Below are 279,845 nucleotides of genomic sequence, written 5' to 3' on the forward strand. Positions count from 1 at the left end.
GAGACAGAGAGTGACTGACGGGGCTGTATTGTCCATAGGGATTCTTAGGCTACCTGCTGTGTTTGTGAGTAACTTTAGCAAAGGAGCTTAGCATCACTGCTCATTAAAAACATTTGGCCTAGGAATGCATAAAGCAGTCACAGTAACTCAACACATAAAGGGCTTGTGGTTTTAAAGTAAGTCCACAAATTATTTGAAGCTCCTCCCTTCAAAGAAGCCTAATTCCTCTCTTGAGTATGGCCTATACACTTTTAATCAACAGAATGTGGCAGAAATGATGAAATAAGACTTCCAAGGGTATCTATAGAAGACATTGCATGTGTACCTGGATCTCTCTTTTAGATCATGTGCTCTGCAGGAAGTCAGCTGCCGTGTCATGAGGAGACTCGAGCAGCCCTCTGAAGAGGTGAGGAGGTGAGGCCTCTTTCCCACAGAATGTGAGCAAGGCATCTTGGAAGGAGACCTTCCAGTCCCAGTCAAGCCAACAAATGACTTCAGCCCCACCTGACATCTAGATGGCAGCCTACTGAAGACCCCAAGCCAGAGAAACCTAGCTAAGCTGCCTCTGAATTCCTGACCCACAAACATTGCAAGATAAGAAAAATGTTTAAGTCACTAGGTTTATTTTGTTACATAGCCTAGATAACTAACACAGGGCTCCTAATCTTGTTGATTAAATCAACTCTATTAAAAGGTAATCCAGGCTCAGCTTGAACACCCACTGACAGAGAGCTTGCTTCCTCCCAGCATAGCCCAGTGCATGGCTTGACCACTCTGTTACCAAGCGCTGCTCTCACTGAGCTGGTTTTGGCTTCTCTATAACTTCCATCCCGGGTTCAAAGTGTGCGCTGTGTAGCCCAGGGGAATCCTGTCCTCTTCCAGGTGACTGCCCTTCAGATACATGGAGTCAGTGATTATGCCCACCCCTTATATACTCTTACTCTGGCTAGAGTAAGGAGTAAGGAAGGGTGGCAGTACGTTTTGAGGGGTCCAGGAAAAGAGACAGAGTCTGGAATTGGGCTACCATCTTTCGTGCACCAAGCCAAGAGGGACCGGATTCTAAGAGGCCTTGGAAAACGAGTGGCACCAGTCCTGATCCACTAGATAATAATAATAATAGCAGTAAAACTAATAATAATAATTAGCACTAATAATAGTACTCACTGGGTGCCAGGTTATGCTCTGTGTGCTAAGTCATTTCATCCTCACGACAGCTCATTATTATTGGTCCTTTTCACAGATAAGGAAACCATGGTGCAAAAAGGTCTCAACTTGCCCAAGATCCCGTGGTTAGTAAGTAGCAGAGCAGGACTTAAAACCACGCAGCCTGGCTTTAGTAGCTATTCTCTAATGACACCTCGGTACCGCCTTCCCTGCCGGGCCTAGCTCATTTCAGAGCTACCATGAAAGCTTGCGTAGAAACGGAAATAACAACTACTGTAGTTTATTGAATATCTACCATGTGTCAGGACCTGGGCTCACTGTTTTGTATGCGCGAAAAAAGTTTATGCTCACAATTAATGAAATGATTCGTTCAACACTTATTTATCAAGAACACACACTTTGCTGGTTCCTAAAGGGACACAGCAGTGACTCAGACGTGGGTCCTACTTTTAAGAATTTTTTAGTCCTGGACAAATAAACATGATACCTAAAGAACTGTACTTTCAGGTGACAGTTAAGAGTTGCTGCCTTGGTGAGGGATAGAGCAATGACACACAGAGAGGGAGATGGGGATATGGGTGGGACCTGAGTTGACAGCTCTATTAGGCAGCGGTTGAGCTGGTTAGTGAAGAACAATACCATTGGGGAGGATAGAGATGGGAGCAGCACCTTCTAGGAAGAGAGGCAGCACAAGAGGATAATGAGCCTATGGTCTGACTCAAGACAGAATGATGAGACGGAAAGACGGAAATGTACTAGGGGCGTTTTAGTCTAATGCCATGTCTACCGTATGATTTTATAAGCATCCATTGTCTTGAGGCTGCCATTTGTTTGATTACAGCGTATCCATCCCAGGCTGTAAAGACTGAGGTCCTATGAGGACTTCATCCACAGCAAATAAAAACTGTCAGATCCTCAGAGCTTCCAGGACTCTCATTTATCTTGGTGAGAAATATTGATATTAATAAACCCTTCCGCCTTATACAATTTCCTGTCATCACCCCCCACCACCAGTTTCTATTTGGAGAACAAAACTGGCAGCAAGCCGAGCTTCACACCTCTTGCAGACCTGTTAGATAAACACTCATACATACTCAGGGCAACCATTTCACACCTAATGAATGGGGTGCAGGTGTCCGACTGCCTGCTCGGCAGGAGCTTGAGAGCTGCTTTCACTTGGATTCCCTCTCCTGTGAGCCTGGCAGCAGCGGGCAAGTTGTGACCCCATCCTCACTTTCTGCAAGTGAGGTGACTTTAGGCCCCGGGGCAAAGTCTGGACTCTGGTCCCCAGGTCTGGGAAAGCACCTCCCCTCCCCACCTCCCCCCCACGGGTTGGGGCCTGCTTTTAGAAACCTTCCCTGTTTGAGAGCTCAGGGAAGAGGCAGATTCAGATTTGTGAGTCCTGAAGCTTAGACAATTCGGGGCTGTCTTTAAGAAAAAGAATACCAAATTATAAATACAAAGTAAGATTTGAAAGTTACTATTTCTTTAGAGACAAGAAATCACAGCAAATTTCAAATGTTAAAAATACTGACCAATACCATAAACACCACAAAATCCAGAAGAATGATATAATATTTTCTTAACTGCTTAATATATGACTAAAGTATTTTTTCCTATTTTTTGGGGGGACACATACTCTTTATATCTCTTCTTTAAATGACAACAATTTAATAATAGTTCTGCCCAAAGAAGACAAGTCAGTCTTATCTCTATCATATTTGCTCGAATTTTTTTTCTTATTGTTTCAAGACGTTTCTTTCAGCTACACAATTCATTATTAGAAATATCATGTAAATACTTAGGATTGTTGCCAATTTGGGGAAAACTTCCAACAAAATTTCCTTCCTATATGATTGCAAGGCTTCAGAGCATATCAAGTGTTCTTCAGCAGTGACTAATTTTAAACACTCCTTGAGTTGACTCATTAATCAGTTAACCATCCATGTCCTCGTTGTAGAGGCGTATCGTGAGTTGTATGGTATCCTCATAGGTGTTAGTTTATCAGCAAGAAAGTTTAATCTTTCTCCAGTGTGTTCATATGATTCACTCCTCTTCATTAACTGGATTACTAAACAATCCAAGAGTCTATTCATTATTATTCTATTGGACAGTTAGCTCTTCCTCTCACTGAAATACTGCTTTTAATGTGATGAAACAGTTTTTTGGTTATAGTTCTATCCTTGATGTCAGAGTAATCTATTTCATTGCTTTTCTTTTTTCATTAACATTTTTCCTGAAATTTCTCTCAGTTCTTGAATAAACGTATTTAAAGATTACAAGATATTAAAGATTTAAAGATATTAAATCTTTAAAGATATTAAAGATTTAAAGATATATACCAAAATTGAGAGTCTATATGTTATTTCTTTTATTTAAATATCTTTCAAAATTTCCTTCCTATATGATTGCCTATTGAGCTTTATGAACTTTTAAGTAAATACCTTGCTTCTTATTTGCATTTGAGTTTCTCTTCTGAGTCTTCAAAAATATATTTGAATCTTTTAAACATTGTTTTATTCTTGTTACAAAGATGAACAGATTTATAATGGTGGACCAATCATTATCTACATAATTCCTGTGCTGGGTACCATGAGACACACTCACATTGAAATGAGACCTCTGGTCCTGCACATTTTGGACAGTAGAAATACTCCTGGAAGAAATTCCTACATCAGACAGGCAACACTAACTGAACTATACATAGAAGTGATAGTGATTTCAAACCACATAATTATATCCCAATAAATGGGATAACAATTAAATATGTCCCCAACTCAGTTTCCCCTTAGCCAAATACCCAAAATGCCCATGGGTATTACAATACTACCTGCCATCGGGAGAATGTGATAGAGAAGAATTTGCAGTGAAAAGAGACAATGGTCTTAACCAGTTGTAATAAAAAGTAGTTACTTTTAAGGAAGTGCTTAACTTGAAGGAACTCCCAATCGCCAAATCTGGGATTATTTTAGCAGCAAAATAATTAATGATAGTAATAGATTGCAACCTATAGAAAAAGTTAAGATCCATGAGTTCTTAGTGATATAAATAAAAATAATTGATTTTTAAAGATGAGAAAGAAGGGACAGATTTTCCTTATAGGAAATTTCTAATTAATAAATGCAGAAAGGAAGATGGAAAGTCACCATTTAGCAAATACCACAGCAATAATTGTTGTGAGCAAGAATCATCAATGGATGCTGAAATCAGTGGGTGAACTGTGATGATAAATAGGATATTTGTATAGTATCAAACTATCTCCTCGTCAGACAATTACTAATTACTGGGGCAGCCAGGGGCGGGGGCAGATCAAACTTTACAGAGGAGAAATGTGGTAGATACCAGCTTAACCAAGTAGTCAAAGTTAACCTGACCAGTAATGAGACACATCAACATCGTGTGCCACCTGATATGATGCCTGAGAAGAACATATCATCACTGTCACATCAGTATACTCTTTAGGGGTCCAGTGGTTTGGGGTATGCAGGGACATCTCTTGGAAATAAAGGACAAATTATTGCAATTCACATCTCCCACCACTAAGAAAGAAACTGAATGCCTGGTAAACCTATTCGGGATCTGGAGGCCACTTAGTGATATTACTCTGACCTGTTTATCAGGTAACAGGAAAGGCTGTCAGCTTTGAACAAGTCTAGGATGCAATGCAAAAACCACACTGCTTGGACCAAATGATTGAGAAGACCCTATTGATATTACAATTACCTGTGGTAGAAAAACATACCATGTAGAGCTTGTAGCACACTGCAATAGGAGACTGACAAGGTATATCTCCAGGGTTCTGGAGCAAGACCATGCCATCTGCAGAGGAGAGCTATGCACCATCTGAAAATTAGCTCCTAGCATGCCACTGGCCCTGATAGAGATGGAGCATCTGACAAGGGATCATGTGAGCAAATCTACCCATCATGAGCTGGGTAGTGTCCAACCTACCAACTCCTCAAGTCAGCAGGCCCAATAGCAATCTGTGTAAAATACAAGCAGTACCTTAGGGTTGGGCATGAGCAAGGATAGAGGGCAAATGTAAGCTACACTGGCATATGGCCCAGATCCCCAAGTCATCCATCACTGTTGTACCAATGTCTGTCCCTTAGATAATTCTTATGGCGACATGGGGAATGCTTTACAGCCAAGCTCCTGGAGAAAGAAAAAGGCTGGGATTTTTTCCAAGGATATGTTGGTTTGGTTTAGAGGTGCTAGCCAAAAATAGACTGCTGTGGCACTACTGTCCCAGTGAGGCCAGCCCTGAAAAACAATGTTAAGGGGAAATCTTCTCATTGGGCAGAACAAATGGTCTTTCACTTTGTGTGCAATAGGAATTGAGTTAGGAATATACAATTCATAGCTATGGAAAATGACTAGGCTGGTTGGCCAGGGAGTCTGAAAGCAGAAAGATAACAAAAGTGGGGCCTGCAGGAGAGGATGGAGATGGACCTATGGACATGGGCATGTAGAGCGAAGACCTTTGTATTGCATGTTAATGCCCACCAGAGTTTCTACCATGCAGGAAGCACTAAGTTCTGTGCAGATAGATGCTATCCAATAGGATGCAGTTAACACCCTCAGTCAAAAACCATGATATGATTTGGTATCCCCAAGAACACATGGGTCCAGGAAATAGTTAATGCTTCTCATTGCTGCAGCAGGAGTCCAGGGTCCTAATTCCCAGAGGGAAATATTTGCACCAGGGAACATAGTAAATGTCCCTTTAAACTCTAAAAGTCAGCTGCTGTCTAGTCACCTTAAGCTCCTTGTGCCAAAAGAAGGAGGCAAGAAAAGGAGTCCCCATATTATCAGGGGTAATTGACCCTGATTGTCAGGAGGAGGTAGAGTTGCTTTTACATAGTGATACCAGGTGATATACTGGGGCTTTTCTCAGTACTCTCCTGCCTCGTCTGATGGTAAATTGAGAAGAGCAGTAGCCATGGCCAGAGAACTCAGGGGTGATGGTTTGGGTTATCCCACCAGGTTAAACACTTTGACTAGCAAAGTCAACAGTGAGAGGGATATAAAATAGGTCATTGTGGCCTTGAGGCCAACTGCAGCCACTTGGGTATAGATCATCCCTCTAATTTTCCCTGGTAAGTGTTAAAAGGGACCAACCAGAATCCCAGAAGAGTTGTTTCCCAGACGGGTTGAACTTATTATACAAAGGCAGTGAGTTTGACCAGTGCAAACAGTGGACTCTAATGGATGCTCGGATACCTCAATTTAGGGCCAAGATGTCCATTCCCTTAGCGGCCGTGAGTGTTGGCTGCTCACTGATCACACCCAAGCCCCTCTAGGAATTGCCTTCACTAAAGGCAGCTGTCTGGGGAACAAGCTGAGGCTTCCTTGCCAAAATTTTGGGGCTCCCTTGCCTTAATTTGAGATCATTCAGAACCATCCAGCTGCAGAGCTCCCCATAGAATTAGCTGAGACCTCTTTTGCTACTGCATCCCAGTTCACCTCTTTCCTCTGCTCATTCCTGCGTCCTCACATTTTCACAGGTGTTGTTTCCCAAATCAGTCATCCTGCACACAAGCTTCCTGCACACAAATGTCTGCTGCAGTCAGTGTCTCAGGGACAAAGACTCCAGAATTTTCTACATGCTCTTGACGTGAATGAGTGTTTGCCCTACACCAGATGGTCCCAACTACTGTAGATGAGGGAAGAGAATGTGAAGCAGAGCTCCTACCAACCCCACATGGACATACAGGGTGAGCAAGAAGTAACATTTGTGATTTTAAGTCACTGAGATGTGACAATGGTTTGTTACCACAGTGTAATCAAACCCATTGCGACTGACACAGAATCATACAGTAATTCTGCCCTTAAAATTTTATAAATTTTGGTTGCCGTTTAGAGGTGGACCAAGCCAAACTTGAATTTATGGGACAAATATAGGTCTGAGTTTATGGGTGACAAATTAGAATCAAGCAATAAAGAGAAGTGGGGCAGCCGGTTAGCTCAGTTGGTTAGAGTGCGTGCTCTTAACAAGGTTGCTGGTTCAATCCCTGCATGGGATGGTGGGCTGCGCTCCCCTCCCCCACCCCTGCATGAGCTGCACCCTGCACAACTAGATTGAAGGACAATGACTTGATTTGGAGCTGATGGGTCCTGGAAAGAACACACTATTACCCAATAAAATTAAAGAGAGAGAGAGAGAGAGAGAGAGACAGAGAAATGGAGTCCAAGAGGCTAAGTGCTGTCTTGTTGGAGCTTTTCCTAAGTGTGACAGAGTTTCAGGATGGAATTCACATTGAGTTGCTTGTGGTGGTTGTTGGACAAGTCTGAAACATGAGGAATTATTAGTCAGCAGGTCATGGTTAGACTTGGTTGGCCAGCTATCCATGTGGTTTCAGGTCACTGCCAAGAGCTTCTTATGGGTAATCCACATTGGTCTGGACTCAAGTGGGAAATGAGTCAATGCCTGTATCTAGAATAAAAGTAAATATTAATAATTCAGAGTTGTGTCCCATGTCTTTATTTAGTGGGAGCATGGATCAAAGACAAAGACCTTGACACTAGACAGTCCATGTATAGACAAAATAACTTGTTAAAGTCCTTTACAAGGAGGCTGAAGCAATGGTTTTTGCTGGTGAAAACTGACCAGGCACGAGACTTTACATCATGGCCCTGTTTGTCCAGTTGGGTGGTAGAGTTTCTTGAGCCTGTGATGGTTCCTTGACACCCTTTTAAAAATTTATTTTAAGTGTGTTTTTTCAGGACCCATCAGCTTCAAGTCAAGTAGTTTTTTCAGTCTAGTGTGGAGAGTGCAGCTCACAGTGGCCCATGTGGGGATTGAACTGGCAACCTTGTTGTTAAGAACACTGCACTCTAACCGACTGAGCAACCTGCCCCTCCGACACCTTTTTTAAAGCCCTGCAGTATAACACAATATTCTCTGGCTCAGGAATGTTCTGTTAGTTGTATCTACAGAGGAAGAAACCAGAGTCACATTCAATATTTCATGAGAGTAAAGTCTTGAGAATTTGTGTGTTGTAGACCTAATCAACTTAAGAGCCATAGGCAGTACATGTGGCCTCTTCTATCCTGTCTCTGGACAAATCTTGGCCAGTATATTATTCTAATCCTATTTTGATATTCTGTTCCCTCTGCTGACTGCAGACAATGTGGGCATTGATAGCATGAATGCTTCTGTAGTCTTTACGACATTAAGACCTGACCTGTCATATGTGGTTCCTTCTGGTTGTCGAGGACGCTAAACCTGGGAGCAAGGGTTTTGTAGAAATCTTTTGCTGATCACATTGCATCAGCCTTGGTACACAGATAGGCTTCTACCCATTTTGAAGAGACCCATAAATTACTAAAACATATCTATATGGATAGCATTTTCTTTGTCTGAATTTAGCTTGAATCTTAATTTCAAATAACCCCCAAAGGAGAGGATAAACTACTTTCTTTTTCTTCACAGTTTCCCTTGCTCTCGCTTCCATTGTAAGCCTGATAAATAGGGCAGCTCTTATTACACTGTTTGGCCAGACTGTAACATTTTGGAGCATACTAGTCAGTCCTCATGTTTCCTAACATTTCTTCTTTGTTCCCATGGATTGTGTTATGGGCTACCACGAGCAAGGTAAGGAGGCAATTCCTTTTGTGCCTAACAAGATATGGGTACAAAAGACTCCCTGTCCATCTCCAAAGATTCTGATCTGAATCTGAGACCTCATCCAAAAGTGCTTGGCTGATGAAGGTGGGAAGACACAGTCTGAGAGTAATGGCCATGGCTGTGCCACCAGCCAAAGCAAACATCTTTTCATGTAGCATAAAGACCCCAGAAATTTTAATTTTTCCAGAAATTCCTCCACTGTCATAAACTGCCCAGAGGCAGAGTGAGATTTAGACTTTGAAGAACTAGGAGTACCCAGCTCAGGTGAGGGCAGTATGTTTGCCCCCCAGGAGACAAAGAACTGCCATGACCTCCTGTGGGGAACAGATTGCATCTCAGACTAATCCTGTTTTTCCTTTTTCCTTCTTAAGCCAAGGACTGCATTACTACGCGCTAGGCACTGCTAAGCCTTTCATGACACAGTAAACCTGCGAGATGATCTTATCTCCATTGTATAGATAGGAGAAATCACAGAATCCAAGCGGCGAAGGCTGAGCCTGGGTTTGAGCCCAGGTCCCGCTGCCTCCCAAATCCTTGCACTTCACCTCTGCTACAGCCCTTTACTTCTACGCAAAATGGCCCCTTGATTGCAGCACAAGCCCGAACAGGAGGCTCTTGCTCACGAACCTCTGTGTCCAGGGAACGCAGCAATAGGAAAGTGATCTATTTCATTCATCTCTTTGTTCATTCTTTCATTCGTTCCTCTGTCCAGTCACTTCACAAATATTTACTGAACTGCTAATGTGTCCCAGATACTCATCTAGGTGCTGAAATAGGTAAACAAAACAGATGGTCAGCTGAAGAAAGCAGACACTAAACACGTAAACACACAGATAAATAATTACAAACTGCGATAACCGCTTTTTTCTCAAGTATATAACCATCTGCAGCAGCAATATTGAAAAAGCAATTTCAGTTGTGTGGTTGGTGAATTGGAACTTTTGAGCAGCACTACTCAAAAGAAACAGAATACAAACTACATAAGTAAATGTAAATTTTCCAGTAGCCACATTAGGGCAAGTGAAAATAAACAGGTGAAATTAATTTATTTAACCCAGTATATCCAAAATATCATCTTAACAAATATCTCATTATCAATGAGATATTTTACATTTTTACTTTTTTTTTCTTCAGGCTGTCTTCAAAATCCAGTTGTGTATTTAAAGCTTACAGCACATCTCGATTCAAACTAGTCTCGTTTCATATGCTCAATAGCCTGTGTTGATCGTGGCTGCCGTGCTGCATAGCACACCTGCAGTGGACAGTGGTAGTGCAACTCTTGCCTCTGCATTGGTGGTTCTCACCTTGGCTGACATAAGGATCACCAGAGAATCATAGATTCTCATTTAATGGGTACAGGGCTGGGCTGGGGTGAGAGAGTGGGGTTACCTAGGTATCAGTATATTATAAAACTCCCCCCCCCCCCAGGTATTCTAAAGTGTAACAAGGGCTGAGAACCAGTGTTCTAAGCAGTAACAGGTTTGCACCCAAAGTCTTCAAATTAGGCAAGGTGACAACTTTAAATCCCCTCCATCCCAACCCAGCTTGATAACCGACCTCCCTCCTCCCCCTGCAAGCTCAGCCCTGGCCACAGGCTCTGGGCCAATGACCTCAGTCTGGAAAGATGCGTTGAGGAGCTACAGGAAAGCTGTGACGGCCCAGCATGCACACCTTGGCTGCTGGACCCACTCTGGCCTTGGGATCCTGGCTCTCACAAACGTGATGCTACCTTCATTGTTGGATTATCTCCTGGGTCTCAGTCTCTCTTGTTCTGAGAATCTGCCTGGTGGCTCTAGCCTTGGACCTGACTTGTATTTGCCTCCTCCCGTTCCTGTTCCCCTACCTCCTCTAAGAGTACCTAATGTGAGACTCTACCCTTTCTTCCACCTGTTAAGATACCTACCACCTCTTACCAGGTCCTCCTGACATTTCAAACTCACTGCCCCCTACCTCTCTTGCCAGGCCCCATATTCTCAGAATCCCTCGTCCCACCAACTTGGCTGCTATCCCTTCATCCCCTCCTCCTTCCCTCCCTTGGTGGCTAACCCTCCCCTGCCCAATCCATATCGGAGTATCTCAAGCCCAAGCTCCTTTAACATCCTATTATGTTAATCAGAATAGGGTCATTAATCTTTGTATCCAGGTACTTCAACCTGCCCAGGAGAGTGGAACCTTTGTTTATTTCCATTTTTCTCTCTCTTCTCATCTTAATTTTTTTTTTTTTCAGTCTGCAGTTGCTTCTTCTGCTCCAGGCCTGCCATTCCCAGATGAGAGAATAGAAAGTCTAATAAATAGTGAAGCAAACATGTCCTCTGCAACCACCCCAAGAGGGGTTTGCTCCTGAGCTCTCTGCCTGTGACTGCTTTAGGGAACATGGAGAAGGCCGCAAAGACAGAGGAGAAATCTTCTCCAGTAGAAGCTTTCCTTGCAGACTCTTATGCAAGGCTTGAATGAGTTTTTTCCCAAAACACTTGAGGACAGTGTTGTTACAATCCACCCTGCAGTCCTGTTATAAGGGTAGCAGAACCCTTGGCTGAGAAGTTAATAATTTTTATGCTATTTTGCGTAAACTTACAGCTGGTATCCCCAGAGTCAAACTTGTCAGATAAATAAAATTAAGGCTGTGGAGGTGTTACCTAAAACCTACCACAATTGTATTCCCATCAGGGATTTAAGGCAAGATGAAGATGAAAAGAGAAGTTTTAAAATCAGTTCACCACACACATACAGCCAGGACTTAGGAGACTCTTCTAAGGCAAAAGGGCAAAAGGGATGACTTTCCCTAGCTAGGGCAAATCCCCATGGCCCCAGGGCACTAAGTGGGATCTTGTGGGTGCTGACCACTCTAACCTTTCCTTGGCCCTCTCTTAGAACAGTTGTGCTCATAACTTGTCCTGGCCATTGGGCCAATATCAAGTTTATCTCTAGATTATTCAATCCTGTCCATTAACCTGAAATGCTAAAGTTTAACAGCATTAATTGGTGGGGTGAGCATTGTAGAACAGTAGCAAAAGCTTTGTGGGGTTCTAGATGAGTGGGTTGGTCAATGGATGGATGGATGGATGGGTAGATGGATGGGGGCCTGCCATGTTGACCATGAAAAGAATTTGTGCTTTTCTCGTATTATAGTAGGATAACATTTTGAAACATTAATCACTATACTTCGTCCCTGATGTTTTTATTTCTTGGTTTTTCCACCATTAAAAAGGCATTTAAAAAACAACAACAATATCTTCTTCACTGGATTGTTGTGAGGATTAAATGAGATAATTCTGGAAAGCTACTTAGGGTATTAACTTACAGAAAAAGAGCAATACCTCACAGATATTGTTGTTGTTCCCCCATTTTACATTAGTAACTTGCCCAAGATCACACAGCAAGTGTAGACCCCAGATCTGTCTCGATCCACTGGGAAGCATCTGCTGGCTTGAATTTCTCTAGAACCTCATTCTTCCCTCTTAGAGGTAGAATAGCTCCACTGAGGCTTCCCAACACCAGTGTACACCAGTCCTTTGCTCCTTAAATGGTCACACTGTGTGCACCGGAAGGAAAAAAAAAGTATGGGGGTGGGGGCAAGGATATGGAAGAGGTTTGCTATCCCATTTGGAAAATTATAATACCTGGGAGGACTCGGTGTAATTTCTTGATAAATATCACAGGAATGGAAGCTCTGTTTTCATTTTGGAAGTCCGGCCCCCATGGTTCTTATGGTCCTCAGATATGAGAGAAAGCAAAGGCAGACAGGTGCAGAAGAGGAGCTAGCAGTTCATCTTTCCCTCTGCCCATTCCCTGGGAATCTTTAAATAAACATACCTGCATCAAGGTTCTATGCAAATGGAGGGCCCCCTGGCTTCCTTTACCAATGTGCGGCTCCAAAGGTCCCTACTTGCCCTGAATGTCAGGTATGATCACAAAGGAGGAAGCCCAGTGTTGGAATCTCTGTGTTGGAAGCTGTGTCTCTTGGGCAAATTATTTCTCCCCTCTGACTTGAGGAAGAGAGGGAAAGGGCCTCCTTTGACAGGTGGTACTATTTGAGTTGGGTAGAAAGTTGCGGGGATATCAGCCTTTTCAGCCCTCAGTCTGTAATTCCTCATTAGTATCTAAACTTGACCTTAGGGCAGTCACCAGGGCCCTTCTAAGTTGGAGGCCCCAAAAGAAGGCAGGGCCTGGGAGCAGTCAGAGCTGTTCAGTGTCTGTACGGAATAAGACAGCTTGGGGAGAACCAGGTCCCCTCCTCTCTACATGCAACCTGCCTGTGGATAGAGACGGCAAGGTGTAGACCTGGGCAGAGAGGTGACTTGTCAAATAAGTGGGCTCCGTGCGTGCTTAAGACTCAGATGTGTTCTTCAAAAAGTACATAGAGTACCCCAAGAGGGCTGTTGAAAGCAGAATAGCCATTGCATTTTCTCCATGAAGATTTTACCTATAATCCATAACTTTAATTTTCCTGGTGCCAAACAACCACAGTAAAATCTTCATCTGAAATCACAGTTAATTTGAACATTTTTTAAGGCTATATTTCAGAAAGGGCCTTCCATCTTTAAATGTAGCATCCAAAACACTGGTTTCCATAAATATGTAAATGAGGTAGATAAGGCATGCATCTTGGATGAGGTCTATTAGCATGAGCATACTGCAAAGAGTCTTACAGAGCAGCAAATGGAGCAGTCAGGTGGCAGAGAATCCACTGCTACTTAAAGGACACTCTATACATGAAAATTCAACTTTGGGAAAGCAACTGAATTAGTGAAGGTAAGTTTTTTGGTTTTTCTTTGCAAGATTTTCTCAGGATTCCTTTTGATAAAGAGTTCTGGATCACTTACAATATAATCTGATTTACAAAACGCCCATCTGTTCACAACACATAATGATTGTAAAAGCCAAGCGGTTTGGTTTGGCTACAAAAAAGTGAAAGATCTACTGCTCATATAAGAATGGCAAGGACAACATCCAGCTGACTCAGGGGAGCACCTTTCCTGAAATTCTCAGGAGACTATTTTTTAAGAGATTATCCCAGTGATTCACGACTACGACCAACGTAGCGGAGGACGTTGTGCAGCTTGCAAGTAAAACGATGAGGAAGAAACAGGAGCTATGTTGTCACACTAGAATCAAAGGTGAAGGAGGATGGCGGAGATGGACCAGGAAAACTGAGGCAGGCTTGTGTTGGAGACGAGACCTAAGCCTGGAGAGGGGTCATGGGCCAGGAATCAGACAGGCGGTTAAGAAACAGGGGATCCACAGAAGCCAAAGAATAAAGCAAAGTCTATGAAGGACTGGGGGTTCACGGGTCCTAAGGTATCAACCAGGCATAGGTTCAGAAAATAGAGTTTCAGGTAATGTGAAAACGGGAGGGGTCAGAAGCTCCAGCCAAGGAATCCCAGACCCTGTAGGTGTGGGATAGCTGAACCCCATCTCAGAGGTGTGAAATCATATGTCTGGAAGGTAGAGCCAGATGTCAGGCTGGAAACAAGGACTCACATGTAATGGTTTATATTTGGAAGAGGTGGTGGCATAATGTCGAAAGGAATAGGAAATTAAATCTTACTCTCTGCTGCTTCCCTATCTCTAGTCCCATGCACTTATCTTTCTGTAACTCTTGTTACCTGAATGAGGTACGTAGCCAATTTGTCAGGGATCCAATAAGAGAGATAAGATGCTCTTTCCAAAGCCATGTCTTCTGCACATTATTGGATTGAAGGAAATTCTCTCAGGAGGGAAATTAAATCCCAAGGACCTCAGTATTTGACTTGCCTTTTTTCTCTCTTGTTGTGCATAAGTGGTACCGTAGCTTGGAGTAGACCCAGGCCACCTCCAACAATGAGGAACAGCAGACGGCGGTGGCCTCTCCTGTTTGCCCTAGGAGTCTGGAGGTTGAAAATAAGGGAAGCAGGAAGAGAGAGAGCTCTGCACACTTCTCCATTTTAACCAGAGCTACTCCTGAGCACAAGCATCCTGAGTGGAATGCTTAATGGGGGAAGATGATCAAAGAAAAAGCTTAGAAAAGGCATCATGCATATTTGGGTTAACGGGAGCTGGAGAGAAGGAGGGAAAGGAGCAGAGGCAGAGGGTCCTAGTCAAATCAAATCACTGCAGACACTGTGTTCTCCTGTCTTAGGTAGCACCCTCCAGCAAGTCCATTTTTATCGGTGGCCAAGATGAAAACAGAGGAAGCATACTTATCAAATCTGCGACACCATGGTGCTGTAAGGAAAAGCTAAAGCATTAGAGAGCAGAATTTGGGTCTAAAATCATCTCAGCAAGATGGGAAAATTTGGAATTTAACCAGATAAATGGAAAAGTCTTCACTAGAGTCCAAAAAGCACAGTCACATGTACAGAATGAGTGAAGCACGGCTTGACAGCAAGCACAGGGTATAAAAACCTGGACGTTTTAGTTGGCTACAAAATTAGCCTAGGCCAGCCATAAGAGAAGACTGCCAACATGCTAATATGGCCTCATGAATAGCTGTAAGTTAGTCTGCAGCTCCTCCATCCTGGCCAGAATGCCACCAGGGTCTGCAAGCAGTTTTGTAGGAAGGACTTCCACAAAAGAGAGATAGCAAGCATGAAAGTGGTAGCGGGATGGTAGTAAGATTTAAAACTATGTCACATAAAGGAAAACTGAAGAACCTGGGCATGCAGCCTGTATGGAAGAATGCTGTGGGCAGGGTGGGGTACGTAATTTGTAGGGCCTAGTGCAAAATGGAAATGCAGTACAACTTTTTCAAAAAGGAAGGAAAAGGGGGCCATTAAAGGTATTAAAATAGCAAAATATAGTTTTACTTATATATATTTATATATATATATATATTTTACTTACAAAATACAGTGGGGGTAATAAATATAAATATTTATGAGTAACAACAAAAATTTAGAAGTTGCAAAATTACATATTGGTGTCACAATTTTATGTAATACAATAAATAACTACACTTTATTAATGTGATATATTGACTGATCATAAGGTTTTTTTTTCAAATTCTTACTTACAGTGATTTCACTTCCAATCAATATAACTAAAGGCAGGATGTATGAGATGCTCTTGGAAAATGCAAGACTATAAGCTAACAATTGATCATTTTAATTTTAAGAATAATTTTTCTGAAGATGCAACTGTTACTGAGCTATTCAGAGTATTTTATAGGCTGTGGCAACATTGGAATAAATTTCTTGTAAATTATTTTGAAATATACATTTTAGTACACCTAGAGCTGATTCTCATGAAACATTTTTTCTGAAAAGATTTAGCTCTTCATACAAACCAGTTTTATTTGGTCTGAAGTTAATTTTAAAGTAATTAATTTTATACACTGACATTTTAAAGTTTCCTTGGACATTTCCTATAACTTGTGAAAGTCATACAAGAAACTCTAAGTGGCTTCCACGATTTGATGTAATTCAGAACATCTGTTTATACAATCTACCACTGTATCTTACAAGAAAAATTAATTTTATAATTGCCTTTCTTATTGAAAATGAGTTCATCTAAAACTTCCAATGAAAATTGTGTTCTTTTACATCTAATGCAATAATTGAAATTTGATTTCTACTCTACGGCTGAGCATCCTTGCTTTGCAATGTTGCAGCAGTTTTAAAAACAGTCCAAACTTTTTGAAGAATTCTAGCAACTCCCTGACATGCTTTGCTACAATGTGTATATGCGTATGTTTTTGTTTTGTAATAATTTACTGACAAAGTTTCCTGTCGGAGCTTTGGCAGCTCCTGACTCCCGTTCAGACAGAGGTAATATTTGTGTAGGTGCTGCAGGACGTGTTCTGGGACAGACATGCAGAGCCTCCCGCCAGTGGGCCTGCTCTGCTTTCATGCAGACTTCTTCCTTTCTCCCAGGGCCTGGCTGCTGCAGCCACCACTGCTGCCTCTGCTGCTACTGGCACTGTCATCGCCACCAGTCTTGGCCCAGGTCCTGCCCCAGGCAGCCCAGCCAACGGCTTGGCATGCCTGCTGCCCACTGTGGCAGCCGACTTGGGACTGTGCGTATCATACTGCCCCCTGGGGTATCTCCTGTGCTCACACTCACGTGCTCCATTGTCCCATCAGACATTCGTTTACAAAACGCAAGTTCTAGGATAAATGATGAAGCATTCACAACAGTGACAGCAGAGCATTAAACCAAGTGCAGAGCCCCTTGTGAGGGTGGGCCCTGTGTAACCACACAAGTCATACACTCTGCTTGTGGAGTCAGGCATGTGATGGGGGTCCTGTGCTGGATATAAATATGCCTGGCCGTGCATAACTGAGGAGTAGGGTGGACCCTGCACATTGATTTGCTTGGTTTTTCCTATACAAAATGCACACAGAAGCGTGTGCCTCCGAAAGGAGGGGTCTGGGAGAACAAAAATGGATCAGTTCCTGGACCCCGGCCTGCCCCAGAGACAGGATCTCTACTGAGCCCTTTGCAAAGAGAGGTTGCAGACAGAAGCTGAAGGAGCCATTTTCTGGGGGACCTATGCGATGTGGAGACCTTACTGGGCTGCTTGGGGGCTCAGGTGATGGCATGGCACAGAGCCCCCCACAGCTCTGAAGGGAAATCAGTCAGTTGCTGAACCACCAAGTTCTCTAGGAAGACCCAGCTTGCTCTGGCCTCTTAGGCGGCAACTCTGGGGGCACCAGTGCCTGTTCTTCACTGCAGACAACAGCAACAGTAGGTACAGGGATATTCTGACCCCAAGGGACATCCTGCTTTGCACTGAAGGGCCAGATCAGAGAGGAAAGAGACCTGTGGAGCCTAAGGGAATAGAGGATTTGTGAGCTGGTGTGAACATGCCCTAGAAAGGGGCAAAATCAGTACCATTGGGTTAGAAGCATTACTGGGACTCTATAACCAAGGGCTGCTGAAGCCTAGGGGGAATGGGTTACAGACAGGATCTTGGTTTTGAGTATTTGAAGGCCCACTGGATGGGGAAAAAAAGACCAGCTCTGTGAAATCATCAATGCATAAATAGAAGGGAGACACCCTTTAACTGGGTGTGAGGTAGAACCATTCTAACCGTCAAAGCTGTGCAGTCCAAATTCTGAGAACTCTGTAATCAGGAATAAAGCTATCAATGGAGAAACAGTCTTTATAGGAGCTGAAACTAGTTACTCTTAAAATCGAACTTGATTTAATGATACAAGTCCTGACAATTAAGTTCGTGAACTTGCCACTGTGTGCTTACATTGGCAGCACTGTATACACAGCTCCGTAATGTTTCATAGCCTTGGTATATCAGTGTCTCACAGCTGTGTTCATGTCTACGTGTGATGGTGTCTTGTTGAGTGGCATTCATTATTGTTGTGTGTTTTTGTGTGCTGTCGCAAGAATGTCTAAGCTTGAATTAGAGCAATGAACAAACCTTAAATTTCTTGTTAAACTTGGCAAGAGTGGAAGCGAAATCAGTGACATGTTAGTCCACGTTTATGGGGATAATGTCATGAAGAAAATGGCAGTGTACAAATAAATTAAACGTTTTTCTGAGGGGAGAGAACATATCACTGATGTAAAGGTCAGGGTGGCCAGTAACAAGCAGAACTGATGAAAACATTGCAAAAATTTGTCGAATTGTGCTTCAAAATCATCAGCTGTGAGAAGCATAGCAGACCAAGTAAACATCGATAGAGAAACAGTTAAGAAAATCTTAACTGAAAATCTTGGTATGAGAAAGGTGTGTGCAAAAATGGTCCTGAAGGAGTTCACTGATGAACAAAAGCAAAGAAGAGTTGAAGTTTGCCAAGACCTTTTGGAGAGGCAAGATGATGTTTTGGGCCATGTTATCAGTGGTGATGAAACACGGGTGTACCAATACAACCCTGAAACAAAGCATCAAAGTGCACAATGGAAGTCAGCCAGTGCTCTACAACCAAAAAAGTTCTGTCCGTCCAAATCAAGAGTCAAAATGATACTGCTAACCTTTTTTGATTTCAGAGGGATTATTCATTATGAATTTGTACCAACTGGACACACAGTTAACCAAGCCTCCTATTTGGAAGTGCTGAAAAGGCTGAGTGAAAAAGTTAGACGACCTGAACTTTTCACCAAAAATTCATGGCTCTTGCATCACGACAATGCACCAGCTCACACGGCACTGTCTGTGAGGGAGTTTTTAGCCAGTAAACAAATAACTGTATTGGAACACCCTCCCTACTCACCTGATCTAGCCTCCAATAACTTCCTTTTTCACCCAAAGATAAAGGAAATATTGAAAGGAAGGTATTTTGATGCCATTCAGAATATCAAGGGTAATACAATAACAGCTCTGATGGCCATTCCAGAAAAAGAGTTCCAAAATTGCCTTGAAGGGTGGACTAGGCACTGGTGTCAGTGCATAGCTTCCCAAGGGGAGTACTTTGAAGGTGACCATAGTGATATTCAGCAATGAGGCATGTAGCACTTTTTCTAGGATGAGTTCGTGAACTTCACTGCCAGACCTAATATGCTTAATTTTTTAAAATAAAGGATACATCACAACTGACTAATCATGACAAAATCTAGAGATATGCCCTAGTCATATGAATTTAGAAATCTGTTAAAACACAGATAACAACAACCCCACTGTCTTTAATCAGTTCTAACCAAGACTGCATGACTTGGATCAGAAACTTTATATAGAAGATGAAGGATGGGAGGGGTGTTAGGGGAGAGCGAGGCAGTGTTTCTCAAGGCTGCTGGAGGACCAGCTGCAGCAGCACATGCTGAGGGAGGGGGTGTTGAAATGCACATACCCCCCCCCCCAAGATCCTAATTCAGCAGGTCTGGCATGGCCTGGGGATCTGTGTCTGAAACAATTCCAGTGTGCACTAAAGTTGGAGAACCACCGTAGTAAGGTCTTTGCAGCTGAGACTTGATGCCTCTGCAACTCAGCATCGTTCCCCTGCCCACACCAATCACTATTTCCAGGAGAACCCCTGAGTCGGTAACCCACTCAGGTTCCCATTAAATATTAGGAAAATGAGCAGGAGAAGGAATAAGTCTCCTACTATTATAATTGCTTTCACATGAATTAACTCTTATTTTCACAAAAACACTAAGGATTTTTCTAAAATCTCTCTGCAACCCAAACCATCCCAAGTACTTGGTGTAGGCAGCTTTCCCACAACATTCAAAACACTCTGCAAAGAGGACACTCCGAGCACGGGTATTGGCCTGGGTCTGAGCTACCACTGCCAATGCAGCATGGAACTCTGGAACTGCCACATCCACCCAGCACATGCCTTCCTGTTCCACTTTTAATATATTATGTCTAGTCTGCACATCAGCCCAACAAATTAGGTAGTATCATCCACAATTTGTAGATGAATAAAGTGAGGCTCAGACAGAGAAGAGCTTAAAAGCCCAGAGTACATAGTGGAGGCAGGATTCAAGCCAAGGAGGATGGGTTCAAATCCTGGGCTAGTCCCCTGTGTACCCAGCAGGGAACGCCTCCGCTATCTCTCTGGCTTCAGCAGAGTTTTGTGAATTGGTAGTTATTAGTCAGATCTGCTCCCTCCCTGCCTTGCAGAAAGGAAGAGGAAATTGGAGATATTCTTTTGCCTTGTCAGTGAGATGTTATTAGCTACAAGTGCATATGTAAACATCTGTAAGGGTCAGGCACGTTATGTAAGTGAATAAATTAAGCAAGACTTTAAAAATTGGCTTAGAACCACTTAGCATATTAAACATATAAAAATAGTTTTTATTCCACAAGGAAATATGTTCTACATTTTTTAAGTACACGGCCTTCTCTGTTTAGCTTTCATTTTTACCACCTTTAGGGAGCTATGAGAATATGAATAAAGAAAAATATTTCACAATCATAAAAAATAGTGTTTACAATTGTTAAACGATACAAGGATGATAATAAAAGGAAACCGATGTTCAACCCCAGTGTTGAGGAGGCAATAAACAATGGGAGGGATTGTGTCCAACTGAAAACTTCACGTCTTATCTAAAGGGTATTATGGAATATCAGACTCAAAATAAGTCTTTATTGTGTATCAAGAATATGATTGCAGGAAGAATGGAGGATGTATTCACCAGCCAGAAGCTGGACACCCCCTATACCCCATTTCTCTAATACATCAAAATTACAGGTTTTGATATTATAAACAAATTAAAAATCGTGGCCCCTCTAAGCATTGCCAGGCAATCATCAGGGGAGGGCGGGTCTCCTGACACTCAAGGAGGGAAAAGAAAACAGGACTTCAGAATAAAAGTCCCGCAAACTTTAAAAGGGCATGAAACTACTCATAAAACATATTTGAAAGGGGAAACAATGTTCATGCCATCTGATACGGAGCTATTGGCTTGATGAGCCTAACTGCCTTTCTTGCACTCCTGACATGCAACTCTGTGGTTTTGTGGATAAGTTGATTTCTTCATCAAGGGCTCAGTTGCTTTCAGCTCCAGTCTATTGCTCCCAATAAGGGCCCAATGTTGCCCGAGTTCCCTATTTTTTAAGAGAATTTCAAGATCAAACTTTTGTGTGAAACTTTACAATTTTTAAAGGTTGGCTCAAATTAAAAATAAATAAAATCTGATGTGGACCAACCATAGGAGTTTTGGTGTTCACAATCGGCCCGCCATTTTGCTTGCTCCACGGGAACCCCAGGGTTTTACACCAGGATGTCATTATAGGGGTGTTTACAGAATCCCAGGCTCGGGAGAGACAGCTGTTGGAGAGATGGAGAACTAGATGATGGACTAGCAGGACAGAAGAGAAGACTACACGTCGTGAAGGTTATACAAGTAGGTGTATCTTGTCGTGAGAATGTACTCTGGTAAAATTATGATTCGTGAGAACAGGGACCATTTCTAATTTCTCTCTTCCACAAGCACCTGTCACAGCAAATATGATGGAATGAATGGTGTGGAGGGAGGTATCCCACTTTGCTGACAGGCTTTCTGGGGGCAGACAGGTGTGATGTAGACCCTGTTACCAAGTCCTGCTCTGAGTCTCACAGCCTCCTGGAGGTTTGGGAAAGACCCAGATGCTGTCATTTCCATTTTTGTGGTAGAGGGGAAAGAGGATTTCCTTGTGAATTTTCGCTAAGAAAAGGGTCTGAACAAGTCAGCCTCCTAACAGCAGGCCATCTCTGAACAATCTCAGGAACTTTTCCATTTTTGAGGGTTGGGTTGGAAGGGCAGTGGCTGCCACAAGTGTCTGGAGATCCCAGGGCAGCAGGTTGTTCTAATGAGACCTTGCCCAGCTCACTCACAAGGCCAACCCTCCATTGAGGTTCCATCTCAGGAGCTAGAATAAATCAGGTGGAGGAAATCAGGCAAAGGCAGGTCACAGGGCAGTGCCTGTTGTGCGGCACGTAACATTTTCCTGCAGGTCTGTTGCTCCCCATTCTAGAAGGAAGAGATGTGGGGAGTCCTGGGACTTCTGTTTCCAGACTTTGTACTAGCTGGCTATGGGACCTGAGAAGTCCTCTCTCTCCTCCAGCCAGATGTCTCCTCCTCACAGAGGAGGGGGACACACAACCTCTAAGATCCCTCCCAACCCTCATGATTTTTTGATCTTCAAGAGCCAAGATGACTCACGCATCCCCATGGAGTTCTTCTGGAGCTTTTCCCCTCCACCCCCCTCCTTCCAGCCTCATCAAAGAGCTGCACCATTTATTGTTCCTAAGACCTCCTCCCTGTAGTTCTCTCACCTGCTGCTTCTCTCTGGCCCTCACAGGGTGTGAAACCACCTACTTGAAGGTGCAAAGTTTCCCAAACCAAGCACTCGGCTGGAGGAGGCAATTGTTACATTTGTTTTCTTCTTCTGCCCCTGCACTTTGCTTAAAAAGTCTCTTTTCATTTTCTTTTTTCTTCCTGAACAGTTTTTCAGAGATTTTATTTAAAAATTGATTGATCTACTTTCCAGTGGAATGGCTCCCCAAGCCCTAATTACTTCCCTGTCTCATGTAATAAGAACCACTTAACATCTACCACGTGCACAGCCCTCTCCTCCCTTCCCTCTGCCCCCACCCACCTCTGGCTGGTCCACTAACCTTCATCACCTTACTTCTTGCTCCTGGCTACCTTGTGAATGGGTATGCTGAGCCCTACTTTATGTATGGAAAGACACCCAGAGTGGCTGGCACAGGCCCACGGTTCCCCCTCTCCTCTCACTGTGATGGGACCTGCACTAGAAAGGGGTCTGCTTGTTTCTGAAGCCTTTGCCCCAAAGCCTGTGATCCACTCCAAGCACCAGTGGGTGCAGCACGAGAAAGCTTGGTTCCTGAAGGCTGACATCTTTGTCTGCTTAGCTCAGCACTCAGTCCCCAGGACCTAGAGAAATGCCTGGCATGTACTGTGTTTCCCCGAAAATAAGACCTAACCGGAAAATAAACCCTGGCATGATTTTTCAGGATGACATCCCCTGAATATAAGCCCTACTGCGTCTTTTAAAGCAAAAATTAATATAAGACCCGGTCTTATTTTCGGGGAAACATGGTAGTAGACACTCAATGAATATTTGTTTAGTGAATGAATGGAAAGTGAAGATCAAGGCCAATGATTCTTAACCCAGGCTGCACATTAGAATTATTTAGGGAGCTTTAAAAAATGTTGATGACTGGGCCTTATAAGCCTGGAGATTTTGTTTTAATTGATATGGATGGAGAACCAGAATTCAGTATTTTTTTTAAAGTTTCCCAGGTGATTCCACTGTGCACCCAAAGCAGCATCTTTCAACCACAGTCATGAACCAATGAGATCAAGTACCACTGAGGACCTCTCCCCAAACCCTCTGCCTCTTATCTACAGCCTCTCAGCAGCTCTCTCTCCCTTTCCTCCTGTCCTCTCTTGTCATCCCAGGAAGAGATTGTGAGTTGGAAGTTTTCTGGGCTGTAGTTTAATTTTGACTGGGAAATATTTCGGAATAGATTGTAAATATAAAATAGACCTTGGTTTCTACTGAAGAAGGCAAATTCTAAAAGGCATTAAACCCATCCAATCACAAACCATGAAACACTGATTAAGAACTTGCTATAACCATATTATGCCCTAAAAATGCCCACTTGCCCTGAGGTCCTCTGTGAGGTGGCCTGATATTTTAGCAATTTGTCTGCAGATGTTTCAGGGAAAATAGTGTGACCTTGATGTCAGAAACTAAATAACACCTGAAACGACAACCAGGCCTTGCCTTTCTGTCTAGAGAAGCCCAAAGGGTTTCTGTATTCAAAGGTTTTTCGTGTTCCATATAAGAAAGCAGTCTGTCACCCACAGTGCTGAAGTGATTCCTAATTGTCCCCCTGTTTGCATCTTGTACCCATCCTGAGGCAGAATGCATGTGTAATACTGATCTTATTTCAGCCCTCAGCCCTCTCAATGCCTAGATATATGGAGGTCATAGGAATGGTGACCAAATATTCCTGACAAAGGAAAAAATGTCAGGCAGAAGGATTTAGGCTAACTATGAAGAAAAACAGACCGTAATGGAGAAAGAATGTTCTCACTCACCACTGAATTTATCTCAGGCAAGTCCCTCGACTTGTATTTCCTAAGCTTTTCTTATTGAGAATTAGTTTCTCATTTAACCCTGGATGAGTTGTTCCAAAAATGCTGTGCGTTTTCTTCTTTAATTCGTAAGAGAAAGAAAAGTTCTCTCCTGTGTGGGATGGTTTAAATATGATTTTGTCTAAGGGCAGGATGATGTCTTAGTTCTTAATTATCTTGACTTGGATTTAGATAAACAAGTCAGTCTCCCACCCTGCTTCTCCAGGTAGGGGCACACTCATTATTTTAGCTAATCCTCACAATAACCTTCCAGGGTGTTATTATTCCCATGTTCCAGGTGATGACATTGAAGCGCAAAGAAGCTAAGTGCCCTCTCTGCCTTCCCTCCTTCCTTCCCTAAATTGCATAAACGTTTGACAAAGTATGAAAGGCAGAAACGGGTAGACAATAAGAATGCGTGTTAGTTAAACCTCCTGTGTTATGTCGAACCACTGCAATTGACAATTTGCATCGTGGTTGTTTGTTTGTCTCCTCCCAAACTTGAACACTCTGAATGCAGCTCATAGTGGCAACATCTCTTACATGGGGAAGCTTTCCAGGATTCCACTCAGTTTCCTTTCAGGCATACTCTCATAGATCCTCATGGCCCTCACCTAGGGAAGACAACTACTTAACTGATATCTCTGTTCCAGTAGATTGCAAGTTTCCTGAGAGCAGGAGCTGTGTCTTTTTCGCTTATCATTATATCTTTAGCACTTAGCACAGTGCTTTGTACACATCACCTACTCAATATTTATTAATGAATGCAATACCTGGTGAATGTAAATTTATACTGTTAGATGCACGGTGCTTGAGATGCAAATGCCAGATCAAAACATGCACAGTTTCAATTTTGATATAGGCAAATTGTCCTTAAAAATTTTTTATTAATTTCCATCCCTACCAACACCCTTGTTATACCACACCCTTGCCAAACCACTTTGATCTTTGCCAGCCTATGTGAAGATGAAATCTCCAAATATTTTATCTATATTTTTCTTATTGTAAATAAAGTTGAGCATCTTTCAAATCATCTAAATGACCTTTGTATTTCCTTTTATGTGAACTATCTGTTCTGTTCTTTGCCCATTTTTCTGGTGGACTGTAAGTCTTATTATCGTTGTGACTCTATATATAACAAGGAAATTAGCCCTTTGTTTTGCGCAGTTAGTTGTTGATTTTATTTATGACATTCTTTTTCATGCAGTTAAAAAAGTATACATATGAGTCATAAGAATTTTAAGTTTCCTAGATACCATTTCATCGTTAGAAAAACATTCTCCATCTAACATACAAAATTCTCACATGGTTTCTTCTAGTACTCTGATGACTCTCTCTTTTCAAGTTTTGACCTATCAAAAATTTATTTTGGGGGGTGGGGGGTGGGAGATGAGGGTAAGGGGGATCGAATATATGGTGATGGAAGGAGAACTGACTCTGGGTGATGAACACACAATGGGATTTATAGATGATGTAATACAGAATTGTACACCTGAAATCTATGTAATTTTACTAACAATTGTCACCTCAGTAAATTTAATTTAAAAAAAAAAAAGTTAAAATATAAAAAAAAAAAAATTATTTTGGAGTAAGATATTAAAATATCTTGTTTTATTTAACAAGGTCCTTCATGTATAGGCACCGACCTTGGTTGGGGCTGAATTCCACCTCTAGACACACCCCCTTACTGAAAGCTGCTTTTACGCACCCCATCCATGATGACTCCTTCTGAAATTCATTCATTCACTCATTAAGTTATTTAATACTCTGCGTATTACGTGAAAGGTATTTTGCTAAGTGATAGAATTCAAAGACCAAGATGCAGGGTTTTTTCCCCTTGAGGAGCCCACAGACTAGGAAGCACATAGTAAACAGATAACTATTTAAACACACAAACTATTGAAACACACTAGTGTACACACACACAAGTGGGGATATAAAAGCACTGGCTGTTATAAGAGCCCCATAGGGGTACCTAGCCCAGGGATAGAAGTTGAGGTGATACTTCCTGAGGGTAGTAAGCAATGTTTGAGCATCTGAGAGAATGACCTGGCATTAACTAAGCAAGGAGCATTCCAGGCTGAAGGGACAACATAAACAGAACTGGGTAAGGAAATACAAGGAGTTCATGGCAAGAAGGAAAGACAAGGCTGGAGGGTAAACGGGCAGCTTAACAGAGGGCCTTGTATGTTATGGGAGTGACTTGGACCTCATCCTGAGGGCAGTTGGAGCCAAAAATCAAGGGAGTGGTATAACCATATAGAGGCTAGATTAATGCCAGCCAAGAATGAAAGCAGGGATACTTGCTGGCAGACTTGTGCCACACAAGAAGGGAAGCATAATCTAACTCAGTACTTGGCTCACAGTGAAAAATATTTACATAGCCAAAATAATGAAATACAGAGTGCCAATTTAACCAAAATTGTGATGTAATTATGTTTGGGAAATAGCAGAGGAAAAATGGGAAGGAATATTGGTGTATGAGAGCTAAGTCCTTATGTGTACCATGGTAAGAAATTAATAGGCAGGAAATGCTAAAATTGATAGATTAAGAATTAGAGAAGAATTGGAGGTTAATTATAGAAGAACCCGCAAAGAGAGTTATGGGTAGTTGCCTCTAGAGAGTAGGATTGGAGGATTGGGGGGGGGGTTGCAAAGAATGGGTAAGGGACTGGTGTGTTCACGATGAGCCTTTAGTTTCATTTGACTTTCAAGTTAAGTGTTACATTAAAAAATTAATTATTGGGGTGGTCAGTTGGCTCAGTTGGTTAGAGCCCAGTGCTCATAACACCAATGTTGCCGGTTCGATTCCCACATGGGCTACTGAGCTGCACCCTCCAAACTAGATTGAAAACGACAACTTGACTTGGAGCTGATGGGTCCTGGAAAAACACACTGTTCCCCAATATTCCCGAATAAAATTTGTTAAAAAAATTATTGAGAAAAAGAGCATTACTAAGGATCAAGATAGACTTAATTTGAAATCCATGAACAACAGCAACAAGAAGACGTCATAGGCTCCTTATGGTACATAGTAAGTACCCACAAAGTTTCAACAATTATAACAATGTGTAGAGATGCTAAGAGACTTTGCAAGACCATTGCCCATCCACTACTAGCCTTTGTCTACAACTGGCAGGGATTTCTCATGTGTCATCTGCCATATCCAGATTAGACTTGAGAGCTGGGTGCTGTGGCTCAGCTGAGGCCAAGAGAAGCCTTAACTTGGGGGAAACTAGTGATTCTGCAGTAGACAAACCTGGCAGACACCACGTTAGCCAAGTGACCAAGGCTAACATCCCCAGTGACAGTAGATGACTATCTCCTGTTATTTCAAATTAAAATGTTTTTAAAAAGTATAGAGAAGGAAAGGCAAAATCTATGAATAGGCAACGTACAGAAATACAAAGTGGCCAATAGATATATGGAAATATGCTCAGCACCCCTAAAAATCAGAGAAATGCAACATTTAAAAATTAGGAGGTATCACTTTAGTCCCACCAGAATGGCAAAAAGTTGAAGAGAAGGAAAAGAGCTACTACGTATGAGAATGTTGTGCGTGAGTTCCCACCCAACTCCCCACCTGCAGAGCTCTCTTGCATCATAAATAATCCTTTTTGGACATCAACTTTGCTCTCTCTTTGAAAATAAAAAAAATCCGTAAACTTCCACTCAAACAGTCTCTCGCCTTAGAATCTGATAGAAATAGAAGCAAGAGTCCATTTTTCAATGACATTTTTTCAAATGGCCAACAAAAACTACAATAAAAAAAACAAGCCAAATAAGATAAATAAACTAAATAACAACAAATCACCAGGGACTAAACTAATAAAGAGTTCGACCTGAATCAGAAGATTTGGAGAGATTTCTAGAATATAGTTTTTCATATTTTCCCCTGCCCCTCTGGCTCCAGCCCCGGGCCTGATACCTGAGGTAGTTAAAATGGGCTACCTGCGGTGGGAAGGAGGGTAGAGGCAGGTCAAGAGAGATGCAGAAGGGATGCAGGGAGGGGAGGTAGCAACAGATTGCCTTAAAACACAAAACAAAAAAAAACTCCCAAAATGAAAACAGCATGCAATGAGATTTTTTTTTTACGTCAAATGACACATGTGTATGCTATGTGCAGCGTTTATGTATGCAAAAGATTGTCAACAAGTGGTTAATGGGATCAGCTCTGGGTGGAGGGATTTTAAGTGATTTTTAAAAGCTCTTTCTTATAGTTCTATACATTGTTCAAATTTTTGTAATACAGGGTCTCAGCTCCCGCTCCCCGCACAAGAACGCAGGATAAGATGAAGCCAAAAAGCAACACTATTTTCTCGCTGGCGGCCGGGTTGGAGATATAAGAGCAAACATCCGCCAGTACCCCAACATGGGGTCTTCCTGCACCCCCGTCTTGCTGGCAGCAGGGTGAGACACAGGAAGTAGGATCCACACGATCCACACATCCGCCATCCGCTTGCTAACTGCACTTGCTAGCCGCAACCTGCCATCCGCTTCTCTGCCAACCAAACCCCTAGCGTAGCCGCGACAGTTATATTAGTGGCTAATGGCTAACCGGTGACAGCTGCTGGCCACCCAGCCACAGCTGATGGCCATCTAATAACCGAGCCAGCACCTCTCCACGTGAGGCCGCGAGCCTGGAAACTGCTCTCCTGGCTCTGTTCCCACTGCATGTGTTAATTATATAAACCAAACCATCAATAAAGCTGTTTCCACAGCGAGGGAAAAAAAAAGAAACAAATTGCCAAGGTCCATCATCCACAAATGTACCTGATGATTTCTTTAAAACAAAATCACAACCAGTCCTGTCCTGGGGCAGACACATCCCTTTATTTTACTATGTCATGAAGGAGGTGTTATTTCTTCCATCTGTTTTAGCATTCCCTCTCTCTTGCTGTGAGGAGGATTCCTTGGTATCCTGAAAACTGTTAAATAAATGTACATGCCTCATTTCTAAACCTAGAACCATTTCACAGATTTGGTTATCGTCTGCTCCATCCATCGTGCTCTTCTCCCACTGCAGAACAGGAAACCAGGCTGAGAGGAACGAAACCCCCGCCCAGCATCACACAATTAAGAGTGCTCCAGACACAGCCCCCAGGAACTGGAGAACACGGGAATTCTGAACCTCCTGTCTCCCAGGCCAAATTCTTCATCTTGCTACAGCATAAGCTTCCATACAAAGTCCCCTTCTCTGGAGGGGACCTGCAAGATCACGCTGCAGGGCCAGTCCCCTGCATGAACCTCCTTGATTAAAGGACAATTGTCATTCTCCTACCAGCAGCCCATGGGAAACAAATGCAGGCCAGTGGGCCAGCTCTCAAGAATAACGATGCTGGCAGCTTTCAGGCCCCAGTCATCGCTGCAGCCTGGCAGTGCCTTCTGTGAGCCTGTTTCATCATCAGCTCCCGACTTAAGCCAGCAAGAACTCCCACAACAGAAACCACCTGGAGGAGAGCCAGGCAGAGGCCTTGATATGGATGCCCTAGGCCCTGGGAGGGACGATTCTGAGGTTAGCACAGCAGCACATCAGTGACCATTCCTCCAGCCCTCCCACAGCTGCTGCTCTTGGGGCTCATTTTGCCTCTCCGTTAAAATAACAGGCTCTTAGAAGAATAAGATCAGAGCATCTTTGAGTATAGAACCATCAACTTTCAGAATCATGAACTCTTAAGAGCAGGAACCAGGGAGTTCTAGAATCTCACATTGGAAGGTGCCTTGGAGGTCATTTGGTCCCATTTCCCCATCTAGGTGAGGAAGTTGAGGGCAGTGATAATGTGGCCACAACACCTTGTGAATGTGGGGACATGCCCAAAGTAACAAAAGAAAGAAGCATTTCTGCGGCTCTAACTTCTGAAATGGTACATGAGGCCAAAAATGTCCCTTCTCCTTGGTCAGTGCCTGAACTACTGCTTCCAGAAGTCTATGGTTGTCTTGACTCTCTTAAAGCTTCATCCTACACTGGAGGAGCTTTGAGGAGGAAGAGGAGGCTTTGGAAACTTTAAAATGCCTTCAGCATTTCTTCTGAGGATCTAGTCTTACAGATCATCTGTGAGAAAAACAAGACAAAGTGGGAAATTCTTACCTCTCTCCACTTCAGAACTATGGACCATTTCTATTGATATTTTTGCACCTCCCCCCAATTTTTTTGGCTCTTAGATCCAAAAGCAATCAAATAAAAACAGCCTGTTGTGTGAACTACATAGAGTCTGAGCTAATTTGGTCCTTTCCTTTCATCCATTGCAGGCTCTGGCCGCAGCCCGTGAGCATTAGAAAATAACTTGTCACCCACTCAACTCCCCGTCTCATTCTTAAGGGAAAATATTTATATTATGCCACAGAAAGAGTTTCCATGGCAGTGACGATGGTAACACTGCTGCCTTGGCAACCACTTGAGTCCATTTTGAATAATCTGAAATCCCCTTCAGACAAATAAGGAAAATCTGTCAAAAGTGCTGTTTGGCTGGTGGAGGAGCCCCCGAGAGACGGTTTTCTCATCCGCCTAGTTCTCCTTCTGACTCCTCCTCAATCTCCTCTAGCTCCTCTCTTTAACACACTTTCTCAGGAACTTTCCATATTTCCTGCTCTTCTAAGGGCTTGCTTTGCCCTCTTCGTAGTCCACTGTGGAGATGCTGCTCAGATCTCTGTGAAGGGTTAAGAATTGACATGCAAAGCCCCGCCAAGGATAGGAGGAGACAGGATAAACTCACAGGTCTTCCTTTTTATAGAGCTTGCTGCCTGCCTCTGGAGGCTGGGCGCACGTCCTTCTTTCTCCGTCAGCCAAAAGCTGCTCTGATGGGAGAGTTTTACAAGAAAGAAAGACCAGTCTTCTCTGAGGTGCAGTTGCCAGCCCCGGCACATTGGCAAGTCACCTCTCAGTTTCCTTGTCTATAAAATAAAGGATCTGGGTGGAGGGTCCTACTAGCTCCTACATTTTAGGAATTTTTATGAATCAAGAATGTACGATCCTCCATCTCCCAAAGACACCAGAGCTGTCTCTTAGCATACCTGCTGCGAACTCACATAAGACCTTGGGACGAGAGACATCCTGGAGTGAAAGGAGCATGCCTACACTGTGTGAGTCAGTGCCTTTTAAAAGCAATGTGTGCACTTAGAAAATATCGTCACCCTTATCAAAGTCGTTATTAGCAGAGTAAGCACTCAACTATAGACCCCACCTTCAGGGTCACTCTAACTCAACATCTTTTACTGGAGAAGGTGCTCCAGCCAGCTGATTAAATAAATAAATGGGCCTTTTCTGGGCAGCAGCACCTTTCCTCCCGGAGAAAATATTTTTAGCACAATTCATGTCCATCTCTAGGGTTTTCTTTGCCTCTTTTCCTTATTGAAAAGTAGCTTGGGAAGCTAGAAATGCTGACTTTTTTTTTCTTCATTCTGCCTCCTGTTTCTAACTGAGGGAGGGAAAGCATTTTTAAGAAAGGAAGAGAGCAGTTTAAAAATCATCTTTATCATTTTACTAGTAGGCAAGAAAACTAATCTTCTAGTTTGATATGGAGACTAAGAGAAATAATAAAAAAAAATCATTGGAAATGAAAAAGAACCAAATGCTATTGCAGAAGGAAGCTGCAATACCTCTTTCCAAAGCCTTTGTTGGAAAGGAGAAAGCCTACAAAACCACATCAGACTTATTCGGTCCTCTGACCTGATGGAGAGGCAGGAGGGTACAGGAGGTAAGGGGTGTGCGTTGGATTCACACAGAGCCAAGTGCAGACCCTGGCTCAGACACATACCACCCTTCCTCCCATGGGCTGGTTAGTTAACCTCTCTAAGTCTCAGTCTTTTCATCTGTAAAATGGGAGAAGCAATATTTACCTCATCGTGTTGTATGATGGTTAGTTTTTTTGTGTCAACTTGGCTAAATTATAGTACCCATGTATTGAATCAAACACTCATCTAAGGTGTTGCTGTGAAGGATATTTGTAGATGTGGTTAATGTCTACAACCAGATGGCATTAAATTGAGTTCACTCTCAATAATGGGTGTGGGCTTCATCCAGTCAGTTGAAAGGCCTTAGGAGCAAAACCTGAAGTTTCTCCGAGAAGAAGAAATTCTGCTTCAATATTGTGGCATTAACTCCCGCCTGACTTTGCAGCCTGCCCTCTGGATTTCAGACTGAAGATGGCAACATCAACTCCTGCCCGAGCTTCTGGTCTGCTGGCCTGCCCTGTGGATTTTAGACTTGACAACTCTCACAACTGTGTGAGCCAATTCCTTAAAATGTATCTTTGTCTCTCTCTGTCTCTCTTTATATATGCACATATGTGTATATATAATATGTGAATATTACATATACTACATATATAGGTATACATGTATATACATATGTATATATTCTGTTTATAGATGGTATATTCTGTTTCTCTAGGAAACCCTGACAGACACAGGCTGTTCGGGGATTTAGATAACACATGTGTACTGACATGTTTGCTGGGTCTGCCCAGCAGCCGTGTGTGGGGGAACTGGCCTGTCCACAGAACTGCTGATTGACAGTCCACACTTTGCCCCGTCCTCCTCTTGTCTGCTGGCCACAGCTGACTGGACTAGGCAGCGGTAAGCACCTGACCTAAAGGCGACCAGTCATGTCCTGGCCTTATCTGATCCAAGAGGACAAATCAGGCCAATTACTTTTCTTTTCTTAGGAGACAAAGGAGGAACTAAAGAAAGAATTCACCAGCTGGTCGAGGGTAATTTAGGTCAATGGCTGAGCAATTGAAAAGGTTGGAATGAGACTGTCATGGGATATGAGCACATAAAGGTCTGCATTTTTGTGACTCTATAACCAATCCTTAAAATTTGGGTGATCTTGCATAAAAATCCGGCCAGAAGCTCTGTAACACAGGGTCTGCTTGGCTGCAATCAGCTGGAGCCAGGGTGCAGCTGCCTGTTTCCATGGGCCATCACCAGCCTCCACTACACCTGACTGAGCTCCGATCCGGCCAGCCTCATGCCTGTGTTACTTGCCTGGCACATCTAGGTATTGGTGTTTGCAACCCCTGAATTAGAAGGAAGGTCCTTAGACAACTGCTTCTTGGAAACCAGAGTTGCCGTGACTCCAGAGCCACCTATAGCTCCAGAATTATGCAGGCGAAACCTTAATATGGTTTCTGTGCCCAGATTTCCTTGAAGCTCCCCTTAATCTTCTCCAAGGAGCCGTACAATACATCCTCTTTGTTTAAGCTAGTGCGAATGGGTCCCTGTACTCACAAAACTCCGGTGTATATAGAGGTAGTAATGAAAACTCTCCCTTTCTCTTCCCAGTTCTCTCAGAGCCCAAGTTTCTCAGAGGCTGCCGTTCACTCATTGGGGTGCTATCTAAGGAGGACTCTGGGGGACACTTGCTGAAGATGGGCAGCTGCATCCTTAAGGATCAATTAGTCCCCAGGAACTGGGGTTGGGCCCACTTTTGCCAGGAGGGATACAGGGATGTGAGCTGTGGCAGGTTGGCTCATGGGCCAATAGTTTGGTAAATACCAGAGTAACTCCCATGGGGTACCTACCTGGGGCTGAGTGTAAGCAAGGCATAGATTAGTTCTCTGGATACCTGGGAAAGCCAAAGGTGGTATCCAGCAGGACTTTGGGGGTGCTGATGCACACCAGCAATGAGAATGAACCTCAGTTAGCTTGAGCACCGGAGCTGGGCTTGGGGGCCCCAAGCTGGACTGTGAGAGAGGGGTCGGGGCAGCTGAGGCTATGGGATATTTGAGGGGCACTGGCTGAGGCTATTTATCAACCAGTATGGAAGTGTATGATGTGTTAACCACTGTATAGCTAAACCTGTGACGATAAGGGCTTTAACTCACAGAATAACCATTCATTAAATAGTCATCATGTGTATTGGGGCCTCGTTGTTACGCTTGCCGAGAGGGCAGCATTGTATTGTAGTGGGTTCATGCCGACACAGTCCTGAGAATCTCCATTTGCTATCACAGGCCTCTCTAGTAGGTTTGCTTTGGCAAGGATTTTAGTTCAGAGATGTGTGAGCTCCAGGTGATGGCAATTTGCTATCACTGACTCCCAGGTCCTCTGTGAGGCACCAACCTCAACACACAATGAGGTCTTTATTGTGTCTTCTGGGTACAGCTAATGCAGCGAAGATGTATGTAGGCCTGACCCACGCCTGAGCCCAGGGGTGAGGTCAGTGTTCCTTATACTGAGCCCTTGGTCTATTTTGACAGTAGGAAGCTCCTCAATGTCAAGTTTTCAGTCAATAGCTGGAGTAAGAAGCATGGTTATCTCAGAAAGGAGGAAAACAGGGCAGTTTTCTCAACATTTTCCATGACTGGATGGATGATAAACCACCTTTGTACCTGACTTGGTTCTCTCTCATTTAAAGACAAGTTTTTAAAATTCAGATCATATTCTGTATCTAAAATAACTTTACTTTCAAGGCAGAGAATTTGGAGGAGACACAGAAGAATAAAGAGGAATGTAAATATTAATGCTACACAGTTGTAAAGCATATTGCATTGGTGAACTGTTTACTGATCCCTCTCAGGTCAGTCCCAGAGCTAGGGCCGCAGAGCTGGAGGAATGGTTCAGTCTCAAGTAAAACTTACTGTGAGTTCTTTCACCTGTGGAGCCAGCTGCAGACTTTGCAGACTTACATTAGCTTGTGAACACCCAATAGCATCCATCAAGTGCTTGGTTCTGTTCTAAGCTCTAGAATAATAGCCCCCATTCCTGAAGGCAATAATTACCTTCTCTTTAAAGCTACAGAACTGACTCAGTAACCAGATAAACCCCTAAGTTCCTCCCAACATTGCCTTAAACCAAGCATATCCTTCCGTGAAGCTACCTCTATCTTTCCCACAAGCAGCTGTCATTAATTCCTTTCATAGTCTCAAACAGTATACCCCCAAGTCAGGCTCTTTTAAAATCAAAAGGTCCCCAAGGGTCTCCCAGCCAGCCCACCACCCCAAAGTCTGCATCTGGAAAGCTACTGGTCTCCCTCCCAGCTCACACCTCTGTCTATTGTCTGCCTGCCACATTTGATGTGGGAGACCACAGGACTTCTTCTTGCCATCTCCGTTGACTAGTTCCAACAGCTCATTTCAGGTCAGCTGGTTCAGCCCATGTTTGGAGAGGGCCATGTGACACATGATAAAACAAGTTTCCCAGACACTGCTTTAAATAAGCTGCTCATATAACAGGTCTCCCTGGAGAACATCTTTTCTTTCCTGCATGCCTGTGGCCCCTGAGTCAGCCTCTAACCAAAACAAACTCCTACAGTGCTTAAACCTACAAATAAATTTCTTTTGACAATAAGGCTCTATGAAGCACCTACCATGTTCCAGGTCCTGTAGGGGGGTGATGGAGGACACCAGCGTCATGCAGGGTCTCGGCTGCCGCTCCCAGCACAAGAACGCAGGACATGGTGAGGCCAAAAAGGAACACCCATGGAGCCATGGATGGGGGATTCATGCCACTATAGTCTCACTGACGGCTGGGTTGGAGAAACAGGAAGCAGGAGCCACACGATGCACAATCCACCGTCCGCTTCTCTGCCAACCAACCATCCCCACTTTCTAGCTGCAATCGTGGCTGCGCTAGCTATATCAGTGGCCAATGGCTAACTGGTCACAGCTGATGGCCATCTGATCACAGCTGATGGCCATCTACTACCCAAGCCAGCACCTTTCCACGTGAGGCCCAGAGCCTGGAAACTGCTCTCTGGGACTCTGTCTCCACAACCAGCAATTAAGATGGGTCGTCACAGGGCTCCAGAATGTGAGAGTGAGAAAGGGTGGGAGACCATTGGATGCAACCTCTCATTATTACCCGGGAGGAGAATGAGGCTCAGTGTGAGGACGTCTTATTTCTCTGGGGTTCCACAGTTAGAGTCAGAGCTATTCTTTGGACTCGGGTCAGATCTTTGCCATTCCACCAGAAAGGGGTAAACTTTAGGTGTCCAGGCTGGTGATCCAAAGAAGTGATGTAGGCTGGGTGGGGACTATGCTGAACGGGAGAGTACAGACCCCTCCGAAGGCGACCCCTACTTCTCAACCCTTCATACCTCATTGGCCTACTTATCCGCTGGGCAGGACACTTCTGCTGCACTCAGCAGCCTGCAGGCCGGACCACAGGAGGATGAATAAAGTCAGAATAAGTCCAGTCCTTTAGCTCTGATTGGTTAAACATCTTAAAAGTTTGTTTAACCTCATTTGCATGGCCTAGCCAACAGGCTCAACTTTGATGGGCATAACAATTGCCTGGGGTATGTTTTAAAATGTGGATTCCTGGACCCTCCCTGGATATTTTGAGCCCCAACCAAATGATTCTGATTTGACTGCCACCCAGGTGGGTGATAGGCACTGGGGAGGGAATAGAGCACTGGGCTGGTTACTGACAGACGGGGAATCTGGAGCTGGGTGGTGAACCAGCTGTGTGACTTTACTTACCCCTGTGTTGTTACATACAGAGGTTGGTGGGATAACCCCAGGGGACACTCCAGGTTTGACATGCCCGGGTGGTGTCATTCAGTGAGTCCCACACATTCAGACCCCTTGTCTCAGCTGAGCAGACAGACATGGAGTGACTAGGGGCATCGATCACACTTAAATCTGCCTGCATGGGGTTCCTTGGACAATGCTCCCTCCTGAAGGGGACCTGGAGATGAGTCCCTGGCCCAGTAAGAACACCACCTGCCTCCTGAGGCCTTGCCAACATGTGTGCCCTTTCCAGAGGCCCTGAGAACAGAACCCCGCCAAGGGAGCCTATCTGTCTAGGTGGGTCAGGTCCTCCGGACTCAGACACTTTGTTTCCTCTTCCTTCTCCCACTGATGTGTCTTATTGCTGAGGGTGCTAATTCATCACACAAACGCATGATCCTCTAAGGAGTGAGAAAACAAAGAGTCCTGGGACAGTTGACGCTGGACCAGAGAGGTGGAGCAGCCCTGCCACTCCCCTTTGAGCCCAGAGGCACCATGGAGGCAAGAGAAGCTTTGGGGTCAGACCTGAGTTCTAATCCTCGCTCTGTCATTTACCCACCGGGCAAGTGAGTGAACTTCTCTGAGCCTGCAAAACTGGAATGGGAATAATCAAGTTTACCTGCAGGGCTGTGGTGAGAATGAAATCTGATTACACACTGGGAGCTCCCAATACTTAAAAAGGGCTCAGTAATCCTCGCCCCTCCCTCCTGCAGCTCTTCCTTGCCACCCTCTGCTTGGAGGAAAGTGTTTCTTTCTGTCTCTCCAGCTTAGAAGATAGAAAGGAGGTGGGAGGAGGACGCCTTCTCTCTTTAGCATTATGGAAAAATACTCAAAAGAAATATTTACACCAAAAACAACTCTGCAGAAACAAAAGGAAATGAACAAAGCAAATATAAATCCATAAAATGGAGTGCAGATTACAGCTCCTACAAGAGCCTCTGATAAATGCCCCACAGTTCTCAGGGACAATGGAGCCGATTGGAGCTTCAGATGTCCCCAGCTGAAAATTGAAGCCTTGTCCCTCCCTCGAGTGAGCCTCTGCCTCTCAGCTGTTTTCTCAGCCTAAGAGGGTGGGAGATGCCTGAATTGGAGGCACAGAGAACATTCTACTTGCCAAGATCAGCTTTGCAGCTCCTCCCTGGCTCCTGGCCCAACCCACACAACCCTTTCCCACACTCCCCACTCTTCTGGTGGCCTCTGAAAGGACAAGAACTGTAGCCCCGCCTGTGCAGAGCTGTACAAAGCCTGTCACGACTCTGCTCAGGAGGACTCACTCCCACTCGGGTGGGTGTTGGATAAAAGCAGAAGCGGGAGGCTGACAGCACTGCCTTTTTCTGCATCTGGGCCCGTCCCTGCAGGGCTGCTGGAGATACGGAAAAACCGAGAACAAAGGTGGGGGGACCCAATCCTGGAATCCCCCAGCTCACAGCCAACCACCTGTACTCAGCTCTGCGAGGGCTGGGGGACTTGGAAGGGAAGCCCTGGACAGAGGCCACCTCAGAGGCAGGGCTGGTCAAACCATGGCCCTGACGAGCTTGGAACAACTGGAGGTGAGCCCCAACCCATTGCTGACTAAAACTGAAGGAAAAGTGAGATCGTCGACTGCCAAATGCTCCCAGCCAGACAAGCAGGAGTAACACCTCAGGGCAGGCTACTTTGCTGCCACAGCAAGGGTTAAGCAAGGCCTCCTGAGCCCAGGTCTGAGAAGGGTGGCCAGGATGTCTGCTCAGGAATCTGGAAAACTTACCAATGAGTGATTTAGAGAGCTGAGGGTACTTAGCAGGGAGAAATAGGCCTAGGGCCAAAGGGGTTTACATATGTGAGGGTCTACCTGTGGAAGAAGGATTTGCCATAATTAGAGACACCTCAAGGTGGAACTACAGCCAGAGGGTAGAAGATACAGAGAGAACTTCTCACCACTTAGCGCTGTTAACAATGGAGCACACTGCATTGAGGCCTTTAGAGGGACAGTCCATTCTGAAGTTTGAAGAGAGATGCCCAAAGCAAGATATGTTGGTGGCATTAGACCAGTTATAGGTGAGCCTAGTGAACCCTCTTCAATATTTTGAGCAGGTTAGCTATGCACAAAGATGGTCTGAACACGTATGTGTTGGCTTCCCTGTCAGAATATTAAAACCAGAGTCTCTGGAGTAAACTTCCAGACCCCTGCCCTTAAACATCAACTCTGAACTCTCAGGGTTTATCCTGAATGGGTCCTGCTCTCAGCTCACAGGTGACTGTTTGTGGTCAATGCCTGGTAATATGATGCTCTGTCTGGGCCCTCCCTGAGCCTGGGGAATGTGCTACTGGATCACAGGAATGCAGTCATGCCTCCACAAATGGGGGCACAGGCAGACTTTGCCAAAAGGAAGAAAAGATGTGTCACTATACCATGGCAAACCTTCCAATGGAGCATCCTTTTTGTGTCAGGCCCTGGTCCAATGGGTCCAGCTGCTCATTCAACCCAACCCCCATCCTGTCTGAATATATACTGTTTATGGTGCCCCAGCTAGGAGGACTAATAATCTATAAACAGAGGGAGTCCCACAAAGGGACACTTCACATGGCTGCTCCTGTCCATTCCCTATGTGTCATTGTTGCTTTTACTTGTCCCTTGGCTGGAGTTTTCTCTTATAGCCTACAAAATTAGCCCTACACTCAACCCTCCAGAATTGCCATATTTTTCCATAATTCCAAACAAGGACATCTTCTATCAGGATATATTTTAGACCAGTAATAGGAAGAGAAGCTATTTCTACATTGGAAACAGAAAAACTAATAGGGACCACCACACATTTATTGCATTCAGAGCTCCACATCATCTAATTTATCCTTTACAGCAATGCTTTTAGATGCACAAAGGGCTACATCCTATGGCCCTTTGGATCAAGTGTAGCAGGGTATGGACCTTCAATTTGCTTCCATAAGACACCTCAATTTGTTTGGACTTCTTTGCTGCCCTGGAAAGGCTCACCTTGTTTTCTCCAAGTTGGGATGAAACATCTTCCACCCCCTCCAGGGAGGGGAGAAAAGATGGCTATGTTCTCTAAACACCAATCATCTATGCCTTCAAAGACCAGGGATCCTGGTTTTTTCTTCATTTATTTTTAAATTACTAATGATTTGAGCTCCAGTTTTTATGGATGGAGTGGACTTTTATGGTTTTATGTGTATATTCACTTTGGCTATTCAGCAATCTTTTTCTGTATAAAACACTCCAGTGCCTTTTTGGGGACTTACCTTGCCCCCATTGTGTGCAGATTGGTGTGTGGAATATTGGTGTATTTTGCCCACAAATATAGAGGCCAAGGAGTTCCAGGAGACTCCCTTCATCAGACCCCTTCTCTGTCACCACAGTACAGCCAAGGAGGTGGGCCTTCGACCTAAGCCCAACCAATCAGACTCTCCACTGGGGCTTTGAACGTTGAGCAGAGTAATGCAAAGATGCAAACCCCCAACTGTCAAGTACTTCCTGTCCTGCTTCCAAGCTGCCTTCAGACTTCCCATTACTTCCATGAGCTCCCTGATAACTTCCCAATGAGTTTCCTTTTTTGCTTAGATCGTGTTTTAGGCCTTGGCAAAAACCAAGGATGACTCCCTCCCTGGTATTATTATTTATAATAAGGAACGTGATAGAAGAATCAAGTCACCAAGAGACCAAAAAGTCAAAGTGCTTTTTGCTATTTCTTTTCTTCTCCCTTTAAGACATTGTTATTTGGTGAATGGGCTGAGAGAAGATCTGCTTCAATGGACACATTCAAGTAAGTGCTGAGGAGCCAAATCTGACACTTGCAATCCACTCTCCTTCTTTCCATGGGTGGCACCTTCATCTCACCTGCAATGGGCCTAACCTGTCTCCCATGCAGTGTTGAGGTAAGGGGGTCTTCACTCCAGTTGCCAATCAAACACAACTCTGTGGTGATGCCTGGTCCCTGTTGTGAACCATTGTTCTGCTCTCATTCAGCCTCATCTATGGAGGATCCCGATAGAGCCCTCAGGACAACTGGAATTCCAGAAAGGGCATGGACCCCAAGGGTGGTCTAGAAACTCTCGTGTGCAGGCTCAGGAGCTGAACTGAGCCCTCTGGAGAAGCAAGAGTTGAGACAGTGGGAGGTGTAGGCCCTGACTTATTCATAGCTCAGTGCACAAGCACAGGTTGGGGTCCATATGACTTACCATGTTCAACAGGAATTGACCTGGAGGTTTTAAATGACTCAAGAGTCAGTGGGGGTGGGGTGGGGGAATGTGACTCCTAATAAGAGCACACAATCTAGAAATTCACTCAGTGATGCCTGAAATGTTGGGGCAGCTCTGTGCCTCCCTCCCCCCAGGCACATCAACGTCCGAAGATGGAGGGAAATCAGAACCAGAGCAAGAGAAGATTCAGGTGGTGTGGGAGAGTGAAGTGGGCAGCTAGCTAAAGCACTGTCACATCCAAGAGTGGTTGGAATTTTCCTGCATTAGAGGACAAAACTAAAACCCATGGGTAGAAGTGCTAGAGCGGCAGACTTGGATAAGAATAAGGAAAACCTTTTAAACAGAGCAGTGCAACAGCAAAGTGGGCTGCCTGTGGAAGGTTCTCAGGGAAGTAGACAAGAGCGTGGCCTCCGGAGGCAGCCATCTGGGTCAAGTCCCAGCTCTATTATTTAACAGTTGTGTGACCTTGGCAGTTTCTTGACTTGTCTGTTCTCATCTGTGAAGTGAAGGAAATAATGGTACCTACATCCTGGGGCTATTTTAGGATTCAGAGTCCATGTTTGCAACAGGCATTGAATAATGCCTGGCAGATGCATACACTTACATAAGTGCTGGGTATTCACTAGAATTATTATTGTGAGGTGGTGAGACCTCTTTGGCGGAAACAGTCGAACCCAATGGGATTTGCTTCAGGGATGCTAAAGGACATTCCACACTGGCTGGGACAGGACACAGGTAATAGCATGGGCTTTTGTGGAGGACAGTCTATTCCGTGATGTTACTGTTACCAGACCTGCCAGGTAGATCCAGGCAGAACAGAGATTGTGTCCGAAAGTCCTCTCAGAGACTGTCTGAATGACCCTCCCCGATGCCCCACAGTATGCGGCTTGTATTCGTTCCTGAATCAGGCTGTTCGTTGCCTCAACCCCAGGGCAAGCATGTAAGGCATGTTCCCCTTATCTGGGGCAGCTTGCACCCCATTACCCATCCTTCCTTGTCCTATATAACCCACCGCACAGCACAGAGGAAATCCATGTCATTTCACTGTCTCTCAGGATGAGTCTTTGAAGTATGTAAGTTCCCCTGATAAACTCTTGATATAATGATGGAGTTGTCAGCCTCTTCCTACAGTCTCTCGACCCTGGGAAATTTTATGTAAAAGCTTTGGTGGCAGATGGCTCTGGTTTCCTATCACACTGCCATCAGCGTGACTTTGGGCAAACCGCAGAGTCTCCAGGTCTCAGCTTTTACATCTGGAAATGAAGCTGATATCTCTCTCTCCTCAGCACTGTCACAAGGATTAAATAATCACATGTACAGATATCCATCTTGTTATCTGTACTCTTCGTAGTTTTTAAAATCTGAAAACATCGTAACAAAAGATATTTAAAGAACGATCACCTATATATAGTCCCTGACACAATGGGGGCAGAGTAGGTATTATTATGGTTCCCTGTCCTCTTCCCCGAAAACCCCATGGTTCCCCAGCACCATCTCTGGTCTTCAACAGCCTTCTGGCTGATCATTTTGTCCTTTTACGAGTGTCCCTTCCTTTCAGGCAGCTTTGCGTGACTCACCCTTCGTAACTGCAATTAACTGTAATGTTCTGCTGGAGACTCCCATTACAATTGACGAGAACAGCCACTGTGGCCTAAAAGGGTCTGCAGGCGGACTGTTTCTCCTCGTGCTCTGCTGCCAGAGACACAGAAGCTGGGCGGCTGGGCATGTTGTGGCTGGCCTGCCTCTCTCCCCCTGCCCAGTTTTGCCCCCTGACCTGGGTTCCCATGGCAGAATCAGTCCCAAGGTCCAGGCCTTCTCACTTACCTGTGCTCCCCAGCACCTGTCTGGCTATAGGAGCCAGGAAGCCAGGCAAGGAGAGAAAGGTCATTTTTTCTCTTGGAGTTTGTCTTCCATTTAATTCAGGACACTGTCATTGAATACCTACTCTGTGCCAGACATACTAGGGGACCAGACGTGGATTTGAAGCATTCCTTACTCCCCAGGAGCTTAGAATTTACCGGGGGATGAAGGCAGATCCGTGAACAGTCCTGAGCCTACCGATGGCACAGGGCAACTGCTATAGAAATACAGAGAAGAAAGAGACTCTCCAACCAGAGGGGCCCTAGAAAGGCTTAATACAGTTGCCATTTGTTAAGCACCTACAGTGTGCAGAGTGCTTCCCTTATCTCATTAATCCACACAACTCTGGCAGAAATGGACTGGTTATCACCCCCACTTTACAAATGAAGAAACTAAGCTTCTGAAAAGGGAAATAATTTGTCTAAAGTTACATAGCCAGTTAAGAGGTAGAACCAGGACAAGATTCAAAGTCCAAAACATGTGTTTTTTCCCCAAAACGCCAGGCTACCTACTTCTTGGAGAAGGCTGAATTTGACCTGGACCTGAGATAAAGTTGATATTTTAGGCAGTTCTGGGGGTAGGATGTTTCTTCTGCCTCCCTGCTTCTAGCTGAGTACAAACTACCTGCTCTGTCCTATAGTTAATATAGTTCTCCCCTCTTCTTCCCACAGGGGCTGATGAAGCCTCAGGGCAGGCTGGGGGAAGGGCCTGTCTAGTTCATCTCTCCAGCCTACACCTGTGATCAATCTTTAATAAATAACCACATTGTCCACCCAAAGACTATGCCTGCCTACTGGAACCAACAAAAAGGTTGATATAGCACCTGCTGGGAGCTATTACCTGATTATACAGGATTAATAACCCATTCAACTCTCTAACCAGCCGGGTACAAACACATCCTTTATGCTACCTCAAGGCAAGTTTGTTCTTGTCTCAGTCATAGAATTTTAGATGATCAGTGCCTGGGAGATAATAACTAAGTTCAAGTATCGCTTCTTATAGATCCCACACTTAGGTGCTGGCCTGGGGCTTCAAGAAAGGACAGCAGAAGAGATGCTGTCTTCTCCATGCTTCTCACCTGTTGGGAGGGAGAGAACTAAGATTTATTGAGCCAGTCCTCTGTAGGTATTTGTCCCAGGCATTGTCCTGTCACATTTCATCCTCTCACAGCCCAGATGAGAGGGCCCTGCGCCACGTTTCCAGACGAGAACCTGGTGAGCTGAGGAGTCATGGGATATGCCTAAGGTCATGTGAGAAGAAGCCAAGGTGGGGACACACACCTGCCTGCTTCCAAAGTCACCCCACAGAGTAGGAGGAGGCAGGTGTTTTTTCCCCATCCCCTTTTAGGCTTGCAAAATGGGATTTGTTTTGGTAGGAACCCAGGAGGTTTAGGACCCAGTTTCTCCAGCTCAAAGGGGTCCAGCACAGAACTTTCCTATGGATGGAGATGGGAGCTGACTGAAGTAATGACCCGCACTGGGCAGGCACACAGTGACACACAGAGACCTGTGGAAAGTGTACGCACATTGCCTGCTTTGTTCCTGGATGACTCATGCAGCCCACGTAACAAAATTAATGTCTTCTCTTGCACCAGCAAATCGTATTTCCTTCTTTTAGAAAGTCACAATCAGCCTGCAAATGGCCCTGGTTTATTCTGGAGACATGGAGCCATCCTGTGGCCACCTCCCTGGACAGACCGGAGGCTGCCATCAGGACCCCAGAAGGGAAGGCCTCCCTGAGACTCTCTTTAACTCCTCTCTCTGCTCTGGCTAGGCCTTCTGCTCCTGCCAGTAACATTTTATCACACCCATGTCTCCTCAGAACTGATATTCCATGTATGAGCAAGTGCTCTGAAAGCCCCTATCACCACCGGCCTCATAAGGACCCCTTCCCCGGGTGGCCAATTTATTCACCTTCCTTCATGCTTTAGCTCCAAGGGCTCACTCTGTGAACCTTCTCTGCCTCCTCCCACGCCCCAAGTAGCATTGCACCTCATCTCTTTGTGGCCTCCCTATCTCCATATACAGATCTCTCACAATAACAATAAATACCAGCCAACATTTATATAGTAGTTACTATGTGTGAATCACTGTTCTAAGATATACAGTAGCCACACCCTTATTTGCGGTTTCGCTTTCCGTGGTTTCAGTTACCTGTGGTTAACCATGGTCCGAAAATATTAAATGGAAAATCCAGAAATAAACAACTCATAAGTTTTAAATTGCATGCTCTTCTGAGCAGTGTGATGAAATCTCGAGCCGTCCCACCCAACATGTGAGTCACCCCTATGTCCAGCGTATCCACACTGCATATGCTCCCCGCCCATTATCCACTTAGTAGCCATCTTGGTTTTCAGATCAACTGTCGTGGTATCACAGTGCTTGTGTTCAAGTCACCCTTATTTTACTTAAAAATGGCCCCAAAGCACAAGAGTGGTGATGCTGGCAATTCAGATATGCCAGAGAGAAGCCATAAAGTTCTTTAAGTGAAAAGGTTAGTACAGTACAATAAGATATTTTGATAGAGGGACCACATTCACATAACTTTTATTACAGAATATTAATTGTTCTATTTCCTTATTAGCTATTGTTGTTAATCTCTTACTGTGCCTAGTTTATAAATTAAATTTTATCAAAGGTGAAAATGTATATGAAAAAACAGTATATATAGGGTTTTGTACTATCTGTGTTTTCAGGTAACCACCGGGTGTCTTGGAACATATCTCCCCTGCTGATAAAGGGGGACTACTGTATATGCGGATGTGTATATATGTGTATACACATTACATATACGTGTATGTATGTACCCACACAGATATACACTCATGCATTTAATATTCACAATCCTATGAGATAGGCATTATTATCTTCATTTCACAGATGGGGAAACCAAGACAGAGAGATTAAATAAATCGCTCGAATTCACTCAGCTAGTTAGCGGCAGAGCGAGAATCTGAGTCTCTTTAGTCAGGCTCCAAGTCCTTCATGCTAACCACTGTACCCCCAGCCTCCAGCACCAGTGATCCCTTTTTGTACTTGCTGGTTTCTTGGGGTCCCTCTGTTCTGTGGTCTACATGAGGAGAGGGATCTAGACCACAGCAGGGCACCAGGTGTGCTTGCTGAAAGGATAGGTACATCACGTCTGATAACAGCACCCGGGGCAGCAGCACTTCCCATGGGGAGGGAGACAGACTGATATCTGTAGGAAGAAGGTTCCAGGGAGGCAGCAGTGAATGCCAAGCTCTGTGGTGGGTTCGTATGTGGAGTGATGGGGTGAGAGCAAGGAGCCACTGTGGCTGGAGCAGAGTGAGTGCGGGAGATAGTGCAGCACATCATACTTCCTCCTGGGCCATGATGGGGATTTGGGGTTGGTCTTAGTCGGTAAGGGCTGCTTTAACAACATACCACAGACTGGCTAGCTTATAAACAACAGTTCTGGAGGCTGGAAGTCGGAGATGAGGGTGCCAGCATGCTCCAGTGAGAGTCTTCTTCTGGGCTTCGAGCATCTTATTGTGTCCTCACTTGGTGGAAGAGGTAAGGGAGCTCTGTGGGGTCTCTTTTATAAGAACACTAACCACATTTGTGTGGGCTCCACCTAAGCACCGGACAAAGGCTCTACCTCCTAATAGCATTACGGTTTCAACATATGGATTTGGGGAAACATTCATACCGTATAGCTGGGTTTTATTCCAAGTGTGTTGGAAACTCCTGAACGGACTGGTACAATCTGACCCATGTTTCAAAAACCTGAAAGCATGGGGTGTGTGTGTGTGATGTCACCCTTAGGTACTGAGATCAATAGTGATGTGTGGGGTTTACAAGTAGTCCCTTACCACTGCCATGTCTCCCTCCCTTCACAGCCCACATTGTGTCTCCAGCTAGAACTTACAGTCTCACAAAGAATACAGCTAAATAAACAATTGCCATGCTGCTGACACAAGCTGTGATGAGGCAAGGGAGTGGGAGCAGAGAAAAGGTACTACTCAGTCAGACAAGGGCTTTATCAGTGGAAATGAAGGGTCACTTCTGGAGGAGGTAGCATATGACACAAGACCCGAAGAATAAGCAGGAGTTGACCTGGATATGAATGTGGTCCAGGCAGGGGAAGCATACATACGCACAGAAATAATGATTCTGCTATTCCTGCACCCTGGTTCCCTTACTCCCTGGTCCTCCAGTACCCACCTTGCCAACTCCAATGCTAGCTGGACCCAGTGAATCCTTTTCTGCTGCTCAACTTTGCTGTAGAAATTTGCCACCACTGGTTCCAACACAAATTCACACTCTCATCCCAGCTGGACCCTTCACCACTTAGCATTCCTTTCCTTATAGTTAACTACCATGTTTCCCTGAAAATAAGACCTAGCCAGCCATTTAGCTCTAATGCGTCTTTTGGAGCAAAAATTAATATAAGACCCAGTCTTATTTTACTATAAGACCGGGTATAATATAATATAATATTAATATGATATCTGGTCTTATATTAATTTTTGCTCCAAAAGATGCATTAGAGCTGATTGTCCTGCTAGGTCTTCTTTTCGGGGAAACATAGTACCTGCCAGAGTCCCCACAGCACATACTCCAGACTTCTCTTTCTGCCTCCCTCATTCGCCAAGGGTGAACTGACCTCATGACATAATGTGAAGTACCAGCTCCTCTCTTCTGATCTTCACCTCAAAGAATGTTTGCATCTTCAACCCTCATCTCCTTCAAATAGTCATCTCCTCCCTCATCTCCTCAGAAAAAGGTGATCATGTTTGTTGATTAAGATAAGCATTTATCTTGCTTTGGTTGGATTGTATTTTGGGGTAACCACACAGCCCAGATAGATAAAGGAAAGTTCTATTTTTTTAGAAATAATTCCAGCTTTTACAAAAATGTGAATGCAATGCAGAATTAGAAAATCATCTTTTTGCAATTCCATTTAGTTCAGATAAAAATCATCAGTGGATGAGACAATCAGATAGTACGTTAACGAGGAACTTTATACGGAGAGATAAGGCTGCCACCACTTGACCTCCACTGTTCCATCTTAGCAAGATCACTAAGAATGGAGGAACCAATGCATAGGCCTCCTGATGAGGTGAAACATGCAGTGGGTGGCACCCGGTCTGCACATGGGAATCACCTGGGGAGCTTTAACAAATAACGATTCCTGGGACCCATCCCCACCAATTATGATTTAAAAGGTCTGGAGATTTTTAAAAAGTGCACCCACTGCTTCTAATGAGCAGCAAGTTTTCAACTACTGTTACATGAAGCACAAAGCTTTGCCTGGAAAGAACAAAGTACACCATGAACTGTGCTTGCTCCCACAAAATGTTATCTATTCAAGGCGTTCAAGTCAATTTCTAGTTAAAGAAATTTCAGGGGCTCAAGAAACAAGTTAAGTGACACTGTGAGGAAGCAACCACACAAATCCAGAATGTGACTCATTCTGCTGAGCAACTGATTCATTTCATTTTTTTCAATAATTCAATGGCTTTAAAGGGGGGGAGAAGGAACTATTCCAGACTACGAGACTTTGAAGACTGTGGGGACAGAGCCCCAGGGAGCAGTTTCCAGCCTCTCGGCCTCACGTGGAAAGGTGCTGGCTTGGGTAGTAGATGGCCATCAGCTGTGGCTAATTGACTGTCAGCTATTACCAGTTAGCCAATTAGCCACTGATATAACTGCCCCCGGCTGCGCTGGTTGGTGAGTTGGGAGTCTAGAGTCAAGAGTCGAGTTGGTTGGTTGGTTGGCAGAAAAGCGGACAGCAGGTTGCAGGTCATGTGAATCCAGCCTCCAGCGAGACTATAGTGGTATGACTCCCCTACCTATGGCTCCATGGGTGTTCCTTTTTGGCCTCACCATGTCCTGCGTTCTTGTGTGGGGAGCGGGAACAGAGACCCCGCAGGTTGCCTCATATGACAAATGGCGCAGCGAGCAGGGTCTCCCGCATGACAAAGACATAAGAACCAAATACAGTGCATGGGCACACTTCGGATCTTGAATTGAACAAGTCATTTTTTTTTTTTTTATACAACTGGGGAAAATTGATTGTGGACTGGATACTAGAAGCTTTCCAAGAGTGAGGGACAATTTAGGGAGAGTCCAAGATGGCAGAGTAGATAAACACTACTTTGTTCCATGAACACATTAAAATTACAACTAAATTATAGAACAATCAACGTGGAGAACCATCTGAAGGAATCACCAGCAGACCAAATGAAGCAGAAGATCGAATTAGCGATTCAGAAGACAAGGTAGCAGAAAACACCTGATCAGAACAGCAAAAAGAAGAAAGAATTAAAAAAAGGGGGGAGGGTATTTTAAGCAACCTCTGGGACAACATCAAGCATACAAAGTGGTAGTTACAAAATAATCATGAGGATATAAAGTAAAGCATAGGGAATATAGTCAATAATATGGTAATAACTATGTATAGTGCCAGGTGGGTACTAGACTAGTCAGTGGGATAATTTCTTACATTATATAAATGTCTAACCACTGTGCTATACACCTGAAATTAATATAAAGTAATATTGAATGTCAAAGTAATTGAAAAAATTAAAAATGGGGGGAAAGGAGAAGGGGAATAAGAGGTCCAAATTTCCAGGTATAAAACAAATAAGTCATGGGGATGTAATGTACAGCATAGAGAATATAGTCAATAATATTGTGATAGCATGGTACAGTGTCAGACAGTTGCTGGGCTTATCATGGTGATCACTTCTTGAGGTATATAAATGTTGAATAACTGCGTAATATTGTATGATAGCTATATTTTAATAAACATCTTTAAAAAAGAGTGAAGGACAATTTATTAGGTGAGTAATTACATTGAGATGATGTAAGAAATATTTGAAATACCATGTTTTTTAGGTGTAAAGGGTGAAATGATACAGATCTTGGAACGATCACTTTGTAAGTTATATAAATCTCTAATCATTATGTTGTACACCTGAAAGTAATATAATATTGTGTCAACTGTAATTGAAATATATTTAAAAGTAAGAATTTTTAAAAATTAAAACAAGAGTAAATGAAGCAAGCATGACAAAACTTTAGGAATTATTACATCTAGGTGAGAGTTTATGGGTGTTCACCTGTTAGTCTCTGTACTTTTGCATATTTTTGAAAATTTTATAATATAGTTTTTTAAAAAGATGAACCCCTTTGCTTTCCCAGTATCAGCTATCAGTATTTGTATTGCTACATCTGTTTCCTTGTTCCGTCCTCATACTCAGCACAGCAGCACCAGCACCAGTGGATGAGACCAGAGACTGTGCCGAGTGCCGTAACTCCCACCACAGTCCAGTAAGGTAGGTGCTGTTACCCTCCCTGTACGGACAAAAACACTGGAGTGCAGAGGGATTGTCACTTGCTCAAGGTCACATAGTGAGTAAGGGGTAATCAGGATTAGAAGACAGATATGAAAGCCCCTACATTTCTGTTGTGTTCTTTTTTAGATCACTAAGCCCCACTATTGTCTTCCCTCCTTTTCCCTCTCATCTGCTCTCTCTGTGTCTCCACCATGTCCCTCTCCTTAGGTTCCCTCCAATCTCAGCCTGAAAGGACGCACCCTTTAATCTTTCTGAGCCACAGCCCGTTCTTTCTCCGTCTTTTCCCACCCCACACGGCTGGGAAGAGCCCTCTACACTTGTCTCCTTCATTCTCACCCCTGCTCGTTCCTGAGTCCCTAGTACTCTGACTTCTACTACCCCATGTCCACAAAAGGCCTCATGAACAAACCTGGGGAATGTTTTCCACCTGCAGCATGTGACCCACTTGCCTGCTCCTTCCTTTTTGGAGCCCTCTCCCCTCTGACCCGTAAAGACGGATTCTCCTGATAACTGCCCTCACTCCTTCTCTAGCTCTTTGTCCTCCTTCCGCAAGCATGCCACCTTTCACAACGCACTAAACATTCTGGTGTTTATTTTCTACATATTTCTCAAATTGGGGCCCTAGGGCCAGTATCACAATCACTTGGGTAGATGTTAAAAACTCAGATCCCAGGACCCACCCAGACCTGCTGAATCAGACTCTCAAAGTCTAATATCTTCATTTTTAGTAAGTTCTCTAGGATATTCTTACATCTCTAGAGTCACAATGCTTTCCTAGTGGCCCATCCGTTCCAAGGCCTCCAGCTGCCCCCTGAAGGCTGATGATTTTGAACACTACAGACTTATTACAGATTCAGCCTTCTCTCCTAGTCCTGAAACCCCAGTCTCATCTTTTACTCCACCCTTGTCTTCATTTCCCACATGTGGTCAATTGCTCCACCCTGTTAATTTTGTTTCTGAACCATTGCTTGCATACCTCCCCTCCCCTCGGCCCACTGACCCCGCTGCCCTGCCCTGGGTGGGACTCTCATCCTCTCTCACATGGCCTATTGCATTGGTTTTCTGAGAGGTACCTTTTGCTCCCAGAGACTCCTCCACCTTCTGAATCTCCCTCCGCACTGCTGTAAAAGTCCTCCAAGCACTGATCTAATTATGTGAATTTTCCCGTCCTGCAACGTACAGTGGTTCCCTATTGCCTATAGAATAAAATCCACATTCCTCCATGACATGACTTCCACCTACCTTTCCAGTCTTATCTTCTGTTTAGATTCATGATCAAACGTTAAACCACTTTTTGTTCTCCACACATACCTGTACTTTGTTTATGAGGTCTCTTCTGGCCAGGATACTTCCTTCCTCCCATCTTGAATGTTGAAATCCTATCTTCTACAGCAGCTAGTGAACTGTGTTTCCTGGTCATCTTGCCCAGTGTGATCCTCTCTCATTTGGATCTGGCCTGGCCAATAGAATGTAGTCTAAGTGACATTGCATAACTCCCAAGGTTAGATCATAAGAAGCCTTGCAGTTTCCCCTTTGGTGTGAAATGATGCTCTCAGGGAAATCAGCTGCATATAAGAATGTGCCATGCTGTGAGGACGCCCAGCTAGCCAAGGTGGAGAAACTGTGCAGAGAGAGAGATACCCTGTCAGCATAGGCTGTTCCTGCCATCCCAGATGAGGTGTCAGACATGGGAGTGATGAAGCTTGGATGTCAAGCCCATTTGAGTCTTTGGGTGACTCCAGCCCCAGCTGCAACCTAACTATAACCCCATGGGAGACCCCAAATAAGAACCTCCCAGGGATCCCCATCCACCCACAGAACTGAGAGTATAATCACTAGTTTTAAGCCACTAAGTTTTGGAGTGATTTGTTACATAATAGATTTCTGGAACAACTTTATCCTAACTCAAAGACCAATTTTCAGTGCAGAGACCCCTGAGCCCTTGGAATGAATGAATTGCCCTCTGCCATGTGCTCCCACGGCTCTCCGTGTCTATCAGAGATGAGATCCATCACGGTCCGACACACAACTTTGTTAGGAAGGGCACGGATTTTGCCTCACTCACCTACATGGCTCTGGTACCAACCAGAGTTGGTACTCAGTAGATCCTCAGACAAAGTTTGCTGAATTGAATTGATTTCCTTTCCTTCTCCAGCCCCTGGAGGTAGAGAATCAAGATACAAGAATCAAGGAACCCGAGAGCGCACAGTATTCACCGGTGACACTGTGTGTGCCCAGTCTTGGCAAAGCTTTCTAAACCAGAGGGAAAGAAAGCCTTTGAGACAAATTTTACCAGCCAAAGGTGACTGCCTTTCCTTGCTCACTAACAACAGACAAACATTGTGGATCCAAGCCATCTGTGCCAGCAACACACTTCCCCAGCTCCCCGGAGGGTTGCTTCCCACAGGTTCTGGGCTGGAGGACTCTAGATCACGTGGGATGTGAGGGACCCTCGGGACATCCACCACAGGCCCAGCTGAGGTGGACACTGTGTACATAGTTCGCTGGACAATGCCAACTCAGATCTTTTAACTATTGTTGAGCTTAAGAATCACAAAACCACCGAATCCCTCTTGTGGACCAGGAATAAATCTTCTATGTCACCACGCTCCCTTTCAAAACTCATTTCCAGACCTCCCTCTGATCATCTTAATTCCCTTTCCATTAAACAAACATTATTTTGAGCCATATTCTGCCAAACAATTTTAAGTGTGTTCTGTGCAAATTGCATCTGTAACTATACAGATGACAAAAGTCTCTACTCTGTTACAGGACAGGATTCTGATTAATCTTAATCTGCCTTTATCTTCTATGTGACATGTGGTAAGAATCTTTCCTAGGATTTGGACTGTTACATCAGTGTTTCTCCATCTTGGCTATATATTAGAATCCTGGAAAGTTTTGAAAAACATACCAGTGTGTGAATCCCAACCCCGAACATTGAAATCAGAATCTCGGGGCATCAGGTCTAGGCATAAGTATTTTTTAAAAGCTCCCCAAGTGTTTCTAGTGTGCACCAGAGACAAGAACTATTGTTCTTGCAGACCATAAACATTGGTAATGGTTGGGGTTCCAGGCAGTTTCCTTCCCAGTCCTGTTTCTCATTTTGGCTACAAATGATCATTTTGTAAAATACGGTCTGTCCCGATGGAACAAGAGGGACATCAGACAGATGTGAAGCTGTTGTCAAGGAAATGTTAACTAAATTCAGACGACTCACATTTCATGAGTTCAATTCTGTGTCATTGAACATTGATTTATTGTCCAACTATGGAGTATGTTTTTTTGGTAATCACGCTGAAGACTGTAGCATGAGAAAATACCACACTGCGAGAAGAGAAAGCACAATATTCTCTCTTCTGTGATTGCAGGGGCAGAGAAATACATTTTTAAAAGCCTGGAAATGAAAACAACACGATCATGATTAGGGTATTGGATGACTTTTTTTCTTTTCTTTCAAAACTTCTTTTGTGCTGATCACCATACTTCTAAAACTTAAAATAAAAAGCAAAATGACGTCTGAATACTTGGATTTATTTATAAAGAGGCTGCCTTTAATCGACGATCAAGATGAAGACATACTGCGCAGCTCAGACAAGTCTGTCCCCCTCTTTGGGCCTCAGTTTCCCCCCCGCAGATCGCGCCAGGGGAGCTGCAAGGTGCCTCACAGCAACACACTCTGACTCCAGGCTCCTGTGCCACTATGAGACCAGTTTCAATGAGACCGTTAAGCGAATGTCACCCAAGATGCGGTCCTTGGTGAGGAGTCTGGGCCAAACGGGCTCTGAGCCAAGCGTGTTCACCCCCCGACCTCCTCAGCACGCTCTACACCCACAGCTCTGGCCTTGCCTCCACCCACGCTGTGCCTTCCCGCATGCCAACTTCCCTCTGTGGTCCCCTTCGCCCACTCACAACTGCAGGCCTCCTTCCGGGCCGCCCCTACACCATGAGCAGTTTGCCAGTTAATATACATCAAGCTGCCACCTTCAAACAGCTCAGAGAGCCCCATCTGTTCTCAGGAACATTCCAGCTAGAAGGACCACCCACTGCCATCAGCACACAGGCCAGTCCATGAGGGTTCCTCTGAGTGCTGGGCAAGGGGTCCCCTCTGAGCCCAGCACAGCTTGGCCCAGACAGCAAGTGGCAGGCACATCTGGTCACCTGGCTGGGTGATGGGCCCCCGGACACTGTACCTAATAAGGACCTCCTCACTGTGGGAGCCTTTGTGGGTGAAAGTCCATCCTGAGCCATCCTTCCCTGGAGAGGTCTGAGGGCTGAGGACCACATGGCCCTGGATATCAGCACAGGGTTCAAGGAAACGTCATCTAGTGTGGCTCTGGGATGCTTGTCCCTTACAGAGGGGCACATAATAATTGCTACCACCCATTGCTTCCTGTGTGCTGGCTGCTCCAGGCATTTTATCCCATGTAATGTTCTCAACAACGCTGAATATAGGTACTATTATTATAATCACGTTTTCAGATAACGACGTTGAAGCTTAGACAAGTGAAATAATTTCCCCCAAACACTCAGCTAAGTGGTAAGACAGGGTGAAGTATTGGTTCTGAATTCAAACTGCTTGGATTTGAATTCTGGCTCTGGCAAGTAAAAAGTGTGTGATGTCATTATTAAATCTCTCTGAACATCAGCTTGCCCTTCTATTAAATGGGGGTAATAATCCCAGTTTATCAGGATGGATGTGGAAGGATTAGATGACATCATCCATGAAAAATTCTTAGCACAGAGTCTGGGCTCAGTAAACACAAGCTATTGTTTTTAGCTGGATCTGAACCCAGGTCCCCCTTCCAAAAATGACTCTCCATAAATGTTGAATTTATCTGGTTTACCCCTTCGCCCAGGCTCTGGGAAGTTGGACTCCCTCTACTAGCATTGCACTCAAAAGCCCGGGCTTGAAGAAAGGAATAATGGAACACACACACTGAATGTGTATCATTTTAAAGCCCAGCACCCCTACAATTTTCTGTTTCCAGACACATCATCTCTTCTTATATTATCAGAAACTTAGTTGCTCCACACCAAAGGGATGAGGTGGGATGGAGAGAAGTGAGTAGAATATTTAGAAGAAATGAAATGAGACCACCCACCCAAACACAAACCCCAAAGGACAGCGAATAGTTTCAGAGCTTCTTGAAACGGATGGTCTTTCATTCCATCTCCCCCTGCCCCATGCTATCCAATCTTTGTTCTGGTCATATAGATGGGAAGAACTCTTGTAAAGAAACTGCAAAACCACTTAATAGAGAAAATAAAGTGTGAACACCAGTTGACCCCTCAGCCCTTGAGACTGGAATTACCTAGAGGGTGAATAAACATTTTTCCTGCCCCAACATTCAGGTAGCAGTCCCTAGCAGTAGTGACTACTGGGGCAATCCTAACGTGAACATGTGGATATGCTCGGCCCAGTTAAAGAAAATCATCCAGTAAGGGCTGAAGTGTGTGTGTGTGTGTGTGTGTGTGTGTGTGTGTGTGTGTGTGTGTATATGTGTATGTGTGTAAGTGATAACGAAAGGACTTTCTTCTTTTTTTCTGTCACACTTCACTCTGAGCAAGACTTACTGGCTTGTGACATGTAGATGCTCTGAAGACGGATGTATGCCTTCTGCTCCTTTATGTCCCTCTGGGGTCATGGCATCTTCCCTCCCTTAGCTCCCAGGGACATTTCCTCTGCCAGGTGGTCCCTCCAGCGGGAATCCTGCTCTCTCTTCCAGGTCAGGCACTTTTCCCTTCTGCTCCTTTGGGAGTAACTGGCCATCCCTTTGCCGTGACAGAGGGCACAGTATGGCCAGTCGACTGCGTTCTGCGTCCTGGGAAGGCTTGCATGACCTGGCTTCCACGGAATTGCAGTCCTGTGCAGGAGTTCCCCAAAGGGGGCTCTGGACTGTCCCACGGACCCCTGTCTGACTCTCTCCTGTGCTCTGGTTCAGTAGCCCCTCACCACTCTCCTCTTCACTAGGCCATGCCCCTGCTTGTGCACTGAGCAGGAGAGAAAGCTGGTGATTGGAGGGAGACAGACAGACAAACAAAGACAGACAGAAGTAAAGACAAGCGATGAAGAGAGAACAGTCTTGCCTGGGTTGCCTTTGGTCCTCCAGGTCCCGATTCTGGGATTTCCAGAATGCAGCTGATTGTATGATACTTTTTTTTACTTGAGTTAGCTAAATTTTCTTTCTATTTATTGTGCCCCGAAGAGTCCTACTAAACATCTCAAGCCATCCTCACTGCACGTATCTAGGACTCTGCTGTGTGGGTCCCTCCTCTCTGAGGTCTTCTGCAGGCGGGGTTAGCTGCCCCACCCCTCTTCCCACAGTCCCTTGTAGACAGGTCTGCTGTACACAGTCCATGTGTGATATTGATCTAGGTGGCCATTTGCCCATTTCCTTTCCCCATGTCTTTCAGGTAGGTTCTGAGTCTCTTTCCTGACCGGGGACAAGATATCATTCATTCAGCAAGGTATCGTCAGAAGCCCAGAACAGTGCCTGGCATATGGTAAGTGCTTATAAATGTTGGATAAATGACAATGAAAGAATAAATTGTCAGTATGGCAAAACATAAATAAGTTGCATAAGACTTTCTAAAATAGCTCTGGAAATTTTATTTCTACCTTGAGTTTTAAGCATGCCATTTGGCCCAAGAAACATTAGACTAGCGGGGACACTGCCCTGAAAAGGGACTGCAGAAGCCCATTAAACAGGGCTTAGTAACTTGCTATCTCCTAGGAACAGACACCATGCCCTGGACAAAAGGGTGAGCCTGTGGCCATGGCCAGTAACAGTCCTTGCCTGACCTGTAGCACCAATGGTCCCCCACAAAATGCAAAGGGTTTGCTTGCTGGGGGACAGATGGAGGCTGACATGCCCACCGAACCAGACATGCAGAGAGGAGAGACAGATGGAGAATGCGAGGTAACCTGCAACCCTCAAGCTGGTTCTTTTGTCCTCCTTCTGCTCTGGGAGCTGTCCCTGTGTCCCTAGTGGCTTTGAGAGTCAATTGGTTCTCCTTGTTTCAGCCACTTTGACTTGGGTTTCAGACATTTAGAACATAAAGAACCCTGACCAATTCAACATTAAACCTCCTCCAAGAATTTGGACCTGATTACCAAGGCTATTCTAAAAGAGACAGCTCTTAAAGCTAGCCCTTCCCTCCCACCTCTCTCTGGTCCAGGAGTGATTTGTGGACATTACCTTCCTTCTGGCCGAGGTGGATGTGTGGGACTAAGTTTAAATGTGGCCCTTCTTAACCTGCTGGCTGCAGTACCAAGTGAAAAAAGCAAGGTAGAGAAAAATGTGTACAATACATAATGATTAACGTACTGAGCAAGAGGCAGATATGCTTATAAAAACACAGAATGCATATACAACAGGTAAGAATGGAGGTACCATTTAATGTAAGCTCTTTGAGGGCAGGAATTTTCAACTTTTTATCACTGCTCTAGACTTTTTATCACTCCCCAAACCTAGAACAGGTACTTACCAAGTGTGTAAACAGAATAGAATAAAAAATATCCCTGAAGAGAATATGGCATTGGTGGTTGCCTGCTAGGGAAGAGGGTGAGTGGTGTCAGAGTTGAAGAGGGGTAAGATGGAAACTGAACACCATTCTATGCTATGTGCACGTTTGCATGTGTGTACTACCTTAGAAAGGAGTAAGAACAGGAAAGCAGGACACCTTGGGCCTAAAAACAGGTTGGAAAAAATATGAAAAATCTGGTCAAGCGTCTCTTATTGATACCGTTCTCCCTCACAAGGGGGAGGTGGGAGGGAAGAGCTACGTAGAGGATTAATAGTACCTGCTCCCCTTACATGGTGTCCCTGCAGGGCTAACCTGCTCCTGCTTGTGAATATGGCAACCTGAGTGTTTCCTGACGTAAACAAGTAAGGGTCCCTGAAATAGTGCAGCCTACTTGCTTTGAGTAATGAAACAATAGACTTTCATTTTGACAGCCAGCTTTTGACATTTTGTCAACCTCACGGAGAGTCATTTCTGCTTGTTCTCCACTCAGCTGATTTCACTGACATCTTTGGAAATGGTAGGCACTCTTAAGAAAAGACCCTATGTGTTTAACTTGGGCTACTTCCTGTTACAACAAACACGTTCAATTTCTAACAATATTCCCAAATAGCCAATGTCAATGCTCTCTTCCAAAGGTGGGGGCACATGATAGAATTAGTACAGTAGTCCCCACTTATCTGTGAAGGACATGTTCCAAGACCCCCAGTGGATGCCTAAAACCACAGATAGTACCAAATCCTGTATATGCTATGTTTTTTCCTAAACATCCATACCTATAATAAAGTTTAATTTACAAATTAGGCACAATAAGAGATTAACAACAGTAACAAATAATAAAATGAAAAAAATAACAATATACTTTAATAAAAGTTATGTAAATGTGGTCTCTCTCAATCTCTCTCTCTCTCAAAATATCTTATTGTACTGTACTAACCTTTTCACTTAAAAGCAGCACTTTATGGCTTCTCTTTGGCATATCCCAATTGCCAGCATCACCACTCTTGTGCTTTGGGGTCATTATGAAGTAAAATGTGGGTGACTTGAACACAAGCACTGTGATACCACGACAGGTGATCTGATAACTGAGAAGGTGTAAGTGATGAACGGGTGGGGAACGTATACAGCATGGAGTCTCTGAACAAAGGGATGATTCTTGTCTCTGGCATGAAATTTCATCATTCTAATTAGAACAGCGTGCAATTTAAAGCTTAGGAATTGTTTATTTCTGAAATTTTCCATTTAATATTTTTGGAACGCAGTTGACCACAGGTAACCAAAACTGTGCAAAGCAAAACCACAGAGAAGCAGGGATGACTGTATTCTCTATATTTGACAGAGAGTTTTGTATTTTGACATCTCATTTAAATCCCATAAAAACTTTGTGCAGGGGACGTGATCATCACATTTTATAGAAACTGGGGCTTAGTTAAGCAGATGGGAAGCAAGGATTCCCACGAGGCCTGTCTCTAAAACACATGTTCATTCCACTCTACTGCCTCCCTATATTTGTATGACACTTGTAGTTTATAAGGCAACTTACATGAACTATCCCATTTAATCCTCACAACCCTGAAATCTAGGAATTATTTTTAATTCCCATTTGCGATGGACTGAATGTTTATGTCTCCCCCAAATCCTTATGTTGATGCCTACTCCTCAGTGCGATGGCATTGGGAGGTGGAGTCTTTGGGAAGCAGCTAGGTTGTGAAGGTGAGGCCCCCATGAATGAGATTAGAGATTTCCTCTTTCTCTGCTCCCTGCCATGCGAGGCTACAATACGAAGGCTGTCTCCAAACCAGGAAGCAGCTCTCATCAGACATTGGATCTGCCAGCACCTTGATCTTCGACTTCCCAACTTCCAGAACTGTGAGAAATAAGTGTTTGTGGTTTAAGCCCCCTCGTCTAGGGTAATTTGTTATAGCAGCCCAAATGGGCTAATACACCATTTTTAGAGGGGAAAACAGAAGTTCAGAGGTGGGCATATAGAGGCAGCATGGTATGGGAGGGGCAAGACCTGGATCCTACCCCTGAGTTCACCCCCGATGAAATTCTGGGACCACGGGAAAGTCATACATCCTCCCTGGCCCACAGTTACCTTACCTGCAAGGTAGAGCAATGGACTAGATGGTCTCACATTCCCAGCAGCTAGCATATGTCTGTCATCCTAGGAAATCTCATGGTGTTCCCTGTAATGAGATTAGAGTTTTAGCTGTTAAGTGGGAGCCAACAGAAACTTATGTACACAACTGGCTCTGGTGGGATATTTGCATTTGTTCCTATGCTGAACTTCACACTTCTAAGTTTCTACAGTTACGATGTCTTAATCTAATGACACTACTTCTAGGGTGCCATTAACATTCCCATCCGAAATGGAAACGGGAAACTCCTCCTAGCACTCCAGGGGCTCATGCTATCATGGCCTCAGATGATTTTTAAAAAATCATATTTAAGTTTATTAAAATATCAACCTTGTTTGTATAGAAACAGGGAAGTTTATGCCAGTGTTTATACACGGGCAGAAAAAAACCTTTAAAATCTCAGTCCACCAGAAATAGGCCAGCCCACATGTGTACCAACTGCACTGAGCTGATGGAAACATCCGAAAAAACCACCTCTTCCTGGCTGTCCGGGGTCAGGTGGAGGGCTTTCCTTTGTTAGTGGGCATTGCGGCAGCAGTGCCAGCTTAGTGCTGAGTCAAGGCAGCTGCTGGAACCAGGGTAGGTGGGGTCCAGTGACGACTGTCTTACATAGTAAGGTATTGGGTGGAGTGGAAAGAGAATGGGAGCTGGGTTTGAATCTGGACATGGCCGTTTGTGGCTCTGTGGTCCTAGGCCAGTTGCTTCTTCTCTCTGAGCTTTACCTTCCTCACCTGTAACTTCTCAGCATTTCTGGCTGAGGATTGCTACAAAGGTTGAAAGGACTTAAGGTGTAGAGAAAATGATGATAGTTAGGGAGGTAGTTTCACTATTCTTATTGAGTAAATGAGGAAATTGAGGTACAGAGAGATTAAATAACATAACAGCATCTGAACCTGTGTCATCTAGCCCCAGAGCCTGCAATGGTAACCATTAAACTAGACTGTCTAAATTTACTCATTCATAGCTACACAGTTTCATGGACGTGTCGCCTCCTGGGGATGCTGTCTGCGTACCAAGATTTTTCACAGAATAGTTTTCATTGTTTTGGTAAGTTTGTCTAAGTTCTGGCTTTCAGCCTTGTAAACCCAGAAACCAGCTTCTGTCAGTCAGCACGATGAAGACGGGCCCATCCCCGATGGTAATTTACAATGAGGAATAACTACAGAGCAACCAGAACCCTTGAGTCCTATGACCAACAGTTGTCATCTTCTTTGGAAGCCAAGTTAGAATCAGAAGTTTGTCTGAAAAATGTGATAGTTAAGATATTGCAGCAACCTAAGTGTCCATCAGTAGACAAATGGATAGAGAAGAGATGGTATATTCAATGGAATATTATTCAGCCATAAAAAGAATGAAATCTTGCCACTTGCGATGACATGGATGGACCTAGAGGGTATTGCACTAAGTGAAACCAGTCGAACAAGAGAAAGACAAATACCGTATGATCTTACTTGTATGTGGAATCTAAAAAACAAAATAAACGAACAAACTCATGGATACAAAGAATAAATTGATGGTTGTCAGATGGGATGGGAGTTAAAAGGATGGGTGAAAAAGGGGACGTGATTAAGATGTACGAATTGCCATTTCTAGAAACAGTCACAGGGATGTGAAGTACAGCATAAGGAATATAGTCAATAATATTGTAGTAATTATGCATGGTATCAGATGGGTACTAGACTTATTGGGGTGATGACTTCACAAGGTATATAAATGTCCAATCACCTGAAACTAATATAATATTTTATGTGAACTGTAATTGAAAAAGAAATTCATTAAGAAAAAAAAGAATGAGGGGAGTTACAGGCCTCAAGTGTCTGACGGCTGTAGGCTGGTGACTCCACTCACTGTAGATGTGCCTCCTACTTGCTCTTGCCCTTGGGACTATGAAATCGGAAGGTACCAGCCTAGGCTTCCCCTTCCGAGGACGTTAGGACGTACTCGCCTACTCACCCAACATTTATCTCTGGGACTTGACTTACTTTTCTTGGATTCCATGGCTGATCAAGCCCCTCTTGTTTATTAACTTGTTTCTAGACATAAGGAATATCTTGCTTTCAATCAGGGTCCAGCAAAACTTGGAGGATGGGGAAACTTTCTGTCTCCCTAGGTGACTTTGAGGTTCTCTGCTGTGATCCTTGACAAATTAGGCGTAAGTGTAGGTCTTTAAGAGAAAACTTGCACAGACAATAGTTTAGTGGTTACCAGAGGGTAAGGGAGGAGGGGGGTGGTAAATAAGGGTAAAGGGGATTAAATATATGGTGATGGAAAGAGAACTGACTCTGGGTGGTGAACACACAATGTGATATAGATGATGTGTTATAGGATTGTACACGTGCAATCTATGTAACTTTATTAACAATTGTCACCCCAATGAACTTTAATTAACAAAAGAGAAAACTTTCTCTTAATTTCTAGCCCACCAGTACTGGCAACAGTACACAAAGCACCTGACACATAGTAGGTGCACAATAAATATCAATGTAACAATGAACATCCACTTGGTGCTATATGGACAAGACATAGTCCTTGACCTCAAGGAATTCCTAGTAGAAGAGGAAGAGAAACATGAATAGACAGCTATGACTCAGATACTAAGGACTGTGACCGAGGTGAGGGTGGAGTGTCACAGGAGCACAGGGGAGAGAGGTGTGTGGCCATATCTGGAGGGGAGAGGTTGTCAGAGAAGACCCTCATATCCACCTCGAGGAGCTATATCGGAGCTGTTCTAAAGGATGAGACTCACATGCAAATAGGCAGGGTCATTCTGGGTAAGAAACAGCACATCACCTTTGAAGGATTATCAGGAATTTACTAGGAGTGTAACAGATTGGGGGTGGGGGTGAGGGAGCTGGGAGAGTAGAAAGGGATGAGGCTTTGTGCCAATGAGAAAGAAGGTGCCCTGCTGTAGGCCTGGGGCTGCTCCAGGCCCCTTCCCTTGTCTGGATGGCTCTGTGTTTACACTGCACACCGTAGGCTGAGGCCCCGGGCACAGTGTAGTGAATCACCAGGGTCGTGTGTCAAGGTCTGGGAAGTCTGGGTTTTGTTCAGAAAACACTCAGCACCCGAAAGATTCATTAGAAGGGCTTAAATGAAGAAGTGACACAATCACAACTGTGTTTTAGAGAGAATACTCCGCAAGCAGTAGGGCTGATTGATTGGTGAGAAGTGAGAGGAGGCGGGAGGCCTGGGGGAGGAGACATGAAGGACGCGAGCAAAGGCACAAAGCAGGGAGGTGGAGCAGAAGGGATGCTTTGAGAAAAGCTGGAAGCATAGATCGAACAGGATTTTGTAACCACGTGAAGATGGGAGCAGAGAGGATGAGCACGTGATGGCTGGACTCTGAAGCTCAGGAGAGTGTGGCTCTGGAGACGTCACTGGGGACTCATATACATGGAAATAGAAGAAATGGAATCCATCGAAGAGTCTAGTGGCAAGAGGACACAGGACAAAACGTCAGGGAAACCTGATAGTTTACAGACAGAAAGAAATGTTCTGCAAGTCGAGAGGAGGCTGAGCGAGTGCTGGCCCTCTCATATTTTTCCACTAAGTAGGAGGCGGAGGTATCTGTAGAGACCAGGCGTGGGGTGGGGGATACGAGGGGGCTGAGGAGGTAACAGCTGCTGTGAGGAATGGGCGAGGGAGTCGATGAGTTGATTGGGGACATTAAGAAGGACTGCCAAGCACAGATTGTTTTCTTTTGGCCTGACAGCTGCTGTCAGTCAGGAGACCAGATGGAATAATGAGGTGAGATTCTCCAGCACAGAAGCTACACTGGGAGCAGAGCAGGTCCTTTTAGATACAGACTTTGTTCCTCTAAACCACTAGAGGGCCACGGGTGCTGATGTAGTCATTTGCTGACGTGGGGGTAGGGGACGCAGCTCCCACTTGTGCCTCCCCCGTTACAGCCAGGAGCAGACCCTCACAACATTTGCAGGCCCGGAGCAAGAGTTCAAATGGAGGCCCCTCTACCAGATGTCTAAACACTCAGAAACTGTAAATTAACCTACGCCCACAGCTTGCCTGCATTCGCAGCCAGGGCCACCCAGCTCCTTCTCAGGCATCAACCTTGCATCCCAGAGGCTAATGGAGCTGAGCTCTCCCTGGCTCATCCCTGCACCTGTGGGTCTGAGGGGCAGCTCAGATCTGCTGGTGCAGGATGGGGCACAGGCTGGGCTTGGGCCCAGGAGGACTGGCTGTGACTAGACCCCCTGAACCCAGGATAGGGACTGACATAATCAAGGTCCCCAGGAAGCCAGGGCAGTCAGATTCCCTTCCCTGAGTGTCATTTTGCTACCTAGGATTTCCAGTGGTTCTAAGTACCTTCCAAAACTATATCACCTGTGTAGAGAGACGAGCACGAGCATAGTTATCCTGTGGAAACTTCTCTGGCTAGATCCCAACTTTGGGTGATTTGAAGCTACTATAAACGAAGCAGAGGTTCTGGAAACAACCGAATCTCCTTCACCTGGTAAATGGTCAAACAAAATGCACTATATCCATCAAATAGAATACTAGTCAGTAATACAAAAGAATAAACTACTAATGTACGCAACAGCATATAAAAAGTAACTTAAAAAGCACTCAAAACATTATGCTAAGGGAAAGAAGCCAGGCACAGAGGGTATATTCATTCTACATGACTCCATCTATGTGACATTCTGGAAAAAGTGAGCTATGGGTGAGGACAGATCAGTGGTGATCAGAGCAGGAAGAGGGGACGGGGTTAATACCAAAGAGACAGAAGGGAATTTGGGTGATGAAAATATCTTAATTGTGCTGATGGTTCCACAACTGCATATGTTTGTCAGAATTCATCAAAGCACTTAAAAAAGGGTGAATTTTATAGTTTGTAAATTGTACCTTAATAAAGTTTACCCCAAGTAAGTAAAGTAAATCAATCAGACTCTCTTTCTCGGGTCTCACAGGGCAGAGGCCGTGATTTTCTCCCTCTTCCCTGGTCTAAGGAGTCCATTTCAGCCCAAGTCACCCTCTCCTATAATTGTCCTTCATTCTGTTGGTTACCAAACCAGAGAGAGAGAAAGCCACACAGAGATAGGGACAGACAGATTTAGATAGCAAGGACAGAAATCTTTTATATTTTGGTTTGTGATATGTAGGGTCCTCCTAAGTGCAGACCCTGAGCAGGGAAGGGGTGGTCTTCCCAGGATCTAAAAACGACAGGATGAGAATGTCAGACGGAGGCAACCTCCTTTGGTAACTCAACTTCTCCCACCCAAGAGATTCTCTCTCACTTTACTATCTCTTTGATAGTAAACCTCCTATAAACACTGAATTTTTGTTGAAATTTTAAATGTGGATTTTAAAGAGTCCCATAGGTAGTCATTGTAAAGTGACTAATTTACTTGGTTTTCAAATTTGAAAATTTTCATGGATTGGATTTGCTTATAGGGAGTGTACCTGAAGGATAAGCCACCAAGCCCTCGTTTGCTCAATAGCTCTGCCATGTGTGTCTTTTCATTATGGCAGGGCTCAATTGGAAACCAGAGGAATGGAGGGCTGAAGGGTAGAAGATAATACAAAAACAATGGATAAACAAAACGCCTTTCTCTTTGTCTTTCTGATGCATACTCACAGAAACTCACTCATTCCTCCCCAGTCCAGCACTCCAGCTCCCACTTGTATTTTGATTACCATTATAAAATCCTAGGAGCCTGTCATGCGGGAGACTGTCGTGCAGGAGACCCTGCTCGCTGCGCCATTTGTCATGCGGGGAGGCCTGCAGGGTCTCTGCTCCCGCTCCCCATACAAGAACGCAGGATATGGTGAGGCCAAAAAGGAACACCCATGGAGCCATAGGTAGGGGAGTCATACCACTATATTCTCTCTGGCGGCACTATACTCTCACTGGAGGCTGGATCCACACTGTCCGCAAACCGCCATCCACACTTGCCAGCCCAGCCGCCATCTTCTTGCTAGCCCCCATTCTTTCTCTCTTCCCCTTCTCTGCTAGCGTAGCCACAGCAGTTGTATTAGTGGCCAATGGCTCACTGGTTACAGCTGACGGCCAACTAACCACAGCTGCTGGCCATGGAATCACAGTTGATGGCCATTTACTACCTGAGCCAACACCTTTCTATGTGAGGCCGAGAGCCTGGAAACTACTTTCTGGGGCTCTGCCCCCACAGAGCCATTTACTCTGAGAGTATGCTTTAGACTCGTGATACCAATGAGACAAATGGCCTTTTGTAAATTGTGTGTAAATCATGGGGAAAGCTTTTGACATGAGCACCTGTTACACCAAAGGGCTGTTCTTGACTGTGGGGGTCTAGAAGTGTGTCATCCCCATGAAGTCACATAGCCTTTCAGTGACTCACTATTCATATATAAAATGGTAATAACAAGAACCATCTTCCTTTTCCCACATAATCATGGGGAGGGTCAAATGAGGTACTGTATGTGAAGGAGCTTTATAAACTGTTAAATAGTATGGGCACATGTGAGCTGCTGCTGAGTGGCTGTAAGACCAGACAGCGTGGCATGAAAATGTGGTTCCCTCATAACGACGAGGACCCCTGGCTTGTAGAGGAGGCCCCAACAGCTTGTTAGTGGTTGGGATAGTTTTTATTTTTGGTTTATAACCAACCTGCCGGCAGTTCCCTTCCCCTGACAGGAACGCAATTTAAAGATTTCTCTTTCTGTTCTGAGCATTGGATCCTGGAGTGCTGGCCTCGTCAGGATCACGAGGCTTACTGTGAGCCTTGGCAAACCACCCAGTGTGTACTGAGAAACCGCGGAGGTCAGCACCTCCACCAGGCCCACCATTGTCTGGCCCCACGGTTCAGTGGACTGGCTAATGTGGCCTGTTCAGTGAGGTGGGGCGTGAACGATTCGAACAAATCCCAGCCTGCTGTGCTCCCAGTTGCCAAGTGCTGGCAGGATTTCCCCCAGAGCTAATCAATTCCAGAACCATTCAACCAGGGTTTTGAGCCCTTTGGTTGCTGACTCACAAAGGGCCACAGTGGTGCTGGGGAAATGGGAAACTATTCCCACTAAAGTGAAAGGAAATGAGATCGTTTAGCAGAGAGAAGAGAAAACCAAGGGCACAGCACAAGGCCTGGCAGAAATGAAGTAAGAAAGATTAACTTCCCTTTTGTCTGCAAGAGCTACTTCCCTCAGCTGCAGAGAGCTCTCTGGCTCTCTTGTAGCTTCTCCCACTGCCTCATCTCCACTTCCCACCTCCTCCCTTCCACCTGCTTGCCAGACAGGATCTCATAAGCAGGGAGGGGCTGGAGAAACCACCAGCCAACTTGTTCCCAAACTTTTCAGCACCAATGACTCTGCTTAGACCTCCTGTGGGGACAGAGCCAGGAGTGCAGTTTCCAGGCTCTCGGCCTCACGTGGAAAAGTGCTGGCTCAGGTAGTAAATGGCCATCAACTGTGATTGCATGGCCATCAGCTGTGGCTAGTTGGCCGTCAGCTGTGACCAGTGAGCCATTGGCCACTAACATAACTGCTGTGGCTACGCTAACAGAAAATGGGGGCTAGCAAGAAGATGGTGGCTGAGCTGGCAAGCGGGGGAGTGAGGGTTGTGAATCGTGTGGCTCCTGTTTCCTGTGTCTCCAACCCAGCCGCCAGCCAGCGAGACTATAGTGGTGTGACTCCCCTATCTATGGCTCTGTGGGTGGTCCTTTTTGGCCTCACCATGTCCTGCATTCTTAGGTGGGGAGTGGGACCAGAGACACCGCCTGACACCCTGCATGACACCTCCTCCTGCAAAGATTCCATATTTGCGGGATTTTAGAATAGCTGCCTTTATTGAGTATCTGCTCCATTGGGTCGTTCACTGGGCTAAGAATTTTCTCTTATTATTTCATCTAATGCCAACAAAACCACTGAGAAGTAGGTACAAATATCTCTATTTTACATGTGAGGAGGCTCAGATTAAGAGAGGTGTATTTGCCTGAAATCTTACAACTAGAAAGTAGGAAGGTAAGAATTGAACCTAGGTCTGTGTGTCTTCAAGACTCCACAAGCTTCCAGCATTTAAGAAGAAATAGCTCATGCTTCCAGTGATTGCACTCCTAAGAATATACTCAAGAGAAATGAAAACATATGTCCATGTAAAACCTCATACACAAATGTTTATAGCAATATTATTCACAATAGTGAAAAGGTGGAAACAACTTAAATGTCCATCAATTGAAGAATGGATAAACAAAATGTGGAATATCATACTGGAATATTATTTGGCCATGAAAAGGAATGAAGCACAGATACACGCTACAACATGGATGAATCTTGAAATCATTTTGCTAAGTGAAAGAAGGCAGTCACAAAACACCACATAATATATGATTTAATTTACATGAATTGTCCAGAATTAGCAAACATATAGACACAGAAAATAGATTAGTGATTACTCAGAGCTAGTGGGGGAAGATAAGGTGGTGATCCCTAAGGGATACAGTATTTCTTTTAAAGGTGATGTTCTAAAATTGACTGTGGTGATAGTTGCACATATCTGTGAAGATACTAAAAACCATTGAGTTGTACACTTTACGTAGGTGAATTATATGGTATGTGGATTATATCTCAATAAAGCTCATGCTATGACTGACAAGGTACCATATTTGTGTCTCATGAAGATTGAAAAGCAGACGCTGCATGGTGCAGTGGAAAGAGCAAGAGCTTTGGAATCAGCGACCTTGGACTATTTGTTTAGCGTCTTGGAGCCCAAGCTCCTCATCTGTGAACTGGGGTTACTAAACCCCATCCTACCACGTTGTTAACAGTGTATAGAAAAGCCCCCAGACCCTCCAGTTCCAAAATTCCCCCAGTGTGAAGTTTGAGGCTTGAGTGAAGAGGTAGAAGTGGGAGGTGTCTGTGGATAGAGATGTTTCCCTTGTGTTGAAGTCACACCCACAGGGATCCTTCTCTCCTGTGTGTACCAAAGGCTGGTCAGCCAGAGGGCTGGAAGGAGAGCTTAGCGATTCACTGCCTGCTGTTGCCTGAGAGACCCCAGTAAGAGAGAGTAGGTAGACATTAGAAAACAAGGGGGGATTGTGTGAACTCTAGGGACAACCCTATTGACCTTGGAGACTGGTGGGGACTAGAACCAGGAGAGAGGTGTATAGCAGAGCTAAGAGAAGTCCAGGCTCCTATAAAAATTGGCTGTTTTTCAAGGCCAGGGATGGGTTGGATGACTGTGATGTATTTCTTCCCAACTATGAAGTATCTATCCAAAACTCAGAGATGTTTTTCTGAAAACAACTGGGGAATAGAAAAATGTATTAAAAAGCTTTAAAAAACCCCACAAAACAAATAAATAACAACAAGAACAACAATAAAAAACTAAACAACTTGGTAACAGAGGTACCTAAGTACTAGGAAATGTCACTAACATTCTAACCATGGTGGTAAAGTACCGTTGATCTTCATTATTCACAGATTCTGTATTTGTGAATTTGCCAATGCACTAAAAGTTATTTCTAATTCCCAAAATCGCTACTCATGGTGCTTTTGAGGTCAGAGCAGAGCAGCAAAAATCTGAGTCTCCCAATGCACAGGTCCCCAGCAGAGGTTGAACAAACACTCTGCCCTCTGGTTTCAGCTCTCATACTATGAACAAGTATCTTTTTTTGCAGTCTATTTAGTGCTATGTTTTTTTTGCATTGTTTTCCTTTTGGTTGGTGATTTTGCTGTATAAAGTGTCTGTCATTGTAGTGCTCAAGTGCTGTCTAATATCCTCGAGCAACAGAAGGCTGCGATGTGCCTTACAGAGAAAATACATGTGCTAGATCATCTTCATTCCGACATGAGCTGGCCATGAGTTCAATGTTAACGAATCAACAATATATAGTAAGATGTCTTTAAACAGAAACACACGTAAAAAAAAACCAAAACAGTTATGTATTGATTGGTTGACAGAAATGTTGTAATCAGAGGCTCACAGGAAGCTAATCCTATATTTCCTCTAGGAATAATAGTTCAGTATTCACTATTAAGTGTTAACAGTCTTTATAGAATATAAATAGTGCAAATAATAAGAATTGGCCATGCATGCTATGTATTGTTCATACATTATCTTATCTTAATGCCCATAAGCTGTTATCTTTGTTTTACAGATAAGAAAATTGAGGTTATACATATCAGATCATGTGACTTAGAGCTAACATGTGGAAGTGGCAGGCTTTGAATTAATTTCTCTGTAACTCTTCAGAGAAGGGAACTTTCTAGCCCTTGAACTGGCATGTGAGTTCTTAGGAAAGGGTGGCCAGGCCCGTATCAGGACTGGTGGGAGGGCACAAAGAGAGCTGAGCTTCGTCAAGAACAGTATAAATCTAAGAAAGGGGGCGTGAAAGAACTAAACACAATCCTTCAGATGAAGTCTGCTCTGGTCAGGCTATAGCTAAGACAGTGGGGAAAAGATAACCTGCAATCAGCACAGAAGACAGGCACCAGGATGGTGGAGAATCTGGGAGCCAACCCCATCAAGAGAGAAACAATGGAAGGAATAGGGATTGTTCAGTCTGGAAATGAGAGCGTGAGAGCGGGGAGGCAAACAGGAGAGATCTTGAAACACCTAAACGAGTTATCTTGGGAATGAAGAATTAGATAGACAGCAAAACCAGGACTATAGTTTGAAATTTACAGACAGCAGATTTTGACTCAATGTAAGGAACATTTTCTGAAATTCAGAGCTCTCCAAGTCAAGATTGGGGACTGGTGGTCCACAGGCCAAATCCAGCCGCGGACACATTTTGTTGGCTCACAGTACTTTTTTATTTTTATTTATTTTTGTATTTAAATGCCCTTCTGTGGGGCATGTGTCTCCAGTATCCACAGCCTGCACCATTCCCTATGCTTTCAGTCCCATGTCGCTCCTTTGCTTTGCCCTTAAACGATAGGGTGGATAGATCTAGGAAATAAAAATACAGGCGGCAGCTAAATTTGTATTTCAGGCAAACAACAAATAATGTTTAGTATATCCCATCTACTACTTGGGACATACTTATATTTATATCTGAATACTTGGGGTTTACTAATATTGTCCTGTATTTATTCTGGCAACCCTACCCTGGAGGCTTTTGTTTTTCCTTGAGTAAAGTATAAATGATAACTGGTCACAGACTTTTCCCACCCATTCCCCTGCCCCCTGCGCCTTTGGCAACCGTCAGCTGTTCTCTGTACCTATGGGTCTGTTTCTGTTTTGTTTTGTTCATTTGTTTTTTGTGTGTGTGTTGTTTTTTTTTAGATTCCACTACCCTGGAAGTTATAAATAGGAGCCCTGATACTGCATTTTGAGGAAGTGGGCTCTATATTCGGGAACTATTCAAAGACTTGTCTCAGGAATGCTCAGAATGGAAACAGGGCTAAAATGGCCTGAGAATGCCTTGCCCTCATTTCTTGAGACTCCCCTCTGCCCCATTTTAGAGCAAGAAAACAATAAAACCTAGAGGGAGATAATAATTCTAAATAACAACCCAGGTGCTATTCTGGGTGTGCTAACAACAGAATGTTCTACTTGCACTGGGATTAATTGGTAGATAACGACATAGTGTCTTTGACCTCTAATATCAATTGCTAGTAAAATTCCTTTTAAGTGAAAGTTGACTGAGGCGTCTACAGCTGGGGAGAATGGCGGCAATCACTTTCTGGATCAGGCCATGAATGAAAAGGCATAAAACATCCCCAAATGATAAGGAAGATTGTTTTATCTGTCAAAACCTATCTTCTACTTCTCTGAGACTGGTTAGTCATCCTGACACTTGTTTTCCTATCCTGCTGCCAGAACTGCTTTTCTGGTTGTTTTGAACAGACTGACGGACTCACCAGGACTGAAACACAGCAGCAGTTGATATGAGAGGAGAGACTGGCACTAATTCTGTTACCACAGCCTCAGTTTCCTCAGCAGGAAGTAGAGTCAGGAACTCTGAGGTCACTCCCAGAAATCGTGCCTCTAAAAATAAGCGTCAGGAGTCTCTGGGCACCAGCTAGTCTTTCAATATCCTTCTTCTGGCCTCCAGATACTTAGAATGTTTGTTTGATGGGACTGCAGTGAGCATTTACATTAACTCCCTCATTTTGGAGATAAGGAAAGTTAGCTTCATTGTAGGGTGACAGGGTCCAGAGGTTTTTCCAGCTCAGCAAATGGTCCCATACCTCCTCCTTGGTTCATCATGTTTCCCTCCCTTACTTTCACTCAACTGTTTTAAAATCCTTCACTCAAAACAGAGAAAATGACGAAAGGCAGAGGAAGTTAACAAAATGAATAAAAACCTTTGGGGGAGAGTATGCATCACACACCAGAATACAGACTAAAGTGTACACAAAGGGAGGGTCCTTACCACTTCTAGTTTGTCTTTTTCGGGAGGAGCTCCTAGGAGACATGGGCTTTGCCATCTCTTTTAAAGATGGGTACATTCCGCGTAGCCCCAGGTTCACTTGGACACCTACCACATATTCCCAGTGATACCACATTTCCTTCATCATTCTTTTCATCAAGATCAAGAAGATAAAATCTCAGGGGTTAATCAAAGGACGTATAACTCAATAAAACTCCATTGCAATTATTGTAAAGTCGGGACAAATTATTTAACATGTCCTTTCTTTTTACAGAAAAACTGAGCTGAAGAGTTGAAAAGTAGCTGACACAGGCATTTCTGGCTCTTAAACAAGGGACTTCAGGGGACTTAAGGCTCTATGTTCAAGTAATTGCCCTATTTTCAGTGAAAGGTATTTTGTCCTTTCCACCTTTTGTATTTCTCAGGCTCTTATACTTACATTATGGACACAAATCCCCAGCCAGTATGTGTTGGATGAATGAGTTAGAAACAAAGAGAAAAGAACAAGGGCTTTGGAAACATAAATATCCTGGACCAAATCCTGGTCCTTTCATTCACCAGCTGGTGAACTTGGGCAAGCTTTTTACTTCTCTAAGCCTCAGTTCCCTTATTTGTAAAATGCAAATAAAACCACCTCTCTTACAGGATTGTTGTGAAGAAAAAAATGGATAATGGAAGCACTCAATAAATGGCAGCTATTAATTATTACTGTACCTGTTACATTAATATAAAACCTAAGCAGGAAGAACCACTATATGGCAGTATGATTTTCTAACCTTCTAATGCAGCCCTATTTTGTTTGGCACAAAAATATAGGCTGGTAATCTGAAGGCTGAGTTGCTTTGTATAACTGCCTACTATGGTAGGCACTATTTTACTGGTCCCTAAAAGTATTTAAGGAGAGGCGTTACAGTCAGTAGTGGAATGCATGCCAATTATTTTATTTATGATGCCTGTTTGGATGACAAAGCCAGCCAGCATTTGGCCCCCAGGAAGAAACTACAGCGCCCCCCACCCCGCCCTTGTCATTACTCCACAACCCGGCGGAAAGATTGGACAACTGGGGAAGCTGCACCCCAATCGATGGGCTTCCGGTACTCCTTCTTGTCCAGGAGGTACTGCCTGCCCCGGTAGTTGGGTAGCTCGTAGAAAATCCAGGCACCCTCCAGCACCTTAGAGGAGTGGACCTCTCGCATGTGAAATTGCTCCATTATGGAAGGACAATCTTCAGTAGTTTCATACATCTGACCATTAAAATCCCCCTTCTCAAAGATCTGAATCTTATGCTGGCCTCCGCTGGACTGAAAAGACAGGAGGAAATAAACAGCAACCATTATGGAACTCACTGGCAGGTCTAAAACTCAGAGAACAGTATGGTTCAAAACCCACCTGAAAGCTAGATGTTCTACACTCCCACCCCACTGTGCACTGATTGAAACAGCTGGCTTTCGATAAGAAGAATTTAATTCCTTAAAATCTTCAAGAAGTAGAGAAACTGCTAGAGAAATAGTGTACTCAGTCTTTTGATGAACTAACCTAAGATTTTATTTAAGCCTCTGCAGCCAACAAGAGTCAGGAAAACCTCAAGAAAACTCTTTCACAGAAAAGCAGACAGGAAAAAAAAAAAAAAAAAAGAAAGAAGTAGGGGGCAGTGAGAGCAAACAGGAGAGAGCACCACCAGACTCACCAGGTGAACAGCTCTGCAGGAGCTGAGGCGGTCATTGAGGCCCATCCAATGCTGGTATTCAGGATACTCACCCCGAGGTAAGATGTACATGTACCCAGCAAAGTTGGGCCTTTCATACACAGCCCACGTGCCTCCTTCCACTCTAATGGAGTTACAACGATTCAGGTACATGTGGAAATCTGCACAGTTGCAATCACAGTCATAGTGGCGGCCTTGAAAATTTTTGTCTTCATAGAAAGTAATCTGAAGTGCAGGGCAAACAGAGAAGAACTGAGGAGTTGGATGGCTTTATTCATAGATAAAATGAAAGTTAAGACTATATTCACCACTTTAGAAACTCCTTTCTCCTCAATTTTGAGGAGAAAATAGAAGTTCTGTCTCATCTCACAACATTTGCTTTCTGGCAGACGTTAGTTGTTGACAATAGGAATGAGTAGTTTCTGAAGGTTTAAAATGAAGGAAAACAAAAAAGTGCTCTAATATAAGCCAGCAGGTTCAGACTCAAGTTCATCGCTTCCTCCTTTTTGTTCCCATAGCTCACAGTACTTATCATATTACATAATAAATTATCTACTAATATGGCTGTCTCTCCCTCCAGAGTCCTACTAGACTTATTCTAAGGGTGAGGACCTAGACTTATTTATAAGTTATGGACCCCTGTGCCCAGCACTTGACAGACCCTCAACAAATGTTTGATGAAGATGAATGAATTCAAATGGAGGAATGCATTCTAGATAATATAAAAGATATATAGAGAAAACTAAAACATAGACCTTAGTTTCAGAGAGCTTATTTTAGATGGATATAGAGCATACATTCATGAAAATATATATTATGTTCTGTATTATTTTATTGCTAAGAGAACAGTTGCAAAGTAACAAAATGACAAGGCAAAAATGCTCTTTGTTTCAAACTCTTATCAAGTTTCTACCACAATGTTTGGGGCAAACCTCTGAGATCTGTGATGGTGCTAGAAAATATGTAGCCCTGAGAAACTGGAAATAATAAGCCTGGGCTCTAGAGTTGCATCTCCACAATCAGCCCTACTACCTGAGTCAAGCCATCTCTCTGGGCTCCAATTTCCCATTTGTCAAATGAAAAGACTAGACATTCGAAGCTCAGGCTATAAAATTCAGAGCTCTTCTGGTTAAAACAGGAGGTAGAGTTCCCAGAACTCTATCTCACAAAGCTCCTAGGGCTTTGTGGGGACAGAGCCAGGAGTGCAGTTCCAGACTCTCAGCCTCACGTGGAAAGGTGCTGGCTCAGGTAGTAAATAGCCATCAACTGTGATTAGATGGCCATCAGCTGTGGCTAGTTGGCCGTCAGCTGTAACCAGTGAGCCATTGGCCACTAATACAATTGCTGTGGCTACACTAGCAGCAAATGGGGGCTAGCAAGAAGATGGTGGCTGAGCTAGCAAGCGCGGATTGCACAGAGGCTTGGACTATAGTGGTATGACTCACCTATCTGTGGTTCCATGGGTGTTCCTTTTTGGCCTCACCATGTCCTGTGTTCTTATGTGGGGAGCGGGACCAGATACCCCGCCTGACACCCTGCACGACAGTCTTCATGAAACAGTGTCTGAAAACCACTAGAACAAATGGACTGTAGAGTTTGTCCCTTCTTGTTCCATAATTCCACAATCCAAGATCAAAGCTAGGTTATACTTTAAACTGAAATCACAGATGTCGTGGATTGGAGCAGTCAATTCCCTGGAGTTATGCTGCCACCTTGTGGCTAATTTGCTTTATCGGTTTAAAAGGAGAAAACGGTGTCATCTGTTTCAGATGAGAGGAGCAGAGCCAAGTAGTCTTGAGAGGATCTGATGAGAGTCTTAAAGGGTAAGTTGAGGTTTTCTAGAGGCAAAGGAAGTAGGATAGCCTTTTCGAAGGAATAAAGGAGTGAAAGATTACAACCCATTATAGGGTTGTGTAGTTCATTAAGCCTGGTGCATGCTGAGTATTTGTGAAGTATTAGGAAATGAAGCCTGTAAAATGACACAGGGGCAATGCTAGAATCCCTTTGGTGATTGTATGGGAGAGGTGCCTGGAACTAGATTGTTGCCATGGGCGAGGTGAGACGTGATGAGGGCCAACTAAAGGGCAACAGGCGTGTGAATGATGATGAGGAAACAGTCAAAAGAAATTTAGAATTTGGTGACTAATTAGAAGTAGGAATAAAGGAGAGGAAGAAACCAAGAGTGACTTGCAAAGGGGCATACAAACTCATTCTCTTCCATCGCAGGTGATTCTTTGTAGATAGAAACCTAGTATTTATTTCCTTCTGTTTCCCCCTACTCTTTCCGTTTCTCTCATCTCTTCTATTTCCTGTTCCCTAAAGGCCTTCTTACCCCTTCCCACCCCTAAAAATCATCTACTTCATCTCCTTTCTTCCCTTCCCAAATTTATCTCTTCCAGCTCCCGTTTCCATTTTGGCATATATTTAGACCTACATGGTACCCCCGTTGACAGATGAAGAAAACAAAATCACAGCACCACTAGTCACTGGTTCTGTGACCTTGGACAGGCCAACGACTCTCTTCATTTGTAAAACCGGGTAACAATATCTACTGCAGAGGATTGTTCTGAGGGTGCAAAAGAATAATGCCAATAAAGCATTTAGGTTAATAATACCTGGCTCAAAATTGCCAACAAGCTTATGCTAGTTGTTACAAATAAACAAGTTAAATGACTTGCCTAAGGTCATTCACCAGTTGCATATTAATTGCTGACAAGTGAGTAGACGGCAGTGCAAATTAGTAATCTGTGGTTCATTTTATCTCCCTTTGCTGTCTTCCTGTATATGCACAGTCAGCTCTGTTTGACACCCAGCGTTTACTCTCTTGGAAATGGAACAATACTGATCCTGAGTCTGAAAAGGCCTGTCTCAAAACCCCTGGAAATATTTTTAGGAAAATCAAGGTAACTTCTCTAAGAATGGATAGATCCAAAGTCCTTAATTTGATTTACCTTTGGTATTTGGCCAAAAAGAGGCTTTGCAAGGGATTTACTATGGGAAATTAAGTGGATATAATCATTTTCCCTTCATTGTTTCTCACTTACTGCCCTCTGCACATTTGCCTGACATCAGTCTGAGAAATGGAAGTATACACAATGTTTTACAAGGTCCCTTGCTGTCCACTCTCCCAGCAGAGCGGCCACGGCCAACCATCCCAAGATTGAAACAAAGCACTGATGCTGCCATGGAACCACTACTGAGCTCCAGGATCAAGCTCTCCCTTCAGTAGGAGACCTTTCAGATCTCAGGGCCTAGAGAATGTTGCACCTCAACTCGATTTCCATTTGTAGAAGGGTCATGAAATCCACTCTATGGGAAGCTGAGAGGTTTTGACTCTCAGGCAAAAAAATTTGTAGAGAAGGTTAAGAAATGTGCAGAAGGTTTTCCTAGAAATTATTTCAAAATTCCCCTCATTTTCAAATTTATTTTTTGAAAATCCGCCTACTAATCCAATACAGCGGAAAGAAAAATGTCCTGAGTATTCAAGATGTAACAAAAACAAACTTAATGCATTCCTTTTGCCAAGGCCACAACTCTGATTAAACGGCTAGCAAGGTAGTGGGAAAGCGAGAAGCAGTAAGAGAAAAAGTAAGAGATACTATTTTCTTTGGTCCAGCAAACAAAAGTTATTTAACTATGAGAAAAGCCCAGCTACGAGAAGTAAAAGAAAGCACACCATTACTGCTTTGGAAATCTCTGAAAGTGGAGATGTTTTTATCTAAGGTGGTTCTGTAACAGTCTTCCCTCAAGGTACATGGATATCCCTCTAAGGACTTCAAAAAAATTTTTTTTAATTAAAATTTATTGGGGTGACAACTGTTAGCAAAGTTACATAGGTTTCAGGTGTACAATTCCACAATATATCCTCTATATATCACATTGTGTGTTCACCACCTAAAGTCAGTTCTTCTTTCATCACCATATATTTGATCCCATTTACCCTCATCTCCCACCCCCCACCCCCTTTACCCTCTGGCAACCACTAAACTATTGTCTGTCTATGAGTTTTTGTTTCTCCATTTGTTTGTCTTGTTCCTTTGTTGTTTTCAGTTTTATATACCACATATCAGTGAAATCATACAGTTCTCGACTTTTTCTGACTTATTTTGCTTAGCATTATAATCTCAAGATCCATCTGTGTTATTGCAAATGACAGTATTTCATCTTTTCTTATGGAAGAATAGCATTCCATTGTGTATATATATCACAACTTCTTTATCTAATCGTCTATTGAAGGACCCTTCAGTTATTTCCATGTCAAATTCTTTTTAGTGGGATTTGCAAGGCATATTTTCAGGAACCTCGGAGCATCAAAGACACTGTCTTGTTTTTCTCCCCAAACCTTCTGAATGACAAGTATGATTATTAGTTCTATTTTTGAAATGGAAAAACAATTAGGGATTAATGAATTCTGAAACAACAGCTGAAATGGTACAATGGGAAGTACTTGACATTACCTATGTATAACAGCTTTCTTACCAAAGATGGTTAGTCTGAATCTAAACATGGGGAAACAATCAGACTTGTCAGGACTTTCTACAAGACACCTGACTGGACATTAAAAAATGTCCATGTCTCAGAAAACAACAACAAAAAAAGGCAGGGGGACTGTTCTATATAAAAGAGGTTAAAGATACAAGACAACCAAATGCAATGCATGATCCTTGATTGGATCCTACATGAGGGGAAAAGCCAGCCATGAAGCACATTTTGTGGAGCAATTAGGGGATATTTGAATATAATCTGAATATTAAGTGTGGTATTTATGAAAAATGTGGGGGACATGATAATGGAATATTTATACAGGGGAATGCCCTTGTTTTTAGGAGATACATGCCTGAATACGTAAGGTAAAAGTATTAAGTCTGGCATTTATTTTCAAATGGTTTGGTAAAAAGAGAAACCAAAAAAAATCAATAGGACAAAATGTTAACAATTGGAGAACACAAGTGAAGGGTATACAAGCATTCATTCAACATTTCTTCCTCACTCTTTAAAGATTCAATGGGTTTGAAAAATTTCAAAGTAAAAAGTTATAGGGAAAAATCAGGCACCAATGCCTTTGCCTTATCCCACTGGTCAGTGGAAGAGCGAAAAAGAGAATAAAGATATATTTCCTCATTCCTAAAGGCCTGCCTGAGAGAGCAATATCCAGTCTAACAATTATGAATCAAATATTGTAGAGGCAAGATTCCTAACTTAATAAGCACTTTATTTGGAGAAAGGGGTGAGAGTAACTCCTCCAATGAAGGGGATATGTAGGATTTAATTCACTTGATAGGTCCATCCACCTTGCCCTTTTAGAATATTAATGGTTGAGGCTAAATTTCACAAAACAAAATTTTAATTGAATACTAAATGTTTTCTATTCCACATAATCCTCTTATCAGCATGTCTTATGCTTTCCGAAGTTCATAGAATATTAGTTGCTGAAAAACAGAAATCATGATATTCACACATTATATACCTGTACAGTATTCAACATAGTACCACACATAAAGATAACTGCTTAATTAACTGTTTAATTCTGTTAGCGTAGAAAACATTATAAGCATGTCTTAGTCTTCTCTCCCAAACCCAACCTTCTAACCACTATCATACTCACCTCCAGGTAAGGAAGCAAAAGCTTTTCTTCGTGTTTCTTTCAATGTATCATTAGGTGAAAAGAAAGTGGGTAGGCTAAAAATCAGCATGACCATTTACTTACCTTGGTTCTAGTTTTAGACATTTTTGGTGCATAGATCAGTTTCCCCAATGCTGAAATTCAGGAATAGCTAGAGTTAGAGGCAGAGAGACATTTATACTGGGCTGGTTTCAAACAGAACATTTGCTTAGTCATGAGAATAGGATCCAAAAATTGAGTCAGTCATTTAGAGGCTATTGATGGTTTCTAGAAAAACAATTGAGATTATGAAATAAAGGAAAGGTTCAGTACCCACTTTAATGCTTACCAAGCCTTGCTGCATTATAGACTTTGCTGAGTCAAGACACCAAAACTCAGCCAAAGTTTTCTAAATTAAAAACAAAAAAGGCCCTCTTACCTGGGCAGTTTGGTTTTCTAGCAATCAGCCACTTTGAAATTCCTGTCTTTTTTGCTTTCAACAAAGCTTGCAGATGAGTCAAAAGGATAGCCTCTATTTCTGAACAGAAATGACATGATCCAAAACAACATAACTTACATAACTAAAGGCAATGCATGATCTGTCCTACAAAATACATTTTTTGAGACAGTCAGCAAACATTTTAATATCAACTGTATGTTAGATTATACTATTGCACCAATGTTAAACTTCCTAAATTTAATCATTATACTATGATGAGTTAGGTAAGAGAATATCTTTGTTTTTAGGAAATACACCCTAATGTGTTTAGGAGTAAGGGTCCAAGATGTCTGCAACCTACTCTCAAGTCATTGGGCAAAAAATAAAATAGTAATAATACTATAAAATGTTAACATTTGGTAAATCTAGAAAAAGGGTATGTAGGAATTCATATTCTTTTTTTTTTTTTTTTTTTTAACATTTTTTAAAATTAGTTTCAGGAGCACAAAACAATGTAATAGACATTTATCATTTATATCCCTCACACAGTGATAACCCCCCGCCCCCCCATATACTACCCCTCTCACGTCACATACAGCCAATACATTTCCACTGTCTCTATTCCTAATGCTGTACTCCACTTCTTGTAACTAGACACACACACACACACACACACACACACACACACACACAAACACATATATAAACTTGTAGTTGACATTCATTATTGTTCAGCTTCAGCTTCAGGTGTACAGTGCAGTGATCAGGCATCTACATCATCCCTGAGGTGGTCTCCCTAATGAGACAAGTGTCCATCGGATACCCTACAAAATCTTTACAACATTATTGATTACATTCCCCAAATTGACTTTCATATCCCTGTGGCCATCTTGTGGTTACCAACTGTGCTTTCTAATCCCCTCACCTTCCCCTTTATCCCCACCTTCCCTCCCATCTAGCAACCCTCAGTTTTTCCTCTATGTCTCTGAGACTGTTTCAGATTAGTTCATTAATTTATTCTTTTCTTTAGATTCCACATATACGAGATCATATGGTATTTGTCTGTCTCAGTCTGACTCATTTCACTTAGCATAATAATATTCTCTTGGTCCACCCATGTTGTTGCAAATGGTAAGATTTCATCCTTTTTATGGCCAAGTAATACTCCATTGTATAAATATACCACAGTTTATTTATCTAATCGTCTATCGATGGACATTTCGGTTGTTTCCATATCTTGGCTATTGTGAATAGCACTGCAATAAACATAGGGGTGCATATATATATATTTTTTAATTAGTATTTTGGATTTATTTGGACAGATACCCAGGAGTGGAATTGCTGGGTCATAAGGTAGTTCCATTTTCAATTTTTTTAGGTACATCCATACTGTTTTACACAGTGGCTGCACCAATCTGCAATCCCACCAACAGCCCACAAGGGTTCCATTTTCTCTAAATCCTCTCCAACACTTGTTTGTTGATTTATTGATGATAGCCATTCTGACAAGAGTGAGGTGGTATCTCATTGTGGTTTTTATTTGCATTTCTCTAATGATTAGTGAGGTTGAGCATTTTTTCATATGTCTGTTTGCCATCTGTATGTCCTTTTTAGAAAAATGTCTCTTCATGTCCTCTGCCCATTTTTTAATTGGGTTGTTTGTTTTTTTGGAGTTGAGTGAGTTTTTCATAAGTTTGGGATATTAACCCCTTATCGGATGTACCATTGGCAAATATCTTCTCCCATTCAGTAGGGTCCCTTTTTGTTTTATTGATGATATCCTTTGCTGTGAAAAAACTTTTTAGTTTGCTGTAATCCCACGTTTATCTTTTCTCTTCCCTTGCCCTAGGGGATATATCTGTAAAAATCTTACTCCGGGTAACGTATGTAAAGTTTCTTCCTATATTTTCTTCTACGAATTTTATGGTTTCAGATCTTACATTTAAGTCTTTAATCCATTTTGAACTTATTCTTGTATATGGTGTAAGGAGGTGGTTCAGCTTCATTTTTCTGCATGTGTCTGTCCAGGTTTCCCAACACCATTTATTGAATAGACTGTCTTTACCCCACTGTAAATTCTTGCTTCCATTGTCGTAGATTAAATGACCATATAGGCATGGATTTATTTCTGGGCTCTCTATTCTATTCCATTGATTTATGTGTCTGTTTTTATGCCAGTACCATGCTATTTGATTACTGTAGGCCTTGTAGTATAATTTGCTGTCTGGTATCGTGATACCTCCCACTTTGTTCTTATTTCTCAAGATTGCCAAGGCTATCTGGGGTCTTTTATGGTTCCATATAAATTTTAGGATTATATGTTCTATTTCTGTGAAAAATGTCCTTGGTAGTTTGATAGGAATTGCGTTGAATCTGTATATTGCCTCAGGCAGTATGGACATTTTAATGATATTAATTCTTCCTATCCATGAGCATGTGTTTCCATCCATTTGTTTCTTCTTTAATTTCTCTCTTCAGTGTCTTACAATTTTCTGAGTACAGATCTTTTACTTCTTTGGTTAATTTATTCCCAGGTATTTTATAGTCTTTGAAGCAATTGTAAATGGGATTGTTTTCTTAATTTCTCCTTCTGATATTTTATTATTGGTATATTCAAATGCAACTGATTTCTGAATATTAATTTTGTATCCTGTTCCTTTACTGAATTCATTTATCAGCTCTAATAGTTTTTTGGTGGAGTCTTTAGGGTTCTCTCTATATAGTATCATGTCATCTGCATATAATGACAGTTTTGGAATTCAGATTCTTGCAACCGGTTTTTAAGTTATAAATTGTTTCAAAACACAAATAAAGTTCTAATCCACAAGAAAGGGTGCTACGTATGTAGCCTAAGAGACAGAAAGCTACTATGGAGACTCCTGAATTTGCAAAGGTCTAGCTAAGCCCCACTTGCCACCTACTGGGGCGCATTTCTCTGCCATGATATCATACTGGGACCTGTCTAGAGAACATTTTGGCATTTAATATACCTAGGACTTTAATATACCTAGGACTTTAGGAATGAGATTACATCTTACATAGGCTAAAAACAAACAAACAAAAAAATCCCCACAGAAAAATAAAAAAACAAAGCTACTCTTCTCTATTTTAATTTTCCTGGTCAAGTATATTTTCCTCAAAAGTCCAATTTCCCCATTTTTCCACTAACAAAGCTATCTAACAAATATTTTTATAAATGAGATGCCCCCCAAATATTTCATGGTCAATTCAGAAAATTGCAAATGTGCCTTGATATGAAGATTATTGAGAAACAAAGTATTAAGTTATGTGCTTAGTTTTCTGAACTTTATAAACTGTAAAGAGAGTACCTAATTAATACCACTAATTTCATTAACCAATAGTCATTTACAAAACACACTTCTATTACGCCAGTGTTTCTTTATTTGGTAATGTTCTGCTTGCTTGAATTGCATCTTAAAATGAAAACCTCAGTTAGAATTAACACATTCTGAGGGTTTTCACTTTAGAAATATAGAGATCAAGCACATATATATGTGTGTGTGTGTGTGTGTGTGTGTGTATTTGCTAATTAAATGGATTGTGAGCATTTGAAATAATGTTTATCTGCAGATTCATTTTACTAATTTGATAATTGTTTTACTTTATATTAAAGAACACAGCTTTCATAATCAAATGTAAACTTTATTTTGATATAACATCCCAGAACATTAGAGACCTTTTCTAAAGTTAAAAGCGAAGCTTTATCTTTTTATCAAAATGATAAAATTAATTTTTTTAGAGCTTGTTTATTGAAAATCTGAAGTAGAAAATAAAAAATAAAGATTTTACACAGTTTAAGTTTCATACTTTAAGAACTAAAATATCTTCATATAAAACTATTTCTGCTATATTTTTATACCAACATATCACACTTTCTTTCCATTTATTTTAGTAAAAAAAGAATAGCAATTTTCTTTTAAATAGTTACAAATAACTATAAAACTCTTAACTCTAGAAAGGATAAAACCCTTTCATCATACAAATTAAAATATGAAGTTTACCTGCAAATCTACATTCAATCACTTTAACATCAACATATGTACAATGAGACTGCCTTCATCAACTTTTTCATTTTGGCATCACAAAGGTAAGTCTTCTGATGTTCTATAAACCATATGTTTATATGATAGTCAGAAGTTTACATAAAATTCAACCTAAATGGTAACAAATGAGTATGGAATGGAAATCAAGGAAAGGTCTTAAATAGGAAGAAAAAGCCCCAAAGTCTCTTAAGCAGCAACAGCACCCTCCCAATTTAGTTTCAAGATGTGCACCATCTTCCATTCATCCTCATGTTTCCAGGGCCCTGAAGATCACAAAAGGAAAATTAAAATTAACTTAATTTTCTATTGCCTTCAGGCAAATAATTAGACAACAACTTTGCACTTAAATATAATCACATAAATAATTAAGGTCAGATGATAGTTTAGGGTAATAAAATACATAAAGTTTAAAATTAATTATATTCCCTTTTTTCCTAAAGGTCACATTAGTTCAGAATAAAATAAACGAAATTCACACATAAACATAAAAAATTGGCAGGCTCTGGGGATTAGTCTGAACTAAAATTTTATCCTGTTATTAGTTTCCATTTCCTTACAATCTTCATCAGATTTCCAATTCTTGATCTCAGTATTTATTAACTAAATACTTTAAAATTCTTTTTTTTTTATTAAAAGGAATACATACTTTAAAAATGTAAACAACATATAAAGCAAATAATGAATAACTTTTTGCAGTTTTGGAAAACAGTTCAGCAGTTAGTCAAAAAGTTAAACATTTGACTTTCTACTCCTTGGTACATAGCCAAGAGAAATGAAAACGTTTACACAAAAACTTGAACACAAAAGTACATAGCAACATTATTCACAATAGCTGAAAAATGGAAACAACTCAAATGTCAATCAACTGATGAACAGATAAAGTATCGTGTATCCATACAATAGAATATTATCCAGCCATAAAAAGGAATGACATACTGACACATGCTATAACATGGATGAACCTTGAAAACATTATGCTTTCTGCTAAGTGAAAGCAGTCAGACATTAAGATGCCACATGTTGTATGATTCCATTTATATGAAACGTCCAGAGTTGACAAATCAAGACACACAAAGTAGATTCGTGGTTGCCCAGGGACTGGAGGAAGGAGGAGATATTTGGAGTTGGAGGAATGGGGAGTGACTGCCTCTGTGTATGGGGTTTGTTTTTAGGGTGATGAAAGAATTAGTGATTTGTTAATGGTGATGGTTGCATAAACTTGTGAATATACTAAAAGCAGCTGAATTCTTCACTTTAAAAGATGAATTTTATAGTGTGCAAATTATAACTTAATAAAAATTAAGAATAAGTATTCTCCTACTGTAGACACCCAGTCTTGTTTCTCAAAGCAAACACTGTTAATAATTTCTTTATATCCTTTCAGAAAATTCTAAGGCATATAATTAGCATATAAATAGGCATGATAATCCCTCTCTTTTTTCAAACACACACCCCAGCCCCCCCCCCCCCCCGCCCCAGCTCAGTGATTATTCAGTCTCGGTACATACAGATACACCTCAGCCTTTTTAAAGATGCACTTCATGACGTGGATATATCAGTTCATTGGGCACCAGCCCAACACTGAGAAGCATCAGGGTTGCTTCCAGTCTATAGCTATTTCCAACAATGCTGCAATGAACATATTTCTTACACAGACACATGAATGTATAAGATAAAGCTAAGAAGTGAAATTGCTAAGTCAAAGAATATGTGTATTTTTAATTTTGATTTTGTCCAAGTATCCTCCAAAGAGGTTACACAAATTTACACTTTCCCCAGTGGTAAGTAAAATGTCTTGGAAGTGTTGGATGCCACCAGTTTTTGATCCGTGCCAATCTGACAGATGAAAAATAGTATCCTATATTTCTTTAAGTGAAAAGTGAGCACCTTTCTAAGTATTTTTCTACTTATTTATGTCCTTTATTATTCTAGTATCAGTCTTTAAAAGTTCTTTAAAGTAGCAAAGAAAACAAATTTCTATTAAAAAAAGAATACTATGTACTATACAACACTATATACACTAAATTTGTTTGTATCCATGTTCTCCTCTATTGCATCTGTGATCTTCTAGAGTTCAGTATTCAAATCTTCATTTGGATTAATTCTGGTAATTTATTAATGTTCATATGTGCAAGTAACAAAGAATAGCTCACGTATTAACTGGTTTGGGTGTAGGGTGATAGGAAAGAGAAAAGATGTGTTAGAAAGGGGAAATAAAATTTAAAGCTATGTATGGGGAAAGTAGTATCTGTGGGCTGTACAACTTGTGCCAGGCATGAAGAAAAAAAACAAAACTTGGCCATTATGTTTGCCCATAATTCTATAGGCTCCACCTGAATATTTCGGTTGGTTTTCTCACTATAACATATGGTAAATATTGGTATGTAAAGGTCTGTATATGCTGGTGGGAATGGTGGAAAAAATTCAACAACAGTTGGTAACATAATATTCTGTGTAGTTTTTTTTGTACGCTTACAAGATTTCCCCCAAATAATTTGTTTTAGGTCGTCTGCATTATAAATGCCTACCAGTGTTCTGACATAGGAATTTATCCTGCTGCTTGTTTGGAACCTGCCACAGGGGGCACCAGGCTGTCCAGCTGCTGGCGATGTCCTGTATTGATCAGCCACTCATAAAACTTATTCTCCACAAGTACCTGGAACTGCTTTCTTTGATCCCTAAAATGGCAATTGAGAGCAAAAAGAATTTAAGAGCAGTAATTCATATTAATTTACTTCAAGTGATTATAAAAAAACACCTTATAGGATAAACATGAAATTATTTCTAGTTATCCATTTGTTGTCTCCAAATAACTGTTCTGTTCAGTTCAGTACATTGGGCCACCACCCAAAAAAGTAAATTTGGTAAGATACAATGCCCTCTTTGTAAAGACTTATCAGTAATTACCTATTTTGTTCTACTGTGGTTATTCACTCAACAGGTATTTTCGGAGGACCAAGTGATGCCGGGTAGTGTTGTGACTGATGGGGATAAATGTGTGAAGAAAAGAGAAGAGACAGGCCTGCCTGCACGACTCCAGAGGACGCCACTCTCACTGTCATCTAGCTTGTCTATGCTCCTTGTGGACTGTATATTCTAGCAGGTAGGATAGTAATAAATAAAAATATATCATATAAACTTAAGTAGTTATCAGTGCCTTTGAGAAAAATACAGTAGAGGAAGGAAATGGAGAGTACTGGGAATGGTATTTTAGAAAAAGAATGAACAGAGAAAGCCTCTCTAAGATGACACTTAATCAGAGATCTGAATAGTGATGAATTAAGCAAAATAAATATCTGGAGAACATTCCAGGCAGAGGAAACAAAAAGTGGAAAGGCTCTAAAGTGAGAGCATATTTACATGTTCAAGATAAGAAAGAGAAGAGGAGCTCCTGGCAGCCAGGAGCCAGCTTAGCGATGTTGGCTAGGCCGTGGGGTAGCTAGGATCCATCCTGGGTGTGTGGTCTTCTGCTGAACATAAACAATTCCACAGAAGACCCACATCAGACAAGGCCACTCTGAGATGAGACAGATCAAGGCCAGAACAAGAGCACTCTATAATCTCAGTCCAGACAAAAATAAAAAACATTTTGTGGTCCAGACCACAAAACATAACCAAACATCACCCATTCCTGGCTAACGAGTAACTGATACTTCTTTACAATGATAGTTTTAATATAACTTTAATATAAGTTTAATAAAACTTTCATATAAAGTAATATTTAGTCTTAGTATAAAAATTAAGGTACCAAATCATAGAATTACTCTTGCCTCCATGGAGCATCCAGCCCACAACAAAGCCTTGCTCCCTAGAACCCTCGCCCAAATCACCTAACACACGCCAAAATCCAATTATAAGTTCTTTTTAACACTCTTTTACTAAGATGAAGCGTAATCCTCTCCCTGCTTGCAATGAGTAAGAAAATCCAGCTTTGTTCCACATGTATGTTCCTGGTGGTCTTTGGCCAGAGGGCAATGACTAAGTAATAGCAAGAAGACTGGGGGATGGCAGAGGGGAGAGAATGGGAGAAAGAATGGCAGAAAATGAGGCAGGAGGGCCTGGGAGGTATGGTAAAGGTATTATATTTTATTCCAACTATGACGGAAAGAAATTAGAGGGGTCAGAGCAGAGAAATGACACGATCTAATCACTTGTAAAGGATCATGTTGGCAGTTTGTTTTCAAATTGATCAATAATTCTTCTGTCTTCCTCTATTCCCAAAGTTAAATTGAGTGCTTTTCCTTGTCTCTAGTGTTATACCAGATCTTACCACTTGAATATACTATGATTCAGAGTCAACATTTATTAAATACCACATTCCAGACTCTGCACATGTGTATAAGCATTTCACATGTTTAAGAAAATCTAGGTATCTAACTATGGGGCATTCAAACAATAAAATTGCTTTAAAAGGATGTTTTCCCAAGTGATCATTTTTATATCACATCTTTGTAATTATTACTTATATATTATATATTATATTATATTTTACATATATAGCAATAATTCACAGGAAATAATAAAGACACTAAGATCCCAGGTTCTGGCACCACGTTGACTAGGTGTGAATACCAGCTCCTGTGTGACTCTGGGTAAATTACTTAATCTCTCACTTCCTCAGTTTCCTCATCTGTAACAGGATCTTGTTATGAAGAACAAATGAGTTAATACATAGAAGGTGCTTAGAATAGTGTTGGCATCTAGCAAATCCTCAATACATATTTCCTGTTATTATGGCCATCATTATTGCTAATAACATGCTAAACTGAGAATGACTGGCCTGTAAGTATTAATGTCTTGGCGGCTCAATTCATGATACAAACTGGGCAGAATGTTTTTAAAAGAGAGCAGCAGCATATTATCACAATGAACTCCCAGGTAAAGCATGATCTTTATATTTTTTGGCAGGTAGTGACTGTTTTAAAGAGTTTAAATGCAATTGTGTAACTATGTATTACATTTTTCATTCCTTAATCCATATAATAATAACAAAGCCACATAAATGCATCCAGAAAATACTACAGCTGGATCAAGTCTTTTTTCAATGACTATCTTAGAATGAATTTAATTCTTATAGGTCAGGTGTCGGATATTCTTGGTAAACAATTTCACCCAGAAGATGTATCTCGGGGCCGGCCTGGTGGTTCAGGCGGTTAGAGCTCCGTGCTCCTAACTCCGAAGGCTGCCGGTTCGATTCCCACATGGGCCAGTGGGCTCTCAACCACAGAGCTGCCAGTTCAACTCCTCAAGTCCCGCAAGGGATGGTGGGCTCCGCCCCCTGCAACTAAGATTGAACACAGCACCTTGAACTGAGCTGCCTCCCGGATGGCTCAGTTGGTTGGAACGTGGGCTCTCAACCACAAGGTTGCCAGTTCTACTCCCGCAAGGGATGGTGGGCTGTGCCCTCTGCAACTAGCAACAGCAACTGGACCTGGAGCTGAGCTGTGCCCTCCACAACTAAGACTGAAAGGACAACTTGAAGCTGAATGGCACCCTCCACAACTAAGATTGAAAGGACAACAACTTGACTTGGAAAAAAGTCCTGGAAGTACACACCATTCCCCAATAAAGTCCTGTTCCCCTCCCCCAATAAAATCTTTAAAAAAAAAAAAAAATGTATCTCACATCACTAAGCAGAGTGTGTCACACTGATACTAGTAAACACAGTCCAGCATACACCACTACACACAGTGTCTCACACACACACATTCCAGTAAGTTATCTTACTAAACCATCACGTCAATCTCATGAGGCAGGACAATATACTTATACTTTATATATGATACAAATCAGACCCAGAGAGGTTAAATGGCAGACTCATGTCACACAGTAAAGTGCATGGTCAGTACTAATTCCTGAGTCTGAGTACTTTCCAGTATAATATAGATATAGCTATCCAAAGAACAGCACTAATCTTTAAAATCTTATAAAACTAAAAGATTTAATTAAAATAAGTATTTTTTACTCACACATTAAACAGCAGTTATGGGTCATCAGAAACAAAAACATTATGGAATGGCTGCCACTTTTCAAGATAATGACAACCAGAAAAGAAAATAACAAACAAACAAAACTAATACCAGGCAAATGGCGGCTAATTATTAAAGAGTTTTATGTCTTAAGGAAAAGGGTCATAATGATCAAGATATTATCAGGACATACGGCATTTCATGTTAAGATCCCCAAAAAGAATTTGATACCCTTTTCGCAAACTAGCTCCAGCTCTCAAGTATACAATATTGTATAAGACGCAATCCTCCATCTTTTGGTACTATGTTTCCTATGTTCCTCTCCTAATATCTCTAACAAATAAAATTTGATTAAATACAAAAATATTTGTACAAACAGTAATTATTTATTCTGAGCACCCACTACTTTCAAGTTGTATATTATATTCTTTCTAGAAGAAAATTCATTAATCAAAAGTTTCTAAACTGGGCTTCAATTTTTGGAGTCATTTTTGATTTTCTTGTTTTCGTCACAAAATCAGGAGTTCTGCCTCCTGTCAAAGCATTTCTGTCTCCATCCCCTTCCTTTCCACTCTAGTCCAGTACCTCAGTCTAGAGCACTGCTGTATCACCCTGATTTCCCTCTTTCAAATCTCTCTAAATAGAGGAACATCCTGTGTGCCAATAATATTTCCTTACCCATTTTGTAATCTACTATAGAATCTAATAAAGTGGTTTGCATATTGTAGGCATTCTATAAATGTTCCTGAATAAATGAAACAGCTTTCCGTACTTAAGTTAACTGCTCAAAACCCTTTAATGGTTCTAAGTCTAACTTCCACTGCCTGGCATTCAAGTTTCTCTATAACCTGGCTCAAACTGCTGTCTAAGCCTAAATATCACTATTCCATATCCATAATCCTATTTCAGCAATTGATTTCCAAGATACCTAAGGTCTGCTTCTGCTTCCATACCGGCTCCTATAGTGCTATTGAAAGCATTCTGCTCCTATCCAAACTGAGCTCATTCTCCAAGGTCCAACACAAATTCTACTTCTTCTATAAATCTTCCCTAACTACCCACACTGATGGTTCTGAATCTCTATACACCAGACAGTGTCTCCCTAGGTTCTAGAGATTAAAGACCAATACCCTTGAAATAAAACTTTGTGGTGGACGTAATAAACTACAACCACCTATTAGGTTGATACAAAAGTAATTGTGGTTTCAAAGGTTAAAAATTGCAAAAACCACAATTACTTTTGCACCAACCTAACACTATCACAAGCATGTTATTAAAAATATTTTAGTACACAAAAGTAAAAAGGAAATAATCTCAGAATAAAAACCGATATTTAAAAATGACTAAACTTAGTTTTATTTTAAAACACTCTATGGATTAGGGAAACATGGGCTAGGGAAACTGACAAAAACTATCATTAATCCGTGGACCAGCTCGAGGAACCCACCCTTGGAGAGTCTGTCTGTGGTGTGGCAGAGCCAAGACATCTGTATTTTTAACAAGTTCCTTGGATGATGTACAACCAAGTCTGAGAACCAACAGCACTGTGTGGAAGGGAAATGAGAAACTAAAACCTGTCCATTAAAGTACTGAAATATGTGGCATAGTTTATATGTTGTCCTTTCATTCATGTAAGTCGCATATCTGCCAATGAAACTTAAACTTCTTTTTAAAAAGGGGAGTCTACATAGACACAGACAATGGTTTGGTGGTTGCCAGAGGGTAAGCGGGGTGGGGGGTGGGGGATGAGGGTAAGGGGGATCAGATATATGGTGATGGACGGAGAACTGACTGTGGGTGATGTACACACAATGGGATTTATAGATGATGTAATACAGAATTGTACACCTGAAATCTATGTAATTTTACTAACAATTGTCACCCCAATAAATTTAATAAAATTAAATTAAAAAAAAAAAAAGGGAGTCTAATACTTTAGTGGTATCCATTCACTCCCATCCCCCAGCCAAACAGTGCCTGTAATACTAACCTGAAACCCAAGCCTTAACTAAAGACACACTATATCGTTTTCATTACTTTAGCACAGCTATAAACATATGCAGATTAATCTGCTTCACATAAAAGACAAATTATTACTTCTAGAAAACACTCACTTTGTCAAATGAGCCTCCTTCACCGTTTTCTGCCAGATCTGGATCTTCTGTTCTCTTTGCCTCAGTGCTTTCTGATACACAGATGGAAGACCCCCAGGTATCTCTGTTGTGTCCCCTTCCATTTCAAATGGAATAATAAACACATAGAATTCACACGGTGGTAAGAGTCGGAAGACACTTGTGTTGCTGTTCTCTCTGCACACAATCATTGGATTATCCCAATGGTTGGGCACGGTCGCGAGGCCCGTCCTGGCCATGTGGTCCTCCAGCATTGGATAATGGGTATGAAAAGGGGCAAGAGTTACTGTGTGGTTCCCAGAGAGAATAAGTGGGCGTGTAGGTGTCAGAAGGTGAACGACGCAGCCTGTTGTAGAAGAGAGGGACAAACGGTGGCAAACAGCAATGACTTTAACATTGTCACAGCCGTGGAGGTGAAGAGCAGTCTGCACAGGGCCCAGAACAAAGGTGCTATTCCTGCACTTCTCAATTGTCACAGATCTGAAAAATGAAACAACGAGGTAAATTCCTCTCAATGAGAATCAGATAAAAAATATTTGATTACCATGTTTCTCTGATGGCAAAAAAAGGATCAACCCGAGTCCAAAGAAAATGTCCACCTGTCAGCACACCATCTTACCGTAAGGGAGACAGCAGATATATAAAAGATTCGCTGCAGCGATGAATCTTTACATGCGCCCCCACCAGAGTGTCTGAGCTCTTGGCCAATGTCTGCTTGTGAACCTGGCTCATCACCACCATGCGGTGCATCCGTGGGGCCACGTGACTGTTACAAGCAATCTTAGCTCTCTTCGTCGTCCCTTCAACTATTTAAGAAAAATATAAAAATGAGATAGTTTCAAATCAAAGAAAAACAACCACCATATGAAGTGACACATATCTACATGTATACGTGTCTAAAATTAGATACATGTGAGGCTTAAAAAATTTTAGTGCAAGAGTATTGGGTAAAGAGGTGTGTTTGCTATACTATTCTTTGTAATTTTATGATTGCAATATTTTTCACAATGTTTTGTTAAAAAAAATTAACCTATAATCCATTCAAGATTGCCTATAGATCCAAGATACTTATCACGTCTACCCCTTTAGTAATGTTCCTAAGGTCATATGGCTGGTAAGTGGGTCAACTCCAATATCTTCCTCCTCAAGATGCCTTAATTTATCATCTCTACCCTTAAATAACATCTTTTAATTGCCACAATACTAATTCTGAGCCCCTCCTAAGTTACTTACCACATCATTCCATGAATTCGATTTGAGTTCACGTCTTTACTCCCAAGATCATTACTGAGAGCACAGCTTTCTCTCGTACGCAGTGCCTTGCACAAACTGACACTCAGAAAAATCTGTGTACGTTGTCCTCCTAACACAGGCCTGCCAATATGTGACTGGCTTCTCAGACTGTACTTCCCTGCAAGCCACCAGGACACCCTTGTAAAGAACACTGGCTAAATGTTAAGAGATCACTTAAGTATGCTATTATTCTTCTTTTAAAACAATTCCTATTGTTTTAAATACATGGTCATTGTAGGAAAATGTTAAATACTAGTAGTAAAAGAAGATAAAAATTACTTGTTATCTAACTACCTACCACTGTTAACATTTTCGTATAATCCTAAGAGGTTAGATATCCTTTTTCCTATTAGTGCCTACCCTAATAGGAAATTTGCTTGAACCTATATTCTTTCATCAACATCAAGAATTATGAAGTATCTCCTATATATTTATGGGAGCCTTATATATCTCAGTCTTTCATCTCATACTAGAGCAATAGCTTGCTTGATTGGATACAGAATTCGTAGATTGCTATGTTTTTGTTCAAAATTCTGCAGATACTGATCAACCATTTTCTGTTTTTTTGCCATGATATAAACAAAACTGATTTTTTTTCAATTTGCTCGGAAACTATTTTTTAATCTTTGAAATTCAGAAATTGTAGTTTATTCTAGTATTTTTTTTCCCCCATTTATTTTGCCTGACATTTGTCTCAGTGTAGGCATCTACTTCTCTTTAAACTTATACCTGGGCCCCTCTTCTCTTAAAACTTATACCTGGCGCCCAAGAAGTCATATAGCATTTGAATCTATCCCTTTAGCCATCGCTGGACTATCAGGAAGATGGTTACCTGAGGCAACCAAAGCCAGATTCTTTCTACAATAAATTTAAATTTCCAATTTAGAAATATCTAGTCTATTTGCATCTGTGGAGCTAAAAAGGACCTCATCTCTTCACCAGCTCTCTGAGGTTGTAACTGTGGAGTGCCAAATTCTGCTGAGGTGCATAGGAAATAGGAAAGCCTCAAGCAGATGAGCATGTGAGAATGAGAGGAACAGAGTCAAAAAGGGAAAAGCGGAGCAAAAAGAGGACTAACTGAAGTTGGAATTTCTGTGAACTGCGACCAAAATGACGTGGACTAGTAAATCAACTCCGAGACTGTTGCTACACAGAAAGAAAAAGGCATATGAAAAGGCAGATGTTCTCTTTTTCTTTTTTCTAGTAGCAGTATTTTTCAGTTCTTCTACGAAGATGTGTGATCATTAATACACCAGAAAACACTAGGTTCCTTGTCATTCGGTTTAATAGAGATTAAAACACTAAATACCTTGGTGAGCCCACGCTAATTTCTTTCCAGACTTGAGGCAAGCAGATGTACCAAAGGGATTCCCAGTCAAGCAGGCCCTCAGCCAGGCTTCCAGCTTGTAGAAAGAAAACGTCTTCGAGACCTTTGAGAAGCCGCTTTGTGCATGTAGTGGTGGCCACAGTGCAAGTTCATGAAGCGGATGTATCTTCCTGGCTCTGCTCACTGCACCTTCAATAAGAAAGCTGAGCGCCACAACGGCTTCTCGTGAGACGAGGCTACTATGGGCCGAATGAGAGGATGCAGTGAGTTGTTCTGGATCTAAGAGCAGCTCAAGGAGATGTGACAGATGATCACAGACAAAAGCTTGGTGACTGTAATCATTCCAGTTCTAAAAAATATCAAAAGAAAGCACTCTTAACAGAATAAAGTCATTGCACAAAACCTAAAACTTTCATATTGTAGTTATTTTGTACTTATACTTTGCCTCACCTCAAAAAACCATTTAAGGTGGCAAATAAACCTTTTAAAGATTTGTGTGTGTGTGTATGTGATAGGTATAAACAGATTCTCTCTCCACCTTAGCCAATTCAAAATAATACTAATGTCGAACCCTTAGTGTGTGCCAAGCATTAAGTGCTGTACCAGTACAACATATTTAATCCTAACAGCAATCTTAAAATAACCCATTTTACAGATGAGGAAATAGAGATACAGAAAGGTCAGAAAACTTGCCCAAGGTCACACTCCTAGTAAATACTCCTAAAGATTCAGGTCAAACATAAAAATAACCACCTTGAACATTTATTGGATGAAGCACTAGGTTTCTTTATTTACTTGCTCAAATTACAGAAAAAAAAAAAAATCAAATTCCAGTGGATGAAACAAGGCAACTGATTTTAAAGGAACTAGATTTAAGAAAATTTATAATTTTGGGAATAAGCTTTGAGTTGGCAGATATCCCAAAGACTTGGCTTATTCATTTGACATATTTTTTGAATACCTCTCATATGATATGAGTAGTGTTAAGTGATGAATTATGAAAATTGAGTAAGACATAGTTCCTGTCTTCAAGGAACTCAAAGTCTATGTAGTGAAAAGACAATATAAACGAACAACGACACAATGAGATAAGACCTGTAGCAGAGACCTGCAAAGATAAAAGCATGAGAGAAACAACAAGCTCCACCTGTGGAAAGAAAATCATAGTAGGTGCTGTTTGAATAGATTCTTGATTGATGACGTTAAGTAAACAGACAAGGAAAGAAGGCATTTGAGGCACAGGGAACAGCATATGCCCATAGGGATAAAATTACCTGTGGTGTTCAGAGAACTGGGAGTTCTGGGTGAGGTAAAGGAAGAATGCTAGGAAGTGACAGGTTTAAAAAAGTTAAAACGCAGGCACCAATCATGATAGGCCTTGTATGAAATACTAAAACACCTGGACTTTATTTTTGGTGCAAGGATTTCAACCTATTTTCGAAATAGCTATACCTTTTTTTTTCTTTTTAATAAACTCTCATTTGGATGCCAGAGAATATATGGAATCACAGCTGCCCACCGCCTCACCTGTTGTTCTTCCCTCTTGCTGCATCCCCCTCCTCCATAGTAGTCCCTACAGTGGCTCCATGGAGTACAGTATGAAAACAACCATTACAATGAGAATTCACTGACAGAGTTTCCATAGGAGAGGGATACAATCCATCTGCATTTTAGAAAGTGCAGTATAGTGGGTGGACTGCAGACTCACAGCAGGGTGACCAGGTAGGACAGAAATCAAGGCAAAAAAACGTCATTTGGGCCTACATAAGAAGAAGAAAAGGGACACATTTTTAAAGTTATTTGGAGGCAGATTCAGTCAGACTTGACAACTAACTAGGTATGGGTGGTGAGAAAGAGAGTATGGGTGGCTGGTGGTGACCTTCACTGGCATAAGGACATTTTAAGTAAAGGGACACTTTATTACAGGGACACACAATCGTCTCCCAAACTGCAATGTAGGTAGGTCTCTTCAGAACTGTAACTGGCCATCTTGAACCTGGTTCTTTCGTAGGGGCCAGTGTCTCTTTGCATGTCTGCTCTGTTGTCCTCTTTTTCTCCAATGACCTCAGAGTTTCTAATCCCTCGTAACTCAGGTCACTCATGAACTTTGTGGCTATTCTGGTCCCACCCATCTCCAACTGGTAATTTCTTCAGTCCCTAGGGATACTGACTGGGCCTGGTCAATCGTTTCAAATGAGACCAATTTCAAACACATGTCAGTGAAGGGCTACTCTAGTCAAATGTCCATCCCTGGTCCAATCAGTATAGCACAAACTAGAGTCACCATTTACTGGTACTTACTACTCAACAAGTCTCATGCTAATATATTACTGAATTCTCACAGCGTTTCAGAAATAGGTATTATTATCCCCATTTAGAGAAGAGATGCCAAGGCCTAGAGAATTTAACTGACTTGCCTAAAATCATGTGATATTAAGTAGCAGAGCCAGATTTGAATGCAGGCTGCCTTAGTTCAAAACGTCATCTCTCTATGGTGCCCACTCAGCAGGAACTATGTGTGGTGGAAACAGCAGGCAATGATTGGCATCTGTAACACATCTGGACTTGGGAATTCTGAATTTAAGGTATAGATAGGGTCTACATAAAAAGGGAAACCTAGAATGGAAAAAAAACACCTCAGGAGTCATTGAGATATATGAAGTCATGGAAAGAGAAAGAATCAGACAATAAATATGTCGAATGAGAAGACAAGATTGCCACAGACAGAATCCTAAGGGAACAGCAGCTTACAAATGCCAGGAGGAGAGAGGCTCAAGAAGAAGAATGAGAAGAAAGAATCGGAAGCAGAACAGGCGGGAATAGCATCATGGAATATATAGGGGTGGAATCCATAAGGGTGAATGGATTTCTTTGAAAAAGGAGATCGAAGAGCCTGAACACGGCAATGATACATTTTATTATTATTAGATCTACATTTTACTTAAAGTTCTTCAAAATACTTTTACATAAACAAGTAAAAACATTTTGATTTTCTTTACAGAAACAAAGATAAAATAAGATTTTCTAAAACTCGTAATGTGAGGCAGTTAAGTTTAACTTCTAGGTTATCACATCATAATTACTTGACTGTGCTGAGCTTAAGTATACTTAGGCATACTACTTAAACCTACGAGAAAATATTTTTACAGAAATTTTTTGAGCAGATTTCAACAGTTTTTTGCAAAAACTATATCATCTCATTTATCCTCAAATAAGTACATTCAAATTCTTTAACATTTGCAAAAATGGGACTGCTAATAAGAGTAGAATGAATGATTTCCAGAAAATCATGTAAGTGGTTTTTGTTGGTGAAGGAACTGAAATCACTTCTCTATATTTATTAAGTATGCACACATTGATTTTGTTTTATAATTAAAAAAAAAAAAGTAAAGCAAAACAAAACAAGCCAGCAAATCAATGGCTTATATAAATAGTCTCAACATAATTTTTAATGAAAGCGAACTATCTCCCTCACAAATTGTCCCTTTCAGTGAAAGACACCAAAATTTAAATAGTACCTTATTATGACAACTGGATTTTTCAGTCAGGTCAGGAGACTGAGATCTGTTTCTGGGACTAGGCCACTCTTCTCCAATCAAAGATGTCCTCAGGGAGACCTTATTTAACTGCTGTATGTACAAGAAGAGCAGAAACTGCAGGGTGTCCACTGAAAGCTGTTCAAGAAGAAATGATGAAAACATGTCCTAAAACCACAACTAAATAGATATAGTAAAATAAACTCACAACAGTTTGCTGATTGCGAGAAGGCAAATGTAGAAACATTGCTAGCATTTGATTATGTACGTATCAGATTATGTATGTATCAGAGGATACTCAGATGTAGGAGTTTCTAAAACTAAGGTGGAATCACTTACCTTCTTGGAAAGCTATGTGGCATCTATGGCCACAGACATTCTTTCCCAAACTAATGAAGAAGACAGGATGTAGTACATACTTTTTAAAAGCATATTATTTCAGAAGTTTAAAAAAAAAAAAAAACAACCTTAGTAAAATGGTGATTTCTGGTCAAGGTGGTAGAGTAGGTAAACACTGCTGATATCTTCTCATGACCGCTTTAAAACTACAACTAAATTACAGAACAATCATCACTGAGAATTGCCTGAAGTCTAGCTGAACAGAAGTTCTGTAACTAAGGACATACAGAAAAAACCATGCCAAGACTGGTAGGAGTGGGCAGAGATGTGGAATGAGCTGTCCCACACCCACGTGTGGTGGTTAAAAATCGGGAGGGACATGTCAGCTGCGGAGGCCCCCTCCTCCGGTGGAGCGACGGGTCCCAGCCCCACACGAGGCTCCCCAGCACAGGGTTCTAGAGCTGGGGAGAGAAGTCCCCATAACTTCTGGCTCTGAAAACCAGCACAGATTGTGGCTGAGTGAGATGGAGGGCTGCTAAAGGCCCAGGAACTCCACTTAAAAGGCCCGCACATGGACTTACTCACTGATGAACTCACTCACTCTGAGCTCTAGTGTTAGGGCAGCAGCTCCAAAGGCACCAGGGATATACGGAGAGGAACTGAGTTGTTTGGATTCAGACTGAGGGCTGGAGGGGCATCTTCCTCCCAGACAGAGTTGCTGGCAGAAGCCATTCTTTCTTTGTTGAGCCCTCCTCTCTCCAGGTGTGGAGACACAGGCAGCTGCCATAGCCGAGTCTCCATAAACCTGGTGTCATTTGCCCTGATTCCCTGAGATTCATTTGCTCTGATTTCCTGAGTCCCGCCCCACTCAACTTTCAGGACCACCCAAGTTGCTTCCAATGGCTTTTCCATACAAATGGCCTGCCTTGCCTCATGCTTCGAACTTTCCTAATATCTGTCAAAGGTTCACAAACCCCAAACAAGCAATATCTGTTTGTACAGGGCCTCGGTATGCCCTATACCTCCTGCCAAGCTGTCCCAAGTCCAGCACTAGTGGCAGCTAGCCTCGGTTCACAGCTTAGCCTCTCTCAGGCACCTCCAAGCCCAGTGTGGATGGTGGCCACCTCGTGGACAGCTTTGTGGTTCATTCCAGGTGGCCCTGAACAGGGCACAAGCTGTGGCTGAACTTGGTCTGTGGCAGGTCCTCTCCCAGAAGCACGAGCCAGCTGCCTCTGAAGACGATACACCCAAAGGCACACTGGGAAGGCACCAGAGCCCTGCTAAAGCGAATCCTGTTCTGTATGGTCAGCTCCTGAACAACAGCTCCTCCACTATAGTCATGGCCAGTCCTCACAACGAATCTGCCTAGGAGTCATTCCCTCCAGCTAATGTACAAACAGCAACCATGGCTCAACTACAACAGGAGGACACACACAACCCACACAAGGGACAAACCTGGAGCACCCAGCTCAGGTGATCAGAGAGATTGTACCACTAGGCTTCACAGGACACATACTATATAAGGCCGCTTTATTAAGACCATAGCAGCTTTACTTAATATATATGAGGTCTGACAATTAAGTTCACGAACTTGTTGCAATGATGTTGTAAACTGTTTTGATATCAGAGGGATTATTCATTATGAATTTGTACCAACTGGACAGTTACCAAGTTTACTATTTGGAAGTGCTTAAAAGGCTGCATGAAAAAGTTAGACGAAAATGACCTGAACTTTTTGCCAACAATTCATGGCTCTTGCATCACGACAATGCACCAGCTCACACAGCACTGTCTGTGAGGGAGTTTTTAGCCAGTAAATATATAACTGTATTGGAACACCCTCCCTACTCACCTGATCTGGCCCCCAATGACTTCTTTCTTTACCCAAAGATAAAGGACATATTGAAAGGAAGACATTTTGATGACATTCAGGACATCAAGAGTAATACGACGACAGCTCTGATGGTCATTCCAGAAAAAGAGTTCCAAAATTGCTTTGAAAGCTGGACTAGTTGCTGGCATATTCACCAATGAGGTATTTAGCACTTTTTCTAGGATGAGTTCGCAAACTTAATTGTCTGACCTCATAGAAACGGACACAAGGAGACAGCCAAAATGGGGAGCTAAAGAAACATGTCCTAAATGAAAGAACAGAACAAAGCTCCAGAAAAAGAACTAAACAAAATGGAGACAAGCAATCTACCAGATGCAGAGTTCAAAACACTGGTTATAAGGATGTTCAATAATCTCAGGGGGAACTTCAACAAAGACATAGGAAACATAAAAATTGAGAAAAACAAAAAAGAACCAGTCTGTAACGAAGAACACAATAACTGAAATGAAGAATACATTAAAGGGAATCAACAGTAGATTAGATGAAATAGGATAGAATTAGCGATTTAGAAGATAAGATAGCAGAAAATACCCATTCACAACAGCAAAAAGAAAGTAAGAATCCAAAAAAAATGAGGATAGTTTAAGAGACCTCTGGACCACCTCAAGCATACCAACATTTGCATCATAGGGGTACCAGAAGGAGACGAGAGACAAAGGAACTGAAAATCTATTTGAAGAAATAATGACGGAAAACTTTCCTAACCTGGGAAAGGAAATAGACATACAAGCCCAGGAAGCTGAGACAGTCCCAAACAAGAAGAACCCAAAGAGGCAAACACCAAGCCACATCATAATTAAAATGCCAAAGGTTAAAGTTAAAGACAGAATCTTAAAAGCCGTGAGATAAAAAGCAGTTAGCACCTATAAGACTGTCGGTTGATTTCTCAACAGAAACTTTACAGGCCAGAATGGATTGGCGTGAAACATTCAAAGTGATGAAAAGCAAGGACCTACAACCAAGATTACCCTCCCTAGCAAAGCTATCATTTAGAATCAAAGGACAGAGTTTCCCAGACAAGAAAAAGCTAAAGGAGTTCATCACCACCAAACCAGTATTATAAGAAATGTTAAAGGGACTTCTTGGAGGAGGAGGAGCAGGAGAAGAAGAAAAAGATGAAGATGAAGAAAAAGAAGAACCAAAAACATGAATAACAAAATGGAAATATCTACATACCTATCAACAATTACTTCAAATGGAAATGGATTAAATGCTCCAATCAAAAGACATAGAGTGGCTGAATGGATAAGAAAACAAGACCCTTACATATACATATACTGCTTATAAGAGATTCACTTCAGACCGAAAGACACACAAAGACAGAAAGTAAAGGGATGGAAAAAGATATTTCATGAAAATGGAAACAAAATAAAATTTAAAAAAGCTGGGGCAGCAATACTTATACCAGACAAAATAGATTTTAAAACAAAAGATATAACGAGATAAAGAAGGACCTAAATACCTCTTCTTTTCTTCCTTGGCACACAATTAGGATGGCATTTCCCAGCCTCTCTTCAAGTTAGATATGGTATAACTGGGTTATAGTCAATGGAATGTGGGTGGATTTTCATATACCACTTGCAAGCCTCTTTCAAAAACTCTTCCAAAAGAAATAGAAGTGAAGGATTCTGAGGCCCTAGTGGGCATGGTTGTACAAACTGTATTATATTTACAATTGTTCACTTCCCTACCCTCCAAGAGGCTTACACGGACCACGGGATTTTCCTTACCTCCTGTGAGGTAGTTTAGTCTTCCTCTCTCATTGATTTTAGGCATGGACATGTGACAGAGCTTTAACCAACGCAAAGAAAGTAGTCATAATTTATGTTACGTTAGAGCAAAAGTTTTAAGAGGAATCATGAGTTTCCTCCTGCTTTGTTGCTCTTCCCTTCTGTCACAAGAATAGATGACCTATGCAAAAGCTACTTCTTCAGCTTAGGTCCTCAAATAACAACATAGAGCCAAGCCACAGCCTGGAAGAGGGCCACAGCTAAGGTACAGCCTACATCCAAAATAAGCAAGAAATAAATACCTTTGTATAAGCCACTGGAATGTCATTTTTGTTTGTTTGCTTTTAACTGCAGCAAAGCTGACTAATGTAATAGTGGCTCCAACAGACAGAAGCCCGGATCCCTGAGTCATTGCTTGGACGACAGCAGCCTAGAGATGCCTTGTGTTGCACTGCTGCGTGAATGAAAAATAAAAGTACTGTTGTGCTAAGCCACGGAAATGCCGGACTGCTTGTTACTATCATGAGACTATTCTGATTAATATACTTTCTCTATGAAGTCCTTCCTGATCATAGAATTAATCATTCTCCTCTCTATCCTATTTCTGTACATTATGCATACTTTTATTATTATACATAAAACACTATTAAATAGCACTTTTTTAGACACCAGCTTCCCCTGCTAGTTTCATGAAGGCAGAGATGCTGTTCCAATCTTTGAATCCCAGCACAGAGCAGATGCTCACTTAAAAATAGCCAGGTGTTCTAACTATAACATATCAGTGGTTCATAAATACTCATTGACCTCAAAAATCTTTTAAAGTCAATGAAAATATTTCCCTCTTTCAATTACAACACTCCATAACATTATTGATTTAGAAGCAGGTGAGTAAGAATTGCTAAGAACTAACTCATTAAATACATTAAATACTGCCAAACTGAAACTGCTAAAACTCAAATGGTTCTTTGGGGAGCACAGTGGTCACTAATCTAAAACTGCACAGGCTAGTGTGTACAGTACCAATTTATTTCCCAAAGTAATTAAACACACCTACATATACATATAAATCCATACCTGATTTCTCTGCTTTTCAACTTCCTCCTCAGATGTGCAGTTGGACAGAATCTCAGACCACTCCAGGCGCTCCTCCGGTGTCTTTACTGCAAGACTATCAAATATTTCAAAGTAAAGCCATGCCAGATCCTTAGCCAACTGCAGCTTCCCACATGCAATGTGCCTCCATGTAGACCAGTACAGGCGTGGGTAAGCTCCCTCTGTGGCTCGGGTTCGCACATAGGTGGATATCTTCCTGAGATAGTGAAGACTGAATTTGGATGGAGGAGGGACCTGCAAGGCGCCCACTATAAAGGGTTCTGCTTTCACCCAAAGGAGAACTCCGGACTGGTCCATATTATCTCAAAAGACATCTGTGTGAAGAGGCTTTTTTGCATACCTAGGAAACAAAGTTTCTTCAAAAATTGACTTGAAACAAAACTCATTTATACATTTTTCTTGTAAGGTGACCCCTCCCTTAACCATTTTTAAATGTAAAACATCAGTTTAAAAAGCAGATCTAGCTCATCAACGAAGAGCAGAACAGATTTTTGGTCAGTTCGCAATACAATCTATTTAAGTAAGAAAAATTCTGTGATAAAACACAATTTATCTTACTTGAATTGTTCCAAGTGGTTGTTTCAGGAAGAGTGTAGAAATACATGAGGTATGAATCAGAAGAAAAGAAGAAATGAGAAAAAGAGTCATCTTATCACAGGAATTCTTGCTTTACCCTGAGGGGGAATGCTAGTCAAAATTAAGAGAATAAAACTTCACTGAGTCAAATCACTTACACAGAGGATGCTTGGTTAAAGATTTGGACATGTTAGCTGACCATATAAGCTCAATATGAAGCACTAATATGAGATGGCAGACAAGAATACTCATGTCAATATAGGCTGCAAAAATAGATCAAGGAAAGTTAAAGCTATTGTCTGTAACAGGTATAATCTATTATGTTCAGGTGCAATATTTTTAGATTTTGATTGTTGTTTAACAATACATGATTTTTATGGAATATTTATAAAATATCTAAAAATAGAAAAGGAGGAAATCATCCACACTCCCATCACCAAACAGAAGCTAATTAATATTTTATTGTATAAAGTGTGATAAAATATGGTGAATGTTTAAATAAAAAAGAGTTTATTACAGTAAAAGACACATTGCCATTACTCCTCCTCAAAATACTTCCCCTCGCTTCGAACACACTTATCCCATTGTTCTTGCCACTTTCTGAAACAGTTCTGGAAGTCCTCTTTTGTGTGTCTTTAGTTGCGCTGTCATGGCTGCCTCAGTTTCTTGAATCCATTCAAAACAGTTACTTTTCATGGTCATTTTGACTTTGGGGAAAAGTCAGAAGTCTCACGGTGCCAGATTCAGTGAATAAGGTGGATGAGGACACACTGTAATGTTTTGACAGAAATCACCGTACCAGAAGCAATGTGTGACATGGAGCCTTTCCGTTGTGATCAAAACATACGGTGAATGCTGCTGCCGAGTTCATTCAATGGAAGGGTAAGGATTTTCAATATGGAAAGAGATGCATCGAAACTTAGTAACAGTGCGTGACAAGTTTCAACAGTCGGGTGTGAGCTACGGTTGACAGAAGGTGTTTTAAAGTGTGCTGTAAATCATCCTCCATCATGACAACACTGTGTGTCACACATCACTTCTGAAATATGGCAATTTCTGTCAAATAAAAACATCACAGTGTGTCCTCATCCACCTTATTCACCAGATCTGGCACCATGCGACTTTTGGCCCTTCCCCAAAGTCAAATGATTCAGGACATCAATGCAGCCACGACAGCACAACTAAAGACATTCACAAAGGAGGACTTCCAGAACTGCTTCAGAAAGTGGCAAGAATGATGGGATAAGTGTGTTTGAAGTGAGGGAGGGTATTTTGAGGAGGACTAATGGCAATGTGTCTTTTACTGTAATAAATTTTTTTATTTAAACATTCACCATATTGTTTGATCACATCTCATACTCCCTTTCTTTTCTCCACATAGATTAGATGTTAGTTTCAGAATTTTCATAGTTATCATAATACCATATATACAATTCTGTATTATTTTTAAAGCTTCACAGTACTCTAAATAAATGTACCTTAGCTTATTCAACTGTTCTATTTTTAAACATTTAGTGGGTTTAAAATTTTTCATAAAAAGAAGATAGGCAAACTATTGATCATTGTTAAAGACGGGTGATGAGCACATGGGGGTCATTTATCTATTTTACTTTTGTGTATGTTAAAAATTTCCATAATAAAAAGTTTAAATATTTTCACTATTATAATGCTATAATACCACCTTTCTGTATATTTTCTGCATTATGATTATTTTCAAGAGAAAATTTTCAGATGTGCATTTGTGAAATTGTGTAACTGACATTTCTGAAGCTCCTGACATATTTCCATTGCTTTCCAAAATGACTGTATCAAATTGTACCGTCACTTGACCGAGGTACTCTCTTCATTGAGTACTCCTCAGCACTAAGTAACATCACTTAAAAAAAAAAAACCTACCTTACATAACTAATGGAAAATTTTTTATTGCTATTTATTTTGCATTTGATTCTTAAAAAATTGTGCTTCTTTGGGGAATCATCTGTTTAAAAAATAGCTGACATCAATTGAATGCTTACTATGTGCCTGGCAGCATGCTGAGTATTTTGCATACTTCACCTCTTTTCATCCTCATAACCCCCTGGAGATACATATAGTTATCTTATTTTCTGATGAGAAAAAGGAGATTTAGAAAAGTTAACGGACTTACCCAAAGTCACATACTTAAATTGGCACAGCTCTGGATTAGAATTCAATTCTGTCTGACTTGAGAACTGTGTTGCTTACAAATGCACTTTAGGAACCCAGTTTTTGGGGAAATCTCTGAAAAAATGGGAGTGGATGCAGAAGAGAATTACCAGAATGAATGGCTTTAAACGTAAGGCCATCCACATAAGGCCATTTTTCAACTGAAGGAAGATGAACTCAAAGGACTCAAAGGAAGAGTGTAAGAGGGTAAACTGCAGCTGTCTCCTAATATGGGAATGGTTTAGCATCATTCTGAGGAAAACCAGATGATGCAAGTTACGTGAGGAAGACCACAGTTCGCCCAAATGGAGACAGGTTGATCTGTGAGAGACAGCTCCAGTGGCTGAAGTGTGCAATCAAAAGCCAGATCCTGGAGATGAGCCCTCTATTCTAACTCCGAGACTCGTGAGGGTTAAATTCGTAAACAAATATAAACTTGGGCTCTTTCCCTCTTCAAACACCCCCCCCACCACCACCACCCACGGGTGCGCTGGGATTAGGGTTTTTCAGGCAGGGAGATCCGCCTGAGGCCCAAGGTGGTCCCCCTGCGGCTCCGCAGCCACCTCGGACGCTGTCCGAAGTAGGACGCGGTGTTGGGCCACCCAAGAGCTCCGACCTGACTTCACAGGCAAAAAACCTTAGCTGACAGTGCCCGCAGTGGACCCGAGAACTGGCGAACACGAAGGCAGCCTCCCCAGCCCGAGCCTGAAGTGTGACCCGCCCATCCTTCCCTCCCTGCCGCCGGCCCGTGTGCGTTACCTGCGAAGGCGGGCGGTGTCGCCGCACCTTTCCACGCACCGCGGCGCCCTGCGCCCGGCTCCAGTGGCCCGCCCTTTGACCGCCGCGGCATCCAACGCGCAAGCGCGCTGCCTTGCACCACCGAGAACCGGAGGACTACGCTGCTAGAGTGGCCGACCGCTTCTCCAGCGGTCTGAGAAAAGTTTGGCCAAGGCCAGGAGCCCTGGAGACTAGGACCTGGAGCCAAACCCCCGCTTTCTGGGATCACGCCTTTCAACTCAGGAGAGTAGGAAGTCTTTTATTGCTCCACAGAACTGTGGTTAGGCAGTAGCTGCTGGAAAGGTCAGCACACTTTGATCAGTAATAATAATGATAATTTACATTTTAGAGTGCTTATTCTGGATGGGGCATTGTGTAAACTATCTTTATGTGTATTATCTCTGTCTTCCCAAGAGTCCTAATATTAAGTACATTTGTTTTATTGATGGGGAAACTAGGGTGTGGAGGTGACAGTATCACACCCCTAAGGTCACACAGCAAGACACTAGCCAAGATACACGCCCAGGCCTCTGAAGCGGGGAAATCCCAGGGTTAGCTTAACTCTGTTAGTTTTCCCAACATGTAACCACTTTCACGAAGTTTTTTAGATTCCACCCAGCAGCAGACATCACTCCTTCCTCTAAACCTTCATTTCATGATTTTTAGCCATTTCCTGCTTTCTTAGTTCGTTTATGGTCTCTCTAGGTGTGGCAGATACAAAGGTAAATAAGACCATAAAATGTAATTTAGTTTCTCTTTTACATAGCCTCTCTCCCCTAGGAGGCATCTCCTGAAAGTAGTAACTTTGTCTTTCTCTTAACTCTGCATGAATCAAGAGGTAAAGAGCAGGGGCCTTGGACTCAAACAGATTTAGGTTAGAATCCAGGCTGCACCACTAAGTGGCTCAGACATTGGGCAAATTCTCTCTGTGTCTATGTTTTCTGCAACAGCAATTATTTATTGAGCACCACTCTGTCTGGCACAGTGCTAGGCACTAGGATTACACTAGTGAACAAAACAGGTCATTGTTTTCTTGGAATGTATATTATAATAGGGAGAATGCATAATACATATTAAGGTAATAAAGTAGGATAATATCAGATAGTGATTATTGGGGGGGATGAAGTCAGTGCTGAATATGAGCTGAGGCCTGAAGAATAAGAAGACATAATACGAAGATCACAGTCGAAGCAATTTTTACTCCATGGCAGGCACTGTTCTAAGGTACTATTCTATACAGCTGGGAACAGAACAATCTACATTCATGCTCTCATGAAACTGGCATTCCAGTGTATGTGAGTACGAGATGTGGGGATGGAAACTAATATAAAACAAGATGGTGTGAGAACAAGGGATTCAGCAAGAGCTAATTTTAATTGGTCAGGGAAGTCTTCTTAGAGGTGATGATATTTAAGCTGATATCTGTGTTTAAAAAGGAGTCACCGTTTTTAGGATCTGAGAGAAGAATGTTTATGGCAGAAAGAACAGCTAGAACAAAGGCTCTAGGCAGTAATGAACTTGGTGTATTAAAAAAAGAGAAAGGAAACCAGTTTTGCTGGAACATGGTAAGGTGTATACTAGGTGATAGTAGAGCTCATATAAGGTTTAAAAATTTTTTTTCCAGCTTTATTGAGACATATAAAGTTTTTGAGCTAGCATAAAGGGCTGGGATTTTATTCTAAGTGCAATGGAAAGCCATTCAAGGCCTGGAAGCAGGGGAATGACATAATCTGATATGTTTGTAAAAAAAAATCATGGCAGCGGGGCAGGAGTGAACAAGAGATATTAAGAGTGGAGGCTGGGAGGCCAGTTAGGAGGCCCTTGTCAGGTGAGCAATGATGTGACTTAGCCCAGAGAGATAGTGGAGATGTAGAGTAGTGGACAGATTCAGGTTATAGTTTAGAGATAAAGACTTGGATAGGAGATGCGGCAAAGGAATCAAGGAACACACCTAGTGTTTTGTCGTGAACAACTAGGTGGTGCGTTTACTGAGATAAGCAAAAGTAGGTGGAGGGAATCAGAATTCTCCTGTAAACAGTCTAGTACGCCTGCTTTATGTGCCAGGCGCTGTACTAGACTGTTTACAGATTTTCTCCTATTAAAATTTCACAATACTGCCAGTAAAATAGCTCAAATTTGTAAATAAAGAAGCTTAGGTTCAGGCTGGTGGGTAAGGGGCGGGGGCTGTTCTCACCTCTAAGAAGTGGTGGAAGCTGAATCCGCACCTCGGTCTGTCTCCAGGGTCTCTTCTCTGTGAAACCGAGACAATTTTCTCCTTGGAGATCAGGAGAAGGTATAGTAATAAGATCTCCTGAGCATTGCCTCCGGGGTTCTGTCGGCGTGGAGTAATTGTCCCCGCCCATTTTGCTTACACGCATCCAGCGTGTAGTTCCATATGAATGAAATTCCAAGACTAGTAACCAGGCTCAAACTTTCCTCCCGCAATTGGTCAGTGCTGAAGGAGGAGCCTCGCGATTGGTGGAGAGTCCGAGGGCGGATGGGGGAACTTCTTGGATCTTGGTGCCCTCTTTCGGCACCAATTCCCCTACCGCCCTTTTACGTAGTTTTCTACGACTCGCGGGAGCCCGGGCTGAGCGGATTCCTGCAGCGGCGCGACTCGCTGACGTTCTCTCTTCTCACTGGCCGGGAGTTGCGGCTGTAGTTCTGAAGCCTAACTGGCCGCCAGCGCCGCCTCGGAGGTGAAGTGTACTGCGCTGATTGGTTGCGAGGCGCCGGCCGCGTGTGATGTCCGGAGCAGCGATTGGCTCTCACTTGCCGGGGGCTTCTCTCTCACGGGGACTCGGGACTCCCGGGAAGCCGACTGGCAGAGGAGGGGGCCAGCTAGCTGTCGTTCCGGACCGAGTAGGCGACCCCTGCGTGAGGCGGCCTCTCAGGGCTGGGTGGGCTGGCGAGCCGACGCGGCGGCGGCGGCGGAAGCTGTGAGGAGTGTGTAGGGCAAGGGCCGGCACAGAGGCTGGCACAGCGAAACCATGGCCCCACAAAACCTGAGTACCTTCTGCCTGTTGCTGCTGTACTTCATCGGGGCCGTGATCGCCGGGTGAGGGACAGGCACCCGCGAGGCACAGGGCCCACGAGTCAGCCTTGGCTGGGACGAGGCTGGAGGGCTGAGGAGGGGGCCTTGCTGTGGTGAGGCGGTGGGGCAGGAGAATGCGTAGTGTGGGCCAGGCTAGTGGGGTGGAGAGAGCAATGGGTGACACGAGTGAGAGGGGCTTAGACCCAGAGATCCTATAGAGCTAGATTTGTGTGGAGGAGTGGGAGTTGGATGCAGTGCCTACCACAAGGAGCGGGGCGGGGGGCGCCGAGCGGGGCTGCTGAGCTGGAAAACAGGACTAGATTATGCTGAGCCTGCAAAGAGCCATTGGGGAGCTGACATTAAAGTGGGTGGGTTAGTGCCATGCTGAGTAAGGAAGTAAGGGCAACAGATGTGGAAGCCATGCTGGGACTGAAGGAAATTAAATTGAGGGAGTAAGGCAGACCTGTGTGCTTCCCAGCTTCTTGATATATTGAGTCTGAGCTGTCATCATGCCTCACTGTCTCTTTCCATGGTACATTTTTGAGAAGCTGAATGGTATGAGAGGGAAGAGCATTTCACCAACAGGTACTAGACTGAGATTCTAGCCCATCTACCTCCTCCACTTATGAATTATGTGACCTTGAAGGAACCACCTAAATTCACATCGGTAACACGAAGATAATAACGTGCCTCCTCTATAAAGGGAGTAGGACGACCTGCACTCTTGAGAATCCTTCCAGCCTTTTAAGATCCTTGATCCTATAAGCATGGTGACCACAGGATATGATACGCCAGGCGAATATCTTAGAATGTGGGGAAGAGTAAGGTCTTAACTTCTAACAATTAACAGGTTGCTCTAAATGGAGAAAGTACTACCTAGCACAGCTTTAAAATTTAAGTACTTGTTATTCTCTTAAAAGCTTTTTCCCTTTGTATATATGCTTAAACTATTGTTATTCTTTTTTTCTTTTGAAATATCTTAAATTTCTTTTTAAATTAACTCTCATAGGTAATGCCTTATCGTTTTTCTTAGTATGTTTTTGTTAGTATTTACACTTAAAGCAGTAAGTACCCTACGGTGTTTAAACAAAATGTCTGTATAAATATTGTTAATACTGTAGCCTTAATCTTCAAGTCTTTCATAAAGGAATCTCTTGGGAATTGTAATGTTGATGCTGAGCTATGCCAGCTACTATCTTTTCCCTGTATTTTTTGAGCTGTTACCTCACCATTTTTGTATTATGCATATCCTAATTAAGCCTTATTCTTTATAGAGTTACCTCTTTTGTCATTAATTGTAGTGAACCTTTCAATTTATGTAGTTCTTGTCTCAAGAGATGTCAAGTTTTTGCAGATTTTATTCTGGGGGGTAAAGCACTTAATTAATCCTCATGGAACCCCTTGTGCATGATTTTAAAAACATATATGTTAAATGATTTTCCTAAAGTGTGATTGAAAGATTATGAAATAATTTTTGAAATGTTCTGTCTTATATCATGTGTATCTTGGTACCCCAGTACGTTCCCCCCACTACATTATAAAATTACCATCACTACTCCATTAGTGTGTCCATTGTGAACAACTTTCCCATTTCCTTTATTGACAGAACGCATTTTCAGAATAACTTCTCATGGCTAAAGTGACTCTGGCAAAAAGGAATAGATTTTTGAGAGCGTGCTTATTTATTCATTTTATTCAATGAATATTTATTGGTGTTTTCTGTGGGCTGGACACAGTCCCTGCCCTGAAAGTTTATAGTCATAGTCTATCTTCCCATTGGCCCTTCTTACAAAGATTTCCTTTATAATTAATTTGGTTCCAACATAATCCCTTGCAAGGAAGTCTGTGGATGTCTATACCTTATCTCCCAGCTCATGCCAAATGGATATTTGCGGCTGCTGAGATTTGTAAGCTCCTGCATATGGTCTTCAGCAGCTGTCTATGATTAAGACTTGACTTAGACAAAGTAGTATAACTATTAGCAATGACTGCAAGATTGATATTTTCTCTCTCTTTCAGCAAAAAGACCCACAACTCATACATCCAAATGGGTGTTATTCTCTCTTCAGGGTTCTTTGGCTTACCCCCTATATTAACCTCTGAAGTTAATTTCAGTCACTTCATCTTTAACATTCCACCAGTGTACTGTTAGTCAGAACATTTATGTGATGTAATCTTTTTGAATAAAGAAAATCATCCTTTGAGGTTGTTATTTGACAGTCAGAAAGAGTCAAAAGTCATTTGAAGTCAGTAATGGGGAAAAGAGTTAATTTGCTTATATAAGTCTTGGTTGAAAATAACGCGTGAACAGAAAATAAGAAAATGGTTTTCTTGACTGAAGATAATTCTAAGAAAAGAATGACACAGAGGTTTTGAATAATACTAGCATTGCTCAAAAAGTACATAGCCTCTCCCTGTGATTATTTCGATATATAAAACTTACTACAAATTCTGGTGTGTTTTCTTTTCAGTCATTCTTTTTTGTGTGTTACTGTCTCATGTATACCTTCATTTTCTTGCCTCTTTGCTCAGACACAAGCCTAAATATAAAGGAAAAAATTCACTTGTATATAATTCTTTAATGACGTATCCTCTCCTTCTCCCCCCTCCTCAGTCGAGATTTCTATAAGATCTTGGGGGTGCCTCGCAGCGCCTCTATAAAGGATATTAAAAAGGCGTACAGGAAACTAGCCCTACAGCTTCATCCTGACCGGAACCCTGATGATCCACGAGCTCAGGAGAAATTCCAGGATCTGGGTGCTGCTTATGAGGTGAGTGAGGAAAAAGTATAAAGTAGGAATAAAGCCTAGAGGTAGAGAAAAGACCACATAACACAGGAAACATTCTCTTCCTTCAGGTCACTTCGTTTTAAAAATAGACAATAGATAAAAGTAATATGTGATGCTATAGTGTGAATTAATGTTAGTAGATGTCATTTCCTACCTTTTTCATATTTGTTTTATTAAGGAGAGTAATGTTGAAAAAAGGTGAATGAAAGAAAGAGTGATAGGTTAGTATGTAAATTTATTATCAATCAACCAGTTTGGGAGCTGGAGCCAGAAACAGAAACAAAATCTAAATGAGGACTACAAATCCACATGTCCATATGGACCAGGCAAATAACATACAGGGCAGGAATAAGATAAAATATGACAGTGGATATTTTACCTCCCATATTGGGAATCACTAGAGATTGATGACAACTGTGACAAACTGAAGACTTCTTGCCCCATTTTAAGAAAGCAGCTGTTATTCAGCCCTGACCAGTTTTTGCCACGTACAAATGCAAACACTGTGTTGCCAGATCATTTAATGTTTCAAGAGAAGTGGAAATCTAGATTTTTATGTAAATTCTCCTGATTGTAAAATTTTGGTAACTAATTCAATTAAAACATTTCTTTTTTTATGCAGATCAAACAAAACACAGCTGTAGTTTGAATTTACAGCCTCTAATCTAGAGGTCAAAACACTTTCATGTGTATCATCTCATTTACTTTTCACCAGGACTCCATGAAATATAGCAGAGCTGGACATATTCTTCTGCCCATTTTCTTTTTCTTTCTTTTTTTTTCTTCATTTTTAATAACACTGAGGAATATTTATTGAATGCTTAATAAATTATTTACTATTTGAAAAACATATACATAGAACCTTTCAACACTATGGTGAAAAATTTTACAAATAAGCTATTGATAATTTTTCATATCAATTTAGGAGTTAGCTGTTTTGCATGTGTTGCAAGTCACCTTTCCTCTAGAAATAGAATAAAAGATCTGTGATTTTATTTTTTCCAGCTTTATTGAGGTATAATAGACAAATAAAATTGTAATATGTTTAAAGTGTTCATTGTAATGATTTGATATAACATATACATTGTGAAAAGATTCCACCCATCTAGTTAACACATCTATCACCTCACATATTTATCTCTTTTTTTTTTTTTGGTGAGAATATTTTAGTTCTGCTCTGTTAGCAAATTTCAGTTATACAATACAGCGTGAACTGCTGTCACCATTTACTTCCAGTTTTTAAAAGAGCACAGAAAAAAATAATTTAACTCCAAAAGTCATGGAGCTAAAACTTCTGAATTCAAGTTAAATCCCTAGATAGTGAGAAGGCTAGAAACAAATCTGAAAAATATTTTAGTAGTGGAAAAAAAACAAAAGGAAAGGATTCCAAGGCCTCCTAGATTAAAGAAGTGAATGAACTAAAACAGTGACATACCCAGCTGAAACCCAAAGCTAATGCGATCCCCCTTTTTTCTCTTGGCACCTTCAGGGGTCCTATAGGACTGAAATTCTTAACCTGGGGCCCGCAAATAGACTTGAGAGGATTGGTGGACTCTTACATTATATGTAACATTTTGTTTCTTGTTGGTAATATGGATTCCATATTTTTGCACTATATTTCCCATGAATATTCCTGTTGTATGCTAGGAACCCAGTACTCAAAGATATTTTCTAGGGAAGCTGTTGCTATACGTTTACCATGCTCTTTAAAGAATCTATCATGTTCTTTAGCCAATGTCTAGGCAGGCTTTACATAGATCATTCATGAGACTGCAGTTTATTTAACTCTGAGAACCTTTCTAAGTCACAAGTTCAAATTTCTTTTGTATCATCCCCTTGAGTGCCTTTGGTTCTTAGATAAATTAGAGTTGTAAAGTTGAAAAGTCTTTTGTGAACACAAATCTGTCTTCTCTACTGAGTTGGAATTAACTGCTGGCATTTTAATTAGTCAACACTCTGTGGGTTGGTTGGCCAATCGACTAAGAATCTTTTTTTTTTTTTCTTTTAGAAATAAAATAGTTTCCAAGACCAAAGAATAAAATTGCATTCCTTAGACACAAAAGTGAATGATAATAGATAACTTTAAGGATAGTTTTTAGAGAGTTATTACAGAAGCCCCTGATGTCCCATTTCTGCTCTGCCAAACTAACTACTTTTTTAGGATATTTACCAAAACATTCCTTTCTCTAACCTGATCCATCATAGTGGCTTTAGTCAAGTACTCTAGTCACTTCTGGACTAACCCATTTGTCCTTGCTTTTAAGAATGCTCACTTTAATGTACATTCAATTTTTTTTTAATTCTCCTAAATATATCTTAAATGTTAATAAATGTTTGCTCTGGCCCTTTACCCATCATTTAGGCTGTGAGCCAAAAGTGTGTCCTGTTTACATGTTGCAGTCACATCTTCCCTTTCTTTTGCTAAATCAACAAGCCCCATGTGCTTCCAGCCCCTTTTTCTGAGCCAACATAAGTATGGGTTTGCAATAACTTTCTCCTTCAGTTTACTGTTTAAGTAGGAGTTTACAAATATCAAAGAAAAAGTACACCTTTATTTCATTTTCAAAGTTATATGTGTGTATATACTTCAGATTGCTCTAAATAGACAGGAAGTATTTTTTTGGGGGGAAGGAAATTTTGAAGAATATAGAAACTTATTTTGTTTTTTACATTCTTTAGTATTATGTATGGATTGGACCCAATGAGAAAGCACATACCTTTGACAGTGGATGTATTTTCTAAAATAATTAAAACTTCAAAAAGTCTTTTCAAGCTGTGAAATTAACCTTGAGCAACCTTCACAGAATAGTGTCCCTTTTTACTCTCTGCAATTCAAACTCTGGAGGTTATGAACTTAAACATATATATGGCAGACAGCATTCTTCAAAAAATGGGTTTCTACACACATCAAGAAATGATAAAGGAAATACAGCAATAGAGCAGTACAGACCTTTCTGGAGGGTCTATCATTTGACTCCCTTGATTTGCCAATCTCCTAGTGTGTGTGTGTGGGCAGTGGGGGTTATGGTATAGACACGTGGGGCTGAGCAAGTTTTTAGACTTTCCTAATTTACTCTTCCTGGCGTTAATGACGATCTGCCATAGTCATATCCTAGCTTATAGTTTAGAGAGATAATACCGCATTGTAGTAAGCATTGGAGTCCAAGTGCATGGGAGGGAGACTTGAGGGATTCATCTCACTGCTTTCCTGTTACTGCCCTCACCTTCATAGTCACATCACTAATCTCAGATGTGATGTTTATGTGACTAGATGAGTTTGGATACATTTAAATTAAAAACGTGAATCAAGTATTCGGAAGTTACAAAATGAACAATGAATCCATCAAAGAATTTAGTGTGCTAAAGAAAAGAAACATGCCTTAATACCATACATAATGAAAACTACATTCCACTAAGATCTGAGACACAGTACCAAAGTTTTAAAGAAACCAATGTGAATGAAGGCACCTTACCTGAGTATTCCCAATTCATGATCTTTTCCTCCACTGGTTTTTGTCCCCAGGTTCTATCAGATAGTGAGAAACGGAAACAATATGATGCTTACGGTGAAGAGGGATTAAAAGACGGTCATCAGAGCTCCCATGGAGACATTTTTTCACAGTATGTAATTTATCCATCTGCAAAGTATTAGTGTCTGAGAATGGGTCACTTAGTGATTATTAAAGAATTATTCTTGCTCCCTTGTTCAGAAGCTTTTGATTAAGAGTGCAACTCAAGTGATCCTTGACCAAAAAGCCATCATCCTCCCTGTGGGAATGTACTCTTCTATTTTCACAAAGCTCCAGAAAAGGCAGGTAGCACTGGAAGGGCGGTCCATCTAGCCAACGATATCAGTCAGATCGACCCTGACAATGTTGTGGGGTAGGGGATATATGTTGGAAACCTTGTCTCCTCACTGTCTTACAACTGGCAAACCCTTAGAGCAAAGTTATTCTTGTAAGCAGAGAGAGAGATGCCAACTCCCATAGCCAGAGCTGCCTCTCTTCCATCCTGTCAACAGGAGTGGGATGATTATGATAACCAGCGCTGGGGGAAGGAATTAGGGCAGAGGACCCTCATCTCCTCCGCATGTGGCTTTTGGGGAGTGCTGAGTGGCCGGAATAATAAACAACTTTGCTTCCCACTCTTTGAACCCCTCTTTGTAGAGCATTTGAATTTCTATAAGCCCCGATGCCTTATACCAGGAGCTCTTCATCTGCGGTTTTAAGTGTTATAAACAAAAAGATGTCTGAAGATGCATTTCTTTGGGGAGAGGGTTTATTGCTTTCTTCTGATCCTCAAAGGATTTTGTGAACCCTTCGCCAAAAAAAGAATCACTGTTGCATACAATATTGTTTGGGGGTAACAGTAGATTTTCAGTAGATTCTTGTGAAGATACGTGATTCATATGATTAGGAAATCCTTCTCTTCCCCAGGATTGATTTGGGTTTGCCTGCCAGGGAAGTGTCCTGTTCCCCTTGGCTGTTAGAAGTGATACTTAGGGATGCCAGAGACAGAAAAAGCTTTGTTTGTACCCCTTCCCCCCAAAGCCTGTCTCTCCCCTGAAATCCTCTCTGTCTGCTTTTATTTAAGATTCAAGGAATCCATTCACCAAGATTGGTTGTCAGGGGAAAGTTATATAGTTGTCATAATCACTGTGTTAATATATGAGGCTTCTTAATAACACCAAAAATTAAGATTAGAACTCGTGCACAGTTGAAGGTCATTGTTTGTATTAATCTCACTTTGTCAAAGTAATGCTTCTGTTATTTGTAAAAATTAATTTTGGTCTTGTAGAGACCACGATTCCTTTTCCTTAAGGTCTAGAATTTTACTAAGGCTGATGCATTTTTAGTTTATTTAATTATGTACCCAAGATTTTTATATAGAACAGTAGCTTTCACCAAAGTTAGTTTCTAAAAAGCATATAAAGTGAACGCTGAAAATGTTCAAAATTACCATTAGGTTCAGCATTACATGTTTTATATATACGAGTATTATGCCCTTTCTCAATAAGTCCATTACATCCTGATATTCCTCAGTATCGAAACATTATTTCTTCATTGAATAAGCCCACTTCATTGAATGAATTAATTGAATTCATTGGTATAAAGTAAATTTTTTTGTGGTGATTGCAGTATATAATTTATATTATATAAATTAAAAATTGTGTATGATGTATGTTAGTACTGTATTAAAAATGTCTTTTAGTTTTGCACAATACATTGGTAGGACACAGTATTTTATGAATGTAAAGAAAACTAATTGCAAGGCATGAACTCTGATTTTTTTTTTTTTTTTTTTTTTCCCGATGATTCTACATTTATCTACAGCTTCTTTGGAGATTTTGGTTTCATGTTTGGAGGAACCCCTCGTCAGCAAGATAGAAATATTCCAAGAGGAAGTGATATTATTGTAGATCTAGAAGTCACTTTGGAAGAAGTATATGCAGGAAATTTTGTGGAAGTAAGTTCAAACAATACAGCTATTCATATTGACTACCAAAACTAGTTCTTTTGACTAAAAACAAGATGTTTCTGGGCACTTTCCCTGTCTTTTAGGGTGTGAGGAGAGTGACCGGATGTGTAGAATAGAATTAATCATAATCCTTGGTTCGTGGTACACTGTTATTGTTTCATGAACTCATCACCCAGCCCACAAACTATATAAAACAATACCGCTACTTATATCTCCATGCATGCTGCTTCCCGATTTCATTTCCCTGCCTCCCTTCAGAGGTAGCTACTATCCTGAGTTTTGTCTTTATTGTTTCCTTGTCACTCTTGCTTACTATATTACATATATATGAATACCTGAATAATATATTATTTATTTACATCATTTTTGACTTTGTAAAAATGGTACCATGCTGTACATTATCTTCTGAGACTGGCTTTTTTCACTCACTGTTGGGTTACCAAGATTCATCCATGTTGTGATTTGTAACGATAATTCTGCTGAATAGAATTTCACTGTGACCACAATGTAGCAATAGGCAGATAGGTTATTTCTAGTTTTTTTCAATTCCAAACAGTCCTTTTATGAACATTCTTATATGTATCTCCAGGTGCATATAAGCAAGAATTTCTCTGGGGTGGGTATACGTAAGAGTGGGATTGCTGGGTAATGTGAACCAGTGTTCTTGGTACAGGACAAAACCATAATGTTTTCTCAACTGATTGGTACCAGCACATCCACCAGCAGTTTATAAAAGATTCTATAGATCTGCCCACCTCTCCAATATTTTGAGTTATTAGACTTTTCAATTTTTGCCCATTAAATGGGTATAAAATATTACTTCATTTTGGTCTTAATTTACATTTTTTGATTAATATTTAGGATAAGCATCTTCATATGTTTATTGGCCATATTTATTTCCTCTCTTGTGAAATGCCCTTTCATGTATTTTACCCCTTTTTCTTTTGCCCTTTTCTTATTGATTTCTAAGAAAAGTTTATTCTTATTACTAATCCTTTGTTGGCTGTATGTGATACAGATATATCCTATCTGTTGGTATCTTGTCTTTTCATTATATTGAAGATTTATTTAAATGAACAGAAATGATTAATCTTAATGTGGTCAAATTTATCAGCATTTTCTTTTATGGTTAGTTTTTGTGTCTTGTTTAAGAAATTCTTCTCTGCCCTGAAATCAGAATGCAATTCACCTGTGTTTTCTATTAAAACTTTGGGATCTTTTAATTTACTGTTAATCATCTTTTTTCATTCCAGAAAATTCATGTCTATTATATTTTCAAATATTTAATCCATTGGCGCTTCTATCTGCTCTCTTGACTTTCTTTTAAATATTAAAAAATTTTCTACTTCTTTATCCTTCCTGCTTCCTTCGAGGAGGGTGCCTCATGGTCTTCCAGCTCACTACTTCGATCTTCAGTGTATCTATTCTATTAATACCCCATCAGCTGTGTTTTTTATTTCAACTCATATTTTTATACATAATATTTCTACTTGATTCTTATATTATTTCTTATTCTGTTTCATTTTGCTAATGTCTTTCCATATATCCTTAAGTATTATCATGCTTATTTTAATTTCTTAGATTGTCTTGTCTAATACATTTTCTTAAAATACACGTGTTATCCAGTTTGTTGTCTTTGGACGTAGGGGGTGGATAGTTGGAGTCCTCGTGTCTCTAGCTATTTTGGCTTTTGAGCTCATATCCTTCCCCTGCCACCCAACACACTTCTCTTTCCCTTGCAGAACACACTAGGGCAAGCCCTTACCTATTGGTTTTAACTGTATTTTGTTTATTTTATTGGAGTGTTTTTGTTTTTCTTTTTGTTTGGTGTCTGGGGTCTATTGCTTTCTGGGGACAAGGGCCAGACAGTGCTTTGCCCGAGGCAATTCAGGAGGGGGGCGGGCAAGAGCAGAACTTCAATTGCTTTTTTCCAAATCCTCTCACTGCCTCTGCTAGCTGCTGTCGCCCCAATACACATACCAGTTCAAAACAGCTTTCTATCTCTGGAGGTTTCTCACAGATTTTGTGTTATCATTATTGTTTCCTGGAACCCATGTTTTCTATAGATTTTCCAGGATTTTGGAGGAGATAGCTGGTAGCCTATGCATATGTGCCATCTTGATAAGAAACACTTTTTCTTAGTTGTGGCTTTTGCTCTGAATAGTTCAAAGGAGAGACTAGACGTTTACAGAAGGCGCAATTGGCTTGTACTACCGTTATTCAGTGTGAAGAATGGGAGAAAAGGGCATTTAAAACATGTGGGCCATCTCTCCTTCACAGTCAGGATAGGTTGTTCAGGTGGGAGAAAAGAGGTGAGCCTAATTAACTCCCATGCCCCTTTGAGACCTGTTGTCTGCAGTCATTGCTAATACACAATGCACATCACTTTTTGCAGTTAGTGTGTTCTTAAACAAATTCTTTTTTAATCTAGGTATTGTAAAGGATATAAATGACCTCATTATTTAAGTGACCCAATAGTAAATTCTTTTTTAAGAAAAAATTGTCTTGAGAGAACATAGTAGTTAAAAGCATGGACTTTGGAGCTAGACTGCCTGGTTTAGAATCCTGGCTCTGCCATGTATTACTTTATGTGACCTTGGTCATGTTACTGAACTTTTCTGTGCTTTCAGTACTTCCTCTGTAAAATCGAGATGATGATAGTACCTCCCTCATAAGGTTGTTGTGAGGATTAAATGAGTTCATCTATATACAAGTGATTAGAGCATTGCTTGGCACATAGTAAGTGCTATAAACTATTTGCTCTAATTACTATTGTTATTATTATTTATTCTGTTGACCTGGGCTTTCATGTTGGTAGACTTTCAGGGATTTTTCTCCAAGCATTTGTGTCATCCTGCTGCACGAGCATGTGCTTTGTGATTAGGTGTTTCACTAATTAAACAGGTAAAATTAAGAATATGTTTCTCTATGTACCTATGTTAGTTTCCAAATACTTGGAGAGATCAGAATGTTTGATTGCAATGAGCTACAAAGAGGTGATCATTGTGTCTCTTCTTACTTGTTAACGGATCTGAATTGAGAGAGCGCTGGAAGCGGTCTTAGATGGAGTTGCCAGAAACAGGGACGTGTTTTCATCAGGTCGATCGTAACTAAGCCTCTGGTGGTAGCCACGTACCCGCTTTTGAAGGCTGTAGTTGTTCTGCAGGGGTTATGGTTTGCACAGCTCTGAATTCTAGAAGACAGTAATTCTGTAAACTACTTTAACTCAGTAGTATTTAGTTGAGGCTTAGAAATGCTGGTATCACACACAGTTTTTTTGGTTCTCCTCTTTCTTACTACCCTCTCTCTTCTCCAACTTTAGAATTTAAGTCATTTAAATACCTGCGTGGTTCATTCCTGTGTTGGGCTGATTTGTACCTCCTCAAAGACTTCTGTCAGTTTTACGTAGGTCTCCCTGAGGGATAGCTTGACAGAGGGAAGTTTCCGCCCTGGCACATGCGCAGAGCCCTGATCAGTCGAAGGCGCCAAAGGCTGTGAAACACAAGAGGGAAGCTGATGTGTGTATGCGTTTCTTAGGTCGTTAGAAACAAGCCTGTGGCGAGGCAGGCTCTCGGCAAACGGAAATGCAACTGTCGGCAGGAGATGCGGACCACCCAGTTGGGCCCAGGGCGCTTCCAGATGACCCAGGAGGTGGTCTGCGATGAGTGCCCGAATGTCAAGTAAGTGAAAGTACCTTTCAGGTTCTACTAAGAGACACTTTAGTCATCTCATTTGTCTAGTAAAATGCTAATGGTCAACTCCTAGAGTTTTTCCCTCCCTCCCCTCACTCTTCTCTGATGTTCTATCAGAGGATAGAGCAAAGAAATGTGCCTTTTTGTGTTTCTGAACTGATAAGCAGGACCCTTTATTTCTGAACATACTTAACAAATGTTAATGTTTCATTTTTTTCCTACTTGGACTGTTAGATCAATCTGTCCAGCTGACATTTCAGATTAGAGAAGCACTATTTGCTGATTATGGTATAAACACCACTATTTAATTGAACCTTAAATTATATATCTCAAAACTAGATCAATTATTTGTGGGATCAGGAAAAAAATCAGATAGGATAAACTGTCCTGCTGGATTCGTGATAAACATGACCCAGGCCTTGCAGGTGCAAATGTATGGAAGTGTGAAGAGTTTTCTCTGGTACGAATCACGCAGTTCGAAGTAATCAGTCTCCTGCAGGCTTTTTTGGAGGCAGCAGTCGGATGAGTGTGTAATATATAATAGCTTTGTCCTGGCTTTTGGCGTGTAGAGGATGTAAATAGATATTAGATCACTTTGTCAACTGAGATACAGGATAGTCTTCCAAGAAAAAACTGTGATAGAATAGATAAAACTAGTTATCTGTATCTGGGGTTTGCTTTGCATTTTCATTTTTTTTTCATTTCAAATTCTCTGTCTCAGACTAGTGAATGAAGAACGAACACTGGAGGTAGAAATAGAGCCTGGGGTGAGAGATGGCATGGAGTACCCCTTTATTGGAGAAGGTGAACTATTGATATTAATATTTATTATAGCTTTCTGCTCTCTGCTTGCTTGTGAATACCTCCCACCCCCACCTGTGGCCACATAGTAAATGCACATACCATTTGCAACACTCTTCAGTCAGTTTTAGGATCCAGAAAGCCTATTATGACTATCATAGCTGTCACCTTAAGCATTAGCCTTACTGTTCATTATGGCAGAAGTTACTATGAAGTAGCCTAAGTTATATCAAAATTTAGGATGTTCAGACCTTAATGGACTAATTTTAACTCAGCAGTGAAAGTCGGTGTGTAACTCTAGTTGGCATGAATAAGATGCTCTCAGACCTCACCTTTGGGGGTAAATTTAAAACTCTAAAAGAAAAAAGCTTTAAAACTTCAGGTCCAGGAAATCAATGAATCATCCTTTGTTTAGGAAATAGGTCAAGTTATTTATCGCTGTGTTTGCGATACAAGCAATCTTCACTAATAATCTGAAACTTGTTATAACCAGGTAGAGACACTGCTGTCACACATAGACTTGATAGCCAACACCTTAGGTAGTGGCTTGAAAATAGTCTCTCAACTGCCAAATAGATTTTCAGCATTTGACTTGTGTGGCTCACAGTCTGCTCTAATCTGTTCTGACTAGGGGAGCCTCACGTGGATGGAGAGCCAGGAGACTTACGGTTCCGAATCAAAGTAGTCAAGTAAGTAACTTCTCTCCAGCTCCTGCTTTTCAGATGAGTCACATTATAGAAATATGGGTAGCCACGAGGGCACTTCCAGACTTTTCCCTGTTTCATACCCTTAATACTGTGTTTCCCCAAAAATAAGACCTAGCTGGAGAATCAGCTCTAATGCGTTTTTTGGCGTAAAAATTAATATAAGACCCGGTCTTATTTTACTATAAGACCGGGTCTAATATAATATGATATGATGTGATGTGATGTGATATGATGTGATATAATATAATACTGGGTCGTATATTAATTTTTGCTCCAAAAGATGCATTAGAGCTGATTGTCTGGCTAGGTCTTATTTTCGGGGAAACACATACCCTAAATGATGTAATCTAAATGATGTAACCTACAGATGTAACTCTACAGTACTGAAAAATTTGGCTTAGGGCCTAGGGTTGAGCCCAGTTATTTATTTCCTCAGGACCTACAAATCCATAAGATGTTGGAAGGAAAGAATTAATAAGACAAGTAAGGAGTTGTAAGTGAGAGGCAAGCAAGAATGGGAAATCGAGACCCGAGATTTTAACTGAGAAAATATGGTCCCATACAAGAATGGGGGACTTCTCCTTGGAAAGGACCTGTATTATACACTATGCAGCTTCTCTGCAGAGAGAGCTCTTCTTTTGTTGGCCTCTCTTTGGCATGAATTTCTACTTAGATAAGAAATTTGCCTGGGACTCAGGCTAATTTATTATTTCTGTCTTGTTACCGCTGTGGAACTCAGTGATACCTCTGCTTCTAAGGATTCTTTGAAACAAGGTTCCCACCTAAATATGGAGAAATGGGCACCCATCACCTCGGACTATTCTCTTCTAGCACTCTTTAATTTCAGGGATCTTTCCCCAGCTTTCCTTACCTACCTGGTCTTTCTCATTGCTTCCCAGAGAAGCTGGAACATGTGCTATTCCTTGAATAAACCTCAGGTCCCTGTCTTGGCCACAATTCCCTCTTGCGCTATCCCCATCCTCTGCCATGCCCACGTTATCTGCATCTCTAGAGCTGACCTGGCCTTGCAAGCCCAGCTCTGGAAACCATTCCAGACCTATGCCTGATGCCCCGTCTCCCTAGTACCGACCACTAGAAGTTGTCTTTCTCTCTCTTTCATGCTCTAATTACTTGTAGTTTTATTTACATGCTCTGGCTTCTGCTGATCGGAAACTCCAGAGGAGTGGGGTTTAATAAATCTTACATACCATTATAGTCTCAATCTACACTACACACAAGGGAGTGTCTAATAAATGCTTGTTGTTTGAAAGAGTGAAATTCACCCTTTTCCAAGATTTTCTATTATTAAAATCGTTTTAAACTCTTCTCAAAGAAAGAAGTTAATGCTTTTTACCTTGTTCTGTTTGTAGGCACCCAATATTTGAAAGGCGAGGAGATGACTTATACACAAACGTGACAATCTCACTGGTTGAGTCTCTGGTGGGCTTCGATATGGATGTCACTCACTTGGATGGCCACAAGGTAAAGAAGCCAGTTTCTCTGCTTCCTTTCAAAGCTTTCAGTGGGTGGTTGGAGGTTATTTCAGCCGCTTCAGTCGTTTAGAGCCATGGGGACTCCTTTCTCCGTCTTTGTTGTGCTACCTCTCCTCACTCGACTGCGGAACGTCCAGCAGTAACGGTGCCACAGATGTTTCCGCGGCTCAGGGTGGGTTGCACAGCCTTTGGCGGTCTTGTTCTTAGTCGCCACTGGCGAAAGCCTGACTCTTTTCCTTGTTTATGTGTTTCACTTTTCTTTTTCTTGGAAAGCCTTCTCTCTCTCTTTGGCTCGCAGCGTCCTCCTGAGTTTCTCTTGCGCCTTCATCCTCACTGCTCCTCTGACCAGCATCTGGTATTGTACTTCAGGAGTAGCGGTTCTGTTCCAGTCCATTCTCTTTTACTTTTCAGGTACATATTTCCCGGGATAAGATCACCAGACCGGGAGCCAAGCTATGGAAGAAAGGGGAGGGGCTCCCCAACTTTGACAACAACAACATCAAAGGCTCTTTGATAATCACTTTTGATGTGGATTTTCCGAAAGAACAGTTAACAGAGGAAGCAAGAGAAGGTGAGGGGTATAGTGTGTGTGTGTGTGTGTGTGTGTGTGTGTGTGTGTGTGACAGAGAGAGAGAGAGAGAGAGAGAGAGAGAGAACTGTATGAGTGTGAGAACAAGGTGGTTAAGGAGAACAGGCAATAAAAACAACCCTCCCGTGGCATCAGACATCAACTACTAACAGCAGTGAACACAAGACTGGGAATGAACTTGCCTTTCCGTACAGGCAATATTAAACATCCTTCTGTCCCTGTGTTATAAAAGGCTGTGTAAACTGGGCCTTGAAACCTAGGGAGGTATAGGGTGTATGGGTGTATGGGTATGAGACAATCGCTTAAAACACGTGAGCTGGACCCAACTATAAAAGGAGCGATGACATATACGTTAGAAGGATTAGAGGCTTGGGGGTGATGTCGGTGATGGCTGGTTGAGAAGAGGGCCCAAGTGGTGGGTTATGAATAAAAACGTGAAAGAGGTCAAAACTGCAAAGAGGACAAAGAAGAAGGAATGGAAGACAGGTGAAGAACTCGCATTCCGTTTCGTTTGCCTCTTCTCAGACTTTTGTAGGATGTGTGTGGCATGGGTGCCTGAGAAACACAAAGATAAGGGAGCATCTTGGATGTACATGTGCGTATGTGGGGGTGTCCATATGTGATGACAGTGGGCATTGCCGGTTATTTGTTTAATTCAGATCTGTGGTTGTCATAGACCTTTTCTGAGCCTCCCCATGAAATGTGCTCTTTAAACTCTAGGGAAGTCACATCTTCGTTTAGGGAGTCATTTGTCCATTCTTTCCTCAGGTATCAAACAGCTACTGAAACAGGGATCAGTGCAGAAGGTGTACAATGGACTGCAAGGATATTAAGAGTGAATAAAATTGGACTTTGTTTAAAATAAGTGAATCAGCGATATTTATTATCTGCAAGGTATTTTTTTTGTGTGTTTTTATTTCAATATGCAAGTTTGGCTTTTTTTTCTTCTAATGATCATTACGAAATGACTAAGAGGGCGTAAGAATTTGTCCATTTTTGTTCAGAAAAGAATGACCAGCAAAAGGTTTAATAATACCTCTCCCTTTGGGGATTTAATGTCTGGTGCTGCCACCTGAGTTTCAAGAATTAAAGCTGCAAGAGGACTCCAGGCGCAAAGGAAACATAATATAAAGGGTTGGACTTAATTGGTAGCTATTTCATTCAAAATGCCAACTGGAGCAATCTGTTTTTAAATACATTTGGTTGTTATTTTTTCTTGACTCCTGTTTCTTGTTGGTTTAGTCACACTGTGCTCTCTGTCTGCCATCTCCATTTTGGTCTCTTTCCCTTCCCCTGCCAGTTTCCATCCTTGTTGCCTGTGAGTTGGGTTGTCCCCCCCATCAGTCAAGATGGATGCACAAACCTGCAAAAGAGTGGCAAAGACCCAGTTCCCATACCAATCTTCTAGAAAGGAGCTTGAAGAAACTGAATAGAATAGAGATTGGGGTAGATGAATCAGGATTACACTGAGATCTAATTGTCCTTGAGAAAGTATATTTCCTCATTTAATTTGGGCATAATAAAATCCAGTATGGATACTTTACTATTTATAAGGCACTTCATATATCCGATCTTAATTGCCCTAATGACTAAAAAACCTTTGGTTTGTGTCAGGAACCAGGATTTCCATTAGCTCTAAAAGATGAATTTAAAGTCAAAATGCAAATTACATTTGCCTCTCCCGGCAGCACGTCATTCAGATGGTACGTGACTTGAGTATATTTGACTTTTCAACCTCCTTCACTTTTCTACATTGTACAGTCACATCACGCTTTACTTCTCATACACCTTTGGACGTCATCTCAGCTAGCGAGTGTTTTAATGCTGTTGAACAATTTCCGTTGCAGTGTGTGTGGAGCTGCCTTCCAGCCGTCGGTATAGGTCCAGCAGTATCCCCACCTTTGGCTACGCAGCAGCCAGTGCTGTTGCTTGCCTTTTCATTGCATTTTGTCCCTGTTTTACAAAAATGAGTGGGAAAGGTGAAAAATGGAAATTTCATCAATTTAAAACAATTAAAAACAAGGTGAAAAATCCGCACACTTTTAACCTCAATCAGACACTATTTACTTGAATAGTTCAACCCTGTGTTCAGTTGTGAAGGGAAAGAAAAAGGCCTTATTTGAAATGCTGAAAAATCTACCTTAGAAATCAAATGAAACCACATAAATACATATGTAAGTGTAGTGGACTTTTTGTACATTTAATATTCATTAGGTACTGAGTTGCCCTAGTTGAGTATTTCATAGAAATACTCATCAACATTCCCCTCACATATCTTAGCCCAGGAGAGCTCTTGATCATTATTTGCACTTGCTGATTCCCCTCTTTCCAAGAGTCCGTCACATACTAAGGTGGGATTCCTAGTCTTGCTAGGAAGACCCCATAGAGATGCTCTTGCTACACGTAATGCTCGTTAGGCTTTGTCACTCATGTTTATCCATGGCCCAGAATGCCATGATTTAATGAGTTAAAAAAGAATATTCTTTCATCATCCGACTCTGAGCTTCAGTTCACCCTAAGTGCTTTCTCTGAAGCACATTGCATTGTGGGAGGATTTGTATCAGAGCTCCATAGCTTGTAATAAGCCACAGTAATGGTGGTGGTGATGGAGACGATGGGAAGATCATAAGGCAGGCCCCAAAGCCCGAGCTTTTGCACCGTGGTGCAGTACAGCTGCCTCCCCAGAAGTGAGTGCTGTCCAGAAAGGCAGTGGTGGTGCCTGCGGCAGCAAGCTCCCTACCAAGTGGTCTACAGGTACCCATCTGTCCAGGAATGTTGCAGCGGGGATTCCTGGGCTTGGCGCTTGTGGTAGTCAATATGTAAGGTCCCTTCAAGCCCGCAGCTTCGATGTATTACAGAGTTTTCAAGTGAAGGATTGAAAATTTTTTCTCTTACTGAGTAAAAGAATAAATTTATTGAGTGCTATGGGTCAGTTTCTGTTCAAGTGCTTTATATGGAGGAGCTTATCTCTATGGAAGAGGGACTCTTGGCCTCAATTTACAGATGAGGAAATTGCGTTATATCTCACAGCTTGCAAGTGGTGGAACCAGCAGTTGAACCCAAGCAGTCTGCTCCAGAGAATGTACTCTCAACTGCCATGAATTCATGACTTCCACTTAGAGAAAATAACTACTCTGAAGAAGGATTCTGGGTAGAGATGGTGTGCGCACAGATAATAGTGTCAGCCCTGCAAGGAAAAATGTCATTCCAGCAAGATACACAATGAAGCAGAAAGGGTATTGGCCTGGGATCAGACTCAACATCTGTGACACTGGGCAAACCAGTTAACCTCTCTGCACCTCAGTTTTCTCACCTGCAAATGGGAATAATAAAGGGTGATATACTTTAACCTGAGCTTCTGTGCTTTTCTAACACATATTTGGCAACTCATTTTATTTATTTATGTTTACTTCTTGGACCTCAGCTGCATTTGCTATTGATTAGGTCCTAGATGGGTGTGGGTGCTCAGAAATCAGTTTTTGGAAAAGGGAGCAGGATATGGAGACTTAAAACCAGTTTGAAAAGTTGCATTAGTTGTTACTAGAGAGGGGAATGGAATGAGAAGTTTATTGTATTCCTTGAAAAAACATGAGCTGCTACCAGCCCTAGCAACAACATCTAACTTGAACAAAGCATACCTAAGGACTCCAGAAGATAAGCAGAGAAGAAAAAACAGTTGGGTAAGTGAAAAAATTCTCGTCTTTCAGTCACTGAAATTGTACCAGTGCTTATGAGTGAGAGTTGAATACAGGTCACAGGCAATGGGCACCCGTACACTTTCCACGGTGATTTATATGTCAAAGAGCCCAGGTCCTTTTCACTAAAAGAAATCAGTACTTATGAGTGCTATAACTTTAGGCAAAGCTCCTCCATTAATGCAGCCAGCCTGAGAACGACATAATTGGAGGGCAGTCTGGTCACAGACCCGATTGTGAATGAAAACCCTCCAAAAAGCTTCATGGTCCCGTACAGTCACCACATGTGGCCAAAGAGCACTTAAAATGAGGCTAGTGTGAACGGAGAGGGGCTATGAGGATAAAATACTAGATCTTGTAGAAAGTGTAAGTTATCTCAACAATTGGATATATTGATTACAGGTTGAAATGATAGTCTTCTGGTATGTTTGGTAAAATATATTAAAACACATGATGAAAATTCACCGGAGGCTTTTCTGTTCTTGTTTTCTACTTTTTAAAGTGTGGCTACTAGAAAATTGAAAATTACACATGTAGCTCACATTGTGTTTCTGTTGAAAACATTGCTGCCAAGTCACTCCTCAGCAGGGAAGAAGTTGACGAGGACTTTGGGATAAAGGGCCCCATATTCATCCCTATTCAATTACCTCTCACTCGATTCAGTCCAATGGTCCAGACTGTTAAGATGCATTGGGATCCCTACTCAATCACCCAATATGTTGTGTCTCCTCGCTTGATGTTATGTGTCCTTTGTATTGGCTGAGACATCAAAATTTTCGTCCAAATGGTGAATAAAAGTGCTGGCTAAGAGTTGAAGGCCAACTCTTGGATTTTGCTACTAAAAACCTCTCCAGGTTGTCATTCATCAAAACGTCAAGGTAAAGTCATATCAACCTCCATGAGAATACTAATTTTGCATCTAGCCATATTTCTCTATTGTGTCAGGGTATGCTAAGAGGCTTTGTTGAAATTTAGTTATATGACAATCTATTAGGAAATGAGGTATGTCCACATAACTCAGCCTTCCTGAGCCCATATTGGGTCTCAGGGGTCAGCACTTTTCACATGTAGGCACTTACAAGTGATGCCTCACTTGGCTATCATGCGTTTACCTTTTAGAAAAATTGCCCATCTCCAGTCTTTTACCCTGTCACTCCACATGCCCCAGAATCCTAGACGTGTTTAGCAACCTTCTGTACATTCTCACAGTACTCTGAGATTTTATCCAGGGCAGAGACACGATTTCTTTTGAAGTGCTGAAGTGTCTCTTATCACCTCTTCCCTCTTGGGTTTCCAGCTCCTCTTACTGATATTCATTCTACCTTCATATTTCAAACATCATTCTTTTCGACAGAACAAAGAAGCAAAATGGGAGGTTTTATATACCACAGTGGTGAAAACATACGAGTATAAGCTCTAGACTCAAACTGCTTAGAATCAAATTCCAATTCTACCACTTACTGGTGTGCCTCAATGTCTCTAACTGTAAAATGGTAATAATAATAGTACTTGTTTCATAGGGTTGTTGAATGATTGGATAGTAACAACTAGAAGGCCTGGCTTGGGGAAAGACAGGCAAAAAAGCAAGTTAGTATCTCTATGTTGCTGAACTAAGATTTGGAAGGTTTGTAATTTTTTCTGATTATTTCCTCCCCTCTGCAATGCATGATGTGTCTCCAGGTGGAGCTAAATAATGCTGTGCTAGCTGTAAAAATAAGTCTCGGGGCTCCAGATTTTAAAAGTCACTTTCTGGTAATTTCCACTAAAAATCAAGCTATTACGTAAAACAACAATAATGGTAATTTTCAATGCAAATTCAGTGCAAATAGATAATGCACCTTGACTGTGTCTGCCCTTCTCTCTTAGCCTCACTTAATTCTGATGTAGAAAAGGTAGACTCCACCTGGGCTGGATTTTTCTTTAGAGCTCAATTTAAATCAATAAATGAACAAATGTGTGCTCCTGAGAAATAATAACAGTTGTGAAATCATTGTGAGGAGCCAGGACAGATGATTGGGAACAATTCAGGTAATTAAAGCCTCTGCCTCTTGTAACAGGTCACTAACCTATGAGAATAAGAAATGTGATAGATGAAGTTTCCAACAAGACATTTGATTATTCATCTCATGATACCTCGTGGGGACAAAATGGAAACATATAGTTGGTCATGACTCACTAATTATGATTCAATGTGTTGATTAATGGATCAATGTTAACCTGAATGGGGGGTAGTTTCTGTTGGCAGAAAACAGCTACTCGTATGTTCTCAGTCCTGATCAATTCAATACTTTTATTGGTAGTGAATGTCCAGGAAGAGAGTTTAAAATGCCAGGTGCCTATTGTGTGTGTAAGTTACAGAAGTTTCACAGCTCCTATATGCTTGTGAGTCCAAAAAGCCCCAGGACAGAGGCAGGACACAATAAAGCTGACCAGACAAGCTTTGACTACTGCACAATTCCTAGGATGGGGAAAACAACTTAACCTGGAGGGATAGGGTTGGGGTACAGCAGCTTCATCCACAGCATTAATGGGGACACATGATTTGGCAACAATACAGTCAAGGTGTCATTTGAATTGATGTCTCCCAATATAATCACATGGGGACTTGCACTAAATTTTTTGAGCAAAGTAACAAACTAAAGACTCAATTGAATAATATATTTATACTATCAGGCCATTATAAGAAGCTATGAGTCTTCAAACTGTAAGAGCTAAACGTCTCTATATTTGGGGGTTTTGGTAAAGGAATTTTGACACTGGTGGGAGCAGGAACCTTCCCCTAATTCTGCTCAGCAACTGCTACAAAAGAGAAGCTAAGGTCTCACAAGAAGCAAGGTAAGCAGCCTGGTGATGCCATAAGGGTAATGTCCCAGTTACTACTTCCATGTAAAAGATTACTCCAGAACATAGTGGCTTAAAACACTAACATTTACTTTTCTCACAAATATACAGTGTGGGATGGGCTTGATGAAAACAGCTCCTTTGTTCCATGTGGTGTCAGCCAGGACAGCTCAAAGGCTGGGGACTAGAATCATTTGAAGACTCTCATCACACATTTGGCAGTGGATCCTAGGAGGACTCAAGTAGCTGGAGGCCGGAACCTGGGATTCCTCGGGAACCTTTATCCCTGTGTGGTCTCTGCAGTGTGGCAGCTGCTGCAGAGCGGGACTTCTTACGTGTTGGCTCAGGGATCCCAAGACAACATGTTCTGAAATAAAGAGAACAAAGTAAAAGCCTTGTTTCTTTTTAGGACCTAGCCTCATAAGTTATGCAGCATCCTTTCTGCCATATTTTATTCCTGGAGGCAGCCACAAAGTCTCACCCATATTCCAGGGGAAAGCAATTCGACTCAACCTTTTGATGTAACAATCTTCAAGGTTCTGAAAGAGTATGTAGATCTACAAACATTGCTGTAGCCGTTTCCGGAACATACAATTTGCCCCAGGTAATCACATGAGGCAACCGTAAGAGCAGTAGCCATGACCAGGGGACGACGTCAGAGCAGCAATGGAAGAGCCACATGGTGCTCACAGAGCATAAAAGAGGGCAGGGGAACTCAAGAAGAACGAAGTGACTATCGGCAAGTTCGCGAGCACAGCCCTGTCCCTGCCGTCAAGGAAGGGAAGGATTCTAGGAGCTGGAGTTTTGAAGATGAGACCTGAGCCAAAGGTCACACTGACCCATGGCGTTATCTCCTTCCCTGGGGGGGGAGGGGGGGCGGGAAATGCGATTTACACATCAGTGACCTTCAGTGAGAACGTGAGGGATGCAAGCTGTGGACACTCAAATCTGTAAGGGGAGTCAGATGACAGATCTGGTTCTCACTATACACAGTTGTCAAAACCTCTCAGAACCCAGTTCTAGTAAAATAGGACAATTCACTGTTTTTTTAAACCAAATAGCACCAAGAAAAGTCTCTTAGAGTCACTTTTAGTCCACAGGACTCTACGTAATACAATCCCTGAATTAATTTCTACCAGCATCCAGGGACTGTACAAGGCTCACTGAGGATATATACGGTGCTAGAAGGTGGCTCTTAGCATGGGGGCCCCACATTCTAGTGCAGGAGTTTCTAACACTGAGCGTCCCCCCCAAATAATTCATGCTCAATGCAGAAAACTAGGGAAACACATACAAATGGTACAAAAGTGAGATGAGATTTTTAACATTAAAATATACATAACTCAACAAAACTACAACAAAATATTAATTAGCCAGTACACAGACCAACAAAGGCTTACTCACTGGCCAGTAAGAATTTTTAAATGTTTTAGTTAAATATGGAAAGCTGAATTAGTTTACCATAGATCAAACACCTACGATTAAATGACGACAGAAAAACATTTTTCAACAGTTTGTCCAAGAAAAAGATAATGTGGCCACGTCCTGCGTCCAGCATCGTTCACCACAGGAAGTTTGTGCTGTGAGCCTCGAAAAGCCACTGTACTGCACAAGCAAGCGGTTAAAGCTGTGTCCCCCTCATGTGTGGTCATTGCCCTTACAGGGGACATTCTTAAGACATTGACGCAGAATAAGATTTCTTTGATTGTGAGGCACTTTGATGGTTAGATTTCAGAAAATGGAAAACATCTTAAAACTCTAAACCAGACCTTTGAGAATTAAGTTCTCTAACAAACTCAAAAGAATAACTAATAAAAATAGACTTTTCTACCGGTGTGACATTTTAATATACAGAACCTGATACTCTGGAAAATCTCAAAACATCTGAGCACGTGTGTGTATGCAGAGGATTTGATCAAGGAAGAGGATGCAAACACAAAGTGTCACAAAACACCACACGACGAGTGTTTTATTTCTTTGCGGGCTTTTAAAGCACAAACCTGAGGGTATGTCTGAAGTTTCAAACCCAGATGTTATCAGTGTGGCTCACTTTCAAGAAGAACTGACTGAGCTGAGAAGTAGCCATGGTCTACTCGCCATGGACTTGTTGTCCCTGAAATTTTGGTGATAACACATGAATCCCAGAACGACCATGGAATTTTAGACTGTATGGTCAAATTCTGGGTAATTCCTGGGTCCACTCCATGAACAGATATCTTGTCTTTTACTTAACTCGTGCTGTAGAAACTGAGACCCCTGCCAGTGACATAGACCAGGTTCAGGAAGAAGACACACTCTGACTGATACCTTCCACAGTGGTCGAGCCAGAAAGCAGTCTGTGAAACGACAGTGTTCTCATCAGCCTGCTTGAGGATGACAACGCTGAGCCCCAGGTCTGCAGTTCTGAGTCCACGTGCTGCTGCAGTGACACTTTTCGGATTCAAATCCCGGCTCTGCCGATTATCAGTTCTGGACCTCGGACAAGTATCTTAACCTCTCTGAGCCTGTCTCCTCACCTACCTCAGATTCTGAAGATTCAACAACATGGTGTATTTACAGTACTTAGCACAGTATCTGGTGTGTAGCAAGCACTCTTTAAATATTAGGTATTGCTGTGGACTGATATTTGTGTCCCCCTCCTCAATTCACAGGTTGAAACCCTAATCTCCAATGTGATGGCATTAGGAGGCGGGGCCTTTGGGAGGTGATTGGGTCATGAGGGTGGAGCCCTCGTGAATGGGGTCAGTGCCTTGTAAGGGAGACACAAGAAAAATGAGCTCCCCCTCCACCATTTGAGGATCCAGAACAGAGATGGTTTGCAAACCAGTCAGAGGACCCTACCCTAGGCACTGGATCTGCTCACACCTTGATCTTAGACTCCCCAGCCTCTAGAATTGTGAGAAATATATACTTGTTGTTTAAGCCACCCAGTCTATGGTAATTTGTTACAGCAGCCCAAGCCGACTGAGACAATTATTATTACTGGTATGTAATAAATGTGATTACATTGTTTTCAAAGCAATTTGCATTTCTAGTAATGTTTTTGAAATGCTAACAGGTTATCTTTTCTCATTGTCAAACTGGAAAACATTCATGATTGCACATGTGTGGATTTATGACTCTGTAACATCCCCATCCTCCACCACTTTGGAAAAAACAAAACAAGAATGTCCCTGCTGAAGTATTTCTGCAGGGAACTGATGAAAACTGACACTACACCCTCAGTCTCTCCAGCCCAGAAAGACAGGAGCTGCTAGGAGGAATAGGTCCTAAACATTAAAACATGGAAACGGCACACCAACCCAAAAGCCTTATAAGAGATGAAAGCAGGTGGCCCCAGAGCTGCCTTGCTATGTCCCACAGCAGGAAGTCTCAGATTACTTGGGCCTTTGCTGCTGGAGTTCAAGCAGTCAAGACTCGTGCTTGGTGTGGCCACTGCCTAACCCCAACCAGCACGACAGTGACTAACCTATCATTTGTTTTGCCTGGGATTTATTTTGTTTCCAGTTCTAGCACGGAGGTCCCACGTCCTGGAAACCCTTTAGTTGCAGGCAAACCAGGACAATTTATCACCCTAAGGTCCAGCAATGAAAGGGCCACTTGCGTGGAAGCCCCTGCAGCTCATGTCATTCATAATTGTCATGGGCAAGTATAGAGCAATGGCCGAAGGGACCGGAATGGCTAGAGCCATGTGAGTCCTGAGAATGCTCCACGAAGGAGGAATACATGGGAAACGTGCATGGAGCCCTAGAAGGGCAGGACCAAGGGGCAGGCCAGACCGGGGTAGCCCTTCCTGGGCTGGTTCACAGGTTGGCACGCGTTGAAAGCAACATTCCACTTTGGACATTCATGTAGGGGGACAGGGAGAGAATGGTGTTTTTTTTGGTAAAAGTTATTTATATACCTCATCTTTTATGTTGAAGATTAAGTGAATTATTGCATATACAGACTATATGACTAAAATGTAAACTTAATTGAATTGTCTTTCATTTTACAATTTTCCATTTGTTCTAAGGAATAGCTTTATACACTCCTAGAGTGTATGAGGAATATAGGCCACTTACATGGTTCTGGGATTAAAGTCCTGTAAAAATATCTTTTAAACTATTTTTTTCTGATTGTATGTTGGCATAATTCTTCCACTTGTGGTTGATTGTTTTCATCTCTTTTTTATTTCTGTTTGTCTGTTTTTGTTTTTATTTCTTATGTGGTTATTTGTTTGGGGAGTATTGAGCCAGGCATCTTCTTAAGAAACATATTAGGGTTTTCATTTTTGATGATAAAATGCATTTGCTGTTTCTGTAAATGGTGATATTATTCCATTTCAGAATCCCAGCCAACCTGACTTCTGACAGCAGGCAACTGCTAGCTGGCTGGTCTGAGTCGCCATCACAGCTGAGCTCACAGGCCCAGTTTGCAAAAACCCTCCAGAGGGGAAAGCCCAGCACCTGTAAGGAACATTTTCTAAAAAATGTGTCTTTATTTCCACGAGAGGGCGCTGTCTATTGTGGAGAGAATGGGGCGGAGGTACCTGCTGTGGAGTATGTAAGAACTTCAGCTGCCAGGTTTCCAGTTTGTTCCAGAGTCAATTAAGCTCCCCCTTACTGATTGGCCACATGCTGGCCCCTCTATGAATGACTCAGGCAGGGGCCTGTGCACTTGAGTCAGCCTGGGAAAAGCCCACCATCTCTGATGTAGAGAGAGAGTGGGCAAAATTACAGCCAAGGGAGAGACAGCTCAATTTGGAAGACATTACAAGCTGAATTTGGTATAAACACAATCAGGAGTAATTGCAGACTTTTTCAAAGGGAAACGGAAGATGAAAACAATAGACTCTATTGATTCATTACACATTTATTAAGCAGCTGCTATGTACAGAAAGTTTGGAGGCCCTAGGGAACCCAGGATGCCCAGGGCCTAGCCCCTGCATAGAGGAGACCAGCCAGTGCAGAGTGGGGGTGCAGAGTGGGGGTGCAGAGTGGGGGTGCAGAGTGGGGGTGCAGGCTTGCTCCCTCCGCACCTCCCTCACTGACCCCTGCACTCACACTCCTTCCCAACACAGAGCTCCATGGGGGCTTTCCAATCTACCAAGGGAATGGGCACACAAGTACACCTTGGGCTACCCCTAGTCCAGTGTTTGCTGAAGATGGTTCTGGTTCGTGTGTTGAGGCACTTCCTCCACTCCTGGAGCATGGCCCCCATCATCTTCTCCTCCTTTACACACCTTCTTTGCAATGTTATCGTTCATCTCTCCTTTGTCTGGCAGAGAGCTAGACACTGCCACTGCCTTTCACAGCACAAAACGCAGGTCTTAGCAGAAGAGTTGCAGCAAAGCAGCCCCTGTGTCATCAGGGCCACTGACAAGTTGTGGCTGCTGCAAACTCACCATGTGTGCTCTGAAAGATGACATTTTCCTGGTGTGGGGACAGAGCCAGGAGTGCAGTTTCTAGGCTCTCGCCCTCACGTGGAAAGGTGCTGGCTCGGGTAGTAAATGGCCATCAACTGTGATTGGATGGCCATCAGCTGTGGCTAGTTGGCCGTCAGCTGTAACGAGTAGTTGTGAGCCATTGGCCACTATTATAACCGCCGTGGCTACGCTAGCAGAAAATGGGGGCTAGCAAGAAGATGGTGGCTGAGCTAGCAAGAACGGATTGCAGCTAGCAAGTGAGGTTGGTTGGCAGAGAGAAGTGGACGGCAGGTTGCAAATAGTGTGGCTCCTGCTTCCTGTGTCTCCAACCCAGCTGCCAGCGAGACTATACTGGTATGACTCCCCTATCCATGGCTCCATGGGTGTTCCTTTTTGGCCTCACCTTATCCTGCGTTCTTACATGGGGAGTGGGAGCTGAGACCCCGCATGACACCCTGCATGACACCTGGCTTGTGAATTTATCTGAATGGAAAGTGTTAGAATGATAGGAAATTTAAATAAGGCTTATTTAAATATTTAGCAAATTACCCTTACTGAGGAAACAATTAAGCAACTGAGATAGTTGCAAAAAAACAAGGTCTGACAGCCACCATGGTTATGGCCCTGTTTCCAGAGTAACAGGATCCTTGGCTCCACTCTTCTGTACCCCCAGCAAGTGGAAGAGGGGTGTGTGTGTGTGTGTGTGTGAGAGAGAGAGAGAGAGAGAGAGAGAGAGAGAGAGAGAGAGAGAGAGAGAGAGATCTCTTCCCTGGGGGGTTTGGCTCTTCTCACCAACCCAGAAAACTGGCCTCAGGGCATTAGTGACACCCTCAGTATCAGGACAGAGGCAGAACGGAGGCTGCAGGCATTGATGAGTTAGACTTCTACTCCGCAGTGACGCTCAGGGTGACCTGACTGGGGTGGGGGGACATGTCATGAAGTGGCATTCACATAACATTTCACGTTAGACTGAGGAAACATCAGTCATTCATATCAAAGAAAGGGGCGCACTGATGGAAATCAGAGCCTAAGCCTCACCTGTATCCACCCCTGAACCCTGCCTTTAGGTTCTCTGGTCATTCACATTTCTCTGGACTGACCTTTGAGCTCATGGACAGAAGACATATGAGTAACAAACTGACTTAGGATTTACATTTCATTACATCAGAAAGTAAATAATCCTTGAACTGTTAGTTTTGGATTTTTTACAAAGAGATAATGCTGCCACTTCCTCTGTCTACAATATCCTGATTACATGTGGACTCTGATGGTTGGTTTAAACTCTCCTGGGTAATCATTTCCTATTTCTCCTTAAACGTGATGCTCCCACATTTCTTTTGGTTAAATGTCACATTCTCTGTTCATGTCTCAAAGTTTACTGTATTTAGCTATTTATAGAGAGTGACATTGTTCTCTAACAATGAACAAATGGTGGAGGGACCTTGAAAGCACCACGCTCTTCTCCAGGGCACCACTGGCATCCCTGGGCACCGCTGCCTGCCCCGGGCACCATCGCCTGCGCCCAAGTACTGCTGGCCCTTGGCCTGGGCACCACCCTGGCTGCTAGCCACTGCCCTCTCCTGCCCAGCTGAGGCCACGGTGCACCCAAGGCCATACCAAGTTCTGGCCAGACTGTGGGAGAAGATCTCTTTCATCTTCTGTGTTAGAGGTTGTCAGCGGGTGTCAAAAAAGAAATGCCTGAACTTCCTGAGGTCCTTCCTGACAGCCCCTCTTTAATTCTATCTCATAATAAGACTCAGATGGTGAGTTCAACACAGGACCAGGTCAGGAGACAGGTCTGAGTGGCAGACACTGTTTTTTTGTTCCCTCTGTCTATGGAGGAGGCTTCAGTACCAGGTAGGCCTGTCGGTCCTGGCTCCTTTCCAGGGTGGTGCGTTCTGCCCTAGAAGGCTCCCCACCCCTCCTGCAGAAGGGGTCCTGGTGATCTGTCCCACCAGCCTGCAGACATGCAGCAACACAGCCGAGCAGGACGAGGAGGCTGCAGGACCACATAAGACCTACTAGCTGTCTACGTAACTATCCTATTCAAATTAGGAGAGACAGCTCCAACTTTTAGAAGCCATGGGATATTGACACTGGAAAAGAAAAATCAAAGCATGTTGATCAAGTGTCAAAGTTTAATATTTATTTAAATCAAATGGGAATACAACAAAGTGTATATTGGCATGCCATTCATGATCCACGTTATTAATAGAAATAAATCTTAAGTGCAAATTTTAGGACAATGAGGTTGAGAAGAGAGAATAGGAAATGCCCTTTTCCTTTTACTGTCTCTCATCTGTGTCACCAGGGTATGATTAAAGGTAATTTTTTAAGTGAAAACACTCACATTGTTTTCTGGACCATTCCAGGCTTCTGTCGGGGGACAGCCATCAGTGTGGAGTGAAATAAAGACCATCCAGGCAGAGCGGGGCAGTGAGCACAGGAAGGATATGGACCCTGGTCAGAATTCCACCTCCACCACATGGCTGCTGTGCAAATCCCTGCACAACACCGGCGTTATAATAGACCCAGAGAGAACAAGTTAGACTACGGGGGTTTCTGATAGAATGTTGTCTTGGTCTGGGTTTCATCTATTATTTGACCTATGTAAGTGTTTTCGTTTTTATTTAAATAACCATACTTTTCAATTAAAACTTTCTATTTGATTCTTTGTTAAATCTGCCTCACCCTGCCCCTGCCCTCTGACTTGCTTTGTGTTTTCCACGAATAACACGGCTAAATTTAACTTGTTGGTTGGATAGGCACCCCGCAGAATAGCACTTGGAAGAAAGGACTGTGAAAGGCACTGAGTGGCAGGCTGCCCCGAGAAAGGCCAGCGGAGTCTGGCACTGCCCTGAAGGAGCCCGCGTGAGCTGCTCAGGAACAGGACTCCAGGTTTGCAAGGCTTTCTTACCATTCCCTGCACACAGTCCATACTTCTCCACCACTTGACTTTGCCAACATAGTCCTTCCAACCAGACAGTCATACTCATTTCTACCTGTCCAAATCTTGCCATCCTTTCAGGGTCAAATTCAAAATGCGTCCTCATCCATGGCAGCTTCTTCCCTCTCCCCTGCCCACTCTAGCTGGGAATGATTCTCCCCTTCTGTGAACACCGATAGCACGTGGTTCCTTTTATCTACCACTTATGATTAATAGGCCGGCTACATGATGTCATGGCTCAATGCAAAATGAAAACGCAGGGCCCTTGTTAAAAAATTGTTAAGAATTTCAAGGCAGCGGCAGCAGAGCATTACACCAGCACCACTGCACAGGACACATTCCAGTGATTACACTGGGACACACCCAGGGGGAACTGGAGGTCCATGGGCAAGTGCAATCATTTAAATACCCAATTATAAAACCCCCTTCCAGGGAACCTCCTGCGCTGCCCGCCTTCCTGAGCCCGGCTGGCGCACCAGCACCTACATGCCTGGCTCTCCTTCTCACCGGCACTTACGTGAGGGCTCTCCCCCATGAGACCCCCCACTCCCAGACACTCTGACCTATGCCTACTGCCCCTTATTCCTGAGTCCTGCCTCATTGATTTCCTTGGGTTGGCTGCTAGCACAAGGAACAGGGAAAAATCTATTGGTTATTTTCCACAATACCACTCTCTCCCTTTTTCTTTCTGTTCCCTCCTGTTGCCAGAACTTGCCAGAATTGTTGTATGCAACCCCCTGCCTGTTGCATGCAGCCCCTCTTTGCCAGCATGTTGGTGCAAAAAATGCAGTCACACTTCCACCTGTTCTATTTCTTCCCTCTGACTAAGTGATAATATAGATGCGTACCGGATGCCAGGAATATTAAGTGTACTATTTCATTTAATGCTCTTAACATTGAAGTATGCACTGCTATTATTATGCTTTATACAGATGGGTAAAACAACTCAGAGAGGTTAAATAACTTGCCAAAGATTAAAGTTAAGGAGCATTTACTCTTAGCCACTGGGCTGTGTTGTCTCTGAACAGGCTAACTGAAGGCAAAGACTATATCTTGTCACATTGTATTCCCCATGGCCCCTCTTGGTACTTTTAGTACTAGTGTATTATTAGGGTTATTAAGAATTCCCATTTGTTGATCACTCACTATGTGCCAGGTTCTACACTGAGCATTTACAAAACGTTATCTCATTAAATCCTCAGCACATCTCTACTAGCCAGGTTTTATTGCCCGTACTTGACAGATAAAAAAACTAAGGCTTGGAAAAATTAAATCTCTAGCTAGGTCACATGGCTAGTAAATAGTGGCACCGCTGTCTGTCCCAACTCTAGATGCAGGGTTCTTAATCCAACTAAGCTGCTCCCATGCCTTTGCCCTCCCCCCCACAATCTGGCCCCTCTTTATCTCACTCACCCTCACCTTCCTGCTGTATCCGTCCTCCCACTGCCTCAGTCTCCATTAGAATCTGACTTCTGGAAGCTCAGTGGTTGCTTAAGCCATTGAGTGACTTGGCTGTCCATTGCACAATCCCAGCACAGAAGGAAAGTTGCTCGCATTACCTGCCCTGGCCCTATGATCAACACCTTCTCAATTCCAACTTGTCACCTTCTAATGTCCTAACAAGGACACCAGAAACAAAGACTTTTCATATCCCTAAGTGTTTTCTAGAGATCAGACAACAAGTAGTGAAGAAATGCTACCAGCTGAGAGCCTTGGTGAATCCAAGCAGAATGAAGACTTGGTCCCTTCTCATAGGTCTTCCACTAGCCTCCGACAGTTTCCCTCTCAACGTTCAGGAAGTCTAATCAAGGCAATCTCTGGAGAAGAATGGCCTCTCTGTTGGTTGGTTTAACTGTTAATCCTTTTGAGGGTCCAGATAAATCTTTGGAAACCAGGAGAAATCCTCCTGTCCTACAGGTAGAAAGTGGCCTACCTCCTTTCCTAGGAATTATTGAATTGTCCTTCACTGTGCACACGTGTGCATGCACAAGAGCACACCTCCTCAGACAGCTATGCAATGCATTTGACTCCTAATCACAAGACGATTTGTTCTATTTTTTAACCATTGGTGCCAGTCTTGCCTATTCAACAAGATGATTAGGTGGTCTTGAAACTGAGTTACCTGAGAAGTAAAGGAAGGAACAGAGATGATAGAGGCCAGATAAGCCTCTGGCAGGATGCAACATGGATGTCGCTAAATATCTAAAGGCTTACATATAGAGCAGGAAATTGATTTAGTCTGTGTAGTTCCTAAAGGAGACTCTGAATCCATTGGTGAGGTTACAATGTAGGCAGGTGTTGACTTGATATGAAGGAAACTAGTAACTTCCTAGTTACTAGAGTGATTCAGCAATAGAATGGGCTGCCAGGGTGATGGAGAGATTCCTGTACGTGAACATCTTCATCCAGACACCAGACACTGAAGGGAGGCTCTGCGTTGAGTGGGAGGCTGGCCTAGAGCCCCTCTGTGATCATGTGTGAGGCTCAGTCTGTGCTGGGTAGGAGGCAGGTGCTGTAGATACAAGATTGAAAACGACATAGCCACTGCTGTCCTCTGAGAACCTTTCTAACTCAGGGACTGTGTTCCTCTGGTTCCTCCGGATTCAATGTCGGCTGAGGGCAGGAACCACGGTTTATACTTCTGTGTGCTCATAATAGCTAAACATAGAGCTATGGAGCCAGACCCGACAGTGAACATCTAGAAGACAAGAATTATACCTTCCATTTGTGAATCCTTAGCACCTAGCAAAACGTAAGAAGTTAGTTTTGAAGTTAATAAATATATGTCCAGAGAATACTCAATACAAGTCAATCAATGGATCCACATTATCTACAATATTGATTCACTATTGAAAGGACCCATCCCAACCCCAGTAATCTACATGATGGGTAAAGAAGTGCCTAAATGTACTAAGGTACTATGAGTTACTTGACTCCAGTGGCCTCATTGTAGTCGTGCGACCCTTGGATAACAAGGCCACAGCTCTTCTGAACATCTCTGTGTCCAAGGGTCTCAGCAAGCAAATGATGGGGCTCGTGAGAAGATGATAGTTTCACCTCTCATCTTCCTTCTTGTTTGAAGAGTGCCACTAACCTGGTTTTGAGGACATTAAAAGTTAATGACAGAAACCAGCAGGAGAAAAGGATGTAATTTTCTGGAAAACATTTAACCAGAAATAATGTAATCATTTACCTTGTATTTACCTTCTAACCCTGAGGTAGAGATAATTTCAACACCAGCTGAATCATCACTAAAGTCAACAGGTAAAGGTCTCTTCCGCAAAATTGATTTTCAAGTATTTTCTACTGACTGAAATTATACGGGTAAACTAATCTTTTATTGTTTTAATTGTTAACCAAACTCAATACATTTTTCTATTTCTTTCGCTTTTCTTCAAATATAGCCATGTATTGAAGAATAATGATTTGCTCGCGTTTAGGCAGTGCTCAGCAGCCAGGTTCCTCAGCTCTCTTTAGGCCCTGTGTTCTTTTGGTTTGGGGTTAACAGGAAAAAGTGATTGGGCTAAATCAAGGTTCCACCTCTGTGTGATATAGTCAAGTTCCAGAACGTGTCTGAGCCTCTGTTTCTGAGACTAGTATAGCTCCCACGGAGTTGTGAGGATTGGAGCACAATAACTTTTACAGAATAAGGAATCAATAACATTAGCGATGATGATGATATTTTCCTGAGGAGGTGCTGTTCCAGTCTCAGAAATCTCCCCCATGCTTTCTTTAACCCTAAAATGATTCTCTCTTTTGAGAAACAACATTGAATGGGTGTCAAAGTCACACTAAACGGTACATAGTAGGAAGTCGTCTTCCAAACAAAAGAGAATGGAAGTTTTCCCATAGTTTCTTTGTGATAATGAAAAACCTACTGCAAGGACCATTGTGTTCTTGCAGCCAAATTCACACATACAGTCACCGGCCCAAACAGTAAAATAACTTTTCTTGAAAGAATAGAAAGACTTGATGAAGTACAAACTTTTTCTATTCTGGGTTTTGATTATGCCTCTTCCCCAGGGCTGGGATTAGAATGAGGCCAGGGAGGCCAAAGGCACACTATTTAAGGAGGTAGGACCCTAAGAATGGGTACCTCCTTAAATTTTGCACCTTCACCCTCTCCTTTGCCCCAGCCTCGTCTAGGACCCACTTTTCCCCATTTATTCCCTCAAATGAGTTTCTTTTCAGGGTTTAGATTTTCAGAGCCATGTCATGGTTATGAGGACAGAATTGGGGGAAAGCTTGCAGAGCTCTTTTTCCAGCCAAAGAAAGGAAGTAATAGGGGTGGCCTGTTAGCTCAGTTGGTTAGTGCGTGTTGCTACTAACACCAAGGTTGCTGGTTTGCTCCCCACATGGTCCAGTTTGAGCTGCGCCCTCCTTAAAAAAAAAAGAAGGAAGTAATCACCACTGGTCACTGTGGTTTAGTTGGTAATTTTTACCACGATATACTCAGGTCCTTGTCTCCTAACTTTGGTGTATTGGCACTGAGTACAAAGGACTCTTCCAAATTATTTCCAGGGCAACTGGTGCTAAGTTACCTTCACAAGAAACCTGATGGGTCCTTGGACAAGGGTAACTTATGTTCCATTAAGTGATGTTTTACATTGGAGAAACAAATCCTAAACTGTCTTCACATGATAAACATTATGATAATTTTGTATAACATACATACAGTTTGTGGGTAATCAGATGTCGCTGGACCACACGAGTCAAGGTGAGCTCCTTCAGAGCAGACGATGTCTTCTCATCACTCTGCACCCAGGCACCTGATATCACAGATAGTAGGTATTCAATAAATGCCCACACGAATGAAGAAACACTAGTATATCAGAACTTAATCCTTGGCCTCTCAGGGCCTAGGCCCTTTAAGTACCAGGAAGGGCAGAGCCAGGAATTTGGCCCAATGATTTAAACACCAACCACTGCCACTTCCTCCCTGCGAAAACCAATTGTTCCTCTGGCTTTTGCTGACGTGCACTTGTTCATGTTCTGTTTTGCGAGAGGCTGGGTTTCTAGCTCTTACCTCAGCTCTCGTTGCCTGACATTTATTTCACCCCCTCTAGCTCTATCCTTCCTCACTGAGACCTGTGTCCCTTGGCAGGGCCCTGACAGGAACAGCCCTGGCAGCTCTGAGCCTCAGCTTTCCATGATCCATCTAGTCCTGCCTGCTGACTGGCATCTATAAATGCTGAATGCTGCTTTGGAACAGTTTGAATGCATTGCTGCCCTAGTGAAGAGCTCTACTAAGAAATTCAGAGGCCTGGTGCCATCGTCAGCTGCCATCTTGAGGTCTCCACCATCAACAGCACACACGGGGGCTCCACCCAGCAAGCACTGCCCAGTGCCTTGCTGCCATCTCCTGGAGGTGGTTGGCCCTCTTCTGTTCCTTAGACCTTTGGATCTGCTCTCCTCGACCTGCTCTGACAAGCTCCTGATATCCTCCATACACTATCAGACACAGTTAGTATGAATGGAAAGAGTATTGTTTTAATGCAGTGATGTGGGCCTCATAGAAAATTGCATAGATAAGTAGTTAAACTATTGAGACAAAGGACCAGAAAGAAAAGTAAATGCTTACCTCCTATTGGCGTGCAAAGAAGCTGGAGTCAGGAGGATGGAGCTGACTCAAGTGCACTCAGTACTTGGCAGGTGAAAATCATTCCGAGTTTAAATTGGTGCTATCAGGCACAGTGAAACACGTAGAGCCTCCCTTTCGTATGCTTTGTTACAGCTCTCTTGGAAAACATACCAAAATATCATCTATTTTCTTCTTCATTGTCAGTAAATGAATAGCAACATTTCTTTCTAAGGAAACTGAAAAAATTTAAATGAGGGATCATTTTATTCAGCTTGACACCAAAGTTATTTTAGTTTATAAGAATTAGACATATGGAATATTTGAGATACAAACCAAAGATATCCCTAAAACACATCTTTAAAAAGTTCTAATGATTTTCCCATCTCTAAGCTCCCACAAAAGTCAGTACAGAAGTGGTAGCAGAGGAAAAGAGAGAACAGCTGACGTGAGAGCACACCATTGGGGGCATGAATGGACACGGCCTTTCTGATAGGCAGTTTGGGCAGAGAAATCAAGAGCTTTAAAAATGTCCAAATCATTTTAATTAATAATTAAACTCATAAGAGTCTATCCTGAAAAAATAATAAGAAAGCCAAAGATTCCTGAATAAAAAATTTCATTGAGGCTATGTATACGAGAGTGATTGCTTGAGAACAAATTAAATGCCCTACAGTAAACAAATGATTAGATAATTTATGAGACACACAATAAAGTCATAGGGAATCGTTATACGCATGTTTTTCAAGTCTAATGACTTGGGAAAATATTCCAGTTATAATATTAAATGAAAAAGAAGAATATAAAGTTGTATATGTGGTATGATTTAAATTACATTAAAATAATTCCTTGCATAGAATAAAAAAAACGACAAGATTGAAATACACTAAAACATGAACTCTGTGCATCTCTGGGTGATGAGCTTATGGTTGAGTTTGTTTTTCTGTTTATATGTGGAAAGATGATAGGTGAGTTACTAACTGTTCTATACCACATGCTTTGTTCTTCTAGCATCAGTGAAACAGGACAATACCAATTGTGCTGTTGTCACCCATGGAAGATCCAAGAACAAAGATACCTAAAGAAATGCTACGAGTATGAGACACAAATGATCAGAAAGGATGATCAAATAGACCTTTTTTCTTCCCACAACACTCATACTGGGAATGCACTAGAACCACACCAAGAACAGTGTGGAAATCCCAGAACAGAGGGGAGCCAGGCCTCACCACGAGGACAGGGAGGGGGAGAGGCACACAGGTAGCACAGGGAGACATCACATCGCAGGAAGAAGCCCCTTGAGTAGCAGGTGGCACCAGAACAGTGGTGGGACCATGACTGCAGGGTGTGTCTAGGTAGATGGGCTTGAAGGCAGCTTCCTGAAGCCCCCACACCCTGAGTGAGCACAGCAGCAAAATTCTCTGAAGCTTAAAGAAGAAGGTAGGGTTACGGATACCAGGACCGGAAAGAACCCAAGTGTCACTCAGAGAGTTAGGAGAGTCAGCTTTATTACGCCGGCGGGCTCAGCGGAATCCTTCCCAAAGGCTGAGCCCCTACAAAGGTTTTGAGCAGGTTTTTATGAGTTAGGGACTTCCTTGAGTTGGGGAAGGGGTAGGTGTCATCTGGTGATTGGTTCAGGGTGTGGCTTGGAGGGGGTTATGCGGAAGTGGGCTGGGGCTTAGGCTGGGGACTTCTCTCTTCCCTCGGGCCACCATTTTAGGTCGGTTTCACGTGGCAGGGAATCATTTTAGGTCAGTTTCTCCATCAGTAGCATTTAGCTGAGAGAAGGCCTGTGCTCCAGAAAGGGTCCCACAGTTGAGATAAGGGGACCCCTGATTGGGGATGAGGGACTGTCTTGCTATGGATTAGGTGGGGCAAGCAGTTCATGAGCTTGTGGGTGAACAAGCCAGGTGGATGTGACTAAGGACAGATGAGACAGGTTATCTGGCAGACAACGCCAGCACAGACCCTTGCAGGACTAGGCCAAGAAGAACACCCTTTTCTGCCCTTGACTAAAGTTGTATTTGCATAAATCACTTGCTTTTAATCCCAGAGGGGAGAAGCAGCAAGGGGGGCAAAAATCCTCAAACTGGGACTGGGTTTCACCACAAGGGTCAGGAGTAGGTTACCTAGAAGCAACCAGATTAGAGTTTCACAAAATAGGGCGCAGAGACAGAAATTCAATTGTGTTGTGAAAACAGTTATATTTTGTGTATCTGAGCTCATGATATATGAAATACGCACTCACTGCATATATTTTTTTGTGATTTTTCAGATTTTTAGTAATGATCCTATTTTGTATTTTAAAGCATTATTTAAAAGAAAAGCATAGTATCTACAAAAAGTTGCTCATGAGTCAAGGCCCTGAAGAAAATGGGGCCTAAGGCTGATGGAAAGTCACCCGGTTCTGAGGATCATCTTGTTAGCTGGCCAGAGCTTGTTTTGCGTCCTTAAGAGCCAGGATCCCTCTCTCAGAGAGAGCCTGGAGTCTTGATCACACCTTCTGAGCTTCTGTCATTAGGATTCTGTATTCGTGTATGCAGCTGGGAGTAAATGTGAAAACAGTCCTCTAGCTACTTTCTGTGTCCCATCACCCCCCCCTTCTCTCCCTCCTCCCCCAGCAAATCAATATTATTAAGCTCCCCTGTAGAAAGCCTCCTCTTTTTTTTTTTTTAAACCAAGTTTTGTTCTCTGAAGCAATAGCAAACAACAGAACAAATCCACCCACATACAATGATGACCTCTAAATGTTTGAAGAACATGTTGATCTCTGCGTTAGGACGTCCTTGCTCCAGGCTAATCCAAGCCAGGACCTCGTATGCTATTTCCCAAGCCTCTTGCTATCCTGCCCACCCTCCTTGCAAGTTACACCTGGGATTGTCAAGGTGTTCCTTTGAAAAGATAGTTCCTGGAGCCAACACTGTGGCCCTGTGCTCTGGCCAGAAAGACTCACTCTAATTCTGCTAAGGCTGTGAAGGGCAGGAGGAGGCATTTGTGTTCTTAGCTGCCCCTGCAGCCTCTCTGCCTGAGTGTGAGACTCAAACTCCTCTAGAGCGTTGCCAAATGAGTGAGTGTTAGCCTAGGGCTCCCCTCTGCTGCCCTGGCTGAAGTCATGGGCCGCTGGGGACACAGGGCCACTGGTGCCAATCACACACAACCACCCAGGAGACCCAGGTCAGTGCCATCCATGCTGGCACCTGCAGGGTCCTGGCAGTGAGGTCTGGAGAAAAGAGGATGAGGGAGTACAGAACTCCATATTGCTTAGTTGGCCATAGCCCTCCCTAGCTTGCTGTGGGAACACACTTTTCTTACCCCCATTCCCCACTTTAGGCAGAAATATCTCCTTTCTTTTCTCCAAGGATCTTACCCAAGATGTTGGCATCTCCCATGGCTCTCCCTTCTCACTCTAGATCGTCTGTATCTTTGCCACATCTGTGGGTCATGTCTTCTCTCCAGGACCCCTCTTGGAGAAGATAACCCTCCCAGACATTGGGGGATTTCACCAAATTGCTGAACACCCCTTCTTTCCCCCCAGACCCCATGGTGTGCTCAGATCACAATGAAAGGCACTCACTCTGCTGCCAAACCCACAGCGCTCCAGGGCCGGCTGTGCCAGCCCCCTCACCTGGGAGCATGACTCATCCTCAGCTGCCTCCTCTCTCTGCTGCTGTTACCAGGTTCACAGCCGACTTTGGAGCATCTCCCCCGCAGGCCCCCACCACCCCACCCCCAGCAGCATTGATTTGGCAGGTTTCTTGGGGGGCCAGCAATGTTTGTTTTTCCAGGGCTGATGTTTGCTGGGATTTTCTTGGAACCACAACAGAAATCATCCCACGTCCTTATGCAATTCCTCCGGGAGGCTCTGACAGATAAATAAAGCCCTCAGACCCTCCATCGGTCTACCTTTCCCAGCAGAGCACCTGGGTTTCTCCTGAAGCCTCCAGTCACCTGCCCACCTGCCAGGGCCTCTCTGGGGCAGCCATGAAGTCTCTTGTCCTGGTCCTTTGCCTTGCTCAGCTCTGGGGCTGCCACTCTGCCCCACACATCCCAGGTCCGGCTTATAGAGAACTAAACTGTGATGACCCAGAAACAGAGCAAGCAGCCCTGGCGGCTGTGGACTACATCAATAGCAATCTTCTTCGGGGCTACAAGCACGCCTTGAACCAGATTGACAAAGTGAAGGTGTGGCCTCGGGTAAGTGAACCTGCTTTTTTTGAGCTGAAAGAACCTGCTGCTGGAGCTTAACTGGGTGTCTCAAAAGATCACAGCTCCCAGCACAAATGAAACCAAAGAGGGGTGAACTCGGGTTTCTTCCTAGGAGGGAGGGAGGCGGCAGGCAGAGGGCATCAGAGGAGACATCCTGTGTGGTGCTGACAGGTCTCAAGGAGGGTTGTTGGCGGTTGGGGAGGTGGGCAGGAGAAGAAAAGGCTTTGAAGGACATTTTGAAGACTGCAAGTAGAAAGTCTGGCTTGCTAGAAAAACCAGGGTGCAAGAGACTGGATTCTAGTTGCCAAATTATCACTGACTGGAAACCACTTACCTTTCTTTGTTTCTGTTTCTCTGGATGAAGACTGAGAGTGAATGAAAGTAGCATTTGAAAAGCACCTACTCTGCGCCAGACCTTTTCACATGTATATTATCTCCTTAACCCTTCCTACCCCCCAGTCCAGTGTGGTAGGTATTGTCCTTGTTTTACATAAGAGGAAACCAAGGACCTGACCAATGAGGGCATTTTTCTTTGCCCAAGGTCATATACTCAGTAAGCATCAGTCTGGTAATCAATTCCAGGCCTGCATTCGTTCCTCTACAAAAGTTGCTTCCCAGATCCTACATCCCAGACAGAAGTCTTTGGCATGATGTGATTGACTTCCTCACGTGCCAGACAGGAAACTAATGCAGCCTGAAGCCGTGACAATGAAGATCAAGCTAGAAAATACGCCTGGGGGATCAGTTGAGAGATTTGGAGAGGTGGGGAAAAGGCATCTGTCTACTGACTATTTTGAAATTAGATTGTATATCTGATGAAGAATAATTCTTTCGACAAACATTAATTACAAAGCTTCCGTGGATTTTAGCACCAGTTTCAGGTGCTATAGGTGATGTTAGGTTGAACCATATGAAATTGCCATTTTTATATATTAATAGCAGTCAAATATTGGCATTTTAATCATTCAACTTAATCCAAAGGTGAGAAAGACATTTAACGCCCGCAAGAGATTTACAATCTAGAAAGGAAGATAAGGTAAACATCAGGACATCCAGACCGACTGACTGACATCTGATCTCCGAATGGAACACAATATCTAAAATCAGGACTGTCCCAGATAGATTTTAGAAGTGCCACAGCCATACTGAAGTACAGGAAACACTGATCAGTTCACGGGGGACTAACAGACAACATACATATGCGAGGGAAAGGTAATGAACAGACATTGTGGTTTTCACTAAAGGCAGAGCTTGAGAGTTACTTTCCTTGAAAAATTCACGAGTGCTTTGCTCCTATTCACTGCAGCTCTGAATGTTTTCAGGAAGCTAACTTGGGCAAATCTGCCCGTCATAAAACACAGCTTCCTCCAAGAGAGGAGATTCAAGGCTTCCAGTACCAGTGAGTCAGGAGGAACAGAAACGAGAGGCAAGCAGTGGGCTGAAAGACAAAAAGACATACTCGTACCTTCTTGATTTTCCAGGCTTTGAAGAAAGCATACAGAAACAGGTGAACTCCACGTTGTTATACAAGCACTCCTACCACTGCCTTCCCTACGACTTCCACACGGCTTCCTCCTGTCGGAGAGGGGCGTGCTCTTGCCCCTCACCACCACCAGCGGGCAGTAGAGAGCAGCAACTTTGCGTCCAGGCCTTTACAAGCCAAAGAAAAGGCCAAGGACAAAGTTTCCTTTAGGAAGGAAAAGGAAATGGGAAAGAAAGGAAAGTAGACGATGAGAGGTAGAGAAGAAAGACGTAGAGGGAGGGATGGAGAAGATAGAGATGGCAAAATATTATCCAACAGCATCTTATTTTGCTGCATAACAGAAAAATCCAAAGCTGACTTTTTCAAAGCACTGCTTGAAGGGTGAAATTTTTTAAATTGATAAGTATCAGCAGTCACTTTTAGTTTCCAAGTGTTCAAGCCCATGCCGCCTTCTTCCTGGCAAACACCATTGAGCACTTGCTCAGCTAACAGAGGCTGAGAAAAGCCCTATGGTCGTCTGTCCGCAGGGTAGGATAGAGCTGGGTGGAGTTGCAGACTCACAGTAGGAAGGATTTGGTATCTCACCTCTACAACAGGGGATGGGTTCAAGCCCAGTGGGGCTCAGACTTTGGCCCAATCAACCGTATCAGGGCAATAGGCTGCTCACTTCTTCATTCTCTGTCTCCACAGCGGCCCATGGGAGAGGTGTTTGAGATTGAAATAGACACGCTGGAAACCACCTGCTACGCACTGGACCCCACCCCTGCGGCAAACTGCTCTGTGAGGAAGCTGGAGCAGCACGTGAGTGGCACTCTTAGGGTGACTTCGGTGGTGGCCCAGCCAGCTCCACTGTGATTCTGCAAAGAGCAGGTCCATTGTATCCAGCTGCCCAGCCTGCCCTCATGGCTAGCCAGTGTGCTCTTTCAAAAATTGCCATTTGCAGCCTCCTTCCCTGAGGCTGATTTTTACAACAAACTTTCTTATTGTAGCTCTAGAGGATGTAATGTGTCACTGTCACCCAGTTAACATGATTTTGTGAGGCTCACCTTTGCTAACCATGCCTGAGGGACCAACCCCTCTCCAGGTGAGAAGTGAAGGACCAGGCCTTCTCTGAGGCCCGCACTGTGGGTTTATTTCTCTAGGCTGTGGAAGGAGACTGTGATTTCCATGTGCTGAAACAGGACGGCCAGTTTTCCGTGTTGTTTGCAAAATGTGATTCCAGTCCAGGTAGAGATGATTCTACTTGTTTTGACTTTGTAGCAAGAGTGAGAAAGGAAACTGAATTATTTTCAACGTAATTCTAGCCACTTTGTTGGTGAGGGAATGGAGAAGCCAAATTTCCTGGTATCTGGGATTGTAAAACTGATTTAAGGGGCTGTTCTCGTTGGAGTTGAAAATTGCCCTAAATTTCCTGGTATCTGGGATTGTAAAACTGATTTAAGGGGCTGTTCTCATTGGAGTTGAAAATTGCCCCTTGATGAGAGATCTTGCAAAAATGTCAGCATGGGGGAACCACCAGAAGGTTTAGTAAGAAGCAGAGATAACACCTGACGCTATTTAGATAATGTGTTGGTCCTTTCTAAATAAGCAGAGCAGGGGTGAACGCTGTAGAGAATCACAACCCTGACTGGTTTTTTCTCTGCGCAGATTCAGCCGAGGATGTGCGAAAGGTGTGCCCAGACTGCCCTCTGCTGGCCCCACTTAACGACAGCAGGGTGGCGCATGCTGTGGAGGTAGCACTGGCCGCCTTCAACGCTCGTAATAATGGCTCCTATTATCAGCTTGTGGAAGTTGCCCGGGCTCAAATTGTGGTAAGACCGAGACCTTTTGATAGTTTGGGCAATTTGGTGGCACTTCGGGAATGTACGTGGTGAGGGACAGAGCAGGAGCAGCAATGGGAAGGCCAGGAGGATGGTGGAAGGGAAAGCAAGGGTCCTCGGGGGCAGGAGGACCCTGAATGTCAGTAGAACCCAAAAAACCGTCAGTGCCTCCCCCAAGCTGAGCCACTGTAGTCTAAATCAGCCAGATGCTGCCTGTCCCCAGTTCCTCAGTTTTAGTTAACACCAGGGCTCGCTGTTCAGCGGGTGGGAGTTCCCACATTATCCAGAAGCACTCACTGTAAATTCCCGGTTCTCCACATCTTTATCATCCATCACCACTGACCATCTGCAGCACTCTTGTAATTGATACTTTATAAAGACGTGGGCCTACTTACACAGATAAGGCGTACAAGAACAGGATCCTAAAATAACTTTTGATTTACTGAAAAAAATCTAATTGTACTGTGGATAGTTTAGCATATTTGCATGCAACAAAATTTTAATACAGAAAACTGGTATTTTGGATACCAGCCAAAGCATACTTGGAAATGCGTTGTATAGGTGATAATTCTATTAACCAAAATATGTATGTGCTTCTCAGAACACCACTACCCCAGGCTATTCCAAATAACAGACATTTGATTATTAGAAGTGTCCATATGCTCCATAAGAACTATAAGAAATAAAAGCACAAGTATCTTCCATACTTTCATTTCTATTTTTCATTTGATCCTGCTCTATACAATTGGTGGGAGATGTATTAATTAATCTCTGTACCTTCCTGCTCTATCTTGGAGTAACCTGAACCTTGGGTCTCCAAGTGCAGCCCCAAGTAGGAAGGCAGGGATTGAGATGGGGTGTGGGAGAGGGTTTCCAATTAGGTCAGGGTAAGGTTGGCCTCTGCGTTCCTACTTTCTACTTGAAAACTCACTCTGCCCTGAACGATGGGCAGTGGGTACCTGCACCTCCTTCATGGGAGACCACGGTATACAAGCACTCAAGACATGAGGCCACAATAACTGCCCTACGTAAGCCATCAAGAGCACATTTTGCGTAAGCCATAGAGACCACAGTGTGATCTACGCGAAGGGTGCTCCCTGAAGGGTATAATGCCATGGCCCTTGCTACTTCCCTTCAGCCTCTCCTTCTCTACCTTTTTCATGCTAAGTCATGTTGCCTCATGAGCATTTTCATCTATTCTCACCAGCCTCTTCCAGTTTCAACCTATGTGGAATTTGCAGTGGCTGCCACTGACTGTGTCGCTAACGAGGTCACAGACCCAGCCAACTGTAACCTGCTGGCAGAAAAGGTAAGCAGGCCGGGCCCTGGGGACAGCAAAGCTGGTCATAGGACAGAGTGTCCTTAGAGCCAGTTAGGCTTTTGGGGCTGTGAAAGAGAGATAACAGTGTCCTGGGGGCTGGATCATGCCAAGCCTTCCTCTAGGGGGTCACCTCCTCCCTTTAAGAGCTGTCTGCAAATCATCTCACCTGCTGGAGGCCCCTGGAATTAGGAAAAAGACAGAGACTGTTTCCTAACTAAGGCAAGTCATACCCAGCTGCTGGGAGTATGAAGTGTAGATTTTTTAGATATACCTGTGATATGAAATTGTTCAAGTCCTTGAGCCAGTAATGTCCATTTCTAGGAACTTAGCCTAAAGAGATCATCAGAGATGTTGGACAGAAACATACACTCTCACACACACACACACAGAGAGAGAGAGAGACAGAGAGAGACAGAGAGAGACAGAGAGACAGAGAGAGACAGAGAGAGACAGAGAGAGGGTACCAAAAAATGTATACACATTTTTAAGAAAAAAAAACTGTATTAAAATTGTAATACTCAATATATACCGATAACAAAAGAAGAACACAAGTCACGTTTGACTTCTGCAATTACAAGAGATGGTCAAAGTGGTTACCAGTGTCCAGACACTTCTGATTATGGTGAACTACTGCTTGAGCAACACTCACCAAAGTGTCCACTTGTATACATTTTTTTTGGCCCCTCCAGTATTATTGAACTGTACACCAAAAAATAGAATGTAAAATTTTGCTGCAATTAAAAACAAACAAAAGTAGTACAGTAATACATTATAGACAATTTGGAAAATTAAGAAAGATTTAAAGAAACAAAATTATCTGCATTCCTTCCTTTTTATAACATTTTAATAATTTCTTCCTTTTTGTACACAAATGGATTTTTTACTTAATTGAGATTATACCGTTTATAATGTGTGAGGCTTTTTGCAATTTATTATAATCTGAGCATGTTTGTCTTTAACTATTATTTGAAAATATTTTAATGGATTCAAAGTAATTCATTTGATAGAGTCATCAAATTGTATTTGATTGTCTCAGTGGTGATTTAGGTTGTTTCCAATATTTTGCAGAAAAAATAACACTTCAGTACACATCTTTAAACATAAGTCTTTGTCTAAAAGATCTTCTGAAAGTTTAAAATTTTTTCTTTTCTTCCTCTTTCGTCCTACTCAGATCTTATGCTTCCTTAAGTGCTTGGCTCATGTCTGGTCTCTGCTTAGAAACCTTCTCCAAGTACTTCAAACTGCAAAAATTCCTTCCATCTCTGACTCCAACTGCATTCATTTGTTCATTCATTCATCAAATATCATTTGGTGGCATATCAAGTATGTATATGTATATGTTCATCAAATATCAATTTCTGTTCTGATAATGAGATTGCTTATATAACAATTATAGTGAGTGTCCTTTGAGTGCTTACTCTGTGTGGGCACTTCCTAAAGTACCTTACATGGATAATCACATTTCATCTTTACAATGTTATCCATGCTTTACCTATGGGAAAGTCGAGGCACAGAGAGATTCAGTAATTTGCCCAAACTTGTTCAGCTATTCCTTGGGTGCTGTGGCATTTAATTCCAGTAGCTGTGGCTCTGGAGTCCATTAATTGCATTAGCAATTATACATGTTGCCTCAGCTGGACTGTTCAAGGGACTAGAGATAGAAGAGTGAACAAAGCAACTATGCCTCCTGGACTGTGGAGCTTTCTTAGAGCCTTGGTGCCCCACTTAGCTCTGGGTCATAAATGTTTTGAGCTGTTTCCTCATGGCTGTGTGTGGGTAACTCTTGATTCTCTATCCTGTAAACTCCTCCAGGGCTGGGGCCCTATCTCCTCTGCTTTGCACCCCCAGGCAGCTTACAGCTAGTACACAAAGTTTAGTCAGTAATGCCTTTAAACTGATGGGTGAGAGGTAACAGAAAGAGATGTGAGTGGAGACCATGGTTTGCTTTGGGCTCTGTCACTGTGCAACATAGGGGAGTTTTCTTTATCAGCCTGGTATCTGTTTCCTCATGAGGGAAATGAGATAATCTCTGACATTCTATGAGTGTAGTAAGATCTCCCAGTAATACCTTAGGTTTGTCTCACATGGTGATGAGCAACCACTACTATAAGACTCTCCTGTGGTCTCTAGCTCTCTCATTGAGTCCAAAGCCTATAATTTCAGGGTTAAACATGAGAAAGTTGTCTCCGTGTTGCTTCTTTTTCAATGTGCCCAGATATGAACAGGAATCTTTTAGAAGCTAAAAAGCAGTGCTAATTTTCTCACAGACGTGTCTGTTTTATAAGTTAGGTATCCTAGTGCAGGCTGCTATAACAGAATACAATACACTGGGTGGCTTATGAAGAACAGAAATTGATTTCTCATAGTTCTGGACGCTGAGAAGTCCATAATCAAACCACCACCAGATTCACTATCTGGTGAAGGCCTGCTTCTTGATTCATAGGTGACACATGTCACTGTGTCCTAACATGGTGGAAGGAGCAAGGGAGCTTTCTCAGGCAGCTTTTATAAGGGCACTAATCCTATTCATGATGGCCCTACCCTCATGACCTAATCACATCCTAATCACCTCCACCTCCTAATAACACCACCTCGGGCATTAGGTTTGCAACATATAAATATTGGGGTGACATAAATATTCGGTGTATAATAGTGGGTAATCAGTTACAATGTTTAATTTTGAGTGGAATTAAAAGAAAAAAGAAGAGAAAGAAGAAAGAAGAGAAAGGGGCTTCTTATGCAATGTTATAAACATTTATGATATTTTCTGAATTGGCCCTAAGGTTAGAAAAGTTAGTGGTCCGCCAACTTTTGATTGAGTTCACATCTGATAATCATAGGAGCTACCATATTTTCAGTATCTATTTGATACCTGGCACTGCACACAATAGCGTTATAGCTGATTCTTACTGTGGTCCTTCAAACCCTATAGTACCTGCATTTCATAGGCTCAGAAGCATGAAGAGCCTTCCTCAAAGCCTCCTGGCTAGTAAAATCAAGGCAGCAAACTTCATTTTGCTTGGCCCTAAAGGGTGCTGAAGCACCACTACCTCACAGAGTTAGCTACTGTCTCATTAGTTATTTAGGGAATGGAGAGGCACCTTGCAGAGGCATAGCCTTTTTGCAGTTTTATTAAAGACATTGGAAGGGATCAGAGAGGAAAATGTCATCTAAGAGGAGCAAGTCTGCTTCCAGGTCATAGGTGAGCCAGGAGGGACCCCCACCTCCCTAGCCTTCTGATCCTGGGTCCAAATTTGGGCTAAGTGAGGAGAGAAGATTCTGAACTGATTCAGTTCACATCTCTGAATCTATTAAAGGAAGTATCATCCTCATTTGTGGATTTATAGAGTGTTTCTATGATATAGCTAATGCATATTTACTTGAAGAAGTATAAAAACCAAATCTCACTTGGTTATACATTTAATGGAAGAAAAAAAAAGGTCCCAGAAAATTCTGCAAGTGTCTTTAAGAAGAGTCTTTAAGGGAAGGAAGAGATAATTTGGACTCATGGCTTCCTGGAGAAGGTTGGGGTTGAACTAGGCCTTAGAGGATGGTGTGTTTATATAGGCAGAGTGAGAGGAAAGGGGGCATTTCAGAAGGATGAAAAAGTGTGAGCACGTCCTAGTGGAAGAAACAATAGGGAGCTGAGTCAGGTGATCCGCACATCACTTTGCCTCCAAGAAAAAACTGATGAGCATAGTGGTTAAAGAGTCGTTTTGAAGTCCTGCCCATGTTAATTCAGTCCCCAGCTCTGCCAATTACAAGAGGCCTGGCCTTTGGCCAGCTATTCAAACTGCTTAAGCCTCAGTTATCTCCTTTCCAAATGTGTTAAATGAAGCACACTACACAGGTTCTTTCTGAGGAGTAACTATCACACAGTTCAGTTCTTGGTTCACTAATTTGAGGAAGTCATTATTATCTCTCAGATCATTCTGGAATATCCAGTTTCTAATCTTAACATGCTCTATTTCACCTCAGTCGTCAATAACTGAGAATTACAATGTCTTCTAGCTCATGCGATCTAAGAAGCCGTAAAGTTCTACCTCACCCTCTGCCAAAAAACTCTGGGTGAAGGAAATGCAGTATCAGAGGTCTGGCTTCACACAAAGCTATCTCAGATGGGTGACATCCTTCTTCACAGCAGCAACACTAACATTCCACCAGGCTTCTGGTCATTCTCTACAATCTCCCTTTATCACTTGATGTGTTTTTCTTAGCTCTTTGAAGAGAAGGGCTGGAAAACGCAGTCTAATGATCCCTGACCACTGTGAAAAGTCAGAAAATAATGAGCTGGTCCTGATTCCTCTCCAGGGCTCATTTTGTGAGGCTGGCCCACAGTAATTTCTGCCTTTTTTTTTTTTTTTCCCCCCTCAAGTCTTTGGTTCACTCTATATTGTCTGGCTGCCCTGTTGCCCCTTATTAGCATTTACACAGAGTCAGAAGATGTGGGCCCTAGTCTAACTCTGCCACTTCTTAGCAAGGCAATCTTTGGCAGGCCATTTAAGTCTCTAGGCCTCAGTTGATTTATCTGTCCAATAGAGACGCACTGAAAGATGTGTGGGAAAGTGCCTTGGAAGTCCTCTAAGTGAACAGCACATATTAAGGTGGAGAAAGTAAAACCAAGCAGGTGCACTGTGCCCCTTTCTTCTTAACCCAACCATCAGATGAGTCTCAGATTCTGCAATAAAAACCCTCCTGTGAAGTTCACTCTGAATGTGAACCTACGACCTTTGTATCTACTTTGGGCAAGGAAATGAGTTTCCTAGTGTCCATCCTTCCTGTAAGCTTGAAAAAGGCCTCACAGAGGAACTGACCAAAGAGATGTGATAGATGGTATCCCTTGCTCCCTGGGATTACAGCCCACTTGATGGAACCCCAAGCCAGTTTGATGCAGCCCTTTTAATACAGCGGCATATACTGGGGGTGCCACAAAAATGTGTACAAGTGGGCACTTTGGTCAATGTTGCTCAAGCAGTGGTTCGCTGTAATCAGAAGTGTCTGGATGCTGATGGTAACCACTTTGAGCACCTGTTGTAATTGCAGAAGTCACATGTGACTTGTATTCATCTTTTGTTATTGGTATATATTGAGTATTACAATTTTAATACAGTTTTCCTTTCTTAAAGTGTGTATACATTTTTTTGGCACCCTCTGTATATATATGATTTGTAAGGGTGAAATTCAGGGAATCACTAACACAGTTAAACTTGCTAGTTTGCAGTTTAACTCACCCCATAGTTCACTATCTAACCACCTATAATTAGACTTTGTTTGCAGTTTGATCCATCCTGATATCCATCTGTTTTCTCTTTGTTTCTCCTCTCACTGATTAACTTAAGAACTCTGTTTGTTCCCTTTCTCAAGGCTACCCATACGTTGTTAATTAACAACATCCTAACCTGAAAAGAGCAATTTCTTAATCCTCAGTTGCCCGAACACTGTAATCCAATTTACAACTTCCTTGCAGTTTTTATTGGTGACGTATAGTCCCAGGCCTCGATGGCTGAGTCTGAGTCCAGAGTCCGGAAATAACATCATCTTCAAACAGACCAGACCCCAGGAAGGATGTCAGCCCTCAAACCTGCCTGACCTACTCCCCCTTTCCTATAAAACAAAAAGCTAATCTGAACTTAGTGCAGCTGTCCATTCTCAGACTCTGGACTCTGCCCTAGGCAAGCCCCCACCCCCTCCACCAGTTTTTCTCTCCTTACTACCCGAGGCAGCCGTTATCTTTGGACACTGCCATGGGCATTCCCTCTCTGCCCTAACTTTACTAAAAAAACTTCCTTTGTAGAGTCTGTGAATGCTTTCACCTTTGTGAACAACCAGGGCTTAATTCCATGCCATGACATGATTTATCATTGATACAAAATGACCCCAAGAACATCTGACTGTCTAACAGGAGGGAGTCATTGAATAAAATATGGCATATCAGTAATAGAAAATTATAGATACTAAAAATTATATTTTCACAGAATAATGAATAAATGATGTAAGAAAATAGTCTCATATTATAGTAAGTTAAAAACACAGGCTACAAAACGGCATAGTCAAAATGATCCCCATTTGTACATGATATTTAACAGTATTTAAGAATAAAAGAGAAATTACATGGATGTTAATGGAAGTTCTCCTGGGTCATCACCATTTTGGGGGTTATGGGTGATTTCTCCCACTCGCAAAGCATTTCTGTATTTTCCACATTTTATATAGAATTATATAGTATATACCTTCTGTAAGTAGAAGCTATAAACTTTAGAAAAAGTTTTTCTTAAAAAGGAATTCAAGTCTAAGGTTTTTTTTCCTTTGATGTGTTGTAGTCTTAGTGAAACTGGGGGAGAAATCCACTTTTTGAACCTGTTCAAATAACTCCTCTCTTTCTGTGGACAGCAATATGGCTTCTGTAAGTCAACGCTGACTCAGAAGGTTGCTGGGGAAGATGTTGCCGTGACCTGCACAGTGTTTCCAACACAGGTAATGGCGTCATGGATACACTTGCCCTCATCTTCAGAATACAGTGACCCTTTGACACTTATGCAGTGCATTTGCTGTCCTGTCCTTCTGAGGCCCACAATGATAAATAGCCCTGGGCTATGTGGAATGATCAACAAATGGACCGTTGTTTCAGCCATTCCTTCCCCTCCAATGAACTGGAGTCTACAGCACAGAAACATGCTAATGGGTAGTTGACAAAGCCACCTTTTTATTTGCTTGGATGGGAGTGGTTTTCTGAGTTGCAGAGACCAGGTGGCCAGATCGGCCTGGTAGCTCTCCACAGCTACAGGTGTAGACAAAGAGGGTGACAGTGCTGGTGAAAGTTAGCCATAAGGTGGGGTTCTTTTGCTCCTGGGACATGTATGAGTCCACCATCCCAAGACAATTGGTGAGAAAGGGACTACCATAAGCCAGTTACCCTCCTCTGTGGTTCTTATGACTATCCTTTGCACCTAGGTAGTATTTTTTTTGGTCAGATTCCTTGCAAAAAAAATTATTACTGTGAGAGAATTGGGTGGGGTTCCACCGAGAAGCATGGGTGGCCTTGTCTGGAAAGAGAAAGGTAGCTAACCTAAGAAAATGGTTCTCTCTCCAGCCTGTGTTACCACAGCTCCTAACAGATGGCACCAACGTACCTACCCCTAAGGTGGCCTCAGCTGGGCCTGCATCTCCTCCAGCAGCTGCGGTAATGGTGGGACCCATGGTGGTGGCAGCTCCTCCGCCAGTGCACCGGGCTCACTACGACCTGCGCCACACCTTCACAGGTGTGGCCTCAGTGGAGTCAGCCTCAGGGGAAGCATTCCACGTGGGGAAAACACCCGGGGTGGGGCAGCCTGGTGTTGCTGTTCCTGCTGGTCCAGTGGTCCGCCCTTGCCCCGGGAGAATCAGACACTTTAAGATCTAGATGTACGTCAGAAATGAGAAGGTTTGGCACAGAGAACGTAGCCACCATTTTGTCCAAGTCTGGGTAGGGGTGGGGGCCTTGTTTGCTATCAAAGCCGGTGCTACATGTGGTCTAGATTAATATTAAGTCTTGAATCCCAACTTTTCTTCCTTATTCAGAGGAGAGAAGCAGAGGGGGTGATGGTTATGTTTGATAGAAGGTGTAAGGCCAGCAAGCTCATTGTTTTGACGCTAAGCTACCACCATTGTGTTCTCTGCCTTCTTTGACTTCACAAAAACTACTGGAACTGTGACTTTGAGAGGTGCTCTTGTCAAGCTTATATCTGCTTGTTAATAAAAGTGTCTGAAGGACCTTCCTTAATAAAGAAGTTCTAAGCTGAAATGTAGTCATGCTTATTGCCTGCTTCCTCCAAGCTCATGTGTGTGGTCTGTCTTCCTAACAGCCACACCACAAGTGTCCCTAAGCAAAATCAAAGTGAAAATAGAAACAAAATAGAATAAAAATCTGCTATATTACTATATGGGAAAAAGTGAGGCTAAAATCTGCTCACAACCCACAGGATATGCCCATTTCCCTGCGAGAAAATAATTGTTTTCATCTCATAAGGGAAAAAAAATATTGCTAAAAGAGGACAAAGTACCTGCATGTGGTACAGACAAATCAACTGTTGGTTTTCTCCAATACCCAGGTAAAGAGGGATTGGTAATAAACACAGGAACCTCACTTTAATTATATCTGTTTATAATTTATGTTTAAAATAACTGTTGATTGTACTGTATACACGTCATTGTATGACACAGGATTGGTCTTTCTAGCCAATCCATTTAAAGGCTTTAACTGAAAGCTCTGGTTTATAGCATAAATAGAGGAGAGACACCCAGACAAGTAAATCTAGTGGACATTTGTAGACACTATCCAAGTGTTCAGATAACATAAAGGAATAAACAGTTCCCACTATAGAATGGTGCCTAGACAGTTTTAGTTTTTCTCTATTAGAATTAGGTTGATCTGAGCAACCTAAGTTATGGGCCCTTTCATGTGGAATTTTAAAGGGGTGGGACTAACAACCAGTTGAGTGGCTTCACCTGAACCAAGGAGACTCAATCAAGCATTGACACTATCATTCTCGCCTAGCGGTTTTGCCAATATTCCAGTAACTAGAGGAAGGTGGGAAAACCACTAGGTACTTCAGAAACAAGAGAAGATGAGGAAGGTATGGTCAGCTGGGCTTAATGCTGCAGAAAGAGCAATGAGAATGAGGAACGAAAAACAACCATGGTTAGTTGGCTGATTTGCAGGTCATGGTGACCACTGGGGTGACCACTGGCAGATGCAGTTTCACTAGGAGGGTAAGTGTAAAAGCCTCGCTGCAGAGGCTTGACTAGTAGTATGTATATGATGAAGAAATGGAGAGGCACATACATCCTCTATAAAGCAATTTGATAGGGAACAGTGGGAGAGGTAAGATGTAATCTAAAAGAACTGGGTAGAGAGATTTCTTTTTCAAGAAAGGAGAGTTTTGAGCCTGTTTAGGGCAAAAGATAGAAGGAGATGGAAGAAGAAAAAATGGAGATGATGGGGTGGGGTGCCACAGGAGACATTTAGTGGAGAGCTGGAAATGGGATGGTTTGAGCAATTCTGCTAAAGATTCTAGCCCTTCCTTGAGGGAGCTTGGAAGAAGATCCTGAAAAGGCACCTTTCACCCAGTGCTAAAAGAGACTCACCCATTGTCCACTCTTGTACACACAGGTGTGTCTGTGGGGGAGCATATGGTATATTAGTCACAGTGTTTTCCATGGTAGTTGGCAGATACCCAACCCAAAGTAGCTTAAGTAAAAAGGTGAATGCTACTACCTGTGTACTGGGAATTCAAACGGATGAGTCCTACCTAAGGCACAGCTGGATCCAGGGGTTCAAAAGATATTCTCTCTCTCTCTCTCTCTCTCTCTCTCTCTCTCTCTCTCTCTCTGTCTCGCTCTTGCTCTCTCCTGTCCCCTCCCCTCTCCCCTGCATTTCTCAGTAATGCCTGCCTTTAGTCTTAGCCAGGATGGCTATTGTCAGTCTCACACCTCCATCAGCATTAGTGCCTAAGCCTGTAGAAAGAAAGAAGGTTTAGTGAAGAAGGGCCAAGAAAGGAGCTATTGCAGAGGAAAGGCAGGCATGAAGGCCTAGAGGTAGGAAATCGGTCAATGTAGGCAAGGATGAGAAAAGAAGCTGGCCTGAAGCAAGCCAGGGGAGGAGGAGGGCTGTAGAAGAGGAGACTGAAGAAGTGGACAGGGCATGAGCTGCCTTGGAGTCCTCAGAAGGAGATGGGATGTTGTTATTCTCAGTGTAGTGGGAAACCATTAAAGGTTTTAAGCAGGGCAGTGGCGTCATCTGCTTCATGTTACAAAATCAGGCTACTCAGGCTTTGAGGTTCTCAACTTAGGGATGGGGTGAGCAGTATCACCTTGCCCTCGGAGAGACATTTGGAAGTAAGTAGAAGCATTTACTTCCATGCTACTGGGCAGAGGCGAGGGATGCTAAACATTCTGCAATGAACAGGACAGCCCCGACATTGAACAATGATTAATTAATGCTCCAAATGCCGATCGCATTCAGCTTGTTAGTTGCTATAGGGAAAATGTGTTGTAGCTGGGCAAGAATAAGTACAGGATAGGAAGTGACTGGAGCTTTCTAGGGGAGAGATAAGTGTACCGTAGACTAAGGTGATAAGCAGCATATGTGGTGAAACAATGATATAATTAATTTGCGGGTAGAACTCCAAGGATTTGCTGATGAATTTGATGTGGGGGTGAGTAATAGAGAGGTGAAGGATAGCTCCTGAATTTGTAGCTTTGGAAACTCGGTAGACGGTGGTGCCATTTACTGAGGCAGAGGGCACTGGTTTATTTCATTTGAGTTACCTTAGCTTCTCTCCTCTCTGTCTTGAAATCGTGCAGTTGATTTTTCTGTCAGGCTAACCCTTGCCTCTCAAAGAAGCAAGTGAATCTGAGAGACCTTTGTGACTGGGGAAACTGTTTCACCTTTCACTTCTCATTTCCCTCATTATACGACCAGATGTATACAACAGCGTGGCAGGATTGTAGGGAGGATTAAATGAAATGGTAGAAGTTTATGCTTGGAATCTTCTTGACATGTTCAAGGTTCTCAGTAAATGTCCTATCTCTCTGCGTCCTCATCCTGTCCTCTGAATTTGGTTGCTTCAGTACATTATGTTCTTGACCATCTCTTAAATGTACTCTCTGTGTGTCAGGGCCATCCTCTTTCATGATTTAAACTGTCAGTCTTACACAGATGACTTCCAACTTTACATCTCCAGCTTAGGCGTCTCTTTTGAATTTCAACACTGCATTTCCAAATTTCTCCAGGATTTCCTCACTTGAATTTACCTAGAACAGTTTCCTATGTGATTTATTTTATCTAAGACATGCATACCTGAAGACTCAACATTATTTAAAATGTGCATATTCTAGAAAAAAAATTCTTCCCAAGAATAAAAACATATATTAGACAGGATGAGTCATGGAGCTGTTAAATCTACTGTACTTATAGCACATTTTTGCATTAATGTTGCTCTATATTTTCTCAACATAATTTTTAACATTTTGCTGAGTGTTCGCTTCTAAATTAATAGCATTGCATAAGTCTCATTTGCTTGCCTTTTTAGTGGCTTTTTAATCACATCTATCTCATGTTGCAATGTTACTGAATATCAGGTATATTTCTCAGTACCTGTACCGCCATCACCAATTAACAATATTTGGTGAATGTTAGGATAATACAAACATTAATTTCCCATTAATCATTTTCATAAAATATTGCTGATGTGGACACACCCTAATTTCTGCCTTGGCTTTTAGGATATTTTACCACCATTCCTGAAATGTTCATTTTCCTCTGCCATTGGGCTGCCCCTTCCCATCCTTGTAATTATTCCTGACACCCACAGGGACTCTCCCACATTCACTAATCGCTTTAGTGTCTCTCCTCTCCACCCCAGCCAACTTCAGCACCCCTTGCGGATGGCCCATCCCCACTCAACATCTGGCTCTCTCCCCCATCTTGCCTCCTCTACTACGTCTCTGTTTCTGCCACCCTCTTGTTCCCACCATCACACCCTCACGGAGCAGTTAGCCTCATCCTGAATGGCAAACCTTGCTCCACCCTTGCTCTGCCCTTAGCCACTTTTTCACTCACCTCTCAGTCACCCTTGATCAGGTTAAACTAGTTGTTCAACCTCACTGAGGGCTTCAGCGCCTCTGTTTCTACCTATTAGTCCATCGGTCAGACTGCTCCTTGTTTTACTTCCTTGTCTGTGAGGCCCAATCCCACAGTCAGTCACTTCACTGATACCCACACAAGCACCCTCTGCAAGTCTTGACCTCTGTCCTCTGGACCACATGCCTTTCCAGGGCCCACCTCCAGCTGGACCTTTCTCATCCTGTTCACAGCCTGCCGGGTCCGGCTAATGGACTTCCCATAGCTTGGCTCTTGATACTGTGACAAATGTTGCTCTGTCCTCAAGTGGGACCATGGGGTTACCCACTTTCATGCTCCTCATTTTTGCTCCTTCCTATTTTGCACAATGGCGAATCAATATATTTGCCTCTTTTGAGTTCCTGATTACACTCTTATATCTTGATCCTCAACATTTATTCGGTTTCCAAATATTCCCAGGTAAAAATTCCACCCCCACTCCCCTCTAGTATATCTCCAAAGTCTCCCATTCTTATGTCCTCTCTTGCTCAGAGGAGATGTCTTTCTCCTCTCTCAAGCTGTGCTCCCTACCCTACCCCACCCTCCGTAATTATTTTGCCCTCCCTAGCATCCTTTCAACGCTTACATCAGCCTCACCCTTTCCACTGACCTCAAGTATTTTCAGATAATTCCCATGCTAAAAAAAGTCATTCTCCCCTTCATCCTGCATCCCTCTTCCCTATCCCTCCCTTTTCCTTTCCCATCAAACCTCCTTTTGAAAAATATTTACTAAATTTCTTTTAAGTGTTACATGCTCATGAAGAAAATTTGGAAAATACTGAGAAGCTGCAATAACAAAAATAAGTGCCTCCTAGAGTCCTACATCTCAGATACAGACACTATTAACATTTTTTGTATTGTAGTCATTCTACCTCCAAACCCTTCTCCACAGAGGTGCTTCATAAAACAGTATAATTACCCTGTAGTTTCAATGGTCTGTCGAGCTATTAAGCTAGATTATAACATAAATGTTTTCTGTCACTACATAGGCCTCACAAACATAATTTGTAAAGACTTGTCAGTATTCCAGCAAATGGACATATCGTAGTTTGTTTATCCATTCTCCTATTGTTGGATGTTGAGGTGGCTACCGCCCTTTCAGTTGTAAGTGACATGGCAATTATCAAACACAAGACAATGGACCCAAAATGGAGTCACTTATGCTAATCCCCACATCTCCAAACCAAGACTTAATTACAGTCTCAGCTCTCTCAGAAATGGAATCTTAAACTAGTCCATCAGGAAACCTCTGATCAGTACCAGTTAGATAATTCACTGACAGACTTCTGCCATCCCCTAGCGGAAAGTAACTTTACAATTAATTAACTCACTTTTTTGCCTACTATAACTGCCTTGTTCCCACTCTCTTCTGCTTGTAAAAGTCTTTCAGTTTGTACAGCTCCTTGGAGTTCCTTTCTAACTTCTAGAAGGAATGCTGCCTGATTCCAATCAACTTTTGTTCAAATAAACTCAAACATTGTAATGTGTATCAGTTTATCTTTTAACACAATAAATATTATGCATAAATTTTTCCAATATTTATGAATATTTTCTCAGGGTAGAGTCTCAGGAATAGAACTACTATTCTAAATTAATAGGAATATTTTATGATTTTTGGCATTTATTGTCCTATTGCTCTCCAAACAGAGTTTACCAGTCTCCACAGCCAGAGTCTGAGTGCCCATTTTACTGATGATGACACCACTCAGTATTACCCTTCCCCCAGCAAAGTGCTAACTTATAACTGCCTTAGTAATTAAGAGATAATTGATTATATCCCTATCACACCTCAGTCCACTATGCTTTGGCTCATATTCACACCAATATAATGAAATTACTCTGGAGAAAGGTCCCCATTGACTTCCTTATTGCCAAAACCATTGACCCACTGATTTGTTTCTTCTGCTTATGCTATTTAATTTCTCTGCAATGATTGATGCTGTTGTTTACCTCCTATTTGGAGCTTTTTCTCTGTCTCTATCTCCTATAGACATCTCTAAAGAGGTAAGAGTCCCTGGGATTTTCATCTTGGCTCTTCTCACTTTGTATGCTCTGCCTGGCAACCTTATCCACTCTGCAACTTCCATTTTCTGAGTGGTCTCATTCCATAGTTTCCTGCTTCTGTGGTATTTTTAATCTCCTCGTCTCTAGTAGGCCCACACCCTCAGCATATAAATGAGACTCAAGTCTCTCCCATTTTTTTAAGAGGCCCTTCCTCAATCCTGTACTCCTCTCTTTCATGTGTCACTTTCTCCTACCTGCAGCCAAGCTTTTAAAACAGTGGTCTCAACTTCCTGAACTCCCATTTATTTTTTTTTAAATGATTTTGTTGTTATTTTCTTATTTTGTACACAGCTAAGATTACAAAAGTTGGTATGAGTTTGAGATTAGTAGCAAACTACAATGGATTTATTTATTTATTCATTTATTTGTTTATTTATTTATTGGGCTCATTGTCATGTCACAGACTTATCATGTTCAGAAGTGAGCATAGAAAATTCTAGGAGGTTTATTTCATACTAGAATACCTCTTGTCATTTGGTGGGGTGTTATGTTTGTTTTACTCTAATTTCATAGTTATAAGTTTTGCACTCTTTCAACCTGGGCTTAACCTAAGTGGTCTTTATTTTATTATTTTTTTCAAACAACAATTTGGCTTCCACCCCCACCACTCCATTGAAACTTCTGTCAACAAAGGCCATCAGGGACCTCTTGGGTGCTGAATCCTAGAGATACATGGTTAGCTTTTTATTTTTGTTCAAGTTCTCAATGTCACCCGACCCTCTGATCACCCCTTTCTGTTTTGAATTCAGTCCTTTCTTGTCCATGGAGCCTGGCTGTCTCCTCTGCAGCCTTTCAATCTCAGACTTTTTTTTTTAGTTTATTTTCCTCTGCTTGTCCTTGAAAGATTAGTTTTCCCAGAGTTCCACCTCAATTCTCATCTTATTACCTTACCTCCCCTCCCAGAATGAGCTCGTCACTCCTGGGTCTCAGCTTCCATGCAGTACTAATGATGATTACTCATCCCCTTTAAGCTTCAGGTCCATTTATCCAACACCTGTTATAAGTCTCCACTTACAGATCCATTAGTTCCTTCAAATTTAACAGTCCGGAACTCAGTTCTCCATCCCCTCCCCTCCCAAATCTCCATTCCTGTGACAGCAGCATGACTCCTCAGCCTAGTCACGGAGCCTGGCACCTCTGGGGTCATTCTTGGCCCCTCCTTCCTTCTCACCGCCGGATCTAATGAGTCACTAAGTCTTGATTTTCTACATCCTTCTACATCTCAGATTCATCCCTTCCTCTCTATTTGCCTGGCCATTTCTGTCTCTGCCGCAGCATCACCTCTGACAGGTCTCCCTCGTTCACAACTGTATCAGTCAGGGTTCAACCTGAAGAGATATTACAGGGAATTACCTTAGGCAATTATGCCTACCCTTAATGGTGGGGCTGGATGAACAGTCCCTCTAAGGCTATGCTATATCTGATGCTGAAGCCTGAAGTCTTCAGGGCAGGTGTTCAGGAAAAGAAGATGGATGTGATGTGGAGAGATTGAGAGCAGGCTGGAATCCGCAAACATAAGCTGGAACCCCTCAAGGATAAGCTGACACCCATGTCCATTCCTTTGCCTCTGACATTAGTGATGAGGGTATCCTGCAGAAGATGGCATCATTCATCACTGCTACCTGGAGCGATCTTTCTGAGAACCACGTCTTCAAAGTCCTTCTGTGACTCCCCAGTGCTTTGAGAATACTATGCAAATTACTACAGCACAGAGTGTCCTCAGGTCCCTGCCTGCCTACGCCTCTGTCTTGGTAGCTTGTCATTCCCCTGACCTTCCCCTTCTCACCTCTTTCTTTTTGCCTTCTAATTCACACACACGTATACACACACACACACACACACACACACACACACACTCAGAAGTCATATAAAATTACAGTAGAAAAACACTTACCCACGATATTTGAGCCCGGGTTTATTTAAAATGAGCAGTATTTCTTAAGTTGAGATATTTCAGCTCCGAAAAAGGAGAACAATTGGAAAACTATGTCATTACCTGCTAAAACATAGAAAAGGCTGAGAATTGTCACAAGTTATAAATTACACGCCAAGTATCCTCATGTCACAGGGAGATTTCACTAAAAAGAACGTGATCCTGTGCTCTTACACAGGTCCTCTCTGTTGTCATTGACTGTCATTTGTAGCTGCATAGTGTCTGTTAGCCACCATATGCCACTGGGGCAAATGATTCTCCAGTTGTTACGATGGAATAGGTTAAAACACAGGCACTTCTGTAAAACGCCTTTTTAGCACATTTCTGGGTTTGGATTCATTGGTGTTTAGACTCTTGGGTTTAATTCCCCCGACTCTGCTTGCTCCCACTTCGAGGTCTTAAACACATGATCCCTCTGGCCCTCTCCCAAGTCTTCATGCAACTGACCTCTATTCACTCTTCAAACCTTGTCTAAAATGTCACCTCCTCCAGGAAATCTTTGCTAGTTCCTTTTGCCCCTCTGTCTGCCCAGGCCTGGGAGAGGGGCTAATTCCTTGACTTTCTTTTGTAGTTAGATTTACCATACTGATTGGAATCTACTCCTGAGGGCAGGGGAGATGTGTTTTTTTAAATTCTTTATCCCCAGCATCTAACATTGTGCCTGTCACAGAGTACTTACTTCATTCTGTGGAAAAAAGCTTAGCATATTAATTGAATGGAGGAAATTCCTTCTTACCCCCCAAAGTCCTGATCCATCTGTCCACTGAGGAGCTGAGAAACCCAAGCTTGGCACATTCAACTGAAGATCATTTCCTAGTGTTTTATACGCTGCTGGTATGAATACTATTTGTTATAATTTTTTGAAGGGCAATGTGGCAAATTCTATCAAAAACTTTAACATTAGGAATTGTCTTTAACCCAGTAATCCAATTGCTAGGCATTTGTACTTAGGAAGTAATTAAGGGTATGAACAAAGATTTACCCATAAGAATGTTAATTGTAACAATGTTTATAACAGTAGATAATTGGAAACAATCCATATGTTTATCAAATAGAGTTGATTTGAATCATTGAATCACCTGTCAATGGACTGCTATGTAGTAAATAAAAATTAAGCTGTACAAGTGGGTTTATTTATATGTTAAGATGTTCATAATCTGTTGTGGGGTTTTAAAAGCAAGTTACAATATAATAGGTACAGATTACATTGTTTTTATATGAAATGTGTAAGATATAGTCTAGAAGGATAGCCATAAACTATTAAGAGTGTAGTGGAATATTATCATCTTTTTTATTTTTCTATAATGCACATAAATTGCTTTGATAATATTCCTTTAATGAGGAAAAAGTTTAAATAACTTGCAGTGACTTCTCTAAGCCCTTCACCTTCATCAATAGCCATAAATGCTTTTGGACCAAAAGGAAGAAGGAAAAAGATTACCAAGCATTAAGGCATGATTGGGTGGATACGTATCACATGCCTGATCTCAGTTAGTCCTGTGAAATATACATGTTGTCCCCATTTTTATTGATGAGAAAACTGAGTGTCAGAAAAAATAAATTGTACCTATGCCTGAAGTCACACAGTTAGTGACAGATTCCATCCAATAGTGTACCCAACTATAAACTCTGGCTTTTCCCCTACACTACTCAGGAGTGCCGAACTCTGAGGCCAGTGCCCACACTGAGAAGGGTCAAAACAAATTAATTCCTAAGGTCATTGTCCTCTTATGTAAAGCCACCAGAGGCCAGGGACCATTGCATTTGCAGAAACTGGATCAAAGCTGCGGGGGTGTATATTGGTTTTGCCCAGTGGTTAATGAATAACAGTCTATCTATCTGAGTATTGACCCAACAGGATCTATGATAAAAGGCACCAAATATCACACACTTCGTGAGAAGAGCACTGAGTTAGGGGATCTTGGGTCAACCTCTGGCTGGATGCATTGTCTTGGGCAGGTTGTCTAACTACTTAGGACTGTGGTTATGTCATGTGAAAATAATGAGTGTTGACCTACCTAATATCTAAGGACACTTCAATCTGTAACACTGTATAGTTCTGTGATAAAATGTATATCCCACAGCGTGTAGGAAGGGCATCTTCTTATGGGAAGGGGAACAGGAATAAACATTTCCAATGTCTCAAAGACGCCAGTTTCACCAACCCTCAGAGAGAGATTTTTATTATTATTTGCAAAATGAAGAAACTGGTTCTTACAAAAGTTACAGGGACAATTTCTCAAGCTTTTGAGCAGCTTTCTGCATGAAACTTCACCTCTCCCCAATTCTTTCGTGTTCTTTTTTAAGAATCTGTGATTTCATGACAAGTTCCAAGTTTTCTAGAAAATTAGTTAGGGGTAAATTAATGCTTTCTCTAACAGAGACGCAAAAAGCTGGCACACCATTTCCTCTGACAGATTCACACAGGTCTCTGCCCAGCTCAGCTGCAAGTCCTTTAGATTGGCTCAGGAGACGCAAGACCAAATGTTTCCTAAAGAGACATTCCTCAAAGCTTGAGCACTGAGTGGCAAGGTCATGCTTATAATTTAAAAATAAAATGACTTCAGAAATTTTGTTCTCTGTTCCATTCCCACTAACTGGGAGACACTGCTATAGTGGGGAAGGGACAGGAAATGTACAATTTCACCCACTCCTCTGCTAACCAACCTTTTTATTTTCATCCCTCTTCCCTCATCTCTTCTCCCACTGTCTCCCCATCCACACTTACTCTTTTTTTGTCCAGTTTTATTGAGACATAATTGACATACAAAAAACAAAAAAGAAAAAAGAAAAAAGAAAGTTTAATGAAGCAAACTGAACTTGGAAATAGAATAACAGAAACAATAAACATTTATATGGTGCTTATTAGTGCTACACACTGTTTTAATTGCTTTACATATGTTAAATCATTTAATCCTTACAACAGTCACTTGAAATAGGGAATATTATGTGAGATGATGGATATTAAACTTATTGTGGTAATCATTCACAATATATATAAGTTTAATCATCCACCCTTACTCTTATAGCACCAGCAGGAACTGCTTGGTTGAGCTGGTAGGAGGTAATTAGCAGCAATAGGCATAATTATGTTACCTACTGGAGGACAGAACCCTCATACCTGCCTCGAATGCACTGCAGACAGGATTAATTTTTAATTGCCTCTTCTCTGTGCCTCTATAGCAGCATGTGTGTCAATCTTCATTTTATGCAGATTCTACTACATTGATGATTCTTGCCTGAATCAGTTACTATACTGATGGTTACAATGTTGATTTTCTAACTCTATTATTTCATCTATGTTTAGTAATTCCCATTTTATTGTAAGCAAAATTTTTTCCTTCTTCCTTATTTAGTTAGTACCAATATGGACTCATGGACCGCTATTTTATTCAATAGATTGTAATTCACTGATATCATTTGTTGTGATGCTCAGGTTGTCCCAGGTATTGCAATGGATTTCCTTCAAGTGATTTCTTTTTATATGAACTTATCATCTTTTGAGCACTTCCTTACTTCCTGTCACAAGGCCACTTTCCCTTCCCCTGGAATCAGCCATTTCTTCAAGGAGCTTTGGTTACTTTTAATGGGGAATAGTACTTAGAAACCAAGATCTGAACACAAGATGGGTTCACTACTACTGAGAACACTTGTGTGGGGACAGAGCCAGGAGTGCAGTTTCCAGGCTCTTGGCCTCACGTATAAAGGTGCTGGCTCAGGTAGTAAATGGCCATCAACTGTGATTGGATGGCCATCAGCTGTGGCTAGTTGGCCGTCAGCTGTAACCAGTGAGCCATTGGCCACTAATATAACTGCTGTGGCTACGCTAGCAGAAAAATTGGGGCTAGCAAGAAGATGTTGGGTGAGCTGGCAAGCGGCAGAGTGTGGGTTGCAGATCATGTGGCTCCTGCTTCCTGTGTCTCCAACCCAGCCGCCAGTGAGACTATAGTGGTATGACTCCCCTATCTATGGCTCTGTGGGTGTTCCTTTTTGGCCTCACCATATTCTGTGTTCTTACGTGGGGAGAGGAACTAGAGACCCCAGAAGAGGCTCCGCATGTCACACCGCATGACAACTTGCTTCCAGGCCTTTGCAGTAGACACAATTAGAAAGAGTAATAATTTCATATGGTTCATGTCGTAGTCGGGGATCCTGCCAACTACGCCATGTGTCTTGCGGGGAGTCTGGCGGGGTCTCTGCTCCCGCTCCCCACAAGAGAATGCAGGACATGAGGAGGCAAAAAAGGAACATCCAGGGAGCCATAGATGGGGGAGTCATACCACTATATTCTCGCTGGTGGCATCCGCCTCTCTGCAATCCGCTCTTGCTAGCTCAGCCACCATCTTTGTGCTAGCCCCCATTTTTTCTGCTAGCCTAGCCACAGTAGTTATATTAGTGGCCAATGGCTCACTGGTTACAGTTGACGGCCAACTAGCCACAGCTGATGGCCATCCAGTCACAGTTGATGGCCATTTACTGCCTAAGCCAACACCTTTCTATGTGAGGCCGAGAGCCTGGAAACTGCTTTCTGGGGCTCTGTCCCCAGAGTTCAACTTTCACTCATGCTGTCTACGTAAAATCATGAATTCATACTGCTACCTCTAGAGACAGACCAAATTCACAGAATTTTTCTTCTCTTCTCTCATTCTCACTAACACTGTCCCTACCCCATGAGAACACTGGTTCCTAAACAGCAAAGTAACAATAACATTTACAACACACAAAATCATTTTAGGAATTGCTGAATCTATTTCACTATGGAAAAACAAACCTACAAAGTAAAGTTCAAGATTTCTTTGCATTTCTTTTTTCTTTAGACTGAGGACATATAATCAAAGATTTGTATTCAAAAGTTACTTGAATTTGTTCTCTTTTTTTCTTTCACTGTGTCTGATATTCACTTAAAAATAGGTTCATTTGTTTCTGTTTGTATTCAATTCTAGCACACGCCCCCTCTCCAAGTTTTACTGAATTGTTTTGAATATGTAAGACATTAACATGATTCCAAAAGTAAAAACTATACAAAAAGAAAAAAAACACAACAGCTCAGAAATAGAGCTGGCAATTTTGAGTAATTTATCTTTTGGGTCTTATTTATATTTAGAATTATCTTTTAATTATTACTTGATATGTCTCCCTCCAATAGGGTTTGATGAGTTCTCCTATTGAACACATCTCCTCCTTGATCCATTTGACTTTGGCTGTCCCTTATCCCTTTACCTCCCCGTTTTATTGAGATATAATTGACATAAGACATTGTGTACATTTAAGGTATACAACACAGTGATTTGCTATATGTATATATTATAAAATGATTACCACAATAAGGTTATTTACATCCATCCACTCACATACTTACCATTTTTCCTTTTCCTTTTTTTTTTTTTTTTTGTGGTGAGAACATTTAAGATCTATTCTCTTAGCAACTTCCAAGTATACAATACAGCATTGTTAACTATAGTGCCATGCTGTGCATCCGATCCTCAGGACTGAGTCATCTTAAAACTGAACATTTGTACCTTTGATCTCCATCACCTATTTTCCCCACCCTCCAACTCATATCCTTTTATTTCTTCATCAGAATCTCCCCAGCAACAGGCCAAATCCAGAAAAGAAGGAACTGAATCATGGCTGAGCTTCCACTGAAAGAAAATGTGCTAGAGCTGCCGCCCCTCTGTGAGAATGGGTCATGCAATCACGACCTGGTTATGTTAATTGGGCAGATGTTCCCATACATGGGATATTGGAAAGGACACATGTTTTGGGTGACACAGTCATCAAATGGGGATAAAGATACCTCCCAACATGGCTTTACGAGGATTAGTGTTAAGTACCTCAAACTCAGCAGAGTTGGCATGAGGTAGGCACTCAGCAGTGTTAATTCCCTTCCCTTCTTTGGTCAGTTTATGGACAGTACAGGTTAGGGTGGGATGTAGCAATAAAACTGCCTATTGGGAGTGAAACCCATGAGAATCAGCACCTCTGGGAGAAGGAAGCCATCTGCAGGGTGGCCACACCCTCCAAGTTGGCTTGCAAAGGTGTTGATGGGGTAATTCAGGAAGTGCTCAAGTCTGACTGAGATGCCAGGTGGTTCCTCAGAAAGAGGCTGTCCGTAATTAAAGTTTAGCCTTCTGCCTCGGACTCCACCTCTAATTCAGGAACTTGGGTGTAGGCCTGGCAGTGGAAGCCACTAATGAAGGCTGCAGCTAAGCCAAGTGTATTGTTGCCTGGTGTTCTGAAGTGACAATGCAGTCAATTTACAGGATATAAAAGGGTGATCAGAGAGGAGGAACTTGTCAGTGTTCAGCCCTGCTGGGAGACACCAGAGAGGCATCCCTCCCCAGTGTGAATTAGCCATCAGGCTTCTTGTTTATACATCAGTTACTTGTGCGTAGGGTCAATGTGAGTCAGCCCCCAGGCTGAGTGACCCTGAATCCTGAGCAAAGCCTGAATGTGAGACCTGCAAAGCTGAGACGTCCTTGACATCGCTTCATAAACTGGCACAGCTGCCTCCAACCTCATTCACAACTGTGAGTATGAGATGTAGGTTTGCAGACCCTACCCACCTTCCCATCTAATCTTTTAGACTCTTTTTGGTGAGGTGCTAAGGGCAAACTATGTGCCAGGCACATTTGTGAAGGATCCCACCTTATCCTCACATCCATCCTATGGGTTAACTGTGGCCTTAGTTTATCATCGAGGAAGCTGAGATTTGGAGAGGATGAGAAACTCATCGTTGGTCACACAGCTGATGAGTGGTAGAGCTGGGATTCCAACCCAGACTTGTTCAAGCCCAGAGTGTGTGCTCTACGCCACAGCACCATAGGGATTCTTAGAGGAAATCCCACTCTTGATGCTATAAGGCAGATTTGCCCTAAGAATATTTTTATACTGAAAAATGTGCTCTAAGCATTCTGAATTTTTTCATACATTGTTTAAATATGATTGATAAAAGTAAGATAGGGAAGAGGTACCAGACATAGGGTACTTTAGGAGACAGAATACCAAAAGGTGGTATGAGGCTACTGGGTGGATTGGCAGTGACAAATAACCATCCAATTTATAGAGGGGACAGCTGGAAGGGTTGGAAGGACATAGAACATAAACTATGCAAATCACATTTTTCACTTTTACTGCTCCCACTTCCTTGGAAACCCTCCTTCCTTGCCCATCAGGCATACACCTATTCATCCTTCAAGCCAAAGACAGAATGTCACCTCCTCTGGGAAGTCTTTCTTGATTTCCCCAGCAGCAGAGCTAGTTTCTCCCCTTGTTGCTTTCCTACTGTCCACTCATTGAGGGAAAAAAACACGCCTTCTGCTCTGAAGCCATATAGTTAGAGGCAAACTCTGACTATAAGACGTTGAGCAAGTTACTTAACCTCTCTGTTCCTCAGTTTTCCTCATCTGTGCAATGGAAATTATAGTGGTACCTACAGTCCTGGGTTGGTTGTAGACCTTAAATGAGAGAAGGAACACAGTGTTTAGCACAGGGCTGGCCACATACTGCGAACTCATTTGTGTCAGTATTTGTAACACTGGGATTTAGCGGCATATTGAGTAGGTGTTCATTCAGTATTTGTGGAAAGAAGGAAAGATAAAGGAGAAAGGGTGAGAGAGAGAGAAATAGACCAACCAATTGTACAGATCATCTCTAACCAGCTCAGTGCCAGCCTGATATTTTTACAGCTGTGGCTGCTGCACAATTTCCTAAGTATACTCTCCACCCTCAAGACTTGGTACCTGTGCGAGTATTTCTAACTCCCCAGAGACCTAATCCCATGCACCACACCTCACCCAGCTCTGCAGCAAACAATACCTCACCTGTCTGACCTGTCCTATTCTATTACAATCAATCCTAGGTTACTGCTCTGAATTACACCTGTGTCAGGAGGCAGGGAGCCAGAAGGCATGGTACCACCCTCTCTTGGCTCAAGGAAAATCAAGGCCCTGTTTCTCCTAACCTGGCTCGCCTGGTGGTCACTCCGTGCAGGTAGACTGGAAAAAGGCTGATGGGAGAGTCCCAGGGGCTCTCACTGTGTGAAACAAGGGAAGGACCACAAGGAGCAGTCACGGCACTGACAGCAGATATTGTCCCCAGGCGCTCTGTGTGCCAGAGCTGTGCTAAGTGCCTGGCATGCACTTCCCCTATGACCAGGCCTTACTGCAACCTCAGGAGAGGCTGCTCCTGCTGCCTTGCTTTGACAGGAAGGAGCCTGTGCCATCTACTCAAGTGGCCACATGTCACTACTGAGCACCATAAATGAGGCTAGGCTGAACTGAGGTATGCTGAAGGGCAAAACGAAGAATGGGAACGACCTCTCTCGTATTTTTATATTAATTACAGATTGAAAAGATAATATTTTGAATATATTGGGTTAAGCAAAATATTAAAGTTAATTTAATCTGTTGCTTTTTACTTTTTTAATGTGGCTACTAGAAAACTTAAACATGTGACTTGCACTGTGCTTTTATTGCAAAGCACTGGATTAGAGGATTACCTTACACCAGAGCCCAGATTCAAACCCAGGTTGATCTGTCTCCGCAGACTTGCTCTTCACTCCTATGCTGAAACTTCACTGCTATACTGGTACGAGACTTGTCCCCACATGTGATGGGGACCAAGTATAAGTGTACCTGTGGTGGGGCTCCCACAGACCGAGGAGATATGTTCCTTTCTTTCTATAAGTGAGTGCACCTCTGTGTGTGTGTGTGTGTGTGTGTGTGTGAGAGAGAGAGAGAGAGAGAGAGAGAGAGAGAGAGAGAGAGAGAGAGAGAGAGAGAGAGAGAGAGAGAAAGGCTGCAAGTGCTGCTGTTTCATGGACAGGAAACTACATTTTATGGCGTACCCAGTCTCTTAGGCCCCCTACCATGCAAAAGGCAGAGTTGGAATTTAAACCCAAGTGTTGCCCCTGAGACTGGCCTCTTTCCCTTGCCGTCTCTCCCAGGACTCCCATACTCCACAACCTAGAAGGAGGCTGGGCTCAGGTTGTTTGAGATTGGATTGAAACCCAGATCCCTGGGTGGTGGAGAACGTGGGCCATCATATGGGATTCGAGGAATGATATCTCATGGAAATAGAATGATGTCAGGTAAAGAGAAAGGCATATCATACCTTTCTCTTTTTTCATATTTCTCTGACAATACCTTCATGTCAGAATTGAAATGGCTCTCAGAAATTGTGTGGTTCTAAACCTGACTTCACAGATGAGGAAATTGGGCTTCAGAGAGCTTATGCAAAAAAAAAAAAAAAAAGAGAGAGAGAGAGAGAGAGAGAGAGAGAGAGAGAGAGAGAAAGAAAGAAAGAAAAGAAAGAAATAAAGAGAGAAAGAAAGAAAAAGAAAGAAAGCTTATGCCACTTGCCCTTGGTCACACAGATAAGACTGAAGCTTTACTCTTCCATCAGTGTTTAATCCCCTTTTAATCTGATTGTTTGGGTCCCACCTGTAATTTTTGCATAGTTGCAATAATAGCTTTCACTGATGCACATCTGATGCATTTTCTCAGGCCTCAGACTGTCTACTCGTTTTCTGACCCCTCTCCATTCCTGTATCCTGAGTTCTTCCCAACTTTATTTCCATCATCACTCTAGCCCTGTGAATGTTCACTCACTGGCTGCAAATCTTTGTTGTACCCCAGAATTTAAACATCTAGTTTCCATACCCATTTCTGGTTCTCAGAGACATTTTCCTAGTATTGCTCCTACTGGAAAACAATGCCTAACTCCCATCTTTAAGGAGCTAGAATCATTAGATTTGTGTTTGTAAATCAAGCCTTGAAAACTTTATTTGCTTGGAGAAATTAGTTAGGGGCTGTATCTTATTATGTTAATTAGTTTTATTAATCCTTGATTTCAGAGAGCCTAACACAGGTCCTGGCATGGTGAACATGCTCAATAAGTGCTTGTGGAATTTCAGCAAACTACCATGATTATATTTTTAACAGTAGGTACCACTGTGTGCCAACATGGGTCTAGCCAGACAGGTATATAATCTCCTATGAGGCAGGTGCAATGATTAGCCCATTTTACAGTTCTGGCTACTGAGGCTTATCATAGTGGTTAACAAACTTTCCAAGTTCATTCAGTTGGTAATTAAAAGAGTTGCAATTAGGCTATTATAATAATATTTGGTCTGATGAAAAGAATTCTAAACTAGAAGGTTTCTGTACTGGTTCTGCCACTAATTAATTTATGCTTTTTGTTTAGGCACTCCACCTTCCTAAATTTCAATTTTCTCACCTGCGAAATGTGCTGGTGACATTCACTAAATTCCCATTAAGGGTACTTTTCAGGAGTCTATACCCTACCACCCAGTGACCTACAATGTCATGACAGCTCTCTAACAGCATGGGTATCAAATGAGAAGACTACTTTCTACTTCATTTTTTAATAACAATTTAAATAGTATCATAATAGCTAATTACAGTAATCCTAACTAGCAACACAAATCATTACATTTAAATTTAGTGTGAAATCAAAATTTTAAATAAATGTAGATAATGTTAAATAAACATAGATAATGTTAAATGCTTTGTGACCAGTCGTGGCTCACCACTTCCCGAGTTTGGGTTCAGGGCGGAGGGACATTTCTTTCAATCTATTTGGAATATCTTCACTTCCAGTCAAAATCTTCATACCTCTGACCAGTTTCATATATATATATATATATATATATATATATATATATATATATATATATATATATATATATATAAAGAACCTCAAAAATAACTATCCTTATCTACTAGTGTAGCAATTCCAAAACTGTATTTTGTAGGTTAATAATAAACATTACAAAAATGTCTCTTATAGTCAAATAAGTGTAGGAAATGGTGGTACAAATAAGTTTGCTCACCTTGAAGGTTTGAAGATTCTATCACATTGCTAATCGTGGGGAGACTCTGTGCATATGTGGATACAGCAGTTCCCAAACTTATTTGAGCACAGAACATTGAGGGCAAAGGGGGGGAGGTGAGGGTGGTGCTGGGGAGAGAGTGCGGTGGGCAACACATCTCATGGACTAAGGTACTGTGGAATAACTTCTGTGGTAGCCCAATCTAGAAGCTTCCCTCCAGTCTTGGTTCTTTTCTATTATGACAAACTACCTCTGGGGTGTGTGTGTGTGTGTGTCTGTGCTCAAAGATACTTGTGTTTTGTAGAAGTCCAATCAGTAGAAACTTTCTGAACCCCAAGTAAAAGCTGAAAGAGAAAAGCAAGTGTCCCAACCGGTGTATTGCCGGCACTCTAGCCTGCCAGCCCATCATTATCCATCTCTCAACAATAGTATTAGGTTTTAGCCTCCTTATAAGTTTGCTTCCACACAGCTCCAAAGAAGAAAGCATAGATTTGGAGTATGATGTGAGAACTATTGATATACCATTCACTTCTTTTTTTTCTTAAATGAAGCCTTTGTTTTAAAAACAAAAATAAACAAAAAAACAAAAACAAAAAATCCCTAAATGAGGCTACATAGATCACTTTCTATGCAGATCCCAAAGTGCTTTGGGAATCTCACTGGTGTTTCATGTAGGTGATGTGGGGTTAGACCCATTTTCCTTATCTAACAAGATTGGTGAACACGGAAGATCAGGCAGGAAGTCTGAATTCACTGAGCACCTTTGGCACTCTGACCCCAGGCTCCAAGCCTGGGGTAACCGTGAGTGTGGTTAAGGACATTGGCTGAAGGGAAGGTGCTAGGGGAGATGGGAGAACTTGAAAATCCACATATTCGGATTCAGGTGGCGCCGGGGCACAAATTGGAATCCAGTCATGACCTTCTAGGAGCCTTGACCCAGGTTTTATTATGATTACTCAGGAAAAGGTTGGGAAACTTCAATTTGCTTACATGAACACATGAATGAGATTACTCAGGGGTCTAAGGTTAGAAACATTGGCGAATTCCATCCAAAGTACTGATTCCGGGAAATCCACGTTTAGAATTCAAGGCGATAAAATGGGGCATTGTATTTCAAATCCTGGTCAGCAGTTCAGATTGTGATTACAAAACTGCTCAAGTTGGCCTTACAGAGCCCTATAAAGCCGCCCATCTCTGTAGCTCCACACACTGATCCATGCTGAGTCTCGCTCTCTCCAGAATGGGTCTGCTCCTACCCCTGGTGCTCTCCATGCTGGCCACACCCTGCATGCTGGCATCTCTGCCAGAGCAGGTCCTCAGGCCCTCTCTTCTCGCCCATGGCTGCAACAACTCGGACGTGCTGGCAGTGGCTGGCTTCGCCCTGCAGGACATCAATAGCAACAGAAAGGACGGCTATGTGCTGAGCCTCAACCGAGTGAACAATGTCCAAGAGCACAGACAGGCAAGTGACAGTTCCTTATCTGGGGCAGGTGTTTGCATAAGCTTGGGGCCCACAGCCAGGGAGTGGGAACCCAGAGGCAGGTGATCTCCAAATGGGAAATGTGCTGAGCACGCACTGCTCTTCCCTGCTAGTGTATGCTACATGCCCTTATTGCTACTGGGAAGAAGTGCTAAGAGTATCCTAATCTGACACTTGTCCAGTGTCCCACCATTTATAAGAAACTGTCAAAAACATTATAGTCTTTAGCTCTGCCGTAAACCAGAGACTTTTTCTGCCAGTCCTTAGAGGTTTCTGCTTCAGGTGGATGTGTGTATTTCTTTTCTCTACCCCTTCCCACAGGATGCTCTTGGATCTGTGTACTATCTCACACTAGACGTGTTAGAGACTGACTGCCATGTGCTCAGCAAGAGGGCGTGGAGGGACTGTGGGGAGAGGACACTTCACGAATCGGTAAGTGCTTGTGTCCAGGAACTCTAGGGAGAAACGAGGTCTCCTCTGTCTACAGGGTAAAGATGGTTCAATGTGTGCCGTCTTTTAAATGTCCTTCTTTATAATCTCTTGGGCATGGTGCCCATGGTGGGTATTCCAATTCTATTAGACAAAACAGAGTTTAATCAGAGAAGTTTCTGAGAGACCCATTGGAGTTACGACCCCAGAATTGAAATGTTGCTGCTAAATTGTTTCCTATTTCCTACTTCCAAGACCTTCCTGCAGGTTCCCAGTCTGTGTTTAAATTGTGAGGAAACGAGCGGAGGTGTAGCCCCCTGAATGAGTGTTTAATGAAGATTATAGAAGCAATAAAGGGAGAGCTTTTTTATTTTGCTTTACTTTGTTTTAATGAACATCAACATGAAGTTTGAGGCTGGGGAGAGTAAGGCTTACAGTGTGGGAACTCTCAGAGGTGCCCTGGAAGGGTTTCCTGGAATCATAGAACCCGAAGGGCCTCAGAATTGATCCTTTTAAAGATGACCTTTGAAGAGACTTGAAAATAATATAGTCAGTTTTCATTGGATTTTCAATTATCCTGTGATTTCCATTAAATTGTTGTGAAACTTTATTATGAGTACAGGATTGTGTTAAGAAGTAAACTCTTTTATCGAGCTATCTTTCCTAATCATTTAACCAAATTTGTCCAACTGTTCCTATTTGGTTTTAAAGAACAGATAGTCTGTTTACCCTGTTGTGAATTATAGTTGTTGAAGTGACACTAGCTGCTATAACACATACCCTAATAAGTGTATACTGGTTCCAACATGATGGAAGTTTATTTCTCACCCATGTAAAATTCAAAATGGAAATTACTAATCAAGAGGGGGGTTTCCTCCAGAAGCGACTTGGAGACCCGGTTCCTTCCACAACGTGCCTCTATACTCTGCCACCGTCAACTCGTGGCTTCTATGATTGCCATCCCCATCTGCATCAAGCTATAGAAAGACAGAATGTGGAGGATAGATTGTACATGGGAGATCTTCATGGGCCAGAACTGAAAGTGCTTCCAATCACTTCTGCTCACCTTCATGTGGTTAGAGCGCAGTTATACACAGTCGCACCTGATTGGGAAGGAGGCTGGGAAATGGAGTCTACCTGTGTTCCAGGAGAAGGTTGAACTCTTTGATGGTCTGCTGGCAGTTTCTCACACTGAAAGCCACTGAAATTGTCCTTAAATTTTTCGTTATTTAAAAATAAAATGTCCAATTTTATTTGGGAGGTATTTTAAAAAGTCAGAGGTTGTTCCACCATGTAATAAAATGTGTTTGTTGGTTTCAGGTTTATGGTCAATGCAAAGCAATAATTTACGTTAATAGGCCAAGGAGAATTCTCTATTCACCTGCGTATAATTGTACTCTTCGTCCAGGTAAGAGAGGACTCTGATTTTGTTCGTTTGAATAAAAGATGGAAAAGAGCATTAATCAGGGTGATGCCAGAGTGTATAGAGTTCTCCCATCCTTACTTCCGATTCATACCAAGAACAGGTTCTTAATATATCCAATACTTTCCTGCCCTGTGAAATTCAACTTGCACTGTTCTTCTTCCCACAATTAATCTTCCTAAGTCACCTGTAATAGTTTATTATTGAGTACTGCATTAAATCCTAAATTTTCAGTCTGACATAAATGGCATCATCTCTATACTGGTCCCCGGGCTCCCTTTCTAGCTGTCTCTGCCATTACCTCCCTGACTACACCAAGTCTGCACTTCGTTTAACTGGATGCCTCACTATTTTCTGAACACACATTGCACTTTCCAATCTCTGCATCTTCCTTGTGCCTTTCTCTCCCCTGAGGATGGCCTCCCCTGACACCCTCTGCCCTTAGAACTCATATCCATTCTTTAAGGATCACCACCAATGCTGCTTCTCCCACAATGTTTTCTATTCAGGAAAGGAACAAGTGGTCCGGTTTTCATTCCTGTAGAACCGTGATCTAACCACTCATGCAGCCCAGACCATGCACGGTCTTGATGTGAAGTCTTGTATCTTATTTCATATAGAATATTTCATCCCTTCTTCCTTCCTTCTACAACCCTCCCCCCGTTCCTATCAAGTGTAAGGAGTCCGTAATACTGTTGATGAAATTCAATAAATGGACTAAAAATGAGGCTGAAACTAGTGACAATTCAAATGAATGCACGTGCATTCATTGTGGGTTCTTTGGAAAGCAAGCATCCAAGTCATGGGAAAACAGGACGGCTACTTGCCAAAACACTATGTGCCTGTGACTCCCCTGGTGGGTCTTGTTCAAGTGCAGATTCTGCTTCCATAGGTCTGGGATAGGGCCTGTGAGTCTGCATTTATAACAAGCTCCAGGTCATAACAATACTGCTGGTTTCTTTGAGGGACAAGACAGCAGAGCAAATATTTTACTAGATACAGTTTGAGCTTCTTGGTTGTAAGACTTATTTAAATAAATTAGAGGACAACAACTAGTAAAACAGATCAGAACTCAAATGGAAGCCATAGGCACTGGAGGTATGGGAGGTCAGGAAGCGGTACCTGGGAGGGGGCCCGGAGTGACAAGCTGTGGATGTAACTCCACCATAATACATTCCAAAACACCCGAATAAACACACGACTGATCAAAACAACATGTTTGCTCTGCAAAAACAACTTGCTGACAAGTCCTCTAGCCTGAATTTCACAGTAGTTTTGTGACTCCCAGTCCGAAATTCTGGCTGTACCTTTAGAGTGATTATTCTATCCAGTTACACAGTGATTTAACCAATGTTTGTCTTCTGGCTCACATGTCTAACCAGAGAGACTGTGCTTCCACCTTCCATATGTCATTCACCCATTCATTCAGTAAACCATCATTTACTAAACACTCACCGTGTATTACACATTATCTCAGGTGTTGGGAAATAAAAGGTAAGACATGACAATAATAAAATCCCAACCTTTCAAGACACTCAGCTGCTTTACAAAGGCATTGATGATGGAATTGGGAAAAAAGTTTTTATGTCAATACATGTTATGTGTTTTTCAAGAAAATTCCTAGAGTAAATAAATTTGGGTCAGATGAAAAACATCTCGCTTTGATTTTTCATAAATTATGAAAGTAATATATGTTCATTGAAGAAAACTCACTGCTGACAGCTAAGTTTCATTCCCATAATTCCTTTTCCACTCCATCCTTGCAGACTATTATCTTCTTTTTCAGTCTCTGCTTCTGTTGTTGTCATATGATTTATAGGATTCAAAATAATTGGGAAGTTTTATTTGAAACTGCTCTCTTTGACACCAACAGTTTCTCGAAGAAAGATTCACAGAATGTGCCCCGACTGCCCCAGCCCCAGCTCCATTGACTTGTCAGATCCAAGTGTTCGGGAAGCTGCCACTGAGTCTCTTGCAAAATACAACCAGGAGAGCCCCTTGAAGCTGTATTCTCTCGTCAAAGTCACCAGGGCTTCTAGCCAGGTAAGGCTGAAATGCCCACTTCCACCCACAGTGTGTCTGAGGACTCGCTATCGATTCCTAAACTGAGAGGATAGTATTAAGACACTTCTTTTGATTAGAACCCAAGAGACTTTCTTCACCCCCTACTTCAGTAGACGGATGCATATTCAATTACGTTTCGATTTCTGAGTGGTTCTATGAGATTTCCACAAGACGTGTGGGATTTATTTTTACCTCATTGCCCTTAAGGTAATAATAGAAATGGACTCATAGTCTCCTTGGGTTATTCTACCGAGGTTCACTGTTTACTGCTACTTTCTCATATCTGATTGACCATGGACCACTTAGCAAGTCGATTTCTGCTCCATGTTAAGGCCTGGAGTGGATGTTGAGCTTTATGGGTTAGAGGGAATGGAGGCTCATTTGTATTTAGATTATGTTGATATCTGTCATATAAAGCAAAACTAATCTAAAAGCAAATCTACAGGAGGAAAAATAAGCTCACGCAAGGGAAAGGTTTTAGAGCCCATTCAAATTGTTAAGAGAAAAGAGGTATGCTGATTGTGTTTTCTAAATAGCAAAATCATAATACATGGTTTGATCATGGCGGGACTTAGACGAAGGGACAACAGGAAACCTGTATTAACACTCTCTGGGTATGGATGGTTCCTGTAAATATAATGCTGCCAGTCATTTCTTCACATGGAGAAGTCTGATTTTTGTTTCTTAACTCTTGTCTCATACCAGTGGGTGTTTGGCCCTTCTTATTTTGTGGAATATCTAATCAGAGAGTTACCATGTACCAAATCCCCAGGGACCGCTTGCATACTTGAGGTCCCTGACTCTCCGGTGAGTATCCCTGAATGTCTTCATAACTTAAGATTTGTGTTTACAAATCATTTATATGTATTGTTGAGCACAAACTGTATATGAGGTGTAATGCACGAGACACTTTTCCCTTCAAGGAGCAACTGACTATTTAGAGATTGTGCTGGCCCAGGTGCAATAATATTTGATTGCAAGTGCAATTTTCATCAGCAGTGTTATGTCTTTGCAGAAAAGCATCATAGGAGGCTATAAAATATAGAAAAATCTCCTCAGTGGTTGGTGATGGTCCTGCTTTTATCTGAACAAATCCAGTTACATTTGGAATACAACATAGTATTGCATTCCTTGGACCACTCTTTAAGAAGGACAAAGTCAAATAGGATGTCTTTCAAAGACTGCATCCGAGATGGGGAGGATGCCTTGAAACCATCTGAAACACTCCTGGTGGGAATGCCACTTGGCACAGTGAGTTGTAACATGATTGGGCAAAATACATCAAAAGCCTTTCCCCCCTTATTTACTTATTTATAATAATAGCTTTATTAATATATAATTCACACAGCATAAAATTCACCCTTTTAAAGCATACAGTTCAGTGGCTTTTTTAGTATATATGTAGAGTTGTGCCACCACCACCAGTATCTAATTTTAGAATATGGTCATCAGCCCCAAAAGAAACCCCATACTCATTAGTAGTCATTCACCTTGTCCCCTCACCCAAGCCACTGGAAACTGCTAATCTACTTGCCATGTCCATGACTTTGCCTTTTTCTGAACATTTCATATAATGGAATCATACTGTATGTGACCTTTTGAGTCTGTTTTTCACTTTGCATAATGTTTTCAAGATTTATCCATGTTGTAGCATGTGTCAGGGCTTCATTTCTTTTAATGGCCAAATAATATTTCATTGCATGGCTATACCATGTATTGTTTATTCATCAGTTGATGGATATTTGGGTTACTTCCTCATTTGAGCTATTATGAATAATGCTGCTATGAACACTTATGTACAAATTTATATGTGCACATATGTTTTCATTTCCCTTTGGTATATACCTTGGAGTGGGATTGCTGGGTCATATGAGAACTCTGTTTAACCTTTTGACTAACTGCTAAACTCTTCCAAAGTGACTGTACCAGTTTTACAATCCCATCAAAAATATATGAGGGTTTCAATTTCTCCACATATTTGCCAATATTATTATTGTCTTTTTTATTATAGCCATCATACTGGGTATGAAGTGGTATCTAATTTCACTTATTATTTGAACTTTCCTCATGGCTAATGATGTTGAGCATCTTTTAATGTGCTTATTGGCTCTTTGAATATATTCTTTGGAGAAATGTCTAGTAAAATCCTTTGCCCATTTTAAAATTAGACAATTTATCTCTTTATTGTTGAATTATGAATGTTCTTTCCATATTCTGGATACAATCTTCTTATCAGATACATGATTTTCCTCCATTCTCTGTGCTTTCTACTCATGTTCTTGATGAAGTTTTTGAAGTACAAAGTTTTTAATTTTGCTGAAGTTTTATTAGTATTTTTTCTTTTGTTGAATGTGCTTTTGGTGTAATATCTAAAAAACCATTGCTTAATCCAAGATCACTAAGATTTACATGTGCTTCCTCTAACGGTTTATAATTTTAGATCTTATGTTTAGATCTATGACTCATTTTGACTTAATTTTTGCACATGACGTGAGAGGTAGGAGGTTCAACTTCTTTTTTTTGCATGTGGATATCCAGGTGTCCCAGAATTATTTGTTGAAAAGACGATTCTTTCCCCCATTTAATTGTCTTGGCATACTTCTTGAAGATCAGTTGACCATAAATGCAGGGTTTATTTCTCTACTCTCAATTTTATTCCATTGATCTGTATATCATTCCTTAAACCAGTACCACGCTATCTTGAATACTGTAACTTTCTAGTAAATTTTGAAATTGGTAAGTGTGAGTCTTCCTATTTTGTTCTTAATCAATGTTGTTTTGGTTATCCTGGATCCCTTGCATTTTCATATTAATTTTAGAATCAGCTTGTCAGTTTCTGTTTTAAAAAGGCAGTTGAAAATTTAATAGGGATTGTATTGATTTGGTATAGGAATTGTCATCTTAACAATATTCAGTCTTCCAATCCATGAATATGGGATGTCTTTCCATTTTGTTTAGAATTTATTTAATTTCTTCAACAATGTTTTGTAGTTTTCAGTGTACAAGACTTTCACTTATTTATATACCTAAATGTTATTCTCTTTGATGCTAATATATTACATTTGCCCTCTTAATTTTAATTTTGATTGCTCATTGCAAGTATGTAGAAATACAATTGATTTTTTCATATTGACCAGGTATCCTGAAAAACTTCTGAAATCACTTATTAGTTCTAAGAGTTTTCCAGTAGATTCCTTAGGATTTTCTATATACAAGATCATGCCATCTGCAAATAGAGATGCTTTCCAGTCTGCATGCCTTTAATTTTTTTTTCTGCCGTATTTCCTTGGCTAGATCTTCCAGGGCAATGTTGAATAGAGTGGGGGAAAGCAGACATCTTTATCTTATTCCTGATTTTAGGGGAAAGCATTCAGTATTTCATAAGTTACTATGCTGCTAACTGTAGGTTTTTCATAGATGTCCTTTATCAAGTTGAGAAAGTTCCCTTCTATTGTTAGTTTGTTGACTGTTTTTATCAAGCAGCAGTGTTGGATTTAGTCAAATACGTTTTCTGTGTTAAGGAGATAATCATGTGATTTTTTTTTTTCTCCTTCAATCTATTAGTATTATATATAGCAATGATTGATTTTGTATGTTAAAATAACCTTGCACTTTGGAGATAAATGCCAGTTGGTCATGGTGTATAATACTTTCTATATGTTGCTGAATTCTGTTTGTCAGTATTTTTACGAGATTTTTCATTTATATTCAAAGAGATATTGATCCATAGTTTTCTTGTATTATCTCTGCCTGATTATCATATGAATGTAATATTGGTTTCATAGAATGATTTGGAAAATTTCCCCTTCTCTTCTATTTTATTTTGGAAGAGTTTGTGAGGGAGTTGGTGTTTATCTTCTTTTAATGTTTGGTAGACTTCACCAATAAAGTCATCTGGGCCTGGGCTGTTCTTTGTGGGAAGTTTTTTGATGAATAATTCGATCTCTTGTTATAGATGTACTCATATTTTCTATTTCTTCTTGAATAAGTTTTGGTAATCTATAGGTGTGTCTTCCTAGGGCTTTATCCATTTCATCGAAGTTATCTAATTTGCTGGCATACAGTTGTTCATAGCATTCCCTTTTTATTTCTGAAAGATTTAAAGTGATGGTCCCTCTTTAATTCCAATTTTAGTAATTTGAGTCATGTTTTTCTTGGTCAGCCTAGCTAAAGCTTTATCAATTTTATTGATTTCTCAAGGAATCAACTGTCTGTTTTCGTCGTTTTCTTTTTTTGTCATCTAGTTTATTTATTTCCTGTGTACTCTTTATTTTTGCCATCCTTGGGCTTGTTTTGGCTGAGTTTGCTCTTCTGTTTCTAGTTTTCTAAGATGGAGTTTAAGTTATTGATTTGTAATTTTTTTTCTTTTAACATAACATGTACATCTACAAATTACCCTCTAAGCAATGCTTTATCTCACAAGTTGTGCATATTGTGTTTCTGTTTCCATTCATCTCAAAGTATTTTCCAATTTTCCTTGTGATATCTTTTTTGACCAAATGGTTATTTAGGAGTACGTTATTTAATTTCCACATAGTCCCTAATATGTGAAATTCCCTAATTTTCTTCTGTTACTAATTTCTAAAATCATTTTATTGTGTTTGGAGAATGTACTTTAAATTATCTCAGTTCTTAAATTTACTGCAGCTTGTTTTATGGTTTAACATAAGGTATATACTGGAGAATGTTTCATGTACACTTGAGAAGAATGTGTATTTTCCTGTTCGGTGAATCATTCAGTAATTGTCAGGTTTAGATGGTTTGTAGTGTTGTTCAAGACTTCCATTCCTTTGTTAATGTTCTTTGTTATCGTTATATCCATTTTTGAAGTGAGATTTCCAACTGCTATTGTTGAATTGTCTACGTCTCTCTTCTGTCAGTCTTTGCTTATGTATTTTGGGACTCTGTTGTTAGGTATAGGTTATACATATATATATACATATATATGTATATATATGTATGTGTATATATATATAATAGTTGTTGTGTTTTCCTAATGAATTTACACTTTTGTCATTATGAAATGTTTTTCCTTATCTCTAGTAACAATTTTTGTCTTAAAGTCAATTTTGTCTAACATTTGTTTAACATTTGTCTAACATTTTATCTAACAAATTTTGTCTAACAAATTTGTCTAACATTTGTCTTTGGTTGCTGTTTACATTGTAAATTTTTCCCATCTTTTTACTTTCAACCTATATATAACTTTGAATATAAAGAGTATCTCTCAAGTGACTTTTGTAACCAGTCAATTGAATAGTCTCAATTTTCTCAAGGAATAATTGGGAAAGCATCTTCACCCTGTTCTGTGGAACTCTCTTTTCACTTGCCAATTACATCTTGAACAGATCCTATATCTTTCTCATTATTTTTCGTAAGAGAAATATTTTCACTTAGGTAATTAAGGTTCACTTACAGGTATGAAAAAAATCTGTTCAGTCAATTCTTAATCAAAACTTCTGTCTCATATTCCACACAAAAGCTTTTCCAAAGCCTGACCTAGAGCTGCAGACCTAGTGTGAGAGGTCTGTTCTTTCATTCTTTCTCTCCCTCTTGCAACCGTTTGCTGAGTTCTGGATCTTCCAAGTTCCAAGAAGGATGAGAGAATTAGAGGAAAGAGTACAAAGCCTTTTTACATAACTGAACTTGCAGGTGTAGTTTTCTCTTGGTCTACACTGGCTCTCTATGAGAGAGACTCCTGTGATGGTTGTCTTAGGTGGTACAGGAGTGAGTTCATCCAGAGGTCTTTTCCTAGTAGGATGATGTATTCTCTAGCGGACTCCTTGGAACCACCCCTTCTCAGATTCAGCGCCAGAGATTTTTATTATTAAATGTCCCATATCTGGGAGTCCCTTGGGTGGGCACTTTCACAAGAGTACTACTTATGACATTTCCTTGTCCCATGGAACTCTCACACATTTTTACTCTGCCAAACAGTGGAAATGGGCTTTCCTTTGATGCCTTTTCTCCTTACCCTCTCATAGAAGGATGGTTTTTCCAAGGTCCTATTCTTAGAATGCTCTGAGAAGCAGATCTCAATCTCCATAGTTCATATGTCCCTAAACTTTAGGGTTCACATGGTAAGCATTCCCTCAAACTCTCTTTGTGGTCCAGTCTAGTTTTAGCACCACGTAGGCCTGTGAATTATGGTAGCTCAGTAAATTATAGCCAGAGTGAGAGTGGCTGGGCTCTACTTGGTACAGGTAGCTGGAGTCTCTCCAGAAGGTTCTCTTAGAGCCCTTTCCCTATGTGATTTGGTGACAAAGAGAAGGGAAAGGCTGAAACACCATTCCCCAAAGACTTCCTACGTTAATGGATTTTTCACACCGGAAGGATTTTCTAATATTCTCTTCATATAGCCTGGAGATGGGTGGTAGAGTAATATTCAGGCAATCTCTTTGGACATATTTTAGTAAATTCTACGTGAGGACTGTATTCTTAAAATTCTTTAGAAATTGAGGCAACATTTTATTATAAAATTTTAGTTACACTTGAAAATGTGCATACCCTATGACTCTAAAATTTATCTTCCAGGAATTTACCCTAGGAATTAATTAGGAATATATGAAAATATATAGCTTCAATGTTTAAGAAAAACCAATGATATTCAATCTAGTGTTTCACAAAAGAGAACTTGTTGAATAACACAGAGAAATATGAGATAGCCACTCTACAAATTCAGTGCCATAAAAGGATTTTCACACTATATTGTTAAGTGACAAAAGAGACTTATAAAATAATATATAGTATGATCCTATTTTTCTAAAAGAAAAAAAAACAGATATGCATAGGAAAAAAGATTAGGAGAAAAGAAATCAAATTATTGCAGGAAACAGGTATCGTTCATGCAATTACAGGTCTTTTTATTTACTTTCCGTATGTCCATATTCTAAATTACTATCACATTTGTAATAAGAACACAGAATTATGTTTAAATAAAGAGAAGTTGAAGGAGCTGAGAGTTGTTTCATTTGAGAAGAGTAAACTCAGATGGAATGTACATAAAGGGCTACTGCTACATGAGAGTTGCAAACCAGTTTTCTAATCACCCTAAGGGTAAAAGTAAGGCCAAGATGTAGATGTTCTATAGACACAGATTTCTGCTCAGTATAAAGAATTTTCTAATAGAGTTTGTTCCAAAAGATGTCCCGAGTTTCCTATCACTGGAGGCAAGCTAGCCTTGTTTAGGTGATTACTTACAGAAATAATCTAGAGAGAATTGGCTCAGAGCCTGCCTACTGCATGGTAGTAGATTAAAACTGTTTGGCTGTGTGTCTACACAAGCAGAAAGCAAGTTGATTTCCATTTATGATCACTGATAATTGTAATACTTAAACAACATGTATTTTCTCTTTTTTTGTTTTAGCCTGTTGGTATTTGCAAAGGTTCTCTGAGTAAAGGACATTTCGAAAAGTTTGTCTCCGTGTCTTGTAACTTCTTTGAATCACAGGTATTTTTCGATCTAATTGTCTTCTATCTACATTTCAGCTGTTCCCTACCTGACCCTTTCCTTTAAATTTCCTAAGATCCATGATCACCACTTTACTCAGACTGCCCTGAGGTCACACCCACAGGATAGCTGGTTAAAGACCTGTCACTCTCTGTTTTAGTCCCAATGTGGTCCTGAAGAATAAGTAATATCCCTGAAGAAACAGGAACCTACTAGTTTGGATGTCTCAGGTCTCTGAGATTAAATTAAGTCTTCCAAAGACCCTTATACTGAACCATAGGGAGAAGTTGTTTCCATGAAAATATTCAGTCCCTTTCCAGAAGTATTTATTGAGCACTTACTGTATAGCAGCCTGGTATAGCTGAAAGGGTGGTTGAGACCAGCCACCTTGGTTCCAGTCCTGCTCTGATACTTGCAAGCTGTGTGACCATGGGCCTGTTTTCACCTCTGTGAAATGTGGTTGCCTCTTCTATGAATGGGAGTGCAATGCCTACCTTCTTTATATTCCTGTGAGAAATAAGTGAGGAGCCCTGGATACAGGGAGCTGTATTGGGCTTGGAGAAATAATCAATAAAAGGTAGCTGCTACTGCCACTTCTAGGAACAGGGAGACAGCTCACTGGGGACTTTGAATAAGCCATTTAAACTCTCTGGACCGTTATTCAGTTAGGAATTTGTGAGATTTGCAGTAAAGTTTCTAGCAGTCTTAATACTCCCTGGCCCTCATCTGTAGTGCTTTATAACCCTTTAACTAGAGGCCAATCCTTTTAGCTTGTCTCTCTTTGAAACATCCCATCATAAAAGCACAGAACAGCTTAGCCTGGTACCAGTCATGGCAGGGATCTCCCTGGGGGACATTCTTTTATTGAAAGTATTCTTATTTCATGCTTGCACCCCTGTTGTTACCCAGGGACTTGTGAGCATCTTTAGGGTGGAAGAGCCACAGCAGAGAAACACAGCCTTCGCTCATTCACCCTCCGAAGTTGCGCCAAAAGGATCTGTCCAACACCTCCCTGACTTGGAGGATGAGCAGCCCGAAGATTCCAAAGGAAAAGCCCCTGTTGAGGCCTTCCCTGTGCAGCTGGATCTAACCACGAATCCCCAAGGAGAACCCCTGGATGTCTCCTTTCTCTTCCTGGGGCCTATGAAGGAGACGCTGGTTGTCTTGCCTTTCCCCAAGGAAGAACAACGCTCTGCTGAGTGCCCAGGACCAGCCAAGATGGCCGACCCTCTTGTTCTCCCACCATGAGAACCACATAGAGTATTCCATGGGGATACGGTGCCCTGAAGAAGTGGTGGGGGTGGGAGACAGACAGAGAGTTTGAATGTAGAGAGTGGCTAATAAAGTGTGTCTTTTTGACTCTTGTTGATCTCATCATGTTGTCTGGAAGTAGAAATGGGACCAAACCCTCCACTTGTACACTGGGTTGCATGCTTCCTAAGTTATCCAAGGTCTCATTCCATGTCTAGATGCCTCTGATGTCTTCCAACTCTCCTTTGTAACGGTTACTGACTTTGAGCTAAGTGTGTCTGATGTAGGGCCTGCCATCTTTAGGCATGGCCTCCTCTTTCTGGGCAAGAGTGTATTATCATTCTTTCGATCAAAAGGAGATGAAAACTGAAGGATACCACGAGACAGGGATTCATCACAGAGTTTCACTCTCCCTTTATTCCATAATTATTTCAGCACCAAGTATTGGTCAGATGTTGTCTGCACAGCCTTGAACCGAAGGTGGATTTTTTTCTTACCTGTCTGAATAGTCTCCAAGCCCAGAACTTGATAAATTCACTTGACAAATTTGACAGTTTACTTAGCAATGGGGGTAGATGAAAGAGACCATTGCCTGTGTCCTGTGTTTGAGCCTGGGAAGAATCAGCCATTGTTCCAAGTTGGGGAGCCTTCTGGCTTCTTTAATAGTTTTGCTCAGAGAAGAAATGAAGAGCCCAGGTGACATTCATTCTCAATTTTCACTTAAAAAACAAATGTATATGTATATAACATATATGTAATATTATATAGGTGATAGGTATATTATGGACATACATATATACACACAACTATTTGTCTTGTGTGTGTGTGTGTGTGTGTGTGACAGGTGTTTTGGGCTGGATAATGACCCCCAAAATTTATATACTGAAGTCTTAACCCCCAGGACCTCAGAAGGTGACTCTGTTTGGATGGGATATTTAAAGAGGTAAGTAAGTAAAATGAAGTCATTAGGGTGGGCCCTTATCGGACGTGACTAATGTCCTTATAAGAAGAGATGATTAGGACACAGATAAGCACAGAGGGAAGATCATACGAGAACACAGAGAAATGGTGGCCATGTACAAGCCAAGGAGAGAGCCCTCGGAAGAAACTAACCCGGCAACACCTTGATTTCAAACTTGTGTCCTCCAGCATTGTGAGAAAATTAATTTCTGTTGTTTAAGTGACCCAGTTCATGATACTTTGTTACGGCAGCCCTAGCAAACTAACAAAACAGGGAATTTGCAAATATAACTCTTGTCCTGCGTTCTGGCAGCTGTTTCTTAAAAGAGGCACAGAGGTGTTAGCTTAATTTACTTAAAAGCAGTAGACAATATTCACACTATATTACTCTTATCTGCTTCCTATAAGAAAGAAAAATAATTAAGTGGGGTGTCATGTAGAGTCTTAAACTCTGTTTCAATCAGTGTCTGGCAAGAGACACAGGCCATAGGCAATGATCTCTTCCATCTACCCCCATTGCTAAGTACATGTATCAAATTTATCAAGTGAATTTATCAAGTTCTGGACTTGGACAATATTCAGATAGGTAAGAAAAAAAATCCACCTTCAGGTTGAAGGCTGTGCAGGCAATATCTGACCAACACTGTTTCAGATAGTTCAACTGAAAAGACTTTAGTGAAAGAAATGAAGACTTGTGGGCCAACTTAAGGGAACAATGGAGGCTGAAGCACCTGGAGAACAGCAAGAAGCCTTTGCCACTCTGGACCTGAGGAGATGCAGGAGGAGGAGCCTTACCCAAATCCAGGGGGAGCTGAAGCTGCTGGTGTAGGGGCCACCTGGCAGGAGCTGCCCTGGTGGAGGGATGCAGCCACTGCCAGAACCTAGTGCTGAAGCAGAAAGGGGCAGGGAATGAACCCCCTGACCTCTCTCTCCTTCCCACCCTCCCTCAGTCCTTCCAGTCTCCTCCTCCCATTGGCTCTTTGAACCCAATAGTAAGCTAGCTAGCAGGGGAGCCTGGGTTACTCAATCCACAGGAGTCAGCCTTCTGAGGCAAAGCCAGGCAGAGAAAGGCAAAGAATGGACCTGGAGCAAACAGAGGAAAACCACTGCTAGCCCTAGGTAGGGTATTTCCTAAAGATGTTTCATAATACCCGTCTGTACTGAATATTGCGTGCGGAAGGACCCTAGACTGTGGGTCCTTCTCCTTGTGTTTCTTGTTGGATAGACAAGGGAACCATGAATAGAGATAGAGCATGTAGGAGGAAAAGAAGGTTTGAGCAGTTGCTGAGTTGATTTCACTAAATTCAAAGGAAGCATTGTCATTCTTACTTATACTTTTTCTTTCTTTCTTTCTTTCTTTTAAATTAAAGTTTACTGGGGTGACAATTGTTAGTAAAGTTACATAGATTTCAGGTGTACAATTCTGTATTACATCATCTATAAATCCCATTGTTTGTTTACCACCCAGAGGCAGTTCTCCTTTCATCACCATATATTTGATCCCCTTTACCCTCATCTTCCACCCACCACCCCACTTACCCTCTGGTAACCACTAAACTATTGTCTGTGTCTATGAGTTTTTGTTTCTCGTTTGTTTTCTTATTCTTTTGTTGTTTTTGGTTTATATACCACATGTCAGTGAAATCACATGGTTCTCTGCTTTTTCTGTCTGACTTAGTTCGCTTAGCATTATATTCTCAAGATCCAACCATGTTGTCACAAATGGTCCTATTTCATCTTTTCTTACTGCCGAATAGTATTCCATTATGTATATGTACCACAACTTCTTTATCCATTCATCGATCGAAGGACATTTTGGTTGTTTCCATGTCTTGGCCACCGTAAATAAAGCTGCAATGAACATTGGAGCACATGTGTCTTTATGGATAAATGTTTTCAGATTATTTGGGTAGATACCCAGGAGAGGGATTGCTGTGTCATATGGTAATTCTATTTTTAATTTTTTGAGGAACCTCCACACTGCCTTCCATAGTGGCTGCACCAGTCTGCATTCCCACCAACAGTGTATGAGGGTTCCTTTTTCTCCACAGCCTCTCCAACACTTATTACTATTTGTCTTGTTGATGATAGCCATTCTAACCAGTGTGAGGTGATATCTCATTGTGGTTTTAATTTGCATTTCTCTGATGATTAGTGATGTTGAGCATTTTTTCATGTCTGTTTGCCATCTGTATGACTTCTTTGGAGAAATGTTTCTTCAGGTCCTCTGCCCATTTTTCAATTGGGTTGTTTGTTTTTTTGTTGTTGAGTTGCATGAGTTCCTTGTATATTCTGGATACTAGCCCCTTATCGGAGGCACTGTTTGCAAAAATCTTCTCCCATTCAGTTGGTTGCCTCTTTATTTTGTTGATGGTTTCTTTTGCTGTGCAGAAGATTTTAAGTTTGATATAGTCCCATTCATTTATTTTAGCTTTTACTTCCCTTGCCTTTAGAGTCCAATTCATGAAACGCTCTTTGAACCCAAGGTCCATAAGTTTAGTACCTATGTTTTCTTCTATGCAGTTGATTGTTTCAGGTCTTATGCTTAAGTCTTTGATCCATTTTGAATTAATTTTGGTACATGGCGACAGATAGCAGTCCAATTTCATTCTTTTGCACATGGCTTTCCTATTCTGCCAGCACCATTTATTGAAGAGGCTGTCTTTTCTCCATTGTGTTTTTTGCTTCTTTGTCAAAAATTATGTGTCCACAAACTCCATACCTGGGCCCCTCCCCCTGCTCTTCCAATCCTACCCTTGCCCTTCCAGAGATTTAAACTGGCCCCTGAACTGAGTAGTTGTGTCAGATTACAGAGGAGTCTTATTGTTCAGGCTCTGGGAAGACCAGCATGCAGCTCTGACCCAGGGAAAAAGCTGGGAAGAGTGTGATTTTTGCTGGGCTAGGAGAGAAGAGACTCCTCCACCCTCAGCCACCTCCTTTTCTGGTCTGCGGGAAGAGTGTGACACAGCTGGGCTGGGAGAGAGAAGACCCCTCCATCCCCAGCCCCCACCCTTTCTGGCCTGCCTAGGGCAGGGCAATTACAACTGCGGAGACACTCCCAGGGATCAGCAGTAAGAGGCAGATGCAGCTCTGGGCTTTCAGCAGCCCAGAAATCTCCTGCTCGACACACACACACACACACACACACACGGAAGAAGTGCCCTAAGACTCAGGAGAACTGGACACAGGGCTGGTGGTGCTACTCTCAGTGTGTATATGTTCAGGCAAGAGCAGAAACTGCACTGACTTTGTAGAAACTATCATCCAGACCCCTCAGCCCCATGCATCTAAATCTGCAGTCCCAACGTCACTCTGGGCACCAGGTGACCGGCTCTGCCTGCACAATACACGAAAGACTCTTTGGTACAGCAGAGGACAACCTGGAGGTTACTTGGTGGGCTTAAGCCAAGGCTGGCACTGCTTTTTCTGTTGTTGTTGTTTTGTTTTGTCTTTATATCTTTGATACCATTGCCTGTGTTGAGTGTGGGTTGTCGGTTCTGTTTACATGTGAATGTATTTGATTTTTTCTTTGTTGTTGTTGTTGTGCTTAGTGATTTGCTGTGTTCTGAAATTGCCCTACCAGGGCCCAGCTAAAGAGGTACAAGATTCAACACACCCAGAGGCCAACTCCAGACCAAACCAGAGTACTACCGGGTTTCACCTACAAGTGACACACCCAGAGGGAATTCCCTACAGGCACAAGAGCCCATAGAGGCCAAACCACATTTAAGTGGTCAACCCTCATGCAGCAGAACACCCTGCGGTGGACAGAGCCAAGTCTCACAACTAGTCAGCCTAGGATTTAACCCCACCTACTCACAAGCAGAAAGCAATTAAAGATTTTCTTTAACAGGACAATATACACAACGCAAGAGTCACCTTTGGAGCACACGCAGAAGAGAAGAACGAAGTAGTGCAAGTGAAATATGAAGGACACATACTGGGCCGGCCCAGTGGCTCAGGCAGTTAGAGCTCCATGCTCCTAACTCCGAAGGCTGCCGGTTCGATTCCCACATGGGCCAGTGGGCTCTCAACCACAAGGTTGCCGGTTCAACTCCTCGAGTCCCGCAAGGGATGGTGGGCTCTGCCCCTGCAACTAAGATTGAACATGGCACCTTGAGCTGAGCTGCCACTGAGCTCCCAGATGGCTCAGTTGATTGGAGAGCGTCCTCTCAACCACAAGGTTGCCGGTTCGACTCCCGCAAGGGATTGTGGCCTGTGCCCCCTGCAACTAGAAAACGGCAACTGGACCTGGAGTTGAGCTGCACCCTCCACAACTAAGACTGAAAGGACAACAACTTGAAGCTGAACAGCACCCTCCACAACTAAGATTGAAAGGACAACAAGGACAACAACTTGACTTGAAAAAAAGGCCTGGAAGTACACACTGTTCCCCAATAAAGTCCTGTTCCCCTTCCCCAATAAAATCTTAAAAAAAGAAAAGAAAAAGAAAAAAAAAAGCCTCCCTTATCTGGCAACAGAGTTTAATTTTCTAAATAAATAAATAAAGGACACATACTACATAAGATAACCCAGCAAGAACTAAGAACTCTAAGGGATCTACCTAATACATCGAAGCAAACACAGAGAGTCAGACAGAATGGGGAAACACAGAAACATGTCCCAAATAAAAGAACAGAAGAAACCTCCAGAAATGGAACCAAATGAAACAGAGGTAACCAACCTATCAGAGACAAATTCAGAACACTGATGATAAAAATGTTTAAGGAGTTTAGAGACAACATAAAGAAGGATAGAGAAATCATAATGAACAACCAGTTAGAAATAAAGAACACAATTATTGAAATAAAGAACTCACTTGAAGGAATTACAGCAGGTTAGATGAAGCAGCGGATTGAATCAGCCACTTAGAAGACAAGTTAGCAGAGATCACCCAAACAGAACAACAGAAAGATAAAAGAATAAAAAACAATGAAGATGGTTTAAGAGACCGCTGGGAAAACATCAAGCACAACAACATGCACATCGGAGGAATACCAGAAGGTGAAGAGAGGAAGCAAGGGATTGAGAACATATTTGAAGTAATAATGTATAAAAACTTCCCTAACCTGATGAAGGAAACCAACATACAAGTTCAGGAAGTGCAGAGAGTTCCAACCAGGATAAACCCAATCAGGTCCACACCAAGATACATTATAGTTAAAATGGCAAAGGCTAAAGACAAAGAGAGAATACTAAAAGCAGCAAGAGAAAGACAGAGGGTTACATACAAGGGAACTCCCATAAGACTATCAAATGACTTTTCTACAGAAACATTGAAGGCCAGGAGGGAGTGGCAGAAGATACTCAAAGTGATGGAAAACAAAGGCCTACAACCTAGATTGCTTTATCCAGCAAGGCTATCTTTTAAAGTTGATGGAGAGATAAAGAGCTTCCCAGAAAAGAAAGAGCTAAAAGAATTTATTACCACCAAGCCAGCATTGCAAGAAATACTAAAAGGACTTCTGTAAATAGAAGAAAGATGAAAACAATCTAACTACAAATTTAAAAATGGCAATAACTATGTACCTATCAATAATCACTTTAAATGTAAACAGATTAAATGCTCCAATCAAGAGACATAGGGTGGCTGAGTGGATAAGAAAGCAAGACACTTGTATATGCTGTATACAAGAGACTCACCTCAGATCAAAAGACACACACAGGCTGAAAGTGAAGGGTTGGAGTAAGATATTTCATGCAAATGGAAATGAGAAAAAAGCTGGAGTTGCAATACTTATATCTGACAAAATAGACTTTAAAATGAAGAACATATTAAAAGACAAAGATGGGCACTATATAATAATAAAGGGATCGATCTGACAAGAGGACATAACCCTAGTAAACATCTATGCACACAACATAGGAGCACCTACATACACAAAACAGATATTGACTGACATAAAGACAGAGATCAACAGTAACACTATCATAGCAGGGGACTTCAACACACCTCTGACAAAAAGGGACAGGTTTTCCAGACAGAAAATCAATATGGAAACAACAGCCTTAAATGACACATTGGACCACTTGGATTTAACCGATATTTTCAGAGCATTTCACCCCAAAGCTGCAGAATACACATTCTTCTCAAGCGCACATGGAACATTTTCCAAGATAGACGATATGTTAGGCCACAAAACAAGTCTTGATAAATTTAAGAAAATTGAAATCATACCAATTGTCTTCTCTGACCACAGTGCTATGAAATTAGAAATGAACTACAGGAAAAAAAACTGGAAGACACACCAATTCATGGAGGTTGAATAACATGTTACTAAATAATGAATGGATCAAGCAGGAGATCAAGGAAGAAATCAAAAGACATCTCGAGACAAACGAAAATGAAAACACGATGACCCAAAATCTGTGCGATGCTGCAAAAGCAGTCTTAAGAGGGAAATTTATAGCATTGCAGGCCTACCTAAAGAAACAAGAAACATCACTAATCAACAGTTTATCTTCACACTTAAGGGATCTGGAAAAAGAACAGCAAGATAAGTCTAAAGGGAGTACAAGGAAGGAGATAATAAAAATAAGAGCAGAAATAAATGAAATAGAAACCAGAAAAACAATACAAAAGATCAATGAATCCAAGAGTTGATTCTTAGAGAAGATAAACAAAATCGACAAACCTTTAGCCAGACTCATTAAAAAAGAGACAGAGAGAAGACCCAAATTAATAAAATCAGAAATGAAGGAGGAGAAGTGACAAGAAACACCGCAGAAATACAAAAAATTTAAGAAATTACTATGAGCAACTATATGCCAACAAATTTGACAATCTGGAAGAAATGGACAATTTTCTAGAGGCGAACAACCTTCCAAGTCTAACTCAAGAAGAAACAGAAAACCTGAAGACTGATTACCACCAGGGAAATTGAATCAGGAATCAACAATCTCCCAACAAACAAAAGCCCTGGACCAGATGGCTTTACAGGTGAATTTTACAAAACGTTCAAAAAAGAATTATCACCTATTCCTCTCAAGCTATTCCAAAAAATCCAGAAGGAGGGAAGGCTCCCAAACACTTTTTACGAAGCCACTGTCACCCTGATCCCAAAATCAGACAAAGACACCACAAAAAAAGAAAACTACAGTCCGATATCTCTAATGAACATACATGCAAAAATCCTCAACAAAATAATAGCGAACAGAATTCAGCAATACATTAAAAAGATCATACACCATGATCAAGTGGGATTCATCCCTGGTATGTAAGGGTGGTTCAACAGCTGCAAATCAATTAATGTGATATACCACATTAACAAAATGAAAAGTAAAAATCACATGATCATATCGATAGATGCAGAAAAAGCATTTGATAAAATACAGCAGCCATTTATGACAAAAACCCTTAAGAAAGTGGGAATAGAGGGATCATATCTCAACATAATAAAGTCCATATATGATAAACCCATAGCTAACATCATACTCAATGGGGAAAAGCTAAAACCATTCCCCTTAAGATCAGGAACAAGGCAAGTTTGCCCACTTTCTCCACTTCTATTCAACATAGTGCTGGAAGTTCTAGCCACAGCAATCAGAAAAGAAAAAGAAATAAAAGGCATCCAAATCCGTAAGGAGGAAGTAAAATTGTCATTTTATGCAGATGACATGATACTATATATAGAGAACCCTAAAGACTCCACCAAGAAACTATTAGAGATGATAGATGAATTTAATAAAGTAGCAGGATACAAAATTAATATTCAGAAATCAGTTGCATTTGTATATACCAATACTAAAACATCAGAAGGAGAAATTAAAAAAGCAATCCCATTTACAATTGCTCCAAAGACTATAAAATACCTGGGAATAAATTTAACCAAAGTAGTAAAAGATCTGTACTCAGAAAATTATAAGACACTGAAGAAAGAAATGAAAGAAGATACAAATAGATGGAAACACATACCATGTTCATGGATAGGAAGAATTAACATAGTTAAAATGTCCATACTGCCTAAGGCAATATACATATGCAACGCAATTCCTATCAAACAACCAACGACGTTTTTCACAGAAATAGAACATATAATCCTAAAATTTATATGGGACCATGAAAACCCTGGATAGCCTCAGCAATCTTGAGAAATAAGAACAAAGTCAGAGGTATAACAATACCTGACATGAAATTATACTACAAGGCTACAGTAATCAAAACAGCATGGTACTGACAGAAAAACAGACACATAGATCAATGGAACAGAATAGAGAGTCCAGAAATAAATCCATGCCTATATGGCCATTTAATCTATGACAATGGAAGCAAGAATATACGGTGGGGTAAAGACAGTCTATTCAATAAATGGTGCTGGGAAACCTGGACAGACAGATGCAAAAAAATAAGGCTGGACAACTTCCTCACACCATATACAAAAATAAATTCAAAATGGCTTAAAGACTTAAATGTAAGATCTGCAACCATAAAATTCCTAGAGGAAAATATAGGAAAAAACTTCACAGACATTACCTGGAGTAAGATTTTTACTGATATATCCCCTCGCGCAAGGGAAGTAAGAGAAAAAATAAACATGTGGGATTACATCAAACTAAAAGGTTTTTCACAGCAAAGGAAACCATCAATAAAACAAAAAGGGACCCTACTGAATGGGAAAATATATTTGCCAATGGTATATCTGATAAGGAGTTAATATCACAAATTTATAAAAAAATTCACTCAACTCCAAAAAAAACAAACAACCCAATTAAAAAATGGGCAGAGGACATGAAGAGACATTTTTCTAAAAAGGACATACAGATGGCAAACAGACATATGAAAAAACCCTCAAACTCACTAATCATTAGAGAAATGCAAATAAAAACCACAATGAGATACCACCTCACCCCAGTCAAAATGGCTATCATCAATAAATCAACAAACAACAAGTGCTGGTGAGGATGTGGAGAAAAGGGAACACTTGTGCACTGTTGGTGGGATTGCAGATCGGTGCAGCCACTATGGAAAACAGTATGGAGGTATCTCAAAAATCTGAAAATGGAACTACCTTATAATCCAGCAATTCCACTCCTAGGTATCTATCTGGAGAAATCCAAAACTAATTCAAAAAACTTTATGCACTCTTATGTTCATTGCAGCACTATACACAATAGCCAAGACATGGAAATAACCGAAATGCCCATCAGTAGATGACTGGATTAAGAAACTGTGGTACATTTATACCGTGGAGTATTACGCAGCCATAAAGAAGAAAGAAATCTTATCATTTGCAACAACATGGATGGACCTAGAGAACATTATGTTAAGTGAAATAAGTCAGACAGTGAAAGACAAATACCATATGATCTCACTTATATGTGGAATCTAAAGAAAAGAATAAGTGAATGAATTAATCAGAAACAGTTTTGGAGACATAGAGGAAAAACTGAGGGTTGCTAGATGGGAGGGGTGTGGGGATAAGGGGGAAAGTGAGGAGATTAGAAAACAGTCAGTAACCACAAGATGGCCATGGGGTTCTGAAAATTAATTTGGGGAATGTAATCAATAATGTTGTAAAGATTTTGTAGGGTATCCAATGGACACTTGTCTCATTAGGGAGACCACCTCAGGGATGATGTAGATGCCTGATCACTGCATTGTACACCTGAAACTGAAGCTGAACAATAATGAATGTCAACTACAAGTTTGTATGTATATGTGTATATATGTGTGTGTGTGTGTGTGTGTGTGTGTGTGTGTGTGTGTATGTATATATTTACAAGAAGCGGAGTACAGCATTAGGAATAGAGAAAATGGCTCTGTGTGATGTCAGAGGGATAGTGGATGGGGGAGGGGGTTCACACAGTGTGAAGGATATAAAAGATAAACGTTTAAGTATTACTTTGTCTTGTGCACCTGAAACTAATTTTAAAAAAATCTGAAAAAAAAAAAAAGAAAAAAATTATGTGCCCATATATATATATATATATATGGTTTTATTTCTGAGTTCTGAATTCTATTCCAATGGTTTACGTGTCTGTTTTTCTGCCAATACCATGCTGTTTTGATTATTGTTGCCCTGTAGTACAAGCTAAAGTCAGGGAGTGCAATACCTCCAGCATTGTTCTTTTTTCTTAAGATTGCTTTGGATATTCGGGGTATTTTGTGGTTCCAAACAAATCTGATGATTTTTTTGTTCTATTTCTTTAAAAAATGCCATTGGGATTTTGATGGGGATTGCATTAAATCTGTATATTGCTTTGGGTAATACGGCCATTTTAACTATGTTGATTCTTCTAATCCACGAGTCATGGAATGTCTTTCATATCTTTGTGTCTTCTTAGATTTCTTTTAAAAATGTCTTGTAGTTTTCAGCATACACATTTTTCACATACTTGGTTAAGTTTATTCCTAGGTATTTTATTCTTTTTGCTGCAATTGCAAAAGTAATTGCTTTTTCTATTTCTTTTTCTGAGATTTCATTGTTAGTATATAGGAATGCAATGGACTTTTGTATGTTGATTTTGTAGCCAGCCACTTTACTGTATTTGTTGATTGTTTCTAACAGCTTTTTGGTGGAGTCTTTAGGGCTCTCATCAACTATTTGTTTGAATATACTCTCTGTTCCCTTCTCTCTTTCTTCTCCTTCTGGTATGCCCATTATTCTTATATTGCTCTTTCTGATGGAGTCAGAAACTTCTTGTAGAGTTCTTTCATTTCTTTTAAGTCTCGAGGCTCTTTCTTCTTCCATCCGGATCATTTCCAGGTTTCTGTCTTCGATGTCACTGATTCTTTCCTCCATCTGGTCAACTCTACTACCTAAGCTGGCTATTTCATTCTTCATTTCTTCTATTGAGTTCTTGATGTCCAGAAATTCCATTTGGTTCTTTTTAAAAATTTCAATCTCTTTGGTAAAATGTTCATGTTGTTCTTTGATTGTGTTTCTGAGTTCATTAAACTGCCTTTCTCTGTTTTCTTGCATCTCATTGAGTTTTTTCAGAACTGTAATCTTGAATTCTCTGTCATTTAAGTCACATATTTCCCTATCTTTAAGTTCATTTTCTGGAGACTTTTCATTTTCTTTCTGAGCTATCTTGTTGCCTTGGTTATTCATGGCAATTAATGATTTATTATTTCTCTTCCTAGACATCTACTGGAGTGGGTTCTACAACAGGTTGATAGGAAGAGGTTTTTCTTTTGTTTTCCCATACGTGTTGGTAGAATGTTTTATTTTTCTCTCTGACTGCAGCCCTTTTTTCTCTCACACACTATAGTGTTATGTTTTCTCTGCACTATTCCAGCTTCTCACACCATGGGGCGATTCCTTGGAAGGCAGGCTTCTCCTCTGTGAACAGTTCACTTGGGACATAGGGTACCGCATCCCTGTGGGGATGTGGAGAGCTTTTGAAGTTCCAAAGCTCCTCCTGCACCAGATTCAGAGCCCGTGTGTTTCAGCAGTTCTGTTTACTCCTGCAGGGATCCGCACAGATAGGTGGGCACAGGGGCGGGGTGGGTTGTGAGAGGTGGCCCAGAGCAATGGCGGAGACCACCAACACAGCTGGTCCCGCTTCCACAGCTCCCTCCCCTGGTTTTTTTTTTTTTTTTTCAATTTGAAAACAATTGCTGTTTGTTTATTTTATTAACTGACCAGATTACAAAAATACCCATTGTAGATACCTTAGTTCATCCTCCTAATCAGCCTGCTGATCTGGTCTCCCCTGTTGCCAGCATCTCCCCCTTCTACAAAGTGGGTGGTCTTTTTCTTCATTCTACCTCGTGGAGAAGACAATTTGAAGGACCACAGGAAGTTGTTTTCTTCTTTGAAGCATTTTCCAACAGTGTAGATCTCATGATTCAGATCCTCCATGCAGATGATGCCATATTTACCAAGAGATCGAGCAATCAATGTGTTATCTGTCAGGGCAATTTGCTGTTTGTTGATTTTACCATAACCACGCTTGTAGATCAATTCATTTACTGATTTCAGGTTTGGGTACCCCCATGCGATGTATGGCTCCACAATCCTCAGCATGTTAATGGAAGCCTTGTTGAGCTTGACAAAGGTGCCATTGAAGAACTGGTGAAGGGGAAGAAGCTGCAGCATCTTTTGGATCCTTGGGTTCATGCCATTGATGCCTCTGATCCTGATGACAAATGCCAATTTGGGTTCTGCAGGTACATAGAAGTTGCCGGCTTTTCTTGCCATCCTCACCATCCCAATCTCAGTCCTGTACATCTGCCTGTATTCTTTGTGGTAGTACTTCACTTTTTTCATAGATAAGCTTCCTTCTCACCTTTCGAAGCATCTTTTGGGCAAACTTCTTTCTCAGGCACTTGATCTTCAGCTCTGCAAAATTCCTCCGCTTTTTCTTAAGGGTTTGTGGCATGCAGGAACCTTCTTCTTCTCTTCTGCACCCTCCGTGGTACCGGCCGGAAAAGAAAAACCCAGCTCCCTCCCCTTTGCCAGAATTAGTTGAGCTGTGAATCTGTGTCTTCGGACCACAGTTTTCAGAACTGGAAATATTCTGTTCTTCTGATCTGACACCGCTACTGTTCCACTTCTAGCACTGGGCAGGTGGGGGTGGGGCGAGTTCTGGGAGGGTAGGGAGGGGGCGACTAGTCTCAGTGCCTAAGACTTCCGTTCTGTGCGGCAGTGAGGGCTTAAACCACCATTTTCAGCCTTCTTCCCTCAGTCTTTTCTCCGAGGTCTCTGCCGTGAGCGTTGGGTTCAGCCGTGTTATATGCTGCCCCCTCAGCCCTGTGGGCCATAAGCGGAGCCCTAGCAGTCTGAGTTCTTCCCTCTCCCGCAGCTGCGGTAGTTCCGGGAAGCAGCGAGCTCCGAGCACTGAGCTAGGTCTGCGTCCTGCGCCCGCGTGGCTCCGTCACCGCACTTCTCCATTCCCTCCTCCCCTGCTCGCGCAATTTGCCCACCTTTAGGTGAATTCAGTAGTGGGACTCTTTGTCTTGCCTGTCTGCTGTGCAGGGAGTCCTTTGTAGAGTTACAGTTGTTTGATTTGTTGTAAATTCCAGGGGAGATTTCCAGAGGCTCACCTCAAGCCGCCATTTTTATGACATCACTTACTCTTTTTCAAGCCTCTGGCAATGCTGACTCTCTCTTTCTTCAAACTTTCTCAAGTAGACATTGTCCCATATCCTCCAGGTTCTTTTCTTACCCTTCTGATGATTTCCCCTAAGTCATTCGGGTTCCTCATTGACTCATCTCTTAGATGCTGTTTCTCTAGTTTTTGATTCTTGATCTTTTTTTACTTTGCAACTTCCACATAGGCAAGCTAATCCAATAGTCTTTCCAATAGTCTCAAAATGCTGCAATCATTAATCATTTGAGGCCCTTGTATTCAAATAATCAGTGCTTTGCAAATTGCTAACATTAATCTTCTATGCTGAATTTCAAGAGCCGGGCATTTCAAGTTATATGGTATGAAGAGTTCTGTTTGATGAATCTTTAAAAGTAACTTCTTTAACAATAAGAAAATGAACAACCCTATTTAAAAAAAGGCAAAAGGTTTGAAAAGGCAGCTCACACACAAAAAAATGGAAAATAAGCATTTCAAACGATAATCCGTATATGTTATTAGGGAATTGAAAATTAAAACAATAATGAGATACCACTACACACCTATGAGAATAGCCAAAATCCAGAATAACAACAGCACCAAATATTGCAAGAATGTGGAGCAACAGGAATTTTTATTCATTGCTATTGGATATGCAAAATGATACAGCCACTTTGGAAGAGAGTTTGGCAGTTTCTTACAAAACTAAACATACACTTACCCTAATATACAGCAATTGTGTTCCTTAGTATTTACCCAAATGAGCTGAAAACTTATGCCCACATAAAAACTTGCACATGGATGTTTATAGCAGCTCTAATTATAATTGCCCAGACTTGGAAGTGACCAAGATGTCTTTCAGTAGTTGAGCGGATAAACTGTGGTGCATACAATAGAATACTATTTAACGCTAAAAGGAAATGAGTTATCAAGCCATGAAAAGACATGAAGGAACCTTAGATGGATACCACTAAGTGAAAGAAACCAATCTGAAAAGGCTACATATCTATGATTCCAATTCTATGACATTCTAGAAAAGGCAAAACTGCAGAAAGAATAAAAAGATTCAGTGGGTGCCAAGGATTGAGGCGAGTGATGAATAGGCAGAGCACAGTGTTTTAGGGCAGTGAAACCACGCTGTATGGTACCCTAATGGTGGGTACAGGTCATTATACATTTGTCCAAATCCACAGCATACATGACACCAAGAGTAAACCCTAATATGAACATGGTCTTTTGGTGATAATGATGTGTCAATGTAGATTCATCGATTATAACAAGGTTAACACTCTACTGCGAATATTGATAGCGGAGGAGGCTGTAAGTGTGGGGAAAGTGAGCAGGAACTATATGGGAATCTTCTTTATTTAAAAAAATGCCTTCAGGGCAGCCGGTTGGCTCAATTGGTTAGAGCACAGTGCTCATAACACCAATGTCACTGGTTTGATTCCCACAAGGGCCAGTGAGCTGCGCCCTCCACAACTAGATTGAAAACAATGACTTGAATTTGAGCTGAGCTGCATCTTCCACAACTAGATTGAAAAAACAACAACAGCTTGACTTGGAGCTGATGGATCGTGGAAAAACACACTGTTGCCCATTATTCCGCAGTAAAGTTTTTTAAAAAATTTAAAAAATTAAAAAGTGCCTTCAATTACAAAAAGCTGAATGTCATAAAATTTTTGAAGTGATCCAGTCATTCCTCCCCTAAAAATCAGAAATTTACAAGGATGTCCATTATAGCATTATTTGTAAGAACAAATAATTGGAAACAACATATGTGGCTAAAAAATAGGGGAATATGGATACATTACAAACATATATAATACACAATATCATGCGATCTTTGAAAATAATCTTTCTGTAGAATATTTAATGATTTGGGGGAGTTATCATAGTATAGCCTTAAGGGAAAATACAATATTTAATCTATACAACAAGATTTTGTAAAAACTCCTTCCCTTGGGAAAGGGTTTGGAAGATGAGGGATAAGGGAGAGAGAGATATTTAATTTTTATTTTACATGTTTTGTAATATTGTGAGTTTTTTTTACTTTGTGTAGGGATTATGTTTATGATAAAAAAATGTATAAAGAACTCAAATAAAAAATAAAATTCTATTATAAAAAACAAACAGCATTTATAAAGCCTATATGGCTTCTACTAATATCCCCCAAAAATAGAGGTTGTAAGTAAGTACTCAACCACAGTGGACGGAAAAAACATCTGTATGCACAGCAGAATAATCCCAAAAATTTCAAAACACATATATTATAGATATCCAAGTGGAAAAAGTCCATGAAGAAATATATAGTAGTTAATGATTTTTCTCAGGTAGTGGAATTAGAGGTGAGTTTTCCTTTACATTTTTTGTATTTCCACTTTTTTTGCCAAAAGCATATATTTTATTATGAGGGAGAAAAAAAGCTGTAAAGAATAAAAATTCTCTTAACTGACTTTCTCTGATGCTATGGCCAGGCCACCCAGAAAGAACCAAAATGCCGGAATGAGTACGTGGATCTACTCTGATTGCTGCAATAACCGTCTTGTGAGAAGTCACCACTCCCCTCTCCGTTGCACATCTGAGGCCACTCTCTGGCTCAGGACCGGCAGGAAGCATTCCCAAAGCCAGTAAGAAGAGTCACCAAAGCTGAATGTCACTTCCTAGATCATCAGACAGCTCCCCGGGACAGACTGTCTCTCCTACTCACCATCATTGCTGACTGTTGCCATCCTAGCACCTTCAGTCTGCTCCCTGAGATGTCTCATCTGAAATTCCCATAGTGTTGGAATGGCATCACTAGCATTGTGTCTGTATTTAAGATTCAACAAAGCAAAGGAAAGGGAAGGCATGGCTCTCGTGATTACCCCTAAATCTCAGCTACTAAATCTACAGTACTATAGTGCTCGCTTCGGCAGCACACATACTAAAATCTACAGTACTATAGGAGAAGCTTATTTTCATCCTCAGTGTCTTTTCCCATTCCCATCCCTTTCCCTCCACCCGCATTTCGCTTGTCCAGGGCCCTCCATATTGGATATGGCCAATATGGCGATAATAGAAAGACTTAATTAAGGAGCTCAACTCATGGAAATTAAAACAGGTTTTGTTTTAATCCATAGCTTTTCCCCTGCCCACCTGCGTTAGAGCCCCTTAGTAATACCTTGGCCAGATTCCAGACTATTTCTGTCATTCTAAGTTACACTGAAGTGGTCCTATTTGGGTGTTTAAAAGCTAGTGTTGTTAATGTTAAAGGTTCAAATCTAGACATAATTCAAAATGTGTTTCTTCCACTTTTTGCATTCACTAAACCAGTCTGTAATTCTGGGAAGTGCGTTCTGCTTTTCATGTACCCTCTCCGTCCCCTGTCTCTTCAAACTCTTTCCCTCCCTTCAGGTTCTCTCTAGAACCCCAGTAGTTCTCAGCCTTGACTGCACATTGGAATCATCTGGGAGTTTTAAAACTACCGGTACCTGGGTCCACCCCCAGAGAGCCTGGTTTAATTGCTCTGGAGGGAAGGCCTGGGTATAAGGATTTTTCAGAGCCCCTCAGGTGATTCTGTTATGAAGAACAATTGCTGAGAACAATTGCTGGCCATGTTTGCAGACACTCACCGCAGAGAAGAGAGCCAGGAGGGGGATGCTGTTTAGGTGAATGGTAGTGGGGAGGGGACCTGGGCTGATTCCTGCAAGTCCTTTCTGATGCTGCTGGGCGCTGCTGGTATGTAAGGTCCATACAGTATGTATATTGGTTTCTTTGGAGGGGTAGGACTGTGGGATCAGCGTAATCCCAGCTCTGTCCCCCAGTGCTGAGCCCCTCCCACAATAGTATATACCCTCTAAACCCTTCTCTTAGATGGAATCATGTGGGGAGCCATGGTTTCTTGCAGTCCTGAACCTTGCAGACTGGCTCGGTTTCTGCCCCCATAACATTGTCTCTGCCTTATCTGAGAAGCGCCTAACGGCTGCTGAGGAATGTGGTGAAAACGGCCAGTTCCCAGACACAGAAGACTAAGGGCTTTCTGGACAATTGGTAGGTTCTGTCTCCTTGAGATATTTACTTTTGTGAGTTTCAGTGACCTTGTATCTTCTATGTCAAAGTAAGGTTGAGGCTGGAAAGATTTACTTTCACTGAGATAATGCATATCTTCTTCGTTTAACTGCATGTACTCAAATTGTATATATTGGTTAGAGATAATTAACTCAGGGCTTCAGCATGACTGAAGACCGGCCGCATTAGCATTTGTGTGTGTCTTTTATTTCATTCCCACTCCCCCATTCAGGTACTGATCGACTTGTGGCGGCTGACCCGTCACAGAATCAAATGGCTTGAATCCTACCCTCACCATGGTTCTCTTCCACATGAACCAATTCTCTTTGGAATGCTTAAGGGCCACGGAGAATTGGAATAATATGGGGGTGACTTTAAATTCTTCTGAGGCATCGTAATAATAATAACAATCAATAGCATCATTCTGGGGACAGAGCCAGGAGTGCAGTTCCAGACTCTCAGCCTCACGTGGAAAGGTGCTGGCTCAGGTAGTAAATGGCCATCAACTGTGATTGGATGGCCATCAGCTGTGGCTAGTTGGCCGTCAGCTGTAACCAGTGAGCCATTGGCCACTAATATAACTGCTGTGGCTACACTAGCAGAAAATGGGGGCTAGCAAGAAGATGGTGGCTGAGCTAGCAAGAGCGGATTGCAGCTAGCAAGTGAGGTTGGTCGGCAGAGACAAGTGGACAGTGGGTTGCAGACAGTGTGGCTCCTGCTTCCTGTGTCTCTAACCCAGCCGCCAGCGAGAGTATAATGGTACGACTCCCCTATCTATGGCTCTGTGAGTATTGGTTTTTGGCCTCACCATGTCCTGCGTTCTTATGTGTGGAGTGGGACCAGGGACCCCGCAGGCCACCCTGCATGACAAATGGCGTAGCGAGCAGGGTATGGCGCCAGCCAAAGCTCTCTGAAGGGCAGTGGAGCAGTTTCTGTGTATGAACACAGTTTCAGGAAGACCAGCAGGAGCAGCTGCTGGAAAGCTGGACCCCTGTGGAGGGGTGGGAAGACGTGGATGTTTCCCCAGCCAGCATAGGCCACAGACAGCGAAGGTCATTGCAGACCTGTGGGCTGGGAAGTGCTTGCTGAGGCCCTCACCCCCTTGTTGGGAAGGACTTGGAACCCTCACCCTGTGGGGAGGGCACACATTGTGAGGCTAGTGCACAGCCCTGGCGAATGACCCTGGACTATGGGGAATGGCCTCCATTCCTAATTTAATGGACCGCTTTACTGTTTGCTTAGGAACTTACCACCATGTAGTGGAACCGGTGGATATTTACTATTCTGTCTCGACCGGCCGCCGTCAAGAATATGTGAAAATCCTGGCTTTGCCCAGGAAGTTGGGCTGTGCCCAGAGAGTGGCAGTGCCCTGAAAGCCCTGGCTGAGTCCAGGAATTCTGGCTGTGCCCAGAGAGAGTGGCAGTGCCCTGAGAGCCCTGGCTGTGTCCAGGAATTCTGGCTGTGCACAGAGCGCAGTGTGGCGGAGTGTGGATTGCAGATTCGGTGGTTCCTGCTTCCTGTGTCTCCAACCCAGCTGCCAGTGAGAGTACAGTGGTATGACTCCCCTACCTATGGCACCGTGGGTGTTCCTTTTTGGCCTCACCATGTCCTGCGTTCTTGTGTGGGGAGCGGGAGCAAAGACCCTGCATAACTCCCTACATGACGATCATGTTATTCAGCACCTGGATTTGTGCCAAGAATTATAGTGGTTATTTTATATGTTTTCTTATTCAATGCACAATCCAGCCAAGAGGTGTTAATCCCCATTTTATAAATGAGGAAACTAAGAATCGGAGAAGTTTCATAGCTTACCCAGCATAAAAGAGTAACTCATAAAAGAGTAACAGAGTTGAAATTCAGATCTGACTCCAAAGCCACAGACTCTTAATCATTCTCTTCTACCTGAGCTCAGTTCCTTGTACGGCGTAAACGTTTAACACATTACCTCCCTTAAACAATGCAGCTGCGCTTTACTGAGGGCTTCTTGCGACATAATTCAAAGAGGGAACTGATGATGGAAATTTCTGGCTGAGATAGGCTACAGATGGAGGAAAATCACTTTATTTCCATCCCCCTCACCAATGCTTGTGGTAAAAAACACACTTTGGATCTGCTGCCTACTAGAAATATCCAGATTTGTGCAGATCACAGTTTCCCCCACTCACTAGTGGCATGTCTCAACTTCCTGTCCCCAGAACCCATTAATCATTTACAGCATGTTGACAGACATTTTAACCAGGGGTCAAGGTGAACATCCCCAGTTATACAACAAAAACGTATAAAAACTTTGTTTAATCAATGGCATGTGCTGTGTGTGTGTTTTAGAAAGTCTGTATCTAATTCTCTGCTGTGATATACCACAGTGAGTGACAGTTTTCACATTTTAACATGATGAAGGCATTCGCTACAGCTCTGCTTTGGTCCCTCTTGATCACGCTGCAGTATTCCTGTGCTTTGAGTCCCACAGATTGCAATGCTACTGGGCCCCTGGCTGGGAAAGCTCTAGATCTGATCAATAAAGGACGTCAGAATGGCTACCTTTTCCAGTTGCTGCGGGTCGCGGATGCCCACTTGGACGAAGTGGTGAGGAATTGCCAATGGCAGAGATGAGGTGGGGGACCACGCACCAGGGCAATGTGACTGTCACCCCTAAGACTGCTGCTTCGCACAACCCTTTAGTCAGAGTTTTCTGTTTAGATTCTGCTGCTGCTCGAGACTGCTGTTTTTCTTTCTTTGAAACTAATGTTTGTTATAGTATATCCTTAACTATGAATCAGTCTGTACGTACTTAATAAGCATTGATGCTGAGCCCAATCAAATGCTAAGAACTGTAAGAGAAAAATTAGAATAAACTGTGGGCCTTGCCCTCAAGGAAGTAATAACCAGCTCACATGCACATAGGCAAACTAATGAAAGGAGATCTGTTAAGACTGGCTGGGAGAAGCCTTCATTTGGGCCCTGAAGAATAAGCAGAATTTGAATAGGAAGATGGCATTCCAGGAGAATTCCAGGCACACCACCTCTGTGTGGTTAGGGAATCAGGAAGGTAGGTGTTAGGGAGTAATGAAACATAAGTAGGGGTATTCCAGAAGTTCTATGTGGGCTTTGGAGTAGCCATCAGGTTGGGAGGGAGATTGTAGCCTTACCTTGAAGCAAAGCAAGCCTACTGTCTTCACTTAGATTAGATGCTTATTCGGAGTGGGTTTGAGGACTTACGGTAGAGATTATGGAGGGAGGCTTCCCTCTCCAGCCTCCTAACATAACCTACCCTTTGATGGAACCACTAAAATGAGGGAGGCCAGACCATGGAGCACCACAGAGGACAAGCAGAGGGATTATACTTGTTAAAGCATTATAGATGGAGGCAGTAGGTTGCAGAGAACAAGAGTGCAGGAATTTAGGATTCAGCCAGCAATTTAGTGACCATTAGTCCAGTTCCAGGCTCTTTGCCACATTTAGGACCCAGGCTGAGTTGGCACAGTGCTACCTCTGAGTGGTGGTATAAATGGTGGGTGGTTGGGGAGGGGGCAGAATGTGCCTGGGGAGATGGATGCAAGTGACAGGGACAGGAACTAGAAAACCATTTTTTGAGTTCAGGAAAGAGGAAATTAGGATCAGATCAGACCGTGGGTTTTAGGGCAGTGGATAATGTGTAAGAGAAAGACCATTTGAGGCCTGGTGACTCGATAGCAACAGCAAAGGAAGAAATCAAAGTCTATGTCACATTTTTTTCAAGCCAAAGACTAAGGCAATAAATAATTAATGGTGCTACTGACAAAAGACAAGGGAAGTAGAGAAAGGGAGCTGGTTTGTAAGAAAAGAGAGTGGTTTTAGCTTTGGGCAAGTTGAAATCATGGCAAGATATTCAAGTTCAGGAATAGAGCTGGGTGAGAAGACACAGCTCCACATATAGACTGGAGCTCATGATGTGCCTGTCAGCATTATAATTCTAGGCTTCTATCTTCAACACCTCCACCCAAACCAACACTGCTATTTAGTGATTGCTTCCTAAAGCTCATGGGCAGAAGCAACATAACAACTAGTTGAAAAGAACATTTGTAAGTAATTCTTTGAAGCTATTTATTCAAATGAATATATCACATGACAAAAACGTAGACATTGACAATTATTTTGAAAGGAGCAAGAATTCTGTTTGAAAAATAAAGAGATTGCTTTTATTTAGTCGCTCTCGCATACTACTCACCTGTTGCTTTCTTGGAATTCCTCAAGAATCTAAAACTGTCTATTATTTAACCTTTAATGTGAAAGAATCTGACTGTCCAGTCCAATCCAGGAAATACGGAATGACTGTGAGCCAGCTTTTTCTAGACGTCCTTCTGATATAGTAAGTAAACATTCTACCATCTTCCTCTTATCATTCTTGACTTCTGTGTACTCTGCTTACTTAGGGCAGCTGTGTGCCAACACTAACACAGCAAAAGAGTAAGAGCAACTTCCACCTTTTGACTCATAAAGATTATGTTGGCCTTGAGTAATATTTTCCTGCGAGCCATATCTGGGAACCCAGGGCAAGACGAGTCAGTGGGTTGTGGACCCATGGGATAGCATGAGCAGCTGTGAGACCTTGGGCAAATCACCTAAGGTCATTAGACTTCCATATCCCCAGCTGTAAAATAAGATGACGGGTTTGGAATAGATGGACTCTAAGGTCACTTCTGGACCTGACAGTCTGTGGGTCTAGGAAACCAGAACTTGTAACTGTGTCCTATAAAGACTGGTCCCATTCGCAGGAATAGCCAAAAGGATAAGTTGCAACTATCATGAGGAAGACGGTTTTGCTCTGTACATTGCACATGGGTACTAAGATCCCAAGTTGTCTGCCACGAGAGAACACAAAAATGAACAAGCACAGGTCTAATATTTCAGTTCCAGAAAATAAGCCATTTGCATACCTAGAAGTTTCAGCAATTTTTCCCCTTGAAAATGTTTGGGATGTGGCCATGATGCATTTAAACAGTTTCTCTCTGGTTATCATGAGGGCTTTCGATGCCTATAGCACCCAACACAGAGAAGCAGATTAAGAAAATATGGGTATTGGGACAGGATTTTTTGAGAGAAACGATAAATAAATTTTAAATGTATAGTAGAAGTATGTTACATCTTTTTTTTCTTTCTGCATATTCCACCTGAGGAAAGCAGTATGCAATGACAAACTCCTTTTGCTTACAGGTGATTGGACAATGTAAGGTAATAGCTACAACATGTTTGAATGAATCTCAGGATCTTAGAGTGAATGACTTCAACTGCACCACAAGTTCTGGTATGGAAATCTGTTGAAGTGCTACTTATTCTAGTCTAATTCTACTAATTCTCCATCAACACAGAATTCAATCATAACATAATAACTTACGATGTACATGTCAGAAATGCTCCCTGCCCTCACAGACTTGATTAATACTCACTCCCTTGAGAAGACAAGGGAGAAGTTTTCCCCGTTATTGGTGCGCTTTCCTTTAAAGAAATGCAATACACAAAAGTAGAAATCTATGTGAGGTAGTATAGCATGGTAGTATAGCTGTAGAGAACATGGGCTCTGAGGTCAGATTTGCTTGAGTTTGAATCCCAACCTTATCACTCCTAGTTGAATGGTCTTGAGGGCAAGTTATTTACCCTCTTTTAGCTTTCCTCAGTTGAGGATAGCCTCAAACTATGCTCAGATGAGGATAGTAATAATATTAGCCCTTCCAGTCTTTGTTAGAATTAAATAAGACAGTCTGTGTAGTTCACTTGCAAAGTACTTCGCACTCAGTAAGTATTGACGTCCACATCTAAAAGTTATACATTAACGCTACAGTTTACAAAGCAGTTATACGTATGTTATATCATTTAATCTCACAACAAGTCTATGTAGTAAAGGTTATGGTACTCTCTGTTTTAGAGACAAAATAACTGAGTTTCAAAGAGGATCAACGACTTGGCCTTAGGATCACAGCCAAATGTAGGGAACATGATCCTATCCCACAAGTATTGACTCTGAAGTCCATGAGCTTTTTATTTACTTTCCAAAAAGAATGATCACACAATCCTTCAGTAATAGCAAATCTCAACATGATTCAATATAGAAGAATTCAACAGTCAAGCATCTCCTTCAGGAGATTACCTTAAAGAAAGATTGAGCTGCATCTTCTCCGTTCTCTGGGCAAAACTTCATGTTGATGATGCCTCTCCCTCCTTGGCAGAGACAGGAAGAGTTCGTTAAAATAGTAACACTTTATGGATGATGGGGAAGCATCGTGAATCCAGTCAGAACAGAGGCTTGAGCATCAGAAGCATCTGCGTTTAGTTTATAGCTCTGCTGCTGAATGCCTGATTTGATCTGGAACACGTTTCTTAGCCCCTTCAATCCTCAATTTGCCCATCTGGAAAATGGAAGCTGTTGTTATCCTTGCCCCCGTGCTTACATGTATTTAGTCCCAGCATTGACATTGCTGTTTGCAACCCAGTAACCACAGAACTGCCATCTTCTCTCTCCAGTCTCTTCTGCACTGGCCAACACTAAAGACAGCCCCGTACTCTTCGATTTCTTTGAGGACACTGAGCTCTACAGAAAACAGGCAGACAAGGCCCTTGAGAAATACAAAAGGAAGAGTGATGACTTTGCCTTTTTCAGAGTGGACCAGGTGGAGAGAGTTGTAAGAGTGGTGAGTCTCCATCAACGCCCAGCTACAGTGTGAGGGCCCAGGCTCTAACCGGGCAGGTGCAAAATTCAGCAGCTCTGACTCTCCACAGGCCTCCCTCCGCCAGCTGCTTTTTAAATTGAGGCCCCTGTTGCAGCCTCAACAACAGTCAGTAGATACCACAGAACTGTTCTTCTGCAGATTTTCGTATTTTGGAGTTGCAGAGAGTGTGAATATCTAAGAGAAGAGGAAAAACCCAAGCAAAAAGAGGAAAAGACAGAGAGCATATTAGAGTCATTAAAATCATGTGGTCCTAATCTCCTTGTATTATGATGGAAAAGTGAGGGTCAGAGAAACTACCGGTGTTTCCCTGAAAATATGACCTAGCTGGACAATCAGCTCTAATGTGTCTTTTGGAGCAAAAATTAATATACGACCCGGTCTTATTTTACTATAATACTGGGTAATATATAATATAATGTAATATAATATACAATACAATACAACACAATACAATACAATACAATATAATACGGGGTATAATATAATATAATGTAATGTAATATAATATCATATCAGTTATGATATATTAAAATATAATACTGGGTCTTATAGTAATTTTTGCACCAAAAGATGCACTAGAGCTGATTGTCCGGCTAGGTCTTATTTTCGGGGAAACACGGTACCTCACCACACCCAGTGGTATGGCTGGAATTGGTTCCTCCCAGTTCAGCGTCCCAAGTGCCTTCCACCCAGAGTGGTCTTGTCGAGCCGCTAGTTGAGGTTGTCTTGCATTTTGAAAACACAAAGTTAGATAGATTATGGTGCATGCAAGCAAGAGAATGAATACAATGCAACTACTAAAAAGCATGTTTGGACCTATATGCATTGAAACGAGTTTCATGTTGTATTGCTAGGAGAAAAAGCAGGTAACGGAACAATACTTAGACTATGAGCCCCTTTACATTAATTAGATATAGGTGTATATGCACAGCCTATTTAGAAAAAGGTGAGAAGGAAAAATCCATCAAATGGATGGTAGTGGTACCTCTGAGAAGGAGAGACCAGGGTACAGAAGGGTGAGTTTTCATACTATGCTTGATTATTTTTGTATTATTTGAAACTTTTCAATGAAATAGTATTCACTTTATCACTTATGTAATACATTTCAAAAGGCAGAGACTGTAAGAAAAATGGCATACATTGCTGATTTTGAATCTTCTTAGTACTTTACTGTATATTAGGATAGTAGGTATCTACTGCCCCCCCCCCCCCTTTTTTTAAATGTTCCTGAAACTGCTTTGATCCAATTTGTTCTAGAGAGGAGAGGAAAGAACCAATTACTATGTGGACTTCTCTGTGAGGAACTGCTCCAGCCACCATTTTCCTAGACACACTAATGTGAGTATACTAGATGTCTGCGAAATACGAAGTGACATTTAGAGACCACTCACTATGTGCCAGGTAACCTGCTAAGTGCATTACACATATGATAGCCTATTACCCCCACCACCATCCTATGAACTAGATGCGATTTTTACCCCTGATTTACACATGAGGAAATTGAGGCACAGAGAAGTTAAGTGAATTGTGAGAATATTATTTTATAAATATATGTGACATAAACCAAAACTTAACACCAAGTTATTTAAACATGGGGATTAAAGACTTAGCTAAACCCAATAACTTGATTGTATCAGGAACCTGCACCCATGGCTGCTTTCATTCACGGCATCTCATTTATTCTTCATTTACTTCTCGATTTGACAAATGGGAAGGTAACTGAGGCTCCGCACAGGAAAGGTTTTGCCCAATGTTCAAACCAAGCTGAGTTTAGAATCCATTTCTATGCTCAGCCCAGTGGGATTTTTCTCCAAATCATTTATAAATTGATACTTATGTACCTGCAAGAAGATCTTATTAATGTTTCTCAGTATTTGTATGGTAACTTAGAGTTTACAAAACACCTCCACATATACTGTCTTGTTGGAGCCCTGTGACAACCCCACTGAGGAGAAACAAGTGTCTGCCTCCATTTCCCTGTGACAGAAGAGCCTAGAGACTTAGACACTTACCTAAGGGCACTTAGCTAGAAAGTGTGAGGGCACAGGATTTTAGTGGTGGCCTTCTGATTTCAAGTCCAGGATTTTTCTGGAGTTTAACAGCACGTTCTCTAGGGCCAGAAGAGAGGTAGCATTCACTATTTCCTTTCTGGCTGTTCAACATTTCTACCTAAGTAGCTATAGAATCCTGCTTAGTGGCCATCAAAAAAGACACTTTCCTCCCCCACTCCTATCCCCACAAACCCTTAATTATTTTGGTGTGGGCTTAGCAAACCCAGTGCAGAAACATGGCGGCTGGAAAAGAGTTCAGCGCTCAGTGTTTTACATCATTATTTCATTTAATTAAGCCTTCTCAGGTTTATGGGTAGATAGTATTGTACCCATTTTACAGACAAAGACTGAGTCTCAGGAATTTTATGCAACTTGCCTAAACTCACAAAACCGGTAAATGATGAAGCCAGGATTAACGTAGACCTGTCTGACTCCAAAACTGTACTCAGTACCTCAATGCTTAACAGTCTTTTCTAAAAAAGAGTTTTTTTCTTGTCCTAGTCTAACTTTCACAGCTGGGTTTAGGGACCTCTGGGGCACAGTGGTGCCAGCCAGTTGAAACCTCTGTGCTTAGGGTAGGGCCAGCAGACAGTCACTTTGACAGGGTCCATGCAAACTTTATAGTGGTTCCTTCCTTTCCAATACGTCCCTGCAAGGAACAAGTTAAAGTTGTACAAATCCCTCTTTTGCACCGCACTTCATTCTCTCTACGCACAGGCAGCTCTGGACTTCAGTGCTGAAGGGTTGGTTAAAGTCAAGGCATCAATGACGTGTTATTTCTCACCACCACCCATGGGAAAGCCCAGTGGTGGTGACCATTCATGGAAGAGAAGCACAGCAAATTGGAAAGAAAACCTTTGAAAACTGTACTTTTCCCAAATCTCCTGCTCATGTACACACGTTTCCCTCTTCTTTAAAGGTCCTTGGGTTCTGCAGAGCAGATTTGTCCTATGATGTAGGAACCTCTGACATAGAAAGTCCAAAAGATATTGTCATAAACTGTAAAGTCTTCAACTTAAGATGGGTTTCCTAAGCAGGTTTTGTCATGAGGAGGGCCATATTAAGTGATATTTTCACACACATAGTGTATTTTGTTCTATGGCTCTGTGTGTGTGTGTGTGTGTGTGTGTGTGTGTGTGTGAGAGAGAGAGAGAGAGAGAGAGAGAGAGAGAGAGAGAGAGAGAGAGAGAGAGAGGCAGAGAGGCAGAGAGGCAGAGAGGCAGAGAGGCAGAGAGGCAGAGAGGCAGAGAGGCAGAGAGGCAGAGAGGCAGAGAGGCAGAGAGGCAGAGAGGCAGAGAGATAAATGAGAGAGATAAATGAGAGAGATAAATGAGAGAGATAAATGAGAGAGATAAATGAGAGAGATAAATGAGAGAGATAAATGAGAGAGATGAAATGTGGTGGGCGTGGGGAGAAATACAGAGAATAGTCCCTGGGAAAAGTAGTGCAAATCCTGACATGACACAAAAAGTGTGCAATTTTCCCCAAGAACTGGGAAGGGATAAGATTTGTCAGAAAAGTAAAATCTTGACCGATTTAATCAACCTTTAATTAATTTGAAAATGGCCCTTATAGTCAGGACTCCAGTGCTGAGAGTTTATAATTCCTAGTTTTAGTCTTAGGCCTAGAATCTAAGGGGACTAAATTAGCCTTAAATTTATTATATAAAGGTATATATAATAAGACGTAAAACAGCATTTTACAAGAATATCTGTGTGTAAAATCCCTTGTTCTACACACAGATATTCTTCACAGTATCTTTTTGTCAGAACAAAACAAAAAACTGAAAATAAACTAAACATCCATGTGCCAAATCCCAAAATAGGAGGGAGCAGGTTTGTCACCATGAAAATGGCTGTATAGATTTTTCAAAAAAATTAAAACCTGAACAAGCAGAGTGAAGAGGTGAGGTGCTCGTCCTTTAGGAATAAGAGATCCTTTACTATGGAGCCTCAGAACTCTGTTGAGAATCTAAATTATAAGGCACTAGTTTTACAAATATTGGTCAACTGATGACTGTTCTTGTGTAACATAATTTCACCACTTTATGTTGAAATGAGAAAAATGAAAATAGTAAGAAAAGCTTTTCGTGATATAACATTTTTCACTTAAAGGACCATTGTTTACTCTGAGATTATCTTTCTGATTCTTGTGTTATCAAAATATTATTCCTATTGTGAAATAATGATGGTGGTAGGTGATAGTTTTGTTTGTATTTTAAATGTCAACTTGGCTAGATAAAAATTTGAGAATGCTCTTTTGGTATTCTACTTTTTCAGTTGATTTGTGGAATCTACAAGTGTGAGGGCCATTAGTCTAAATCAATTTAAATATCTAACTTCTCCTTTTGTATCCTATGATGGTGTTCACTCTTCTGTGTCCTTCACCAGGAACATAGAAACATCAGTGCTGTACAAGCCCATCTGGACCATCTACCCTACTCTGGTGGGCATGAGCATTCTCCTGCTGGCAAGCCTTCATTTAAGCCCAAGAGACCCAGAGATTACCACCATCCTCACAAGCCACATCAACTTGGATGCCCACCTCCTCTAGAAGACAAAAGTCACTCAGACAGGCCACAGTTTCAATCAGGAGCTCCTCCAGTGTTGCCCCCTTCAAGATGTCATCCTCCCTATTTTGGCACCAATGGCACCGATACACCCCCTCATAATCATAGTTCCAGTGAGCACCATCCCCATGGATACCATCCCCATGGACACCGTCCCCATGGACACCATCGCCATGGACACCGTCCACATGGACACCGTCCACATGGACACCATCCCCATGGCCATGATTTCCATGACCGTGGACCCTGTGACCCACCTCCCTATAGCCGATATTCCCAAGATCACCATCGCTGGGGCCATGGCCCACCACCAAGGCACTCAGAAGAAAGAGGTCCAGGTAAAGGACACTTTCCCTTCAAATGGAGACAAATTGGATACGTTTACCGACTCCCTCCACTAAAGAAAGGTGAAACCCTTCCTCTTCCCGAAGCCAATTTTCCCATCTTCTCATTGCCAAATCACAACAATCCTCTAAAGCGAGAAATTCAGCCCTTCCCTCAATCAGCCTCTGAATCATGTCCAGGGACGTTCAAGAGTGAGTTTCCACAAGTCTTGAAGTTTTTTGCATATACATTTCCAAAAGACAATCTGAGTTCCTTGAAAAATCAATAATATTCTGAATTAGAACCATAAATAAAACGTAACCAGTAACAGAATCAAAATTACAATCATTTCAACTTTACTTTCATATTCAGGATAGGACAAGCTGTGGGTGGGGGAGAAGACAGCATGACAAGAGCCAAATGGAGAAAGGAAAGATCTAGGTCCCACAAGTCAGAAGTTCATTCCCCACTGGCCAATATACCATTTGAGGCAAATCTCTGATCCTCAGAATTTCTTTATTTCCTCGACTTCACTCCTTTAATTCTACATCTTTCCTCTATTAGTACTTACGCTGTAGCTGGGCGTACCAAGAAGCTATGTATTATTAGGTAAGGGTTATTGTTATAAAAAGTGATCCAAGTTCTCTCCTACTCCTATTTGTATTCCTCTAAATTTATTTTTGGAAAAAAATAAGTTCTAAATTTAATTATGAAGCAAACAAAGCTTGGGGTATAATTTACAAAGATGTTCACAGGCATGGACCATACATTCAGGTGCACCAGAAATATCACTGTATTTTTAAGAACACATTAATTCCTACTTCAGGTTGCCTTCATACTGGGCTAATAGGAAACTTAACCTCAGTCTTTCTTGCAGTTCCTCCTGCTGCTTCCCACACAAAATTGTGCCACAGTGCAAGAGTCTTACATAATGCCAAGGTGTTTGGGTGGTGGGCACGAGAAGGAAGTCTGAATCTCCATCACCAATCCACCAGGTCTGAGGGATGTTTACTACCCTGTTCACACCACTCTTTGAGTCTAGTTCATCTGCTACGTCTATATCAAACTGGCGATATAGGAGTCTCCGTAAGACTGCTGATGGACGTGACTGCCAAGAGATACCATGTAGCTGTTCTCTGCCTGGGGTCTTGCTGCCTTGCAGGCTACATGTCCAGCAAGCAGGGCAAAGGTGTCCTCTGCTTCCAGACCCCCAGACCCCTCTGCTCTTCTCATATCACCTCCCAGGCTGGGGCTCTCTGTCTCAGAAATTTGTCTTTATTCATTTTTGGTGCCAGCGGATTCTTTTTCCACATTTGAATCCTCTTTCTTTTCCCTTCTTCCCAAATCAGGCTCCAGCATTTAGACATGAGCTAATAAGACTTTAGATTCTTTCTCTGTGACTTACTGAAGCAGTTTCAGGTGTGTGGTGATGGCAGCAGTAGATTCTGATTGGGAGGGGGGTAAGGAAAATAAGCGTGAAAGAGACTTGGGTAAGTTCTTAGGCTGGGAAGAAAGGGGCCCACAGTGCTGGAGAAGCTGGAGGTGGGAGAGGGAGGAGGTGACTGATGGTGTGCGGTCCAGGAGGAGTGGAAAGGAGCAAAGGCTGATCATGGCGGGTGTTTCAAGTGAAGACTCTGGAACAGGCCTTGAAGGAAGGTGGTCAAAAGACACAGACTTTTAGTTTTACGATAAGACTAGTGATGTGATGCAAAACATGGTGACTAGTTAACATCGCTGTGTGATATGTAGGGAAATTGTTCAGAGAGTAAGTGGATCCTATGAGTTCTCATCACAAGGAGAAATTTTTTTTCTTTTATTGCGTCTATGGCACAATTCAGTGTTAACTAAACCTGTGGTAATCCTTTCACAAACTATGTAAATCAAAGCTCCATGCTGTACATCTTAAACTGATACAGTGATGTATGTCAATTATTTCTCAATAAAACTGGAAGGAAAATAGGACTTGGCAGTGTATTCAGACCGTAAAATAAATAGAAAAGACTGTGACTTTGGAGGAGGCCGATGTGGGTTGTAATCCCAGCTTCTCATTGCCAAACCACAACAATCCTGTAAAGCCAGAAATTCTGGCTATATACAATTTATCGACTAGAAGACCCTAAGAAAGTAATTAAACCTCTTTGCGCCTCATCTTCCTTCTCTAAAAAATGGTGATGGTGGCAGCTCCATTTTCCTTTCCTCCTTGGAGTACAGCTAGATTTCATCTCCTGGAGCCACAAGATAATGCCCAAATGTGTAATAACCAACAAGGCACAAGCACTGACCAGCCAGAGCAGATACAGAAACCAGTCAGAACGTGGCCTGCCATAAACAAGCGGTGTGGCACCTGCAGAATGTCAGCCCTGCAGAGTCACATTCTGTCATGGAGGGGTGAACACAGGCTTGGCTGCTTTGCTAAAGAGTAGAGAAAGGTGAAATCCAGGAAGACCAAAAAATTACATAGCTCAATAACTTACATTTGAGTCGTGTTTTATAATTTATGCTTTCACCAACATTGCCTGAGTTACTGAAAATATTACCTGGAAAACATCGGATTGAAGGGTCTCAATTCATTTCCATTCAATGCATTTATAATGTGCAAACACAGTTTCTGCAGGTGAATAATGGGCTAAGAAACAATCCCTAGTCTAGTCAGCTTACATTGTGCTACAGGTTTAGACAATATACCGTTGATTGCTCCTTTTCTAGATTTTTTTTGTCATGTGATAGCTAAAAAGTACGAATGTTTAATGTTTGTTACAGTCAGTAGATTGAGGGACTGGGATTAGAATTCACATCAGCCTCCTCCCAAAACACATTCTTTCCTCTTTATTATACAGCCTGAGTACACTGCCAAGTCCTGCTTCTGAGTCTGCACTTGAAACACCCACCGTGGTCAGCCTCGTCCCCCTTTCCACTCCTGGACTGTGCACCATCAGTCATCTCACCCTCCCATCTCCAGCTTCTCCATCATTGCGGGCCCCTCTTTCTTCCCAGCCTAAGTCTCTTTCATCTTAGTTTTATTTCCTACATCCCCACACCCATACACACACACACACACACACACACACACACACACACACACAGACAAACACACTAGAATCTACCTTCTGCCATCACTGTGCACTGTAAGTCAGGCTTCAGTAAGTCAGGGATCCTTAACCATCTCACTTTAATATTAGATATAATTTATAGGCTCTAATTACCAGGCTCCACAACTATATTATCTCGTTGACTTCTCAAGAAACCTCATTAAGGCAGTATGTTGTTTCACTTTTGCAGATGAGGAAACTGAGGCTCAGAAAGGCTATATGACCCTGACTTGTTCAGCATCACATAGCAATTAAGTAGCAGAGCTGGATTAGAATCGGCGTTGGACTTACTGCCCAGCTCATGTTCCTGCCACTGGGTGCCAAGGCCACCACTCAGCCCACATTGACCCCTCTTTTCCGAGAACTCTCAGAGAGACAAAATTGCCAAGCTAGGGACCCTATTGACAACAAACATGAAGTCAAACATCTTTTTTGGGGGAAAAGGGTAAGATTTGGGAGCAAACATCTACTAAGGGCTAGCCCGTATCTTTAACTCTTAGTCTAACTTGATCAGAAAAATACCTGAAAAGTCTAACTTGGAGACACATGATAATAGTGTAACTTGATCAGAAAAATCACTGAGGCTTGGTGAATGCAAGACCCCCATATTCACCAAACTAGAAATAAGGAGCAAGGAGAGGGTTAAGCAGGGCTTCACTCTACCCATCCCTTCTTATGCTTCTCACTTGTCTCCTCCACTCTGGTATTTTCTTTTTTACACCTAATTCAACTGAGTGGAGCGAAGCTGGCTTGGCCAGAGACCAGATAGGATGCCCATCTTTCATTTGCGGTTGTGCCAATGTCCTGGTGTGAGCCTCCCTGCACTCACTATGTCCCTGTGCACGGGCTCCCCAGGCACGACCAGGATTGGTAGCAGCCTGCTTCTCTGCAACTAGACGTCCTGCAAAGCAATTTTCCTGAAAGGTGTCTGCACACTGCTGCATTTTTGTCGCATGTAATGACGTTCATAAATGGTTTTGGGGAAGGGAGCAACAGAGGTGGGTGGTGGTTTTTTTTCTCCTCCTTTATTAGAGTCTGCTCTGATTTGCTATGCAGAGTTCTGCAATCACCTGGAAATGTGCCACATACTTCCCAAATGTAAACACGCAGGACAACAGCCCCAGTGTTGTAACGTTCCAACTTCCAGGAAATCTGCTTGGGTAACTCAGCAGTCATTTGTCCGTATAAAACAAGGCAAATAGTGTATGGCAGCAGGAATCCAATCAGGACCCTGGAGAGCTAAGGCAGAGAGAGGAGAGACAGAGGATATAAGAGGCTGGAGAGAATTAAAATCAGCATCCAAGTTAGCTCCCAATGCTTGGTGAAACTCCCAGAGAAAGACTTAAATCATGAAGTTAATTGCCCTCCTTTTCCTTTGCTCCAGGCTGCTACCAACTTTACCGCAGGAGCACAGCTCGCAAGAAATTGACTGCAATGATGAAGACATATTTAAGGCTGTGGACGCAGCTCTGAAGATGTATAACGAGAGAAACGAAACTGGCAACCAGTTTGTATTGTACCGCATAACAGAAGTCATCAAGACGGTGAGTGAGCTGTGTTTAACCTTGAGGTCATTTGGGATTTGTGCTATCACTTGGAGCCCAGGTCTTACACACACACACACACACACACACACACACACACACACACACACCAATCACCAATCACCAATCACCAATCACCAATCAACAAAGAACTGTAATACAAGGTAGAAGCTTACAGCTCATAGAAAAGACCAACACCACTCTCTGGCCTGGGGTTGGAAGGCAGGGTATGACCAGTCCTCAACCACCAAGTTTGGCTTCCTGGGTAATCAGAGGAGCGGTATTCTAGGGTGAAATGAAACAAAGGTAGGAAGAGTCGTTTGCATGCACAGTGGGAGACTCCAGGAACTCAGTCAGGCCTCAGAAGAGGATTTACTGTGTGACCAGCTTTAGACTAAAATATAAAGACCTCCGGACCTCAAACGGGGAGGGGGTGCTTCTGACGGTACATCTAACGAATGCTGTATGATCTTACTTATAGGTGGCATTGAAAAAAGTCAAATTTACAGAAGCAGAAAGTAAAAAGGTAGTTGCCAGGGCCTGTGGAGTGAGGGAAATGGGGAGAAGCTGGTCAAACAATATAGGCTTTTAGTTATAAGATGAATAGATTCTGGGGAACTAATGTACAACGTGGTGATTAGAGTGAGTAATACTGTATTGTATATTTGAAATTTGCTAAAAGGCTAGATCTTAAGTGTTCTCACCACACACACACAAAGATAATAATTATGTGAGGTGATACTGTGTTAATTAGCTTAACTGGGGTAATCATTTCATAATTTATATGTGCATTAAATCACCATATTATACACCTTAAATATATACAATGTTTACTTGTCAATTATACCTCAATAAAGTTAGGGTTCAGTGGGAAGGGGTACATCTAAGAGGAGAATTCAGAAGTGAGATTCACGTGGTTCTACTGCATTAGACAAAATATCTACCATAAGCTCCATATGGCCAAATGCATCAAGGGTAATAGCCAATTTCTAGTTGTTCTTTAATATTTTTTATCACTGATTGATGCACTCAGGTTGAAAACAAATGCTAACAAGATGTGTGATTTCAAGAAATATAAATCTTTCAATAGTTTTAGCAAATTTCTCTATGTCTCCTTGATAGTTAGGCAATTTTTTATTTCAGTGGAAAAAAAAAATCCAGATATTTGACATAATGAGGTTAAAGAAAAAACACAGTGTACATTTTTTTTTTCCTGAAAATAAAATCGAGCAGTTCTATTTCACAAACTAGTGCAGTCATGGGAGTCCTGGTGCCCTCAGCAACATTTTATGGGTGTTGTCGTCATTGGCTGGCATCCGTCACAAATGTCAGTTTTTGTTGTAAATGTCCTTAGAATCGCTCTTTATTTTGCTATGTGGGCATCTCCTATACCACTGCTGTCATCTGCTTTATCAAAATCTGAGACCTGGAAGGAACCTTGGAGATTCTCTCGTTTGACTCCATCATCTCTCAGACACAAACACTCTGACCCACACAGGCTCTCAGAGAGCACTGCCCCGGGAGTCAGTCGACCTGGGATGTGCTTTTCCAAGGTGGGAGGCTGCCTAAGCTATGCCCCATCTACTCAGGGCCTCCTTTCACCTGCAAAATGAGGGCCTGAACAACATCTTTTCTCAGGTCACTTACTGCTTCCACATGTCAGGATTTTGCATCTGAAAGCTCAACTAACTCATCACCTTTGCATTTAAAAGTTTTATTCATTATTTCATGACATGCTAGAAAAAGCAGAAAACAAAGAAAGCAAAGAAAAATACTAAATTTCCTATAACTAATCCCATCATCCAGAAATAGCTGTTAACATTTTTTTCAAAATTGAAAGATCTCTTTTTTGTTTTATATAACTGTACAAGTAATATACTATGTTTTAAAAAAAGTACTCAGGTAATTCAGGAATTTTTGTTTAAAGAAGAAAGAGAAAAACAATTGTGGGGACAGAGTCCCAGAGAGCAGTTTCCAGGCTCTTGGCCTCATGTGGAAAGGTGCTGACTCAGGTAGTAGATGGCCATCAGCTGTGGCTTGCTGGCCATCAGCTGTTACTAGTTAGCCAATTAGCCACTAATATAACTGCTGTGGCTGTGTTGGTTAGTGAGTCGTTTGGGTGGCAGGGAGAGAAGCTGACAGCAGGTTGCAGGTCGTGTGGCTCCAGCTTTCTGTGAGACTATAGTGGTATGACTTCCCTACCTATGACTCAGTGGGTGTTGCTTTTTGGCCTAACCATATCTTGCGTTCTTATGTGGGGAGCGGAATTAGAGACTCCACAGGCCGCCTCGCATGACAAATGGCGCAGCAAGCAGAGACTCCCTCGTGACAACAATCATACTCCTACCACAGAGAGACAACCATTTTAACAGCTCTACTGCATAACTTTCCAGACTTTTACAAATCATACATGTACATATAAGTTGGTTTCTACAAAAATAGGCTAATACTATGGATACTGATTCGTAACTTAAAAAATACCGGGAGCACCAAAAAATGTGTATACATTTTAAGAGATGTTATCTATGCTCAAGCAGTTGTTTGCTGTAATCAGAAGTGTCTGGACGCTGATGGTAACCACTCTGAGCACCTCTTGTGATTGCAGAAGTCAAATGTGACTTGTATTCATCTTTTGTTATCGGTACATATTGAGTATTATAATTAATACAGTTTTTCCTTTCTTAAAATGTGTATACATTTGTGGCACCCTCTGTATATATTTATAAATATGTTATGGACATTCTTGCAAGTATTTACAACTTTCAGTGCTTTTAATAAATGTTTTGCTTTTGTTGAATTAAATCAAGATAAAACATTCATCACTGTGTGTCACTCAAATGGTTTGCTGCTGAGTCAGTTGGGTGACTTACTCCATATCTTTGGTCCCCCTTTGTTTGTTTTTCAGGAGAACCATGACATAGTTTATGCTGTCAAGTACCAAATCAAGGAGGGAGACTGTCCTGTAAAAAGTGGCAAAACCTGGCAGGACTGTGACTACAAAGCTGCAGAGAAAGCTGTAAGTGTGTTGAATTTCCCACACCTCTAGTTTTCTTCTCGAGCCTGCCAGATTCTTTTCACTAGTGCTGGGGATGATGAATATTGTTGAGCCTGTTTGTGAGAGATGCACATAAGCCCTTAAATGTATAGAACAGTCAAATGCTTGATGTCTCTGTTCTTGCACAGACAGAAAATGCATGGAGAGGTCAGAGGTTAAATATAAATAAAATCCTCCCCCGAGACGAGGGCTCTAATGACAAATTGGGACGTGTGGATCAGGGCCCAGAGAGACAACAAATCAATATTTGGGCCACGATCAGGGCTGGTGAGGGGAGACAGTGGGTGTTTCCATTGCACAGGCCTAAGTACGAATCCTGCTCTGCCTCCAACTGGCTGACCACTCTAAACCAGTACACTCCCTCGTAAAAGGGAGATAAAATTGACCTCACCTAGTTGTTGGAAGACTAAGGGAGATGCATTATACCAAGACCTTTGTTTGAAGAACAACAGCTGTCTTAACCAAACGCCTCACATACGCGGGCCACACCACAGCTGGTTGTTTGGCCTTAATTAAGGGAGCCTGCAGAAGGTATCTTCCAGGAAGCAAGCCACTCTTTCCACAATACGTGGATTCACCTCTTTAATGTGAAAACACTGACGTTCTGTGTACAGTTTGAGCACTCACGTTGAAAGGTAAGGCAAGAGGAGAGTTTACAGCAAGGTGGTTTTAGGGCTTGTGTCCTTGTTGGTGAAAAAGACGTATCTCCAGGACTCGAAACAAAAATCTCATACTTTAAAGCCTCGTCATTTATACTGCTTCTCCTCTGATGTCTCCTGCATATCAGTGGCTTGTAAATAATAATAATTTGGTCATAAACACATTCATCCTTATATATCAAAGCTCTATTAGAAAATATCTTGGCAAGTGTATAAAGAAAGGAAAGCCATATTTCACAACAGTCCTAGGTGTACTTCCCATTTGAAAGATTAAGATAAATGGTTTGTTTGTTTGTTTGTTTGATTTTTTAGGCCACGGGAGAATGCACAGCAACCGTGACAAAGAGCGGGAACACGAAATTCTCTGTGGCTACCCAGACCTGCCAGATTACTCCAGGTAACAGATATATCCAGTGGCGCTGCTCTGGGAAAAGGAACTATTTCTGTGTGGGGACCAGGAGCACAGTCTAGGAAACACTCCCTTCAGAGGACAGCTGTAGAGATGCCACTCTCAGCCTTGGTGGGGGGTTGGGGACTGGAGTGGCAGAGTCCTGAGGTTGGGGCCAGGCTCCTGCCAATCATCCCGGCTCTTCCCGAGAGCAGCGCTGTAGCAGGTGTGTGCAAGGGCCCTGCGAAAGGATGAGAAGATGTGAACCCTGCCTTCAATTGTAGGCAGCATCCTCGGAGGAGAAAAGCACAGGCTTTGAGGTCAGACCTGGCGTGGAATCTTTCAAAACCTCTTCACCTTTTTGGCTTCGCTTTTCTTTATCTATAAAGAGGATCATAGTAATTCCCTCTGGACAGGGTTGTTGTAGACTGAAACTGGATGACATGCCTAAAGGTAGACCATAATAATGTATTATTGATGATCGGGATAAAAGTAATAACAGCTGGCATTTATTGAGCACTTATTGCCAGCCACGGTTCTAATCACTTTACATGTATTAACATTCTTAACTTCACAACAATTTTATCAGAAAAGTATTAATAGCCCCATTTTACAAATGAGGAAATTGAGGCCCACAGCTGTTAATAAGTATCTTGCCCAAGATCCCACAGCTAGTAAGTAGCAGAGTTGGTATAGTAGACCCTGTAAGTATGGAACAACTTATGAATAGATATAACCACTATCATTAGCTCCTTCCTTCCTTTGGCAGAGGGGCCACATATGGAAGAATGGGCACATCTAGGTGATGTCAGTCACAAAAGTCACCCCAGAGCTGGCCTTCTGCAAGATCGGGTTTCAGTACATGACGCTCCAGAACAACGTCTTCAGCCACATTCTTCAACCTCACCAGAATGGCTGTTGTTCTGTCCTGGCCTTACTCATCTACATGAAACCACAGAAACCTTATCCCTTGGGTTTCAGCTCTTACAAGAAGTTGCATTAAAAAACAAAAAACAGTTCAAAACACAAAAGAAATTACAAGCAGTTAAATTTTTTTGGAATGGCTTTTAATTATTCAGTTTAAGAACTCTATCTCATAAGCAAATTTTCACATTATCCAGAACACAGAATATATACTATGAGAGAAAAGCTCTTTGCCACACCTTCAGAAATTACTAGGTACTAGTTCCGCAATCCTTCATGTGAAACAATTTTGGCCATAATTCAAAATTTAAAATCTTTATTTTAATTAAAAAAAAATCACTCTAGAATTGTTGGGGCAAGGTGGAAAATCATCCTGTCACTCAGAAAAACTGCATTTACATATTCCCCTACTCCTTTCACCCTCAAAAGGCTGCTGCTCCATCTCTTGTTTTACCCCTGTCAGAGCTGCCCTTGATGTCAGGCAAACCAGCCTTTGGACTTTTCTCCATCTCCCCTTTCATGTTCTGGGTTCATCTATTTTGTTGTTGTTGTTCTCCCTTAAGTAATTTTCTCACCTTCCCCATGTAATTCCCCTCCAAGTTTCTAACTTTGCCCACTGCACTGATACAGCATAACTTCATTAAGGATCGGGTTGGTGGGGAGCCATGAATATTCATCCAGTAAATCGTTTTCCTGACACATGTACTTATGGAGGGAAAGCCAATAAACAGCTGCTAGGGGAGTTGTGTTGACCTGCTAACAACTGAGGGAAAGTGTGGTAGAATACTGTTGGTCTCCTGATTCTGTTTGGTTCTTGCACATTTGGGAAGCGAGAGTCCCTTTGGGAAGGGGCCTAGGAATCCTTCAGGACTTTGGCGTGGGCCTCTACTGACCAGCAGGTCAGGGCTATGTGCTGTAAACATTACTTGATAAGTTAATATAAACTCAAAGCTGTTTTAATATTTTACATTGTTTTAGTAAAACCAAGTCAGTGGCTCCTCATTCTTACAGAGGACCATTCTTAGTTTACTTCAGGGCGTCTATGGAGACCCTGAAATTATTTGGAGAACATTATGAGTACGAGCATTTTCCTGGGGAGGGCACCATAGCTTTCGTCAGGTTCACCAAGGAGCCCATGACCCATGTAATACGGTTAGTAACCCCCGGCCTGCAGAGAGCATCCCAGACTCAATAACAAGACTCTCTACAGCCACTGTTCAGACTGCAATCACCACTCCCAGCCTCCGGGGTCAAGCCCTGGTAACATGTGCATGCATAACATCTCACACCCCCGCCCGGACTCATCCTGCTTCTTGGGACCATGGGTTCTGTTTCTCAGGCCTCATTCCTCTGTTGTCTGCTTGACCTGGACTGACCTTCCCCCTTCCTGTCTCAGGCCTCTTCTCAGAGAAGTCCTGAGCTCACTGCAGGCTCCTGCCTTTCTGTGCTCTTACAGGATTATATTGACGTGATCCAGCTACAGTTTCACCTCTCCCTCAACTGCCCAACTCCTTCATGGCAGTGACCATTACTGACAAATTCCCATATCTACGTAGTCTACTCAGTGCCTGGCATATGTCAGCAGGTGCAAAATAGGTGTTTATTGGATCGAATTGATAATCTTACACCAGGCTTCAAAGAGCTTTAGTTAACAATAGAAAATAAATAGTAGTATATGTATAATGTTTTACTTTTTCATAAGAGATATTTATCATTATAATACATAATAAATTATGTATGGTTTCTATAATTTAAAATGACTTTTAAATAAATTTAAAATAATTATGAACAATAGTATTCATGTAAGATGTTCCTAAGTGAATGATAGGGTTTTTTTCTTTTTTTTCCTCTGACAGAAATGCAGTTCTGTGTTCTCTTTTCCTAATGCCTTCTGGGATTTACTGGAAGGTTTGTTTACCAGGGCCTTTGAAATTAGCTTACTTATTTAGGGCAATGTATCTGAATGTGGGTTTTGCTCATTAACTCTGCCCTTTTTGCCTATTCTTTCTTTGTCAAGCTGAGGGACGCGTGGTGACACCTGAGTATAAATGCCGTGGCTGCATGCAACCCATATCAACTGCCAACCCAACCGTGGAACGCGTTCTGAGACATGCCATCGAACATTTTAACAACAACACTAAACGTTCCCACCTCTTTTCTCTTAAAGAAGTAAAAAGGGCCCAGAGTCAGGTTTGTTCTTTAATTTTTCATTTCACACACTATTGTTAAAGTTTGTTGGATCGTTATATTTAGGGTCTCACTACCTAAAATAAACCATTGGCTGAAGGAAACCATATGATTCCACGACTAGTGATGAGGGAGTTCTTTTATGTTCTCATCTGACTAGCACAGGAGGCAAAGAGCTTTCTCTTTAGTTGCAGTGATTTGGGTACTGCACTATGGAAAGCGGAAACGGGTGGCTAATCAGACCCGTTCATTTGAGATTGGTTTTAATGAATGGGTAGTCGGCATTACAGGTTCTTCCTAGAGGTGGTGAAATGAAAGACACATTCTGGCTGTAAGGTTTTAAGAAAACTAGAGCATCATCAGCTATCATGAGTCAAACATGGCTCCAAAATACTAAGTTATACCTAGAAAGGTTGGCATAGCTTTCTGAGTACCCTCTAAATCACAGTTTCCATATCATCATTTAAGAAAAGTAAATACTCGTAAATCTGGTCTTTTCTTTGCTTCCGTTCATTAAGTCTTTACTGACAGTTGATTGGGTCCCTTGTAGTTCAGTCTCTAAATATTAGTGACTTGGTCAATAACATTCCCAGCTTTTAAGAAACCTTCCAACTTGCCTTTATGCAAGATGCATATTCTACTCAGTTACGTCCAAATCCAGCAATCAGGATGAGACTAGTCCAGGATAAAGCGGAGAAGTCTTATTACCTGACAGTCTGGGAACTTGAGAACCTACCATTAAAGGTCACTCTAGCTCCAAAGTTGTCTTTAACCATTTAGAAGAATATCATTCATATTTCACAAAATTCAATAGAACATTTTTTCATGATCCTGGCAGAACAAATATTGCTAGGTCTTACTTAAGGAAATAGAGTAACTCCATCTATACATTATTTTTCATTTTCAGATGTGTAGGTGTGTGTGTGTGTGTGTGTGTGTGTGTGTGTGTGTGTGTTGAGGGGTGTGAGAGTCATAAAGTGCTTAATATTTACTCAGTCGTGACTTTTGCCTAGTGATACTAGTCTACATTTTTGAGCACTTATGATATCCCAGACAGTATACTAAGGTCCTCATAACACTGTGAAGACTGTTTAAGCTGCCCTTTAAATATTCAATTCAAAATTGTTTCAGGTGGTGGCTGGAGCAAACTATGAAGTTACTTATACAATTGCGCAAACTAATTGTTCCAAGGAGCAATTTCTGTTCTTAACTCCAGACTGCAAGTCTCTTCTCAATGGTGTAAGTAGACAAAGTGGAATTATGCAGATCGTAGGATTTTGTGTGCAGTATTTACAGGCGTGGGAACTCTCAGCGATGTAGGAAGAACCGGTCACTAAAATTTCAGATGGCATTCACCAATGCACAGTCACATTCACTTGGGAACTTCGAAGCTCACGTCACTGGTCAAGCTGCCTCACCTACGTGGTGAAACAATCTGTTCATCTAGCAATAAGCATTTATGGATATAACCAGGAACTAGTTATACAAAATGGTGCTATAGTCAAGTTTGTGTTTTCACGTGTTCACACTTTTCTGTCTCCCTTTCTTCCTCGTGGGCTCCACGTCCTCCTGCTGTTCTTGAGTGCTGCCCAGGACAATCCCTCACTTCCAACTTGTCTCCGCTTGGTTTTTCACCTTCCCTCCTCTACCTTTATCTTTAGTAAAAGGTGAAAGATTTATGCGATCTGAAGAGAAACCAGAGTATACCTTTATCTTTAGTAAACACATCCTGAGCCTCTATCCCTACGTGACACTTTCTAGGATGACATCTTGTTATCAGAACCAAAATTATGTTAAAAACAGCATCTCATGGCGGCGGTGTTTAGTGCGGGTTCAGATGAGTAAGCCACAGTGAGCTTCCCAGGGATGTTTTGCATTTTAGCAGAAGCCTGTGCTTCAAGCAAGGGATTGCTATGAGCCCTGTATCTAGTAATTCTGCTTCTAAAATTCTATGATATGTGAAGAAAATGAGAAATCCAGAGAGTGATATGCTAATTTCAGGTTATTATTAATAGAAAAACAGTGGAAATAACCTATATTTTCAACCTTCAAGAATGGTTAAGTACATTACAGTAGCTCCATACAGTAAAATATGTGCAGCCAATAAATTACATTTACAGAGTTTTTAGTGACCTAGTAAAATGATTATAGTAGGCTAAGTAAAAAACAGAAAAAAGAGGATACAAAACTATATGTAGAAATGTATTCAAATATATAAAGTAAATGTAAACATTAAAATTGACGGAAAACAAATGTGCCAAAATATAGTTAACTTTCAGTTGGGACTATGGGTGCTCTTTCTGATTCCTTATACTTTTTGGAACTCTTCAATACTTCCCAATGTTTCCAATCAAGCATGTATTTATTTCATAATTGGGGGAAAAAGGTAAAAAGAACACTATTAATAGAGTGTAAGGACAACCCACAGAATGGGAGAAAATATTTGCAAATTATATATCTGATAAGTTTTTAATATGCAGAATATATAAAAACCCCTACAGAGCAACACAAAAAGGCAATCAACCCACTCTTAAAATGGGCAAAAGACTTAAACATTTCTCCAAAGAAGACATGCCAATGGCCAATAAGCACATGGAAAGATGTTCTACATGTTTATAATAGCTATCAGGAGAATGTAAATACAAACCACAATAAGATGCCACCTCATACCTAGAGCATAGCTATAATTCTAAAAAATTGGAAAATAACTAGTATTGGGGAGGATGTGGAAAAATTGAAACTTTTGTACGTGGTTGATGAGCATCAGCAATGTATACCCTTGAAATAATTCAGGATTATTTTTCAAACGTAGCTACTTTCATAGACAAAAGCATTTTTAGTTTTCATTTTCTCAATCAACAATGTAGTTAATGTGTATTTATTTAACCACTATATTTTCATATATTTGTTAGAAATTTATGGGTTGAATTTAAGAATCGTCTTGTATACACTTTGCCCATTTCTCTTTGGGATAAATCTTAATGATTTGGAAAACAGTATTTGTGTATTAAAGGCATTAGTGATTTGTCATATTTTCTCAGCTGTTTACTTTTTAGTTTTCATGATGGTATTTCTGACTTACAAATAGTTTTTGTTTGTTGGTGACCAAATCTACCCATATTTTCCTTTTGAATTCGTCTGTCATTATCTGAGCAGTCACCTTTTTTTTTTCTTAGTCTATGGTCACTATTTTTAAATGTTGCTTTCGAATCTATCTGGAATCAACTTTAACGTATCTTGTGAGGTATCTAAATTGATTTTCTTTCAAAAGAATAGCCAGATATTTCAACATTTTGCCTTCTACATGAATTTGTGGTCTTTATCCCATACTAGTTTCTTTTGAAAAATCTGTTTTTCACATTTGTACTACCGTGTTTTAACAGGTGTTGCTTCATAGTAAATTTAAATTTGTGATTTATTATTCTGGTGTTAAATTTTCAAAACCAACCTTAGAATAAGTTTGTAAGAAAAACTTACATTGTCACATAGATTAGAATTGCATTACATTTCTAAATTAATTTGAGGAGAATTGGTGTATGTACTATATTTAGTCTTTTCAGTCAAGAACATGCTTTATATCTCTATTTAGTCGTTTTATTTTAAATTTCTAAAGTTATGTGCTTTTATTTATATACATCTGGACCATTGCTCACTAGAGTTATTTCTGTGTTTGGAGAGGTTTTTTTGCTTTTTTAAAAATTTATTGGAGTGACAATTGTTAGTAAAATTACATAGATTTCGGGTGTGCAATTCTGTATTACATCATCTATAAATCCCATTGAGTGTTCACCACCCATAGTGAGTTATCCTTCCATTACTGTATATTTGATCCCCTTACCCTCACCTCCCACCCCCCACCCTCCTTACCCTCTGGTAACCACTAAACTATTGTCTGTGTCTATGAGTTTTTGTTTCTCATTTGATTGTCTTGTTCTTTTGTTGTTTTTGGTTTATATACCTCACATCAGTGAAATCATATGGTTCTCTGCTTTTCTGTCTGACTTAGTTCGCTTAGCATTATACTCTCAAGATCCATCCATGTTGTCACAAATGTTCCTATATCATCTTTTCTTACCCCCGAATAGTATTCCATTGTGTATATGTACCACAACTTCTTTATCCATTTACCTATCGAAGGACATTTTGGTTATTTCTATGTCTTGGCCATCGTAAACAAAGCTGCAATGAACATTGGAGCACACGTGTCTTTATCTCTAAATGCTTTCAGATTTTTTGGGTAGATACCCAGGAGAGGGATTGCTGGGTCATATGGTAATTCTATTCGTAATTTTTTAAGGAACCTCCACACTGCCTTCCATAACAGCTGCACCAGTCTGCATTGCCACCAACAGTGTATGAGGGTTCCTTTTTCTCCACAACCTCTCCAACATTTGTTACTATTTGTCTTGTTGATGATAGCCATTCTGACTGGGGTGAGGTGATATCTCATTGTAGGTTTTTTTTGCATTTCTTGGAGAGGTTTTTTTGTTTCTCTGGTTTTGGTTATTGCTATCAGAAATTAAATCCTTTGTTTTCTTTTTATTTTATTCTCTTTGGTGGGTGGGAGATGAGGGTAAGGGGGATCAAATATATGGTGATGGAAGGAGAACTGACTCTGTGTGGTGAACACAGAATGGGATTTATAGATGATATAATACAGAATTGTACACCTGAAATCTATGTAATTTTACTAACAATTGTCACTCCAATAAATTTAAAAAATAAATTTAAAAAATACTGATTACTAAATACTGATTATTTCCAGGTGCTAGAATTACCTTAATTACATTGAACTTAAAAAAATCAATCTATTGTCATTAAATAATAATAATCTAGCAAAAAAGCTATTGTTATATATAAATGTATCAATTTTGAAACATTTACCTGATATCCAGCAAGTTTACAGAACTCTCTTATTAACCCTAATGCCTTTCCATTGATTCTTTTGCTTGTTCTAGGTATATAATAATATCTTATGCAAGTAACATTTTTATCTCTTTTCTGATGTGCTTATTTTTTGTTTAGTGTCTCAGTGAATTTACCCAAACTTCTAGATATACATATATATATATATATTTTTTTTTTTTTTTAAGTGATCACACATTTATGTTTTATTTCTGATTTTATTGGGAAAGCCTCTAGAATTTATAATGTATATTTGCTATGGGTTCCAAAGATACATTCTTATCATGTTAAAGAAGGACCCTTACATTTATTCTTTTAAAGAGGTTTGTTTTGTTTTGTTTTTAAATAAGAAACTGGTGATAGAATTTCATTTAGCAAATGCTTTAGAATATACACTGAAATATCATATTATACATTTCTAATTCAATCTGTTATGTTGTTTTGACAACTTTCCTAATAGTAATCTCTAGATTCTTAAACGAAGCTCTATTAGTTTAATATAAGTTATTCTTTAAATTTGCATTTGGATTTTATTTCTAGTTTGTTTATGAATGCCACATCTATATTTATAAGTGAAAGTAGTTTAACAGTTTTCTGGGTGTGTGTGTGTGCGTTCTATTTTTTCAGGTTTTGGTATCCAGATTATAGTTTCATAGAATGAGTTGGGTGTGTGTTACATGACGTTGAGTCACCTCTGACTCTTGGTGACTCTCTGAATGAGTGATGCTCGTAATGTCCTGACCTCAACAGCCCTTCTGAGCGCACCTGCAGTCTCATGCCTCTGACATCTTTTATGGAGTCAATCCAGCTCATAGTTGGTCTTCCTCTTTTCCCGCCACTGCCTTCTATTTTTGAGTTAGTTTGTTTGCCACTATTTTCTATATTCAGGAATAGTTTATATAGCATGGAAATATATGTTCTTTAGTTTTTAAATTTATTCATCTATAAACCATCTAGTTGTTTGGAGATAAGAAGTGGAATGGAAGTTGAGAGTAACAATAGCATTCTCTGTTTCTTCAGTCATTGATCCATTCTAATTTCATTCTTGTTTTTACGTCAGCGTTTGTTATTTACAGTTTTTCAGAAAAATAGCTGCTTCTTTGGGGTTGAAATTAGCATACTCTTGTTCATAATATTCTCTTATATTTATATACTTCTCTGTAGTCTTTTGTATGTTGCCTTTTTGTGCATTTAATTTTTTTCCTTCCCCTAATAATGATCATTTATTTGGATTTGTGTATTAATACTAGTGCTTTCTGTTTTCTAATTCATTGGTTTTGCCTGTATCTTTATTTTTTTTTTTTTTTTTTATTTTTTTTTTTTTTATTAATTAGTTTCAGGTGCACAAGACAAAGCAAAACTTAGACATTTATCATTTATATCCCTCACACTGTGTGAACCCCCCTCCCCCCATCCACTATCCCTCTGTACGTTCCCAAAACCTCTCACCTTCCCCTTATCCCCACCCCCCTGCCCATCTAGCAACCCTCAGTTTTTCCTCCATTTTTCCAAAACTGTTTCTGATTAGTTCATTCACTTATTCTTTTCTTTAGATTCCACATATAAGTGAGATCATATGGTATTTGTCTTTCTCTTTCTGACTTATTTCACTTAACATAATGTTCTCTAGGTCCATCCATGTTGTTGCAAATGGTAAGATTTCTTTCTTCTTTATGGCTGCGTAATACTCCATTGTATAAATGTACCACAGTTTCTTAATCCAGTCATCTACTGATGGGCATTTCGGTTGTTTCCAGGTCTTGGCTATTGTATATAGTGCTGCAATAAACATAGGAGTGCATAAAGATTTTTGAATTGGAGTTTTGGATTTCTCCGGATAGATACCTAGGAGTGGGATTGCTGGATCATAAGGTAGTTCCATTTTCAGATTTTTGAGATATCTCCAAACTGTTTTCCATAGTGGCTGCACCAATCTGCATTCCCACCAACAGTGCACCAGCGTTCCCTTTTCTCCGCATCCACGCCAGCACTTGTTGTTTGTTGATTTATTGATGATAGCCATCCTGACTGGGGTGAGGTGGTATCTCATTGTGGTTTTTATTTGCATTTCTCTAATGGTTAGTGAGGTTGAACATTTCTTCATATGTCTGTTTGCCATCTGTGTGTCCTTTTTAGAAAAATGTCTCTTCATGTCCTCTGCCCATTTTTTAATTGGGTTGTTTGTTTTTTTGGAGTTGAGTTGAGTGAGTTTTTTATAAATTTGTGATATTAACCCCTTATCAGATATATCATTGGCAAATATCTTTTCCCAATCAGTAGGATCCCTTTTTGTTTTATTGATGGTTTCCTTTGCTGTGAAAAAGCTTTTTAGTTTGATGTAATCCCACATGTTTATTTTTCCTCTTACTTCCCTCGCGCGAGGGGATATATCAGTAAAAATCTTACTCCGGGTAATGTCTGTGAAGTTTCTTCCTATATTTTCTTCTAGGAATTTTATGGTTTCAGATCTTACATTTAAATCTTTAAGCCATTTTGAATTTATTTTTGTATGTGGTGTAAGGAGGTGATCCAGCTTCATCTTTTTGCATGTGTCTGTCCAAGTTTCCCAGCACCATTTATTGAATAGACTGTCTTTACCCCACCGTACATTCTTGCTTCCATTGTCATAGATTAAGTGGCCATATAGGCATGGATTTATTTCTGGACTCTCTATTCTGTTCCATTGATCTATGGGTCTGTTTTTATGCCAGTACCATGCTGTTTTGATTACTGTAGCCTTGTAGTATAATTTGAAGTCAGGTATTGTTATACCTCCCACTTTGTTCTTATTTCTCAAGATTGTTGAAGATATCCGGGGTCTTTTGTTATCCCATATAAATTTTAGGATTATATGTTCTATTTCTGTGAAAAATGTCGTTGGTAGTTTGATAGGAATTGCGTTGAATATATATATTGCCTTAGGCAGTATGGACATTTTAACTATATTAATTCTTCCTATCCATGAACATGGTATGTGTTTCCATCTATTTGTATCTTCTTTCATTTCTTTCTTCAGTGTCTTATAATATTCTGAGTACAGATCTTTTACTTCTTTGGTTAAATTTATTCCCAGGTATTTTATAGTCTTTGGAGCAATTGTAAACGGAATTGCTTTTTTTAATTTCTCCTTCTGATGTTTTATTATTGGTATATACAAATGCAACTGATTTCTGAATATTAATTTTGTATCCTGCTACTTTACTAAATTCATCTATCAGCTCTAATAGTTTCTTGGTGGAGTCTTTAGGGTTCTCTAAATATAGTATCATATCATCTGCATATAATGACAGTTTTACTTCCTCCTTACCGATTTGGATGCCTTTTATTTCTTTTTCTTGTCTGATTGCTGTGGCTAGAACTTCCAGCACTATGTTGAATAGAAGTGGAGAAAGTGGGCAGCCTTGCCTTGTTCCTGATTTTAAGGGGAATGGTTTTAGTTTTTCCCCATTGAGTATGATGTTAGCTGTGGGTCTATCATATATGGCCTTTATTATGTTGAGATATGATCCCTCTATTCCCACTTTCTTAAGGGTTTTTATCATGAATGGCTGCTGAATTTTATCAAATGCTTTTTCTGCGTCAATTGATATGATCATATGATTTTTATTTTTCATTTTGTTAATGTGGTGTATCACATTAATTGATTTGCGGATGTTGAACCACCCTTGCATACCAGGGATGAATCCCACTTGATCATGGTGTATAATCTTTTTAATATATTGCTGAATTCTGTTTGCTAGTATTTTGTTGAGGATTTTTGCATCTATGTTCATTAGCGATATCGGCCTGTAGTTTTCTTTTTTTGTGGTGTCTTTGTCTGATTTTGGGATCAGGGTGATAGTGGCTTCGTAAAAAGTGTTTGGGAGTCTTCCCTCCCTCTGGATTTTTTGGAAGAGTTTGAGGAGAATAGGTGACAATTCTTTTTGGAACGCTCTGTAAAATTCACCTGTAAAGCCATCTGGTCCAGGGCTTTTGTTTGTTGGGAGATTGTTGATTACTGATTCAATTTCCTTGGTGGTAATCAGTCTATTCAGGTTTTCTGTCTCCTCTTGAGTTAGCCTTGGGAGGTTGTATGCATCTAGGAAATTGTCCATTTCTTCCAGGTTGTCAAATTTGTTGGCATACAGTTGCTCATAGAAATTTCTTAGGATTTTTTGTATCTCTGCAGTGTCTGTTGTCACTTCTCCTCTTTCATTACTGATTTTATTAATTTGGGTCCTCTCTCTCTTTTTTTTAATGAGTCTGGCTAAAGGTTTGTCAATTTTGTTTATCTTCTCTAAGAACCAACTCTTGGATTCATTGATCTTTTGTATTGTTTTTCTGGTTTCTATTTCATTTATTTCCGCTCTGATCTTTATTATCTCCTTCCTTGTACTCCCTTTGGGCTTATTTTGTTGTTCTTTTTCCAGATCCCTTAAGTGTGAAGATAAACTGTTGATTAGTGATGTTTCTTGTTTCTTTAGGTAGGCCTGCAGTGCTATGAACTTCCCTCTTAGGACTGCTTTCGCTGCATCCCATAGATTTTGGGTCGTTGTATTTTCATTTTCGTTTGTCTCGAGATATCTTTTGATTTCTTCCTTGATCTCCTGTTTGACCCATTCATTGTTTAGTAACATATTATTCAGCCTCCATGAATTTGTGTGTCTTCCAGTCTTTTTCCTGTAGTTCATTTCTAATTTCATAGCACTGTGGTCAGAGAAGACAACTGGAATGATTTCAATTTTCTTAAATTTATCCAGACTTGCTTTGTGGCCTAACATATGGTCTATCTTGGAGAATGTTCCATGTGCGCTTGAGAAGAACGTGTATTCTGCAGCATTGGGGTGGAATGCTCTGAAAATATCGGTTAAATCCAAGTGGTCCAATGTGTCATTTAAGGCTGTTGTTTCCGTATTGATTTTCTGTCTGGAAGACCTGTCCCTTGTTGTCAGAGGTGTGTTGAAGTCCCCTACTATGATAGTGTTACTGTTGATCTCCATCTTTATGTCAGTCAATATCTGTTTTATATATTTAGGTGCTCCTATGTTGGGTGCATAGATGTTTACTAGGGTTATATCCTCTTGTCGAATTGATCCCTTTATTATTATATAGTGTCCATCTTTGTCTTTTAATATTTTCTTCATTTTAAAGTCTATTTTGTCAGAGATAAGTATTGCAACTCCAGCTTTTTTCTCATTTCCATTTGCATGGAATATCTTACTCCAACCCTTCACTTTTAGCCTGTGTGTGTCTTTTGATCTGAGGTGAGTCTCTTGTATACAGCATATACAAGGGTCTTGCTTTCTTATCCATTCAGCCACCCTATGTCTCTTGATTGGAGCATTTAAACCATTTACATTTAAAGTGATTATTGATAAGTACATAGTTATTGCCATTTTTAAATTTGTGGATAAGTTGTTTTCGTCTTTCTTCTATTTACAGAAGTCCTTTTAGTATTTCTTGCAATGCTGGCTTGGTGGTAATGAATTCCTTTAGCTTATTCTTTTCTGGGAAGCTCTTTATCTCCCCGTCGATTTTAAATGATAGCCTTGCTGGATAAAGCAACCTAGGTTGTAGGCCTTTGTTTTCCATCACTTTGAGTATCTCCTGCCACTCCCTCCTGGCCTTCAATGTTTCTGCAGAAAAGTCATTTGATAGTCTTATGGGAGTTCCCTTGTATGTAACCCTCTGTCTTTCTCTTGCTGCTTTTAGGATTCTCTCTTTGTCTTTAATCTTTGCCATTTTAGCTATAATGTGTCTTGGAGTGGACCTGTTTGGGTTTATCCTGGTTGGAACTCTCTGCACTTCCTGGACTTGTATGTTGGTTTCCTTCATCAGGTTAGGGAAATTTTCAGACATTATTACTTCAAATATGTTCTCAATCCCTTGTTTCTTCTCTTCACCTTCTGGTATTCCTATGATGCGCATGTTGTTGCGCTTGATGTTATCCCATAGGTCTCTTAAACCATCTTCATTGTTTTTTATTCTTTTTTCTTTCTGTTGTTCTGTTTGGGTGATCTCTGCTAACTTGTCTTCTAAGTCGCTGATTCGATCCTCTGCTTCATCTAACCTGCTGTTAATTCCTTCAAGTGAGTTCTTTATTTCGGTAACTGTGTTCTTTAGTTCTAACTGGTTGTTCGTTATGATTTCTACATCCTTCTTGATGTCCTCTCTAAGTTCCTTAAACATTCTTATCATCAGAATTCTGAACTCTGTCTCTGACAGTTTGGTTACCTCTGCTTCATTTAGTTCCATTTCTGAAGGTTTCTTCTGTTCTTTTATTTGGGATATGTTTCTTTGTTTCCTCATTCTGGCTGACTCTCTGTGTTTGCTTCGATGTATTAGATAGGTGCCCTGGAGTTCTTAGTTCTTGCTGGATTAGTATATAATAAATGTCCTTTATATTTGACTTGCACTACTTCGTTCTCCTCCCCTGCGTGTGCTCTAAAAGTGACTCTTGTGTTGTGTATATTGTCCTGTTAAAGAAGATCCTTAATTGCTTTTCGCTTGTGAGTAGGTGGAGTTAACTCCTAGGCTGACTAGTTGTGAGACTTGGCTTTGCCCACGCAGGGTATTCTGCTGCGTGAGGATTGACCGCTTAGATGTGGTTTGCCCTTTGGCCTCTATGTGCCTGTAAAGAATCCCCTCTGAGTGTGTCACTTGTAGGTCAAACCCGGTAGTACTCTGGCTTGGCCTGGAGTTGGCCGCTGGGTATGTTGAATCTTGTGCCTCTTAAGCTGGGCACTGGTAGGGCAATTATAGAACAAAGCAAATCACCAAGCACAACAATAACAACAAGGAAAAAGTCAAATACATTCACATGTAAAAAAACAATCGACAACCCCCACTCGACATAGGCAAAGATGTCAGAAATATAAAGACAAATCAAAACAGAACAAAAAAAAACAGCGCCAGTTGTGGCTTAAGCCCACCAAGTAATCTCCAGGTTGTTCTCAGCTATAGCACAGAGTCCCCACTCAACACAGGCAAAGATGTCAAAAATATAAAGACAAATCAAAACAGAACAAAACAAGCAAACAAACAAACAAACAAACAAAAACCACAGCGCCAGTTGTGGCTTAAGCCCACCAAGTGATCTCCAGGTTGTTCTCTGCTATAGCATAGAGTCCCCACTCGACACAGGCAAAGATGTCAAAAATATAAAGACAAATCAGCACAGAACAAAAAACAAACAAACAAACAAAAAACAAACAAACAAAAAACAAACAAACAAACAAAAAACACAGCGCCAGTTGTGGCTTAAGCCCACCAAGTAATCTCCAAGTTGTTCTCTGCTGTAGCACAGAATCCCCACTCGACACAGGCAAAGATGTCAAAAATATAAAGACAAATCAACACAGAACAAAAACAAACAAACAAACAAAAAACAAACAAACAAAAAACAAACAAACAAACAAAAAACACAGCGCCAGTTGTGGCTTAAGCCCACCAAGTAATCTCCAAGTTGTTCTCTGCTGTAGCACAGAATCCCCACTCGACACAGGCAAAGATGTCAAAAATATAAAGACAAATCAAAACAGAAAGAAAAGAAAAGAAAAAAAAAAAAAAAAAAGACAGCGCCAGTTGTGGCTTAAGCCCACCAGGAAATCTCCAAGTTGTTCTCTGCTGTAGCACAGAATCCCCACTCGACACAGGCAAAGATGTCAAAAATATAAAGACAAATCAACACAGAACAAAAACAAACAAACAAACAAAAAACAAACAAACAAACAAACAAAAAACACAGCGCCAGTTGTGGCTTAAGCCCACCAAGTAATCTCCAAGTTGTTCTCTGCTGTAGCACAGAATCCCCACTCGACACAGGCAAAGATGTCAAAAATATAAAGACAAATCAAAACGAAAGAAAAGAAAAGAAAAAAAAAAAAAAAAAAAAGACAGCGCCAGTTGTGGCTTAAGCCCACCAGGTAATCTCCAAGTTGTTCTCTGCTGTAGCACAGAATCCCCACTCGACACAGGCAAAGATGTCAAAAATATAAAGACAAATCAAAACAGAAAGAAAAGGAAAAAAAGAAAAAAAAAAAAAAAAAAAAAAAAACAGCGCCAGTTGTGGCTTAAGCCCACCAAGTAATCCCCTGCGTATTGTGCAGGTAGAGCCGGTCACCTGATGCCCAGAGTGACTCTGAGGCTGCAGCTTTAGATGCGTGGGGCTGAGGGGTCTGGACAGTAGGTTTTACAAAGTCAGTGCAGTTTCTGCCCTTGCCGGCACATATGCACACCGAGAATAGCACCACCAGCCCTGTGTCCAGCTCTCCTGAGTCTTAGGGCACCTCTTCCCTGTGTGTGTGTGTGGCCGGCAGGGAATTCCTCAGCTGCTGAAAGCTGAGTGCTGTATATACCACTTACTGCTGATCCCTGGGAGTGCCTCCGCCGATGTAATTGCCACGCCCTAGGCAGGCCAGAAAGGGTGGGGGCTGGGGATGGAAAGAGGGGTCTTCTCTTTCCTAGCCCAGCTGTGTCACACCCCACCCACAGGCCAGAAACGGTGGTATCTGGGGGTGGATGAGTCTTCTGTCTCCTAGTCCAGGGCAAACCACACTCTTCTCAGCCTCTTCCCTGGACCAAAGCCAGCGGCCAGTCTTCCCTTAGCCCAAACCCCAAGGCTCCTCTGTAATCTGACACTGCTCTTCAGATCAGGAGCCAGTTTAAGTCTCTGGAAGGGTGGGGGTAGGATTGGAAGAGCGGGGGGAGGGGCCCAGGTATGGAGTTTAATAGTCTCAAATGCTAGATATCCTCCCTCTGCGGGAGGGAGAGGTCTGCTGTGGGACGCAAAGTAGAGTCCGGCACTTGGCTTTTGTGTTCTCTCTTTTTTCCTGGGAACCCCTGCGTCTCTGCAGCTGGGGATGTGTTTGCCCCGCTCTAGGCTGGCTAGAAAGGGTGGGGGCTGGGGATGGAAGGAGGGGTCTTCTCTTTCCCAGCCCCGCTGTCTTAACACTCTTCCCGCAGGCCAGAAAAGGTGGTGGCTGGGGGCGGAAGATTCCCAGCTCCTAGCCTCCTCCCTGGGCCCGCCTGTCTTCCCGGAGCCGGGGCTCCAAGGCGCCTCTGTAATCTGCCACTGCTCCTTAGTGCAGGGGCTAGATCAAGTCTCTAGAAAGGCGGGGGTAGGGTCAGAAGAGCGGGGGAAGGTGCCCAGGCACGGAGTCTGTGTTCCTTGTCCGGCCCAAGGACCAACTGAGGTTATTAGCTGAAGTTAATGCTGGATATGCTGCCCCTGCAGCGGGAGAGGACCGCTGTGGGACGCAGGGCAAAACGCCCACCTCGTGGCTTCCGGGCTCTCCTCTGTCCTGGGATATCCTGCGTATCTGTAGCCGTGGGTGTGGGCTGGAATTTCACAGGCACAGGTGCGGAGCAGATTTCCACAACCCGAGGGTGGGGGCCGAATTTCTACCGCCACAGGTGTGGACCGCGATCCCAACCCGCGTCCCCACCGCCGCCGCAGGTGCGGCGCGTCTCCGCTCCACTCCCTTCCTTCTTCCCCTGCTCGCCCAATTTTTCCCCACCTGCAAGAAATCCCTGCGCGAGTCTCTTCGCTGTTCTGCGTGATGAGCAGAGAGTCCTTTGATGGGTTATAAGCTTCCCGTTTCTGATAAGATCCGACGGAGAACTCAAAAAGTGCGCCCCGCTGCCGCCATTCGCCTGTATCTTTATTGTTTCCTTTTTTTTGTTTTGCTGAAGACTATTTATATTCTTTTTCTAACTTCTTGGGATAAACACCTAGATTTGGGTCTGTTTCATTTGTTTCTTAGCTCTCTTTTTAAATCACAAAAGTATATAAAGCCATGAGTTAAATTCTATATGCTGCTCTGGCAACATTATGTAAAATTCTCATTTTTCTTGTTTTGTTTTTTATATTTTTCCTTATCCAGGGAAGACCCTAAGTATTTAGGCAAGTGTGCTTAGATGTCTAAGTACTTAGCTTTTTGTTTATTTGTTTATACTTATATTATTAATTTTTAGTAATTGTTCTTTTTGGTGCTAAGGTCAAATAATATGACCTGAATTCCTTTCGATTTGCAAAATTTATTGAACCTTTCTTGTGACCTAGTGTATAAGCAATTTAACATATTTGCATCATACTTATAAAAATATCATTTTAAGTTGTGTGTATCATATAAAAAAAACATTTAAATAAATTTATTATGTTACTCAAGTCTTCTACGACGTTATTTATTTTTTTATCCATTTGGCCTGTCTTTAATTTATAGTTGTACATTAAATTTTCTCCCAATTTCTTTTACCTTTTTCTATTCATATGTTTATTTTCTGCTTTGTGTATTTTGTTTCCATGTTTTTAGACTATGTCATTCATAATATTAAAATGATCTATTTTACTACCTTCATGAGTTGTTTGTTACCTTGAATTTTACTTTGTCCACTACTACTAATACTTTATCTTCTTTTTTATTTATATTTGCCTCATAGAGCTTTGCTTGTCCATTATATTTAATCTTTTTTATTATAAGGTATTGGTCTTGAAAATATAATACATTGATTTCGTTTTTAACTTAATCTGAAAGTTTGCCTTTCTAAAAGAAAGTTTGACCCATTCCCTTATATGGTTATTATTCCTATACCAGGTATTCTTGTCATCTTATTTCATGTTTCGTGTGCTTGTGTACATATGTCTGTGGTTGTTGTTGATGCTGTTACCAAATTATATCTTATTCTCTTTTGCGATTGGATTATGTTTGGTTTTGTTTTCTGTGCAAAGTCAACATCCTATATTTAATTTTTCTACTTGTCTGCTTCAAAGGCTCTTAAAAATGTTTTTAATTTATGCACTTCCATACTTTTCAAAAACTAGGATACCGGTGAATGTACAGATATGGCATACGTAGATCTTGAAAACAAAATTGCTTCCTTCTCCCAGAAATGTGACCTTTTTCCAGGTAAGGGATAATACACGTTCCTGCTCTAACAGCGCACGTTGGTCCCAGACAAGCAGCTAGGTCTTTTCATAGGAATTGTGCTTTGGGCGCCAGGATCTACCACAAAGTCTATATGACCAACAGACCTTGCTGAGAACATTGTACCCCATTTCTGCCGAGCTATTCTGTAGCAGGCGCAGTGGAAACTGCTCTGAGTGGCCAGGAGGGAATATGGTGACAAAAGGGACAATTTAAAGTACTCTGGGCAAAGCTGGCCTCCAGGTCCATGTTCAGCAGGACTTTGTTGTGTACAAGATGTCCCTAAGTGAGGTGTTGTAGGGGAAGCTGTATCTCATTTTTAAACGCTCAGAATAAAATCCTTTCAGTTAAAGGCATTTTTCTCCTGCATATTAGAATGGGAGGAAGGGAGATAGCACAATTTATGGTAAAGTAGTTCTTACACCAAGAGGTGGCTTTTCTCATACTTGGAAGATATTTGCATACATTCCACAATGAGGAGCATTACTGAAGCTGCCTACTCACCAGAATCACAAGACTTCAAATTTTTCCACTAGAGAGTTATTCCATTAAATTAAACATTACTTTTCATACTTTCCATAAAAAATGCAAAAATTTAGGGAAAGTACAGCATATTGATTGAGTCATTAACTATCACCTTCCAACTGAAGATTTCCTTAAACATACTTGGTTCTGAGGAGAGGAAAAGAGGAGGGGCTGTAAAGTGGAGGTCAGACAGACCACCTCCAACCTCTCACTACTGAGCCTTGGGCTGCCACGGTGGCCCTCTATAAACGGATGCTGGACCATGTGGGGGAGAGGTACTGAGGCTCGACTGCTCCTTCAGTGCACATGCTGACTTCAAACCTGATTCTTTCAGGGGAGGATTTCGTACTACCACGTCCCAGGCTTTGCCTTGGCTGCCCCTCAGAAATACCTGTCGACAGCCCAGCGCTGGAGGAGCCTTTGAAACATTCTATCACAAAGCTTAATGCAGAGAATGATGGAAATTTCTACTTCAAGATTGGCACTGTGCACAGAGCAACATCACAGGTCTGTACATTATGCTACAAAAATAGTGATATTATAGTCTATGTGCAAATTACTTACTAATTTTGCCACTGATCTTGACTCTGGACTGGGAAATAGTATGCCTAGTGCATGGGATTTGAATTTCCAGTCCCAACCTCTCTGTTGCTTGTTGTGTGATCTTGGACAAGTCATTTAGAACATTCTCTTGTTTTCCTTTTGTAAAGGACTGGCATGAGGGTCAAATAAGATAATGTATGTGAATCACTTTTCAAACTCTATACAGTGCTATATAAATACTAGCAACTCTGATATAATTAGTGAAGTTTAGGTCTACGGAAAGCAGGATTTATTCTCTGCCTTTCTAGACTCATTTGTCATTGTAACATCACGTAGGGCCTTGGGCTCAGCCACATCAGTCAGTATATCACTGGTCAGACTCTCTTCACACTCTCCCCTCCATGTGATTTCTCCCCTGCCTGAGGTGTCCTTCCCACCCACAAATGTACCCTCTGGGAATTCATCTTTCCTTCCATGCCCTGTCAATAGAAGATAAGGGGTGTCCTGGCCTGGAGATCAGGGTACCTAGTCTACCACAGCAGCAGACACTCACGTCCTGGGTGACACTGGGTGGTCAGTCACTCAGAATCACTCAGCCTTTGTGGCCCCATTTGTAAAATGAGTGGCTGGATAAGAAGAGCCCAAATGCCTTCCACCTCCAACAGCCTATGGCCAATGTATTCAAGGACAGATTCCTATTATAGAATCTCAAAATGGGCCTCCCTAAATATAAGCTAAAGAAAAGTAATCAAAATAGAACGAAACTGTTACAGCAAAACAACATAATCTTTACAATCAGATGAAAAAAATCTCACTTAAAACAGTTCATACTTGGGGTCAGTAATTGAATTTATAGAAATCTAAAACAGAAAGAGTCTTTATATACATAATATATATTATAGCTTTAACTACAAAAGAAAAAAATGGTAAACTGTCAAAATAATCAATAATATAGAAGTAATGAGAAAGTGACTGGCATATCATTCCAAGAGTGCGTTAAGCAGCATTTTTAAAGCATCTTTGTGAGGAGTTCTTGATGTGGGAAATGCCCTGTGTTAAAATATGCAGCGAAAAAAATGGCGATGAAATTGAATATATATTCTGTTGTCAATTGTGTTATTAAAAAGTATAGAAAGCAATACTAAAAAGAAACAAATGCCTCAGACTATTCACAGTGGAGTCTTTAGGTAGTGACACAATGGGCTGTTTATTTTCATTTTCTAATGTCTTGCATTAGTTTTATTACTGGAAAAAAACCATAAGTGAATGGTGTTATTATAAGTCAAAAACTGATAGTTTGATCTCTCTCCTAGTCAGGCATGTATTTCTGTCCCAGATGCTACCACCCTCTCTCCCTGATTTCACTAGCACGTGACCCACATTAGGCTTACTCGAAGGGTACACCAAGCCATGCTACTCTTGTGTTTGTCAGCTCTTCTTCTCACTTTAGATTTCTGTTTTCTTCTGAAATTCCCTTATTCTTAATGAGGCAGGAATAGTCCCGCACTCCACCATATACCGCATGTCAGAGGTTTGCTGTCAGGAGAGAACCACTCATTCTCAAATGTGACCAGTCCTCTGAGTACTTACAGTTCTCTGTAAATTAACTGATCAACAGTGTAGCACGTGTGTATGTTTGTTTATGTTCTGGGTGCCAGGGGAACAACAATAGGGAATGCTGTGAAATGAAGGGAACTGACGTTCCTTCAGTTGCCAAATCAATCTGGAATATTGTGAGACTCTCAAACTTACTTTTAAGAGATGAATCCTTACTGATGTTTGTATTTAAAGAGATCAATTTGGCTGTTCTGATTCGGTCATTCAAGGTAGCCTCACTGGAAGCAGCCAAGTTACTGGAAAGTCGTTTACCATGTGATGAATTTGCCAAACGCCAATCTCCAGATAACCAATCTGCCAAACTGCTAAAGATTTATTTTACAGATTGATTCTTGCCTTGGCTTTGCATATTTAGTCCTGTTTGGATGCATGTCCATTCCCAGTTGCTTTCATGTTTCAGATACCAAATATTCCTTCAAATCTCCCTTTGCACATGTGAATGATTGCAATTTCTGTCACAGGCCAATCATTTTGCCCTGCCCCTACCATCGTTGTCCCTGTTCCAGACTGTGTTTCTCCCTGTCTTGTCTCAGATGAATACACTTCAAGGATCTTTGTGTGCACAGTCAGGAAATTTTCCTTTGACAAAGTGCTAGAAATGCCGAAGCATAGTACGTGTCTAAAACTTTGATGCACATCGCCAAATCGTCCACCTATTTGCACTGATGCCAATTTACATTCACACCACCTGGGTAGAAGAAAGACATGGGTTGATCATCTTGATTTGAGTTCTATTCCTACCAACAGTGATTGAGGCTGCATGCTTCCCACACCTGGCCAACACCAAGTATCATCGCTGTTTTTTAAATCTTTGCTAACATATAGAAGATGAAAAATGGAGTTGCATTGCTCTTTTAATGTGCATAACTTTGGTTATTGATGAAGGTAAACATTTTTTCAGGCTTAATGACAATTCTAACTTCTTTTCTGAAATACCTGTTTATGTCTTTTGTCATATTTTTTTTGTGTGGTAGGCTTTATATACATAAGAATATTAATCGTAGACTATATTTGCTTGCTATGATTTTTAAGAATCAGTTTTCATTTTCGTTTAGTGAAATTTAGACATTTTTCCTTCCTTTGATTTTCTTCCTCTGATTTTCACCCAAGAAAGTCCTTCCTCATCCTGAGATCTGATGGATATTTATTAGTATCTTTTGAGTTCATCTCTTTAATTTAATTTTTTAAATGCATCTGTAATTTATTTTGCTACATGGTGTTCTCTACTTTAAAAACAAAACTTGGGCAGGATGCGTTTAAGCAGGAAGACTTCTGATAAGAATGACACCTGATAATAAGGGCAACATGGATGCAATCTTGAGGTCCTCGAATGGAAGATATTATTATATCTACTTAATTCCTTCCTTCTACACCCTGAGTATGTTGAGCTATCCGTGTGGTTTGTGTCATATATTGCCAACCTCCTTAGGCAGCATTACCTCAATCAACATTATCATTTAAAAAGTTGTGTTAAGGTATACTGTGAAACAAGCAAGAAAATTTATGATCCTCAAAATATAGATTCTGAAACCCTCTTAGAACCTTCATTTTCACTTACACACACACCTGGAGATTTAAAAGTTAATTATGAAATTTATCTTAAAAATATAACCATGTTTACCCAGCAAAACAATGCCAGAAAAGGTGAAGGAGGAGTTTAGTTCTTCCGTGACTCTGCTCTCTCCACCCTCCTCCCACCACACTTTCTTTGTGCTTTAAAAAGAACCATAGAGACAGGGAAGACTGTTGTGGTTTGATTTTCCAAATGAGATTATACTATCACCCTGTAACTTGATTTTTTAAGTAATGGTCATCTCTCCAGGTCAACAGATGTATTGATATACTCTTTTTGATAGCTACATAATATTATACATACACACATACACAAACACACACACACGCACATTCGCACACACACGAACACACACACAAACATACACACTCACACGCAGTGTTAGTCTGCTCAGGTTATGATACAAAATATCATAAACTGGGTGCCTTAAACAACAACAGTTTATTTCTCACAGTTCTGGAGGCTGTGAAGTCCAAAAACTAGCAAATTTGGTTCCTTGGTGAGGACTCAGTTTCCGGTTTGCAGATGGCCACCTTCTCTCACTGTGTCATCTCACATTTCAGACATTGAGAGAGAGGGAGGGAGAGAGAGAGAGCTCTGGTTTCTCTTCTCTTCTTATAAGGAGACAATTCCTGTGATGCAGCCCCCATCCTCATAACCTCATCTAAACTTAATTGCCTCACAAAGGGCCCATCTCCTAAAATCGTCACATTGGAGGTAGGGCTTCAGTAGTTGAATTTGGTGGGTGGGACATAGTCAGTCCATAACACCCCCCACAATCCCTGCCCACACACACACTTAAATCCTAGAATTAAGTATTGATAACTTTGGCCACAAATTGGGCGACATCAACTAACTTTTCAACGTGTAATTTAAGATCATTTTTACTGCACATATTTCTCAAATGTATAAGAGATATAAGACATGGCCTTTAAAACTCACTTTGAAAAAAGTATACTTGGTATTTTGTCGAATTTAGAGCATTTTTTAAAATATGAGTTTAACTGTTTAAATAAAGTGGGCCCTTGTAGACAAACACAATTTTTTTTTAATGGTCACAAAATATTAATTGTGGAGATAGCATTGAATAGTGATTAAAAGTGTTGCTAGAGATTGAAACAGTTTCTTAATATAAAAAATGTAAGAGAAACAAACTAGAAAATCGGAATAATTTTCCTAATCATATAATTTAATCCACATAATTTCTATGCTGGGACTAACTTATTATTTCTCTGATTCATGATTTGGTGGACAATAAGGCATATTTAAAGAAAATGTTTAAAATTTCTGGTCAAGATGGTGGCGTAGGTAAACACTGTGCTTACTTCCTCTCTTGACCACATCAAACTTACAACTAAACCAGAGAACCATCATTAAGAATCGCCTGAAGTTTTGCTGAACCAAAGGCTTACGACTACTGACATACAGAGGAAGCCAACTCGAGACTGGTATGAGGGGTAGAGATGTGGAACAGACTGGTCCCACACCCACATGTGACCATTAAAATTTGAGAGGGATATCTAGGCTGCAGAGTCCCCCAGGGAGGAGGAAGGGCTCCCAGCCCACATCTGGCTCCCCAGCCCAGGGTTCTACTGCCAGGGACAGAAGTTTCATAACTTATGGCCATGAAAACCAGCGTTGATTGTGGCTGAGTAAGACAAGGGTGGCTGTAGTCCCAGGAGTTCCTCTTCAAGAACCTGCACACAGATTTAATTGCTGAAGGACTCGCTCACTCTAAACTCCAGCACTGGGGCAGCAGCTCAAAGGGCACCAGGGATGCACAGGGAGGAACTGAATTATCTGGTTTCAGAGAGAGGGCTGGATGGGCGGCTTTCACCTGGATAGGGGAGCTGGCAAAAGCCATTGTTTCTTTGTTAAGCCCTTCCCACTCCTGGCATGCAGACATATATAGTCACCATATCTGAGTCTCCATCAACCTGGCTAACACCATTCACTCACCCTGGCCTGGTGATTCCCTGAGACGCTGCCCCACTTAATTTTGGCCACACACAAGTAGCTTCTAGTGAATTTTCCAAACAAATTGCCTGTCTTGGCTCATGCTGAGGAATTTCCTAAAATCTCTCTAAAGTTCACAAAACCCAAAGAAGAGGCATCTGGCTTCAGCACGTCCCCTACCCCTGGATGCGCAGTTCTAAACCAGGTACTAGTGACAGCCAGCCACAGTTCATGGTTTGACCTGTCAAAGCACCTCCAAGCCCAGCACAGGTGGTGGCCATCTTCAGGTTGCTTTTTTGCTCATACCAGGTAGCCCAGGGTAGGGCACAAACTGCAGCTGAATTTGGTCTGGAGGAGGTCCGCTCCCAGGAGGCCCTGGGGCTGGCACACCCAGTGGCCAGCTTCCAACCAAGCCAGAGCATCCTCAAGCTGACTCCAAGGATGACACAGCCAATGGGCACACTGGGCAGGCACCAGACTCCTGCTAACGCGAATCCTGCTCCATAGTGTCAACCCCTGCACAACAGCTCCTTCACTGTCGTCACTGCCAGTCCTCACAACCAATGAGCCTGAGGGTCATTCCCTCCCAGTGATGTGCAAACAGCAACCAAGGCGCAACTACAACCGGAGGGCACACCTGGAGCACCCAGCTCTGGTGACCAGGGAGAATCTGCTACGGATCCCCCAGGGCACCTACTACTAAGGACACTCTACTAAGACTGGGAGGCATAGCAGTCCTACGTAATACATAGAAACAAACACAGGAAGCCAGTCAAAATGGGGAGACAAAGAAATGTGCTCCAAATAAAAGAACAGAACAAAGCTCCAGAAAAAGAACTAAACAGAGTGGAGACAAGCAATCTACTCGATACAGAGTTCAACATTGGTTATGAATCTCAGAGAGAACTTCAATGAAGATATAGGAAACATAAAAAAGAACAAGTCAGAAATAACAGAATACAACAACTGAAAGAAAGAATACATTAGAGGGAATCTACAGTAGATTAGATGAAGCAGACAATCGAATCATTGATTTAGAAAATAAGGTAGCAGAAAACACCCCATCTGACCAGCAAAAAGAAAAATGAATCCAAAAAGATGAAGATAGTTTAGGGGGCATCTGGGACAACATCAAGCATACCAACATTCTCGTTATAGGGGTACCAGAAGGAGAAGAGAGAGAGCAAGGAATTGAAAACCTATTTGAAGAAATAATGACGGAAAACTTCCCTGACCAGGCAAAGGAAATAGACATACAACACCGGGACTCACAGAGAGTCCCAAACAAGATGAACCCAAAGAGGCCCACACCAAGACACATCATAATTAAAATTCCAAAGGTTAAAGGCAAAGAAAGAACCTTAAAAGCAGCAAGAGAAAAGCAGTTAGTTCCTTAAAAGGGAGCTCCCATATGACTGTCACCTGATTTCTTAACAGAAACTTTGCAGTATGTCAGACAGAGAAAGACAGATGCAATGTGATTTTGCTTATATGTGGAATCTAAAGGACAAAATAAACAAACATAATAAAGAAACTCATAGATAACAGAGACTATTTTGATGGTTGCCAGATGGGAGTAGGCTTGGGGGTTGGTGAAAAAGGGGAAGGGATTAAGAAGTACAAATGGATATTTACAAAATAATCATGGGGATATAAAGTAAAACATAGGGAATGTAGACAATAATATTGTAATCTATGTATAGTGCCAGATGGGTACTAGACTAGGCAGGGGGATTGCTGATTAAATTATATAAATGTCTAACCACTATGTTATACGTCTGAAATTAATACAAAATAACATTCAATATCAAAGAAAAGAAAGAAAATGTTTAAGTTTCTTCTTTATACTCTTCTTAGATTCTATTACAATTTGAGCCCTTGAATGACGCCTGAATTTTACAACTGTTGAACAAACAAAACTCACAAAAATATAAAAATTGTATCATGCTTTTCTTTCCCATGTAGAAAACGAAATGCGACCAGTGAACAGCCAAATATTTTAGTACATGCATACAAATGGAAAGTTTTGTTGTCAAACATTTGTACTTTTTTTATGTAACCCTCATTTGGTCAGTGTGTAATTAAAAATTTAATATTGTCCTCTAAAAGCCTTTAGGGTAAAAACATATATTTTATTATAGAATATTAATTAAACTTCTACTTCGTGCTAATTAATTTTTCAGGTTGTGTCTGGAACAAAGTTTGCTATTGCGTTCACGGCCAAAGAAACCACATGTTCCAAGGAAAGTAATAAAGAGTTGACTGAAAGTTGTGAGACCAATAAACTTGGGGTAAGTAGTAATGCAACTGTCTACTTATTCCCTGGAAATCTATTTGATGTTTTATACTTGTTTAAGTAGCTCATGAATAATGCTGTTCTGTCTTTTGGCTTCTATTTTCATGGCTAGGAAGTTCTACAATGCACTGCTAAAGTTATTGTGGTACCTTGGAAGAACAGGGTTGATACTACTGTCAAGTGTCGATCACCAGGAAAGGTATGACTCTAATTCCAGTCAGCTCGGGTCAATTTTGCTCATTCAGAAAAGTTCTATTTTGGGGTTGACAATGAACCATTATTTAAATGAATTCGGGCACCACGTTTTTTAAAATGGGGAGAACTTTCACATTGCTGTGCTGATCTGTCTTTTTATGGCTAGAATGGAGAGCAGCAGTCCCTTCTCACACACTGTGAGTATCATGTCATTCAATAGTCTCTCTCTCTCAGTGGAGTGCAGCACCTGACGGGGAGAGCTCACACTACTAGCTGTGCAGCTTCAAGGTGTGCCTGAGATGGCCGCTGGCATCGGCTTACATCCAAGAAGCTTAGGAGAAAGGCAGATCTCAGGTCCCACTCCACATCTACAAAATCAAAATCTGCATTTAACAAGATCCCCAGGGGATTCATACTCATGTGCAGATGTGAGAAGTATTAGTTTACATCCTCTTTTCTAATTCTTAAGAGAAACTTGGGAGGTAAGTAATACTTTCCCCATCGTCAAGAACGAGACACTGAAAATTGCAAAGATGCTGAAGTCCTAGAGTGAATAATAACGTTATCGAGTGCTGCTTCTGTCCCAGGCACTGTACTGAGGACTTGACATATGTTGTTCTCCTGACAACTCTGAGGCAGGGGCTGTTGTTATTCCTGTTTTAGAGATGAGAAAAGTGAAGCTAGTGGCACTCGAATTCAAATCTAGGTCAAATCAGAGCCCTCCCTGTTCACAGGATGCTGCTAACTAGTAGGGTGTGGTTTGTTTGACTCCAAACACTGTGCTCTTTGCACCACCAAACACTGCCTCCAATCATAATGTTCTTGCCAGTAGTGCGAGTATAGGTAGAAATCATCCACAAATCCATCTCTTCAACGAAAGTTGCCTCGTCTTTCTTTTTTCTGGTTTAGGTTTTTGCCATGTGTGGGAATGTATATGTATAGTCTAACACAGATATTATACAAAGGCTGTGTTTCAACCTTGTGAACATGTCCTAATGTGTTTTAGTTCAACAAAGGGATTGCGGATATATGGTCCATATAAATTCAGTTCATAAAGCCATACAGCGCCTTTTAGGATAAAGGCAGTAATTGTGCTAATAGAAATACTATCAATTAATAAATAATGTGCCAAGGCTTTACATAATCATAGGCTCAGAAGGTACCCTACAGATTATGTAGTTTAGCCTCCCAATTTTTCCAGGTGAAGAAAACACTCTCTAGCTTAGCGGAGTTTTATTATGAACAATAATCAATACCCACAAATGATAAAATCAATCAAAAGAGGAAAAAACATTATTCATTCTCATCTTTTTTTTGCATTACTAATATAGTATTTAAAATCTGGCAAAGACTTGCTCCAATGTAAACCAAGATAACATTGATTGCCAGGTCTCAGCCCCTTCTTTCTTCATTGATAGTGTGGTTTTCACAGTAATGCATTCATCTTAATGTTTCCTATTTAGATCAAACTGCTGGCAAGGCCTCCAGGTTTTTCACCTTTCTGATCAGTAGCAAGGGATGAAACAAAAGAAGGAACAACTATAAGTCCACCCCAAACTTCCATGTCATTTATATAAGATGAAGGGCAGGATTCAGCACAACTACAAGGACCCACTCGTGCACATGGCTGGGGCCATGGAAAGCAAATAAAACATGACCTTGGTCATGGCCTTACCATAAGCATGACCAAGGCCATGGGCACCAAACGGGACATGGCCTTGGCCATGGACATCAACATGAGCATGGTCATGACCATGGAAAACATAAAAATAAAGGAAAAAACAATGGAAAGCACAATGGTTGGAGAACAGAGCATTTGGCAAGTTCTTCTGAAGATAGTACTACATCTTCTGCACAGACACAAGAGAAGACAGAAGGGCCAACATCCCTCCCTTCCCTAGCCCAGCCAGGTGTAGCAGTTACCTTTCCTAACTTCCAAGACTCAGGTCTCATTGCAGCTGTGGTGACTAATGTACCACCAACTCCCACAGAGAATGATGATGCTTGGATCCCTGACATCCATATAGAGCCAAATAGCCTTTCATTTAACCTGATACCTGATTTTCCAGAAACCTCCCCCAAATGTCCTGGATGCCCCTGGAAGCCAGTTAATGGAATGACTCCAACCGTGGAAATGAAAGAATTTCATGATTTTGATCTATCTAATGCTTTTAATTAATTTATGCAGCCACGGTGTTTCTTTAGCACTTCGTCATCCCCTCTTCCCATTGTCCAAATATCCTGATATAATGCACCCAAAGTCATGAAGCTTCAAAACAGCCCAGAGAGAAGTGGTGAGACTTACAAAGGGGACATGGTCAATTTCTGTGGAAGACATAAAACTGTGTGCAGAATTCTAAATCCTTTCTGAGTCTTCCTCACAAGTTTTCTTAACTAGCAGAGAAAATTGACAAATAAATGTGCTTTGTGGCCTACTGCAATTTGCTTTTCTAATAATGAATGTGTATTTTAGAACATATGTCACTGATTTTCATACAAAGATTCTTGACATTCTAAATAAACTGTGACATCTGGTTCCAAACATGTGAAAATAAGGGAAGTCAAGAGACTGAACGTTCAACGTTCTAACGGGGGAAAAATAAAAACCACCAGTGGTCAAAGAGGGACAATAAGAAAGGCACATTGGCCTAAGGGAGGACAGGGGGAAATAAGTTAATTGACTTTCTGTTTTCAAAATGGGCTAGTTATGTCAAATAGTTAATCTGAAAAAGTTATTCTGGTAATTCTCTTTATGAGTGAGCATGTTTCTCATAAGTTAATAGTTTCTATTACTCATTAACTACTCTTTGCTTCAAGGCTTTCAAATAAGAATTTTCTGTTTACTTGTTGCTGAGGTTAGAATGAGTAATACTTAGTTTTCAGCAGCTCTGAGTTTAACGATAAGAATGGAAAGCAGATGAAGTAATGTAGAGGCAAGCTTGCAAAGGAAATCTTTTTTGTAACTGACAAGGAAATATCATGAGACATGATGCAAATCTTGTTCATCGAGGACAATTTTACGAGGAAGTTCCTCTCTAGCCACACATCACCTTTTTGCTATGACATTGAAGACAGCTGATTTTTGCAAAAATGAACAATATGATTGTGTTTATTTTCTTTTAATGTGAGAGAGGCACACATTTTATAATTCTTGCTGTGTTTTGCCTGGGGAAATAAGATAGGGCTTTACACAGCTACACTCGCTGTGGATACATGTGTCACTGCTACTTCAATTTGTCGGATGCATTTGAGCCTCTGAGTTTTTATTTCAATTCAAATATCATTGGTACTTTTAAATAAAGAACCAATAATGTCAGGAAAAAGTCTCAACTTATCAACTGGTTGTTTCACTTTTGTCTTATGGAATGATAACTTCAGATTAACGGAGTTTTACTATAGTTACAGAAGCACCTAAATTCCTGCGAGTACAAGGGTCGACGTCGGGAGGCAGGGGCAGAGCCAGCACCTGAGAATGAGTCTGCTAACCAGAGGGCAGTATCTCCACGCCTGGTACAATAACCCCAACAACCTCTGTCAGCAGCCCTGCGTGGAAGGACAAGAGGATGGGATAGACTGTCAATAGAGAAGAATGCCATTTTGTCACTGCTGCTGGGTGAAATAAAGTTTGATCTTGACATTCTCACACTTGGTTAATTCACACGAGTCTGCTTTCAGCCACACGCTTCCTGCGGCAAAGTCCAATCAATCAAAGAGTACACTGTGCCAGGGATGCTCATAGCCCAACTCTGAGGCACTCTTGCTAACCAGGGCAGGAATCCCATGGGCGGGCCTTCCCTGCCACCAAGACCTCATCACGGGCGCTAAATCTAAGGTTCAGGGGGCCGTGTTTCCACCAGCGGTCTAAGGACTCCATCTCTCTTCCTTCCCTTCTCCCTCCTCCTGCTTTCCAGCCCAAAGCTAAGAGTCATTTTTGTTGTTTTATTATTGTTTTTTATGATTCAGAGAAGTACCAAAAAAGAAACTTCTTTGTTAAAATGATGTTTACAGGCTTCTTCTTATCAGAAAATATCTAACCTCAAAAACATTTAAAGAAAATTTAAAATGATCTTTCTGATCCGGGTAAAGGAGAAACTAGAAAACCTGTAGAATAAACAGGGATAGAGATTTTGCTCTGTTTTGGTGTGTCCCGTGGATGATGGGGGTGGGCAGGCTGTAGGATTTCCAAGGGCCCTGCCAGTCTGTGCTTCTGACATCCCCTTGTGGAGGTGGTGGTCTGTACCCAAGGATGAGCTGCTCCAGCACGGGCACAGCATGTATTTCCCTTCCCTTCTGAAATCTCTGGCTTATAGACTCTTCCTCTACTGCCAAAGTGTGCGGTGGAGGAGTCAGAAGCACAGATTCCTACTCCAAAACTGGTGTCCCTGCTGATCTCCCTACGGTCCCAGCCCTGAGCTCTTTTGGCTGTACATTTTATTTCAAAGGAAAATATTTTTTTTGCCAAAAAAGAGTGATAGAGATTTAAATTTTGCTGTAATAAAACACATTTATGGTATGTCTGTTAAAACCATTTACTGTACTAGACAATTTTCTTTTTCGTGTATGATTGAATCCTCATTCTGAGGTCCCCATGGTCCCATTTCTTTTACAATGAGGAAACTGCACTCACAGTGTCTTGCCCAGGGTCACACAATTAATACACGACAGAGTGGGCATTCAAACTCAAGACTTTTCAACCTCCGTTGTACCATGTTCTCATGAGGCGTTATCAACATAGTCAATACAAAAAAAAGAAAAAAACATCAAGATAATTTCCGATTCTGATACGATCATTCTCACAATGCAGAAACCCTTATTAAATACCTCACTGTGACTGGCGCTACTCCTAGTACCGCTTTCTCTACCCCTTCCCAAGGAAGCAATCAGATCTGTGTGCCATCTCACACTAGACGTGTTAGAGACTGACTGCCATGTGCTCAGCAAGAAGGCGTGGAGGGACTGTGGGGAGAGGACACTTCACGAATCGGTAAGTGCTTGTGTCCAGGAACTCTAGGGAGAAACGAGGTCTCCTCTGTTTACAGGGTGAAGCTTGTTCAACCTTTTAAATGTCCTTCTTTATAATCTCTTGGGCATGGTGCCCATGGTGGGTATTCCAATTCTATTAGACAAAACAGAGTTTAATCAGAGAAGTTTCTGAGAGACCCATTGGAGTTACGACCCCAGAATTGAAATGTTGCTGCCAAATTGTTTCCTATTTCCTACTTCCAAGACCTTCCTGCAGGTTCCCAGTCTGTGTTTAAATTGTGAGAAAACGAGCGGAGGTGTAGCCCCCTGAATGAGTGTTTAATGAAGATTATAGAAGCGATAAAGGGAGAGCTTTTTATTTTGCTATAATGAACATCAACATGAAGTTTGAGGCTGGGGAGAGTAAGGCTTACAGTGTGGGAACTCTCAGAGGTGCCCTGGAAGGGTTTCCTGGAATCATAGAACCCGAAGGGCCTCAGAATTGATCCTTTTAAAGATGACCTTTGAAGAGACTTGAAAATAATATAGTCAGTTTTCATTGGATTTTCAATTATCCTGTGATTTCCATTAAATTGTTGTGAAACTTTATGAGTACAGGATTGTGTTAAGAAGTAAACTCTTTTATCGAGCTATCTTTCCTAATCATTTAACCAAATTTGTCCAACTGTTCCTATTTGGTTTTAAAGAACAGATAGTCTGTTTACCCTGTTGTGAATTGTAGTTGTTGAAGTGACACTAGCTGCTATAACACATACCCTAATAAGTGTATACTGGTTCCAACATGATGGAAGTTTATTTCTCACCCACGTAAAGTTCAAAATGGAAATTACTGATGAAGAGGGGGGTTTCCTCCAGAAGCGGCTTGGAGACCCGGTTCCTTCCACAACGTGCCTCTATACTCTGCCACCGTCACCTTGTGGCTTCTATGATTGCCATCCCCATCTGCATCAAGCTATAGAAAGACAGAATGTGGAGGATAGATTGTACATGGGAGATCTTCATGGGCCAGAACTGAAAGTGCTTCCAATCTCTTCTGCTCACCTTCATGTGGTTAGAGCGCAGTTATACACAGTCGCACCTGATTGGGAAGGAGGCTGGGAAATGGAGTCTACCTGTGTTCCAGGAGAAGGTTGAACTCTTTGATGGTCTGCTGGCAGTTCCTCACACTGAAAGCCACTGAAATTGTCCTTAAATGTTTCGTTATTTAAAAATAAATGTCCAATTTTATTTGGGAGGTATTTTTAAAAGTCAGGTTGTTTCACCATGTAATAAACTGTGTTTGTTGGTTTCAGGTTTATGGTCAATGCAAAGCAATAATTTACGGTAATAAGCCAAGGAGAATTCTCTATTCACCTGCGTATAATTGTACTCTTCGGCCAGGTAAGAGAGGACTCTGATTTTGTTCGTTTGACTAAAAGATGGAAAAGAGCATTAATCAGGGTGATGCCAGAGTGTATAGAGTTCTCCCATCCTTACTTCCGATTCATACCAAGAACAGGTTCTTAATATATCCAATACTTTCCTGCCCTGTGAAATTCAACTTGCACTGTTCTTCAGCCCACAATTAATCTTCCTAAATCACCTGTAATAGTGTATTATTGAGTACTGCATTAAATCCTAAATTTTCAGTCTGACATAAATGGCATCATCTCTATACTGGTCCCCGGGCTCCCTTTGTAGCTGTCTCTGCCATTACCTCCCTGACTACACCAACTCTGCACTTCGTTTAACTGGATGCCTCACTATTTTCTGAACACACATTGCACTTTCCAATCTCTGCATCTTCCTTGTGCCTTTCTCTCCCCTGAGGATGGCCTCCCCTGACACCCTCTGCCCTTAGAATTCATATCCATTCTTTAAGGACCACCACCAATGCTGCTTCTCCCTCAATGTTTTCTATTCAGGAAAGGAACAAGTGGTCCTGTTTTCATTCCTATAGAACTGTAATCTAACCACTCATGGAGCCCAGACTATGCACGGTCTTGATGTGAAGTCTTGTATCTTGTTTCATATAGAATGTTTCATCCCTTCTTCCTTCCTTCTACAACCCTCCCCTGGTTCCTATCAAGTGTAAGGAGTCCGTAATCCTGTTGATGAAATTCAGTAAATGGACTAAAAATGAGGCTGAAACTAGGGACAATTCAAATGAATGCATGTGCATTCATTGTGGGTTCTTTGGAAAGCAAGCATTCAAGTCATGGGAAAATAGGACGGCTACTTGCCAAAACACTATGTGCCTGTGACTCCCCTGGTGGGTCATGTTCAAGTGCAGATTCTGCTTCCATTGGTCTGGGACAGGGCCTGTGAGTCTATATTTATAACAAGCTCCAGATCATAGCAATACTGCTGGTTTCTTTGAGGGACAAGACAGCAGAGCAAATATTTTATTAGATACAGTTTGAGCTTCCTGGTTGTAAGACTTATTTAAATAAATTAGAGGACAACAACTAATAAAACAGATCAGAACTCAAATGAAAGCCACAGGCACTGGAGGTATGGGAGGTCAGGAAGTGGTACCTGGGGATGGAGACTGGAGTGACAAGCTGTGGATGTAACTCCACCATAATACATTCCAAAACACCCAAATAAACACACGACTGATCAAAACAACGTGTTTGCTCTGCAAAAACAACTTGCTGACAAGTCCTCTAGCCTGAATTTCACAGTAGTTTTGTGACTCCCAGTCCTAAATTCTGCTGTACCTTTAGAGTGATTATTCTATCCAGTTACACAGTGATTTAACCAATGTTTGTCTTCTGGCTCACCTGTCTTGCCAGAGAGACTGCTTCCACCTCCCATATGTCATTCACCCATTCATTCAGTAAACCATCATTTACTAAACACTCACCGTGTATTACACATTATCTCAGGTGTTGGGAAATAAAAGGTGAGTAAGACATGACAATAATAAAATCCCAACTTTTCAAGACACTCAGCTGCTTTACAGAGGCATTGATGATGGAAGATGTTGATCTACTAATTGGGAAAAACGTTTTTATGTCAATACATGTTATGTGTTTTTGAAGAAAATTCCTAGGGTAAATAAATTTGGGTCAGATGAAAAACATCTCGCTTTGATTTTTCATAAATTATGAAAGAAATATATGTTCATTGAAGAAAACTCACTGCTGACAGCTAAGTTTCGTTCCCGTAATGCCTTTTCCACTCCATCCTTGCAGACTATTATCTTCTTTTTCAGTCTTTGCTTCTGTTGTGGTCATATGATTTATAGGATTCAAAATAATTGGGACGTTTTATTTCAAACTGCTCTCTTTGACACCAACAGTTTCTCGAAGAAAGATTCACAGAATGTACCCCGAGTGCCCCAGCCCCAGCTCCATTGACTTGTCAGATCCAAGTGTTCTGGAAGCTGCCACTGAGTCTCTTGCAAAATACAACAAGGAGAACCCCTTCAAGCTGTATTCTCTCGTCAAAGTCACCAAGGCTTCTAGCCAGGTAAGGCTAAAATGCCCACTTCCACCCACAGTGTGTCTCAGGACTTGCTCTCGATTCCTAAACTGAGAGGAGAGAATTAAGGCACTTCTTTTGATTAGAACCCAAGAGACTTTCTTCACCCCCTACTTCAGTAGACTGATGCATATTCAATTACGTTTCGATTTCTGAGTGATTCTATGAGATTTCCACAAGACGTGTGGGATTTATTTTTACCTCATTGCCCTTAAGGTAATAATAGAAATGGACTCATAGTCTCCTTGGGTGATTCTACTGAGGTTCACTATTTACTGCTACTTTCTCATATCTGACTGACTTTGGACCATTTAGCAAGTTGATTTCTGCTCCATGTTAAGGCCTGGAGTGGATGTTGAGCTTTATGGGTTAGAGGAAATGGAGGCTCATTTGTATTTAAATTATGTTGATATCAGTCATATAAAGAAAAACTAATCTAAAAGCAAATCTACAGGAGGAAAAATAAGCTCACCCAAGGGAAAGGTTTTAGAGCCCATTCAAATTGTTAAGGGAAAAGAGGTATGCTGATTGTGTTTTCTAAATAGCAAAATCATAATACATGGTTTGATCATGGCGGGACTTAGACGAAGGGACAACAGGAAACCTGTATTAACACTCTCTCTGGGTATGGATGGTTCCTGTAAATATAATGCTGACAAACCCCAGTCATTTCTCCACATGGGGAAGTCTGATTTTTGTTTCTGAACTCTTGTCTCATACCAGTGGGTGTTTGGCCCTTCTTATTTTGTGGAATATCTAATCAGAGAGTTACCATGTACCAAATCCCCAGAGACTGTTTGCATACTTCAGCTCCCTGACTCGCCCGTGAGCATCCCTGAATGTCTTCATAATTTAAGATTTGTGTTTCCAAATCATCTATATGTATTGTTGAGGACAAACTACATATGAGGTGTAATGCACGAGACACTTTTCTTCCCTTCAAGGAACAACTGACTATTTAGAGATTGTGCTGGCTATTTAGAGATTGACCATGGACCATTTAGCAAGTCCAGGGATTTGGTACATGGTAACTCTCTGATTAGATGGCCCAGGTGCAATAATATTTGATTGCAAGTGCAATATTCATCAGCAGTCTTATGTCTTTGTATAAAGGACCATAGGAGGCTATAAAATATAGACAAATCTCCTCAGTGGTTGGTGATGGTCCTGCTTTTATCTGAACAAATCCAGTTACATTTGGAATACAACATAGTATTGCATTCCTTGGACCACTCTTTAAGAAGGACAAAGTCAGATAGGATGTCTTTCAAAGACTGCATCCGAGATGGGGAGGATGCCTTGAAACCATCTGAAACAAACCTGGTGGGAATGCCAGTTGGCACAGTGAGTTGTAACATGATTGGGCAAAGTACATCAAAAGTTTTTCCCCCCTTATTTACTTATTTATAATAATAGCTTTATTAAGATGTAATTCACACAGCATAAAATTCACCCTTTTAAAGCATACAGTTCAGTGGCTTTTTTAGTATATATGTAGAGTGGTGCCACCACCACCAGTATCTAATTTTAGAATATTGTCATCAGCCCCAAAAGAAACCCCATGCTCATTAGTAGTCGTTCACCTTGTCCCCTCACCCAAGCCACTGGAAACTGCTAATGTACTTGCCATGTCCATGACTTTGCCTTTTTCTGAACATTTCATATAATGGAATATACTGTATGTGACCTTTTGAGTCTGTTTTTCACTTTGCATAATGTTTTCAAGATTTATCCATGTTGTAGCATGTGTCAGGGCTTCATTTCTATTAATGGCCGAATAATATTTCATTGCATGGCTATACCATGTATTGTTTATTCATCAGTTGATGGATATTTGGGTTACTTCCTCATTTGAGCTATTATGAATAATGCTGCTATGAACACTTATGTACAAATTTTTATGTGCACATATATTTTCATTTCCCTTTGGTATATACCTTGGAGTGGGATTGCTGGGTCATATGAGAACTCTGTTTAACCTTTTGACTAACTGCTAAACTCTTCCAAAGTGACTGTACCAGTTTTACAATCCCATCAAAAATATATGAGGGTTTCAATTTTGCCACGAATTTGCCAATATTAATAGTGTCATTTTTATTATAGCCGTCATACTGGGTATGAAGTGGTATCTAATTTCACTTATTATTTGAACTTTCCTCATGGTTAATGACGTTGAGCATCTTTTAATGTTCTTCTTGGCCGTTTGAATATGTTCTTTGGAGAAATGTCAGGTAAAATCCTTTGCCCGGTTTAAAATTGGACAATTTATCTCTTTATTGTTGAATTGTAAACGTTCTTTACATATTCTGAATACAATCTTCTTATCAGTTACATGATTTTCCTCCATTCTCTGTGCTTTCTACTCATATTCTTTTTTTTTTTTTTTTTTTTTTTTTTTTAGTTGCAGGGGGGTGTGCCCACCATCCCTTGCGGGAGTCGAGGAATTGAACTGGCAACCTTGTAGTTGAGAGCCCACTGGCCCATGTGGGAATCGAACCGGCAGCCTTTGGAGTTAGGAGCACGGAGCTCTAACCGCCTGAGCCACCGTGCCGGCCCCTCTACTCATATTCTTGATGAAGTTTTTGAAGAACAAAGGTTTTAATTTTGCTGAAGTTTTATTTGTATTTTTTCTTTTGTTGAATGTGCTTTTGGTGTAGTATCTAAAAAAACCATTGCTTAATCCAAGATCACTAAGATTTACATGTGCATCCTCTAACAGTTTATAGTTTTAGCTCTTACGTTTAGATCTATTACCCATTTTGAGTTAATTTTTGTACATGATGTGAGAGGTAGGAGGTTCAACTTCTTTCTTTTGCATGTGGATATCCAGGTGTCCCAGCACTACTTGTTGAAAAGACGATTCTTTCGCCATTTAATTGTGTTGGCATACTTCTTGAAGATCAGTTGACCATAAATATGGGGTTTATTTCTGTACTCTCAATTTTATTCTATTGATCTATATATCATTCCTTAAACCAGTACCACACTATCTTGAATACTATAACTTTTTAGTAAATTTTGAAATTGGTAAGTGTGAGTCTTCCTATTTTGTTCTCATTCAGTGTTATTTTGGGTATACTGGATCCCTTGCATTTTCATATTAATTTTAGAATCAGCTTGTCAGTTTCTGTTTTAAAAAGGCAGTTGGAAATTTGATAGGGATTGTATTGATTTGGTATAGGAATTGTCATCTTAACAATATTCAGTCTTCCGATCCATGAATATGGGATGTCTTTCCATTTTGTTTAGAACTTATTTAATTTCTTCAACAATGTTTTGTAGTTTTCAGTGTGGAAGACTTTCACTTATTTATATACATAAATATTTTATTCTCTTGGATGCTAATATGTTGCATTTGCCCTCTTAATTTTATTTTTGATTGTTCATTGCAAGTATATAGAACTACAATTGATTTTTTCATCTTGACCAGGTATCCTGAAAACTTCTGAAATCATTTATTAGTTCTAATAGTTTTCCAGTAGATTCCTTAGGATTTTCTATATACAAGATCATGCCATGTGCAAATAGAGATACTTTCCAGTCAGCATGACTTTAATTTTTTTTTTCTGCCGAATTTCCTTCGCTAGATCTTCCAGGACAATGTTGAATAGAGTGGGGGAGAGCAGACATCTTTATCTTATTCCTGATTTTACGGGGAAAGCTTTCAGTATTTCATAAGTTACTATGCTACTAATGGTAGGTTTTTCATAGATGTCCTTTATCAAGTTGAGAAAGTTCCCTTCTATTGTTAGTTTGTTGAATGTTTTTATCAAGCAGCAGTGTTGGATTTAGTCAAACGCTTTTTCTGTGTTAATGAGATAATCATGTGATTTTTTTTCTCCTTTAATCTATTAGTATTGTATATAACAATGATTGATTTTGTATGTTAAAATAACCTTGTACTTTGGAGAAAATCCCAGTTGGTCATGGTGTATAATACTTTCTATATGTTGCTGAATTCTATTTGCCAGTATTTTTACAAGATTTTTTGTTTATATTCAAAGAGATATTGATCCCTAGTTTTCTTGTATTGTGTCTGCCTGATTATCATATGAATGTAATAGTGGCTTTATAGAATGATTTGGAAAATTTCCCCTTCTCTTCTATTATTTTATTTTGGAAGAGTTTATGAGGGAGTTGGTGTTTATCTTCTTTAAATGTTTGGTAGACTTCACCAATAAAGTCATCTGGGCCTGGGCTTTTCTGTGTGGGAAGTTTTTTGATTAATAATGCAATCTCTTGTTATAAATCTATTCATATTTTCTATTTCTTCTTGAATAAGTTTTGGTAATCTATAGGTGTGTCTTCCTAGGGCTTTATCCATTTCATCGAAGTTTTCTAATTTGCTGGCATACAGTTGTTCATAGCATTCCCTTTTTATTTCTGAAAGATTGAAAGTGATGGTCCCTCTTTAAGTCCAATTTTAGGTATTTGAGTCATGTTTTTCTTGGTCAGCCTAGCTAAAGCTTTATCAATTTTATTGATTTCTCAAGGAATCAACTGTCTGTTTTCGTCATTTGCTTTTTTTATCATCTTGTTTGTTTATTTCCACTCTAGTCTTTATTTTTGCCTTCCTTCTGCTTGTTTTGGGCTTAGTTTGCTCTCCCTTTTCTAGTTTTCTAAGATGAAGCTTAGGTTATTGATTTGTAATTTTTTTTCTTTTAACATAACATGTACATCTACAAATTACCCTCTAAGCAATGCTTTAGCTGCATCTCACAAGTTGTGCATATTGTGTTTCTGTTTCCATTCATCTCAAAGTATTTTCCAATTTTCCTTGTGATATCTTTTTTGACCAAATGGTTATTTAGGTGTACGTTATTTAATTTCCACATAGTCCCTAATATGTGAAATTCCCTAATTTTCTTCTGTTACTCATATCTAAAATCATTTTATTGTGTTTGGAGAATGTACTTTAAATTATCTCAGTTCTTAAATTTACTGCAGCTTGTTTTATGGTTTAACATAAGGTATATACTGGAGAATGTTTTGTGTACACCTGAGAGGAATGTGTATTCTGCTGTTCGATGAAGCATTCGGTAATTGTCAGATTTAGATGGTTTATAGTGTTGTTCAAGACTTCTATTTCTTTGTTAATGTTCTTTGTTATCGTTATATCCATTATTGAAGTGAGAGTTCCAACTACTATTGTTGAATTATCTACGTCTCCCTTCTGTCAGTCTTTGCTTGTGTAGTTTGGGACTCTGTTGTTAGGTTTTATACATATATATACGTATTTGTGTTGTTGTGTTTTCCTAATAAGTGTACACTTTTGTCATTATGAAATGTTTTTCCTTATCTCTAGTAACAATTTTTGTCTTAAAGTCAATTTTGTCTAACATTTGTCTATCATTTTATCTAACAAATTTTGTCTAACAAATTTGTCTAACATTTGTCTTTCGTTGTTGTTTACTTTGTAAATTTTTCCCATCTTTTTACTTTCAACCTATATATATATTTCTGAATATAAAGCGTATCTCTCAAAAGACTTTTGTAACCATGCAATTGAATAGTCTCAATTTTCTCAAGGAATAATTGGGAAAGCATCTTCACCCTGTTGTGTGGAACTCTCTTTTCACTTGCCAATTACATCTTGGGCAGATCCTATGTCTTTCTCATTGTTTTTCGTAAGAGAAACATTTTCTTTTTTTTTTAATTATTAAATTTATTGAGGTGACAATTGTTAGTAAACTTACATAGATTTCAGGTGTACAGTTCTGTATTACATCATCTATAAATCCCATTGTGTGTTCATCACCCAGAGTCAGTTCTCCTTCCATCACCATATATATATATATGGAGAAACATTTTCAATTAGGTAATTAAGGTTCACTTACATGTATGAAAAAAATCTGTTCAGTCAATTCTTAATCAAAACTTCTGTCTCATATTCCACACAAAAGGTTTTCTAAAGCCTGATCTAGATCTTCAGACCTAGTGTGAGAGTTCTGTTCTTTCATTCTTTCTCTCCCTCTTGCAACCGTTTGCTGAGTTCTGGATCTTCCAAGTTCCAAGATGGATGAGAGAATTAGAGGAAAGAGTACAAAGACTTTTTACATAACTGAACTTGCAGGTGTAGTTTTCTCTTGGTCTACACTGGCTCTCTATGACAGAGACTCCTGCGATGGTTGTCTTAGGTGGTACAGGAGTGAGTTCATCCAGAGGTCTTTTCCTAGTGGGATGATGTATTCTCTAGCGGACTCCTCAGAACTACCCCTTCTCTGATTCAGTCCCAGAGATTTTTATTATTAAATGTCCCATATCTGGAAGTGCCTTGGGTGGGCACTTTCAAACGAGTACTACTTATGACATTTCCTTGTCCCATGGACTCACACACATTTTTACTCTGCCAAACAGTGGAGATGGGCTTTCCTTTGATGCCTTTTCTCCTTACCCTCTCATAGAAGGATGCTTTTCCAAGATCCTGTTCTTAGAATGCTCTGAGAAGCAGATCTCAATCTCCATAGTTCATATGTCCCTAAACTTTAGGGTTCACATGGTAAGCATTCCCTCAAACTCTCTTTGTGGTCCAGTCTAGCTTTAGCACCACGTAGGCCTGTGAATTATGTTAGTTCAGTAAATTTTAGCCAGAGTGAGAGTGGCTGTGCTCTACTTGGTACAGGTAGCTGCAGTCTCTCCAAAAGGTTCTCTTAGAGCCCTTTCCCTATGTGATTTGGTGACAAAGAGAAGGGAAAGGCAGAAGCACCATTCCCCAAAAACGTCCTACATTAATGGATTTTTCACACGTGAAGGATTTTCTAATATTCTCTTCATATAGCCTGGAGATGGGTGGTAGAGTAATATTCAGGCAATCTCTTTGGGCATGTTTTAGTAAATTCTACGTGAGGACTGTATTCTTAAAATTCTTAAGAAATTGAGGCAACATTTTATTATAAAATTTTAGTTACACTTGAAAATGTGCATACCCTATGACTCTAAAATTTCTCTTCCAGGAATTTACCCTAGGGATTAATTAGAAGTATATGAAAATATATAGCATCAATGTTTAAGCAAAACCAATGATATTCAATCTAGTGTCTCACAAAAGAGAACATGTTGAATAACTCAGAGAAAAATGACATAGCCATTGTAAAAATTGTAGAAGAGTATTCAGTGCCATAAAAGGATTTTCACACTATACTGTTAATTGACAAAAGAGGCTTATAAAATAATATATAGTATGATACTGTTTTTCTAGAAGAAAAAATATATATGCATAGGAAAAAAGATTAGGAAAAAAGAAATCAAATTATTGCAGGAAACCAGTATCTTTCATGCAATTACAGGTCTTTTTTATTTACTTTCCGTATGTCCATATTCTAAATTACTATCACATTTGTAATAAGAACACAGAATTATGTTTAAATAAAGAGAAGTTGAAGGAGCTGAGAGTTGTTTCATTTGAGAAGAGTAAACTCAGATGGAATGTACATAAAGGGCTACTGCTACATGAGAGTTGCAAACAAGTTTTCTAATCACCCTAAGGATAAAAGTAAGGCCAAGAGGTAGACGTTCTATAGACACAGATTTCTGTTCAGTATAAAGAATTTTCTAATAGAGTTTGTTCCAAAAGATGTCCCGAGTTTCCCATCATTGGAGGCAAGCTAGCCTTGTTTAGGTGATTACTTACAGAAATAATCTAGAGAGAATTGGCTCAGAGCCTGCCTACTGCATGGTAGTAGATTAAAACTGTTTGGCTGTGTGTCTACACAAGCAGAAAGCAAACTGATTTACATTTATGATCACTGATAATTGTAATACTTAAACAACATGTATTTTCTCTTTTTTTTTGTTTAACCTGTTGGTATTTGCAAAGGTTCTCTGAGTAAAAGAGGATTCGAAAAGTTTGTCTCCGTGTCTTGCAACTTCTTTGAATCACAGGTATTTTTCAATCTCATTGTCTTCTATCTACATTTCAGCTGTTCCCTACCCGACACTCTCCTTTTAATTTCCTAAGATCCATGATCACCACTTTATTCAGACTTCCCTGAGGTCAAACCCACAGGATAGCTGGTTAAAGACCTGTCATTCGTTGTTTTAGTCCTAATGTGGTCCTGAAGAATAAGTAATATCCCTGAAGAAACAGGGAACTACTAATTTGATTGTCTCAGGCCTCTGAGATTAAATTAAGTCTTCCAAAGACCCTTACACTGAACCATAGGGAGAAGTGTTTCCATGAAAATATTCCGTCCCTTTCCTGAATATTTATTGAACACTTACTATAAGGCAGCCTGGTATAGCTGAAAGGGTGGTTGAGACCGGCCACCTGGGTTTAAGTCCTGCTCTGATACTTGCAAGCTGTGTGACCACAGGCAATTTTTTACCTCTTGAATTGTGGTTGTCTCTTTTATGAATGGGAGTGCAATACTTACCTCCTTTATATCCCTGTGAGAAATAAGAAGGAGACCTGGATATAGGGAGCTGTATTGGGCTTGGAGAAATAATCAATAAAAGGTAGCTGCTACTGCCACTTCTAGGAACAGGGAGACAGCTCACCGGGGACTTTAAATAAGCCATTTAAACTCTCTGGACCATTATTCAGTTAGGAATTTGTGAAACTTGCAGTAAAGTTTCTACCAGTCTTAATACTCCCTGGCCCTTATCTGTAGTGCTTTATAACCCTTTAACTAAAGGCAAATCCTTTTATCTTGTCTCTCTTTGAAACATCCCATTATAAAAGCACAGAACAGCTTAGCCTGGTACCAGTCATGGCAGGGATTTCCCTGGGGGACATTCTTTTACTGAAAGCATTCTTATTTCATGCTTCTACCCCTGTTGTTACCCAGGGACTTGTGAGCATCCTCAGGGTGGAAGAGCCACAGCAGAAAAACACAGCCTTCGCTCACTCACCTTCCGAAGTTGCACCAAAAAAATCTGTCCAACACCTCCCTGACTTGGAGGATGAGCAGCCCGAAGATTCCAAGGGAAAAGGCCCTGTTGAGGCCTTCCCTGTGCAGCTGATCTAACCACGAATCCCTAGGGAGAAACCCTGGATGTCTCCTTTCTCGTCCTGGGGCCTATGAAGGAGACGCTGGTTGTCTTGCATTTCCCCAAGGAAGAACAACGCTCTGCTGAGTACCCAGGACCAGCCAAGATGGCCGACCCTCTTGTTCTCCCACCGTGAGAACCACATAGAGTATTCCATGGGGATACGGTGCCCTGAAGAAGTGGTGGGGGTGGGAGACAGACAGAGAGTTTGAATGTAGAGAGTGGCTAATAAAGTGTGTCTTTTTGACTCTTGTTGGTCTCATCATATTGTCTGGGAGTGGAAATGGGACCAAACCCTCCACTTGTACACTGGGTTGCATGCTTCCTAAGTTATCCAAGGTCTCATTCCATGTCTAGATGCCTCTGATGTCTTCCAACTCTCCTTTGTAACGATTACTGACTTTGAGCTAAGCGTGTCTGATGTAGAGCCTGCCATCTTCAGGCATGACCTCCTCTTTCTGGGCAAGAGTGTATTATCATTCTTTTGATCAAAAGAAGATGAAAACTGAAGGATACCACGAGACAGGGATTCATCACAGAGTTTCACTCTCCCTTTATTCCATAATTATTTCAGCACCAAGTATTGGTCAGATGTTGTCTGCACAGCCTTGAACCGACGGTGGATTTTTTCTTACCTGTCTGAATAGTCTCTGGGCCCAGAACTTGATAAATTCACTTGAGAAATTTGACAAATTTACTTAGCAATGGTGGTAGATGGAAGAGACCATTGCCTGTGGACTATGTTTGATCCTGGGAAGAATCAGCCATTGTTCCAAGTTGGGGAGCCTTCTGGCTTCTTTAATAGTTTTGCTCAGAGAACAAATGAAGAGCCCAGGTGACATTCATTCTCAATTTTTCACTTAAAAAACAAATATACATGTATATAACATATATGTAATATATAGGTGATATGTATATTATGGACATACATATATACACACAACTGTTTGTTTTATATATATATGTGTATATGTGTATATATATGACAGGCGTTATGGGCTGAATAATGCCCCCCAAAATTCATATACTGAAGTCTTAACCCCCAGGACCTCAGAAGGTGACTGTGTTTGGATGGGATATTTAAAGAGGTGAGTAAGTAAGATGAAGTCATTAGGGTGGACCCTTATCGGATGTGACTAG

General features: G+C 41.4%; 8 protein-coding genes, 1 long non-coding RNA gene and 1 pseudogene across 21 annotated transcripts; 6 read left to right on the top strand and 4 right to left on the bottom strand.

Annotated features, from left to right (window-relative positions):
• Positions 1 to 73,018: 73,018 nt before the first annotated feature.
• On the bottom strand, positions 73,019 to 79,874 carry CRYGS (crystallin gamma S). Of its 2 annotated transcripts, XM_019735881.3 has the most exons (4): positions 79,815 to 79,874; positions 79,481 to 79,530; positions 73,756 to 73,998; positions 73,019 to 73,369 (listed from the first exon to the last, which is right to left on the bottom strand). In XM_019735881.3, the coding sequence occupies exons 2-4, from the start codon at positions 79,499 to 79,501 to the stop codon at positions 73,097 to 73,099; spliced, it is 537 nt and encodes a 178-aa protein (XP_019591440.2). In that variant the 5' UTR covers positions 79,502 to 79,530; positions 79,815 to 79,874; the 3' UTR covers positions 73,019 to 73,096. The 2 variants fall into 2 exon arrangements, with proteins under 2 accessions (XP_019591440.2, XP_074193151.1); XM_074337050.2 differs by lacking the exons at positions 79,481 to 79,530; positions 79,815 to 79,874 and adding an exon at positions 75,219 to 75,438.
• Positions 79,875 to 83,456: 3,582 nt separating this feature from the next.
• Positions 83,457 to 109,163, bottom strand: TBCCD1 (TBCC domain containing 1). 4 transcript variants are annotated; one of them, XM_019735877.3, is made up of 9 exons: positions 106,731 to 106,870; positions 105,934 to 106,046; positions 103,173 to 103,551; positions 98,118 to 98,273; positions 94,582 to 94,948; positions 92,599 to 92,785; positions 91,962 to 92,459; positions 86,407 to 86,556; positions 83,457 to 84,141 (listed from the first exon to the last, which is right to left on the bottom strand). In XM_019735877.3, the coding sequence occupies exons 3-8, from the start codon at positions 103,506 to 103,508 to the stop codon at positions 86,427 to 86,429; spliced, it is 1,674 nt and encodes a 557-aa protein (XP_019591436.3). In that variant the 5' UTR covers positions 103,509 to 103,551; positions 105,934 to 106,046; positions 106,731 to 106,870; the 3' UTR covers positions 83,457 to 84,141; positions 86,407 to 86,426. The 4 variants fall into 4 exon arrangements, with proteins under 4 accessions (XP_019591436.3, XP_019591439.3, XP_074185277.2 ...); XM_074329171.2 differs by lacking the exon at positions 106,731 to 106,870 and adding an exon at positions 108,943 to 109,082 and having other exon boundaries at positions 84,003 to 84,141; XM_019735880.3 differs by lacking the exons at positions 105,934 to 106,046; positions 106,731 to 106,870 and adding an exon at positions 108,943 to 109,163.
• Positions 109,164 to 109,525: 362 nt separating this feature from the next.
• DNAJB11 (DnaJ heat shock protein family (Hsp40) member B11) lies at positions 109,526 to 126,551 on the top strand. Its single transcript, XM_019735818.3, has 10 exons — positions 109,526 to 109,806; positions 112,397 to 112,553; positions 116,095 to 116,192; positions 117,905 to 118,037; positions 121,587 to 121,729; positions 122,463 to 122,545; positions 123,174 to 123,231; positions 124,620 to 124,731; positions 125,154 to 125,313; positions 126,100 to 126,551. Exons 1-10 carry the CDS (start codon positions 109,739 to 109,741, stop codon positions 126,162 to 126,164), a joined length of 1,077 nt encoding a protein of 358 aa, XP_019591377.2. The 5' UTR covers positions 109,526 to 109,738; the 3' UTR covers positions 126,165 to 126,551.
• Positions 126,552 to 139,398: 12,847 nt separating this feature from the next.
• On the bottom strand, positions 139,399 to 151,605 carry LOC109449500 (uncharacterized). 7 transcript variants are annotated; one of them, XR_012495245.2, is made up of 5 exons: positions 151,471 to 151,605; positions 145,803 to 146,038; positions 144,897 to 144,990; positions 143,151 to 143,315; positions 139,399 to 142,919 (listed from the first exon to the last, which is right to left on the bottom strand). It is a non-coding gene; the product is annotated as an uncharacterized LOC109449500 (long non-coding RNA). The 7 variants fall into 7 exon arrangements; XR_012495251.2 differs by having other exon boundaries at positions 145,803 to 145,959; positions 151,471 to 151,592; XR_012495250.2 differs by lacking the exon at positions 151,471 to 151,605 and adding an exon at positions 150,340 to 150,356.
• Positions 149,462 to 162,409, top strand: AHSG (alpha 2-HS glycoprotein). The gene is made up of 7 exons (XM_019735819.3): positions 149,462 to 149,993; positions 152,179 to 152,289; positions 152,631 to 152,715; positions 153,136 to 153,299; positions 154,516 to 154,617; positions 161,020 to 161,103; positions 161,720 to 162,409. The coding sequence occupies exons 1-7, from the start codon at positions 149,781 to 149,783 to the stop codon at positions 162,026 to 162,028; spliced, it is 1,068 nt and encodes a 355-aa protein (XP_019591378.2). The 5' UTR covers positions 149,462 to 149,780; the 3' UTR covers positions 162,029 to 162,409.
• A 19,874-nt stretch (positions 162,410 to 182,283) lies between these two features.
• On the top strand, positions 182,284 to 195,350 carry FETUB (fetuin B). 2 transcript variants are annotated; one of them, XM_074329189.2, is made up of 7 exons: positions 182,288 to 182,602; positions 182,942 to 183,052; positions 184,370 to 184,457; positions 186,346 to 186,515; positions 187,242 to 187,343; positions 193,903 to 193,986; positions 194,896 to 195,350. In XM_074329189.2, the coding sequence occupies exons 1-7, from the start codon at positions 182,357 to 182,359 to the stop codon at positions 195,232 to 195,234; spliced, it is 1,140 nt and encodes a 379-aa protein (XP_074185290.2). In that variant the 5' UTR covers positions 182,288 to 182,356; the 3' UTR covers positions 195,235 to 195,350. The 2 variants fall into 2 exon arrangements, with proteins under 2 accessions (XP_088649887.1, XP_074185290.2); XM_088793761.1 differs by lacking the exon at positions 187,242 to 187,343 and having other exon boundaries at positions 182,284 to 182,602.
• Positions 195,351 to 207,793: 12,443 nt separating this feature from the next.
• Positions 207,794 to 208,458, bottom strand: LOC141572327 (large ribosomal subunit protein uL30 pseudogene; annotated as a pseudogene).
• A 7,171-nt stretch (positions 208,459 to 215,629) lies between these two features.
• Positions 215,630 to 225,802, top strand: LOC148754767 (histidine-rich glycoprotein-like). Of its 2 annotated transcripts, none has more exons than XM_088793867.1 (6): positions 215,630 to 215,844; positions 217,556 to 217,606; positions 218,452 to 218,542; positions 219,757 to 219,923; positions 221,220 to 221,300; positions 224,404 to 225,802. In XM_088793867.1, the coding sequence occupies exons 1-6, from the start codon at positions 215,650 to 215,652 to the stop codon at positions 225,193 to 225,195; spliced, it is 1,377 nt and encodes a 458-aa protein (XP_088649993.1). In that variant the 5' UTR covers positions 215,630 to 215,649; the 3' UTR covers positions 225,196 to 225,802. The 2 variants fall into 2 exon arrangements, with proteins under 2 accessions (XP_088649993.1, XP_088649994.1); XM_088793868.1 differs by lacking the exon at positions 224,404 to 225,802 and adding an exon at positions 222,933 to 223,061.
• Positions 225,803 to 229,209: 3,407 nt separating this feature from the next.
• LOC148754768 (kininogen-1-like) lies at positions 229,210 to 263,460 on the top strand. Its single transcript, XM_088794507.1, is given in 11 exon segments — positions 229,210 to 229,539; positions 232,445 to 232,555; positions 233,566 to 233,650; positions 236,583 to 236,755; positions 237,884 to 237,991; positions 252,459 to 252,543; positions 253,421 to 253,593; positions 260,959 to 261,066; positions 261,184 to 261,270; positions 262,730 to 262,936; positions 262,939 to 263,460. Coding segments are annotated over 11 exon segments (1,839 nt in total). The 5' UTR covers positions 229,210 to 229,344; the 3' UTR covers positions 263,446 to 263,460.
• A 1,320-nt stretch (positions 263,461 to 264,780) lies between these two features.
• Positions 264,781 to 278,960, top strand: LOC148754769 (fetuin-B-like). The gene is made up of 4 exons (XM_088794508.1): positions 264,781 to 266,250; positions 267,542 to 267,629; positions 269,536 to 269,705; positions 278,504 to 278,960. Exons 3-4 carry the CDS (start codon positions 269,559 to 269,561, stop codon positions 278,681 to 278,683), a joined length of 327 nt encoding a protein of 108 aa, XP_088650634.1. The 5' UTR covers positions 264,781 to 266,250; positions 267,542 to 267,629; positions 269,536 to 269,558; the 3' UTR covers positions 278,684 to 278,960.
• The last annotated feature ends 885 nt before the right edge of the window (positions 278,961 to 279,845 follow it).

This window comes from Rhinolophus sinicus, chromosome 17, assembly GCF_057876585.1.
Source record: "Rhinolophus sinicus isolate RSI-liver-muscle chromosome 17, RSI-T2T, whole genome shotgun sequence".
Taxonomy (NCBI): Eukaryota; Metazoa; Chordata; class Mammalia; order Chiroptera; family Rhinolophidae; genus Rhinolophus; species Rhinolophus sinicus.

Excerpts from the sequence above, each read along its gene's own strand:
- FETUB (XM_074329189.2), top strand. The coding sequence starts at position 182,357 with ATGCTGAGTCTCGCTCTCTCCAGAATGGGTCTGCTCCTACCCCTGGTG. Across the intron at positions 183,053-184,369 it reads AGAGGACACTTCACGAATCG|GTTTATGGTCAATGCAAAGC; the intron begins GTAAGTGCTTGT and ends TGTTGGTTTCAG. Across the intron at positions 186,516-187,241 it reads TCACCAGGGCTTCTAGCCAG|TGGGTGTTTGGCCCTTCTTA; the intron begins GTAAGGCTGAAA and ends GTCTCATACCAG.
- LOC148754767 (XM_088793867.1), top strand. The coding sequence starts at position 215,650 with ATGATGAAGGCATTCGCTACAGCTCTGCTTTGGTCCCTCTTGATCACG. Across the intron at positions 215,845-217,555 it reads ATGCCCACTTGGACGAAGTG|GAAATACGGAATGACTGTGA; the intron begins GTGAGGAATTGC and ends AGTCCAATCCAG. Across the intron at positions 218,543-219,756 it reads CAACTGCACCACAAGTTCTG|TCTCTTCTGCACTGGCCAAC; the intron begins GTATGGAAATCT and ends TTCTCTCTCCAG.
- TBCCD1 (XM_019735880.3), bottom strand. The coding sequence starts at position 103,508 with ATGGACCAGTCCGGAGTTCTCCTTTGGGTGAAAGCAGAACCCTTTATA. Across the intron at positions 92,786-94,581 it reads ATTAGCGTGGGCTCACCAAG|TTGAAGGGACGACGAAGAGA; the intron begins GTATTTAGTGTT and ends TTTCTTAAATAG. Across the intron at positions 92,460-92,598 it reads TATCTGCTGTCTCCCTTACG|ATCTGTGACAATTGAGAAGT; the intron begins GTAAGATGGTGT and ends TTCATTTTTCAG.
- LOC148754769 (XM_088794508.1), top strand. The coding sequence starts at position 269,559 with ATGTACCCCGAGTGCCCCAGCCCCAGCTCCATTGACTTGTCAGATCCA. Across the intron at positions 269,706-278,503 it reads TCACCAAGGCTTCTAGCCAG|GGACTTGTGAGCATCCTCAG; the intron begins GTAAGGCTAAAA and ends GTTGTTACCCAG.
- CRYGS (XM_019735881.3), bottom strand. The coding sequence starts at position 79,501 with ATGTCTAAAACTAGAACCAAG. Across the intron at positions 73,999-79,480 it reads TGTCTAAAACTAGAACCAAG|ATTACTTTCTATGAAGACAA; the intron begins GTAAGTAAATGG and ends CCTGCACTTCAG. Across the intron at positions 73,370-73,755 it reads CCTGCAGAGCTGTTCACCTG|TCCAGCGGAGGCCAGCATAA; the intron begins GTGAGTCTGGTG and ends CTGTCTTTTCAG.
- DNAJB11 (XM_019735818.3), top strand. The coding sequence starts at position 109,739 with ATGGCCCCACAAAACCTGAGTACCTTCTGCCTGTTGCTGCTGTACTTC. Across the intron at positions 112,554-116,094 it reads ATCTGGGTGCTGCTTATGAG|GTTCTATCAGATAGTGAGAA; the intron begins GTGAGTGAGGAA and ends TTTTGTCCCCAG. Across the intron at positions 122,546-123,173 it reads GTACCCCTTTATTGGAGAAG|GGGAGCCTCACGTGGATGGA; the intron begins GTGAACTATTGA and ends TGTTCTGACTAG.
- AHSG (XM_019735819.3), top strand. The coding sequence starts at position 149,781 with ATGAAGTCTCTTGTCCTGGTCCTTTGCCTTGCTCAGCTCTGGGGCTGC. Across the intron at positions 152,716-153,135 it reads AAAATGTGATTCCAGTCCAG|ATTCAGCCGAGGATGTGCGA; the intron begins GTAGAGATGATT and ends TTCTCTGCGCAG. Across the intron at positions 154,618-161,019 it reads GTAACCTGCTGGCAGAAAAG|CAATATGGCTTCTGTAAGTC; the intron begins GTAAGCAGGCCG and ends TTCTGTGGACAG.